The sequence below is a fragment of the Carcharhinus amblyrhynchos genome, chromosome 5, assembly GCF_965287045.1.
Source record: "Carcharhinus amblyrhynchos chromosome 5, sCarAmb.v2.hapA, whole genome shotgun sequence".
Taxonomy (NCBI): domain Eukaryota; kingdom Metazoa; phylum Chordata; class Chondrichthyes; order Carcharhiniformes; family Carcharhinidae; genus Carcharhinus; species Carcharhinus amblyrhynchos.
The window spans coordinates 6,257,935-6,546,292 of NC_137328.1; the positions used below are offsets into that span (position 1 = coordinate 6,257,935).

Below are 288,358 nucleotides of genomic sequence, written 5' to 3' on the forward strand. Positions count from 1 at the left end.
CCTACCCAGCCCCTGTCCCTGTAGCCCCACATATTTACCTGCTACTCCCTGACACTAAGGGCCAATTTGCCATGGCCAATCAACCTAAATCACACATCTTTGGACTATGGGAGGAAACTGGAGCACCCGGAGGAAACTGGAGCATCCAGAGGAAACCCACGCAGACACGAGGAGAGTGTGCCAACTCCACACAGAGAGTGACCCAAGCTGGGAATCGAACCTATGTCTCTGGCACTGTGAGTCAACAGTGCTAACACTAGCACCATGCTGATCTTTCTCTTCAGCTTACCTATAACTGCAACACTGTAGCCTTTCCTTCTTCCCTATGTACTCCATGAACAATGTGTTTTGACAGTATAGCATGCAAGAAACAATACTTTTCAGAGTATCCCAATATATGTGACAACAATAAATCAAATGAAAACTTTGTTGTTTTGGTGGCAGCGCAACTAATCATGGACTGCAGGGTTCAAAACCTCCCTAGGTGGGTGTCCACCTTATGTAGATTGGTGTAGGAAATGGGCTTTTGAAAGAAATTCTCCCCAGCTGCAGTGTGAGTGCTATATAATGTGGTCCAGGGATCACAGATTATTCAAAAAGGAGAATAAAGTCATTGAAGCAATAATTTAAATATTTTGCAGAAACTAAAAAGGCAAAAAAGACATATGACTACAACAGATGAGAAGGGTTTACTGGTTCCAGATTGGACAAATAGCTGGTTGAAGTTGATCTCTGTAGCTGGAGGTGGTAGTCTCTTCCATTCTCAGTCTCCTTGAGCTAGCCAAAATGTAACTTGGACTGACAAATGGCAAGTAACGTTTGCACCACAAAACTGCCAAGCAATGGCCATCACCACTAAGAGACACTCTAACAATCACCCCCTTGACATTCAGTGGTGTTACCATCACTGAGTTCCCTCACTGTCAATATCCTTGGAGTTACCATTAACCAGAAACTCAACTGGACTCACCACATAAACATAATGGCTGCAGAGCAGGTCAGAGGCTAGGAATACTCCACTGAGTAACTCACCTCTTGACTCTCCAAAGCCTATCCACCATCTACATGGCACAAGTCAGGAGAGTGATGGAATTCTCACACTTGCCTGGATAGGTGCAGCTCCAATAATGCTCAAGAAGCTTGACACCAGGACAAAGCAGCCTGCTTGATTGTCAACATACCTACAAACATTCACCCTCTCCACCATCGACACTCAACAGCAGCAGTGTGTACTATCTACAAGATGCACTGCAGCAATTCACCAAAAATTGTTAGACAGCATCTTCCAAACCCATGACCACTTCCATCTAGGAGGACAAGGTCAGTAGATACATAGGAATACCACCACCTGAAGTTCCTCTCCAAGCCAATCACCATCCTGACTTGGAAATCTATTGCCGCTCCTTCGCAGTTGCTGGGTCAAAATCCTGGAATTCCCTTCCTAATGGCATTGTGGGTCAACCTATAGAACATGACTGCAGCAATTCACGAAGGCAGCTCGCCACCACTTTCTCAAGGTAATTAGGGATAAGCAATAAATGCTGGCCAGCCAGTGACTCCCATGGCCCACAAACAAACAAAAAAAAGTCAAAGCCCGCATGGCTCACCTTGGAAACATCTTGTCTGTCAAAAGTGGTTTCCCTCTCCAGATCTCATTTAGGCACGCTTTCTTATCCCATTTAACCCTCATTCAGATGGTTGGTTTACATGCAGACCATGAGGCTTTGTGAATGTCTTGTATGAATATAAGAACACAGGAGTCTGTGCTAGGACCCCTGCTATTCATTTTAAGTACTAATGATTTGGAAGAGGGATCTGAATGTATTATCTCCAAATTTGCAGATGATACAAAGTCGGGTGGGAAGGTGAGTTGTGAGGAGGATGGAGAGATGCTTCAGGGTAATTTGGACATGCTGAGTGAGTGAGCATATGCATGGCAGGTGCAGTATAATGTGGATAAATGTGATGTTATCCACTTTAGTAGCAATAATAGGAAAACATTATTATTTGAATGGGTGTAAACTGAGAGAGGAGGATATTCAGCAAGACTTTGGTGTCGTTGTGCATCAGTCACTGAAAGTAAGCAGGTACTACAGGCAGTAAAGAAGGCAAATGATATGTTGGTCTTGATAGCAAGAGGATTTGAGTATAGAAATGGAAATATTTTACTGTAATTGTATGGGGCATTGGTAAGGCCACATCTGGAGAATTGTGTGCAGTTTTGGTGTTCTTATTTGAGGAAGGATGTTCTTGTTCTAGAAGGAGTGCTGTGAAGGTTTACCAGACAGTTCAGCCATCCCAGGAATCAATCATATGTGGTAAAAAGTCTGACAACACCAGGTTTTAGTCCAACCGATTTATTTGATAATAGACTCACAAGCTTTTGGGGTTAGTCCCTTCGTCAGGTGAATGGAGAGTTCTGGCCTCAGACAGAGCATATAAAGCACAGACTCTGTCTGAGGCCAGAACTCTCCATTCACCTGACGAAGGGACTAACCCCGAAAGCTTGTGAGTCTATTATCAAATAAATCGGTTGGACTAAAACCTGGTGTTGTCAGACTTTTTACTGTGTTTACGCCAGTCCAACGCCGGCATACCCACATCATGACTATCATATGTGGACAGACTTAGTCAGTTAGGATTATATTAATTCGAGTTTAGAAGAGTGAGAGTGGATCTCATAGAAATTTATAAAATTCTAACGGGATTAGACAGAACATTCCCGATGGTGAGGGAGTTCGTAATTTGAGGATATGGGGTAAACCTTTTAGGACTGAGGTGAGGAGAAACTTCTTCAGCCAGAGAGTGGTGAATGTGTAGAATTCACCACCACAGAAAGTAGTTGAGACCCAAAACATTGTGTGATTTCAAGAAGAAATTAGATGTAGCTCTTGAGACTCGAGAGATCAAGGGATATGGGGGAGAAGGCAGGATCAGAGTCTTGAATTTGATAATCAGCCGTGATCGTAGTGAATAGTGGAGCAGGCTCGAAGGGCCGAATGGCCTACTCCTGCTTCTAGTTTCTAGGTTTGTTTCATGCCTGTGCTGAAGTCATGTCTGTGATAGAGCTAAGATGCTGAAAGAGAGAGAGCTGTAGACAGCGAGCTATAGTCCAATACAAAATGACCAAGCAAAGAAAGGATACTACTGTGGTCTGAAGGGAAATATGGCTAACTTTGACAGAAGTTTTTAACTCCAGGCTGAGAATGTGGACTGCTGTGTTTAATTGCAACAAATGTCTTTGGTTTTACAATGGGTAATAAAGTCAGCAAGATACTGGATAATGGTTGTTTTCAAGGGAAAGTTTGACCTTGATAAATTAGCAGGATAGAAACAACACATCCTTGTAATCAAACAAATGGCCAGAAAACAGATGTGAATGAAGTTAAAAAGGCTGAGGACATTGCCCTCAGGTAGGCAGGTGTAATAAACCAATTTGAATGATATATATGTAGGATTATATATATATTGTATATCTATGGTCAGTGCCTATGTGTATGAATACATGTTTTTCAGCCAGCACAAAGGATAAAGGGCGACAGGGTGACACAATGGCTAGCACTGTTGCCTCACGGTGCCAGGGACCTGGGTTCAATTCCTGATTTGGGTCACTGCCTGTGTGGAATTTGCACATTCTCCCCGTGTCTGCTTGGGTTCCTCTGGGTGCTCTGGTTTCCTCCTATAGTCCAAAGATGTGCAGGTTGGGTAGGTTGACTATGCTACATTGCCCCTTAGTGTCAGGAGGACTAGCTAGGGTAAATGAATTGGATTATGGGGATAGGGCCTGGGTGAGATTGTGGTCAGTGCAGATGCAATGGACCGAATGGCCTCCTTCTGCACTGTAGAGATTCTAAGAAATATTGGAATTTTGAAAACAGAATTGAAGAGAAGAACAGGGGCAAGCAGAAAAGACGACAACATATAAGCTTGATGAAGTTTGACCCCCCTCCACGCCAATCCAGCACGAGTGGTCAGAATCATCCCAACGGGGCCATTAGTGTAAGTAGTTAAAATCTATGTTTGTAAACTTTTTGTGGTAGATTTATAGGGAATAGAAACATTGACTTGTGATAGAGTGTAAGAGAATCAGTCTTATCTCAATCATAAGTATTTAAGGTTTTTTACATTTGCCCAATAAAGACAAGATTTGATTTAAAGATAAAGTTTTCATAATATATCAATTAACTGGAGCAAGGGTCTTAGTTAAGGGGTGGTTTCAGTGACACAGTGGTTAGCACTGCTGTCTCACAGTGCCAGAGACCCAGTTTCGATTCCCGTCTGTATGGAGTTTGCACGTTCTCTCCGTGCCTGCATGGGTTTCCTTCGGTGCTCTGGTTCCTCCCACTGTCCAAAAGATGTGCTAGTTAGGTGCATTGGCCACGCTGAATTCTCCCTCAGTGCACCCGAACAGGTGCCGGAGTGTAGCAACTGGAGTTTTTTCACAGTAACTTCATTGCAGTGTTAATGTAAGCCTACTCTGTGATTAATAAATAAACTTTAACTTTAGTTAAGAGGTATTTCTATAAATATTCAATACATTCCTTAGGATTTTGTAAGATTATGAGACCATGATTTCTTACAGTGCAGAAGCCAGAGCCCATTGGAGTAGCTTTAGTTTGATGCAGCCTGCATGAGGGGTTGGAGGAGGTGGTGGTGGGGGAGGAGGGATTAATGCCATCAGCCAACTTGCACCTTTGCCAACCCCCAGCCATTTCCTACCATGGTGCTAGCAGGCCAGCTAGGCCAGACTACCCCAGCAGCAGTTACAGTCTGTCAAAACTTGAAATCACCAACCGCAAGTATCACAAGGATCCCTAGATGAGGAACAATAGCTTTGCCGAGGTCACTAATGCTTGTAGGATTAATAGAGTTGGGAACCCATCATTAAAGTGCTGTGGATTGAATCACTCATGTCAGATTTCCACATTAGTTCACAATGTGTTTAGATTCTGAATTGTCACCTTTTCATTGATTATTGCCCATCTCCACCTCCAGCTGCTGATTCATGCTTTCTTTATCTCCATATCAACAATTCCAGTAGTCCCCCTATCCCCACACATGCAAACTTGAATGCTTTCAAAACCATTGCTGCCCATGTCCTAAGTTGCACGAAAACCCATTCATCCATCACCGCCCCCCCTTCCAGTGTGTTCACTGACTTACATTGGCCAGCAGTCTAGCAGCATTTCAGATTTAAATTTCACATCCCCCCTCCCCCCACATCTTCATCTGTCACAGTTTACCCTCTGATTTCAGCTTCTTCGACATTTGGCCATTCACACCTTCTCTCTTTGGACTGCCATTAGCAGCCTTTCACCTTGTTTCGGTGACTATGATTCATCCCCTCACCCTACAGTATAAATATCTCCTACTTGCTATGCCTTTTAGCTTTGGCAAAGAATCATCTAAACTCAAAACGAGACCCGCTGAGATTTTCCAGCATTTTATCTTTTGGTTTAAAATTCACATCTTTGATTTCAAATCCCTGTAGCTTCAACCCTCCCTTTTACTGTAACCATCTCTAACCCCACAGCCCTCCACATTCTCTGCGCTCCTCTGATTCTGGTCTTTTGTATATCCCTCATTTTAATCATTCACCACTGATGGCTGTGCCTTCAATTGCCTAGATCCTAAGCTCGGGAATTCCGTTCCTAAACCTCTACCTCCCTTTCATTTGGTTTGCTCCATAATCCCTACCTATTTGATCAAGGTTTTGGTCAACTGAACTAGTACCTGCATCTGCAACTCAGGGTTAAATTTTCATGTGGAAACATTCCTGTGAAGTGATTGGGTCATTTTTGTTGCATTAAGGATGCTACAAGTTCATAGAACATAGAATCCCTACAGTGCAGAATGAGGTGATTTGGCCCATTGAGTCTGCACCAACAACAATCCCACCCAGGCCTGATTCCCCGTAACCCTACACATTTACCCCTTTAATCTACTCATCTTGGGACACTAAGGAGCAATTTAGCGTGACCATTCAACCTAACTCACATATGTTTGGAGTATGGGAGGAAACCAGAGCACCTGGAGAAAACCCAAGCAGACACGGGTAGAACGTGTAAACTTGCACAGAGAGTGACCCAAGCCAGGAGTCGAACACAGATCCCTGGAGCTGTGAGGCAGCAGTGCTAAAAACCATTGTGCCACAGTGACGCCCATTACAGAAAGTTATTATAGAAAGAAACTTGATAGTTGTTGCCAGGAGAAAAGATTAAAAAAAACACAGCATTTCCTTTTAGTAAGTTTTATTTGTATAATTACATGATAGGTGAAAGAAGATCTCCTTTCAGAGTTTATTTGGCTTACTGAATCTATATATACAGATTTTGTAAAATTAAAATGAGCTACTTGCAATGTCATCTCTATCGATTGGAGTTCCTTAATATCAAATCAAATAGATGGAGCCTGGAGCATTTTGGTGGAGTTGGTATTCGCATGATCATGACTCACATGCCATTCTGAATCAACTTGAGATACAAAAACCTTACTGTCTATAGATAAGTGCTACTTGCTGTCGACAAGGCTGGATAGGGGGAAAAAAATCTGTCATTTAAAAAAAATTACAAATCATGAATGAAAATTTTACAACTTCCTAAAGTTAATCGGTATGACCTATAGCTTAATCAATACTGGTGAATGTGTAAAAAAATGCAAAATTATAATTTGTCTAAGATGCCCCCACAACATTATACAGTATTTTTCTTTAAAAAAAAATTTTGCATACGAAAAAATACAGCTTTGTTTTACAGAATTGTATCAAAATATATCAGGATTTCAAATGTTACGATGAAGTATTGGTGTAGTTAAATGCCATTGTAGTGTTGCCTTTCCCAGAAGTTTCGTTAATGCGGATACTTGAGAGTCTTTGCAGGTAATGTTGTTATTTAGGAAAGGGAGAAATAGGTAGATTTTCTCCTCCTGAAAGCAAAAGAGCAAAGTGCTGGTTTAGGTTAATTGTACATTACAACTATACACTGTGATTTTCCACTGTGGATTATGAGACTTAGCAATCTTGCTATCCAAGTCATAAGGATGAGAGTTAAACTCCCACGCTGGGGATTTGAGCACAAGATCTAGGTTTACACTCCCATTGCAGTACTGGGAGTGCTGCACTGTTGTAAGTGCCTTGTTTTGATTGGGAGTTTTAAATCCAAGACTTTGCCTAAACTTTCAGTGGATGGAAATATTCCATAACTATTATTTCAAAGAAGAGTAGGGAAATTCTCCCAAGCATCCTCAGCAATATTTATGCCATCAATGAATACAAGTTAAAAAACTATCTGGTTATCACATAGTAGAATTGTACTGGGTGCTAAATGATTGCCTCATTTCCTGTACCGCAACAGTGATTACACTTCACAAGTATTTAATTGGCTGTAATGTATCAGGTGAGTATGCCTTTATTTCAAACTAAAGTCACGTTTGAAGGTTTTTGCATTCCATTGCAGGGCTGGGGAACTTTTCTTATTCATTCACAGAGTGTGGCCCTCACTGGGGAGGCCAGCATTTGTTGCCCATTGTTATAATGCAATCAATGATAACATTGGATCTGTTGTAATGTAACCAATGGTAATATGCTGTGGTGGTCAGCTGACCCAGTATAAATAAGCAGCAGATGGGAATGATGAAGAGCTGATATGGCCCAGGGTGTGGCTCCAAGTGTTGGAGTAATTAAGTTTCTTTATTAAACCATTTTTTAAAATTTACTGTCTGAAGTTAGTTGTTTCGTTGCTTGCAACTGAAGTACCCATACTGCCGGATCATAGAATCCTACAGTGGAGAAGGAGACCTTTCGGCCCATCGAATCTGCACCTGTAACCGCATCCCCAAGCATTTACCCTAGCTAGACCCCCTGACACTAAGGGGCAATTAGCATGGCCAATCCACCTAACCTGCACATCTTTGGACTGTTGGAGAAAACCGGAGCACCCGAAGGAAACCTACGCAGACGCGGGGAGAACTGCACACAGACAGTGGCCCAAGCCGGGAATTGAGCCCGGGTCCCTGGCGCTGTGAGACAGCAGCGCTAACCACTGTGCCACCATGAACACCCATCTCTAATTGCTCTTGAGAAGGTGGTGCTGAGCAGCCTCCTTGAATCTCTGCAGTCAGGGTGGTGTAGGTCACGTTTCAGGGTGAGCACGGCTGGAAAACTCCACCCAGTTCTTATAATGCTCATCCCGTTCCTTTTAATGCCCAACGGAGCACTCTGCTACCTATTCAGATTTTAAACTTGTATTTCCAGAAATGCTAGTTTTCACAATAGATGAGGGGTGGGGTGGGGTTAGATAGAGCCTCCCACACTCTTCACCCTGCCCCACCAAACTTGCATCATCATTAAGTGGAGAAAAATTGCTTTAAAAAATGTTTAAAGGAGTAAATATGCAGGGAGCACATTGCACTTCAGTTCTCAATTATTTATTTAATGAACATCGAGAAGACCCACACTCAAGTGGGTCCAGTTTTTTGCTTCTAAAATAGCACTCAAGTTTAAACGATGAAAAAAAACAAGGGAGTGGTAGAAAGGACACTTCACCGCGACATCTAGAATAAAACAGAGAAACAAAGGTCGTGAAGCAGGAGGATCAGTGCAATATAGAATGGAGGAAAAGAAAAACAGAGTTATTCAAAGGTGAGGTGTTCGCATTACAGGGCAACAATAAAGACATTGTGGAGGACTATAAAGTTACTGCTTTCAGAAGTGATTGAACCAATTGGCAACATCCACCAGCACGTGACGCTCAACACTGGTAAGCAGCATTCACTGGAGCTGCTTGCTCAGGTTCACTGAAGTCACTACAATGAGACATGAACAGGACCAACATCAAACCAACCCCCACCCCACTTCAGGGCAATTGCCATAATCCTCAGGCAGTCCTTTAACTCTGTTCTCTGTACCTCTATTCTGCCCTTCATGCATTGACTTAATGGACACTTTTAATACCCTTCTCAGCCTTCTGTGTCCTTATTTACATTCCCTTCGTTCCATTCCACCCACCCCCACCCTCTTAGTATAAAACTCTGTTGATTCTCTTTGTTCTCAGCTCTGGCGAAGGGTCATCTAGAATTGAAACTTTGGCTCTACTCTCTCTCCACAGATGCTATTAGACCTGCTGAGATTTGCCAGCATTTTCTGTTTTTGTTTCAGATTCCAGCACCCGCAGTATTTTGTGTTTATCTTGTTGAAATGCAGCATTTGCCATGGTGGTTGTGTCCCCTGGCGCTCTGGCCAAAATCGGCTCTATCGGCATCACTGAAACTTCACTTAAGTCATTGACTGTGAAATAAGTGATCAGATCAGCTGCTGTTTGCAGGTCAATGTAGTCTTGCCTCTGAGACACAAGCCAGTGGATCTAACCCCAACTCCAGAGATTTGAGCCCAAGAGCGAGACTGACGTTCCAGGACAATACTGCAATGTCGGACGTGTGCTTTGGATGGGACATTAAACCAAGGCCCTGCCTGCCATCTCTGGAATGTAAGATGTCACACCCATACCAGTATTGTGAAGAAGAACAGGGGAATTTCTCCCTGATGTCTCGATCAATATTTATCCCTTCATCTACATCACAAAAACAGATGATCCGGTTAGATTCTATTTTATGATGGCAGGAGCTTGCAGGGCCTCAGGAGGGAGTGGGGGAGGGAGGGGTGTGGTATGCGTCAGGGTCTGTGGCATTTAGCTGGCAGGGGGATGGATGGTAGTGGGAGTGCAGAAGGTGGACTCAGCGTGCAGCTCTTGAAATTACCTTTAGTGACAGGACATTCACCACCTCCGCCCCCGCCCCCTCCTCCCCCACCCCACACACACACACACACACACCACCCCCCTCCCCCATGAATCAATTATGGAGATGAGCGTTGGCATTCCATTCAGGAGGATCAGGCAGAGGGTCTGGGTCAGCCCAGAGATATCCAGGAGGGCAGCGATGCAGGGTTGCAGGAATCGCTGGCTAGCTCAATCACAGTCCGACAGTGCGGGCTACCGAGCATGCGACAATCTCTGCACTGACAGCTCAGAGCATGCACAGTGGCCCGCTCAATGCTATCTCTGGAGTCGGGCTTAGATCCATTTCAGCGGGAATATTGGCACCACCCACTGATTTTTTTAATGAGATTCACTCTAGTGCGCTCTTCAGTGTACAGTGTAGGAGAAATTCATTTTGAAAATCCCACGGAAAAACCCAGCAAGATTTGCTCCAGTTTTTACACAAATTCGACATTTAGAATTTTGGGGGGGGGGCGGGGGGGGAATATCCCACCCCTTGTGTGCGAGGTTACAAAACCACAGAAATGTTTGCCTTCCGCAGCCTCTCATGCAAAATGGCCAACAGCAGTCCTTCTGGAATCCTACAATCCCTACAGTGCAGAAGGAAGCCATTTGGCCCATCCAGTCTGCACCGACCACAATCCCACCCAGACCCTATCCCCATAATCTCTTCTAATCCCCCTGACATAAGAACATAAGAAATAGGAGCAGGAGTAGGCCATCTGGCCCTTTGAGCCTGCCCCGCCATTCAATAAGATCGTGGCTGATCTGTCGTGTCTCAGTTCCACATTCCCGCCCTCTCCCCATAACCCTTAATCCCCTCGCTTATCAAAAACCCATCAACCCGCGTCTTAAAAATATTTAGCGAGGCAGCCTCCACCACTTCAACGGGCAGAGAATTCCAGAGATTCACCACCCTTTGAGTGAAGAAGTTCCTCCTCAACTCCATTCTAAACCGCCCCCTCCTTTATCTTGAGGCTGTGCCCCCTAGTCCTACTGTCCTTTCTGAGCAGGAAGAGTCTCTTCACCTCTATCCTATCCATCCCATTCATCATCTTATATGTCTCAATTTAGCATGGCCAACCAACCTAACCCACACATCTTTGGAGTGTGGGAGGCAGCTGGAGCACTTGGAGGAAACCCATGCAGACATGGGGAGAGCATGCAAACTCACTCAGAATGTGACCGAGGTTGGATTTGAACCTGGGGGTCCCTAGCACTGTGAGGCAGCGGTGCTAACCACTGTGTCATTGTGCTGTCCATACCACTTTGCCACCATTCTCTTTTGCATTTTCTGTCTACGTTCTAATAACTTTTTGCCTTTTTTTTGAGGGGGAATGGCGTTGAAGTTTTATTTTTATTCAATTGCTGTGCCATTTATTATTTCAATCCTGCAAAGATAACTTCCAATAAAGGGGGAAGTGGACAAATATTTAAATGGAAGTAAATGTTGGAGGAAAGAGCAGAGGAGAATAGTACTTAATTGGGTAGCCCTTTCAAAGAGCTAGCACAGGAATGATGGGCTGAATGGCCCCCTTGTGAACTGTATCATTCTATGATCCCTCTGAATTTGTAATGCCCGCCACGCACTCGTATCCGGGACAAAGTATCCGACTGTATAGGATGGAACCATGCGGCCATTTGTTTTGACAAGATGCATTTTGTGTGATGTAGTCCACCCTTGGCCATATTCTTGCTCTCCTGCATAGACACTGGCCCAGTGAATGATTTCAGGATTGATAGTACGTTGTGGAAACACCAGACAGAAGACATCATTGGGGAAACGCAACACAATATGACAGGCATGACAGTTCATGAAAGTGAGGTTAAAGCGATTCATGGCAAAAGTACAAGACTCTAATTGTAAGGAATTGGTATAGAAATATCCAAAGAATTATGAGTAAAAGTTCAGAGATACTGTCGTGTTCTTTTCTAAGAATTTTAGGTTCAATTAGTTTCTTCGATACATTCGTTAAAAATAGACCATTACAGCACATTCACTTCTTGTCATAAGAAATGAGCCACACCGGCCTAATATCAGTAGCGGAGAAATAAAAATTGCAAGCAATTGAAACACATGAAGACCATGTCTGAGAACATTGAGCTTAAATGGAAGAAAATGAATTGGAGAATCTGGAAAATAGGGGAGAATAACATGCACAATTGGGAAGGAGGGTCTCAGGAGAAAGAAGGTGCCTAGAAACAGGAGAGGCTGGTGGTGAGTGGCTGGAATGAGCTGCCAGAGACAATGGGGTACAGACAATAGGGTACAGAAGAGGTAACTCCAAAGTGGAGCGAGTGTTTGAAATGTATTCCACTACTGTCATGTCGGAAAATGGTGGGCAATTCGCACACAACCAATTCTCACAAACAGCAATGTGATAGTGACTGTTGGAGGAAACCACAGCACCTGGAAGAAACCCATGCAGAAATGGGGAGAATGTGCAAGTTCCACACAGACAGGCACCCAAGTCGGGAATCGATCTCGGATCCCTGGTGCTGTGAGGCAGCAGTGCCAACCACTGTGCCGCTTTTTTTAAATGTTAATAAGTATTCTTTATCAATTGATCACACAACAACAGGAGTACTCCTCCCTGGTTTTGTATATCTTTTCTCACAATATACCAAATTGAAAATATATACCACTTGTTTTTTTCTCCAAGTTATCCCTCTGAGTTTTGGGATACCCTCACACTTCACATCAGCCGGGTTCTTGACAGAGAGCCACTATGTAACTGCAAGTCACTGACTATTGCATTTCCTTCATTACTTGGTGTGTTGAAGGCAAAAGACATAAATGCATTGAAGAGGTGTTTGGATAAGAACATGAGAGAGAAAGAAATAGAAGGATAGATTGATAGAGTGAGATGAAGGAGAATGGAAGAATGCTTGAGATTTGGGGTGGGAAGGTGAAAGGGGTGGGTTAAAACTGAGATCTAGAGGATTTGTCAGCTTCATTTTGGACTGAGATGAGAAGATATCTCTTCATTCAAAAGGTTGTGATTCCTTTGAATTCTCTACCTCGGAGAGCAATGACTGCTCAGTCACTGAGTAAATTCTAAGCAGAATAAGATTTTTAGGACACTCAGAGAATGAAGGGGTTTGGGGATGGGGTGGGGCAGTGGAGTGGAGATAGAAGATCAGCTATGTTGTTGAATAGTGGAGCAGGCTCAAGGGGCCATGTGGCCAACTCCAGCTCCAGCTCCAATTTCTGATGACTTAGGTTCCCTTGACGAGTGGGGATGTCAGAGATAGAACATCCTGAAGAGAGACATTGAACAAAAAGAAAGGTTTGCAAGAGGGATAGAAACTGCGTATTTGTGCAGGCTTGGTGGGCTGAAGGGCCTGTTCCTGTGCTGTTCTTCATTCTGTATATAGCAGTTCAACCTCAAGATGCTCAATGCACTCTATACTCAATGGAGCGTGTGTTTGAAGTGTATTCCACTATTATAATGTAAGGAAAGGGCAGGCAATTTGCACACAACCAATTCTCACAAACACCAAGTAATAGGGGCTGGATGGTCTATTTTTTTGTGGTGTTAAACGAGAGCAAACATAGATGAGGGGAGCGTGGAGAATTCCCCAATTGGAAAACTGCCTATCTGCCCTCTCTGTCACAATAAATGTATGGTGTGAGGAGATGTGTATGAGCTGAAAGATGGAAGGATTTCATAGCAAAAAGTTGCAATTTGACTTATTTGTAACAGGTCGACATGTTCCAGTTATAACCTCATCCTCTGGACAATTTTCAAATGTGGTATTTTAAGCTAGGCTGTGAATGATTAAGATGAAGGAAATGGACTTACCTTGAGCAGTCATTGCCACTCCAGCTGGGTAGGCAGTGACATCGATTTGGTCGAACGCATTTGCCACCATTTAAACATGGAAACTGACACACAGCTAATTAATGACAAAAATCATACAAGTTAGACCAACAAATCTTCCGACAGTTCACATCTTTAGCTCTGTGATTTTAGATAAATGATACCCCCCCATTAAATACCCTAAGTGAACAGGCAACTTGTGCTGTCAATCTTATAAGTTTATTTATTAGTCACAAGTAGGCTTACATTAATACCGCAATGAAGCTACTGTGAAAATCCCCTAGTTGCCACACTCCGGCGCCTGTTCGGGTGCGCTGAGGGAGAATTTAGCACGGCCAATCCACCTAACCAGCACATCTTTCAGACTGTGGGAGGAAATCGGAAAACCCGGTGGAAACCCATACAGACATGGGGAGAGTGTGCAGATGCTGCACAATTACCCAAGCCGGAAATGGAACCCCAGGTTCCTAGCACCTTGAAGCAGCAGTGCTAACCACTGTGCCGCCTTTCACAGTTTCTGAAAAGAGAAATGAAAAAGCCCCTGACTTATCCTGAACAAATCCTCATGAAATAGAGCGTGAGTGTTAAACAGCCAGTTCCTTAGAAACTGTCTGATCTGTACACAAGATAAAACAACTTGATATGGTTCAGGAGAGATTCAATAGGTGTTGTGTTACAGCTCACACAGGGAATCCAAGTTGCTTTTGCACAGATGTTGTAGTTCCAATCAACGGATAGAGATGGTGGAGGTTCCAGTTTTATTTTCATCACATATCTGACCAGAGATCTCTCCTGTTCTTACTGCCTGTCATCAGTGTATTTTGGGAGGATCGACACTCAGCCTTTTTAGCCGTGTTATGAATGCACCTTCCTGTCAATTCCTGGGGTAGAACACAAACCCAGAGCTTCTGGCTCAGAGGCAAGGGGATTATCCAGTGCACCACAAGACCACCTAGGTTCATAGCGGTCTCTAATGCCTATTGACAAAAAAACGTCATGGGGAAGATGAGGAAAAATATTTTAATGCAGTGAATTATGAGGGGATTTTCACAGTAACTTCATTGCAGTGTTTGTGTTTGTCTACTTGTGACAATAAATAAACCTTTACTAATTATTGTGCTCTGCAATGGTAGTGGAGGCAAATTCAATAGTAACTTTCAAATGCGAATTTTATTTATTCTTATATGGGATATGTGCATCCTGGCGAAGTCAGTGTTTATTGCCCATGTCAAATTTACCTTAAATTTAGTGGCTTACTCAGTCTTTTTAGAGGGAAATTAAGAATCAACCCCACTACTGAGCATCTGGAGTGACACGTAGGTGTGACTGGGTAAGACTGTCAGATTTCCTGCTCCAAAAGGATATTAGTGAACCATATGGGTTTTTAACAAAAGTCAATGAAAATGTCATGGTCACTTTTACTGAGACCAGTTTTCAATTCCGTACTTTATTAATTGAACTCAAATCCTGCTAATTCCCATCATAGGATTTGAACCCATGACACCGGGTCATTAGCTTGGCCTACTAGTCCAGTGAAATCATGACTATGCCACCATCCCCTCCTTAATTGGTAAATGCCTGAAAATGGACAAATGCATAGGGAAAGAATGGGTAGGCTGGCGAGTCAAAATGAATAGTTTATATATTTTGTTAGTGTCACAAGTAGGCTTACCTTAACACTGCAGTGAAGTTACTGTGAAAATCCCCTAGTCACCACACTCTGGCGCTTGTTCAGGTACACTGAGGGAGAATTTAGCATGGTCAATGCACCTAACCAGCATGTCTTTTAGATTGTGGGAGGAAACTGGAGCACCCGGAGGAAACCCATGCAGACACAGGGAGAACGTGCAGACTCCACATAGACAGTGACCCAAGTCCATAATCAAACCCTGGTTCCTAGCACTGTGAGGCAGCAGTGCTTGTCCCAGTGTCGCCCACAGCTGTAATGAAGGACTGGCATGGGTATGATGGACTGAATGTGCTGTAAGATTCATTTTAGAAAGCCTTGCATTGTGACACGTTAGACTCTGAGGCAGCCTTACCACGCTCGCATCGTGAGCCAGTCCATCCTGATGGGCAATCACACTTGTACGGTGCTAAACAGTGGCCCCCATTCAAACATGGTAGGATGCAGATTGCTGGGGATAAAGAGAATAAGAATAAATGTTACGCAAAGAACATAAAATATGACCACAATGTTGCTCATGTTTTCTGTGAAGCATGGGCACTTCATTATAGCAGGTATTCATTGATTGCCTGGCACTAAGTAGATAGACAGTCCATAGTTAAGAGGGAGGAAGTTCTGGAGGAACTGACATGCATAAAAGTGGATAAATCACCAGGGACAGATGGGTTGTAACCCAGGCTGATAAAGGAAGCCAGGAAGTCAATTGCAGATGCTATCAGCCTAGATAGAGCGGAAAGGGAAGACTTGCTTACCCTAGCGGAGAGGCCAATTATCAGGGAACACAGATTTAAGATGATTGGTTGATGGATTAGAGGGGACATCAGGAAAAGCTTTTTCACCCAGAGGGTAGGAGATGTCTGGAACTGATTGCTTGGATTGATGAACAAGGGAGAAACCCTGACTCATTTCAAAGGTATCTGTATTTACACCTGAAGTGCTGTAACCTGCAGGACTACGGGCCTGATTCTGGAAGGTAGGCTTAGAATGATGGCTAGGTTTTTTTTTCTCAGCTGTGATGGGCTGAATGGCCTCTCTCCATACCATAACTTTTCTATGGCTAGTGCTGTTGGAATAGCTTCAGGATTCAATGGTAAAGAAATGTTAATTAATACCATCTGCCTTGGAAATGACCTGAATAGAACAGGAAATTTACTCTAAAATTTGGTTCTTTGAGGCTGTTTCCCGTAGCTTATCTGGATTGCACAGAACCCACTGACTCAAGAACAAAGCACATAAAATGGAAAATACAAAATTGACATGCTGGATAAGACTGGCTAGTTCATCAGGTCTGTTCCACACACATAACAGGTAGAGTAATGGTGACTCTGTTCACATAACAAAAAATGACAAAAAAAACAAAGTACTCATGAAGACTCTAATTCTATAATGCAACTTCTAATACAACCTCAGGGCAGCCAATTAAATACTTTGAGTCATAGGGAGGAATTTCCCAGTTCCGACACTGGTGAGCATCGTCATGGGCAGAATGAGCTGGCGGGGTTGAAAAACCTCGGCCAAAGAGTCATGGAATCATTATGGCACTGACGGAGGCCTCTTGGCCCGTCTAAGTCCATGTCAGCTCCCTTTCTGTGGAACAATCCAGCCAGTCCTATTCTTCTACCCTAGTCCTGTAGCTCTGCCAATGTGGCTACTATTGTAACGTAGAAAACATGGCAGCCAATTTGTGCACAGCAAGTTCCCACTAACGACAACAGAATCCCTACAGTGCAAAAGGGGGCCACTTGGCCCATCTAGTCTGCACCGACAACAATCCCACCCCAGCCCTATCCCCATAATGCCATGTATTTATCCCTTTCATTTTCCCTAAAATACACATCTTGGGACACTAAGGGATAATTAAGCATGGCCAAGCCACCTAACCTGCACATCTTTGGACTGTGGGAGAAAACCGGAGCACCCGGAGGAAACCCACACAGATCCATTTCTTGTGTTATTGGTTGTGGGATAAATATTACCCTCTCAACTTGAAGGTTGGTGGCTTTGTGGATAGTTTGGAGTGATGTCAGAAGTTGCAACGTGACGTAGTTGGATGTAAGGCTAGGCGGAGAAGTGGCAGATGGACTTCAACCCGGATAAATGTGTAGTGGTCCATTTTGGCAGATCAAATGGGTCGAAGGAGTATAATATCAAGGATAAGCCTCTTAGCAGTGTAGAGGATCAGAAGGACCTTGGGGTCCAGGTCCATAGGACTCTTAAATCGGCCTCGCAGATAGAGGATGTGGTTAAGAAGGCATATGGTGTACTGGCCTTCATCAATCGAGGGATTGAGTTTCGGAGTCGGGAGATAATGCTGCAGCTTTATAAGACCCTGGTCAGACTCGTCTTGGAGTACTGTGCTCAGTTTTGGTCGCCTCATTACAGGAGGGATGTGGAAGTTATTGAAAGGGTGCAGAGGAGATTTACAAGGATGGTGCCTGGATTGGGTGGCACGTCTTATGAGGATAGGTTGAGGGAGCTCGGTCTTTTCTCCTTAGAGAGACGAAGGATGAGAGGTGACCTGATAAGATTTTGAGAGGTGTTGATCGGGTGGATTCTCAGAGGATCTTTCCAAGGCTGGAATGGTTGCTGTGAGAGGACGTAGGATTAAGGTGCTGGGGGGTAGGTACAGAGGAGATGTCAGGGGTAAGTTTTTCACTCAGAGGGTGGTGGGTGAGTGGAATCGGCTGCCATCGGTGGTGGTGGAGGCGAACTCACTGAGGTCTTTTAAGAGACTTCTGGATGAGTACATGGAACTTAATAGAATTGAGGGTTATAGATAGGCCTAGTAGGTAGGGATATCATTGGCACAACTTGTGGGCTGAAGGGCTTGTTTGCACTGTAGTTTTTCTATGTTCTATGTTCTAACTCCCCTAAGGAGACCAGGGAGAATGTCCCTGCTCCTTGTTGATGAGTAGCCCTATGGTGCTTTGCATCCAAAAGAGGGAGCAGATAAGGCCTCGGTTTAATATCTCAGTAGAAAGATGGTGACCCCTCTTCCTGGTAAAATATCTGGCTTTGCAAGATATTTGGAACCCCACTTTGCTGACACAAGTGATCCCCTGGCCCAGGAGAACAGATTGGAGAAACATTGGCTTGGGCAGGGAGTCTGTTAATCATTTCACTAACATAGGCGTAACATACCATTCAATAACATGGTGAAGTGGGACGTTGAAACCCTTATTATTGTAATGCATGCTTCACTGTCCTATTTCAATAGCTCATTGAAAATGGACAATGCATTCCCTATGACATATTGGATCTGTTTTAACATGTTTAATAGGACTGAAATTGGATAATTTTAACTGTTTAGATCAAAGAATCATGCTGGCAACGTAACCAGGCAGCCTTCAGGTCAAAAAAAAAATTTATACACACCTACTGAAGCTTGCTGGTGCCAAATGGAGTAAATAATTACAGGCTTCTGGTGCTTTCATATTACCGTTTGGTTTGACAACAATAATGTCCACTCTGGAATTTTCATGCCGTCCAATCCCCCCAGAAGGAAACAAGAAGGGACTGGCAATGCACTACATTTAAATTTCTTATTCACCTTTCCAAAACCCTACATGGCCTCACCTCTCCCTATTACTGCACCTGTCTCCAGGCCTGAAACCTTCTGACATCTGTGTTCCAAACTCCTGACCATCTCCTATTTTAATCACTCTTATCATTGGCAGCCGTGCCTTCAGCTGCCTGGGCCCTATACTCTGAAATCCCCTCCCTAAACCTTGCCATCTCTCTCTCCCCATTTATGATGCCCCTTAAACCATCTCTATGATGAAAGTTTTGACACCTACCCCAGTGCTGCTTTCAGTTTGATAATGACCTTGTTATGCACCTTAGAATAAAAGGTGCTAAATAAATGTATATTGTTGTTGTGCATGGTATGCTATCCTTTTCCCATTGGGTGCTGAATGAATTGCATAACAGTGTTTCAGACTGACCGCCAGTAAAACAGAAGCTTGGAGAGCATTTTCTTCTATTAGAAATTGTATTGGACACAATTAGTGATGTTCAGACAAAACCTACTTATAGCCGTCATATTGAGGTTTGCATTGAGGTTTATATCAAAGTTGCTTTTTGAAGGCTACACAGTGGTTGTCTCTCTTACCAGCTTCTTGACTGGAATGACTCAGTTAGCACCCTGACCTCTAACTCAGATCATTGTGAGTTCAAGTCCCAGCGACTTGGGCACATTATCTCACTGACATCCCAATGCAGCAATGACGTGTGAAACATGCCCCCATTTTCTTTTGACAAATTGTCGTAACAGCTGACAAGTAAACCTGCCTGCTTCTCTGGAGAGAAACACACTGGCTTTCAGTCAGAACCTGACACTGCTATGGTTTGGTAAGATTCCACCCTGCTCTTTTTAATTTCTCTGAGAGTCTGCCAGCAGAGTTCCAATCCCCCATCACCATTTTGTGGTATTTTTAAAGGATAGGTTTGCAGACCAGGAAGCTACAAACAAACAAGAGCTTTATTGTGAAGGCATTTACTCTACAAGCTAGTAGGATAGACTGCCCATTTGCCCATACAAACTGTTGATGATGTTATCAGAATGTCTCATGATCAAACTCTTAATGTGACCTTGTCTCATCTAGGAACAAATATGAATACAGAATGGTAACCCAACAATTCTAACTTGTATTTTGTGCTTCCCTGAGAGTGTGAGTGTAAGAGCATGTGAGAGTGTGTGTGTGTGTGTGTGTGTGTGTGTGAGAGAGCGAGAGAGAGAGAGTGTGTGTGTGTGTGTGAGAGAGAGAGACAGTGTGAGAGTGTGGGTGTGGGTGTGTGAGAGAGCGAGAGAGAGTGTGTGTGTGTGTGTGTGTGTGTGAGAGAGAGAGACAGTGTGAGAGTGTGGGTGTGTGAGAGTGTGGGTGTGAGTGTGTGGGTGTGTGAAAATGTGTGTGTGTGTCTTATTCTGCATTTGTCTCACCACGTTTTCCTATCTTTTGTGAATCTCTTGAGTGCCAAGCCCAATTGCAGTAACTGCATTGCAGCTAAAATCTCAAGGGCAAATAATTTGTGAGAAGCAGTGCTCAAAGGGTAGTTGAAATCTTAGCCTGCAGCCATAGAGACAGGCATTACTGCATTTCAAAGATTTGTCTTTTGATTAAACCAAAGATTACCAGCCTCAGAGCTCTCTGGGCTTCTGCAAAATAACATGGATGTTGTTACTGAGCAGGGCTTAAAGCTCGCTGTGGAGTGTAACATGTGTTAATGGAGCCTCTGGCATTTTGCATTGTTGCACTGTCCCTCAAGGCAATATGCAAAGCTGTTTAAAAAAAAATCCACCCATTTGCCAATGCTGTGCTGGGGCCACAGCTTAATCAGGTTGTGCAAATCAAATTCAGGGTTTATTTGCATGCACATTTTGGAGAATTACGTTCTGCTTGTCCATCTTTTCTATTCAATTGTAAACCATGGAATATTTAGAATGAGTCATTGTAAACAACAGACCAGGGATACATAGAATCTCCACTGATAAATAGACAATCCCATCTCATTGATACCTGTAATTAAATATCAGTCTTCAAACATTCTTTACATGCAATACTTTTGCATTCAACATTATACAATATATAATATAATTTTGGAGGGGCTTTCTCAAGTACTAGAGGACGTAGGTTTAAGGTGCTTGGTGAAAAGTTTGGAGGAGATATGCAAGCCAAGTTTTTTTTACACAGAGGGAGGTGAATATCTGGAGTGTGCTGCCCGGGGAAATGGTGGGAGCAGGTACAATTGCAGCATTCAAGGGCACCTAGCGAAATACATGAACAGGGTAGGGATGGAAGGACATGGACTCCGTAAGTTTAAGTTCAGGCAGGCATCATGATTGACACAGGCTTCAGGGGCTGAAGGGCCTGTTCCTGCGCTGTACTATTCTTTGTACTAATCAATTTGAAAAGCGATCCTTCAGCTGAAAGTATTTGAGAGCCACTGGATTAAACAATGAACAATATGCATCTTTATCATATGGGGCTTGTTAGCCCAGTTGCATGGCTAATGCGTGGTACAGAACAATGCTAACAGCACGAGTCTGACTGAGCTTCCTGGCCCTGCCCCTGAGGAAGGATGGCAATGCCACCCATCACTGACTAAAACCAGCCAAGCTGAGTAGCTGAGGATGAAGCATCCACAGACAATGAGCCAAGGACTTGCCTACTTGCATGCAGAGCACACATGGAATAGACCCAAATACTCTGATTTGGGAAGAGGCAACCAACTTAACATCATTGGTATGCACCAAGTCCCAACATACTTACACAGGAAGTTTAAACTTTCAATTGCTGGCTTTACTGGAGAAACCATCATTGCTGGGGTGGGGGAGGGATGTAAACATTGCTGGGGGGGAGAGGGTGGGTGTGTAAACATTGCTGGGGGAGCACAGGGGGATGTAATCATTGCTGGGGTGGGGAGAGACTTGAGCACTGTCTGGGCTGAATGGGGTCATGATGTGGGAATGCCAGCGTTGGACTGGTGTAAACACAGTAAAAAGTCTGACAACACCAGGTTTTAGTCCAACCGATTTATTTGATAATACTCACAAGCTTTCGAGGGGACTGCCTCTTCGTCAGGTGAATGGAGAGTTCTGGTCTGAGGCCAGAACTCTCCATTCACCTGACGAAGAGGCAGTCCCCTCGAAAGCTTGTGAGTATTATCAAATAAATCGGTTGGACTAAAACCTGGTGTTGTCAGACTTTTTACTCTGAATGGGGTAATCAGTCGGGGGTGGGGGGTGGGGGGGAGGTGAAGCTCTTTAGTGTTAGAGCTAACGACCCCATTTAAAACAGTGCAAGAAAATGAACTGACAGACCTGAAGGACTATGACTTCAGTTCTTGATGAAAAACCGGGGATAGCTGCTCTGGAATTTGATCGCTACTTGGCTGCCTGAATTTTTCAATCCCTGCTGGAGCTGGCACTAGCAGGTCCAGAAGCTCCAGCATAAAATTGTAAATAGGCAGGTTAAATCTCAATCAGGGTGAGCCCTCCCTAACACTAACGAAAAGACCTGGGCCTCTATATCATGTCTAAAATCCATGTCTTATTTGGTTTTTTAAATTTTCATTTCCGTTCGATATTTATTTCATTTTCTTTTTTCTTTGGGTTTCCATTTCTCACTCCTATCCTGTTCTGTTCTTCCTCTTTGCTTCTTTTTAGTCATTTCCTAGCCGCATTATCATTCACCCCATAAGACCGTAAGACGTAGGAGCAGAATTAGGCCATTCAGCCCATTGAGTCTGCTCTGCCATTCAATCATGGCTGATATTTTTCTCATCCCCATAACCCCTGATCCCCTTATCAATCGAGAACCTATCTCTGTCTTAAAGACACTCAATGACCTGGCCTCCACAGCCTTCTGTGGCAAAGAGTTCCACAGATTCACTGCTCTCTGGCTGAAGAAATTCCTCCTCATCTGTGTTTAAGAGGATTGTCCCTTTGGCCTGAAGTTGTGCCCTCTGGTTCTAGTTTTTCCTGCTAGTGCAAACATCCTCTCCACGTCCACTCTATCCAGGCCTCGCGGTATCCTGTCTCAGTAAGTTTCAGTAAGATCCCCTCCCCTACCCCCCCATCCTTTTAGACTCCAACTAGTACAGACCCAGAGTCCTCAACTGTTCCTCCTAAAACAAACTTTTTCTTTTCTTGTTCCCCGTATGTTTTCACCTCCCCCTTAGTCGCCACTGTGACAGTGTCAGCCACACAAATGTATGATTTGAGTCATGTTTCTATTTACTGCAGTATAAGATTTGTAATAAGTAAAATGCAACAAAAAGTAACTCCTTGTGACTTCAGTATATGATACACTGTAATTCATTCTGATGGTGCTCCACTGTCCCTCTTGATACAATATAACAGGAACAACTAATCACTCTGGGAGGGCCTGCCTGCAGTCACTTGTACACACAGGTCTCTGAGAGCAATGCAACAATAGATAGCTCCATGCTTACATCTTAGGCATGTTTCAATCTGAAGATATCTTTGCAGTCCCACTTTGAAATGTATTCCATTGTTTGGGAATGGGTTGGACTTTATTACGAAGGGATTTGAACAAAGAACAAACAAAATTACAGCACAGGAAGAGGCTCTTCAGCCCTCCAAGCCTGCGCCGACCATGCTGTCTGACTGAACTAAAACCCCCTAAAAAAACAAAGGAAGAGTATAAAGAGGATAGTGAAGATGTTTTACTGCAATTATATAGAGCCTGAGTGAGATCACACCTGGAGTTTTCATCTCCTTACCTAAAGAAAGATATGCTTGCTAGAAAGGGAGAGCAACAAAGGTTCACATTAATTCCCGGGGTGAAGGCATTGTTTTACCAGGAACGATTAAATAGGTCCCGTATAGCCTGCTCTCTTGTTGGCTCCAGATTGTGTTTAAGAAACTATCCCGAAACATTTTATGAATACCTGAGCCAGGGTATCTTTGGCCATATGACTTTCTATATTGCAGATTAAACCGCCCCCCCCCCCCCATCCATATCAATCATCATACCTTTCTGATAATCTCCTATTATCCCTTCCTTTACACTCTGTCATATTGTGTTGTTACAATTAGGAAGCCTGTACAGCACTCACAGAAGTGAACTCTTGCCTTTAACATTCCTCATCTCAAATCAAACATCTTCTACCTTCTGATCACGTGACAAGGTGTTGAATAAAGGAGTGTTCATTTTGCAAATGGCTGTGTATGCAATGAGATCATATTCTATAAGTGTAAATCACCATGGGTCAACGGAAACCAGGTTTGCTGATTCTTTGTAAATAAATGATTGGGCTATTTCCTGTTTCAAACCTAATTTTTCTTTTTATTCATTCATGGGATGTGGGTGTTGCTAGGAAGGACAGCATTTAACGTCCATTCCTAATTGCCCTCGAGAAGGTGGTGATGAAGCTGCATTCTTGAAACGCTGAAACCCACCTGTGGAGAAACATGTGAAGAGAAGGACGGGAGGAGGATGCAGGCACAACTCTGGTCTCTCCACTACTCAGCCTGTGGCCTCAAAAGGTGCATTAGTGGCCAGAACATCATATGGGATTTTGTCCCCCACACACATAACGTATTTGATGATGGGTGGGGCTTCTGATCCAGTTGTTCTTGTTTGAGAGAGCCAGTGAGTTTCTGTTGAATTTCTCAAGGACAGAGGGCAGGGGCAGCACGGTGGCACAGTGGTCAGCACTGCAGCCTCACAGCACCAGGGACTCAGATTTGATTCCTCGCTTAGGTCACTGTCTGTTCGGAGTCTACACTTTTTTCCTTGTGTCTGCGTGGGTTTCCTCCTGGTGCTCCAGTTTCCTCCCACAGACTGAAAGACATGCTGGTTAGGTGCATTGGCCGTGTTAAATTCTCCCTCAGTGTACCTGAACAGACACTGGAGTGTGGCGACTAGGGGATTTTCACAGTAACTTCATCGCAGTGTTAATGTAAACCTACTTGTGACACTAATAAATAAACTTTTAAAAACTGTAAAAGCTTTAAACAACGTGGCATGATGCAGCACCAGTTTGGGCTGTGCGAGTATCGGGTACCAAGGCCTCTTCACATCATTAGCAGCCTGGCAGAAAGAAGCCTGATGTGGATCTACCGGCAGTACAGCCAAACAGGACCTGAAGTTTTTTCTTTAAAAAACTATTGTTGTAATTTTAAAAAGAAATTACATTTCAATATATAGGAATTTACAGCTGAATTGTTTATGGTCCGCATCAGCCTCCTCACACTCTACTTGCAACATCTCACCCTATCAGCATATCCTTCTATTCATAGGAGTGTTACAGCACAGAATGAGGTCATTCAGCCCTATGTATCTGCGCCAGCTCTCTGAAGAGCGAGATACCTGGCACTATTCCCCTGCCCTCTCTTCACGGCCCTGCCCATTTTCCTTTTTAAATCATACTCAACTCTCCGTTGAAAGCCTGGATTGAATCTGTCTCCACCACATTCTCAGACAGTGCATTCCAAATCCTAACCACTCACTACATGAAGAAGTATTTTCCTCATGTTGCTATTTCTTCTTTTGCCAATTGCTTTAAATTTTGGGCCCCCTGGTTCTCCATAGAATAGAATCCATGGAATCCCTACAGTACAGAAGGAAGCCATTCAGTCCATTGAGTCTGTACCGATCACAATCCCACCCAGGCCCTATTCCCCTAACTCCACACATTTACCCTTACCAATTTTAGCATAACCAATCAACCTAACCCGCACATCTTTGGACTGTGGGAGGAAACTGGAGCACCCGCAGGAAACCCACACAGACAGGGGGCAAATGTGCAAACTCCACACAAACAGTGACCCAAGGCTGGAATCGAACCTGAGTCCCTGGCATTGTGAGGCAGCAGTGCTAACCACTGTGCCACCATGCCATTTGATAGAGGGACCCATGCCTGAAGAGAATGATCCAGCCTTTGGCTAGCATTAGGTCATGCACTTATCTTGTACCTCCCTGCCATTCACCTTGAGAGGACAGACAAGGTCCCAGGTTAACATCTCAAATGAGGAAAGGCACCTCCAACACTGCAGCAGTCCCTCAATAATGCACTGGAGGTATCACTGTCGATTGTGTCTACAGACCCTGGAGTGAGAATTAAATCTGCAACCTTCTGATTTTATCCAAGACATGTTGGTAATTGATGGGAGGGAACCGGGTGTCTTCTGGACAGCCAGGCCTGTCAGGTATCTGTCAGAGCTCCTCCTACTATCGAGTATTAGTGGGTGACAATGAAAGAAGGAACACATAAATGGAGCATTCCCTTGACAAATAGGGAGGAAGAGGAGGAGCTCTGAGAGATATCCGACAGGTCAGCCTGTCCAGAAGGTGCCCAGCACCCTCCCGTCAATGCCTGCACGTCTTGGGATAAAGTCAGAAGGTTGCGGGTTCAAATCCCTCTGCAGAGATTTGAGCACACAATCTATAGAGACACTTCCAGTGCATTACTGAGGGGGTGCTGCAGTGTTGGAGATACTTTTCCTCATTTGTGATGTTTAACTGAGGTCTTGTCTCAAAGTGGATGGATAAGGAATTCACAACGCCTATTCTGCAGAAAAAGAGAGTTCTCCCTGGTGTCCTGATCCAACATTTCTCCCTCTGCCAACAGCTGCAAAAAGATTATCAGAGTGCTATTAGTGGAATCTTGCTGCACACACATTGGCTGCTGTGTTTCCTACACTGTAGCAGCAAACACGTTAAAAAGAGATTCATTGGCTAAGATATGCTCTGGAGTGACCCGAGTTTGGGAAAAGATTGCTACAGCTCTTCTGGATTACTAGTCTAACAGCACAATGACTATGCTATCATCATTAATTCCGAATACTTACAGACTATTCCAACATTTTCTATCTTTAGTCTGGCTGAATATATGATTCAGCATGGATATTGTTGGAACAGCAAAATTGGCAGCGACTGTATCACACCAGTGGCCAGGACACAGCCAATTTTTCCCCCTGTTAAATTAGGCAGCTTGTTTTGGTCTGGATGGCAACGTCACTCCATTTTCAAGCATCGTAACATGAAAGGTTGAAGTTAGCCAAAGTGGTTGACGCGTAGACTTCCAAGTGGAAGAGTTCTGCTGCAGCTCGTGGAGAGGCTCCATCCAGCAATACTCACGTGTTTCACAGAGACGCCCCATCCATCCTTCTGGACAAGTGCACGTGTTGGGTCTTTCACAGGCTCCACCATTTTGACAGGGAAATCGACAGACAGCTAGCAGAGCGGAAACAAGCAGCAAAATGGTTATTACAGTGAAGCGTGATTCTTTTATAAAAGAGAGATGCAGGACTAACTCTGGATAAATCCTGCATATTATTCCGCACCACGCTGAAAATGTTGGCACAATACACACGGGCGGATGAAGTAAGTATAAGTTTTTTTAAGTTTAACTTATTTATTAATGGAAAATCATGTCTCACAAATTTGATTGAGTTTTTTTGAAGGGGTAACCAAGAAGGTAGATGAGGGCAGTGCAGTTGATATTGTCTACATGGACTTTAGCAAGGCCTTTGACAAGGTACCGCATGGTAGGCTGTTGCATAAGGTTAAATCTCATGGGATCCAGGGTGAGGTATGTAAATAGATACAAAATTGGCTTCTTGACAGAACCAGAGGGTGGTTGTAGAGAGTTGTTTTTTTTCAAACTGGAGACCTGTGACCAGCGGTGTGCCTCAGGGATCAGTGCTGGGTCCACTGTCATTTGTCATTTACATTCATAATTTGGATGAGAATATAGGAAGCATGGTTAGTAAGTTTGCAGATGACACTAAGATTGGTGGCATAGTAGACAGTGAAGAAAGTTTTCTCCAATTGCAATGGGATCTTGATCAATTGGGCCAGTGGGCTGATGGATGGCAGATGGAGTTTAATTTAGACAAATGTGAGGTGATGCATTTTGGTAGATTGAACCAGGGCAGGACTTATTCAGTTAATGGTAGGCCAATGGGAAGAGTTATAGAACAAAGAGATCTAGGGGGACATGTTCAAAACTCCTTGAAAGTAGAGTCACAGGTGGACAGACTGGTGAAGGAGGCATTCGACATGCTTGGTTTTATCAATCAGAACATTGAATATAGGAGTTAGAATGTCTTGTTAAAGTTCTACAAGATATTGGTAAGGCCATACTTGGAATACTCTGTGCAGTTCTGGTCACTATTATAGAAAGGATATTATTGAACTAGAAAGACTGAAGAAAACATTTACTAGGATGCTACTGAGACTTGATGGATTGAGTTATAAGGAGAGGCTGAATAGACTGGGACATTTTTCTCTGGACTGTAGGAGGCTGAGGGGTGACCTTATAGAGGTCTATAAAATAATGAGGGGCATAGACAAGGTAGATAGTCAATATCTTTTCCCTAAGGTAGGGGAGTCTAAAACTAGTGAGTATAGGTTTAAGGTGAGAAGGGAGGGATACAAAAGTGTACATTGGGGCAATTTTATCACACAGAGGGTGGTGAGTGTCTGGAACAAGCTGCCAGAGGTAGTAGTAGAGGCGGGTACAATTTTGTCTTTTAAAAAGCATTTAGATATTTACATGGGTACGATGGGTATAGAAGGATATGGGCCAAATGCAGATAATTGGAATTAGCTGAGGGGTTTTAAAATACGAGGGCAGCATGGACAAGTTGGGCTGAAAGGCCTGTTTCCATGCTGTAAACCTCGACGAGTCTATGACTATTTGTGTCACAAAAGGCTTGCATTAACACTGCAATGAAGTTACTGTGAAAATCCCCTAGTTGCCCCACTCCAGTACCTGTTTGGGTACACTGAGGGAGAATTTAGCATGGCCAATGCACTAACCAGCGCATCTTTTGTGGGTGGAAACCAGAGCACCCAGAGGAAATCCCACAGACACAGGGAGAATGTGCAGACTCTACACAGACTGACCCAAGCCGGGAATCGAACCCAGGTCCCTGGCGCTGTGAGACAACAGTGCTAACCACTGTGCCGCCGTATAGTGAGTAAGGAAAACATCTTGAGGGATTTATCACTTTTAAAACCACTAGGACTGGATGAAATGTATCCCAAGTTACAGTGAAAAGGAAGAGTGTAAATAACAAAGACTCTGACCATCATTTTGCAATTCTCTCTTGGTACACACCTGTTCTGGAAGACTGCTCATTTTACACTAGCTTAAAAAGAGATGTGCTGTATTATTATGGGCCAGAGGGATATGTTGTTTTATTATAACCCAATCTGCCTAATCTTGGTGGTGGGCAAGTTATTGGAAGAGTATTTTGAGGGATATCATAAATGATCATTAAGAAAGGCATGGATTAACCATGGACAGCCAACATTGATTAGTTAAGGGAAGAACATGTCTTAGCTTTGGAAGATGCAATGGGAAATTCAATGAGGGGAATAGGTTTGACATATTCTTTCACTCTTTCATGCAATGTGGATGGAGAGGCAATGGCCTAGTGGTATTATTGCTAGACTATTAGTCCTGAAATATGCTGTTGTTCTGGGGACTAAAGTTGATGGTGGAATTTGAATGCAATAAAAAAATCTGAAATTAAGAATCTACTGATGACCATGAAACCATTGTCAATTGTCAGAAAACCCCAACTGCTTTACCAATGCTCATTAGGGGAGGCAATCTGCTGTCTTTCTGTGGCCTATATGCAACTCCAGAGCTACAGCAATGTGGTTCACTCTCAAATGCCATCTGAACAAGGAGTAACTAAGGATGGGCAATAAATGCTGGCCAGCCAGTCATGCCCATGTCCCACAAATCAATAGAAAAAAATCCTGGCATTTGTTGTCCATCACTAATTGCCCTTGAACTGAATGGCTAGCCTTGCAGAAGACAATTAAGAGTCAATCACATTGCTGAAGGGCTTGGAGCGACATGTAGGCCAGACTGGGTGAGGCGGACAGACTTCCTTCCCTAAAAGGTATCAGTGAACCGGGTGGGTTTTTTATGACAACTATTTCCTAAGATTAGCTTTCAATTCTAGTAGATCTTGAACCCGTGCCCCCATTAAGATTGGACAACTGGATTACTAATCTAGTGATGTTACCAATATACCACCGTACCTTCATAACAGGTATTAGAAAAGCTGGCTTGACAAATTGGTCAGAAAAGTAAGAGTCAATGGAATCCAAGGGCATAGCAAGTTGGATCCAAAATTGGTGGCAGAAGCAAAGAGATTGATGGGTGTTTTGTGATTGGAAGGCTGTTTCCAGTGGGGTTCCACAGGGCTCAGTACTCAGGTCCATGCTTTTCATGGTACATATCAATTATGGAGAGGTCTTGGCTTAATTGTATTATTGCTAGACTATTAATCCAGAAACTCAGTAATGTTCTGGGCACTCAGGTTCCAATCCCACCACAGCAGATAGTGGGACTTGAATAAAATAAAAATCTGGAATTAAAAATCCAGTAATGACCGCAAAACCATTGTCGATTGTTGGAAAAAACCCATCTGGTTCACTAATATCCTTTAGGGAAGGCAATCTGCTGTCCTTACCTGGTCTGGCCTACATGCGATTCCAGCTCCTCAGCAGTGTGGTTGACTCCCAACTGCCCTCGGGCAACTAGGGATGGGCAATAAATGCTGACCAGCCAAGTACCACGAATGAGTAAATAAAATCTTATGGAGCATGATTAAGCAATGTGGTTAATAGTGAGGAAGACAGTGGGCTACAGGATAGCATAACCAGAGACTCGGGTTCAATTCCAGCCTTGAGTGCCTGTGTGGAGTTTGCACATTCTCCCCGTGTCTGCATGGGTTTCCTCCGGGTGCTCCAGTTTTCTCCCACAGTTGAAAGATGTACAGGTTAGGTGGATTGGCCATGTTAAATGCATGGGATTATGGGGATAGGGTGGAGGGGAGGGCCTGGGTAGGATGTTGTTTCAGAGAGTCGGTGCTGATTCGATGAGTTGCATGTTCGCTTTCTGCACTGTGGGAATTCTATGATTTCTATAAATGGACTAATCATGTGGGCAGAAAAGTAACTAATGGAATTCAGTTTGGCGGAGCGTGAGATAATGTAGTGGGAGAATGAGCTGACTGATGGTGATTTTTAGCCTGAGAGTGCAGTAAATAAAGTCATTAAGGCAGCACAATGGGATACTTCCCTTTATTAACCAAGGCACAAAATACAAGAGCAGGGTTCTGCCAGAACTATATAAAACACTGGTTAGACCCACAGCTTGGTGATGTGAACAGTCTTGGTCACCACATTTCAGGAAGGATGTGATCGCACCAAAGGAGGCTCAGAGGAGATTTCTGAGGAGCAGAAAAGTTTAGCTGTGAGGAGTGATTGAACAGGCTGGGGGTTGTTTTCTTAGAATTGGGACAAGGAGAGATTCAATTGTGGTGTACAAAAATTATGAACAGGTTAGAGTGGACAGGAAGGAGCTTGTTCCATTAGCATAGAGGTCAATAAGAAGGAGCCACAGAATTAAAGGGATGGATGGAAGGATTAGAGGGGAGTTGAGGAGTAATATTTTCACTCTGAGGGTAGTGGGGTTCTGGAACTCGCTGGGCAGGATTTTACAGCCTTGCTCATCCCGAAACCGGAAGACCCCACCCGAGGTCAACAGACCTTCCCACGGTCTGCCCCTCACCCGCTCCAATTCCCATGGCAAGCGGGGCGGTAAAATTCCAGCCACTGTCTGAAAGGGTGAGAAGGGTTTGAAGTGCTATAACTTACAAAGCTACAGACCATGAGCTGGAAGATGGGATAACTCTTTATTTGGCTGGCATGGACACAATAGGCTGAATGCACTCATTCAAAAGTAAAGCAAAGTTTATTTATTATTGTCACAAGTAAGCTTACATTAACACTGTAATGAAGTTATTGTGAAAATCCCCTAGTCTCCACACTCCAGCACCTGTTCGGGTACACTGAGGGAGAGTTTAGCACAGCCAATGCACCTAACCGGCACGTCTTTGGACTGTGGGAGGAAATTGGAGTACCTGGAGGAAACCCATGCAGACATGGGGAGAACATGCAGATCACACACAGACAGTGACCCAAGCTGGGAATCGAACCCAAGTCCCGGGCGTTGTGAGGTAGCAGTGCTAACCACTGTGCCACTATCAGCCCCAATCTGTGCTTTAATGTAGTGTCTACATGACACCAGATTCATGGGATTATTGTTCAATACTTAGGAATGTGACTCTAATGATGTTAAATGATCCATCTTTTAGATAAGATTCCTGGGGATGGCGTTTGTTTTCTCACCTGGACAGGCACTATTTGATATTGGCTGCACCTGTGTGGATACGGCTCTTGTCTCCAAGTCAGAAAGCTCTGGGTTCAAACCCCACTCTGGATACTTGTGCTTACAATCCAAGCTAACGTGTCTATTACCAGTACTGAGGGAGTGCTGCTTTGATGGAGGTGCTGCCTCTGTCAAGGTCCCATCTGTCCTCTTGAGTAGATGTCAAAGATCCCATGGCAATATTTTGAAGATGAGCAGGGTAGTTATGGCGACTACCCTAGACAGTATTTACACCTCAATCAACATAATAATAACAGATTCTCTGGTCATTACCTCGATCAGAATTCTCCAGCCGTTCACACCCCGCCACTGCCACCAGCAAGGACGGAGAATTTGGTGCTCAGCCAAATCCCCGTTGGCTGCAGCGGGACAGGAGAATGCAGGCTGCGAGCAAGATCAGAGAATTTGGCCTCACATTTCTGTTTGGTGCAGTTGGCTGTTTGCAAACTGGCTGCTACATGACAACAACGTCTACACTTGTAAAAGTACCTGAAATAAGAACAGAAAATTCTGGATAAACTCAGTCGCATTGGTGTAGAGAGAAACAGAGTTAACATTATGAGACTGTATGAATTCCAGAGCGCTAAAGAAGAGTTGTATAAACTTGAAACATTAACTCTGTTTTTCTCTCCACAGACGCTGATGAGTTTATCCAGAATTTTCTATTTTCGCTTCAGATTTCCAGCATCCGCAGTATTTTACTTTAGAAGTTCAGAATTGAATTATTGGTGACCTGAGATAGTGCAAGGCGCCAAAGAAATGGAAGTTGTTTAGACGGTTTTATTGACGCCTCGCTTCGATCATTCCCCCTGAGTTTGGATGATGTAGAAAGGATTCAGGCCTAACAAAAATTCTTCTACCTACGGTTCCAACCGTGTGAGAGAAACAGAAAAGCTTTGATTCTGTAATGGTGTTGGATGGACACACTTCCACTATTTCTGAGGCAAAAGAAATTACGAAACAACTTCCTTGTTACAGCTGAGGTTTTTTTTCTCCCCACATTTAACTTCCACAGCCTCTAATCTAAAACAAAAGGTATTTGATGAGGCAGATCCTTACTGTGGTAATGCCTTAGTTGTTTTGTAGTTCCCCCTCATTTAAAAGTCTCTCGTCACCTCAGCTTAAATTTCCATTGCAGTATCTAAGCAAGTAGTTGCTAAGCAATGATACCTTTGCACTTACATACGGTAAAACAACACAAGATCCTTCACAAGAGCGAATATCAAACACAATAATCACCAAACCATGCGAGGAGATATTTGAATAGATAACCAAATGCTTGGTTGAAGAACTCACACTTAAGGAGTGTTTTAAAAGTGGAGACTTGAGTACATAATTCAGGCTGACACTCCCTGTGGAGTATTGAGCAAGTGCTGCACCCTCCAAGCACATGGGTCAGCCTGTATCACAAAGATAAAATAATTATTGTTTAACCATGGATGTTGGCACGTAAGTTGGCATTCGCCTTGTTAAATCCCTCTTAAAGCGCTATGAGTTGCCAGTGTGGGTGTGGGGTTGGTGGCCATTTTCAAATGTCATTAACATCTGCTGCAATTTTACCACAATTTGTCAGGCTCTGACTGCAAACTGGCGGGTATCTCTCCAGACGCACAACCAAGTTTTCAGACCATATCTCCCAGCATTTAGTGTAATGAAAACAAAGAACAAAGAAAATTGCAGCACAGGAATAGGCCCTTTGGCCCTCCATGCCTGCACTGACTATGCTCTTCAGGACAAAAACAAGAATGCCAAATTTCAATCTGGGATTGTGGTTTGCACCATCATTTTGGTGGGCACGGGGCCTGATTGAGCTAGCAAGGCTGGCTCTAGAGAGATTAGGGCGCCATTTAAAAAAAAAAATTGAAACTCCCTCTTCCCCTGTATGGACATGGAGAACTCCCCTCCGCAAGCATCGAGGTGACCACCACTCCCTGCCCCCCCACCCCCATCTCACCACGGAGGGATCGGGGGCTCCCTTGCCCCAGTTTTAAGGTACTGAGAAGTTAAACATGCATCTGTGGAGTGAAAAGCCGAGGCTGACTACTGATGTGTGTACAGCATGTCTAGGCTGAAAGGATGGGTGGGGAGATGGGGTGTCACCTATACATGCCGATCATATGCAATAACATGGCTTTTGGGGCTTGGAAAATGAGGTGATCTTATACGCTGTGTTGACTTATACACTGTGATTTGAGGTATTTTGCAAATGAATAAAGTTGAGCCTCTGGCCAGGTTGCACTGGGCGATGTGACGGCAGTGGTCAGCACAGCTGCCTCACAGCGCCAGGGACCTGGGTTTGATTCCTGTCCTGGGTCACTGTCTGTGTGTGCATGTTATCCCCGTGCCTGTGTGGGTTTCCTCTGGGGCTCCGGTTTCCTCCCACAGTCCAAAAGATGTGCTGGTTAGGGTGCATTGGCCATGCTAAATTCTCCTTCAGTGTACCCAAATAGGTGCCGGAGTGTGGTGACTAGGGGATTTTCACAGTAACTTCATGGTAGTGTTAATGTAAGCAAACTTGTGACCGATAAATAAACTTTAAGGTTGGATTAGTTGTAAAGTTTCCTGTGATGCAAGAGCCTGCAAACACAGGAAAATAAACCATTTAGTAAGGTCATTGGTACTGGCAGGTGACTGCAGCATTCACGCAAGTGTTATTCCAGATGAGGGACTCTTCTTTAGAAGAGTAGAAAAGTAGGAGGGAGAAAGGCAATGAATACAACTGTGCAATGATCAATGGCAACTAATTTGCACTCTGCAATTGGGTCAACTTTGGAATCTTTCTGTACCTCTGCAAATGGGGGGTGCACTCCAAGTTCCATTCTCCAGGCAGCTACTTTCTCGTGACCCTTGCAGCATGTATCCGCTGTAGCAGGTGTACGTTGCTATGTCTCCTACGTAGTGAAGCACTCCTTGGACAAATGCATTTTTCACTTGAACTGGTGCTCCACACGATATTTCTTTTTTTCAAAGAGAAAAAGGAAGAGGAGAGATTATAATTTACAAAATATTGCTTCAAAAAGTGACACGTTGCTGAAGCTTTTCATCTTCCACTCATCTGGACAAACACAAGAATGCCAAATTTCAAACTATCACAACAATTTATACCACAGGAGAAAAGGGTACTGATTGGTTGGCAAGATGCTGATTGGCCTTGGCCTTGCCATGGAGAATGTAACAGGGACCTACAAGCTTCGCAAGCTTCTGATAATTTTTTAAAAAAGATGCAAGCTTGGACATATTTCTTTAGCTTGCAGAGAATGGATCCCTGTGTATGAATATCCCTGCATAGGGCAACACATTGGCACAATGGTTAGTACCGTACCTCAACTAACATCATTAAAAAATCCCGACAGTGCAGAAGGAGGCCATTCAGCCTATCTTAACCAGGCCCAGACTCCTGCCCAGGAACCTAGAGCATTTGCAATGTCTAATCGACCAACCCACACATCTTTGAATACTAAAGGGCAATTATGCATGGCCAATCTATCTAACCTGCATATCTTTGGACTGTGGGAGGAAACGCAGAAGCAGGGAGAACATGCAAACTTTACGCAGTGGTCGCTCAAAACCAGAATCGAACCTGGGTCCCTGGCGCTGTGAGGCAGCAGTGCTAACCACTGTGTCGCCCCTTAAATGATTTGATCAGCTTTCTCATTGTTGTTTGGTGGAAACTTGCTGTGTACAAATTGGTTGGTACAAATTTGCTGTGTACAAATTGCAACATACCAACATTAGAAATTGGAGATAGAATAGGCCATTTGATCCACCATTCATCTGCACATTCTTCCACTATCTAAATATTTGGTAATTCCCTGAGTAAAAGAAAGCCTAAAAACTTGAATATATTAATTGAATCATAGAATCCTACAGTGCATAAGGAGGCCTTTTAGTCATTTAGTCTGCACCAACCACAATCCCACCCAGGCCCTATCCCCACAACCCCATGCATTTACCCTGACACTAAGGGCAATTTAGCGTGGCCAATCCATTCTTGGACTGTGGGTGGAAACCGGAGCACCCAGCAGAAGCCCACGCTGACATGGGGAGAATGTGCAAACTCCACACAGGCAGTGACCCAAACTGGGAATTGAACTCGGGTCCCTGGTGAGGCAGCAGTGCTAAGCTCTGTGCCACCATGCCGACTGAGCATCTGTAACTCCCTGGGATAGAGAATTCCAAAGATTCACAACTCTGAGTGAAGAAATATCTCCTCATCTCACTCCCAAATAACCGAACCCTTAATTTGAGACTATGATCCTGTGTTCTAGATTCTAGAGACAGAGGAAATATTTTCTCAGCATCTATCCTGTCAAGACTTTTAAGTGTCTACTCTTAAAGAGAGGCTAACATACATACCATATGCTTTCTTTATTGCCTGATGTACCTGCATCTACTACCTTCAACATTCACTCTCTTCAGCACTGATATACATTGTCAGCATGTATAGCATCTACAAGATGCGGTGCACCAACTCACCAAGGTTCCTTCAACAAACGCCTTTCAAACCCTTGATCTCTACCCCTTAGAAAGAAATGGGCAGCAGATGCACTGGAATACCACCACCTTCAAGTTCCCATCCAAGCCAAGGACTATCATACATCGGAACTATCTTGGTGTTCCTGCACTGTCATTGAATCAAATGTTGGCGTTCTCTTCCTAACAGCACTGTGGCTGTTCACACAGCACATGGATTGCAGCGGTTCAAGATGGTGGCTCAATACTTCCTTCTCAAGGGCAATACAGTTTGGGTAATATTTGCGACACCCAGATCCCATGAACCAATAAATAAATATTTGTATTTGAGGCAGTTCAGAGAAGATTCATTAGGCTGATTTCTGGGATGAAGGGGATGTTGAAGGAAGATTGAATGGATTGGTCTTATACTCATTGGTGATTAGAAGAAGTTGATTTTGTTGAAACAAAGATTCTGAAGGGCCTCAATTGGAGAGGACATTTCCCCTCATGAAAGAATCTGGAACCGGGGACAAAGTTTAAAATAAGGGGTGTCTGATATTAAAATGGAATTATGGAGGATCTTTTTCTGTCAGGAGGTTTGTTAGTGTTTGAAATTCCCTTCCCAAAGGCCAGTGAATATATTCAAAGCAGAATTAGTCAGATTTTTGATTGACAAGAGTTAAGGGTTATGAGAGCAGGCAAGAAAGACCAGATCAGTCATGATCTCATTCAATGGCACGAGTGGGCTTGAAGGGCTGAATGGCCTCCTCCTGTTCCTATTTCTTGTGCTGTTATGTTACTCACACAGAGTTGGCTTGATGAGAACAATGCGATGTCACATTATTAAATCACCCTTTCTCTTACAGGATCTTGTAAATATCAACCAGAGTGTCCTTAAAGAAAACACTTATCCAAGAACTTCTCTGTATTACTAATCTGTTTTGTGATTCTGTTAATTCTCCCAGCAGCTTACAAAATACCATTATCATTTTAATAGGATGTGGGGAACTGGTCCAGTTCTGAGTTATGGAAACGATGACCTTGTCTTTGCTTGCTTGTTAATTTTAAAACTTGCAGCTGAAGCTGTTCATTACAAGACTCTATAAGTGGCACAGTGGCAGAGTGGTTAGCACTGCTAACCTTCCTCTTCTGTCATCATTTTTCCTTTGCTGTAATTATTTGCTAATTCCAGGAATCTGGATTTGATTTCCAGCTTAGGTCACTGTCTGTGTGGAGTTTGCACATTCTCCTTGTGTCTGTGTGGATTTCCTCTGGGTTCTTCGGTTTCCTCCCACAGGCCAAAGATGTGCAGGTAAGGTTGATTGGCCATGCTAAATTGCCCATAGTGTCCTGGGATGTGTAGGTTAGAGGAGTTAGTGGGGTAAATGTGTAGGGTTGTGAAGTGGGATTGTTGTCTGTGTAGACTCAATGGGCTGAATGGACTCCTTATGCACTGTAGGGTTTCTATGATGAGAACAATGCATACAGAAGTGAACAGAGACTGCAGTGAGGGGGGGAGGGGGCAGGAGTGGACAAGGAAGGGGTTTGGTCAGCATCTGCACACAAATTGTTGAAGGTGGCAGTTGTGTGGTTAATCAGGTACACGTGATCCTGGGCTTCAGGTACAGAGGCAGAGAGTACAAAAGCAAAGTATCTTTAATCAATTGTTTATTTAATTTTGATTTTTTTTATTGTTACATGTACTAGTATACAGTGAAAAGAGTTGCTTCTCGCGTGCTATACGAAGTATATCGTACATAGAGAAGGAGAGGAGAGAGTGCAGAATGTAATGTTACAGTCATAGCTAGGCTATAGAGAAAGATCAACTTATTGATAGGTAGGTCCATTCAAAAGTCTGATGGCAGCAGAGAAGAAGCTGTTCTTGAGTCGGTTGGTACGTGATTTAAGACTTTATCCCGAGGGAAGAAGTTGGAAGAGAGTATGCTGGGGGTGCATGGGGTCCTTAATTATTCTGGCTGCTTTTCCAGGCAGCAGGAAGTGTAGACAGAGTCAATGGATGGGAGGCTGGTTTGAGTGATGGACTTGAAAATGGACTCTATTATTAAAATCTGCTTCAATTTCAGTTGAGGTATTGTACCCAGTTCTGGGCACTTCCCTTCAGGAAGGATGTGAAAGCTTATGAGAAGAAAAGATTCACAAGAATTGTTCGGGAGATGAAAGATTTCAGTTACGTGGAGAGATGAGAGAAGCTGGGGTTATTCCCCTTGAGGGAAGAGAAGGTTGACAGGAGACTTGATAGAGCATAGATGGCAATGGCACCCCATCATACGGGTCCATCTGCCTTGTATTCAGCCTGTGGTGATCCTTAGAGCATGTGGTGGAGTCTGGACAGAGCAGACTAGGAGAAACTGTTTTCGTTAGTGGGACAGTAAAGAACCAAGGTAGTTGGTGAAAGAACCAATAGTGACGTGAGGGGAGACCTTTCACTGCAGCAAATGGTTAGAATCTAGGTTGCACTGCTTTAAAGTGGAGGCAGATTTAAACTTAGGGATGGATTATTCACTGAAGGCTGGCTCCCCCAGCATTAATTTTGGGGGTGACCCTGTCTCCACTTGACTGGTTTGTTCTCCTTTAGTTTTATGAGCAACAGCCCCGAAATTAGTCTATCTCCAGGAGGAAGACCCCCTTCATACTCCAATTGGAAGCCAGCAGCTCTGTGCCACAGCAGGATGGGTGGACACTGCTGGCACTGCAGGAGGTCCAAGAGGAAGAGGAAACATGGACACCCCAAACTCATGCATGAACAAGCCTGGCCTGGGTCAGGTTGGTAGGAGCTGATGCAGAGGTGCCAGGGGTGTTGAAGTACATGTTGGAGAGGATGAGTGGGCATGGATGTGTGAGGATGGACATAGGGAAGCAAAACTGTGGAGGAAGGGGAGTGCTCTCCGATTGGCATGGGATGGGAAGGAGACACATTATCCAGCTTCTGCTAACTGCAGGGTTAAACCTTCTGGGTTACACATTGGGCACTGGTCTCTCCTGCCACCTGTTAAATCGGAGAGTCAGCACTTAAATGGCTCAATCGGGCCATGGATGAGTTGTCCATCCAACACCTTTTCTGCTGCTCATAAAGTTGTGCCGGGACATGCAGTAGATAGCCCTAACGTACAGGTCTACCTGTCTGTATCAGCCAACAGTGGTCCATGAAATTCAGCGCATGGATTCCAAAGCAAATTGGTTAAGCACCCGAAGGAAGGAATTAGCAGGGCTATGGAGCAAAGGGTGGGGATTGTCGAGTTCTTTGAGGCAGTTGGCATAGAAATGAGGGGCCAAATGGACTTTTTCCTCTGCTGTAATCATTTGCTAATTCCAGATGCTGGAATCATGTGATTGGTTCCCAAAATATAATCAGTATATGGTGAAGGGCAAATTATTACCAAATAGTTCTGTCCATGGGATCTTGAAGATGTTTGGTCACAGATTTTGTTTAATCAAAGAATTAGAGGAGGAATGGAATGGAAAGTGGCCATTGAACCCTATCCTACAGGTTGTCCACAATCTGCCCTCATCATGGACCCTGTCTCTGCCAATTAATTCCTTGAAGGAACATTCATAAAGTCTTCTTGGTGCCTGAAGTTCATCAAGTAAAATGCCAGAGTAATTTGCAATAATAAAAGCAGAAAATGATGAAATTTCTGCACAAATCTGGCAGCAGAGTTCATGTTTAAGGTCAATGAAGGACCTAATTGCTGGGTCAAAACCCTGGAACTCCTTCCCTAACAGAACTGTGAGTGTACCTACACTGCACAGGCCATGGTGGCTCAAGAGGTCAGCTCAGCACCACCTTCTCAAGGGCAATTGGAGATGGGGAACAGATGCTGGCCTTGCCACGTGAGGACATTTTAGGACTAATGACCTTAAATTTGATCACAGAGCTAGGTTTTCAAGAGTAATTAAAGGAGTTCAGATTTCGGGAGGGAATTCCAGATCTTGGGGCCTAGACAGCTGAAGGTGCAGCTGCTAATGTCAGAGCATTTGTCGAGAATGAGGGAGAGGAGAGGAGAGAATTGGAGGAGGAAAGATATTGGAGAGAGTTTTAGGAGGATGAAAATGAAGGAAGAATTTTCACAGAAATCTGGAATGTACTGGAGGTGGGAGTGAATTCAATCGCAAGTTGAGAAGGAATTGAATAAATATTTAACAGGGAAAATTTTGCAGGGCTGTGGAAAAGAGTGAGGGGTGGGTGGGACAGTGGAACTCATTGGCTAGCTCTGTTAAAGAGCTGGGACAGGTATGATGGCAGAATGGCATCTTTCTGTGTTGTATGATTCTATGACTAAAGTCTATATCTATCCCTCTAACAGCCCTCTAGGGCGGCACAGTGGCACAGTGATTAGCACTGCTGCCTCACAGTATCAGGGACTCATGTCCATTCCTGGCTTGGGTCACTGTATGGAGTCTGCATATTCTCCCCGTATCTGCGTGGGTTTCCTCCAGGTGCTCTGATTTCCTCCCACAGTGCAAAAGACATGCTGGTTAGGTGCACTGGCCGTGCTGAATTCTCCCTCAGTGTACCTGAATAGGTGCCAGACTATGGAGGCTAGGGGATTTTCACAGTAACTTCATCACAGTGTTAATGTCAGCCTACTTGCGAATAATAAACTTCGTATTTTGTTCATTTAAACTATTCAAATGTGTTAATGCACATTCCCAACAATCTGTTCCTCATACAACATCAGAAAAATATCATCACGTTGGTACTTACTCTCACAATAGGCGGTGACTGGACTCCACGTCTGATTGGTGTGACAAGTAATGACAGAGTTTCCACGTAGTTGATAACCTTTCTGGCACTGTATGGTAACCTTCTGATTTACATGGAAAACAGTGTCTGTAAGGACAGCAGCCTCTGGCATATTGGGGGGAGCAGCACAATGTTTCACTGTTAAACAGAATGCATTGAAGTCATTTCAAACTATTCCATAATGTTTCAATTATTGTAATCAGTGTATCAGCATAGCTAGGGTAAATGCGTGGAGTTATGGGGATAGGGCCTGGATGGGATTAGAACAAAGGACAGGACAGCACAGAACAAGGCCCTTCGGCCCTCCAAGCCTGCACTGTTCACATTGTCCTTTCTAGACCGATTGTGGCCGGCATAGACTCAATGGGCTGAATGGTCTCCTTCTTCACTGTAGCATTCTATGATTCTATGACCCTATCAAATTTATATAACCCCCAAAATCAGAGACTAGATAGTCACTAATAAATTTAAGATGGACCTTAGAGAAGCTGCTTTACCCAGAGAGTGGTTGGAATGTGGAACTTGCCACTACAGAGAGTGGCTGAGAGGAATGGTATGGATGTATCTAAGGGGAATCTGGATAAGTATATTTGGAAAAAAAGAACAGAATGATATTTTTCTTGGATTAAGGTGGGAGGAAGCTCGTGTAGAGCATCAGCAAGGTCTATTTGGGCTGAATGGCCTTTTTCTGTACTGTATTATTAAAACTGAGGTTGAAAGAGAAATAGTTCTCTATATAACATTCAATATTCAAAGTCAACTACTTCATAACACTAATGGAGTGATTCCAGGAATAGACAGAAATGGAATCAAATGAGATTAATATTGATTTTCTGGCTAATGGACATTTATCAATGAACGATATATTGTGTAGCAAAGCAGAGCAAGTTCTATAGTGAATCTTCACTGTGGATAACCCTTTTACAACAGGCCACAACTAACACCTAGAATAACAAAGCACTCATTTTAGGAGCAAGACTTTTTATCTGATATCAAAAATGCAATGTGATTTCTCTTGATTGAACTCATTGTGTAGCCGAACTGGCTTTTTCCCCCGAAGCAAAATACCACAGAAATCTGATATAAAAGCACGAAAGCGTCAGAAGCTCAGGCATTGTCTGCAGAAAAAGAGTTACAGAGCAACATTTCAGGTTGATGAGCTGTCACCAGAGCCGGGAGATTTGGGGGTAGGCTTAACAGGTTCTGGGCAGCAATTCATCTCCCACTTCTGAATGAAGGTCATGAACCCAAAACAGGAACAAAGTTTGCTGGGTGAGAATCCCATTGGATTGGGTGAAATGCTGGTTTTACCCTTTATCCGATCACTTTCCACCGATCTGGGATTGCGCTGCCTAAATGACTCCCTACAGTGCAGGAGGAGGCCATTTGGCTCACTGTGCCTGCACCGACAACAATCCCACCTAGGCCCTATCCCTGTAACCCCATATATTTACCCTGCTAATCCTTCGGATACTAATGGACAATTTAGCATGGCCAATCCACCTAACCGCACATCTTTGGAGTGTGGGAGGAAACCGGAGCACCCAGAGAAAATCCACGCAGGCACGGGGAGAATGTGCAAAACTCCATACAGACAGTGATCCAAGCTGAGAATTGAATGCGGGTCCCTGGCACTGTGAGGCAGCAGTGCTAACCACTGAGCCACCGTGCCACCCCTAAAGGGTGATGGAAGCAAAGTCAGCTGTAATGTTGACAATGGAGTATATTTGAAAAGGGAAAACTAATTGCAGGACTGTGTGTTAATTCCAATAACTGCATGTTGGGGAAGAATGAGTCTGAGGCTAGCCTCCTGTGCCTGAAAACAGGTTCATCTTCAAGACAGCAAAGTAAAATCCAGTTCTGGCATGAGTGTGGCTGGAAAATCTCACCCGAGATCAATGGACCTTAGCATGGTTCACTCCTCGCCCCCTACGATTCCCTTGGCAAGTGGAATGGGAAATTTCCCTGCCTGCACAGACTCATTCAGTTCCTCCTAGACAGGGTGGGACTCTCCAATCTTGTCCGTTCTCACCCCGCTGCCAGTGAGAACAGTGAACTTGGTGCTCAGCCAAAACTCCATTTGCAGCAACGCTACCGGAAAATCTCAGTCACATTCGGAGTCAGAGTTTTTTAGTGACAGAGTGAACTAATTTATGTAATCTTGCAACATCTTGCGCAGGCCTAATAGCAGCCATTTTCAGGCCTTGGTAAAGGGGGAACTGGCATGGAGGTGGACACAGATTGCACTACTCGCGTCACGCCCGACTTTACCAAATTTCTGCGCCCGAAAATGGGCGCAACTTAACGGTATAATCAGGCCCTGTGCTTGCACAAGCTGTTATTTGCAGCATGTTGAATGAAAGTTAAGGACAAGCAGGATAGCACTATGCTTACCTTTACATACAGGTACAGGCTGACTCCAGCTCCCATTGGCCATGCATTCAGCAGAAGATATCCCCTCAACATCGTACCCTTCATCACAATGGAATTCGACTGTTTGACCAACCTCAAGGGTGCTGTAGTGAACTTGCCCATTAGGGGGTGAGGGTGGTGCACTGCAAAACATCTCTGAGAACAAAGAAGAGGGATGTGAACTAGAATCTCATAGAATGTAAAGAGACCACTTGGCCCAACATGCCTATGCTTCATACAAACCTCCTCCCATTTTACTTCATTTCTCTTTTCCAGCGTAACCTTCTATTCATTTTTTCCTCAGCTGTGGGTTAGTGAGTGGCACTCCTATCTTCAAGTCCCACTCCAGGACCTGACCACAAGAATCAAGATTGACATTCTGGTGCAGTTCTGAGAACATGCTGCACTGATGGAGCTGCCATCTTTTCAGGTGGAATGTTAAAACTGGCCTCCCTGTCTAACTGTTCAGTTGGAATCAAAAGATCTCATGACATTCTTCTGAGGAAGGTGTCAGTCCTTGGGTAAACAACAGAAAAATGCTGGAAAATCTCAGCAGGTCAGACAGCATCTAAGGTAAAGCTTATTTATTAGTCACAAGTAAGGCTTACATTAACACTGCAGTGAAATTACTGTGAAATTCCCTTAGTCACCACAGTCCAGTGCCTGTTCGGGTCAATGCAACTAACCAGCACGTCTTTCAGAATGTGAGAGGAAACCCACGCAGACATGGGGAGAATGTACAAACTCCACACAGACAGTGAGCAAGCCAGGAATTGAAACCAGGTCCCTGGCACCGTGAAGCAGCAGTGCTAGCCACTGTGCTACCGTGTCGCCCACATAACGTCTACAGAATCTGTGGAGAGAGGAACAGAGCCAACGTTTTGAGTCTGGATGACCCTTCATCAGAGCTCACTGATTTATTCTCTCCCCACAGATGCTGTCAGACCTGTTGAGATTTTCCAGCATTTCCTGTTTTTGTTTCAAGTTCAGCATCCGCAGTATTTTGCTTTATTTTATTCCTTGGGCCCTAGTCAGTATTTATACCTCAATCACCATCAACAGGAAACAGATTCTTTGATCATATCATATTGTGGAATCTTGCTGTATGCCATGTTTCCTACATTGCAAAATGACTAGACTTTAAAAATACTTCACTGACCGTAACACTTTGAGATGTCCGGTGGTTGTGAAAGGCACTATATGAATGCATCTTCTTCATGTACTTACTTAACTTTCCCCTTAAGAATATTCATTTTATATTCCACGTTCTAACCACTCACTGGGCTGAGAAGTTTCTCATAAATTCCTGATTGATTTTCTCAGTGACTATCTTGTGCTTATGGCCCTTAATTCTGGTCTTACCCAAAGTGGAAAATTCTAAACCATTCATTCATCCCATTCATCATGTTAAAATCTCTATCAGGTCACCTCACTTCTACATTAAAAATAGAGCCCCAGCCTATTCAGTCTTTCTCGATACTTTGGCAGTAATTGTTACCACCTATATGTAACCAGAGGGAGGATTTGAAATGAACACATAGTATGTTAAAATGTAACAGGCTGAGTGAATTTGATTACTGACTCGCATCAAATTTCTGAATTCTTTTAAAATCGTTTATCTGTGGTTTCAGGTTTTATGGTGGAATGGTCTTTGAAGCTTTATCATAGAATCCCTACAGTGCAGAAGAAGGCCATTCAGCCCATCAAAACTGCACCGACAGCAATCCCCCCTATCCCCGTAACCCCACATATTTACCCTGATAATCCCCCTGAAACTAGGGTCAATTTAGCAAGGCCAATCAACCTAGCTCACAGATCGTTGGATAAAAGCAAATTACTGCAGATGCTGGAATCTGAAACTAATAGAGAAAATGGTGGAAAATCTCAGCAGGTCTGCCTGCGTCTGTAAGGAGAGAAAAGAGCTGACGTTTCAAGTCCAGATGACCCTTTGATAAAGGGTCAACTTTTTTCTCTCCTTACAGATGCTGCCAAACCTGCTGAGATTTTCCAGCAATTTCTCTTTTGGCCACGCACATCTTTGGACTGTGGGAGGAAACTGGAGCACTGGAGGAAACCCTTGCAGACATGGGGACAACATGCAAATTCCATACAGACAGTGACCCAAACTGGGAATCGAACCCACGTCCCTGGCTCTGTGAGGCAGCAGTGCTAACCACTGTGCCACCGTGCTGCCCAAAAAGATATCATCATAGCTTGTGAGGTTGCACAGGAACGTGTATGAAACTGTTGGACCTGCTTCCGTCAGTTTAGGAAGTTGTCTTATATATTGTATCATATTCCAGTATGACATGTGGCAAAGTAAAACAAAGCATTGCCACACTTCAATTTGCATGGAGCAACACTTGTGTTCTGCTCACCATTCCATAGTACGGGTCCAGTGTGCCAACAGCTAAGAGAAACTTCGTTGCAACTGAATACATGTGTATGATATACAATCATAGAATGGTCACAACACGAAAGGAAGTCATTTGATCCCTCATGACCGAGCCTGCTCTCTGTAAGAATAATTCTCCTCCCCCATCCCTGTTGCCCTTTCCTCGCTGCCTTGCGATCATTTTATCTTTAGATAATTATTGAATTCCCTTTTGAAAACCACGATTGTGTTGGTTTCTACTGCACTCTCTGGGAGTGTATTCCAGAACCTAACTACTTGCTGCGGTACCAGATCAGAAACCTCAAGCTACATTGTGAAGTCAGACTAAACCCAACAATTTTCTATCTTGGCATTAGTGTAAGAATATAGTGGTGGGGGTGGTGGTGGTGGGGAGGGGAGGGGTAGATTCTCCCATCCCACTGCACTGCTTTTTTAGCGCAGCAGGCCAGAAGACTCCAGCGCCAGCCAGTTCGTGAGATTCACTCTGGATGCCTGGGCTGGAAATCAATGCGGAGCTGAATAAGTAATGCAGGCCCTTATTTAAGTGCTGTTTAAATCCCATTAGTGGGTCTAAGACTGAAATCTGGGCCTGCTAGCCTCTCTGCCCCAGCCAGCAGTATTTCACTCCAGTGGGGTTCACAATAGCGTCCCACTAATGGGGAGCTGGTGGGCCAACTCCACTGGAATGAAGTGGGGGGCAACTGAGACTCCCCTGAAGGTTGGAGGGTTGGTGCCTCCTGGGCATTGCCACTTTGGCAGTGCCAGCCTGCACCCCCTTGCACTGCCCAAGGGCAAAGTGCCAATTCCCAGGGGCATCTTGGCACTGCCCATCGAGCATCGGGTAGTGACAAGGGGATGGGGCCTCTGGGAGGGTAGGGGGGGTGATTGGTGGGCATGAGGGGGTCCCGCCTGCTGAAGGGGCCAGGTCTACTGTGGGGGTGGGGGTGGGGGGGGGGTGCAGAAATCAGAATTGGGGGTTGATCGGAAAATTGAGGCTGTGGAAGAGGCTGGGGGGAGGGGAGTTGATCGAGGTGGGCTGGGGGTAGGGGAGGGGGCAAGACTGGTCCGGGCATGCTTGCGGGAGTGGGGGGGGGGGGTGGTTGTGGGGGGGGCTACCGATGCAGGTGTCACGGAGGTGGCCTGCGATTGAGCTGGTCAGCAATTGGGAGGCCAGTTGACAGAGGCCACTGTACATGCATCAATCTCGCGCTGACAGATTGGTGCATGCGTAGTGGCCCCGCTCAGAGCTATGCTGCCGGCTTCTTCTGCAGACACACAAAAGCCCACTGCTTTTCAACGATATTTATGCTAGTGCACTCCACAGTGCACATAGGGAGGGAGATTCTTTTCAAAATTCCCACTGAAAAAAACTGTGATTTACTCCAGTTTTTAAGTGAATTCAACACTTAGAATTTTTCGGAGAGAATCACCCCCATGATGTTTCACTCCAGGCTTGATTCTACTGTCACTTTATCAAAACAAATTTTATTTAACAACACAGTTTACCTATAATGAAAGAATTAGCTTAACATTTAACAATTGACTAATAATTAAACATGAAAAATTACAATTCTTAACTGCTCACCTATCCCTATGAGTTCCAATGCAAGCAACGTTCCTCTTATGGACTTAAATCCCCTCTTTAATATTAGTCAGCAAAACACTTGCTTGTCTCAGGTTAACAGTCCTAGAGCTTCCAGAAAACCTCTTGAAAGAGAGAGCGAAACACCTGTTTTCTTCTGACAACTTCTTGTAATTTTTAAAAATTAAAGCTAAAACAGTATGTCTTCCCTGCAAGTTTATTTCTTCCTATTAAGCACGTGACTCTGTCTCTGTTGAATAAAAATGCAAACTGAAATGCCTAGGGAGACCCAAATATATGCAATTGCTTAAATGCCCAGTTTAAAACAAACACTCCAGGTCTAATCTAAGTACTTATTCTTGTTGCCAGCACCAAATTTAAAGGTTTTGCTAGACAAATTGGCATTCTGCGAAACAGACCTGAATTCTAAACATACCCCTTATAAGAAATGTGATAAACATATATTTCATAAAGACACAGCATCATCACACATTTGCAACATCTAATCAATTCATTCCCCTTAAATCAGTGTCTTCTGGTTCTTTGTCTCTTCACCAATGGGAACAGTTCCTGTCTACCTATTCTCCCTTATGATTTTGAACACCTCTCTCAATTATCTCCACATAGAACAACAACAAATGGAGTGTTCTTTATGAGTCTTATATATCTCAAACTTTGGATGCTAATGATACCTCCTTGTAAGACACACTGATCTCCAAAGCGATGTTCTTGCTATATTTCATTGTTCATTGAGTTTACCAGGATGGTCAGAGAATGGATCAGGAGCTGAGGTTTCACAATATTGGCAGTGGAACTCCTGCTTGTCCCAAATATGACCAGTGGTGCCAGAGAGGATGGGTTGAGATGTCCCACTCATCATTGGAAGTTCCCACATCCCCAGCTTGGATGGGGACCAGGCCAATGATTGGTGCAGCCATATCTGGCAATACCAATACTGGGTCAGGGAGATTACCAATAATCTGTCAGTACTGGGTCAGGGAGAATATGGGGAGCACTTGGGGTCCAAGCCATAATCTCAGGCTGATCCCTTTACATAGGGAGCCGGAAGGAAAAAGTTAAGAAATGTGTCTGGGAAAGGTCCCCAATATTCCCCAACCTGCCTCCTCTAAACCCTCCAGCCTGGCTGAAGAGAGATGAACCAGCCAATGAATGCATTTCTCCTGGCCTCCATGAGCTGGGGCAACAAGTGGATATTTGTGGTGAATGTAGGGGCCTCTGAATGTCATGTATATCCCATCAACAAGCCCTTTGGGGAAATTACGTGATGTAGAATAGTTTCAGTACTTCCTAATTTGTAAAAAATATAGACTGGGAAAATGTCCAAATTGAAGAACTTCCAGTCAGTATTTTTCCTTAGAGTTAGGAAAAGTGAAGCAATAGTGAACCTATTGTGCGCTTCTCAATATAACAGATTTGGAAGTTGAATGCAGCAACCTGTGAGCACGACATTAGTCAAAAGATATCCACCCCATGTTCTGGAAGTCAATCTTTTTATATTTCATCTAAAAGTTCAGAATCTTTAAAGTTATAAATTGGCATCGTGACATGTGCGATTCCTTTACTAGTTCCAATCACTGTTGACAAGAGCAACTTCAAATGAAAGAGAAAAACAATGTAAAATATCAGTCCCAGGCATAGTGAGGAAGTTGCACCAGGGAAAATACAAACCACACACTGTCTGAGGCAACCCGAAAGAAGGAAGGAAGGCAATTAAGGGCAAGCATCCACAGTTTTACATTTTGCATTGCAAAAGTTCAGAATTGTTCACATCAACAAGGGGGATTTTCAGTTCTTACATCCCTCAGTATGAATTTTGCAATATGCAATGCCAGTGTAAGGGTGACGCATTCTGATTCAATTGCTTTCTCGGAAGATTCAGCTTCATGGTTGTTTAGAAACTCTTGATGGTGTGATTGGATTTACTATCTCAGCTTCACCTGGGAGCAAGTGCCTCTACCCTGCTGGAATTATTTTGCCCCGTCTGCGGTGCTGATGAGAGAGCCCAGATGCCCCTTTTCAAGCATCCCTCTGTTGGCCATCTTCTCCCTCCTCCCCCCATGGGGGAAGCCATTGGTGACAGGAATAGGACTGGAGCAAACACAATAAAACAAATGGGACCCAAACAAAGGATCATAAAGATGTACAGTTGTGATGATGTGGCCCCTTCAAGGCAGGGGTGGGGGGGGGGGGGGGGGGGCGCGACACCTGAGGGCTGTGTGATCGGGCCAGGCCCTATGGAGTAGTTGTGTGGGAAACCGAGCCAATCCGAAGCGAGGGCACGTGTCCTGGGACAGGGAGGAACCTCAGTTGGAGTCAGGGAGGAGAAGAAGATTGGGTTTGTTTTTATGATCTGCCAGACCCTTACCTTGTGTATATATACTAGATTAGTAAAAAAACATTCCTTGTTGAAGCTACAAAGCTACAAACCTCCAAGTTTACTATAACAGTGAGAAAAAAAAGCGCTGAAATAGTTGGAGTATTCGTACCTTAACATTATGACTCTTTAAATGAGGTTCAATTTATTCAGTAGTATTAATATATGTACCTGGGAATAGTGGGGTGGATGAGTTACATGCTGCATTTATGAATGGGTATTCACACCAGAAAGCAGAAAAACAAAATGTGTGGGATTTTCTCACCAATTAACTTAATAGCTATATGGATTCCAATATATTTTAGGCTGTTGCTTCCTATGCAGAGTATCCTGAACTCTGGATAAACGTGTAATGCACAAAGGTACCCCTGTCAGAAAAATCATTTTTAGCAGTTAACAACTGTACAAGTTCAGAAAGGTATTCAGTCCTCATTATTTCATTTAAAAAAAATTCTTTCACTGGATGTGGATGTCAGTGGTAAGATCAGCTCTTGTTGCCGATCCCTATTTGCCCTTGAACTGAATAGCTTGTGAGGTCATTGTGAGTGGAGCACGGTGCACAGTGGTTAGCGCTGCTGCCTCACAGCACCAAGGACCTGGGTTTGATTCTAGTCACGGGTAACTCACTGTCTGTGTAGAGTTTTTTCCCGGTTTTCTCTGGGTGCTCCGGTTTCCTCCCATATTCCAGTGATGCGCGGGTTAGATGGATTGACCATGCTAAATTGCCTTTTAGTGTCAGGGTGATTAGCAGGGAATACATGGAGTTATGGGGATAGGTTCTGGGCAGGATGTCGGTGCAAGGCTCAATGGGCCAAATGGCCTCCTTCTGCACTGCAGGGATTCTATGATTTAGAAAGCTAGGGATCTGGAGTCACATGTTGGCCAGACAGGATAAGGATGGCGGATTTCCCTCCTAAAGAACATTAGTGACCAGATGGGTTTTTACAACATTGATGATGTAATTACTGAGACTTGCTTTTAATTCAGCACTGGAAACCCCCACCTCGCCTACGGCTGGTTGTCTCCGGTCCCGCTGCAGTGAATGGAGTTTCGGCTGAGAACCAAATTCTCCATTCTCACCGGCAGTGGGACAGGAACGGACAAGGTCAGAGAATCCAGTCTCAGAGACTTTTAATGGTTAATTAAATTTAAATTCCACCACCTGCTGTGATGCATTTTGAACTCATGTTCCCAGAGCCTTGGCCTTTAGATCACAATGTAAGAATAAGGGGTAAGCTATTCAGGACCAAGATGAGGAAGGACGTCTTCACTCAGAGTGTTGTGAACCTGTGGAACTCTCTGTACAGAATGCTGTTGGGGAAAATTCATTAGATGTGATACAGAGGTTAGCACTGCTGCCCCGCAGCTTCAGGCACCTGGGTTTGATTCTGGCCATGGATGACTGTGTGGGGTTTGTATGCTCTTCCCTGTGTCTGCGTGGTTTTCCTCCAGGTGCTCTGGTTTCCTCCCACACTCCCAAAATGTGCAGGTTAGGTGGATTGGCCATGCTAAATTGCTCCTTAGGCTAAGTACTGGGCAGACTTGAAACTGCGAGAGTTTCAGATCCATCTTTGAATGTGTTTGTAGGCTCCCCCATTCGCACTCTGCCTGCAAAATTCCGAGTGGGTTTATTGCTCACTGCAGAAGCCTGTGGATGGGATTAATGCACCTGAAAGATGACAGAGGCATGTGGTGCACATGTGCAGGCCTCTGATGCTGCACATGTGCATTAGCAGTAGCAGGGGTCTAACAGGCAAAGAGAGAGCTGTCAGGCCCCTGCTGGTGCAGGCAGCCTGAAGCAGCTATCCCACCACCACCCCCCCCTTGCAATGGAGGGGCCCACAGCCCAAGCTATAGCCCTCACTGAACCCCACCCCCCCCAACTGCCCATACTGATCATAGACCCTCCTTTCCTCACCAATCATGATTCTGCTGCCCTTCCCCCCACCGCTTGCTACAGAGTGACAGTGGGTCCTCTCCCCACATCAGCCCCATCCCCCACTGGCTCCTCCCTCAGTGGCCTGCCCCATCCCACTGTCGTCAACTGCCACTCCTGCCGCCTCCCCCACTGGCTCTTCCCCCCCCATTGGCTCTTCCCCCCCATTAGCCCTGCTCCCTGGCACTGCCTGGTGGGCATTACCCAGGTGCCCAGGTGGCACTTGCCCTTGCCCTCTGCCTCCCACAGGGGCCTCAATGGCCTCTGGTTCCACCGGTGAGGCCAAGTCAATTGCTGTCCGTTAATGTGGAGCATGTCTATTCCATGCCAGCGAGAACTTTTTCCGGTGAGGTCATAAAAGAGGGGCGAGCCTGGGCGATTAAGCGCCGGCCTCGCTAATGACATGTAAATGCTTCTTTAATTAAATTTAAATACATTGACCTGCTTCTTGCCCATTTTAGGCGAGAGGCTAACTGCGCTGGGAATCTAGTGCTGGTAAAATGGCGCTGGTCGCAAAAACCAGAGCCAATTGCACTAATCGCTTCACACCCAACTTTACAACTGCATCGTGCCTGAAAATGTGTGCAATGCAATGTAAAATTGCCCCCTTAGTGTCCAAAGATCTGCAGGTTAGGGGGATTAGGTGGGGTAAATACCTGGGGTTAAGGGAATGGGGCAGGGTAAGATACTCTGTCGGGGAGTTGGGGCAGACCTAATGGACTGAGTCACCTCCTTCTGCACTGTGGGGATTTAATGATTCTATGAATGCAGTGACATTACGACACCACCTACTCCCAACGACTCATCACTGCTGTGACCAATTTAGTTTGACTATATCAGCTTCTCTGAATCTGGGTACACATTCGCAGATCAAGATGTTGTAACTTTTACCAAAAACAGGAAATTCTGGAAAAACCCAGCAGATTTTAACAGCATCTGTAGAGAGGGAAAATAGAATTGATGTTTTGGGTCCAATGTGACGCTACTTCAGAGCTGGAGTGAATCTTTGTTCGGCATCTAATTGTGCACCGACTCACAGCTTTAAGTTGAGAGAGGCAGGACAGAGCTGGAAACTATAGTCTAGTAAGTTTGTTTTTAAATTAAACATGTGTTCCCTAATTGCCTTTGAACTGAAGTCCAGGGTCAACTAGATTAACTTTGGGGATTGTTACGGGGTGGGGTGGGGGGCATCATGTCAGCCAGACCAGGTAAGTATGACAGGTTTCCTTCCTTGAAGGGCATTAGTGAAGCAGATAGGACTTCACAAGAATGATTTTGTACTCAACCTTCAAGCCAGCTTTTTAAATTATTATTTTACTAACTGAACTAAAATTTCACCAATTCCTGTGGGGATTTGAACCCATGTCCTCTGAGCATTAGGCTAGGTCTTGGAATTGCTTGTCCAATGATGTTACTGCAACGCTACACCACCACCTCCTTGCTGGGTCCAACATGTTTGTTTGAGTTCGGCAACCCTGAAGCTGCCATGTGTAAAACAGAGCAATACTGCAACATGTTAGATATTTTAGCTCAAGGGTAGGGAAGGAGGAGTTGTAGAATGTGACTACGTTAATTACCCTCACAGCGAGGAAGAGGTTGGCTCCACGTTCTGTTAGCGAGACAGGTGATGTTCTGGGGCCCAACGAGACGGTACCCAAGGTTACAAACAAAGGTGATGTCACTCATGTATGTATCTCCAGTTCCAATAGACACTGCGTTATCCACATCTGGGTGTGGCCCACATAGGATTCCTTAAGTGAAAGGCAAAATCTTGCTTATTAGCAGGTTACACACACAAAAGAAAGGAAGACATCCATTTATATAGCACCTACTATGACTTCAGGATGTCCCATTGTGCTTTAAATGCAACAATGCACTTTTGAATTGTAGTCACTATTGTTGTAGTTGGGTTGGGGGTAATCAAGTCATTTGGAGGGCTGTCAGGTTGGAGGCTAGTCAGGGTACGTCTAGGGAGTCTGGGGTAGTGAGGATTAATCAAGTCAGGTTGGAGGGATGGGGGCAAGAGGAGTTGGGGGGCATTGTATAGTTATCCAGGAGGTAAACTAGGATCTTTCCATCAAACTATCCGGGTAAGCGAATTGGAACCGACCAAAGTCTCTGACTCTAACTCAGAGTTGGAGGCTTTCTCGAAGGGCACCAGGGAGCAGGAATGCGAACATCTTGAGCAATTCATACAAAGTCACTGCACAGGGAGCCCTGCAGGGGAGTGAGGTATGGAGTGTGTGTCTGGTCTCTGGTGATTCGGATACAAGACAGGCAGATCTGGGCCAATATTATCTTCTCTGAAGTGTGATGCCCAGAACTGGATGCAGTACCCCAGTTCCAACACAATTTGGGTGCGGTGCTCCAACTAATATAACACATAATTGTTACCATATGTTATTTTTGAAAGGAATTTTATCCCTGCTAGAATTTCTTGGGAACTAAATGATATTTTTTATTTGCTATGCCAACTGTTCTGAATTGTGTAAGTATCTCCTGAATGATATATTGTATTCTGAGGGATGAATAAGTTTCAGCAGGTTGCTATTAGTTCCTGAAATTAAGAGTTACATTTTTCAACCTTTGAGAATGTCAACTATTTGTTTTAAAACGCATATCATAAGACAACTCTGGATTGCAAAATGAGGTACTATTCATCCTGCAACTAATGTGCGGCAGGGTAGCACAATGGTTAGAACTGCTGACTCACAGCACCAGGGACCCAGATTCGATTCCGGCCTCGGGTCACTGTCTGCGTGGAGTTTGCACTTTCTTCCGTGTCTGCGTGGTCTTTTTCCGGGTGCTCTGGTTTCCTCCCACAGTCCAAAGATGTGTGGGTTAGGTTGGTTGGCCATGCTAAATTGACCCTAATGTCAGGAAGATTAGCAGGGTAAATTTGTGGGGTTATGGAAATAGGTCCTGGTGGGATTGTGGTCAGTACAGATTTGATGGACTGAATGGTCTTCTGTACTGAAGGGATTCTATGATCATGTCATGAGGGTTTTGCTTGAAGGCAGGTCCTTGGCTCAGTGCTTCATCCTGAGCTTTGTCTTGTCAGCGGAGGTTTGCCATTGCCTTCCTCTCTCAGGGACAGAGCAAGGGACAGATCTCAAAGTTTAACTCAGCCGGAATGGAAATTGAACCTGTGCTATTAGCATTACTCTGGACCACACACTAGCCATTTCAGATACTGAGCCCCAAACGCAAATCATTCCCCTCTTAAGTAACTGAGATCAATCAATTCAGGGTATTAAAAGGCCTGGTGTGAGTGATGTTACCCATCGACTGGAGTCAGTCATTTTTATTTGTCCATTGCACACTACAGTGAATTGCAAATTTATATCTCCTGGAACGAGGGTTGTTAATTAAATATGCTAAAAAATGGGCCAATAATTCTCTAGAGGTGTTCCCCCCATGACAGCATACCTTCGTACCAAGGGCGGCACAGTGGCACAGTGGTTAGCACTGCTGCCTTAGCTCCAGGGACCCAGGTTCGATTCCTGGCTTGGGTCACGGTCTGTGTGGAGTTTGCACATTCTCCCCATGTTTTTGTGGGTTTCCCTTGGGTGCTTCGGTTTCCTCCCACACTCCAAAGGTGTGTGGGTTAGGTGGATTGGCCATGCTAAATTACCCCTTAGTGTCAGGGGGATTAGCTACAGTAAATGCATGCGATTATGTGGATAGTGCCTGGATGGGATTGTGGTTGGTGCAGATTTGATGGGCCAAATCAAATCTCCTTCTGCACTGCAGATTCTATGATTCTACACAAGCATGATGGAAAGCCCATTTATACTTGGAAGCATGTTTTTGCCACATAGTGAAAACATAACAGGAACACAAGTTGGTCATGTGTCCCTTCGAGTCTGATCCATACATTCACCAAGATCATGGCTGATCTACCTCAACTCCACTTCCCTACCTTATCCCGAAATCTCTTGATTCCCTTAACGTCCCCAAATCCACCCATCTGTCTTGAATATGCTCAATAACTGAAAATCCACATCTCTCTGGGGTTGAGGGAAACAAAGATTCACAAGACTCTGAGCAAAGAAATTATTCTACATCTCAGTTCAAAATGGCCCACCCTTTAGCCTGAGACTCTAGAACCTCTAGTTCTAGACTCTCTGGCCCAGGAATACTGCGTCCCACCATCCAAATGCCAACAACAAATTTACAAGTCACATCAGTCATTGATTGACAGAGTCCTGCTGTCAGTATCACAATTGTTAGGTCAGTGAAGGATAGATGGCTAATATTTTGAATCTCTCTCTTCCTGTCTGAAATTACTTACTCTGACAGGATGCTTCTGTTCCATTCCACTTCCCGTTTTCTTGGCAAAATCTCTCCTCGTCGCCCTGTAACAGAAATAATTAGCAGAAATTAGAAAATAAAGTAATATGGAAGTGGCAACTTGTACTTCATTGAACCATCAGCAGAAGCCAGTTTGATGTTCCAGTCAGGTTGAGTGTGGCCATCCATTGGTGTATGTGATCACCTGGACTGCTTTTGATCACCTGATAGTTTGTCAGAGAGGAAACTTTCGGACCATTTTCCCCTTATCTGGAATTCCTTCTCTACACCTGTCCTTGATCCTTCCTTCCTTTTAAAAGGCTTCCTAAAATCTACTGAGCTTTTGGTCATCTACCCTAATATCTCATGTGATTCATAGAATCACAGAATCCCTACAGTGCAGAAGGAGGCCATTCAGCCCGTTGAGGCTGCAGAGACAACCGTCCCACCCAGGCCCTATCCCAGTAATCCCACGTAATTACCCTGCTAATCACACTGACACTAAGGAGCAATTTAGCATGGCCAATCAACCTAACACACACATCCTTGGAATGTGGGAGGAAACCGGAGCACCCGGAGGAAACCCACATGGGGAGAACATGCAAATTCCACACAATCACCCAAGGCCAGAAGTGAACCCGAGTCCCTGGTGCTGTGAGACAGCAGTGCTAACCGCTGAGCCACTATGCCACCCTAGGTGTCAAATTTTATTTGATCCCTGTACCTATGAAGTGTCTTGGGTCCTTTTACGATGTTAAATGCAAGTTATTGTTGTCATTTATCTTTTTCTTGCCCTTTCCTCTGCCATTCTCAGAAGTTTTGTTGACCGGAGTGGGCGGTTGGCAGGGTTGGGGGGGGGGGGGGGAGCGGGGGGGGGGAGCGGGGGGAGGTGGGGGAGTTGGTGTGGTGGCGGTGGAGGTTAGGAGGGAATTGTGGAATTCAGGGGATGAAGTGTTAGTCACGATATTCCCAACACTCCCATCCCCACATCACGGCATGAGGCAGATCAGATCAACCTGTAAATTTTGTATCTCTTTGAAAAATAGTCCACAAATGTGGAAAGCTGAGATTACTTTTGGCTATGAATTGTGAACTTGAATATTGCTAAAAAGAGGGACAGTGTAGTCAAAGATTTTAGCCTTACGCTCATCACAACAAACACAAAAATGCCAAATTTCAAATGACGACAACAATTTTCTCTGGTGGTATAAATTATAAAGCATTTGAAATTTGGGATTCTTGCATTTGTCCTGCAAAATAAAAAGCTTCAGTAACATTTCCACTTTTCAGCAATGTTCAGCTTTTAACAGCCAAATGCACTTTTTGTTGAAAGTGTAATCCGGCTCCCTAATTACATCAGTTGGTTTTCACATTGAGTACCTGAACCATATAGAAAAATATTAAAACATTAGCAACTCCAGTGATGAGCAAGTATACCCAGTTTAAAGCGGAGTCATGTAAGATAGCTAAAGTTCCAGGACTGAACCCAAATCTCTGCTCTGTCAGCTAATCTTAGCCCAGGTACAGGTACAAATGCTTTGGTTGGCCTTAGCCACTTCTCAATCGGCAGCGGGTGAGTAGGGTAGTGCAAAGATGGCCAAGGTTGGCCCTCTTGATGGCTCTCCATCTACAGCTCTGAATATCTGAAAAAGAACGAAGGTGCAGGGATGGGGAGTGGCAGAATGTGGATTGCTCCTTTGGAGAGCCAACATGGACACGATGGGCTGAATGTGCTGCAACGATTCTCTGATTCAAAATGCCACAATAATGCCCGATGTGTTCATGGGTAAAGGTTTAGTGTGGGTGCCTTGATTGTTGAGTAACCTTTAAGACTCACAGGTGAAGAATGGTCAACGCAGTAACAGGTGACTGGCACTGTGGCCTGGTATTGGATGAGAATGGTACTTTTTTGGTGATGGTAATGGTGAATGGTACTTGAGGCTTGGACTTAATAATCCAAAGAGCCAGAGTTCAAATCCTACTTCTAAAGTTTGTGAATTTCAATTTAATTTTCAAAAATCTGCTAGCCCCAGTAAAAGCGACTATGAAGCTGTTGGATTGTCACTAAAAACTGATCTGTTTTTCTCTTATCCTTTAAGGGAGGAGACCTGCTGCCCCTTAATTAGTCTGATTTGTAGATAACTCCAGGCCTGTACCCATACCTGCCCTCTGAGCTACTCGAGAGAGTTACCTGCTACCACTGTTATTGCCGATTATCTTAAATCTGTGTTCTCTGGTCAAACAATGATGAAACAGAGTACAGCAATGAGATAGAGAATCTAGTGAATTGGTGCGACGACAATAATTCCTCCCTCAATGTAAATAAAATGAAGGAGATAGTCATCGACTTCAGGAAGTGTAGTGGAGGACATGCCCCTGACTACATCAAGGGGGACGAAGTGGAAATAGTCGAGAGCCTCACGTTTCTAGATCACCAACAACCTGTCCTGGTCCCTCCATGCCAATGCTATAATTAAGAAAGCCCAAAATGCCTCTGTTTTCTCAGGAGGCTAAGAAAATTTATCATGTCTGCTACGACTCTCACCAACTTTTACAGATGCACCATAGAAAGCATTCTTTCTGGATGTATCACAGCTTGGTGGGGCTCCTGCTCTGTTCAGGACCACAAAAAAACTACAAGGGTTAACGAAATGTAGTCCACCTCGCAAACCAGACTCCCACCCATTGGCTCTGTCTACACTTCTTCCTGCCTCAGAAAAGCAGCCAGCATAATTAGGGACCCTACGCATGCCCAACTTCCACCTTCTTCTGTCAGGAAAAGGATACAAAAGTCTGAGCTCAAGTACAATTGATTCAAGAACAGCTTCTTCCCTGCTGCCATCCGACCTTTGAATGGAGCTACCTCACATTAAGTTGATCTTTCGCTCCGCCCTAGCTCTGACTGTAACACTACATTCTGCACTCTCTCCTTTCCTTCTCTATGTATGATATGCTTTGTTTGTATAGTGAGCAAGAAATAATCCTTTTTACTATATACCAACGCACGTGACAATAATAAATGAAATCAAAAGAAATCAAGCCTCGTGCCAGTGGAACCATAAGAATTAAAGAGATGAATTTTGTTCCATCTAAACTATCAAAGTGCCAAACAGAGGCCAGGCCAGCAAGCCCCAGACTGTTTATTAAAAATACCAATGAGGAGTTAAAATGCTGAGAAATGGGAGATAAATGCAATTTGCTTTTCAATATATTGAAGTAATAAAAAGCACACACAGGAATGTGAAGTGATACCTGTAACTCATATCCATAATCACACTGGTAGGTCACACTGTCTTGGTATTCATAGCTGGTTCCTTTAATTGAGCCATGTGGTGGAGGTTGTGGTTCCGCACAGGATACAGGGTGGCAGAAAATATCCAAAATCGGTGGATTCCAGACACCATTTGGCTGAAATATCAGAAAGTCAATTAAAGCAGTGATATGCGACAAACGAGAGTAATGCAGTGGGAAGCATCTGAGTGAGAAAGCTTTGGATTCAAGCCCTACTTCACAACTTGATGGCCATGAAAGGTGTGCTCATAACGTGGCCAAACAGGTTAATTATCAACCTGTAAATCCTTACATGAAAGCACACACAGACGCACACACATACACACACGTACATGCACACACACACGCACGCAAGCGCACACACATGCACATGCACACATGGGGAGAACACGCAAACTCCACACAGACAGGCACCCCAGGCTGAAATTGAACCCGGGTCCCTGGCACTGTCAGGCATCAGTGCTAAACAATGTGCCACCGTGTCGTCCCATCTCTATAATTAAGGGTAAAATGAAAAAAAAATGAGGGGCTGTGATGTGACATGTTCCAGATTCTGCTGGCAGTAATACCGGGTGGGTTCATTGTTAAACATTAAAACAGAGCTTGACATGATGTGTTGCAATCTCAGTCACCGTATGTATATTGCTGTAGGCCTCAAAGATCTGTTTCTATGCTGACTACATGAAGTCAACATACTGAAACTGATGAGGGGGGTGGGTCAAACACACATACCTGAACTTTATTATTAGCAACAACTATAAATATCACTCTGTACATGCCTTGGTCTGGCCTGGGTTCATCAGTTACATAGGTAGATTTCTTAAATATCTGCCTGACTCAGAGATGTATAGAGAGTCTCACTGTTACAGAGTCACAGGCAATAATTAGCATCTAATGTTGAGGCTGTTCTTGTTTTGATGATATTGTTGTGTGTCATGTTTCTTGTGAAGGAACTGTTTTATACTTCAACTCTGATTACAATACCCATGCTGAGGGTGTAGAAGAGCAATTGCTCCTAATCATTGAGATGTTTGTTTTAATCTGAGTTAATACATTTTGTTATTTTTAGGGTTGTTCCTGAAAATAAGCAGGGATAAGTAGGTTGATTGACAAGAAGAGAATGTCATATGACTGGGTGGAGCTAGGCTACCAGAAGGAAAAAGAGGCAATTGCTGTTTGAATTGGAAAATTAGGAATAGCTCTTTCTCTCTCTCTCTGGAAATTGAAATCTGGGACCTGCTAGAAAATAAGCATTTCTCTCCAAAGGTCTGCAAAAGGCAAGAAGTGTTCTCTCCCTTTCTTTCTAAAAGGCTGGAGGACTGGCAACTTACATAAGGCAGTGTGCTTTGCTTACTGATTTTGAAGAGGAGTTTATGTCTATGGGGAATATTGCTTAAATTGGAACTAATAGATAGAGACCAGCAATTAAGAACCATAGCTTGTCACGTTTAAGTGTTTCAGTTGTTAAAAGTTATGCTAATTCTTTTTGTTATAGTTTAACTGTATTGTTAGATAAAGTTTTGTTTTAAGAAAACCTTCCTAGTGGGTCAACTGAATCATGCCTGGAGGGAAACACCTTATGCTCACACTAATGCCAAAATCAAAAACAGTTGGTGTCTGGACTACTTCATAACATATCTTGGCGCTTTTGATCTGGTCTCAAACATTTTATACTCCAGCCTCACACACAGTGATGACACTCCGCAGCTTTTTAAAGATACGCATCATTATCTGCACTGGCATGTGTACAATATCACAACAGATTCCCAAGATTGTTTTACTGGGAGAAGGTGCAATGTATTCACACTTATAGTCAATGGCAGAAGTATCTGCATTGACTGTTAGTCTCCAAAGTCCCAGGAAGATGTTAAAAATGTCAGGTTTTGTAAACAGTGCAGCACAGTCATTAGCACTGCTGCCTCACAGCGCCAGGGACCCAGGTTTGATTCCCTGCTTGGGTCACTGTCTGCGTGGAGTTTGCACATTCTCCCCCCGTATCTGCTTGGGTTTCCTCAGCGGGGTTTTGGTTTCCTCCCACAGTTCAAAGATGTGCAGGTTGGGTGAATTGGCCAGGCTGAGGTTAGGTAAATTGGCCTCAGTGTACCTGAACAGATGCTGGAGTGTGGTGAATAGGGGATTGTGGTGTTAACGTAAGCCTACTTGTGACTAATAAATAAATAAACTCTATAAACTTCAACATCTATTAAGTTGTAAGGTAGCATGGACTTGGGAATCTAAAGGATAGCTAATTCGCATTTCAGCCATATACAAGACCTATATGATTCACAATGGAGTGGAAATGAGCTTTGAAAGGGGAAGGTCTAGTGGAAGCCATTTGTAAAATCAGGTTACAGACTTCCAAAATATTCCTGAAGTGCACAGACAAGTCAGTCTGCCAGCACCCAAGAGAGAGAGCGAGATCATCCGGTCTCTTGCCATTCATGTTGCAGGAATACAGGGGGGAGCTTAAGTTCGGATTGAAAATCTGAGTTTGTGAGGATTTAGAACAAGGCTGGAAGATTTGCCTAGCTTGTGCTGGAGGCATGATCTCCAAGGAAAACTTTCACCATGATAGACAGTTCTGGGTTTGAAAATTTCCAAGTACAATATGGCAAAGAATGGAAATAAACCTGTATATGCTTAAAATCACTTTGGGTTGGGTTTGGAAAAATCAAATGGCTACTTAAGGGACAATGTAAAGACTAATCATGAAATGGGAGTTTAATAGTGTTAAAAGTAAACGGGTAACGTTCTGTTCTGTAGTTTAAAGTATAAGTTGCCTGTAAAAACAGCGTTCAGTTAATATTAGTTACAGTAAAAGTATTAAAGCATATAATCTCTCAGCAACTCACTGGAAGCTCTAATTTATTTTTAAATGTTCTTTTGAACAGATAATGGGCTCTACATAATGGTAACAACCTGATACAATAAAATTGGTCACAGAGTAAAGCTGTTACTTGTTTACTCAATTGGTGGAATTTTCTCAAAAATAGTCAGAGCGGCGTAATGGTCGGGAAGAATGCCAAGGAATCCACCAGTCCCGGCATCTTGTTCAGCACATAGCTGAGAAAAAAAAAGGGATGGTCCCACGAAAACACACTGGCAGCGCAGGAGCCCGTCCCACCAGCAACTTAGCTTGTAAAAGATACTAAGAAATAAGAATAGGACCCTCCTCCTTATCCCTTCACCTGCACTTCTCTGGCAGGTTCTGTTCACCAGATGCAAGATTTATAGTGATGCATGCACATCGACATGCCTGGACAATCTAATGGGGTTGCGGGGAAGGCAGGGAGAGTATCAGGAATAAAGGCCTGATAAATTATATTTAAATATATTGAAATAGGGATCCCAATGTCCCAGGTCAGTATCCCCATTACACTATTGGCATAGGGGTGGAGGAGGAGGGGTCTGCAGGGAGGTTGCATGGGGGCAATCAGAATGGGAAAGCCCACCAACATCAACTGCATTTTGGGACTCAGAAGAGACTCTGTCAGAGAATTGGTGCAGGCTCGATGGGCCGAATGGCCTTCCTACTTCATTGTAGGGATTCTATGATGATTTCTCTCGCTCCTGCCGCTGATTTCCCTTCCCCCCCACCAAAAATGGGAATGCAAAATGCCCCCAGCCCACTCCGTTTGTCTCAACTCTAGTCTCAGATGAATGACCAATATTTCTCTCTTAATGGTCTTTGAGTGAATGCGTCAACTTTACATTCATCTTTGTTGGATTTGTTGGGATTTTAGTAGGAAAGGCTGGGGCTCGTTAAGAAGCTGGGTGAAATATTTTTGTGCAGTCAGTAGACAATGGGAGATAATGAGACCTTTCTCACAGTCACTCTCAGCTGGATTCACAACCTGTTTATCCTCCCCTTTTTTTTCTCATAAAAAAATCCATTAGCAAACACTGCAATTAATTAATATGGACGACTGCTGTGAGCCCCGCAGTTAGTAACACCAGAAACACCGCATAATGTCTTAAATATCCCTAACAAATATGGGAAATGCCTTCAACATCATGGCTTCCTTATTGATCTTAAAGCATTTGAAGCAGTGTTGCCTATCAAATTTATACAAATCCTAAAGACAAAGGAGCCATAAATATAAACAAATCATTAATTAATCCAATTGTTGGGTTCAGCAGAGAAACTTCCTTGCGCGGAGAGTGTTTAGAATGTGAAACGCTATCACAGTGAGTGGTTGAGGCTATTAGCATAGATGCATTTAATGGGAAGCTAGATAAACACATGAAAGTGAAACAAGTAGAAAGTTATTCAAATAGGATGCAAATCCCACATGGAGTGGCAATGCTGGCAGAGTTGGGTTCAAACTTGCAACCTGGTCAACCTACAAGAACAAGAGCAGTAGGTGCTTGGGAACACTTTCACCTGCAAATTCCCCTCTGAGTCACACACCATCCTAACTTGGAAATATATTGCAGTTCCTTCGTTGTGGCTGTACCTACAACACATGGACTGTTGTTTTAGTTTAAAGTTTATTTATTAGTGTCACAAATAGGTTTACGTTCACACTGCAATGAAGTTACTGTGAAAATCCCCTAGTCTCCACAACCTGCCCCGCCTGTTCGGGTACACTGAGGGAGAATTTATCACGGTAAATGCACCTAACCAGCATGTTTTTGGGAGGAAACCCACGTAGATACGGAGAGAACAAACAGACTTTGCACAGATAATGTTCTAAACTGGGAATCAAACCCGGCTCCCTGGCAGACCAGGGCAGCAGTGCTAACAACTGTGCCACCGTACTGTCTTCTGCAGTGGTTCAAGAAGGCAGCTTAACACTACCTCCTCAAGAGTACTTAAGGATGGGCAATAAATGATGGCCATAGCCAGTGAAGCCCACATCCCTTGAAAGAACAGGAAAAATGGATGGCCTATTTCAGTACTGTAAAATTCTATATTATTTTTGTTTATACTTAAATTAATAAAGACAGGCATGTCTATATTTGATATTAAATATGTATCAGGCTTGGTTTGTGAATGCTTGCCAAAGCTCGTATAAAGCATTGACTTATTTATGCAAGTTTTGTCATGCAATAGTTTCCTGTGGTACATGTTGTGTATTATTAATATCCCATTAGTGTGCAAGAAATAAACTATCCACCTGACTGGAGACAGTGCAGGATTTCACTCCCAATTGCCAGGAACCGGAAACACTATCCCTTCTTTCAATGGTAGAAGTCTTGTCAATGGCATCAAATCTTAATGATCTTAGTACGTGTTGAAGCAAAAGTGATGTGTCCAATTAGAGTCACTCCTCCAGCTCTTTCCCCCCCACCCAGTCCTGCAAACTGGTTTTATCTCCAAATATTTATCCCTTTTGAAAGCTTCAACACCTTTTGCTTCCATCACCTTTTCAGGCAGTGCATTCCAGATCACAACTTTTTGTGTAACACAAATTCTCCTCATACTTTCTCTACATCTATTAGAATAAGAGAAACATTTTTGTCATGCATTTTCTTTTAACATTATATGCAAATATTTCAGAGGAGCAGATTAAGTGGCGTGACCTGATTAGCAGAAACTCCACACCTCCATCTATATGTTTTGTGTGGAACACAAAGGGCAGTGAATTCATTCAGACTGTTATCAAACACGAAGGCTGGAATTTGCTGTTTATGGGTTCTTGCTGCTTGAGAGATAGCTTGCTGCGTTTCCTACATTATAACAGTGAATGCAGAACCTCGCTGGCTGTAAAGTCCTTTGGGACAGCCAATGGTTCTGAAGGTGCTATACAAATGCAAGTGTTTTTCCATTTTGCAAAAGTTAAACCACTGCACCTGACCGCATTACATCAAGTTATAGAGAATTTATAATCGTTTGACCCACCTGGGCAACACTGGAGTTTATGTTGCACAAGAACCTCCTCTCACCTTACTTCATCTCACCCCATTAACACAATCTCCCATTCCTGCACATATGCCGTGCTTAATAAGCAATATTCTACACATTTGCAAACTGTCACATGAAGAAGAATGCGCCACGCGCAAACCTCATGTATTCCAGGAAAATCCTCTGCATAAGCTGAAGAAGTTAACATATATTGCTGGGAGTCCTTACCTGGCAGGTAGACAGGTTTGCTCCCGACAGTCTGTACCCTTCTTTACAGGAGATAGCAACAGTTTCATTGAGTGTAAATTGTGTTCCAGAAACAACCACATTTTCCATTTTGCTGAGCATCAGAGGACAAGTCTGTGATTTGCATATAATATGGTGAGTGGACCATAAACCATTTTCTAAACACGTTCTTGTATCTTTCTCAGCTTCCATTATGTAGCCTTCTAAACACCTGCAGGTAAAAGAATATTTTGCACAAGTCACTTCTAAGTAATTGCACATTGCAGATCAAGCATTTGTGTTTCAATTCTTGAACCTTTGACAAAAATATGATCTTATGTACTCTATCAATATTCAATAGTGATTGACCAAAAATAAAGATCAAGCTGATTAATCAAAAATGATGAATAAACCAAAGTTCAGTACGTAAGGGGAATGTATCTGAACACTTTTGGGAATGATACAGGTAACAGTCATTCGCTTAAATGCAACTGGAAGATGTGGTAATGCTCATTGCAAGTGATCATTTTCTGGGAAACATCCTGATATGCATTGGCAGAGACTGAGATATGATAATAATCATGGGGGGATTTCAATAACCCTGATAATAACTGGATGGAAGAGGTTGGTAAACAGAGAAAATGGAAGAGAGTTCCCACAATGTCTGACAGGCATCCCTTCGAACGCAACATGTGAAAAGCTCAACAAACATTGAATCCAGTAATAGGAATGAACCAGGGCAAATAAGGGAAGGAAAAGAAGGGGAACATCTAGGCAATAGTGAGTATAATATAATATGCTTTAAGATGATGAAGGAGAAGGACATTAGTGTGATGAAAATCAGGTTGGTAGGCTGGAAAGAAGCTGCCTTTGAAGGGCTGAGAACAGAATTTGGGAAAATAAATAAAACTGGATGAGCAGACCATGATGCAGAGAAAACAATGGGGAACGTTTAAAACACTGTTCAGTAGAATGCAGGGAAAATGTACTTTGCCATAAGGAAAGAACAAACTAAACACTAGCGAGATTTCATGGATGGATAAAGATATATGGAAATAACTGAGGGTTAGGAAAGATGCACAAGTGTTCAACTAGCTGAGAAAAGCATAAAAAGAGAATACAAAGTGATTAGGAAGGAAAACATAAAAAAAACAATTAGGAAGGCAAAGAGGAAATATGAAACTAAATTACCAAGGAATATAAAACAAAATAGTACAATATTTTACAGACATATCCATAAAAAGACTGATTGTAGTAGGACATGAAGGGATAGATAGGACTGTATCACAGGTAGCAATAGAGCAGAAATATTAAATTGTCATTTACCAGGGACTTTGAGCAGGTATTTATGATATGGAATGATGAGATGAGTGATGAGATATGCATGTTTGAAGTGAAATAGGCTGATGAATTGAATAAACGAACTCAAACAGGATAAATAAAACCCCTGATCTGGATGGATTACATTTACATCAGTGCAAGGTCCCCGTCAAGTGCAAATCTAAAACATGGAGTGAGGATGTTGGATCAGCAATCTGGTGTCTCCCCATCAGTGAAGGCAAGTGGATACCAACCATTGAATGCACAGGAATACATTGAAGCCAAGCAACCAAGAGTTCATTGAGCTTGCGTCATATCAGGTCAAATAATGGAAATGATGCAATTAATGGAAGAGATCCACATGAAAAGATACATTTAATTTAGAAATTTAGTTCTTACCTATAATGGATCTTGCTCCCAAATGTGTGCAGATCTCCGATGATGGCAGCATTGGGCACTGGCGGAGGTGGACCACAGAACAGTGGCACACAGGTTGGATATGGCCGGCTCCACCTCCCTCTCTCCGTACAGAACACCTCTGGCTTCCCCTTCATGGTGTAGCCAGGCAAACAGTTGTAGGCTATGGCGTTCTCATGTAAGGAGCTGCTGCCATTAAAGAAAGCGTTGCGTATTAACGGGGGCGGGCCACAAGATATCCGGCCGCAGTAAGGAAAACTCGAATTCCACGAGCCTCCATCTTCACACAGAACCTGAGAGGGGCCCAGCAACTTGAAACCTTCTTCGCACTGGAATGATATCAGACTCCCACAGCTGGTGTCTTGACTTGTAGTAAATCCATTATGGACCACTGGCTGTTGACACTTGCATGGTTCACATTCTGGGACGCTGGGGCTCCATGAGCCATTTTGTAGACAATGCCTAACTGGGCTCCCTGCCAGCCTGTATCCGACAAAGCAGATGTACTTCACGGAGTCACCAAACTTGAAACTAGATCCATTGATAAATCCATGGGAGATGTCTTCTGGGGGTCCACAGCTGATGGGTGTGCATTGTGGTGCCTCATCACTCCACTTTCCATCTGCCTGGCACACGATGCTGGGTGCACCATGTAATAGGTAGCCGTCCTCACACTGGAATCCCAACTCCTTCCCGTATGTGAGTTCCCATCCAATGGTTTGCCCATTTTCTATGTCTGCAAGCACTGGGCACGTCACCAACCTGCATAGGGGCATCTCCCCACTCCAGGTCCCATTAGCGAGACAGGTACGAGTCAAATCTCCCTCAATCTGGAACCCAAAATTGCAGCTATAATTCGCCAAGCTCTGGAATGTGTATCCCTTCCAGATCACGGTGCCGTTGTCGGGAATGGATGGCAACTCACAGGAGATTGGTTCACACTGTGGCTCCTCTCCATCCCATTCTTTATTGTCCTGACAAGTTCTCCTCTCATTCCCAACTAATAAAAACCCAGGGCTGCACTCGTATATGATCACGCTGGTATAAGAGTAGTTACTGCCCTTCACCAAACCATTTGCAATCGGGCTGGGTGTTCCGCATGTTATAAGTTGGCACACTGCAGGTGCAGTACTCCATTCACTCTGTGATGTGCAGTACCCAGTAGGTGAACCTACAAGCTCATAGCCAGGGTCACACACATATTGTACCACACTCCCAAGCAGGTTGCTGGAAAACACAATGTACCCATTGTCTGGTCTGACTGGGAGCTCACACTTTATCAGTAAGCATGAGGGGGCAGTCCCATTCCAACTACCATCATCCTGGCATTCCAGCACATCAGATCCAACCAGCTTGTAACTGCTGTAACAGTAATAATGAATGATAGTTCCGCTGAAGAACTCAGATGTTTGCAGAAGATCCATGCTTGCTGGAGTATTCCATATCTGCTTGTCATGGTTAGAAGCCATTCGTTCCGTACCGGAAGCGGGAATACTGTTACTGGCTCCGATATCTGATGTGAGGAGGTTGCCCATGGTGTCAGAGTCACTCCCTGTGTCAGTTGGTTGCACAAAGCTTTCGGGTTCTTCGTTGCCTGGTCTGTCCTGTCTCTGGACGATCGCATACCCTCCAAAGTCGATATGAGGCGGGAGACCGCAGTCGATAGGTGCACAGTAAGGGAGAGCGCTGGACCAGGAGGACTCCTCACAGATATGCATGGAGTTCCCGATTAGATGGAAGCCAGGAAAGCAGCTGTAGAATATGAGTGCGCCAAAGCTGTGATCTGAGCCTTCGACAAAACCGTTTTCTATCAGCTGGGGAGGATCACATTTGATGGGCTTGCAGACCGGGGCCTTTCCATTCCACTGACCCGTCTCCAAACAAGTCAGAGTCTCCTCGCCTTCGAGCCGAAAGCCTGTGTTGCACACGTATGTGACGATATCTCGGTAGTACACCTTCTCAAACACAGCTCTCCCACTCGCTATTTTGTCAGGAGCTGGGCATTCAATGGGCTTACAGACTGGCCTTCTCCCCAGCCATTCACCATTTTCACCACAGATCACCGTGGTATTGCCTATTAACCGGAAGCCTGGCTTGCACGTGTACACGGCCTTGCCGAGGTAGGTCAGCCCCTGGATGTCTACAATTCCATTCCCGATCAACTCGGGCTGCGGGCACTCCACCGCCACACACTCTGGCACAGGTAGGCCCCAGGTTCCATTGGCTTGGCAGTGCAGGGATGGCTCCCCCTTGGCTACAAACCCGTCGGTGCAGGTGTAGTTGGCAATGCTGCCAAAGTGGAGGTCCGAGAACAGAACGTCGCCGTACTGGATCTCCGGGGGCCTCCCACAGATGACGGGCCGGCAAACCGCCAGGGAATCGTTCCATCGCTGAGAGGAGAGGCACTTCAAAATTGCCGGCCCCTCCAGTGTGTAGCCCTCTGTGCATTCCAGCTGGATAATCCCACTTGTGTTCACCTCATGGATAATCAAGTGGCTCTCCTGCCCTGGGGCCAACAGCTCCGGGCACTTCAGCCGACGACACTCTGGCATCTGGTTTCCACTCCACTTGCTGTTGCCCTGACAGGTCAAAACCACGTCTCCAGATGCAACGTAGCCTTCCTCGCAGGAGAGTTTGACTCGAGAGCCCAGGCTGGAGTCTGATCCCTCAAAGTGCCCGTGTTCGATGGCTGGAGGCCGGCCGCAGTTCACAAGCACGCAGGAAGGTGATGATTCACTGTACCAGTGCCGATTGCCCTGGCAAATACGTATGGGACTCCCCACTAACTGATAACCATGGTTGCAGCGATACCTGACTTCACTCTGAAACACAGTGCCATTCTTTATCTGTAGTCCAAGAAAAGCAACAAAGAATTAATCATCTCTTTACCTGAATGTTTGACCGGCAACATGCATGGTTTTAAAGAACATAAGAACATAAGAAATAGGAGCAGGAGTAGGCCATCCAGCCCTTCGAGCCTGCCCCGCCATTCAATAAGATCATGGCCGATCTGTCGTGGCTCAGTTCCACATTCCCGCCCTCTCCCCATAACCCTTAATCCCCTTGCCTATCAAAAACCTTTCAACCCGTGTCTTAAATATATTTAGCGAGGTAGCCTCCACCACTTCAACGGGCAGAGAATTCCAAAGATTCACCACCCTTTGAGTGAAGAAGTTCCTCCTCAACTCCGTTCTAAACCGCCCCCCCCCCCCCCCCTTTATCTTGAGGCTGTGCCCTAAAGAGTTGAAGTTAATACTTATGACCTCCCTCTCCCACACAAAAATGTAACAACCCATATGTAATGATATATTTGAATCTTGTAATTGTCATGAATCATCGGATTATAAATGTTGTGATGGTGATCATTTATATTCATAGAATCTTTACAGTGCAAAAGGAGGCCATTCAGCCCATTGAGTCTGCACAGATCCCCACAAAAGAACACCTTACCCAGGCCCACCCTCTTGTCCTATCCCTGTAACACCCACGTATTTACCCCACTAATCCCCATAGCCTACACATCTTGGGACACTAAGGGGCAATTTCCCATGGCCAATCCACCTAATCTGCACATTTTACAGACTGTGGGAGGAAACCGCTACAGTGCAAAAGGAGACCATTTGGCTCATCGAGTCCACTCCGCCATCAATCATGATTGATATGGTCCTCATCCCCATTTTCTTGCCTTCTCCCCATTGCCCTTCAATCCATTACCAATTAAAAATCAAACCACCCCTTAATCTTTTATTTTCCAGCGGGTATGAGTCTAACTTGTAAAATCTCATCTTTATTACTTTATGTGATTTCTCCAAAATGAAGTATCAAGTCAGACTAGGGTACTTTAGAACAGCAGAAGCAGAGGCTGCAGTAGGCCATTCTGCCCCTCAAGCCTGTTCCATCATTTAGTGATGATTGCTGATCATCTACTTCAATTCTACCTTCCTGCACTATCACTATATCCCTAAATTAAGGCAAGGGAGCAAGAAATAATTGGTTGCAATGGTACTTCTAAATGAGAAAAGATGGAGTTGGCTCTAGTGAAACATAAACACGGCCATGGAGCAGATGTACCACATAGCTAGGAACAGGTCTGGTGAACCTTTGCTGCACTCCCACCATGGCAATAATATCCTTCCCAAGGGAAGGACTGAAACGGCACACAATACTCCAGGAGCAGAATTTTCCTGACCCACCTGCCATGGGAATTGGAGCGGGCGTGACATGGACCATGCAAAGGTCCATTGACCTCGGATGGGATTTTCCGGCTTTGGTGAAAGCAGAGGTGGAAAATCTCATCCCAAGTGGGGACTAGCAAAGCATCTATACAATTGAAGCAAGCCTTTGCTACTCCTTATACTCCAGCCTCTTTGTAACTAGGTTTGGGATTTCTGATCACCTACTTCGACATTCCCATTTGCAACACGGGGAGGATCTCCACACGACACTGGCTGACAACTGGGTAGCCGTCCGCTCCATTCTCCGTCTGCCTGGCACGTTCGTTTCTTATCCCCTTTGACGTAAAAGCCAGTGTTGCAGGTGTACGCCACGATGGCACCGAAGCTGTAGTTGGCTCCACTGACGTGGCCCCGCTCGATGATGGGCGGCTCCCCGCAGCGCACGGGGATGCACTGAATGCTGAATGGAGAGGGCTTCCACTGGCCTCCCCGAAAGCACTCGATGGAGGCCGACGTGTTCAGCACGAAGCCCTCCGCGCACTTGTAGGTGACCTGGGACCCGGCGGCAAACTTCTCTTTGCCAATGGTCTCCAGGATGGCGTAGGGGGCAAAGGGCGGCTTCTGGCAGAAGTTGGCCACACAGTGTGGCAAGGCCTGACCCTCGGGTGGAGCCCACGTTCCTTGGGAGTTGCAGACCAGCTGTGAGTTGCCTGAGATGCTGTACCCGTCTGTGCAGTAATAGATGGCAATATCGCCGTAGAGTTGGTGGCCGGTTTCCGGGAGGGCATGGTCAATATTGGGAGCTGGGCCACAGGACAGAGGAACGCACTGCGGTGCACTTGGACTCCACTCCCCACTGGACAGGCACTCCTTACTCTCTGAACCTATTAAAGTATAGCTGCAAAGAGAGACCAGAAAATGGGTTACAGTGGAATCTTAAAATTCCTACAGTGCAGTGCATCGAGTCTGCACCAACTGCAATCCCACCCAGGCCCTATTCCTGTAACCCTACACATTTATCCCCTGACACTAGGATCAATTTAGCATGGCCAATCCACCTAACTCACACATCTTTGGAGTGGGGGAGGAAACCGGAGCACCCGGAGGAAACCCACCCAGACACAAGGAGAATGTGCAGATTCTGCACAGACAGTGACCCAAACCGGGAATCGAACCCAGGTCCCTGGCTCTGTGAGGCAGCAGTGCTAATCACTGTGCCACCGTGCCGCCCGCAAATCAATCTGCTACTGCTAGGGGAACAACACCACCTGACATTTATATAGCACCTTTCAAATAGTGAAGCATCCCAAGGTGCTTCATAGTGTTATCATTCAAAATTTAACACTGAGTCACATAGGTCAGGTGTCTGAAAGCTTGGTCAAAGAGGCAGGTTTTAACAAGCATTTGTTAAAGGAAGATGAGACAGAGAAGTGCAGGGAGAGAACTCCAGAGTTTTCAGCCCAGACAACTCAACATGTGGCCACCAATGGTAGAGCAATAAAGAAAAATTGGGCAGGTGCAAGAGGCCAGAATTGAAGGAGTGCAGGGATCTTGGCGGGTTGTAGGACTGGAGGAGATTACAGAGATAGGGAGGGTGAGGACATGGAGGGATTTGAAAAGAAAGATGAGAATTTTAAAATTAAGGCATTGCTGGACTGGACACTAATCTGGGAGAACAAAGGCGTGATGGACGAATGGGACTTGGTGTGAGTTAGGGGACGAGGTAGCAGGGTTTTCAGTGAGCTTGAGTTGATATGATGACACCACTGAAATGGTCCAGTTGCTCTGAAATGACCGGTCACATATATTGGCCAAAGAAGGTAAAAATCATCTGGTAATGGGTGCTAGCTGTGTCTCAGTGGCTAGCCATCACGCCTCTGAACACTGTGGGTTTTTAGTCACAATCTAGGGGTTTGAACCCAAAGTCCAGGCTGATGCTCTCTTTGCCAGCACTGAGAGAGAGCTGCCCTGTCAGAGGTGACCGGCCATTTCAGAGCAGCTGGACCATTTCAGTAGTGCCATGACATCAGCCCAAGCTCACTGAAAACCCTGCTACCCCGTCCCCTAACTCACACCAAGTCCCATCTGCTCAGCATCCCTGTGTTCTCTCAGATTAGTGCCCAGTCCAGCAATGCCTCAATTTTAACATTCTCTCTATGAAGAGAGAAACAGAGTTCATGGGCTGGATTTTACCACAGATTCTGGGACACGCCCCCCGCCCCACCTTCAGAACCCATTTCAGTCTGCAAACTTCCCAAAGGTGGTCTCCTAATCAACTTGCTCTATCCTAGTTATCCTATTATGGACAGTGGGCGGGGTCCCAGTGCTAATGGCCCAACCAGAGAGCTGGCAGCTCTGCAACCTCGGCAACTCAACCGGGAGGTGAGGGCTTGCCGAGGCAGGTCAGGAGCCCAGAGGGAACCTGGCACATGGAAGCTCCTCCGCTGACCGACACAGAAGGGTTACCCAGAAGACTCCTGGAGTTGGTTGGGATATCTTGGGATGGAGGGGGAAACCTCTCTGCAGGTTGTGGTTGAGGCCTTCCATTCGCTGCTGTTGCACCATGGAGCCTACAGCTCAGACAGTCCCTTGGTTTGATGCAGTGAGACCACTGCCAAATGGCACAATGGTTAGCCCTGCTGCCTCAGTGCCAGGGACCCGGGTTCAATCCTGGCCTTGGGTAACTGTCAGTGTGGAGTTTGCACATTCTTCCCGTATCTGTGTGGGTTTCCTCCGGGTGCTCCAGTCTCCTCCCACAGTCCAAAGATGTGCGGGTTAGGTGAATTGGGCATGATAAATTGCTCCTTAGTGTCAGGGGATTAACAAGGTAAACATGATTGTGGTCAGTGCAGGCTCAATGGGCTGAATGGCCTCCCTCTGCACTGTAGGGTTTCTATGATTAGCAATCCAACCATATACTTACAAAAAAAATTGCAGATTATAATTTTTCAAAATATATTCAGGCAATAGTCCACAATTTATACATGGTCCCAGTTATTTATGCATTTGTCATTGTTGCAAGATGATAATGTTGTTTAAATAATATTTTATCAGTTAAAACCGAGAGACCGGGAAGCTTCCCTCCTCTCTCCTTCCAACTTCCTAGGTTAATCATGAGTTTGGGGACATGAATGAGTTGAACAATGAGTACAGGGCGTTAACTCCTGGGATGTATTGGTTTGAGTATGGGAGACTGAAGGGACTGCGATGTGTAAAATGTTTGAAGAATTCACTGGGGCAGATACAGAGATGTTTCCTCTGATGGGGGAACTCTGAACAAAGGATCTAACTTTAAAATCGGAGCCTGTTCATTTAGGAAGGGAATCAGGAATCATTTCTTCACACATCTGGAATATAGTCTCCTCCAAAAAGACTGTGGACACTGGGCGACAATTTTAAGATCAATGGGTTTTTATAAGGCAATGCTTTATGCAGGATATAAAGGCATAGAAACAGGCAATTTGGCCCTGACAGTCCTTATTAATGTTTAAGCTCCACATAAGCTCCCTCCGGTGGATGTGTAGCCAATGGCTTCACAGGTATTGGGTATGAATTTGAGTTGCTGGTTATGGGTGACACAGTGGTTAGCACTGCTGCCTCACAGCACCAGGGACCTGGGTTTGATTCCTGGCTTGGGTCGCTGTCTGTGTGGAGTTTCTTCTCACTGTCCGAAGGTTAGGTGGATTGGCCATGCTAAATTTCCCCTTAGTGTCAAGGGGATTAGCAGATTATATATGTGGAGTTATGGGGATAGGGCCTAGGTGGGATTTGTGGTCGGTGCAAACTTGATGGGCCAAATGGCCTTCTTCTGCACTGTAGGGTATCTCCTATCTTACCACATCTAAATCTAACATTGTAATTTTCTGTTCTTTCTCATATGCTACTGAGCCAAGACAGATCAGCCATGATCTTATTGAATGGCGGGGCAGGCTCGAAGGGCCAGATGGCCTACTCCTGCTCCTATTTCTTATGTTCTTATGTTTCCCCTTATCATTCATTTCAACCACTCCCTGTGGGAGTGAGTTCCACTCTCACTGCTCTTTAGGTAAAGAAAATTTCTTTTGAATTCCCTATTGGATTTCTTGGTGACTATCTTTTATCAATAGCCTCTAATCAATGAACTTTCCCATAACATGAAGCGTTCTCTATTACAGCCTTTCAGAATTTTAAACATCTCTTATCAGGTCACCCCTCAACCTTCTTTTTTCAATAGAACAGATAGCCAGCCTATCAATGTTTTGCTAATATTTAAACCTGTGTGAGGGACAGGTAGCCAAGGCTGGATAACTCACTCACGCCCCCAGAGGCAAAATACTAATCTAAAGGAGAGACGAGAAAGCCTTGGCATTCTCTGTTATAACTGATAAAATATTTTTCAGACAAAACATTATTCAATCAATATTACCTTTTTGCCCAATGACGAATGTGTAAATAATTAGGATCTTTGAAAAGTACCTAGATGAGCATTGGCACAACATAACATCAAAGGCCAAGTGCTGATAAATGGGATTAGGTGGGTGGGAGGTCAGGTGTTTCTCATGTGTCAGTGCAGACTAGATGGGCCAAAGGGCCTGTTCTTTACTGTATGATTCTATGATCAAGTATAAATTATGGACCCGACAGCATCTGTGGGGAGAGAATAGAACCAACGTTTTGAGTCTAGATGACTCTTCAGCTCTGACGAAGGGTCATCCAGACTCAAAATGTTGGCTCTATTCTCTCCCCACAGTTGCTGTAAGACCTGCTGAGATTTTCCAGCATTTTCTGTTGTTTCAGATTCCTGCATCCGCAGTATTTTGCTTTTATTGTAAATTATGGACCATTGCCTAAATATATTGAGATGGAGGAGTTGAGATACAGACCAACCATGATCTAAGTGAATAGGGGAAGAGGCTGAAGGGGCTGAATGGCCTCCTCCTGTTCTGAACTGCTGACTTTGCTGATATGGACCAAGATAATGTTTTCAAAAGATGCAGCAAAATGTCTTACCCTTCCTTGCAGCCGTAGGAAATGGAGTTTCCAAAGGTGAAGTTGTCTCCGATGATGAAAGAATTGGGAAGCAATGGGGGGGGCCCACAGGATATGATCTCACATGCTGGCACGGTGCCATTCCATTGGCCGGTGCTGTTACAGGTTAATGTGGACGGTCCCTGCAACCTTTAGGGATTCAAAAGAGGTTAAAAAGGAGCTGTAAGTGCAACATCTGATGTTGACAGATTCATTGTGCATCTACATAGTGTTGTGAAGTTGAGTTTGTAAAGATATAAAAAATGTAAAATACTAGAAGGAGAACAATGGTGCATGGTCCCTTTAAAAAGCTGGTTTTGGGTTCAATGTAGAATGTTTAAAATGCAGGAATACAGAGTACATAAATGGCGACATTTGTTGCAGAGACCAAAACATCAGGGTTGCCTTGGTAACAAGCTTTGCAGGTTTTTACATTCCGGCAGCCTATTAGTTTAAAGAAGATACTCAGTGATCAGGAACCTGACAAATTTGAATTTGCTGTTGTCGTCAACCTCAGGCCAATCCGGGTACAGGGAATGGATTGGTCATCAGTTATATAAATAGGAATTCAACTGCCTGACTGAAGTTCAGTTCAGTTCAATTGAGTTCAACTGAGAGTAGCCAGAACAGAAGGTCATCTCTAAAGCGGTTCTCCATCCTGCCGGCTAAAGAACTGTCTCTGAAGAGAATTCTCCATTTATCTAACAATAGGATATCAAATCAGAGAGACTTTACAGACAGAGAAATCACCAGAAAAAAACTCCAAAGCTTTTGAAATGCGATCAGTCCTAGTTGTATATATTTTTTGAGAGTGACTAAAATTGTGTTATTACTGTTCTGGTACTGAATGATCCTTGTGTTTATTTGAAAAGCATTTCAGTTGAACTTTCCTTTAATAACTATGTTATTTATTTAGTTAAAGTTCTGGTTGGTTAAAGAAAATACCTTGTTAATTATCCACTTAAAACAAGTGACAGTTTTTATATTAACGAACCTCTAAAAGTTAATGTGGAACAGTTAACACCTTCCCAAACACTTTTACCAGATTATGAAGCGAGGTAAAGGGGATTAACATCTGTTATAACAATAGCCTTTTTAATGTCGCAACTATCCCAATGCACCTTCACGGAGCAGATGCTGAACACTATATGGAGATATTAGGAAAGGTGATCAATAGCGTGGTGGATGGGGTGGATTTTATGGAGGATTTTAAAGTTTGGGGGGAGGAGAGAGTTACTAAGAGGTGATGAAGTTGGAATGATTAAGATCAGGAACACACTAGGTGCCAGAGTTGGAGGAGCGCAGCAATCTCAGAGGGTTGTGGTACTGGAGAAGGTCACGGATGTAGGGCCACTTCACCAAAGCCGGAAATAAGCAAAGTTATTGTTCACCATACCAGTTAACTTACTGATAGCCACTGTCGCAGGTATATGAAACTGTAGAGAGGTAAGTGATCCCATTCAAGTCGTATCTCCCACTGTCGATATCCTGTGGGGTAGGGCACATCAGAGGTTCACAAGTAGGTGTCTCATGACTCCAATTACCATTTGCTAAACAAGAGATTTCTGCTGCTCCAGACAACACATATCCCTTATTGCAACTATAAAAAGGAAGAAAAGTGGCATTTATTCTCTCTGCAGGGAAGGATGTATTAAAAAAAACTTTGGAAAATGTGATACGGAATTACAGAGAACTTTACAGCACTGAAACTGGCCATTCAGCCTAACCACTCTATTTCAGTATTTGTGCTTGGACCACAAGACCAAAAGATATAGAAGCAGAATTGGGCCATTTGGCCCATTGAGTCTGTTCCGCCATTCAATCATGGCTGATAAGATTCTCAACCCCATTCTCCTACCTTTTCCCCATAACCTTTGATCCCCTTATCAGTCAAGAATCTATCTATCTCTGTCTTGAACACACTCAATGACCTGATCTCCACAGCCCTCTGTGGCAATGAATTCCACAGATTCACCACCCTCTGACTGAGGAAGTTCCTCCTCATCTCGGTTCTGAAGAGTTGTCCCTTTACTCTGAGGCTATGTCCTTGCATCTTAGTCTCTCCCACTAATGGAAACATCTTCCCCACGTCCAGTCTACCCAGGCCTTTAAGTATTCTGTAAATTTCAATGAGATCACTCCCTCATCTTCACACAAGCCTCTTCTTGCCCCTCCTCAGCCCACACCATCAGCATATCCTTCTGTTCTCATGCATTTAGCCTCCCCTTAGATGTGCTAATGCTATTCATCTTAACCACCCCTTGTAGTCTGGTGCGAGTTCCACATTCCATCTCAACTTTACCTTTGAGATCAAGTAGTTTTGGAGACCAAAGTTAGCATTTAACAAGCACCTTAAAATTGATTAAATGTATGAAGAATATAAGAACATCTAAGAATGGCTAACTATAAGACCTACAGCGTAATCTAAGAGTGCCTGGAAAACATCAACATGGCTTTCTTCAAATATATGCTCAATATTTTTTAATACCAAAAAAAAATCAGCAAAGCAAAATGGGGGGCTGAAATATGGACATGTGTAAACCACATCATTGAGGAAGAGGCGAATTGATGGTGTATTAGTGTCCAGAATATGAATAATTAATTTACATTAATAGAGTCATAGATTCATAGAGGTTTACACATGGAAACAGGCCCTTCATCCCAACTTGTCCATGCCACCTCTTTTTTTAAATGACTGAGCTAGTCCCAGTTGCCTCCATTTGGCCCATATCCCTCTGTAGCCATCTTACCCATGTAACTCTCTAAATGCTTCTTAACAGACAAAATTGTACCTGCCTCTATTACTACCTCTGGCCCCCTAGTTTTAGGCTCCCCTACCTTTGGGAAAAGATACTGACTATCTAGCTGATCTATGCACCAATAGGACATGTCAATGTTACAGGATCTGTAGATGAGATTATTGGCTCAAGTGTCTGAAATCAAAAGGAATTCAGATACCAATTCAAGTGCTTTCAGATAAGCTGTAATAAAGAATTCCCCTGATGATAGCAGGCTAAGTGTCTTGGATAATAAGGACCTTAGTCTGATGACTGTCTCCTGTGGAGTTTCCTCAGTCTTAGCTGAGGCAATAGTGGAGCTGCAGCCAATGGCTTCACTGGTGTCGCGTATGAATTTGGCTCAAGTTACTGGTAGATGCTGCTCCCGACATGCATGGCACAGGCACAGGCAGCATGTGACAAGATTGAGTTGGCCTGTGATGCACTGCACCGCCGTCCCCATCTCCCTCCTGGTCTGAGGTGAACTACCACTCGACATCAGGGAATGATGACCACTCGGGTGAGGTGTTCGAGCTGGTGCAGTCCATGTGGAACCAGACGCCAGCAAGGGGCGGTCAAGTTCACTTCAGTAGTGTAGAAAATTAACAAGCAACAACGTACAGAAAGAAACATGTTGCCAAGTCATCCTTCAAACTGACTGATGCCAGGGTTGTGGAGGGAGGAGAATTCACCTAGTTAAATATTAGGGCAACGTGTTGGCACAGTGGTTAGCACTGCTGCATCACAGTGGCAGGGACCCGGGTTCAATTCCCGGCTTGGGTCACTGTCTGTGTGGAGTTTGCACATTCTCTCCATGTCTGCATGGATTTCCTCCGGGTGCTCTGGTTTCCTCCCACAGTCTGAAAGACGTGCTGGTTTGGTGCATTGACCCGGAGTGTGGCAACTAGAGGAAATTTCGCAGTAACTTCACCGTGGTGTTAATGTAAGCCTACTTCTGACACTAATAAATAAACATCTTTACAACTTTAAATAAATTCTGCTGCAGTTTCAGTCCCGTTATGGGGCGTGGGTTGAGCCTTCTAGCAAGGTGTAAGGAGGCAGAAATCAAATGGCCCTGTTCTCATGAGCTCAGAGGGAAGGCAGAAAACATTGATATGAAGTTCTTGGGAAAAAGTTGTTTGTTCAGCCGTTGACATTCAAAATGAGAACAGTCCAAGCTGTTAAACGTGGGTCCCTCATCAGACCACCTCTGACACCGACTCCAGGTTTAACAACATGACTGTGAAGCACAATTCTCGGCATTTTCCATCACTTCTGATCCCACAGGAAGGGCATTACTGAAGCTAGTTGGGTCTGAGACACTGTAAAAAGTCTGACAACACCAGGTTTTAGTCCAACCTATTTATTTGATAATATACTCGCAAGCTTTCGGGTTCGCCCCTTCGTCAGGTGAACCTGACGAAGGGGCTAACCCGAAAGCTTGCGAGTATATTATCAAATAAATAGGTTGGACTAAAACCTGGTGTTGTCAGACTTTTTACTGTGTTTACGCCAGTCCAATGCCGGCATACCCACATCCTGAGACACTGCCCAGAGGAACTCCTGGGGCTGATGTCATTGGTCTCCAGCCACTACAGCCAGTGCTTGGTATGACTCCAGCCAGTGGAGAGTTTTCTCCCCGATCCCTACTGAATTCAAAGACTCAGTTGGTGACTCAGCAGCGGAAGGAGAGAAGGGGAAACCCTTTGAAAAGACCTTTTTGTACCTGTACATCACCATCCCACCAAAGGTGAAGTCAGTCCCTTCACTTGTACCGTTTGCTGGAGTGTCAGGTACCCCACACGATCGTGCTAGGGGGAGGAAATCACATTGTGATAAACAAGCAATAATAGAACAATGAAGAATTAGATTGTGTGATATTGAGACAGCAATTCGCCAGCGATCCTTAGACAGCACCTTCCAAACCCACCACCACTTCCATCTAGAAGGACAAAGGCAGCAGGTAGATAGGAAGACCACCACCTGCAAGTTCCCCTCCAAGCCACTCACTGTCCTGACTTGGAAATATATTGACCATTCCTTTGCAGTTGCTGGGTCAACATCCTGGAATTCTCTCCCTAACAGTGTTGTGGGTCAACCCACAGCACATGGACTGCAGCGATTCAAGAAGGCAGCTCACCACCACCTTCTCAAGGGCAACTAGGGATGGGCAATAAATGCTGACCCAGCCAGTGACGCCCATATCCCACGAATGAATGAAAAAAAAATGCAGGAAGCATAACACCAAACTGAGCGGGGGTAAGAGAAGTAGGTCTTCACTGAAAGTGTGGAATGAACGATCATGAATCTGCAACTTCTCTTACTCACTGCTGCCTGTCCCTCCAATGCAGAGTGGTGTAAAATGCAATGTTAATTCACTATTACTCTTATTATGCTTTCAATGAAGATCAAATTCTCCCCACTTTTCAAGCAGTTTGCTCAGGTAACATCCATAATTAGATCCTAACTATAAACAGGTAAATATGTTTGGATAATGGGAAAATAAACAGTAACTGTAACAAGGCGGCACAGTGGTTAGCACTGCTGCCTCATAGCACCAGGGACCCGAGTTCAATTCCGGCCTCGGGTTACTGTCTGTGTGGAGTTTGCACATTCTCCCTGTGTCTGCGTGGGTTTCTTCCGGGTATTCCAATTTCCTCCCAAAGTCCAAAGACGTATGGGTTAGATGGATTGGCCATGCTAAATTGCCCTTTAATGTCCCAAGATGTGGAGATTATGGGGATTAATGGGGTAAATACGTGGGGTTACGGGAATAGGGCCTGGTTGGGATGCCATGTCAGAGAGCAGGTGCAGAGTCGATGGGCCAAATGGCCTCCTTTAGCACTATAGGGGTGCTATGACTTCAATGATAACTGTTACAATTCTCCAGAGTGTGCTTAATTTAGGGATTTACTTTCTCTGCACAACTTGCATTCTTTTTCTTGCTGCATTTTCTTGCTCAAGCTAAGCCCAGGGAAAAAGCTGTATCAGCTCTGGGTACGGGGGCGGGGAGCCTCTTTGTGACACCATTAACAAACACTCCCAGTTAGTCCACAAGCCTGAGCTTCCAGTCATTTCACCAGGCATTCTACAGCCTTCTGAAGGAAACATTGAGTTTAATCAAAACGGAAAATGCTGGAAATACTCAGGCAGGATCAGTGCGGACAAATGGCAGGCTAACATTTCACGGAATCACAGGTTACTACACTGCAGAAGAGGCCCCTCGGCTCATCGAGTCTGCACCTGCCCTGACCTGCCTACCTAATCCCACTTGCCAGCACTTGGTCCATAGCCTTGAATGTTATGCCGTGCCAAGTACTCATCCAGGTACTTTTTAAATGATGTGAGTCATCTCACCTCCACCACCCTCCCAGGCAGCGCATTCCAGACCCTCACCATCATCTGAATAAAAAAATCCCCCCTAAACCTCCCAATCCTCATTATTAACTTGTGTCCCCTCGTTACTGACCCTTCAACTAAGGGGAACAGCTGCCCCCTATCCACCCTGTCCATGCCCCTCACAATCTTGGACACCTCAATCAGGTCGCCCCTCAGTCTTCTCTGCTCCAGAGAAAACAACCCAAGTCTATCCAACCTCTCTTTATAACTTAAATGTTCCACCCCAGGTAGCATCCAGGTGAATCTCCCCTGCACCCCCTCCAATGCGTGCATGTCCTTCCTATAGTGTGGTGACCAGAACTGCACACCGTATTCCAGTTGTGGCCTCACCAAAGTTCTATACAACTCCATCATGACCTCTCTGCTTTTGTAAGCGATACTCTGATTGATAAAGGCAAGTGTGCGATTCATCTCACTCCATCGCATGATCTTGGGTGAGGGATGCCTCCTATGAGTGCAGGGGACAGCCAAAGAACGATTCCCATGCCACCCAGTTGCACAACACAAGTCAATGCAGCTAAAGCAACTGGGCCACCTTCTCAGTGTGAGGCTTCCCCTGCCCAAGGGGAAATAGTGGCAGATGGAATGAAGCAACTTAAGTGGTTAATAGACAACTCACTCAAGGCTTCCTATGTCCCCAATGGTGGGCAAGTCACTTGCAGCTCCACTGCCTCCCCGAAAGTTTCAAATAGGGCAGGTAGGCATGGATAAGGGCAGAAAGAAGGCTACCTGCATTTACCTTCCATATTTTTTCTGCAATCATCACATCACAGGATTGTCATTTTGGTTTCCCCCCTTTACCCCTGCATTTACAGAGAATCACAAAAACATACAGTGCTGAAGGAGGCCATTAGGTCCATCAGGTCCATGCTGGCTCCCTGAAGTAACAGCCGTGCTTAGTCCCACATCCCCATTTTGGCCCAAGTGAGGGAATTCTCCTGAGCAGGGTGGAGATGATGTTGGGGAGAAACATGGACTGGTGGGCCCAATGACGCTGACGCAATTCAATGAGTAGTGAGAGTGGACCACGTAGTTTATCCTGAGTGAGGAAACATCTATGGCATTGAAATTCCTGTCAGCAAACCTCAGTGAGGGTGAGTAAGAAGCGCCAGAATTGAAGTGGGAAGGACAAGATGACAATTTTATTCCCAAGGCTATGCCTTTTGTGGGCATTGATGAGGATGCTGCTCAGCAAACCATAGTCACAGTCAAGTCAGTGTTTGGTTCCAAGGTGGACATGGGGGTGTGTGAGGCTGTATCCCTTACTTGGGGAGAGGAGGAGAGTTTTCTCACTCAGAATTGTCAGGATCTGGAACGCTTGAATAAAAAAAATTGGAAGCTAATTTTATAAATCATTTTACAAGGGGGTTGGACAGGTAACTGGAAATGAAAAGCTACAGGATTTTAGAGAAAAAACAGTGATATGGATCTATACATGACTGCACTTTTAGAGAGGCTCCTTCAGTGCTGTACATTTTTATGATTCTATTCCTTTCTCCCACTTGCGTTTATCTCATTTCCCATTAGGTTTATCCGCACTATTCATCTCAAGCTCTCTCTGTGGTGGTGAGTTCCACATTGTCACCACTCCCTGGTTAAAGACATTTCTCCTGCATTCTCTATTGTTTGATTATTCAATGTCTTATATTGATATCCCCTAGTTTACACTATCCTTCTCAAGGAAAACACTATTCTATCAAACCCCTTTGCTATTTTAAAGTGCTCTATCCGATTACTCTGTGGTTTCTCCTGAGTGACATGGTGGCACAGTGGTTAGCACTACTGCCTCACAGCGCCAGGGACCTGGGGTCGATTCCCAGCTGTGGGCCACTGTCTGTGCTGAGTCTGCACATTCTCCCTGTGTCTGCATGGGTTTCCTCTCATAGTCCGAAAGATGTGCTGGTCAGGTGCATTGGCTGTGCTAAATTCTCCCTCAGTGTACCCAAACAGGTGCCGAGTATGGCGACTAGGGGATTTTCACAGTGACTTCATTGCAGTGTTAATGTAAGCCTACTTGCGACACTTATAAACAAACTTTAAAAACTAATTTCTTAGAAAAGGACCCTAGCCCTGTTGGACTTTCCTGGTAGTTGCACACTCGCCGTCCTGATATCATCCTTCGGAATCATTCTTTGCACCTTCTCCCATGTCTTTATGGATGACCGCTTGTTACACACCTTGGCAGTGAGGCATCGTGTCACTCCACAGTCCATCCTCTAAACATGTGACAGTCCGAGTACCGTTCAATTGGTATCCGTCCTCACAAGAGAAAGTCACCTGACCGCCAACAAAGTGCACACTGCCCTGGGCCAAGCCATGAGCTGGTCTCCCAGGATCTTCACACGTAACTGGATCTGAGCAAGGGGAGAAACAAACTCATGAAGCTAATGCTACACAGAATCACATAGAATTAACAGTGCAGGGTCAGGCCCAGCTGCTGGTATATAAGCTCCATACGAGCCTCCTCCCACCCTTAGGGGGAGATGCTGGCGTAGCGGTCATGTCCCTGCATTAGCAATACAGGCTGATGGTCTAGGGACGTGGGTTCAAATCCCACTGCGGCAACTGGTAGAATTTAAATTCAATTAATAAATCAGGAATATAAAGCTAGTCTCAGTAAAGGTGACCAGGAAACTATTGTTGAAAAAAAACCATCTGGTTGACTAATGTTCTTTAGGGGAGGGAAATCTGCCATCTTTGTGTGGTCTGGCCTATATGTGACACCAGACCCACAGCAATGTGGTTGATATTTAACTACTCTCTGAAATGGCTGAACAAGCCATCCAGCCTCACAGCGCCAGGGATCAGGGTTCAATTCCCGGCTTGGGTCACTGTCTGTGCAGAATCTGCACATTCTCCCTCTTGCCTGTGTTGGTTTTCTGCCGGTGCTCCGTTTCCTCCCACAGTCTGAAAGATGTGCTGGTTAGATGCATCGGCCGTGCTAAGTTCTCCCTCAGTGTACCCGAACAGGTGCCTGAGTGTGGCAGCTAGAGGATTTTCACAATAACTTCACTGCAGTGTTAATGTAAGCCTACTTGTGACACTAATAAATAAACTTTAAACTTAAAAAAAAACAGTTCAAGGGCAATCAGGAATGGACAACAAAAGCTGGCCTTGCCAGCAATGCCCACATCCCACGAAAGAATAATTTAAAAAGCCTCCCAATTGATCAAAATATCCTTTTGTTCCTTCCTTGTTCATGTACTGAGTTTTCCCTTAAATACACCTGTTCCCTTCTAAACACTTGTCCCCTTCACCTCAACCAGTCTCTGTTAGTGAGTTCCACATTAGAGGTTTTTACATGGTATTAAATCTTCATGTGCTACTAAGAAGCTGCTGGGATCACTGTGGGGGAACTAAGTGAGAAATTGCTTTTTGACTCACTGCTTGGCCATTTTGAGAAAGAATTGTGGCCTCTATGAAATAAAAAAATGATATTACAGTGTATCTGGTAATGAAGTAATCCCCATTAACACATTCATTTATCCATGCATTCTGAAACCCTATCACCACCCCCCAGCCCATTCAATGAACACAGGTTTGTACAGTGGTTGAGAATTCTGCCTTTTTTTCCTGCTGTTTAATGTAAAATAATGTCCTGGGCAGAAAATAAACTGTCACTTCATGAACTTTGACCATGCTTTGCTGTGGATCGTATCATGGTGATAATAGCCTTGTAGCTGCAGCACTGGATGTGTTATCCAAAGATCGGGAGTGGAAGAAAAGATATGGATAAAGTAGACATGGAGTGGATGCTTCCTCTTGTGGGGCATTCTAGGACAAGAGTCTTAGGATAATGCATAGCAAATTTAAAACAGAATTGAGGAGAAACTACTTCTCCCAAAGGGTTGTGAATTTGTGGAATTTGCTACCCCAAAGTGCAGTAGATGCTGGGACAGTGAATAAATTTAAGGAGGAGTTAGACAGATTTTTAATTGGTAATGATTGAAGGGTTATGGGGAGAAGACAGGAAAATGGAGATGAGGAGGACATCAGCCAAGATCGAATGGTGGCAGACTCGATGGGCTGAATGGCCTAGTTCTGCTCCTTATACGTTATGAATTTATTCCACCAATTGAATTGAATTATTTAAACTTAGTGATCAGTGGGCGGAACCTGATAAAATAAGTCCAAAAGTTGCCGTATTGTCATTAAAAGCCAACTGGTTTAATAATGTCCTTCTGGGAAGGGAACCCGCCACTCCTTATATAGACTGACTCCAATCCCACTCCCAGAGCAAACTCTTAATGCCTTCAGGAAAATTTAGGATGGGCAATAAATGCAGCCTGATAACACATACCAGTGCAGTTCTTCCCATCACCAGTGTACGGGGGCCTGCATGTGCAAGTGTATGACCCAACGGTATTGATGCATTCTGACCTTGTGTCACAGTCTGACCCTAAAGCACATTCATCGAGATCTAGAAACAACAGAGAACATTAAATTTAGTGAGTGAGTGAGAGTATATGATACACACAGAGTATGGTATATGCACGGTATGGTACATCACTTCACTGTCACTGGGTCAAAATCCCAGAACTCCCTAACAGCACTGAGGCTGTATCTACGCTGCAGGGACTGCAATGATTCAAGATGACAGCTCACCAACACCTTCTCAAGAGCAATTAGACATGGGGCAATAAATGCTGTCTAACCAGAAGCACTCACACCTCATGAAAAAAATTCTAAAAAAGATATACGGTGGGTCTGGTACACACAGGAAACAACATGAGTGCAAACTTTGTGACATTAATATAAAAAAGGTTGATGTAGAATTACCAAAAGCCGGTTGAAAAAGTTCAAATGGAAATTCTGATGGATGTGTTCCCTTCTAATCTAGATCTCTTCCTTGATCCCTTTGGGCTACAGTTAGGAGTGAGTGACTGAAATCGGTAAGAGGCATTATTTCAATATTTAGGTGAAGCCTGTGCTTGATTCAGGTAGCCACCAGGGACACCTATATCAAAAAGGCCCTGAACGTCTCTACTGATTGGCTGCGGTCTATGTTCTGTTAAATATGGTTAATGTTGCTGCTGTTTTACACCCCCACCCTGACCCCAAGTGCAACTATGATGAATTCACATTAACATACATTGAATTTACGACCCAGTAACAGACAACTTAGCTGATTATATCAGTGTTTCTGCTACACACGAGTCTCCTGTTACCCTACTTCACCTCAACCTGTCAATATATCCTTCTATTCCTCCCTCCCTTATGTGTTTACCAAGCTTCCGCTTGAATGCATCAATGTTGTTCACCTCAAGCAGTGTGGTCATGAGTTCCACATTCTCATGCCCTCTGGGTGAAGACATTTCTCCTGAATTCAATATTAGTGCCTATCTTATATTTACAGTAAGAATTCTCACAACAGAGTCCAACAGAGTGGCACAGTGGTTAGCACTGTTGCCTCACAGCGCCAGGGACCCAGGTTCAATTCTTGGCTTGGATCATTGATTGTGTAGAGTTTTCTCCTTGTGCCTGCATGGGATTCCTCCAGGTGCTCCAGTTTCCTCCCACATTCTGAAAGACGTGTAGGTTGGGTACAGTTTCCATGCTAAGTTCTCCCTCAGTGTACCCAAACAGGCACCAGAGCGTGGCGACTGGAGGGTTTTCACAGTAACTTCATTACAGCGTGAATGTAAGTCTACTTGTGACTAATAAACAAACTATAAAAGGTTTATTTGGAATCACAAGCTTTCGGAGCGCTGTTCCCACATCAGGTGAGTTTATCTCCACTCACCTGATGAAGAAGCGGCACTCCAAAACCTCTTGATTCCAAATAAGCATACTGAACTTTAACCTGTTGTTGCGAGACTTCTTACTGTGCCCACACCATTCCAATGCCGGCATCGCCATATCATATATTTATAATCCTGACATTTCACAAACCGAACATCTTCTGTACATCTGGACCTAATAACCCAATTCGGATTTACAAACCTATCAGCTCACTCCTCAGTCCTGCTCATTTAAAGGGCCTCAGACTATACAATTTTTCCTGATACTTCATTAGTGAATGACGTGCATTTGCAGCTCATGTATCATGATTTATTTAGAATACAATCATGCCCTCTGCCATTCGCAGCTATTGAAGTAGCCAGGAAGAGATTGCAAAATCACCACTGCAAATTTGCACATGTGTGCTATTTACATAAATATTTGCATTGAAAGGTCTTCCATAGTCTCATATAGTGAAAAGCCAATACAGAAACAGCACAAATGCAACAGGCAAAGTGCAATTTCAGCATTTATGCTACCACCAGATTTGTCATTTCATTCTCACAATATTCAGTGTAAGTCCACATTCTTATTCTGTTGTGACACAGTGGGTTCCACTTCCACCCTTCCTGGGTTTCAAGTGTACAACAAAACTAACACTTCCAGTGCAGTACGGAAAGAATTCTCATAACACTAGGTTAAAGTCCAACATGTTTATTTGGTATCACGAGCTTTTGGAGTGCAGTTCCTTCATCAAATGAGTCCTAATTAAGACTCACCTGATGAAGGAGCAGGGCTTCAAAAGCTCAAGATACCAAGTAAATCTGTTGGACTTTAACCCTGGTGTTGAGAGACTTCTTACTGTACCCACCCCAGTCCAATGCTGGCATCTCCACATCATCAGTATAGTGCAATACTGGGGATGTGCTGCACTGTCAGAGGTATCGTGTTTTGAATGAGATGCTAAATTGGGGCCTTATCTGCTCCCTTGGGTGAATGAGGCAGCACAGTAGTACGGTGGTTGACCCTGCTGCCTCACAGCACCAGGACCCAGGTTCATTTCAGGCTTGGGTCATTGTCTGTGTGGCGTTTGCACATTCTCCCCATGTCTGCGTAGGTTTCCTCCCACAGTCCAAAGATGAGCAAGCGAAGTGGATTGGCCATGCTAAATTGTCCCTTAATGTCAAAAAAGAAGGGTACGTTAGATGGAATAGCCATGGTAAACATGCAGGATTATGGGGCTAGGGCAAAAAGGAGGGGCTGAGTGGGGTGCAGAATTGATGGGCACAATGGCCTTTTACTGTAGACAGTCTGTGATTCTATGGGACAAAGAACAAGTGGGGGTGGGATGGGATGGGTGGTGGTAACCTGTCATGCCCTGTGCCAATATTTAATCCTTTAATAGAAATAATGCTTGGTCTAGGAGCTTGCTGTGCACAAGTTGGCTCCCATAATTTCTACACTTTATCAGTAACTACACCTCAGAAGCACCTCCCTGGCTCTAAAGCCCCTTTTAACACCCTGACGCTATGGAAGGCGCTGTAGCAATGCAAGTATTTCATTTTTATGCAGCACATTTCAATGAAATTGAAATTTAATCCATTCAAAAATCTTTTGGGATTTAGTTTTTTTTTGACTTACCGAGGCAGACGGGCACAACACCAGTCCAATTTCCATCCACAGCACAAAAGAGTTTGTAATCCCCCAGGAGGTAGTAACCATTGTTGCACTGATAGGATGCAGCGCTGCCAAAGAGGTGGTCTTCAGCGAGAAAGCTCCCATTGTCCAGGGCAGGGGGCGAGCCACAGTTAATCCCTGAAAACCCACACAGGAAAACAGAAGGAACAGGAAATTTACACCAGGAGGTGGGATTTTCTGGCCGCATTCGCCCCATGCAGAAACTAAAGCACCGTTCTCCTGACACTTGAAGACGCAACCATGGCTTATCCTTCCAGTGCAATACTGATGGGGGTGCTGCAGTGTTGAAGATGCCGTCTTTCAAACTTCCTCTTAGGTGGACATAGAAGGTCCCATGTCACTACTTGGATGAACAGAGAACTTTCTTGGCCCAATGATTATCTCTCAGCCAATACCACTGAAACAGATTATCTTTGGGATATGTTGCTTTTGGGATCTTGCTGTGTGAAAATTGGCTTCAGTGTTTCCTACATTACAGCAGTGACCACACTTCAAAGAATATTACTATGTTTGAGGTCTGATATAGAGGCTAATAAAAGACCATGAGGCAAGTGGAAGTAAACTAACTGGAACCATTCATTAACATGTCTATTCTCTGAGCACAGTAAGCACAACAGTCCTAGGTCACACCTGTTCTCTCAAAAGGGGCATCCCCCAACATACATAACCAATGTTGGCTGTGAAGAACCCTGAAATTGTGAAAGGCGCCACATAATTGCGCATCTTTCTTCCTTATATCGGAGTTCCATGCTCAGGTATTGTATTCCCCAAGTGAACCAGTTCTGAAGCTCCACAGGTTACAGTCTCAAGGACAATGCAGAGTTGGACTACGTGACAACTTACTTTCACAGGAGGGTATTGGGTTGCTCCAAGCGCCGAGGTTCCGACAATGCCGCATGCTGTCTCCAACAAGATGGTAACCCAATTCACAAGACAGCTCGACTCTTGACCCTGGCTTCACATCAGAACTAGATACCAGGAGATTGGGCTGAGATCCTTCCAAGACGGGACAATCTGAATTTTCAAAGAAGAACACAAGTAGAGGCATTAAATTCTTCGCTGCTTATCGCAACCTTAAGAGGAGGGTTAGGGTTAGGGTTAGGGTAAGCTCATCAGGGTTAGCTTGTTAGAGCTGAACGAGATAAAGAATGGGGGTTGGAGGGGAACAAGTGAGTTTAACCCGCTGTCAGCTGTGAAAACATGGCCCTCTAGGTACGTATATTAACAAGGTGATATTACCAGCACAGAAAATACTCTTGGGATCTTTCTTTACTCTTCCGACAATTCCGGACAGAAAATCAGGCCAAGCCAAAATATTGCCTTTTTTAAGGTTATCGGGACATGCTGTGGCCAGTAACTTGACCTGAAAATGAGGAAAAAAGAAGTTAAAAAGAATTAAACTTCCCTTCAGTTGGCTGGTAAGTCGTTACATACTGCTCACCTGTCCCCCAGGCTACCCTCAACTCCGTTAGCTTCAGCAGATAGAGACAGAACCACATGTCCGGGGGGATATACCACCAGGTAGCAGAGTGGTTAGCACTGTTGCCTCACAGCACCAGGGTCCCGGGTTTGACTCCCGGCTTAGGTGACTATCTATGTGGAGTCTGCATGTTCTCCCCATGTCTGCATGGGTTTCCTCCAGGTGCTCCGGTTTCCTCCCACAGTCCAAAGATGTGCGGGCTAGGTTGATTGGTCATGCTAAATTTCCCCTTAGTGTCAGGAGGATTAGCAGGGTAAATGTGTGGGGTTATGGAAATAGAGCCTGGGTGGGATTGTGGTCGGTACAAACCTGGTGGGCTGAATGGCTTCCTTCTAAACTGTAGAGTTCAATGATTCTACAACACTGTCTACATGTACTGCTGCCTCAGAAAAGCAGCCAGTATAATTGAGGACCCACACACCCCAGATATTCTCTCTTCTACCTTCTTCCTTCGGGAAAAAGATACAAAAGTCTGAGGTCACATACCGACCGACTCAAGAATAGTTTCTTCCCTGCTGCTATCAGGCTTTTGAATGGACCTACCTCATATCAAGTTGATCTTTCTCTACACCCTAGCTATGACTGTAACACTACATTCTGCGCTCTCTCCTTTCCTTCTGTATGCTTTGTCTGTATAGCACGCAAGAAACAATACTGTTCACTGTATGCTGATACATGTGACAATAATAAATCTAAACAAAATCAAAAGAAAGGCAGGAGAAGACCACACACAGATGGATAAGAATTGTAAGAACATTAGAAATAGGAGTTGGAAAAGGCCATTCAGCCCTTCAAGCTTATTCTACCATTCGATGAGATAATGGCTGATCTTCAACCTCAACTCCACTCCTTGAGTGGGATTTTCCAGCATCGCTCATCCCAAAGCCATAAAATCCTGCCTGAGGTCAGCTGTCGCCCCTTGCCCGCTCTGATTCCCATGGCAGGCAGGCCAGTAAAATTCTGGCATTTAACATCATTTTATATGCTTCAATGAGAAGTCTCTTTCTTCTAAACTCCAGAGAATGTAGGGCTAGTCTACTTAACCTCTCCTCATTGGACTATTCTCTCATCCCAGGAACCAGTCTAGTGAACCGTCATTGCTCTCCCTCTAGGGTAAATGTGGCCTTTCTTAGGTTAAGAGACCTGAACTATAGTCTCACCCACGCTGTGTATAATTATAGTAAAAAAGTCTCCTACATTCCAATCCCTTTGTAACAAACTATTCACCTTCCTAAGTGTTTGTTGGAGATAATATAGACATATTCCAGTAAGAGTTTCTTTCTATTTGACCTGTCTAATTGTACCTATGTTGATTTTAGTGCCTTGGGACCTGTTTCTGGAAAATGACCTTTGCTTGTCTTCTTTGGTATTTTAAACTGAGTGTCAGGAGCTGGGGATGTGCTAGGCTCCTGCTAACATGCAGGCACTGTCAATAAAACATATGGAACTAATACTCTGCTTAATTTGGTGAAGAAATACAGACTTAATCTAACTACACTCCCATAGGACCAAACTGCTGTGGTTCAATGATATCAGCTATTACAATCACAAAGTTTTTTATGTTTTGAGACTATCTATTTAATTTAAGATAAAAGGAAATGTCATGTTCTAAAGTCTGCCTGACAGTCAGCCTGGGTGGTTTGTTTGTTAAAAGATTAGAGGATGTCCAGGATATCCCCAAGTCCCAGAAAAGTGTTGAGAATGTTAGGTTATGTACAGTTATGCTTTAAATTGTCCATTTATCTCCAAGATGAAAGAGGGTTGGGCTCTCAAGGATAGCTAATCAGCATCTCTACCTGGATACAAGGCCCATGTGATTCATGCTGCTATTGAGGTGGTCTTGGGTTGGGAAGGGTATAGAGGAAGACAATGTGATATTGGGTTACAAACTTTCAAAGAACAAAGAAAATTACAGCACAGGAACAGGCCCTTTGGCCCTTCAAGCCTATAGTGACCATACTGCCCAACTGAACTAAAACCCCCTACCCTTCTGGGGACCATATCCCTCTATTTCCATCCTTTTCATGTATTTGTCGAGACTTCTGTTAAAGTCACTATTGTATCTGCTTCCACTACTACCCCCGGCAGCGAGTTCCAGGCATACACCACCGTTTGTGTGAAAAAACTTGCCTTGTACATTTCCTAAAGTACTACTGAATATTGGAGCCATGTTAGAATGTTAGAGTCCAGGAGAGAGAGAACACTTAGAAGTTGAAAGTCTCAATGGCTCACCTAGCCAGAATGAGGGTGGAAGCTCGCACACAGGTTGTAAAGACCAAGTACATGGTTAAAATGAAGATGCAAGATTCAATCTTGCTTGTGGTAGGGGGAGGATAAATCTCCGGTAATACTCCCACTGTGAAGGGCAGTTTTAGGCCGTTATTAGGCCGAGACAAGAAAAGAATGGAAGTAAACCCCAGGAGCTGTTTTGTCCTGATTCAAGAAGGTCTAAATGTCTATTCAAAAGCCAGCATAGAATATCCCTGTGAAGTATGCTTTCTTAGTTATGCTAAAAATAAATTCCATCCTGTCGTTCAAAATATAAATTGTCCATAAAGATAATGTTTGACCAATAGTGCTTCCGGTCTGTTTGTCACAGTAAATGTTTGAAAATATGAAATCTTGTCCTATCAGCCTTCCAGCCATTAACTGGAAATTCAATTTCACTACAAGGGGTAATAACACAACAGATTACCAAATGTTGCCTTGTTTACCTGAGGCTGACAGAGGGAGAATCCCACAACTCTCTTGTACTAAACATGTCCAGAATTTGGTACGATACAGTAGAATATTCTATTTATATTTGAAATGGACACCATGCTGAGAGTCATGTTTACTTTTTTATATAGTCAAGGTACAATAAAGATATTGGGGGGGATTCTCTGTCTGTGCTCATCCCAAAACCCGAGGTCAATGGACCTTTGCGTGGTCTGCTCCCCTCCCACTGCGATTCCCGTGGTGAGCAAGAGGGGACAATTCCCCAATATCTATTCTGGGTGGCACGGTGGCCCAGTGGTTAGCACTGCTGTCTCACAGCGCCAGGGATTGGGTTCAATTCCGGCCTCGGGTTACCGTTTGTGTGGAGTTTGCACATTCTCCCCACATCTGCTCCGGTTTCCTCAAACACTCCAAAGATGTGCTGGGTAGGTGGATTGGCCATGCTAAATTGCCACTTGTTGTCAGGGGGATTAATAGGATAAGTACACGGGGTTACAGGGATAGGGCCTGGGTGGGATTGTTGTTGGTGCAGGCTCAATGGGCTACAGTGCAGTCCCTTTCTGCACTGTAGGGATTCTATGATCTACATGTGGTCTATGCCAGATTGTCTTCGAACCTGCTATATCCAATATCTATACCAGGGGCCACCATTATCACATAGAATGGCCTGTTTCTGCGTGGTACATTCAGCCCACTGATCCATGCTGATGCTTATGCTCCACATGAGCCTCCTCACACCTGTCTTTAACTCACTCCATCCATTCTTCCATTCCTTTCTCCCTCCTTTATATAGTTTATGGAGTTCTCCCCTGTGTCCTTCTTAACACCTTAGCCCTCAGCTCAACATCATTAATGCACAGTATCCGGCCATGGTTGTATTGGGAGCTTGCTGTGTACAAACTGGCTGCCACGTTTTCTCTGTAACAACAGATGACATTTCAAAAGTATTTCATTGACTGGAAAGCAAGTTGGGGGCATCCCAAAGGTGCTATATAAATGCAAGTCTTTCACGTAGATGCGGTGGTGATTGAGGTAATGTTCGGGGAGGGACACTGTGCACATTTGGTGGTGCTTACCTGTGCTGGTGTGAGGACGTAGTCCCATATGTTCAACTGGCTCAATGAACCCACAAAAGACTCAGCTGGGTTAAAACCTTCTCCTTTCTGATCCTGCTCCTGTCCCAGGACCAATGCTCCACCACCTCACAAGAAGCAAAGACAACACATCAGGTACCTGGATATCAGCCAAGGGTCGCCAGCTCTAGTCCAACATTTTCCCAGAATTTTCAGCCTGCCCCAAGTATACATATCCATTATTTTTAGAATAAACAAAGTTAGAGTCATAGAGGTTTACAGCCTGGAAACAGGCCCTTTGGCCCAACTTGTCCATGCCACACTTTTTTTAACCCCTAACCTAGTCCCAATTGCCTGCATTTAGCCCATATCCCTCTATACCCATCTTACCCATGTAAATGCTTTTCAAAAGACAAAATTGTACCCACCTCTACTACTACCTCTGGCAGCTTTTTCCAGATACTCACCATCCTCTGTGAAAAGAATTGCCCCTCTGGATCCTTTTATATCTCTCCCCTCTCATCTTAAACCGGTGCCCTCTAGTTTTAGTCTCCCCTACCTTTGGGAAAAGATATTGACTATCCAGCTGTGTGCTTCTCATTATTTTTTAGACCTCTATAAGATCACCCCTCAGCCTCCTACACTGCAGAGAAAAAAGTCCCAGTCTATCCAGCCTGTCTGGCGTATAACTCAAACCATCAAGTCCCGGTAGCATCCTAGTAAATCTTTTCTGTACTCTTTCTAGTTTAATAATATCCTTTCTATAAGCTTTTAAAGAAAATAGAAAAACACACAACACTATTTTTAATGCTCCTATGGTTTTTCTTTGGGTAACAGAAGTTCCTGATGATGGACAAGCCTGGTGACCAATGGAGGAGGGCAGCGTGGTGAGGGGGTAGTGGGGGGGGGAGAATCAATCAGCGATAAACAGTTATATGATGCAATCTCCAGGAATTGATGCAACCAGACTTGGCAACCTCAATCTTAGCACGTAGCCTGACGGAAGAGGGAGCGTTTTTCAAACGTGAGGGCGACACGGTGACACAGTGGTGAGTACTGCTGCCTCATAGTGCCAGGGATCTGCATTCAATTCCAGTCTTGGGTCACTGTCTGTGCGGAGTCTGCATGTTCTCCCCGTGTCTGCACGAGTTTCCTCCGGGTGTTCCGGTTTCCTCCCACAGTCCAAAGATGTGCGGGTTAGGTTCGTTGGCCATGCTAAATTGATCCTAGTGTCAGGGGGATTCACTAAGGTAAATGCATGGGTTTACGAGAATAGGGCCTGGGTGGGATTGTGGTCAGTGCAGACTCGATGGGCTGAATGGCCTCTTCCTGCATTGTGGGGATTCTATGATTGTATGACTCTTCCTTTCTTTCATATTGGTCTCAAAACGTTAACTCTGTTTCTCTCATCACAGACCTTGCCAGACCTGCTGAGTTTTTCCAGCACCTTCTCGATTTATTTAAAATGAAGACTTGGCTGGTTTGTGCCAGACATGCTGACAGAATGGTGATGTCTCTGATTTTTTATCTTTCAAATTAATTATTTCAACAGTCAATCCCCCCTAGACTAATAAAACAACAGTGTAATTCTGTTATCGTTACTGTGGGTCTTAGGTTAAACTGGCTTTGGTCAGGATTGAGAGGGACTGCTGGAGGAAAGGCCAGTAAACTTTACCTTTTAACACAGAATTGTTACGGTGCAGAAGGAGGCCATTTGGCCCCTCATGTCTGCACCAGCTTACCGAATGAGCATTATAGATTTTCCCCATACGTTGTTTCTGTTCAAAAAAATTACCGCATGCCCTCTGGAGAACCTCGATTGAACCTGTCTCTGCCGCACTGCCAGGCTGTGCATTCCAGACCCCAAATCACTCACTGTGAGAAAATGATTTTTCTCATATTGCGTTTGCTTATTTTGCAAATCACTTTAAATCTATTGCCCTCTCGTTCTTGATCCTTTCACAAGTGGGAACAGTTTCCCCCTATCTACTCTTTTCAGCCCTGCACGATTTTGAATATCTCTATCAAATTTCCTCTTAGCCATCTCCTCTCCAAGGAGAACAGTTCCAACCTCTCCAATTTATCCTCAGAATTGAAGTTTCTTATCCCTGGAACAAAGAACAAAGAGAATTACTGCACAGGAACAGGCCCTTCGGCCCTCCAAGCCGGTACCAACCATGATACTCGACTTAACTAAGATTCCCCACTCTTGCAGGGACCATATCCCCCTATTCCCATCCTACTTCTGTACTTGTAAAGACGTCCTTAAAAGTCACTATGGTATCTGCTTCCACTACCTCCTCCAGCAATGGGTTCCAGGCACTGACTGCTCTGTATATAAAAACCTGCCTTGTACATCTCCTTTAAACCTTGCCCCTCGCACCTTAAACCTATGCCCCCAATAATTGACTCTTCCACCCTGAGAAAAAGCTTCTGACTATCCACTCTGTCCATGCCTCTCATAATCTTGTAGACTTCTTTCAGGTCTCCCTTCAACCTCCTTTGCTCCAGTGAGAACAAACCAAGTTTCTCCAACCTTTCCTCATAACTAATGCCCTCCATAGCAGGCAACATCCTAGTAAATCTTTTCTGTACCCTCTCCAAAGCTTCTGGTAGTGTGGTGACCAGAATTGAACACTACATTCTATATTTATAGAACTGAGGTTCCATAAAGCTACAACATGACTTGCCAGTTTTTAAACTCAATACCCTAACTGATGAAGGCAAGCATGCCAAATGCCTTCTTGACTACCTTCTCTGCCTGCATTGCTCCTTTCAGTGACCTGTCAATACTCTTAAGGGTTCTGCCATTTACTGTATATTTCCAATCTGTATTCGACCTTCCAAAATGCATTACCTCACATTTGTCTGGATTAAACTCCATCTGCCATCACTCCATTCTTGTAAACCTCTTCTGCACTCTCTCCAATGCATTCCTATCTGTTCTATAATGTAGCCCACAGAACTATGCACAATATTCCTCTAACTAGCGTCTTGTACGAGTTCACAATAACCTCCTTGTTCTTGTAGTTGATACCCCTATTACTAAAGTCCAAGATATTGTATGCTTCAGTAACTGCTCTCTCCACCTGCCCTGCTGCCTTCAAAGATCTTTGCACATCAACACCTTTGCTCCTGCATCCCATAAGAATTTTACTCCTCATTTCATATTGTTCTTCTTCTTCCTACTGAATTGCATCACCTCACACTTCTCCCCATTGTACCTCTCTTGCTATGTATCTGCCCATGTCCTTTTTAAGATCTACAGTGTCCTCCAGGCAGTTTACAATACTTCCAAGTTTTGTGACATCCGCAAACTTTGAAATTGTCCACTGCACACGGTGACACAGTGGTTAGCACTGCTGCCTCACAGTGCCATGGTTCGATTCCTGACTTGGGTGACTTCCCGTGTCTGCATGGGTTTCCTCCAGGTGTTCAGGTTTCCTCCCACACTCCAAAGATGTGCAGGTTAGGTGCATTGGTCATGCTAAATTGACTCTTAGTGTCAGGGGGATTAGTAGAGTGAATTTGTGCGGTTACAGAAATAGGGCCTGGGTGGGATTGTTGTCGGTGCAGGCCCAACAGGCTGAATGGCCTCCTTCTGCAATGTAGGGATTCTAGGACGGTCCACTTAAGATCATTATTGAGCAGTCTTTTAAGTATGTAGAGGGGAAAGACTTAGCATGAGAATTCACATAGAACCATCCCTCAGTTCGTGATGTTGTCATGTTACACCACTGATGACTTAGACTATGTACATTGTCAATATTAACCCATTATACTGCACCCTCCACTCCTCCCAACTTCCTCACCAAGTCTTTGACTCTATTCAACACATTATTTACATGATCCCATACTTATAAGCCCAAGGACATCAGAAATTACAGCAAGGCAAAATTTGCAATATAAAGCTGTAATCTTTGAGCACAATGATTCCAACAGAAACCTGCCTGGTTGTCAGAATGTAAAACATTAGTTTGCAAATACAGTTGGATGTTTTCCTGAAAGCAATTTACTTCCTACAAAGTCTGCGAATTGGACATGAGTGGGTAAGGCATTTCTGCAACATTTAGCGAGTATTTTTTAATCAAACATCCATGTCGGAGTGCTCTAAACATATTACCAGGTATACTGGCTCCAGTTGAAAGCCCCTTGCCCCCATCGGAAACTTTCCCGTCGATATAAACTTTCCATGCTCCATCCATGCTGTTCCAGGTGACAGCGATGTGGTGCCACCTCCCATCGTTCACTAATGGGCAATCAGTAATTTTCTCCTTGCCGTTGACGTATAACACCCAACTGATTGGAAGGAATGAAAAGAATCATCAGCTTTACACAGTGAGGTAGAAGAACTGCTCATGTACTTGGCATCACTGAGATATACAGAAATTCAGCATAATAATGTCTACATCTACAGGGATGAAGTGGCAATGGTTGGAGAGCTTCATGTTTCTAGGTTTCCAATCACCAACAACCTGTCCTGGTCTCTCCAAACTGATGCTATAGTTAGGAAAGCCCACCAGCGCCTCTGCTTTCTCAGGAGGCTAAGGAAATTTGACATGTCCACTGCGATTCTCACCAACTTTTTACAGATGCACTATGGAAAGCATCCTCTCCGGATGTGTCACAGCTTGGTATGGCTCCTGCTCTGACCAAGACTGCAAGAAACGACAAAGGGTCGTGAACAAAGTCCAGCCCATCACGCAAACCAGCCTCCTATCCATTGACTCTGTCTACACTTCCTGCTGCCTGGGAAAAGCATAATCAAGGATCCCACACACCCCGGGAACACGCTCTTCCATCTTCTTCCATCAGGAGAAAGATATAACAGGCTGAGAACATGGACCAATCGACACAAGAACAGCAGTATTAATATAATCGACCAGACTAGCCACTTCAAGTCATACTCTGGAATTTTACTGGTCTGCCCTCCAAGGGAATCGGAACAGGCATGGGGCAGAGCATGGAAAAGTCTGTTGACCTTGGGTGGGATTCTACAGTTTTGGGATGAGGCAGGCTGTAAAATCCTGCCCATAATATTCATTTGGAGGGCTGGTGCAGACACAATGGGCCAAGTGGCCTCCTTCTGCATCGTACCATACAGATACCGAGTAAGAAGGAGTTGGTGGATATGTTAAGTGACTCCGCTGACCAATATCATAAATGAAGCATTTGCTAATCCATTGCTCACTTGTTTAGATACACTTTGGGTGGGATATTCCAGCCGCACTGGCCCTATGATTGGAAAATCCTGCCCGAGGTCAATGGACCTTTGTATGGTCCGTGCCTCGTCCGCTACGATTTCCACCTTTTTTTTTTGCAAACGCGCTTGAGTACAAAGGAAACCCAGTTTGTTAGTGGAAACAAACTTGCTGCTTGGAATATTGGGCAGAGGTTTAGATTACATCTGGAACACAAAGGATCTGTTTGCTAATGGATGAAAGATGAAGAGAACTGCAACTATTCTTGTTAATGTGGTAGAATTTACCCATTGTAATCTGTTAGGAGGAATGCGTTGTCACAACCATTGTCCAGGGCATAAGAAACTGGAGTCCCGTAGTTTGTGGTATCGGAAGATTTCATCCAGAAAGCACAGGTCAGCGCACTGAGCGTCGGTAACACATTATCCAATAAAACATAGCCATAGATTCCCGATACATCAAAATCCAGGTTAAATTTGGAGGATAACTCTAAAAAGAAAATTAAATTAAACTAAATTAGAAACAGACAGTTCTAATGTGCAATGAGAAAACAAAACTGCTACTTGGGCAATATTGTAGAATCCCTACAGTGCAGAATGAGGCCATTCGGCCCTTTGAGGCTGCACCAACCACAATCCCACCCAGCCACTATTCCTGTAGCCCCACGTATTTCCCCTGTTAGTCCCCCTGATACTAAGTGGCAATTTAGCATGGTCAATCAACCTAACCCGCACATTTTCAGAGTGTGGGGGGAAACCAGAGCACCACTCTTTGGGTGAAGAAATGTCTCCTCATCTCCGTCCTAAATGGTCTACCCCGAATCCTCAGAATGTAACCTCTGGTTCTGGACACCCCCACCATTGGGAACATCCTCCCTGCATCTACTCTGTCTAGTCGTGTTGGAATTTTATAAGTCTCTATGAGATCACCCCTCATTTGTCTGAACTCCAGCGAAAACAATCCCAACCTAGCCACTCTCTCCTGATACATCGTCCGACCATCCCCGGAATCAGCCTGGTAAATCTTCACTGTCCCCCTTCAGAAAAGGAGACATTCCAGCAGAAACTCAGCCTCGTGAGACGTTTACCTGTTTCACATCGCGTCCCGTTGAAGCCGGGTGGGCAGTTGCAGATGTACGAGGCTAGATCATCCACACATTCCCCTTGGTTCAGACAAGGATTGGATTCACATTCATTCACATCGATTTCACAGATCAAACCCATGTAGCCCGGACGACACTGACAGCTACAGAGAGAAAAGCAATCATTTGACACACAGTATCATCCTGTTGCTGATTTAAAACAGCAGCTAAGCTTAAATTCACGCCTGGAGGATGAGGGTGTTGGGCAAGATAGGGTTAACGTGGGACTGACAAAATATACCACTCATGGTATGATGTAGGGAGTCACATGGTAATAGACTGAGCAATTGAGTGTGGAAGGTGGCAGCATGGAGATAGCACTTGTGTACGGTAATACCTTGGATATGTAAGTAGTTACGAGTTAACAATAAACAGTTTGGCTAGGATTTTACCACCTCGCTCTGGCGAGGCCCATAAAATCCCATCCGAGGCTAACGGAGAATTCCATTTTGCAAACCTTGCCCGCCCCGTGGCGGTAAAATTCCGTCCTTTATGTTTCACTGGGGAAACGCCAGACCACTCCATGAAACAGCGAACAATCTTGCCAACGTTGGTTGGCACTCATGGATAGCACACTCGCCTCTCAGCTCGCAACGTTCTGGGTTCAAGTCCCACTACAAAAGCGCAAAAAGCAAGGCTGATACTGAGGAAGTGCTGCACTGCCAGAGGCACTGTTCTTCAGATCCAATGTCAAATTGAGGTTCCATTCTGCTGGCTGTAGAAGATCCCATTGCATTACCCCAAAGAAGGGCAGGGGATTATCTCCCGTGTCTCAGGCCAATGTTTATCCCTGAAGTAACATCAGTGAAACAGATGACCTGATCGTTAAAACACTGTGGGAGCTTGCTGTGCATAAATTGGCTGCTACGTTTCCTACATTGCAACTATGGGCGGGATTCTCCAGCCCTGCATGCTCCAAGACTGGAAATTCCCACCCGAGCTCAACAGACTTTTGAATTGTCCGCCAAATTCTCAGTCTCGCCCGCTACGATTCCCGCGGTGGGTGAGATGGGAGAATTTCAGCCAACGAACGTACTTTACTTTGGCTGTAAAATGCTTCGAGACATCTGATGGCATCGAAGAAAATGCACATCAATCTTATTTTGTAATTCCTGAAGCTACTTCAGAAAATCTGGTGCAGGTTTTCTGAAAGGAATCCACTTACAGAATCCTATCTTTATCAAGGGGAAGGGGGAATTAGAGAGTTTGTGAGCTTTATACATTTCATTTGCACCTTCAACGTGACAGTGAAGCAAACGGCTTTAAGCACAAGGCGGTGTTTCTGCTGAGCGGTGAATCAGCTTCGAGCTACGGAACAAGCAGTCAAGCAAATTCTCAGTCAAAAAATTCAAACTGCACACTAACTTTCAAAGTACAATGGCTGGCTTCATTTCATTGTCAGTGGAGTGAGACAATGCTTCAACGTAGCAGAAACCACCCTAGCTGCGATTCTCAAATAAAGAGTTGACACCCAATCACTTCAGGGGATATCCAGCTGGGTTGGGCGGGGGAGACCAACAAGGAGGGGGGTGTAGGTGGGAGCACACCAGGAAGCTGGGGGGTGTGGTGGGGGGAAGGTGATTCGGAGGCCAGGAGGGGTATGTAGTTTGGTGGAAGGTGGTGAGGGGATGGATGAACCATGGACTGGAGAGACATTGGGGATTGGATAGGAGAGTGGGGGTCTGGAGGGGGGAGGGGGGGGTCAGATTGGATTGGGTGGGGGGTGGTGGGGTGTTGGGGGATGGTGGTGCAGGAGTGGCGCAGGGAGGAGGGGTCAGACCAGGAGGTGGGTTGGTGGAGGTGAGACTGGGATGAGGATAGTGTGGGGGTGGGGGGGGGAGGGGGTGCCAGCTGGGCCGGGAGAGGGAGACGGATCAGGAGGTGAGAGGTGGGGCGCTGCTGGGTCGGGTTGGACTGGGATGGGGTGCAGTTGGGTCAGATCAGCGGCATGTGAAATGGGTCCCCAGAGAAAGTTGTGTATGTTCAGGATGTCCTGCGTGAGGTTGGGTCTGGATCTTTGAAATAGTTACTCTGCATTTAGAAGTGATTCTCTTTCAGAGTAACTATCAAGGTTAAACCGACAAGACCAGTTAGAGATTTAAATCGTTCTGTCGGATGGGTTGCCTGTGCAATGCAATTGTCCGGGGGAAGATAACACCTCTGGATAATTGCCAGGTAAACATGGTAAATTCCTGGAGGGATTCCATAGAGCATCATTGGAGTATCCCTCCTTTTCCCCAATCCCTTTCCCCCCTTTCCCTCATCCTCCACTCACCCACTTTAGTGCAATGCTGAGGGACCAGGAAGTTATGGGCCTATCAGTTTAACCACTGTTAAACTGGGCCCCACTCTCCCCTTGGTAACCAAGCCACCCAAACTTACTGCGGGGAGACTCAGAGCAGGTCACATGACCCCCTTTCTGCCTCCATTTGATCTTAAATTGGTTGTCAAATAGGAGGCAGAGAGTGGGGGTCAACGGGTGCTATTCGGATTGGCGGTTGGTGACTAGTGGAGTGCCCCAGGGGTCAGTGCTGGGGCCTCAGCTATTTACCATTTATATAGATGATCTGGAGGAGGGAACCGAGTGTAGGGTGTCGAAATTTGCTGATGACACCAAGATTGGGGGAAAGGCAAATTGTGCGGAGGGTGTGGAGAGTCTGCAGAAGGATCTAGATAGGCTGGGTGAATGGGCCAGGAACTGGCAAATGGAATTTAATGTTGGCAAGTGTGAGGTGGTCCACTTTGGTAGGAAGAATGGTAGGAAGGACTATTACTTACGTGGCGAAAAACTGCAGCAGGCGACGGTGCAGAGGGACCTCGGGGTCCTTGTGCATGAGTCGCAAAAACCCAGCTTGCAGGTGCAGCAGGTGGTCAGGAAGGCGAATGGGATGCTGGCCTTCATAGCAAGGGGGATTGAATATAAAAGTAGGGAGGTCTTGCTGCAGCTGTATAGGGCATTGGTGAGGCCGCAGCTGGAGTACTGTGTGCAGTTTTGGGCACCGCACCTGCACAAGGATATTTTGGCCTTGGAGGGAGTGCAGAGGAGGTTTACTAGGCTGATACCGGAGTTGAGGGGGTTGAGCTATGAGGAGAGGCTGAATAAACTAGGCTTGTACTCGTTAGAGTTTAGAAGAATGAGGGGAGATCTCATTGAGACGTATAAGATGATGAATGGGATGGATAGGATAGAGGTGGAGAGACTCTTCCCGCTCAAAAAAGACAGTAGGACTAGGGGGCACAGCCTCAAGATAAAGGGGGGGGCGGTTTAGAACGGAGTTGAGGAGGAACTTCTTCACTCAAAGGGTGGTGAATATCTGGAATTCTCTGCCCGTTGAAGTGGTGGAGGCTGCCTCGCTAAATATTTTTAAGAAGCGGGTTGATGGGTTTTTGATAAGAGAGGGGATTAAGGGTTATGGGGAGAGGGCGGGAAAGTGGAACTGAGCCACGACAGATCAGCCATGATCTTATTGAATGGCGGGGCAGGCTCGAAGGGCCAGATGGCCTACTCCTGCTCCTATTTCTTATGTTCTTATGTTCTTAAATTAAAGAGACAGATTTAGAGTCATAGAGGTTTACAGCATGGAAACAGGCCTCTGGCCCAACTTGTCCATGCCACTTTTTTGTTTAAAACCTCTAAGCTAATCCCAGTTGCCCACATTTGGCCCATATCCCTCTATACCCATCATACCCAAGTAACTACCTAAATACTTTTTAAAAGATAAAATTGTACCTGCCTCTAATACTACCTCTGGCAGCTTGTTTCAGACACTCACCACCCTCTGTGTGAAAAAATTGCCCCCCTGGAAACTTTTGTATCTCTCCCCTCTCACCTTAAACCTATGCCCTCTAGTTTTAGACTCCCTTACCTTTGGAAAAAGATATTGACTATCTATCTTGTCTACGTCCCTCATTATTTTGTAGACTTCTATAAGGTCACCCCTTAGCCTCCTCCGCTCCAGAGAAAAAAGTCCCAGTCTATTCAGCCTTTCCTTATCACTCAATCCATCAAGTCCTGGTAGCATCCCAGTAAATCTTTTCTGCACTCTTTCTGGTTTAATAATATCCTTTCTATAATTGGATGACCAGAATTGCACTCAGTATTCCAAGTGTGACCTGACCAATGTCTTGTACAACTTCAACAAGACGTCCCAACTCCTGTATTCAATATTCTGACCGATAAAATCAAGCATGCTGAATGCCTTCTTCATCACTCTGTCCACCTGTGACTCCACTTTCAAGGAGCTATGAACCTATACCCCTAGATCTCTTTGTTTTGTAACTCTCCCCAACGCCCTACCATTAACCTGAAACACAATCAATGATAACAATCTGATCAATGTCCCCTTTGGAAGGCAGGTCCTGACCTGAAGATGTTGATGCCATCAATGCACGACCCTCCGTTCAAGCAGGGCAAGCTGGCGCACTCGTTAATGTTAACCTCGCACATGTCCCCCAGAAAACCAGGCTGGCACCGGCACTGAAATCCACCCAGCAGGTTGTGGCACGTCCCATTGTGGAGACAGGGCGGCGAAAGGCACTCGTTGACATCGAGCTCACAGTGGACTCCTTGGAAGAAAAAAAGCAGCACCAGGCGGGCATCAGTATTTAAAAAAAAAACTTCCTGGATCGACGCAATGCCAGAGGTTCTAAAATGAGGGCAGCCCCTCTGGTGAAATTATTACCAGATAGTCTGGTGATCACAAAGCTCACCCGCTAGGATCACCTCAGCAATCTGCTCTAGAAAAGATGCTCTGTTTATGGCCATAATGTTACCATTGTTCATGCCAGTGGGGCTTTCCCATCCCGCTAAAAGGAATGGAGATTTGGCTGGGATCCAAATTCTCCAACCTCGCTGCAGTGGAGCGTGGCGTGAATGGTCAATAAGATTGCATTATTGAGTATATTCAAGACTGAGATCGATGGATCTTTGGACATTAAGAGAATTAAGTGCTATGGGGATATTATGAGAAGGCGGAGCTGTGGTAGAGAAGAATTTTGTCTTCTTTGGATGGAGAGAGTTCAGGGGTCGGGCCTAACCAAAGATGTGCGGGTTAGATTGATTGGCCATGCTAAAAATCGTCCCTTAGAGTCCTGAGATGCGTAGGTTAGAGAGATTAGTGGGTAAATGTGTAGGGATATGGGGGTAGGGCCCTGGGTGGGATTGTGGTCGGTGCAGACTCGATGGGCCCAATGTCCTTTTTCTGCATTGTGGGGTTCTATGATTCTATGAACTCAAGAAAGGCTGGGAACAGAAGGGGCTCTGACTAATGTGCTGTGGAAGTCAGTACTCATTCTGTGTCATGAATCTATTTGTCCACCAGCACCAGTGAACCGTTATCCCCTCTCACGGTTCACACGTTTGTCTTCAATCTGTTTAAGTTATACATCATATTTAAACTGCTGCTTCTTAAATAAACCGCCCTGAAATCACTTACGAACATGACCCCGTTTTTGTCGGTAACCTGTGACTGCCGGGCCAATATCTTACAGTAGCATAGTGCATTTGAAGGAAACATTAAGGAAATTAAGTTCTTTTGGGTTAGTATGAGAAGGCGGAGCTGAGATAGAGAAATATTCTGTCTTTGGAAGGGGCAGCACGGTGGCACAGTGATTAGCTCTGCTGCCTCACAGCTCCAGGGACCTGCATTCAATTCCCGGCCTCGGGTCGCTGCCTGTGTGGGGTCTGCATGTTCTCGCCGTGTCTGCGTGGGTTTCCTCCGGGTGCTCTGGTTTCCTCCCACAATCCAAAGATGTGCGGGTTAGGTTGATTGACCATGATAAATTGCCCCTTAGTGTCCCGGGCTGTGTAAGGTTAGAGGGATTAGTGGGGTAAACATGTGGGATTACGTGGATATGGCCTGTGGGTGCAGATTTGATGGGCTGAATGGCCTCCTTCTGCACTGTGGGGTTTCTATGCAAGCTAGATAAATATGAGGGATAACGGAAATATAAAGTTGCTAGATTGGTTTTCGGGCTAGTCAATGTAAGGTGGGAAAAGGCTAGACAATGTAAGGTGGGAAGCGTGGAGCACAGGACAGTTGGGCCGAATGGTCTTTTTCTGTGCTGTAAATTCTAAGTGATCACTGCTGTAATCCACACACTGAAATTAAGTTTCAATCTTTGCTACAAGAAGTTCCTGTACATTAAGAGATTTGTGGATGGTATCCGTGTCCACAAGCCAGATAAATATTTTAATCAAATAATCAAATTAAACAAACGCCCAATAAAAAATTAAATGCAAAAAGGCAAAGTGAATATGTTTGTACCTCTAAACCCAGCAGTACACCTGCAGTAATACGCATTAATCCCATCAATGCATCTTCCTCCATGAAGACATGGTTGCGAGTTACACTCATCCACCTCCTCTTCACACAATAGACCTGGAAAACATGGAGACAAAACGTTTGCTAACTTCTAGGTTTGATCTCCAAATAATCCCATTGTTGTCCGTTACTTGATGTAGAGGCCTCGGTAAACCCCAACCTCTCCACTCCCTCCCCAAACACCTGGGACCCCAGCTTGGGTTACTGTTTGTGTGGAGTTTGCACATTCTCCCCATGCCTGTATGGGTTTCCTCCGGGTGCTGCGGTTTCCTCCCACAGTCCAAAAATGAGCGGGTTAGGTGGATTGGCCGCGATAAATTGACCCTAGTGTCAGGGAGATTAGCAGGGTAAATGTGTGGGGTTACAGGAATAGGGCCTGGATGGGATGGTTGTCAGCGCAGACTCGATGGGCCGAATGGGCTCCTCTGATTCTCACTGGGGGGGTGAATGATGTGGGGTCACTGTTTTAGAATCATGACTGAGCAATAAGGAGGAGAGGCTGTGGGATCTCTCATCTGGTGCAGAGTTGTTGGACGATGGAACATTGCATCAAGGGAGAGATTGAGCCAGAGGCCCATGGAATCGCAGAAGGGAAGGGTCAACGAAGATTGAAAGCAATTGGAAAACAGGGCCTAATAGAGAGTGTGCTGCAGTAAGGGCAAGCAGCCTTCAACATATCCCCTCAGACAGTTTCAAAGGTTTGGTTGATCTTTGCAGCAAATTCTTTACCACTCATTTTAATTTTGGAAATCAAATTGGGCAATTGGCAAATCAATGTGGACCAATGGTATTATCCCAGGGGATCATTTATGTTTTGAATGCTCTGCAATTTTGGAGGGAGGCACCAATTATTCGTTCCCACGTTTTTCACAAATACATGAACAGGGGAGCACTGAGCAAAGAAGACAGAACAGTACAGCACGGGAACAGACCCTTCGGTCCACCAAGTCTGTGCCGACACAGAAGCCTCTCTAATCTAATATTTTTTGCCTCTAAGTGGTCCATATTCCTCTATTTCCTGCCTATTCATCTATCTATCTATCCAGGTGCCTCTTGAAAGTTATTATAAAATCTGCTTCCACCACCTCCTCTGACAGCACGTTCCAGGCAATCACCACCCTCCATGTGAAAAACTTTCCCCTTACATCTCGTTTAAACTTTCCCCCTCTCACTTTCAACCTATGCCCCCAAATAATTGACCCTTCGACCCTGGGAAAAAGACTCTGACTATCCACTCTGTCCAAGCCTGTCATAATCTTGTAAACCCCTATCAGGTCCCCCCTCACCCTCCGACGCTCTAATGAAAACCGGCTAAGGTTGTTCAACCTTTCTTCACAGTCCATATCCTCCAAACCAGCCAACATCCTGATAAATATCTTCTGCAACCTTTCCAATGCAGCAACAACCTTCCGGTAGTGTGGCGACCAGAATTGTACACAATACTCTAAATGTGGCCTAATCAAAGTCTAATACAACTTCAACATGATTTTCCTTTATTCAATGCCCTGACCGATGAAGGCCAGCTGCTTTCTTGACCACCTTGTCTACCTGAGTTGCCACCTTCAGGGAACTGTGGATCTGCACACCAAGATCCCTCTGTATGCTATTATTTCTAAGGTCTCTACCATTTACTGTATACTTTCCTTCTGCAGTAGACCTTCCAAATCACATCACCTCACATTTGTTCAGATTAAATTCCATCTGTCATCTTTCGGCCCAGGTCTCCAGCTGATTTGTATTCTGCTGTATCCTTTGACAATCCTCCTCACTATCTGCTGATCTGCAATTTTTGTATCATCTGCAAATTTACTAATCAGACCACCTACATTTTCCTCCAAATCATTTATATATATATATTGCAAACAACAGAGGCCCTAGCACTGATCCTTGTGGAACACCGCTTGTCACAGACCTCCAGTTTGAAAAGTGCCCTTCCACTGCTACCTTCTGTTTTCTATGCCCAAGCCAGTTTTGTATCCATCTTATCAGCTCACATCAGATTCCATATAACTTCACCTTCTGTATCAGCCTGCCATGAGGAACCTTATCGAAGGCTTTACTAAAGTCCATGTATACAACATCCACTGCCCTTCCCTGGGCAATTTTTCTTGTCACTTCCTAACGAACTCAATCAAGTTTATGAGACATAACCTGCCCTCACAAAACCTTGCTGCCTATCTCTAATAAGCCTAGTTTCTTCCAGAAGTACACCCTATCCCTAAGAATCTTCTCCAATAATTTCCCCACCACTGATGTAAGGCCTGTAATTTCCCAGCTTGTCTCTTCTGCCCTTCTTAAACAGAGGAACAATGTTAGTCTCCAGTCCTCTGGTACGTTGCCCATGGCTAAACAGGATGTAAAGATTTTGGCTAATCCTCAGTAATTTCTTACCTCGCCTCTCTCAGTTTTCTTGGATAGACCCTATCTGGTCCTGGGGACTTGTCCATCTTAATGTTTTTCAAAACCTCCACTACCTGCTCCCTTTTTATCACAGAATGTCAACATCCTCCTTTCTACACTCACCGTCCACCACTTCCTTCTCCTTTGTGAATAATGACGCAAAATATACTGGAGATCAATAAGTCATTAAAAGTGTGGAGCTAAAGGCGGCCTGATAATATTGTGACGCTCTACAGGAATTCTGCACTTGTCCATTCTATTAGTGGAAGAATGGGCAGCACGATGGCACAGAGGTTAGCACTGCTGCCTCATTGCGCCAGGGACCCAGGTCCGATTCCCTGCTTGGGTCACCGTCTGTGTGGAGTTTGCATATTCTCCCCGTGTCTGCGTGAGTTTCCTCCAGCTGCTCCGGTTTCCTCCCACAGTCCACAGATGTGTGGGTTGGGTGGATTGCCCATGCTAAATGCATTGGGTTGCCAGGATCGGTGAGGGGACTGGGCCTGGGTAAGATGCTGTGTTAGAGAGTCTGTGCAGATTCGATGGGCTGAATGACCCTCTTCCTGCACTGTAAGGATCCTGTAACGTCACGAGAAGAAACTTACCTAGAAAACCAGGCGGACACAAGCAGACAAACCTTCCAACTCCATCCTGGCATGCAGCATTGTTCTGGCAGGGCTCTGATGCACACTCATTGATGTTTGTTTCACAGTTCGAACCTGGAATATCAAAAGGTGATATTTAACGAAGAACATGATTATTTTATCCGCCCTTTCCTTATCTCCTTTGCTTCCCCCTTTTCTCAATTTTACTCCTTCCCTCCCTCCCCCCACATCTCCATCTGTCACAGTTTACCCTCTGATTTCAGTTCCTCTGCCATTTGGCCATTCACACCCTTTATCCTCTCAACGGGCTGCCATTAGCAGCCTTTCCCCTGGTTTCGGTGGCGGTGACTCATCTTTCATTCCCTCACCCACAGTACAAATATCTCCCACTTTCTTCTGCCTGGACTCGAAACGTCGGCTCTTTTCCCTCCTTACGGAGGCCGCCGGACTGGCTAAGATTTTCCAGCGCTTCCTCTTTGGACATGATTATCCCTGTGCTGTGATTTCAGGAAAACGCAAATGTAAAGCGAGTTCACCCACCTGTAAATCCAGGCTGACACACACACACGTGTCCTGATCCAACACTTTCACAGCTCCCATTGTGTTGGCAAGGCTGCGAGAAGCACTCATTAAACTCCTTCAATCAAAGGGGGAGAAAAACACTTAGTTTCAATTCAATGAGGTTTCCAATAGTTCTCACCGTCTGTGGTGCATTTATTAACTGTTCTCATGATAATCATCTATCTGATATAGAGGTGTTTAAGAAAACCAATTAGGCCAATGGTCATCATTTAAATAAGTCACACATATTTCATCACGCAGCTGTGGGGAGGAGGCCTTTCAGTGGTAGACAGAGGCTCTTGCCTGGCTTTAGCTGCAGTCATGGGACATGGGCATCACTGGCTGGGCCAGCATTTATTGTCCATCCCCAATTGCCCTTGAAAGGGGCAGTTGAGAGTCAAGAACATTGCTGTGGATCTGGAGTCACACGGAGGCCAGACCAGAAAAGGACGGCAAGATTTCCTTCCCTAAAGGACACTGGTGAACCAGATGGGTTTTTCCCAATGATTAACAATGGCTTCATGGTCATCAATTGAAATCTCACCACCTGCAGTGGGAGAAGAGTCACGGCTTTATTGAATGCTGGAGTAGGTTCAGTGATCGATCGCTGCTCTCTTTCCTCAGATCTGCTTTAACGTTTGCAATCTGAACGGTGATCCTGTTGAATCTTACCTGATTCGCTATAAGCATTGGCTTCCTTTCCAGCGGAGTTGGGATGAGTTGACTGGCTGTCGCCACGATGTATCCAGAGTTGAAACCTTGGGAAGAAAGCAAGCTTTTTTTTAGATTTTTTTTGTTGTTTTCCAGCCTTCTCTGCCACGGTCACCGCCGGCAACAGGACCGATGGATCGCAAAACAGTTCTGTGGCGTTTGCACCTTACCAGAGCAGTCGCTTCGGGAGGTGGCTCCGGTGATGGTGGTGGTGCCGTAGAAGGGGCAGGCCAGGCAGAAGGATTTTCCTGTGTCAGGTTGGTAATAATCTCTGGGACAAGGGTAACAAGGCATTATGCCGGAACGGGAAACATGTCCTGCAGTACATGGCACTAGACACGGGGAAGAGAAGGTCGCATTTCAAAATTTAATTCCATAATCAGAATTCACTTCAGCTCTCTCTGTGACATCTTGCTTTCTCATAGAAGAATCATAGAATCCCTACAGGACAGGAGGAGGCCATTTGGCCCAACAGGCCTGCACCGACAACAATCCCACCCAGGCTCTTTTCCTGTAATCCCACATGTCTACCCTGTTAATCCTCCTAATTTGCACATCCCGGTACACTAAGGGGCAATTTAGCATGGCCAATCCGCCTAACCCGCACATCTTTGGATTGTGGGAGGAAACCAGAGTACCCGGAGGAAGCCCACGCAGATACAGGGAGAACGTGTAAACTCCACACAGACAGTGTCCCAAGCCAGGAATCAAACCCAGGTCCCTGGAGCTGTGAAGCAGCAGTGCTAACCATCGTGTCACCCTTTTTTTGGGTCTCTAATTTTCAACATTGCAATTCAAATGAAAGTGATACGTCTGTTTGTAATATATATATGTGATTTGGAGGAAAATGTAACTGGTTTGATTAATAAGTTTGCGGACGACACAAAGGTTAGTGGATTTGTGGATGGTGATGAAGATCACCAGCGGATACAGCAGGATATAGATCAGTTGGAGACTTGAGTGGAGAGATGGCAGATGGAGTTTAATCCAGACAAATTGTGGCAATGCATTTTGAAAGGACTAATATAGGTAGGAAATATACAGTAAACAGCAGAACCCTCAAGAGTATTGATAGGCAAAGGAATCTATGTGTACAGGTACACAGCCCACTGAAAATGGCAATACGGGTGGAGAAGATAGTCAAGAAGGCACATGGCATGCTTGCCTTCATCGGCCAGGGTATTGAGTTTAAAAATTGGCAAGTCATGTTGCAGCTTTATAGAACCTTAATTAGGCCACACTTGGAATATAGTGTTCAATTCTCATCACCACACTACCAAAAGATGTGGAGGCTTTGGAGAGGGTAGAGAAAAGATTTACCAGGATGTTGCCTGATATGGAAGGCATTAGCTATGAGGAGAGGTTGGAGAAACTTGGTTTGTTCTCACTGGAATGACGGAGGTTGAGAGGAGGCCTGGTAGATATCTACAAGATTATGAGGGGCATGGACAGAGTGACAGTCAGAAGCTTTTTCCCAGGGTGGAAGAGTCAATTACTAGGAGGCACAGGTTTAAGGTGTGAGGGGAAAGGTTTAAAGGAGATGTACGAGGCAGATTTTTTATACAGAGAGTGGTGGTTCCTAGAACTCGTTGCCGGGGGAGGTAGTGGAAGTGGATCCGTTAGTGACTTTCAAGGGGCGACTTGACAAATACATGACTAGGATGGGAATAGAGGGATTATGGTTCCCAGAAGGGTAGAGGGTTTTAGTTCAGTTGGGCAGCATGGTCGGTGTAGGCTTGGAGAGCTGAAGGGCCTGTTCCTGTGCTGTAATTTTCTTTGTTCTTTGTCAGCATATTCTTTCACTATACCTGGCGTGGTTTAAGCAGAATTTTAGATATTGTCTTGACATTGAAGCACTGTCATTCATTTTCGTTATTCATTAGATGTGGGCATTGCTGGCTGGGCCAGCATTTACTGCCTACCCCTAATTGCCCTTGAATTGAGTGGTTTGCTGGGCCATGCCAGAGGGCAGTTAAGAGTTAACCACATGGCTGTGGCTCTGGAATCACGCGTAGGCCAGACCGGGTAAGGATGGCAGATTTCCTTCCATTAAAAGAACAAAATACTGCAATTGTTGGAAATCTGAAATAAAAACAGAAAATTCTGGATAAACTCAGCAGGTCTGGCAGCATCTGTGTAGAGAGAATTCTGAGACAGAATTGAAGAACAGTCATGTAGACTCGGAACATTAACTTTGTTTCTCTCTCCACAGATGCTGTAAGAGACTTGCCAGCATTTTCATTGTATTAGCGAACCAAATGGGTTTTTACAACAATTACTAACAGTTTCATGGCGTCACTTTTGAGGTTAGCTTTCAATTCCAGATTTTTTTGCCGTAGTGGGGTTTGAACCCACATCCTTAGGACATAGCCTGGCTCCCTTGCTTAGTCCTGCAGTGATATTACCACTATGAATCATCATAGAAGAATCATAGAATCCCAAAGTGCAGAAGGAGATCATTCGGCCCATCGAGCCTGCACTGACAACAATCCCACCCAGGCCTTATCCCCATAATACCATGTATTTACCGTGACCCTAAGAAGCAATTTAGCATGGCTAATCCACCTAACCTATAAATATTTGGACACTAAGGACCATTTAGCATGGCCAATCCACCTAATCTACACATTGTCGGATTAGTAAGGACTAGTAGGATCCGTCCAGAATGGGAGGGCACTTTTAGAATGTGGGATTGTTTTTTTAGGATGGAGATAAAGAGAATTAGTTTCTCTGAGGGTTGTGTGACTTTGGAACTCTGCCTCAGAAGGTGAGGGAGACAGGCAGGGGTCACTGAATATTTTTAAAGCAACTGAAAGGCTACCGGGGGAGATGGGAATGTGGAATTGAAAACACAAACAGATCAGCCACAATCTTATTAAATAGCAGCGTGGACTCAAGGGGCTGAATGGCCTCCTTCTGCTCTTATTTCATTTTTTGCATGCTCCAAGAGGTTTGATGTACCTCCACACTCAGAAACCTCAATGGCTCCTCTTTTGACTGTAGTCAACTCATCTGGACATGAAAGGCACCTCTTTGCACTGTAGGTTGGCTGAAAGGTTCCCAATGGACACGATTCGCAGGTTTCCAGGCCATTTGCTGAGTAGGTTCCAGGTTTGCACTGACCTAGCGAAGGGAGAAGAACTAAAGTCAACACGTGATGGACAGCAGAACAGAAATCACGAGGTTCTCAAATCTGTGCGATTTACATTGTCCAGATCTGGTAAAAGGGACGTCACAAAGCACTCGGCAACCAGTGAAGGGCTTTGCAATGGGTCGCTGTTGTGATGTAGAGAAACGGAGCATCCAATTGGAGCATAGCAAGATCCCAACTGCTACAGATGATCCCAATTCCCAAGGACTGGCTGTCACCAGCTAAAGTCTTGAAGTTACCCCATTAATTGCTGGCAATAGCAGAGTTGCAATTTGTGTTCAACATTAATGATTCATTTAAAAATGGATTTAGAAATAAATAAAAATGCGTTGGGTGTGTGGAGGGTGTCAGGGCGTGCCTGAAATGTATGCGTCAATAAGTCCAAAATGACAGGTTTCTAGTTTTTGGACAAGACTGGGAGTTCAAAGCATCTTCACTGCTTTAAGCCCGCTTTTAAAATAAACGGGGAGAACTCATTTATCCCAATACATGAAGGTCACTCACATTTTCATTTATACTGCTGGATTACTGCACACTTCAAGGCGAGGGATGCCATGTTTTTAAATGTTTTCCCACTTTACACATCGTCCCAAGATAGATACAGCTGTGCAATCAGGTACAGCAGTAATGTAGAGCTTCCTGCCAATGTTTGGGGGCAATTCACTCCCAACATTCAGGGAGTGGAGTTAAAGAAGGTGGGATATATCCAGGGACAAAAAACAGTACGGCCCAGGAACAGGCCCTTCAGCCCACCAAGCCTGTGCCAACACATGACACCTTTCCAAACTAAAGATCTTTTGCTTCCATACGGTTTGAATCCTTCTATTCCCTGCCTATTCACGTATCTGTCAAGACACCTCTTAAATGTTGCTATTAAATCTACTGCTACCACCTCCTCTGGCAGCGCATTCCAGACACTTGCTACCCTCTGTGTAAAAAAACTTGCCTCTCACACTTCCTTTAAACTTCCCACATTTACCTCAAACCTCTGTCCCCGAGTAATTGACATTCCCACCCTGGGAGAAAAAGACTGACTACCCGTTCTATCCATGTCGCTCACAATTTTGTAAACTTCTATCGGGTCGCCCCTCAGCCTCCGACATTCAAGTGAAAACAATCCAAGTTTGTCCAATCTCTCCTCATGGCTAATACCCTCCAAACCAGGCAACATCCTGGGTAAACCTTTCCTGTACCCTCTCCAAAGTCTCCGCGTCCTTCTGGTAGTGTGGTGAACCCAGAACTGTACGTAATACTTCAAATGTGGCCGAACCAAAGTTCTATACAGCCGCAACATGACTTGCCAATTTTTATACTCTGTGCCCTGACCGATGTAGATTCAAATTTCCACTACCTCCTTTGCAGAACAGGAAATATTGAATTTAGCTACACAATGATACTGCTAGACAAGGCCCAGTCTAACAGCCTGTCTCATCAGACAACATGTAGACATGGCAGCCTTTCTGAGGCATCAAACTGCCCACTCAGCATCCAAAAGACACATTTAATGCAACCTGCAAAACGTTGACCAATTTTTCCTTCACGATGGCCAGTTGGAGAAAAAGGCCCCAATAAATTAAATCATCTGGCCTTTAGTTTAACTAAATTCATGGGCTGTGGGCATCGCTGGCTTTATTGCCCCTCCCTGAGGGTATTTAAAAGTCAACCACATTGCTGTGGTTCTGGAGTAACAAGTAGGCCAGACCAGGTAAGCACAGCAGATTTCCTTCTCAAAAAGGACATTAGTGAATCAGATGGGTATTTTCCGACAATCGGCAATTGTTTCATGGCCGTCATTAATTCCCAGATTTTTATTGAATTTAAATTTCACCATTTGTCGTGGTGGGATTTGAACCCAGGTCCCCAGAGCATTACCCTGGGTCTCTGGATTAATAGCCCAATGATGATACCACTACATCACCTCTTCCTCTAACACTGTTGTTCTACGTATAGCCTAGGCTATATCTTACATTAGATGAGGTAAGAGCTACAGAGGTCTTTAAAGAGCTAACACAGAGACAATGGGCTGAATGTCCTCCTGTGTCGTAATGATTCTGTACTATTGCACTCAGCTGTATATAACCTGTAACAGAGACCTGCATCTCTTGATTTTTCATCAGCATCACAGAAACATAGAAATCAGAAGCAGGAGTAGGCCATTTGGCCCTTTGAGCCTGCTCCACTTTTCACTATGATCATGGCTAATCATCTACTTCAATATTGTGATCTCCCCTTCCCTCCTTTCCTTTTGATCCCTTTAGCCCCAAGAGCTATATCTAATTTCTTCTTGAAATCACAGAACATTTTGGCCTGAACTAGATTCTGTGGTAGTGAATTCCACACATTCACCACCCTCTGGGTGAAGAAATTTCTCCTCACCTCAGTTCTAAAAAGGTTTACCCCCTTATCCTCAAACTATGACCCCTAGTTCTAGACTCTCCCACCATCAGGAACATTCTTTCTCAATCTACTCTGTCTAACCCCGTCAGAATTTTATAAGTTTCGATGAGTTTTTCTCTCTCACTCTTCTAAACTTCAGTGAATATAATCCTAACTGACTTTGTCTCTCCTCATATGACAGACCTGCCATCCCAGGAATCAGCCTGGTAAATCTCTGCTCGTCTGACCAGAATCTTTTGACAATCGGATCAATCGTGTATGTTCACAACCCTTCTGGAGTCACCAGGGATTGAAAATTAATTTCCAGGACATTAAGGCAAGTTTAAGTTATTTATTTATTAGCATCACAAATAGGCTTACATTAACACTGCAATCAAGTTACTGTGAAAATCCCCTAGTCACCACTCTCCGGCACCTGTTTGGGTACACTGAGGGAGAATTTAGCATGGTCAATGCACCTAATTAGCACATCTTTTGGACTGTGGGAGGAAACCGGAGCACCTGGAGGAAAACCATGTAGGCACGGGGAGGATGTGCAAACTCCACACAGACAGTGACCCAAGCCGGGAATCGAACTCAGGTCTCTGGCGCTGTGAGGCAGCAGCACTAACCACTGTGCCACCGTGCCACCCATCTATTGCTAATATTAATTCAGACTAATAAGAGGTGCAAAGGGAACTGGGAAACTAGGTATTGTGGGCATGGAAAAAATCATTTTATTTATTAATTTATCAGTGATACAAATGTTGGAGTTGGGTAAAGGAATTCTTGACTGACAATCAAGTGGACAAGAAAGAGTTTGCTAGCTTTCCAATTAGCATGAGAATGGACATGTTGGATAACCATTGAGGTGAGAGTTGGGGGATGGTGGGGGGTGTAGGGGGATTGTTGCTGGGCGGTTGGGAGCAGAAAGTCACATGAACCCCAAGATTGCATCTGGCCAGGGTTATGCAACCCTACATCGCTGCCAGTTCCATTTGTATCAAACGGTAAGCGTTTGCTCAGGGGGTGTGGTCTGTAAAGTTGAGCATCTTACCCTTGCATTCATCAGCGCTCCTGCCGTGCATGTATTCAGTCGAAGTACCGGGTGGACACATCTTACACTCCAGCTGTCCCTCTTGGTCCTGATAGGCCCCAATCCAGCAGCTCTCACAGGCGCGGTGTTCCAGTGAGTAATACGTCCCCACTGGACAATTCACTGTTTTCACAGAACAGGGAGAGACCAGAAGGAACAGTTAAAAATCAACTCATCCATTTATTGGACCGGTGTTTCAAAAGGAAAACAGAAAGAGATAGCCCCTTTCATAAGCACTAGGTGGTTTACAACCAACGTGGTACACCTTGTGAAGTGCAGTCAGTTTTATAATATAGGAAATGTGGCAGACAAATAGCTGCCCTTGTCGTTCTTGGTGATCGAGGTCATGGGTTTGGAAGGTGCTGTCAAAGGAGACTTGGTGAATTGCTGTGCTGCCTCCTGTAGATGGTACACACTGCTGCCGCTGGTCTTCAGTTGTGGAGAGAGTGAATTCTGAATATGGTGGGTGTGGTGCCAATCAAGCCGCTTTGTCTTTGATGGTGTCGAGCTTCTTGAGTGTTGTTGGAGCTGCGCTCATCCAGGCAAGTGGAGAGTGTTCCATCACACTCCTGACTTGTGCCTTGTAGATGATGGGTGGGTTTTGGGAAGCCTGATTCCTGGTGTTCCTGATTCCAATACATTGACTGAGTGGAAATGATCCATTTTAGTTTGGAAATGGTATATGATGGAGGAGGGAACTCACCAAACTTCCTCAAACCCACGACTGCTAATTTAAGGGTCCATCACTTTAATGTGTTTATTTGTTAATTTTCCAATTTGTTAAAGAGTAGAAAGAGAGACATTGGAAACAACGTCTTCATCTTATTATTTAAGTTTCCTTTAAAGTTTTGTCCTTCATCACAGAAAAGTTTATTTATTAATGTCACAAGTTGAAAGTTTATTTATTAGTGTAGGTTTACATTAACACTGCAATGAAGTTACTGTGAAAATCCCCCAGTCGCCACATTCTGGCACCTGTTTGGGTACACTGAGGGAAAATTTAGCATGGTCAATATACCTAACCAGCAGACTGTGGGAGAAAACTGGAGCACTCAGAGGAAACGCATACAGACACGGGAGAACGTGCAGTCTCCATATAGACAGTGACCCAAGCCGAGAATTGAATCCGGGTCCCTGGCACTGTAAGGCAGCAGTGCTAACCACAGTGCCACCCATAGATGCAATGTAAGTAGGCTTACATTAACTCTGCAATGAAGTTACTGTGAACATTGCCCCTTTTTAAGGAGTTGTCAATTTGTTTAACTGGTAAATTTGTCAATTTGTTCATTGTTTATTGCTGTACTGCTGTGTATTGCTGTGAATTGTTTATTACAGTTTATTGCTGTACTGAAACAAATGTAGAGTGAGGCTGCAGTGATATTGGGCTGGGAGCTGGGAAGCTTCTGTTTGTAATGCCTTTTCCTGTGAATAGGAAAAGTATCGAAGTCTAGTTTGGTACCTCACCAAACTGATTTGGGATTGGATTAACATGAGTGTGGTAAATACTCCTTTCCAGCAAGAATCAATTTCGCGTGAATTATAATGTTAGCGCTGGACTTACCACACATGCGTTCCTTTAGCACAGAACCTGGTCTGCAGAATAAAGTGGCTTTGCTGCTCTCCAGTGACTTGCTGTCTGATTGAATGACCTCATGGCCAAAGGTGAATTGATAAAGTGGCTCGCTGTCCAATGCCCTCTTCAGCCGCCTCCCAACACGCTCCAACGTGTGCAGGAGACGCCTCTGATTATCCAACTCCGCCGTGTCATTCTTATCATCTGGCAATGCTACGCTGGCTGGGAATTGGACAAAAGAAAATGTTTTAAGTCACAGGAACAACATTGCTGGAATTTTATCGCCTCGCCCACCTGAAGCTCAGAAGATCCCGCCCGACGTCAACAGAGAATGCTGTTCTGCGAGCCTCGCCCACCCCGATTCTGGGGCTGGCAAGCCAGTAAAATTCCAGCCCCAATACTCAACACGAGTTTGGCCTCAGCTGTGGAATGTTGCATCCAGTTCCGGGGGCTTCAGGAAGAGAGAAGGATTGAGAGAGGGTGAAGAAAAGATTCACCAGAATGGATGAGAGACTTTGGTTGGGTCGATAGGCTGGGGAAAGTGGGCCCGTTATCCTGGGAGAAGATTGAGAGAGGGAACCACATTGCCCACCTACCGCTGACGTTAAACACCAGGTGGATTTTCTGGTCGGTCTCTGGGATGTTAAAGCTGACTTTCCGGTTGTGTCGTCGCTTTGTCTTTGGAGACAGCAGCTGAGACGATTTGGATACAGACCTCTGATCGCTCGAGCGTTTCTGTATGCCGGAGGATCGCACTGGTTCATAAGAGTAATCCATTTCGCTCAGTGGCTCATAATTATCTCCCCATATTCCTGGTCCTGTTGGCAAGACAATGTTCCCCTTGTTAGTGTGAATCACTGCTTAACACAGCGACGAATAAAACTTTCTTCATAGAATCCCTCAGTGCAGAAGTAGACCATTTGGCCCATCAAGTCTGTACCGATCACAATCCCACCCAGGCCCTAATCCCGTGACCCCACATATTTACCCTGCTAATCCCCCTGATACTAGTTTCAATTTAGCATGGCCAATCAACCTAACCCACACATCTTTGGAGTGTGGGAGGAAACCGGAGCACCCGGAGGAAACCCATGCAGACACGGGGAGAACGTGCAGACTCTACACAGACAGTGACCCGAGACCGGAATCGAACCCGGGTGCCTGGCACTGAGAGGTAGCAGTGTTAACCACCGTGCCACTCGTGGCTCCAACATCAGATCTATTTCATAACATACCGAATATGGAAAGGAAAGTCATTGTCACCAGCTGGAGAAATACCGTTAAAATAGAAAGCTTAGATAAACCAAACCTGAACAGGGTGCTGATACACAAACAAGAAGCCATTCAGGCCCTTGAGTCCATACTATCATTTATCGCCCATCACTAATTTCCCATTAAAAGGTGGTGTGGAGCTGGGATAGAAGACCAGCCATGGTCATACTCAATCACAGGGCTGACTCGAAGGGCTGAATGGCCTACACCTGCTCCTATTTCTGTTTCCTTGTCAACTGATATCAAATTTGGATGCTGAGCCCGAAATGATTATCGAATCCCTATAGTGCAGGAGGCCATTCGCCCCATCTAGTCTGTACCAACCACAATCCCACCCAGGCCCTATTTCCATAATCCCATGCATTTACCCTAGCGAGTCCCCCAGACACTAAGGAGCAATTTAGCACGGCCAATCCACCTAACCCGCACATCTTTGGACTGCTTTATCCCCACTCCCATTTTTCACCCCTCCATCCCCTCCTCCTCCACTAGGTGAGTCATACACATGGCAACTATTTAAGCAGCACAGAATGCACAGCGACTCAGAGCACGGCATTTAAATGGAACACAGTCAGACGCCGTACCTATGATGGCAAACCCATTATCGTAGTTATAATTGTACTCCAGGCACTGGGCTTTGGGTAGATCCTCCACGCTACATTCCACATCATTGTCGTCGCTACACAGAGCTGGAACCTGAAGACATTCAGAAACAGGAAAAGACAAAGTCATTTCAAAGAGATCAGGAATGTGCCTGCGGCAACAGTTTGTGTCTCACGGGGCAGCAGGGAGTTATGTACCTGAACATGAACTAACTAAACCTCTTCAATCGGGGCAGCGTTTCTGCTCTGAGTGCAATCCACAAAAATATATCCTCCAGTCCCAGAATCATCCAAACCACACAAGCTCCCCCAGTTCAGGCCTCCTGAGCATCCATTAATTGCTGCGCCATCAGCTCTCTAGATCTTAGATAAAATATAGAAAATAGAGACAGGAAGAGGCCATTCAGTTGTAGATGCGCCTAGTTTGGGGGCGTTTAAGAGGTCTGTGGATAGGTTTATGGATGGAAAGGGATTGGTTTAGGTTAGAGGGTCATTGCTTTTTTCTTAATTGGTCGGCGCAACATTGTGGGCCGAAGGGCCTGTTCTGCGCTGTAATGTTCTATGTTCTATGTAGCCCTTCGAGCCTGCTCCACCATTCATTATGATCATGGCTGATCATCAAATTTGATAACCTGTTCCAGCTTTCCCCCATATCCTTTGAAGATTTTAGCCCCAAGAGCTATATCTAACTTGGGTGGCACAGTGGCACAGTGGTTAGCACTGCTGCCTCACAGCACCAGGGACCCGTGTTCGATTCCCGGCTTGGGTCACTGTCTCTGCGGAGTTTGCACATTCTCCCCATGAATGTGTGGGTTTCGCTCCGGTTTCCTCCCACAGCCCAGACGTATGCAGGTTAGGTGCATTGGCCATGCTAAATTGCCCCTTAGTGTTCCGGGATGCGTAGGTCGGAGGGATTAGCAGGGTAAATATGTGGGGTTACAGGAATAGGGCCTGGATGGGATTATTGTTGGTGCAGACTCAATGGGCCGAATGGCCTCATTCTGCACTGTAGGGAATCTATGATCCTTCTTGGAAACATGCAATGTCTTGGCCTCTGCTGTTTTCTGTGAAAATGAACGTGGAAGGCGAGCGAATTCCATAGGCTGACTACCCAGTGAGTGAAGAAATTTCCTCTCACCTCAGTCCTAAATGGTCTACCCTGCATCCTCAGACTTTGACCCATAGTTTGGACCACCCCTGCCATCAGAATCATCTTTCCCAGCCATAGTTTGGTCACCTTTCCCATTTAAGTAGTGCACCAGACAAGAACAAACAATTGCTGCTGTTCCTCCATGCACTCCTGGAATGTCTGCCATTGCCTATCCAGCGTCATCCCTTCTAGTATCCATTATAGCCAACTCACACTCATACTATCGCAGCTTCCTTCATTGAGCTTCAGCATCAATGGCGTCACTCTCCATCTTGATGAAGAACCCTATCATGTTATGGTCACTCATCCCCGAGGAGTCTCACACAACTAGATTACCAATTACTCCTTTTTCATTGCACGATACCCAGTCTAGAATGGCCTGATCTCCAGTTGTTTCCTCAGTGTATTGGTCCAGAAAACCATTCCATATACATTGCAGGAGTTCCTCCTCTACGGTGTTGTGACTAATATGATTTGCCTAATCTAAATGCAGATTAAAGTCACCCATAATTTCAGATGTTTCTTAATCTCATGCCTCACTAATTTCCTGTCCAATGCCACCCCCAACATCACCTCAACAGTTTGTATACAACTCCCACTAACGTTTCTTGTGTTCCTTGGTGTTTCTCAGCTCTACCCATACATATTCCACATTGCCAGAGCTAATATCCTTCCTCACTACTGCATTCATTTCCTCTTTAACCAGCAATGCAACTCTGCTGCTTTTGTGGGATTCCCAGGTACACCCTAAACCTTTCCGCCCCTCTCTCTCTCTCTCTGCTGCTTGACCCTAGCTCATTCCTGTCCTAATATTTTGTGATGAGATTGAGTGTGAAATTTTGTTTGGAAAACACGCCAATGAGGTGCGCAGAGATGTTTTGCTACGAAGGTTATTGGTCATTTTCTGATGCTGCATGTGGAAGGTCTTCTTCGTTGCGTCGATCCGGTTTTTACCATTTCAGTTAAGGTGTTGTCGAAGGTTTTCTCAAAGTTATCCAGTAGAGCAAAGTCATCGCATCGATTTACGTTGTACTGCACTTCAAACTTCTTCTCACCGTTATTCCCAAAGCGTTCTGCTGCAGTGAGTCAGAAAGGGGGTGAGTGTTCATTCCAACATCAGCGCTAAAAGTAGCCCCCCCTACCCCTGGCCATGCACCCTCCCCCCTCACTCCAGCTCCACCCTGCCCGATGCAAGCCCCCTGCCCCTGGCCGTGTATACCCCCTCTTCCCACCCACGTACCCCTCTCCCCCTCCCCCGCGCATTCCCCTCCCTTGCGCATCCCGTCTCTCCCGTGCATCCCCCTTCCCCTACCCGCGCATTCCCCCTCACCCGCCCATGCATTCTCCCTCCCCCATGCATCACCCTCCCCTGCCCATGCATACCCCCCTCCCCCACGATCCTCCCTCGCCTGCGATCCCCCTCCGCGCCCATCCGTTCTCCCCCCGCGCATCCCCACTCCCCCCGCCACGTGCGTCATCCTTCCCCCCACGCATCCCTCTTCTCCCCGTGCATCCCCCCCTCACCCTGGCCGCACATTCCTCCTCTCCCCTGCTGCCCCCTCCCTGCTCATCCCCTCCTCCCCCCCCCCCCCCACCCCGTGCAACCCCACTCTCCCCCGCTACCCCCTCACCCCACACATCCCTTCCCCCCCCGGTCATCCAACTACTCTCCCGCATTCCCCTCCTCCCTCCCGCGAATCCCCTGCCTCAACCCTCCCACCCTCCCTCCCTCCCTCCCACACATCGCCCCGCCCCACGATTGCTCCAGGGATCTGACTGAAAATTTGGTCTATTTCCGGATCCTGACCCTGTGTGTGGAATTTTCATTAAAAAAAAGCCAAGAGTCAGGTTCTGACTGAAAGCCCACGTCTTTCTCTCCAGATACACAGCCGAGTTTTTGGACCAGCTCGTCTGCCACTCTGTCAAAAAAAAAATCAAGGGGCTTGGTTTGCCCCCGTCACTCTGATGGGGGCCAGACGGGGTGCGCCGTCTTTAAAAGGCGCCCCGATCTGTGAGGAAAGTACCCTCTGTGACTAACCAGCCCTCAACACAACTCCATGGGTTGGATTTTACAGCATCGCCTCCCCCTCCCCAGCTCCATCCCCGAGCAAACGTGGTAACGGTGGGTCGAGAATACTACGCCATCATAGCAGATGAACATGGAAGGCGAGCGGGAGCTACAGATCAGAAGCCAGCTGCCATTTTGAAAAGACCCATTAATAATCCATTGAATTTTCTAAAGAGCCAATTTCTATCTGCCCGCCGCAATCTTTGGGCTTCGGATGGGAAACTATTTGGGAGAGTACAGTAGCCATGGCGAAGAAGAAAATGTCTGCCTCTGGGACCACGACCACATGTGGTAGCAGAGTCTTCACGTGAAGCTGGCAGTGTCTGTACACTCTTGGACTTAATTTACTAATTTTTTTGAGGCTGCCATAAGCAAAGAAGTGAAATCGAGAGCACTGGGGGCCTTTAATTCTGCAGCAGTGACCGACTTCCTGTTCATGGCATAACCTCTCCCCCAGGTGGCATCCCAGCCTAGACTCCTGATTGGACGTGGAGGTAACCATCACTCCCTCTGATTGGCCACCACCCTGCTGCCAATTGATTGTATAGTATTTGATTCGCTGAGACAGGGGGAGGGGGGTGGGGGGAGGGGCACTTTCCATTCCAAGTCCCTTAAACCCCTCCCAAAAAGAATTTGGCACACTATCAGAGCTCATCGCGTGGGTATTGAGATGAAAGTTGAGTTGGGGATTTTTAATGTTTGCCATCAGCAGGCAAATGTGTAGGGGTAGGGGTATGGGGGTAGGGCCTGGGTGGGATTGTGGTCAGTGTAGACTCGATGGGCCGAAAGGCCTATTTCTGCACTGTAGGGTTCCATGTTCTATCTTTCCGAGATGACAATTGTCCGCTCTCAGAGCTGCTGACAATGCCCAATCGCTTTGCACGGATTGGAAATCTCCAAGGGGAATTTGATCGAGGAAAGAGGGACCGATTTTCCGTTCTGGAACGACACTTACTGGAGCAGTCAGGCCTGGCGGACGAAGCAGCCGGAATCCACAGGCCATCGTGAGCGCAATAATAATTTTTCACTGATTCGACAGCGAGTCCGTATCCATCAAAACAGTACAGGGTGCAGTTCACACGCAGGTCATCGGCGACACAGGAGAAACCGCCATTCAAGGGGGTGAAAGGTACTCCGCAAACTGTATCTACAGTGAGGAAAATCAGTTTGAGTGTCAAGGATTGACATTCCAGATACCCCAGCACAGTGGGTTAGCACTGCTGCTTCATAGCGCCAGGGACCCAGGTTCAATTCCCGGCTTGGGCCACTGTCTGTGCAGACTCTGCATGTCCTCCCTGTGTCTGTGTGGGTTTCATCCAGGTGCTCCAGTTTCCTCCCACAGTCCAAGAGACATGCTGGTTAGGTGCATTGGCCTTGCTAAATTCTCCCTCAGTGAAGCCAAACAGGCACCAGAGTGTGGCAACAAGGGGATTTTCACAGTAACTTCATTGCAATGTTAATGTAAGCCTACTTGTGTTACTAATAAAAAGCTTAAAAGGATGAATTCTCACTGCTTGCTGAGATGGGCACAGCTGCAATGATGCAAAAGAAGTTGAACACTATCAGGATTTGATCACAGCTCTTGCTACTGGACATAATAACTATCCTCCCTGACACTTCCAGTATCTACAGCACTCACTACGATCACTTTGATTCACTTTCCCCCTCTGTAACCTCTACGGCTAATCTAATCCTAAACTAGTTGTCAAAGTATGAAACCAGACACCAATACTTCATCAAATCCATAGAATCGCTACAGTACAGAAGGAGGCCATTCAGCCCATCAAGCCTGCACTGACAACAATCCCACCCAGGCCCTATCCCCATAACCCCATGCCATATTTACCCTGCAAATCCCCCCTGACACAACAGGACAATTTGGCATGGCCAATCCACCTAACCCAGACATCTTTGGAGTGTGGGAGGAAACTGGAGCACCCAGAGGAAACCCACAGGGAGAACATGCAAACTCCATACAGACAGTGACTCAAAGCTGGATTTGAACCCAGGTCCCTGGCACTGTGAGGCAGCAGTGCTAACCATTTTCCTTGATAATGCATTTCTCCTTTTTTTAATATCACAGAATAAAGCATTCCATACATCTGTTTCCTACTTCCCAACCCAGTATCCCAGCAGTCTCCCTTTATACTATTTTACATATACCAGTAAATTAAAATAATTAACTAATTAATCCATCCAATTAAGATGACTAACAGCCCCTTAAAGGGGAACCTTAACAAAAGGCAAAATCTTAAAGGAAATTTTATTGAATCAGATTAAAATGGTGTACCCGGACTGATGATACTTCAGCTCTCATGGTGCCTATTGGTCACGGAAGGTCTCAGGAGTATAGAAACGTAGGAACTATCCACATTACAATGAGATCCTCCCTCCATCTTCTAAACTCAGGAGTGTATTGGCCCATTCCACTCAATCTTCATGGGACAATCTTCACTCATGTTTCACAGAGAATAGAAGCAGGAGGAGGCCATTTGGCCCTTCGGGTCTGCTCCGCTATTCATTTTGATCATGGCCGATCATCGAATTCAATATCCTGATTACCCCCCTTCCCCCCATACCCCTTGATCCTTTTAGCCCCAAGCACTATATCTAATTTCTTCTTAAAATCAGACAATGTTTTGGTCTCAATTACTTTCTGTGAGAGTGAATTCCACACATTCACCACCCTCTGGGTGAAGAAATTTCTCCTCACCTCAGTTCTAAAAGGTTTACCCCCTTATCCTCAAACTATGACCCCACATTCTGGACTCTGCCCACCTTCGGGAACATTCTTTCTGAATCTACCCTCTCATAAGTTTCTATCAGATCCCCTCTCACTCTTCTAAGCTCCAGTGAACATAATTCAAACCAACCTAGTCTCTCCTGATATGTTAGATTATCAGTGGACATGGTGTGCTCTCTCTCTGGGAACACTCAGCTGTGCATACAGACACTATAAGGGTCAGACAGTGAGGGAGGGTGACCCCCCCCCCCCCCCCCTTTCACCAGCTCCTGCCTGGGACTGTTGATGGCCACCTTGACCAGGCCCAGAAGCAGGCTTATGAGGAGGTCCTCTTCTCGCCACGTTTCTCTGCACCAAAGAAGAAAAGCACGAGGCTGATGCACAACAAAAACCTAAGCAGCAACTCCCTCAGATAGTTAAAGAGGGAGAGCAAACGCCCCCATTCTACGTACATGTGGAACACCGACTGTTAAGGTTGCTGAAAATACAGGCAGCCTGGGAGTCCGAGAAGCGATATAACCTCTGGCTGTACGGGATCGCTGCACGCAACCGTCTGAACGCCCGATCCTTGATGGAAAAGGGGAAGGTGCCCAAGGCGAAAGCCCATCACTAATGGACAGCAGGACGGAATGCCTGGGCATGTCAGGAAGTGAAGGGTGTGCAGCAGCATGAGGCCAGACAGTAAACTCCTCCATGCCAAACCAAAAGGCAAGGAGCGTCAGTCTCTCTTTATAAATGCTTAAAATACTTAAAGCACTGGGCAGCACGGTGGCACAATGGTTAGCTCTGCTGCCTCACAGTGCCAGGGACCTGAGTTCGATTCCTGGCTTGGGTCACCGTCTGTGTGGAATTTGCACATTCTCCCTGTGTCTGCGTGGGTTTCCTCTGGGTGCTCTAGTTTCCTCCCATAGTCCAAAGATGTGCAGATTAGGTTGATTGGCCATGCTAAAATTGCCCCTTAGTGTCCCAAGATATGTAGGTGAGGTGGATTAGCGGGTTAAACACTTGGGCAACAGGTCTGGGTGGGATTGTCCCTTAGTGTCAGGGGGATTGCATGGGACTACAAGGATAGGATCTGGGGTGGAATTGTTGTTGGTGTGGAATCGATGGGCCAACTGGCCTCCTTCTGTGCTGTAAGGATCCTGTATATAAACAATACCCTTCATCTGTGTACCATAACAATAAAATGAACATCCCATTGACAGCTTGCTCAATCAGGCCATTGAGGTTGGCCTATTGGAGTATGAACTTCCTGATCAAGGATCCAATTGATGGGCCAACCAGGGAGTCTTTTCCTTGTATTTAACCGGGACTGTCAGTTCCTCTGGCACTCCTGAAGGTAGACTGCTGACTGCGAGCACTCTGTGTACTGCCGTTGGAATTGTAAATAAAGGGATTTTGGTGAAGGGACTTCTGCCTCTGCAGACTTATTACACAGCTGCCACGGAGAAGGGTAAAAGCAACAATGCCAAGGGAACTCAGTCAGCTCCAGGTTACCCTCTAAGTCACACACCGTCCTGACTTGTCCCTGTGTCATGGTCATTGGGTCAAAATCCCAGAATTCCCAACCTGACGTCCCTGTGGAATCTCCGTTCTGACCAGAGAAAAATGACCCAAGGAGAAGGTTCACCATCAGTGTCTGAGCTCAACCACATGACAAGTGATCAATGTGGCCTCACCCCTCCTCTTCAGTCACACTGCCCCCCAAGAAGGTAAATACATTCCAGTGATCTCTGGCATGACTGTTCAGATGGCAAGGACATTTCGTGACAAGTGTCAACGTTACGGATTGTAGGTCAGCTGTGAAGTCACTCTGAAGGGAAGCAGGGTGTAGGCACCTCCCCTTGAGGGTCTCATTCCTCGTCATCTTGTAGCCGAATGGGTCCCAGTTCTGAGTTTAAACCACAACATCAGCAACCTCTTGAGTTTTAAATTGGCATTTTCCTGAAGCTGCTCACTAATTCAGTAGAACATCAGAACACTCTGACTATTAGGAAATCGGGTGTGTCAGACTAGAAAGGAACAATAGGATCATAGAATTGACTCTAACACTACATTCTGCACTCTCTCGTTTCCTTCTCTAAGAATGGTATGTTTTTTCTGTATAGCGCGCAAGAAACAATACTTTTCACTGAATGTTAATACGTGTGACAGTAATAAATCGATTTCAATTTTTTAAAAATAGTTACAAGAAGGAAGAAGGCCAATCAGCCTATCGTATCGGTGCTTACTCTCTACAATAGTAGTTGAACTAGTTCCACTCCCCTTGCCCTATCTCTGCACCCTGCAATTCAGTTTTTTTCTCTTCCATTCCCTGGTAAAAGCCCCGATTGAACTTAACTCTGTCGCACTCTTGGGGAATGTGTCACAAACCCGAACCACTCACGGCGTGAGAAGGTTTTTCCCAAGTCGCCATTGGTGCTTTGGCCAATATCCTTAAGTCTAGCTCCTCTGGATCTTGATCCTTCCACCAACGGGAAAAGTTTCTCTCGATCTATACCCACCATGACTTTAAACAGCCTTATCAAAACACCTCTCACTGTGTCTCCCCTCTGAGATCAGCCTCAGCTCCTCCAATCTGTGCATTTAACTGAGGCCTCTAATCCCCAGAACCATTCCCGACAATCTTTCCTCACCTACTCCAGCGATTTCTCATCCTGAGCCTACAATATCCGCACAGATGGACACAGGGCGAATGTGCAGACTCCGCACAGACAGTGACCCAAACTGGGAATTGAACCCAGGTTGAAGAATGAAGGATGAGGGGGGAGGATCTTATTGAAACTTACAGGCAAGGGCTGGATAGAGCGGACGTGAAGAGGATGTTTCCACTAGTAGGAAAAGCTAGAACCAGAGGGAACAGCCTCAGGCTAAAGGGACGATCCTTTAAAACAGAGATGAGGAAGAATTTCTTCAGCCAGAGAGTGGTGAATCTGTGGAACTCTTTGCCGCAGAAGGCTGTGGAGGCCAGGTCATTGAGTGTCTTTAAGACAGAGATAGATAGGTTCTTGATTAATAAGGGGATCGGGGTTAGGGGGAAAAGGCAGGAGAATGGGGATGAGAAAAATATCAGCCATGATTGAATGGCGGAGCAGACTCAATGGGCCGTGTGGCCTAATTCTGCTCCTATGTCTTATGGTCTTATGGTTCCTGGTGCTATGAGGCAGCATCACTAACCACTGTGCCACCGTGTCACCCCCTCCCCTACTCTTTCCTCACAGCCCACAAATTTCTCCTTTTCAATCATTTATCCGATCTGCATTTGATCATTGAATCTATTTCCATCGCCCTTTCAGGCAGCGCCTTCCCGATCACAACTATTGGCTGTGGAAGGAAAACGTTTCCTGGTTTCTCCCGGGTTCCTTTGCCAGTTCCCTTCAATCTGGGTTCTCTGGTTATGGGAATAAAACATTTGCTGGACTACAACCTCGTTTCGTACCTTTGACGACAACATGAATGTCACAAGTCCTGTTATTGCCGGAAGGATCTGTCGCAACGTAACGAACAACCGTCTCTCCACGGGAGAAGAAATCTCCAGGTGAATGTGTCTTTTTAATCTTTACTGGAGCACCTATGAAGAAGGATTTGAGAAATCGTGAGTCTTACTGGGGGGGAAAGGCTGTGGCAGGAATTGTAGCGGGTGAGACAGAAAATTTGCCGCACCATTCAAATGTTCCTTGAGGTCGGGCAGGAATTTCCCATCTTGGGGCATGAGCAGCTGGGGCATCCCACCCAATATCATCAACAATAGCTGGATTCATTCACCTCTCTTTGAAATGGGTATTTATCCTTACCACCTGGGCAGCAACCTGGCAGAGTGGATAACCTGCCCATTACAGAACTCCAGGAATTCATTGCACAGGCAAGAAATATCTCCGGGAGTCGGGAGGGCGTAGTATCATTCAATTTTTACAGTACAGAAGGAGACCATTCGATCCATCAAGCCTGCACTGACAACAATCCCACCCAGGCCCTATCTCCACAACCCCACATATTTCCCCTGCTAATCCCCCGAAACTAGAGTCAATTTAGCATGGCCAATCAACCTAACCTGCACATCTTTGGACTGTAAGTAGTTGTGTTTCTAATGGGATGGATTGTCATGAGCTCCATGGCTTCACTAACCCTCCCCACCCGCTACATTCCCTATCTCCATAAACCCCTCCAGCCTCACAACACTTTGAGATTTCTGCACTCCTCCAACTCTGAATTTACCAACCCTGGCTGGGCAGTGAAGGGTGGGAGATGATGCTAGCATTTCTTAAAATGGGGACATGTTAGGAACAGGAACATTCAGTGAGATCACTGACTGATCTGTGGCCTCACTCCATATACCCACCTTTGCTGCTTATCTCTTAACACCTTTGACTCGCAAGAGTCCATCAATCTCAGGTTTAATACGAACAATTGATTTAACATCAATTCTCATTTGTGGGTGAATTTCAAACTTCTGCCACTCTTTTACATGGAGAAGTGTTTCCTAATTTCACTTCTGAAGAGCTTGACTCGAATTTTTAGATTCTGCCTCGCACCTGTCCTAGACTCCCTGACCAGAGGAAATCATTTCTCTCAATTGACCTTCTCTGCCACCCTGTCCCCAGAAATGGAACATTTCCCAGAAGCCACAGAGAGGACAATGTCCTCCTCCCCATCCCATGAGTGTCACATGTACCACTTTCACGCTGAGAGATGGCTGCCATAGTCCACAGGCACGGGGAGATGTCAGACCGAAACTGTTCAGGTGAGCCTCAATTTAGAGATTTGGGAACTTACTTCGTACCCCAAAAGGTGCAAACGATGATACCTGAATTATCCGAAAATTGTGGTTCCTCCCACGTGGCCTGATAGGTCTCCTCATGCGTCAGGATGGGCAATGGTGAGCGACATCTGTCAATCACAGGAGGTTCAGTATCTAAAGGAATGTAAAAAAAAATCATTCTCTAAGTAAACTCTGTCCTGGACTGTTAATCAAATGTCAGTGAAAGTTCCACAGGAATTGGATAGATTGTACAGGATCCAAAACTGTTCAAATGAATGATTCCAGGAAGGTTATTCCCAGTCATGTTAACTCACCAGTGAATAACTTCTCCTTATCTCTCATTCAACTGCACTGCAATATTCTAAAACTACTCACTTCAGATACACAATGTAATGGATACTGTCTGACAGGTCGGTCTAATGATGCTTCCTTTTCACCCTGCCCCCAACTCCCTTTAAAATTAAAGTTTATTTATTAGTCGCAATAGGCTTACATTTATCAGTGCAATGAAGTCACTGAGAAAATCCCCTAGTCGCCACACTCTGACACCTATACGGGTACACTGAGGGAGAATTTAGCATGGCCAATCCACCTAGCCTACAGATCTTTGGGGTGTGGGAGGAAACTGGAGCACCTGGAGGAAACCCACGCAGACACAGGGAGAATGTGCAGATTCCGCAGACAGTGACCCAAGCCGGGAATCGAACCCTGGTCCCTGGTGCTATGAGGTGAGGCAGCAGTGCTAACCACTGTGCCACCGTGCTGCCCGATCCTGCCAGATTCTAATCCATTTTGAATATACGGCAAGTATTTTGTGAACATTTGAACCTTTTTCTTGCTGCCATTCCCACAGCCTCCACATTCAACTGTGTTATTTATAAATGAACTCACCACTTTAAATGGCAACTTTCAGAATACGGGTAACGCGAATAGCCCCAATTCCAGTTTCAATTCTTTTTATATGTTTGGCAACTGGATGAAGGATGAGGACCAAAAGGACTTTGCCAAATATATGAGAAGAAGGGATGGTTAATGAAACACGCCAAGCTTGGGTTGGAGAGTTAGTTGACCTTATGAAGGAGGAGAGACTGAGGGAATGGAGGGAATTATCATTGTATGGTGGAGTTTCTGGTGCAGATGGAGGAGGAGAAAGTGGGTTCCCGGACACGCGTCCTCTGTTTGAATAGAGGGGAGTACGGTAGGATGAGAGAAGAATTGGCGAATGTGGACTGGGGGAGCGCGTTGGAGGGAGGGTCTGCTGAGGAGCAGTGGAGGATCTTTAAGGAGATCTTTCTTGGTGCTCAGTGGAAATTTATTCCGATGGTCAAAAAGCATAGTAGGAAGAGAGGTAATAAGCCGTGGATAACGAAGGAGGTGAAGGAAAGTGTTAAATTAAAAGCGGAGGAACTTAGAGTAGCTAAGAATAGTGGGCGAGATGAGGATTGGGTGAGGTTTAAATGTCAACAAAGATTGACAAAGAAGTTGATAAAGAAGGGTAGGAGAAACTATGAAGCTGGGCTAGCGCTTAATATAAAAAAGGATAGCAAGAGTTTTTATAAATATATAAAAAGGAAGAGGCTGGCTAGGGTGAATGTTGGTCCTTTAGAGGATGAGAAAGGGGACCTAGTGGTCGGGGATGAGGATATGGCTAAGGTATTGAATAACTTTTTTGTTTCTGTCTTCACGGAGGAGTACGTGAATAATTTGCCGGGTGTTAGTGACGGAAAGGTGGTAGGACTGGAGGGTCTCAATGACATTATTGTTACTAGAGAGGCGGTGCTCGACAGACTGGAGGGGCTGATTGTGGACAAGTCCCCAGGACCGGATGGAATGCATCCGAGGGTTCTGAAAGAAATGGCGGAGGTGATTGTGGATGCCTTGGTGGTTATTTTCCAGATGTCGCTGGATTCCGGGGAAGTGCCGGATGATTGGAAAACGGCTAATGTTACGCCGTTGTTTAAGAAGGGTGCCAGGCAAAAGGCGGGGAATTATAGGCCGGTTAGTTTAACGTCTGTGGTGGGTAAAATGTTAGAATCTGTCATTAAGGAGGAAATTGCGAGACATCTTGAAGGGAATTGCTTGATAGAGCAGACGCAGCACGGTTTCATTAAAGGGAAGTCGTGTCTGACAAATTTACTGGAGTTCTATGAGGATGTGTCTAGGGCGGTGGATAGAGGAGAGCCGGTGGATGTGGTCTTTCTAGATTTTCAGAAGGCGTTTGACAAAGTACCTCACAAGAGGTTATTGCAGAAGGTCGAGGGACATGGAGTTGGGGGTAGGGTGTTAGCGTGGATAGAGGATTGGTTGTCAAATAGGAGGCAGAGAGTGGGGGTCAACGGGTGCTATTCGGATTGGCGGATGGTGACTAGTGGAGTGCCCCAGGGGTCGGTGCTGGGGCCTCAGCTTTTTACCATTTATATAGATGATCTGGAGGAGGGAACCGAGTGTAGGGTGTCGAAATTTGCTGATGACACCAAGATAGGGGGAACGGCAAATTGCGCGGAGGGTGTGGAGAGTCTGCAGAAGGATCTAGATAGGCTGGGCGAATGGGCCAGGAAATGGCAAATGGAATTTAATGTTGGCAAGTGTGAGGTGGTCCACTTTGGTAGGAAGAATGGTAGGAAGGACTACTACTTACGTGGCGAAAAACTGCAGCAGGCGACGGTGCAGAGGGACCTCGGGGTCCTTGTGCATGAGTCGCAAAAACCCAGCTTGCAGGTGCAGCAGGTGGTCAGGAAGGCGAATGGGATGCTGGCCTTCACAGCGAAGGGGATTGAATATAAAAGTAGGGAGGTCTTGCTGCAGCTGTATAGGGCATTGGTGAGGCCGCAGCTGGAGTACTGTGTGCAGTTTTGGGCGCCGCACCTGCGCAAAGATATTTTGGCCTTGGAGGGAGTGCAGAGGAGGTTTACTAGGCTGATACCGGAGTTGAGGGGGTTGAGCTATGAGGAGAGGCTGAATAAACTGGGCTTGTACTCGTTAGAGTTTAGAAGAATGAGGGGAGATCTCATTGAGACTTATAAGATGATGAATGGGATGGATAGGATAGAGGTGGAGAGACTCTTCCCGCTCAAAAAAGACAGTAGGACTAGGGGGCACAGCCTCAAGATAAAAGGGGGGCGGTTTAGAACGGAGTTGAGGAGGAACTTCTTCACTCAAAGGGTGGTGAATCTCTGGAATTCTCTGCCCGTTGAAGTGGTGGAGGCTGCCTCGCTAAATATTTTTAAGATGCGGGTTGATGGGTTTTTGATAAGAGAGGGGATTAAGGGTTATGGGGAGAAAGCGGGAAAGTGGAACTGAGCAGCGACAGATCAGCCATGATCTTATTGAATGGCGGGGCAGGCTCGAAGGGCTAGATGGCCTACTCCTGCTCCTATTTCTTATGTTCTTACGTTCTTATTATGTAATTCTGATCCTGAGGTAGGAGTCTGAAATACAAGTTGTGTGATCTCAAGAAGAAATTAGATATAGCTCTTGGAGCTAAAGGGATCAAGGGATATAAGGGGAAGGGGAGATCAGGATGTTGAATTTGATGATTGACCATGATCATAATGAATGGTGGAGCAGGCTCGAGGGGCTGAATGGTCTACTCCTGTTTCTAGCTTCTATGTTTCCAAAACCAAAATTCTACCATCCCACCCACCATGGAATTGGAGTGGGCGTGGGGCAGATAATGGAAATGTCTGTTGTCTTTGAGCGGGACTTTCCGGTCTCGCTTGAGTGAGGCCATAAAATCCTGTCTCAACATCAAACCGGAATTTAGTGGTGCAGTGGGTAGCATCCCTACCTCTGGGCCGGAAGCTCCAGGTTCAAGTCCCACTCCAGGACTCGGTGACCAAGGGAGATGTGTTCATAATGTGGCCAAACAGGTTAGTTATCAGCTTGTAAACCCTTCCAACAATGTGCAGCACGGTGGCACAGTGGTTAGCACTGCTGCCTCACAGCTCCAGGGAGCCGGGTTCAATCCCTGCTTGGGTCGCTGACTGTGTGAAGTCTGCACGTTCTCCCCGTGTCTGTGTGGGTTCTCCCTGGGTGCTCCAGTTTCCTCCCACAGTCTGAACGATGTGCTGGTTAGGTGTATTGGCCATGCTAAATTCTCTCTGAGTGAAGCTGAACGGGCACTGGAGTGTGGCGACTGGGGGATTTTCAGAGTAACCTCATTGCACTGTTAATGTAAGCCTACTTGTGACACTAATAAATAAATAAACAAACTGATGACAGGCACTAAGAGAGGGAAAGGTTCCTGGCCTGACACACTATACATGGTAATGCTAAACTACTGCAGTACTTTACCAAGAATAATCACGGATCAATCCAATGGAAGTCCAAAAAACACCACAGGGTATTGTGTGCAGTTCCAGAAGGGCGTGGAAGCTTTGAAGAGAGTGCAAAGAAGGTTCACCCAGATGTTGCCTGGTCTCGGGGGTGTTGGCTATGAGGAGAGGTTCAATAAACTAGGATTGTTTTCATTGGAAAGACGGAGGCTAAGGGGAGACCTGATAGAGGTCTACAAAATTATGAGGCATAGACAGGGTGGATAGTCAGAGGCTTTTTCCAATTACGAGGGGGCACAGATTCAAGGTGAGAGGGGGAAAGTTTAAGGGAGATGTATGGGGAAGTTTTTCACGCAGAGAGTGGCGGGTGCCTAGAATGTACTGCCAGAAGAGGTGGTGGAAGCAGACACATTAGCAACATTTAAGAGGCATCTGGTTGGGTACATGAATAGGAAGGGAATAGAGGGATATGGACTGAGTAAAGGCAGAAGGGTTTTTATTTTGAGCTTAGTTAGGTCATCAGGATCGGCACAGGCTTGGAGGGCTGAAGGGCCTGTTCCTGTGCTGTACTATTCTTTACTTTTTGTCTTTGTTCTCGAGCATGGTACCTGGAGAAGGAGGAGGATGGATAACTGGTGTAAGGAGGAAGAAAACAGGTGATGCACATTAGAAAGATCCAGAAAAGCAATATTGGTTAAAAAGGAGGAAACATAAGACAGACTGTAATTGGACCCTAAAGCTGAGAGAATAACCACACATCCAAAAGAGTACATAAGGTCTTAGAAGAGTGTCTCAAATGTTCATATACAAATCAGTGTTTGTAGGACTGGGAGGGATCTTTGTGAGCTGACAACTCTGTCATTTGCAAGGCCATGAAGGGAAAAGTGGCCATCATTCCAAAATGCTAAATCATTCAGGGTCACTAATAGAAGAATTACACTAAAGAGAAAACTATAGGTGTTTGGGATGGCACCTACATTGTTTACATAGGGGAATATTGGCCAAGATTACAGCTGTGAATGTTGAGGGGTCATGTCTACTCACCAATGACCTTTATGTTAAAGGAGCAGTTTGCCTTGTTCCCACTCTTATCCACTGCGATATACATGATGGTGATTTTTCCAATTGGGAAGAGGTGAGGGGGAACTACTGCAGGAATGACTTGTAGAGACACCTGATGATGAAGAGGAAAGATTACTGTGAGCGGCAATGTCAGTAAATTCAGCCCTAGGTCACCACCAGAATCCACTGGCCATGGAATCACAGAATCTTAGAATCCCCATAGACTCTTCAAAGAGCATCTCACCCAGGTCTACCCCTCTGCCCCATCCCTGCAATCCCGCACATCCATCATAAATAATCCATCTAAACTACACTGTAAAAGGGAGGCATGGTGGCACAGTGGTTAGCACTCCTGTCTCGTAGTGCCCGGGTTCAATTCCCGGCTTGGGTCACTGTCTGGGCGGAGTTTGCACATTCTCCCCATGTCTGTGTGGGTTTCCTCCAGGTGCTCCGGTTTCCTTCCACAATCCAAAGATGTGTGGGTTAGATGGATTGGTCATTATAAATTGCCCCTTAGTACCAGGGGGACTAGCTAGAGTAAATGCATAGGGTTATGGGGATAGGGCCTGGGTGGGATTGTGATCAGTGCAAACTCGATGGGTCAAATGGCCTCCTTCTGCATTGTAGGATTTTATGATTCTATGATTAGCAAGGCCATTCCACCTAACCTGCACATCTTTGGACTCTGGGAGGAAACCGGACCACCCAGAGGAAACCCATGCAGACATAGGGAGAACATGCAAACTCCACACAGACAGTTACTTGAGGCCAGAATTGAACCTCCATCCCTGGCACTGTGAAGCAGCAGTGCTAACCAGTGTGCCAACATGCCACCCTACTTCTATTAAAAATAGACGGAGCCTTATGTTTAACATTGCATTTGAAAGTTAGCACCTCTGATAGTGCAGCACTCCCTCAGCAGTGTGAGCCTAGGCCTTGTGCTCAAGTCACCTGGAGTGAGACCTTAAACCTAAAATAATTTGACTTAGACAAGTGTGCCCTCCACTGAGCCCCAAATGGTGGTGATAGTGGCACATTGGTAATGTCACTGGACTAGAAAGACATTCATGCCATGGGTTCAATCCCACTACAGCAGCTGGTAGAATTTGAATTCAATCTGGAATTGTAAACTTGTCTCAGTAATGGTGACCATAAAACTATCATCAATTGTTGTACAAACCCATCCGGTTCACTAATGTCCTTTAGGGAAGGAAATCTGCTGTCCTTACCCCGTCTGGCCTACATGTGACTCCAGAGCCACAGCAATGTAGTTGACTTTTAACAACCCTCAGTTCAAGGACAATTAGGGATGAGCAATAAATGCTGGCCTTGCCAGCGATTCCCATGTCCCACAAAATAATTTTTAAAAAGGCACCAAACATTTGTCTGGGATTTTCCAATGTCGGACATTCCACCACGACTGCCGGCAAGAATGGAGAATTTGGCGCTCAGCCAAATCTTAATTCATGGAAGATAGGAGGAGGAGGAGGCCTTTCGAGCCTGTTCCACTATTCATCACAAACATGGCTCATCACCCCATTCAATAGCCTCAATTCTACTTTCTCTCCAGAACCTTCGATCCCATTCGCCCCCAAGTGCTATATTCATAGCAGCGGGACTGGGGAATCCCAGCTGCGGGCGAGGTCAGAGAATCCCGGTCTTTATCTGGATCAATGCCTGAACCCAGCACTCACTTCATCAGCAGAGTTATCGCTGGTGTCTGGTGTCTGCCAGGTGACGTTAGCTGTTTTCTGATGTTCTGCAGTCGCTACCTCGAGTTCCTCCGGGCAGTGGATTTTTGGAGCCTCAATATCTAATCGATAAAAAGATCCCCATCTCGTCAATTCAGTTAAAACAACATGGCGCAAAACAAGTCCCTTTACATCGTAATGTTGTTCACCCAATAGAGGACCAAATAGTATTAATGTGACATTTATATAGCATCTTTAATGTAATAAAAATGTCCACACCAGACACAAGTCATAGAATCATGAATCCTACAGTGCAGAAGGAGGTCCATCAAGTTTGCACCAATCACAATCCCACCCAGGCCCAATCCCTACAACGTATTTACCTTAGCTAGCCCCCTGCACAGTAGCACAGTGGTTAGCACTGCTGCCTCACAGCGCCAGGGGTCAGGTTCGATTCCTGGCTTGGGTCACTTTCTGTGTGGAGTTTGTGCATTCTCCCCATGCCTGCGTGGGTTTCCTCCCACATTCTGAAAGATGTGCTGGTTGGGTGCATTGACCTGAACAGGCACTGGAGTGTGGCGACTAGGGAAATTTCACAGTAACTTCATTGCAGTGTTAAGGTAAGCGTTACTTGTAACTAATAAATATACTTTACTTTAAGAGACAAATTCAGCATGGACAATCCACCTAACCCACACATCTTTGGGCTGTGGAAGGAAACCAGAGGAAACCCACACAGATATGGGGAGAATGTGCCAACTCCATATAGACAGTGACCCAGGCTGGGAATCGAACCCGGGTCTCTGGCGCTGACGCAGCAGTGCTAACCAGTGTGCCACTGTGCCACCCCAGAGTATTCAATATCTAAAACTCCCGAACACTCAGACTTATTGAAGGACAGGGTGTGAACAAGTCCAGCCTGCAGATATAAAGGGCTAGATTGTAACAGAAACCAAAACACTGACCAGAACTTCCTCCCAGATAGATCCCTTTACCTCACTGTGGCAAAGTTCCATTTCAAAGAGAAATGGATAGCAGTGAGTGACAAAGTCTGACAAATCCAAGCAACCTGGCTGATATCAAGCAACTAACCAAAGAAAGAAAGGTTTGCGTTTGTATAGCAGCTTTCATGATCTCAGGACATCCCAAAGACTTTACAGCCGATTAAATATTTTAAAAATATATGTGGAATTTAAATGCCCTCAAGGTTTTGAGATGGGGCAAGGTGTGGGGGTGGTGGGGGGGCGCGTGGTGGAGTGTTGGAGGGGAGGGGGTTGTATAATTGGATGGGAAGGTGGAAGGTCACCATATCAACTCCCCCACCCATTAAACCAGGAGTGAGGAAGACATTGCCACCCAGAGGCCATTTGAGTGGCCAATTAGGGGCCATTTATTGACATGATCCCACCGCCATTGTTATTCCCCCAGCGGCCTGGACTGGAAACCATGCTGTATGTTGGGGGTGCGCCCTGGCAGCCTCCCTGTGGAAGGATCCCACTGATCGAGGATCCTGGGTCCCACAGACAGCGTCACCGGCAGTAACAGCTGACACTCCCCCACCCCATCCCACCCCAGTGACAGACACCCTCTTGCCCTCACACTGAAGGTGTTGCTGAGGGGATGGGGGTACCTGACTGACTCCACTGAACTTACCCCATTCATTGATCTGTTGCAGCCCTCCACCGATGCCCCTGCTCTGGGACCTGTTGCACTTCCATCAATGGCCACTATTCCCAGTGGCAGTACAAAGAACAAAGGGCGGTGTAATGGAGGAACAGGCCCTAGCCTGTGTCGATCACATTTACCTATCTAACCAACTGCTTACATCTCTCTATTCCCCGTTTATTCATATTCCTATCAAGGTAAGTCTTAAAGTGACTGCCTCAACCACCTCACTTGGCACCAAGCCCCCACCACCCTCTGTGTAAACTTCCCCTGCACATCTCCACTGAACCTTTCCCCCCTTACCTTGAGCCTCTGCCCCCTTGTAATTGTCATTTCTACCCTGGGAAAAAGCTTCCAACTGTTCACCCTATCCACACCCCTCATAATTTTATAAACTTCTAGCAGCCTGTGTCATTCCAGGGAGAACAATCCCAGTTTATTCAATCTCTCCTCACGGCAAACACCCTCCATACCAGGCAAGATCCTGGTAAACCTTTTCCGCACTCCCTCCAAAGCTTCCACGTCCTTCTTGTTAGTGTCCTTCTGGGAAACCCCTGATTATTGAAGCCTCTTGGAGGAGGAACCTTTCCTTTAAGGTCACAGGAACCCTGGGGGCAGGCAATTAGCTCCCTGACCGATATTCAATCCCACTGTAACGCCTGCAAATGGCGTTAAATCTCAGAGTACTGAGGTGTCTCCTCCAGAACTGCTCCACACTGGCATCAGGGAATAGGGATCTTCATTCAGTCTACTCACTCCACACTCTAAACGTTGACTGCCCACTCCCAACCAGCTCACCCCCACACCCCAGATTACATGACCCATTCCCTAAAAGGGGCTATGTCCCAACATACAGAACGTTCTGTTGGCAGGTTTATCACTGACATGGCCAATAGAATAAGAAGTCTCACAACACCAGGTTAAAATCCAACAGGTTTATTTGGTAGCACAAGCCACAAGCTTTTGTAGCGCTGCCCCTTCATCAGGTAAGTGGGAGTTCTGTTCACAAACAGGGCATATATAGACACAAACTCAATTTACAAGATAATGATTGGAATGCGAGTCTTTACAGGTAGTCAAGTCTTAAAGATACAGACAATGTGAGTGGAGAGATGTGTATTGTAACAGCCAGGACAGTTAGTTAGGTTTTGCAAGCCCAGGCAAATCGTGGAGGTTACAGATAGTGTGACACGAACACAAGATCCTGGTTGAGGCCGTCCTCATGCGTGCGGAACTTGGTTATCAGTTTCTGTTCAGCGACTCTGTGCTGTCATGTGTTATGAAGGCCGCCTTGGAGAACGTTTACCCGAAGATCAAAGGCCGAATGCCCATGACTGCTGAAGTGTTCCCCAACAGGAAGAGAACACTCCTGCCTGGTGATTGTTGATTCATTCAGCGTTCATTCATCCGTTGTCGTAGCAAAAACTGATCGCTGAGCAGAAACTGATAGCCAAGTTCTGCACACATGAGGACGCCTCATCCGGGATCTTGGGTTCATGTCACACTATCTGTAACTCTCATGACTTGTCTGGGCTTGCAAAATCTCACTAACTGTCCTGGCTGGAGACAATACACATCTCTTTAACTTGAGCTTAACCCTCTCTCCACTCACATTGTCTGTATCTTTAAGACTTGATTACTCGTAAAGACGCGCATTCCAACTATTGTTTTGTAAATTGAGTTTGTGTCTATATATTCTCTGTTTGTGGACAGAACTCCCACTTGCCTGATGAAGGGGCAGCGCTCCGAAAGCTTGTGGCTTGCGCTACCAAATAAACCTGTTGGACTTTAACCTGGTGTTGTGAGACTTCTTACTGTGCCCACCCCAGGGCAACGCCGGCACCTCCACATCATGACCAATAAAGGCGGCCCAAGGTCAATGTTCTAAGGTAGGAAATACCGCAGCAACATCCCACAGACAACAAGCTGATAAACGGCCGACTTTGGACACAAGCGTGGATGTTGCAGCAGGTTGCAAACTCGAGCCTTATTCTAGCGCACAGGTAACGTTTACCTTGGCAAAAGGCTTTTTGCAGCATCTGACTCCACTTGCCGCTGCTCAGACAGTGGACTTCCTCTATGACGCCTGACAGGCTGTAACCATGGCGACAGCTCAATCTGCACACGCTCCCGGGTTTAATTGCAGCTTTCCTGCAAACACTGGGGGAAACTATCACCCCACTCAGCTTCTGTATGGCTGGACACCGGACCTCTGCAGAAACACAAAAGGAAAATGGATCTTAAAACGGGTGAAATGGATTCCAGTTAAATGAAAACATCTGTATGAAAACGAAGCAGGCTTCACAGAATCATAGGCTCCCTACAGTGCAGAAGGAGACCATTCAGCCCATCGAGCCTAGATTGACAACAATCCCACCCAGGCCCTATCCCCGTAATCCACATATTTATCCTTCTGATCCTCTGACACTAAGGGGCAACTCAGCATGGCCAATCCATCTAACTCGCACATCTTTGGAGTGTGGGAGGAAACTGGAGCACCCAGAGGAAACCGACGCAGACACGGGGAGAATGTGCAAACTCCACACAGACAGTGACCTGAGCTGGGAATCGAACCTGGGTCCCTGGTGCTAACCAATAGTGCAAACCACTGTGCCACTGTGCCGCCAGGGCAGTGTTCTTCCCTTATTTTGTTTGGCTATTGGACTCAGGTGTTTGATGCAGATTATTTGGTTCTGACATTGACTGTGTGTGTTTATGCATTAATAGTCATAAATTTTCCTATGTGTTGTTGAAGGAGGCAAGCATTCCCCGTGAGACAAGCCCTGCAGTGTAAAACCGCACAGAGAAACAGTGGCAGTTCCTTTGATGTTGATCCCAGCATTGCCCCCACTTTCTCCCCACCTACAACATCGAACAGTTTCACAATATTAAAGACTGCGGTCAACTTAGAACATTACTTTTCAGGAGAGAAGATCCCCAAGGTGTTCAGACTTTCCCGGGAGCTATCATCTCCCAGTCCTAGCCCTGTAAACTCTTTCTGCGCCTTCTCCAGGGTGAGTATTTTCCATTGCTCGTTGGGTGGGTGCCAGACCTGGACATGTGGAAAGTCATGCGGGAAGATGTTGAGTGTGTGTTCCGACATTACCACACCCCCGTGTGCTCGGCGACAATCAAGAAGCCAAACAACAGAAGGGTGTGGAGGCTTTGGAGAGGGTTCAGAAAAGATTTATCAGGATGTTGCCCTGGTATGGAGGGCATTAGCTATGAGGAGAGGTTGGAGAAACTTGGTTTGTTCTCACTGGAGCGACGGAGGTTGAGGGGCGACCTGATAGAAGTCTACAAGATAATGAGAGGCACGGACAGAGTGGATAGTCAGAAGCTTTTTCCCAGGGTGGAAGAATCAGTTACTAGGGGGGCATAGATTTAAAGTGCGACGGACAAGGTTTAAAGGAGATGTACGAGGCAGATTTTTTTACACAGGGGGTGGTGGGTGCCTGGAACTCGCTGCCGGGGGAGGCAGTGGAAGCAGATACGGTAGTGACCTTTATGGGGCATCTTGACAAATACATGAATAGGATAGGAATGGAGGGATATGGTCCCCGGAAGGGTAGGGGGTTTTAGTTCAGACAGGCAGCATGGTCGGCGCAGGCTTGGAGGGCCGAAGGGCCTGTTCCTGTGCTGTAATTTTCTTTGTTCTTTAAATGAATGAACCCAGCGATTGACTGGGATTCTAAGCTGCCCATTCGTGTTTGCTATTGGCTAATTAGCAAGGCAGCCTTCACAATTTTGCACATAACCTCCATCCAGGCCAAGATGGAAGATCAGGTTTCCAATAAAATGGAGTGAAGTGTCTGGGGACTGAGATCAGTACGTGATTGTGTGTTAGCTGTTCCGCTAATTTCTTTTACAAGTCTGCAGCTCCCTCAGACGAGGGAGCTCCCTCCGCTGCCCCTGTTCCCCTGAGGGAGCACATCAGAAATGCCAGTCACACCCTCCCTTTCCTCAGTGCTCACCCTTCTCCTGCCCTCCCTGGCTGCGGGCAGCCTTCATTCACCTGACGAAGGGGCAAACACCGAAAACTTGTGAGTTTACTATCAAATAAATCGGTTGGACTTAAACCTGGTGTTGTCAGACTTCTTACTGTGTTTACCTCAGTCCAACGCCGGCATCTCCACATCGCAGGCAGCCTTTCACAGAGCACGCTCCAGGCTGGTTGGCCGTTAATCGGAACTTCCTTCAAACCCTGCAGTCCCTGTGGTGTAGGTACACCCACAGTGCTGTTAGGGAGTGAGTCTCAGGATTTTGACCCAGCGACAGTGAAGGAAAGGTGATATATTTCCAAGTCAGGGTAATGAGTGACTTGGAGGGGAACCGCCAGGTGGTAGTGTTTGCACAGCTATCTGCTGCTCTTATCCTTCCAGATGGCAGTGGCCGTGGGTTTGGAAGGTGGTATTTAAGAGCCTTGCTGAGTTGCTGCAGTGCATCTTATAGATGGCACACGCCGTGTGTGTTGGTAGTGGTGGTGGAAGGTGGTTGATGGGGTGCCAATCAAAAGTCAGGTGATGAGTTACTCGATGCAGCATTCCTAGCCTTTGACCTGCTCTTGTAACCAAGGTATTTATACAGCTAGTCCAGTTCAGTTTCTGGCCAATGCTAACCATTAACAGGAAAGGGCCAGACGAGATATGGGAGGCAGCGTTCCTTCCCTAAAGGTATTGACCAGATGGGATTCTATAACAATCGATAATAGCTGTACACTTTCCTGGATGAGTGCAGCTCCAACAACACCCAAGAAGATTAACACCATCTAGGATAAAGTTTTATATTCCAGATTTATTTAATTATATTTAATATAAAATTCACCAGCTAGTAAAGAATCCCAGTGTGTTGGTTTGTGTTTCTATTTGGCAATAATAATCTGTAATTGGGGGTCATTTCGGCTCACTGTCTGTATGGAGTTTGCGCGTTCTCCCCGTGTTTCCTCTGGGTGCTCCGGTTTCCTCCCACACTCCAAAGATGTGCGGGTTAGGTGGCTTGGCCACACTAAATTGCCCCTGAGTGTCCCAAAATGTGTAGGATTAGCCGTGGAAAATGTGTGGGGTTATGGGGATTGAGCGGGGAGGAGAGGGCCTGGGTAAGATACTCAATCAGAAAGTCAGTGCAAATCCGATGGGCTGAATGGCCTCTTCCACTATAGGGATTCTATAACTTGTGTGCTCAGTGTTTGTATACCCCAAGATCTCTCTGCTCCTCTACCCCACTTTGTCGTGGTATTTGGACTCCTTATCGGTCCTATTAAAATGTACTCCATTCCTCTTTATTACAAGTTTAGTTGCTAATGACATGCTCACTTCTTATGTTCTTTAACGTCTTCCTGTACATAGTCAAGGTCCACCTCTGTATCAGTGACACCCAGTTTGGTGTTGCGAACAAACTTTGGAATGGTTGTGATGGTAACGAAGGCGGTACAACCACAATCCGCCCGGGAGGGAGGTGAGTGAGTGACACTAAAGGATCTCGGTTGAAGTCAAGTTTACCGATGCAATTGCCAAGTGCGCCAGTGGGTGGCAGTAGGTTCACAGTTATGATGACCAGGGCATGATGATCTGCAAGGTGCTATCACCAGGACTTTCTGGCCCCTCGCTCAGAGAGACCTCCTTATCAGAACAAAGGTTTATTGCAAGGGGATTAAAACGATGAACATACAGGTGTGTCTTAAACCGAGGCTGGGGGAAATAACTGTGGTCAGTTCACCATCACCATCTATTTCATTCCAATCTTCTCGTCTTCTGTTAACCTTCAAATCTGAAGCAGAATTTAAATGTGTTCATCCGATATAGGAGCAGAATTAGGCCATTCAGCCCATCATATCCCCTCCGCCATCCAATCATGGCTGAGATGCTCCTCATTACCATTTTCCTGCCTTCTCCCCATAACCCTTCAACCCATAACCAATTAAAGATCTGTCCAACTCCTCCTTAAATTTACTCGCTGTCCCAGCAATCACCACACTTTGGGGTAGCGAATTCCACAGATTCATAATCCTTTGAGAGAAGTAGTTTCTCCTCAACTCTGTGTTAAATTTGCTATCCCTTATCCTCTTGTCCAAGAATGCCCCACAGGAGGAAGCGTCCGCTCCATGTCTACTTTATCCATATCTTTTACCATCTTGTATATCTCAATTTGATCTCCCCTCATTCTTGTAAATTTCAGAGAGTGTCGGCCTAAACTGTTCAATCTCTCTTCCTACAACAAACCCCTCATCTCGAGAATCAATCCAGTGAACAAGCTACTGCGAGAGATTCTTCTACAGAACTAGCTATGGAAACAGACAAAAATCTCCTTTAGCATGCCACTGGGTGCAGGAAGAGTGTTGGAATTGGAATCAGGTCAACTCTATCTTTTCCCAAGAGAAACAAGCTTCAGTCTGCTTATAGGTGCAATCCTCTGAGATGAAGAATACAAGATGCTATTGTTTGGGAATATTGACCAGAATTCTCCGACTATTCACGCCGAGAATTCCCATTGATGTCACCCCACGCTGGAAGGACTGGAGAACCCCACCGCTAGCAAACAACGTGCCACTTCTCGCCGACAGGAAGCGAGTGGCAAGGAGGCTGGAGAATCTCACTCAATGAGTTTAAATCCAAGAGTTTTCACCCATTATGTGTCCTGATAAAATGCTACATATTTGACAAAAAATGATCATCAGAATCTTGTTATATCCGTCACATAAAAACGCACAGCAGAACAGCTCATTGATGTCCTTGAGGGAAGGAAATCTGCCATCCTTACCTGGTCTGGCCTACATGTAACTCCACAGCCACAGCAATGTGGTTGATTCTCAACTGCCCTCCAAGGGCAACTAGGGATGGGCAATAAATGCTGTGATGTGGAGGTGCCGGCACTGTTCCAGAGTAAGCACAGTAAGAAGTCTCACAACACCAGGTTAAAATCCAACAGGTTTATTCGGTAGCACAAGCTTTCGGTGTGTTGCTCCTTGATCAGGTGAGTGAGGAGCTGTGTTCACAAACAGTGCATATATATTCAGGGTATTTTGTCAATTATATTATCAAATTACAAGATAAAGGTTGGAAAGCGAGTCTCACATTGTCTGTATCTTTAAGAGTTGATGACCTGTAAAGACACGCGTTCCAATCATTATCTTGTAAATTGAGTTTGTGTCTGTATATGCCCTGTTTGTGAACACAGCTCCTCACTCGCCTGATGAAGGGGCAGCGCTCCGAAAGCTTGTGTTACCAAATAACCCTGTTGGACTTTAACCTGGTGCAATAAATGCTGGGCTGGCCAGCGACACCTATTGAATGAATGATCCAGGACCTAGGGTACACGTCATTCTTGAATCAAGGGGGAGCCAGTGACATCTGCCCAGATGGCCGGTGAAGTCATTGGACTCCCCCTCTGCCAGGTGGCAACCATGAGCTATCCGGCAGACTTACCAACACATCTCGGCTCCTTCTTATCCCAGTGCATGTTCACCAGGCAGGTGAGTTTAGACCTGCCCTCCAACACATAGCCTTTGTTGCAGGTCACACGGCAGACGGTTTTGTAGGAGGTGTCATCAGTTGAGCAGTTTAGAGAACCGTGTTGCGGCTTCCGTAACCTGGGGCAGGAGCGAACTGCACGGAGAGAGGGAGAAAGTCAGGAAATAAATAGGAGGCTCTTGAAAGCATCTGCTTGGAGTACAATTAAACAGATTCTAATGCAGCCTGGTTTAATATTGTCTGGATGGAGTTTGCATGTTCTCCTCGTCTCTGCGTGGGTTTCCTCCAGCTGCTCTGGTTTCCTCCCACAGCCCAAAAGTGCACGGGTTAGGTGCATTGGCCATGCTAGTTTGCCCCTCAGTGTCCCAGGATGTGTAGGTTAAAAGGAGTAGCTTGGGTAAATATGTGGTGTTGCGGGGATAGGGCCTAGGTGGGATTGTTGTTAGTGCAGACTGAATGGGCCAACTGGCCACATTCTGCACTGCAGCGATTCTATCTGTTTGCATTATTGGAACACACTGAGAAAGTGAAGTGTAAAGAGTGAACTGCTTCCCCGACTTTCTTCAACCTTTTTTTAATAGTTTCTTTTGGAGTCATTGCTCGATCATCTCACCGTCACGTGTCAAGACCTGCAGCTGATCTCCGACCAATTGTCAGAGAGTCAAAGGGGAATGAACATGGAGCTGGTCCTAACTGGAGGATTTTCCAGAGAGGCAGCACAGACACAAAGCACTGAAACCCACCCACAGTCCTGCAAGCTCTGTGACTCACGATAGCACGCACCGCGAAGTCTGAAATCTCAGGTGCCACACAAGGTAGCCCCCCCTCACGTGCTTTGTCACACTGCAGCCATTCTGGTGCTCAATGTCTCTTCACTGGGATATGGGCCAAACATGGGCGATTGTTTAAAAAGCTGAATGGTTCAAAAAGAAAAGGGCGGCATGGACAAGTTGGGCTGAAGGGCCTGTTTCCATTCTGTAAACCTCTGTGACTTCATGAATTGTTAAGGCTTGTGAATGTCAATGACATTGTTATAGTCCAGAGAAAGACGTGACGGATATTAATTGTCCTTCAGTCCATATAAATGGGGAATAGTTGGGATGCTGGGTTGAGTGGGGGGGGGCAGTTATGAGAGCATCAATAACCATTGTCAAGAAAGAGAAGCTGGTTTCACCTTCACTAATCACCTGAGTCCTCTCACAATTGTTGGACACGAGGCAGCTCTCACTGTGTAACAGGAAGAGCTGAGAACTTTAAATACGTGGTAGAGTACAGGAAGCGTAAATGATATTTTAGCATTAGAATACTTTGAGGTTAACACTTACCCCGGCACTCGGGGTCCAGGCCTGACCAGACGCTGTTTGACTGACACAGGCGAATGCTGCTCCCCACCAGGTCAAAACCGACTTTACATTGGATTCCGCAGGCAGAATTGTAATAGTTATTACAGGAGTTCTGGATGAAGTATCCGTTCACAGGTGGCTGTAACTTGGAACACTGGATGACTGCTCGTGCACACGGAGAGAGAGTAACAAAACACATCACCCCGAACACTGTCCATTAGACACTCATTAACACAAACTTCAGATCCTGTCGGCGGAATGTAATATTTGTTCTTTTTCTTACTCGTTTTGGGCGCATTTATTGAAATTGAAGGGAAACTAATTTCTCATTCTCATCGCCACTGTAACCAGCACTGAAATTTCCAGGTGTGTCTGTCCCGTACTGGGTACGGACATTGGCTGCAATCCAATGATTGAATTACCCTTTGTTGGTTGCGTTTTTGTTTAACCTGCAACTGTTGAGGTTGCTTCTGTGCAGTCCTGGAGATTTCATTGCATTCCTCCATCTGCACCCCACCCCCAGTCCCACACTCCCGCCACTCGTCCTTTCTCGACAACAACCTCCCCCACCCCTTCCTCCACTGGACACTACCTTCTCATATCTCATCGAAAAGATAACAGACCCTTGGTTTCCCATGAGATTAACTTGGACAACGAGGCCGCATTTTCGCCGCCAAAACCACCGCATCTGCAATATTTTATCACTAACGAATTAGTTTTACATAGAAACAGACATAGAAATTAGAAGCAGCAGGAGGCCATTTGGCCCTTCGAGCCTGCTCCACCATTCATTTTGATCATGGCCGATCATCAAATTTAATCCCCTGGTCCCGCCTGCCCCCCTCCCCCAACCCTTGATCCCCTTTGCCCCAACAACTGTATCTAAGAAAGTAGGCCAAGATGATGAAATAGAGACACAATTTGGTTTAAATCTGTTTGAATTTTTCTTCTAAGTTTTGTTCTCAGTGTGAAGTGTAATTTTCCAATTCTGGGGACTATTAGGACGGTGTGTTTCTGGTTTTCCTGAATACATTTCACGAGTGACCCGCCTCAGTTGTGTTCAATTGTTCTGTGTTTGATTATGTGACTCTGTTTACTATTGATGCTCACTGTGCTTGTTTAGAACATAGAACATTACAGCGCAGAACAGGCCCTTCGGCCCATGATGTTGCGCCGACCAGTTAAAAAACAATGACCGTCTAACCTAAACCAATCCCTTTTCATCCATAAACCTATCCACGGATCTCTTAAACGCCCCCAAACTAGGCGTTTGGTGAAGCCTGGGACGGGACTCAGGGAATATAAACAAACTTTAGAAGAACTTGTGGTTCGAAGTGAATCATGGATTAGACCTTGTAGGTCACTGTGAATGAAACCTGTAACAGGCATAGAAAACCAGTGTCATCTCTGCGTAGCTCCGAGACATAAAATATATGACAGACTCACCTTGACATACCTGTCCTTTAGCTTTGTATCCTTCCTTGCAGACGCAGTCCTTGATGGAGGTGCTCCCTGGTGGGGACGTGTAATTTTCATCAGGGCAGTGAAGGCAAGTGTTGATTCCACCAGGCTTTGCTTCTGGCTTGTATGTCCCAGATGGACAAGCTAGGGTAAAGGAATGCAAAACAGAAAAAGTTAACACTAATTACAACCTGTGTAGATAGGGAAAGCTGCAGGTACAGCAAACAACTAGAAAGGCAAATTGAATATTAACTTTTATTGCTGGAGTGTTGGAGTGTAACAGTAAGGGTATTTTGTTGCAATTATGTAGGACTAAGGCAAGATCACGTGCAGATTATTGTGCACAGATTTTGCCTCCTTACTTAAGGGAGAATATATTTGCCTTAGACGGGGTACAGGGGGTTTCTTAGTGGGAGAGTAAGTTGGTTAGAATTGTATTCCCTGGAGTTTAGAAGAGTGAGAGGGGATTTCATAGAAACTTATAAAATTCTAACAGTGTTCACAGAATCCCTACAGTGCAGAAAGAGATCATTTGGCCCATCGAGTCTGTACCAACCACAATCCCACCCAGGCCCGACCCCCATGTTCCTACATATTTACCTACTAATCCCTCTAACCTGCGCATCTCAGGATACTAAGGGGCAATTTATCATGGCCAATCAACCTTTGGACCGTGGGAGGAAACCAGAGCATCCAGAGGAAACCCACGCAGACACGAGGAGATGTGCAAACTCCACACAGACAGTGACCCGAGCCGGGAATCGAACCCAGGCTCCTGGAGCTGTGAAGCAGCAGTGCTAACCACTGTGCTACCGTGCCACCCACAGTTAGGCAGGGTAGATTCAGAAAGAATGTTCCCGCTGGTGGGGAGTCCAGATCTCAGGGTCATAGATTGAGGATGAGGGACAAACCTTTTAGGACTGGGGTGAGGAGAAACCTCTTCACCCAGAGAGTGGTGAATGTGTGGAATTCACCACCACAAGAAGTAGTTGGGGCCAAACCTTGTGTGACTTCAAGAAGAAATTAGATATAGCTCTTGGGGATAAAGGGATCAAGGGATATGAGGGGAGGGTATTGGGTTCGATGGTCAGTCATGATCAAAATGAATGGCGAAGCAGGCTCAAAGGGCCAAGTGGCCTCCTCCTGCTTCTGATTTCTACGAAACGTGTGAGGATTGTCCGATAAGGATTGAGTGGAATGGGCCAATATACCCCTGAGTTTAAAAGACTGAGAGGTGATGGATATGATTCTTAGAGATTTTGACAGAGTAGAGAGGTTGCTTCCTCTGACTGGAGTTTGTAGAACTAGAATCCCTGCTCTCGAGATTAAGAATCTGCCAGGGAGTGTGGTGTGAATGTGGAACTCGCTACCACAGGGCATGTCTGAGGTGATTATTATCATTTCATTCAAAAGGAGGAGGGTAAATTTCTTCACTCAGAGGGTGAAGAATCTGTTGAATTCTCTACCTGCGGATGCTAATATTCAAGATGGAGGTGAGTCGATTTTCCGATATTAGGGGAATTGAAGGATAACGGGAGACAGCATAAGAACATAAGAACATAAGAAATAGGAGCAGGAGTAGGCCATCTAGCCCTTCGAGCCTGCCCCGCCATTCAATAAGATCATGGCTGATCTGTCGTGGCTCAGTTCCACTTTCCGGCCCTCTCCCCATAACCCTTAATCCCCTCTCTTATCAAAAACCCATCAACCCGCGTCTTAAAAATATTTAGCGAGGCAGCCTCCACCACTTCAACGGGCAGAGAATTCCAGAGATTTCACCACCCTTTGAGTGAAGAAGTTCCTCCTCAACTCCGTTCTAAACCGCCCCCCTTTTATCTTGAGGCTGTGCCCCCTAGTCCTACTGTCTTTTTTGAGCGGGAAGAGTCTCTCCACCTCTATCCTATCCATCCCATTCATCATCTTATACGTCTCAATGAGATCTCCCCTCATTCTTCTAAACTCTAACGAGTACAAGCCCAGTTTATTCAGCCTGTCCTCATAGCTCAATCCCCTCAACTCCGGGATCAGCCTAGTAAACCTCCTCTGCACTCCCTCCAAGGCCAAAATATCTTTGCGCAGTTGCGGCGCCCAAAACTGCACACAGTACTCCAGCTGCGGCCTCACCAAATGCAGGAATGTGGAGTTTGGAGTGAAGATCAGCCATGGTCTCACTGGATGGCAGGGTTGATCTGAGGGGCTGCGTTCCCTATATTCTGACCCGTAGATCATAGAATCATAGCATTAGCCTGGGTCTCTGGATTACTCAGTGTGTGACATTACCACAACATCACCGTCTCCCCTGTAAATTATTGCTATCATTCTTACTTGGGTGGTACTTTGGACTAATAAATCAATTTGTACATAGAATTCCCACAGTGTAGAAGGAGGTCGTTCGGCCCATCGAGTCAGCACCGACAACAATCCCACCCAGGCCCAATCCTCATAACCCCACGTACTTACCCTGCTAATGCCCCTGACACTCAGGGGTAATCCACCATTATCAATCCACCTAACCCACACATCTTTGGACTGTGGGTGGAAACCGGAGCACCCAGTGATGCAAATTCCACACAGACAGTGACCCCCAAGCCGGGAATCAAACCCGGGTCCCTGGCGCTGTAAGGCAGCAGTGCTGACCACTGTGTCACCCTGCCACACCTAGACAGATAGGTAGCCAATGGGCTGTGCCTTTACATTGTTGCTGCTGCTTTTTGCAGAGCACAAGTAAGAACGGGAAATAGAACGACATTACAGGGAAGGTATATCCAAAATGACAACAATGAATTCAATTATGTCCTTTTTAAAGAGTAAAGTAAGGTTTATTTATCAGTCACAAGTCGGATTACATTAACACCTCAATGAAGTTACTGTGAAAATCCCCTAGTCTTCACACTCCAGTACCTGTTCTACACTGAAGGGAGAATTTAGCACGACCAATGTACCTAACCAGCACGTCTTTCGGACGTGGAAACCGGTACACCCGGAGGAAACCCATGCAGACACGGGGAGAATGTGCAGACTCCACGCAGACAGTGGCTGGAATTTTACCGCCACTCTGGAATTCTCCGTTGGCCTCGGGTGGGATTTTACGAACCTCGCCTGAGCGAAGTCATTGAATCCCGGTCAGTGACCCAAGCTGGGAATCGAACCTGGGCTCCCTGGCTCTGTGAGGCAGCAGCGCTAACCATCATGTCGCCACACGGACATAGAACTTGTAGCACAGAAACAGGCCATTCAGCCCGACAAGTCCACCCCAGTGTTTATGCTGCACCGAGCCATCCCCATTTTCATCGCATGTTTCCAGTCTGGGTGACCCTTTGTCCTGACTTGAAGTGTTGGCTGTAATCTCTCCCCACAGGTGCTGTCAGACCCGCTGAGACTTTCCAGCATTTTCAGTTTTTGTTGTGGCTGCTTTGCAACAATGATCAGACTTCAAAAATTGCTTCACCGACAGGGAAACCCTGTGAAAGGCGCTACAAAAATGCAAATGCTTTGCCTTTTCTTCTACCCCAGTGAATTGCGGTCTGTATTGTAGTTTGTTTACTTTTATTCTGTTGTTCTGACTGCTAAATATTTCAACACTATTACACATAACTGGTACCAGCAAAGGTATCGACCCGAGCCACTGCGGCAAACCCCTACGGGCTCACAATCCGCACTGAATATTCTCCTGTGCTCAATATTCCAAACCACGTTAATTTAATGGTTGCTTCAAACTGTTTGTTTTTAGGGACAGGAAACAAAAGGCTTTGTCCATTCTGGTTCAGAGCGATAACGATTGATGATTTGTTAAACAGTGGGTGTTCTGCTATTAAAGTGAAGCCCAGTGCTGAAGAATGTTGCCGCTTAATTGGTTCCAGACCCAATCCTTCTGCTGCTTAGAGTAAACTATAACCTAAATGGATCTGATAATCTGGTGAGATGTGTGAGTGAGTGTGTGCGTGTGAATGCAAGTGTGTGAACGTGAGTGTGTGAATGCAAGTGTGTGAGTGTGAGTGTGTGAATGCCAGTGTGTGAGTGTGAGTGTGAGTGTGAGAGTGTGAATGCGAGTGTGTGAGTGAGTGTGAGAGTGTGAATGTGAGTGTGTGAGTGAGTGAGTGTGAGAGTGTGAATGCGAGTGTGTGAGTGAGTGTGAGAGTGTGAATGCGAGTGTGTGAGTGAGTGTGAGAGTGTGAATGCGAGTGTGTGAGTGAGTGTGAGAGTGTGAATGCGAGTGTGTGAGTGTGAGAGTGTGAATGTGAGTGTGTGAGTGAGTGTGAGAGTGTGAATGCGAGTGTGTGAGTGAGTGTGAGTGTGAGAGTGTGAATGCGAATGTGTGAGTGTGAGAGTGTGAATGCGAGTGTGTGAGTGAGTGTGAGAGTGTGAATGCGAGTGTGTGAGTGAGTGTGAGAGTGTGAATGCGAATGTGTGAGTGAGTGTGAGAGTGTGAATGTGAGTGTGTGAGTGAGTGTGAGAGTGTGAATGCGAGTGTGTGAGTGAGTGTGAGAGTGTGAATGCGAGTGTGTGAGTGAGTGTGAGAGTGTGAATGCGAGTGTGTGTGAGTGTGAGTGTGTGTGTGTGTGAGTTCATTTAGTTTTGTTTGCTGAATGAGTCCTAACTGTGTTTTGAATATTTATTTTCATGGCTTTGTTTTTATTTCTTTTGAACCTGAACAGAACTGGATTCCTTTCGGGAGGCTTGGGAAAGTTTTGTCTGTTTATCCAGTTTGTGCTCGAGGTTTGCAAGATTGGCCCTTGTGGAGGAGTTGCGTAGCAGCGTAATCCCTGAGTTTCGATACCGTGTGGTACTGAGGTGTCCCTTATTCAAGTCAGGTAACCAGCTACTGAGCAGGACCACTCCAAACGGAGGAATAAAAAGCACTGGGATTGTCCGCACAAGTCCATTAATGTCTATCTCACAACGAGTAGTGGCTGTGCTTACTGGCACCATACGTCTTGGCCAGCAGATAGATCGTTGCCAATTTCAAATGTAATAATTTTTGCTGTTAGTTCGAGTGATGTTCTTAACTTACATTGATTCATTGCATGTGAAGAAAAGCGGGGAGAAAGCTTATATTAAAGGAGCTACATGTTGTTTTCCGAGATTAAATGATCCTATATACCCATTCATACCGACGCGAAGATTTTCCATATTTTAATTTTAAAAGTTTTTAAAGTTTATTTATTAGTGTCACAAGTAGGCTTACATTAACACTGCAAGGAAGTTACTGTGAAAATCCACACTCCGGTGCCTGTTCGGGTACACTGAGGGAGAATTTAGCACGGCCAATGCACCCTAACCAGCACGTCTTTCAGACTGTGGGAGGAAACCGGAGCACCTGGAGGAAACTCACGCAGACACAGAGAGAACATACAAACTCCACTCAGACAGTGAACCAAGGCTGGAATTGAACCCAGGTCCCTGGCGCTGTGAGGCAGCAGTGCTAACTACTTGATTACAAGCTTAGAATTAGGAAGATGGTAGCATTGATAGTGACAGTTCCACCATTCTAATGTGAGTCCTGATGCAGAAACAAACAGTGCAGCCTGTGACTGATAATAAGCTGAAAATGTCAGAAAGGAGACAATATAATTTCAGTAGCTAACGAAAGGGGAATGCTTGCCATTAGAGAGAGAGACAGTGTCTCATCGAGCTACTGAGTCATGCCAACAACATTTGTCTTCAATTAAAGTTTTGCCAGATGCAAGTGCGACCTTCCCACACCGGCATAGAGGAGAATCAGCTCCATCACAAACCCGTGGAGCGAAACAATGTCACACTGATGACCCTGAGGCATCCACATGAGCTCAACTCCCAAAAACATGAGAAAACAGAAACACAAAGGTCTCTCCAATCCTGTCAGCTTGGTGCATTGTGCAAAACATTCCACACAATTAGGTTCGAGCCCAAACATTATGTTTTCCAGATCTAGAGCCGAGCTGAATCCCAGTGCCAGAAAAAGCAAGTAGGGAGGAGAAATCTGCGGAATAATCCCGAAAATAATGCTGAAGCCTCCTTAGAGCAGGAGGTCACAGAGATTTTATGACACACACACACACACACACACACACAGATACACGTAAGCATAATTATATGTACATGCATATAAATACAAACACACATTTATGCACACACAGATGCATGTATATGAAGACATGACATCTGCACTTATACACATGCACACAAATGGGCAAACACATGCAAGACATGTTCACACACACATACTCATGCATACTCATGCCTGTACATATGTATGAATGCCGAGACACCAATGTTCGCACACATGTTCATTCACATGCATGTTCATGCGCATTCACATGTGTATGTGTACACACACATATATACACTTTCATTCAAATACACAGACATTAACACACACACAACACATGTATGCAAGCACATGTATGCATATGCACACACATACACACACATCTATGCAGACATTGATATATATACATGTGCAAATGTACACACATACGTATATACATGGATCATATACATATACATGGGTATGCACACACATATACACAGTTGTGCACACGCATACACACTTGTGCACACACACAAGTCCATGAGCACACGTGCACACACAAGCACACATACATATTTACAAGTACACCACCCCTCCCACACAAGCAAGAATACATGCACACTCATGTAGCTGAAATTGTGTTCTGTGATATTAACAGTGCAGTTGTTTGACATTTCTTGCTTGCAAATAATATTTATTTGATGGTTGCTCGAATATAGCAGCCAAAGACTTTTAACACGATTATATTGATCATTTTCTGATCAATATTGTTCAATTCAATTCAACCCTTTGCTGGGCTAAGTTCAGGAAAACTTTTCAATACAAGCACAGAAATTTCAACAGAAACCCAACATCCACGCTACATTAGCTGGACAGACACGATCACTAATATTAGCAAACAATTTTTTCACTAAAGTCTTTCTTCAAATTGCTTTTGCAACCTTTATCACTGTGACCAGAAACTGGACAGATGTGATTTCTTACCTTTCACTTCAACAGTGGAAAATTAACATACGACATACTGTATTAGAAATTGCAATGCTCATTTTGTGCGCTTGATGCTACCATACACACTTATACCAGCAGAGGGAGTCTGTTAGGACACAATAATAAAGGATCTATGTTTAAAAGCTTGTGCAGTTCTATTTTTAAAGTCTCTTGCTGAATATATAATCGTTCCTGACCCAAAAACTTCCCAGTGATGGGATGTCCTCAGCAATGGCAGAGGTGATACAGGGATAGGAAACAACATTCTTCATGCAATAATAATTGATTTATAGTGATTTCTAACCTGAAGAATACTGAGCCACTTTGTTACTGAGTGATTTGTCAGTGACTAACTTTGATTGCCAGGTTTTGGAATGCCCTGCTTGTCAAGATATTCCTTTGAAAACAAGACTGCACATTAATCAGAGACTGAGTTAAGTTTGAATATAAATGAAGAACACAGCTTTACTTCTGCATTTGAATGAAGGGGATCCATTCACCTAATTAATTAATAAAGAATATTGTTACTTGTGAGCAAGATAGCACTACTTGCCAGATTTTGGGAGCAAGTATATTAATGAACATACAACATAGCTGTAGGGTATTAAACATTGCAACATGCATTTTTCCACTTGATGCTGCCAAACACACATGTACCAGCAGAGGGAGTCTGCTAGGAAGAGACCTGGAACCAATGCAGGTCAAGATAGAGATCAGCCATGACCGAAGTGAATGGGTCAACAGCCTCAAGAAATTTAATGGTTTAAAAGTGGAAATAAAAGTGATGGCACAATACTGTCCTTTCTCAAGCCAACTTGCCCAGCATTGAGGTGCTAATCACTCAAAGTCAGCTCTACTGGTTGGGGCACATCATTTGCATTGAAACTGTTCGGGGCTGAAGACTCTCAGGTGGACAGCAGAAATGCTTTCTTCAAAACAGCCCTCAAGAGGTCAAACATCCCCTGACTCATGGGAAACGCTGGCTTGTGATTGACTAAAATAAGAAGCATCATTTGGGAAAGCACTGAACACATCAAGAGGCTTTTTCAGGAATGTGCAGAGCTGAGGTTGGGGTGTTGGAGGGAGTGCAGAAACTTCCAAACAACCCATCTGGCCAACCCTCCAAACACTACCTGTCTGACACATGGTAGAGTATGAAGTATGGGCTTATCAGTAACTTTTGAATGAACTGGAGAGGAATGAAGTCATCCTTGATCCTGAGGCAAGTCTCCGAGGGACTGTCTGTGAAGGAGAATGGTTCACTCCTGTTCCTATGTTAGGTCATTTCCATGGCCTTGAGCTGTATTATTGTCTTATTACTCAATTCTAGCGAGAGGACTAAAGTAAAGACTGCAAGGCCAGATCGAGGCCATTGCATTACTGGGCTTTCCAATTATGAACATCCCAGGAAAGAGGCTGGTGTTTTGGATAGACATGAGGAAGTCATTCCTTCATGTTCCAAGATAAGGTCAGAACTGAAATCCACAGGGGGACAGACAACCAATGTGTAACTTGGAGAGAAACTGAGAAAAATGAGAAGCTGATGAAATACGCAATGACTTCACAAGCCTGGCAAAGAAAGGAACATCACGTTTGTTTCATGTGATACCCAGCATAGAAGGAGATGGCAGTGTGTTATAGATCACTCAGGGAGTCCATGTTGCTGTGGCAACATGCACTAACACATGCATGTCGTAGCCTGGCATCAAGGAGAGTGATGATAGAGGCTCCAATGTTCTTTACATCATATGCCTGACCTGGAATCTCTCTCACTCTCACATCCTGACATTGGCATGCATTGGAAGGACTTGCAGGTCAGTACTCACCTTGTGTAACAATAAAGTCATCATAGTCCCAGGTGACCATAGGCTGCTCTCCTGTTTGAGGGGGGAGACCTGACTGGTGGTGATTTAACCTGAGGGTCATCACACCTCAGGCGAGGGGCAAGGTTGAGAAAGCGGGGCCTTCATGAATAATCTCAGCCGGTACAGGAGTTGAACCCACACTGTTGGCTTCGCTCTGTCTGCATCACTAACCAGCCATCCAGCCAACTGAGTTAAACCAAACCCCCTCGTTTAGCCACATTATGTTATGGAGATGCCAGTGTTGGACAGGGGTGGGCACAGTACGAAATCTCACAACACCAGGTTATAGTCCAACAGTTGGACTTCAACCTGGCGTTGGGAGACTTCTTACTGTAGCCACATTATGAACACACATTCCTTAGTCATCAAGACCTGGGGTGAGACTTGAACGTTCAAGTTCTGACTCAGAGGCAGGGACACTACCTGCTGCACCATAAGGTGTGCTAGCACAGAAGAATCCAAGTCTAATTAATCCTGTTAATGAACATGCTTCTATTTTCCTAACCGCTTCCCTTGCAGTGAACTTGGCTGCACCTTGGGTTCTTCTCTCACTGATTGCCATCACTGCCACTCGGGACACACACACAGCATCGCCACTGGTCAATTGCTTTGTTGATAATTCTCTGCCAAAGCCATCAGTTACCCCTCCAAGATCAACAATGGGCTGCCGTCAGCCTTGACCCCTCACGGCACTGCGGCTCTCTCTTATTTCCGGGCACTAACCCAAGCTCAATGCTCGCAGAAAAGCGGTCGAACAATCCCCTGTGTGTGCCGAATATCTCCTGTAATTTAACCCCACTCAATCCCATCTCCATCAAACGTTAACGACTGCACCTAGCGTCAAGTATTTTAAAGGCTGTGTCTTCACTCGATCGTAGATCGGAGTCTCAGGTTCATTTTTAGTGACTGAGAAAAAAATAACCAACAAAAAAACACAAAGTTGTCCAAAATAAAGAAACGTGCAGACAAATATCCTACGGTGTTGTTCCTGGGTGGTCTTGGAACTGCTCTGTAGTTTCCAGTGTTTATTGCGGTTCTGCCATGGGACAGAAGTCAACATTACGTTATAATTCAGCATCTTATCACATAGTCAAGCGACTAATTACCTTACTACCTTTTGCTAGTGCTTGGGGAGGTTGTAAATAAACTCTGTAGAGGTGTGAGAACCAGGAGACAACACTAGAGAGGAATAATCAAGGTGCGTAGAATATTGGGAGAGGTAGATGAACAAAGATAAGTAAGTTAATAGATGGGGCCAGAGTAACGGAGAGACTAACAGAGGAGAAAACGTTGGAAAATCTCAGCAGGTCTGGCAGCATCAGTAAGGAGAGAAAAGAGCTGACGTTTCAAGTCCAGACGACCCTTTGCCAATTTGGTCTTCCGGACTCAGAATGTCAACTGTTTTCTCTCTTATAGGTGCCGCCAGACCTGCTGAGATTTTCCAGTATTTTCTCTTTTGGTTTTAGATTCCAGCATCCACTGTAATTTGCTTTAGAGAGTAACAGAGTCTCAATCAGGGTTACTTGATTTGATTTATTGTTACATGTATTGGGATATAATGAAGTGTATTGTTTCTTGCGTGCTACACAGACAAGCATACCATTCATAGGGTACATGGGGAAGAAAAGGAGAGGATGCAGAATGTAGTAGTAGTCATAGCTAGGGAGTGGAGAAAGGTCAGCTAATACCAGGGCAGCACAGTGACATAGTTCACATTTGAAGATTATTTGTGCTTTCACTACATTGGATCTATCTGAAGACTAAATGTTGTAGTTAAGGATTTTTCCTTGAATTATAGGGTGGCACAGTGGTTAGCACTGCTGCCTCACTGTGCCTGGGACCTGGGTTTGATTCGCAGCTTGGGTCACTGTCTGTGCGGAGTCCACATGTTCCCCCCCTGTCTGTGTGGGTTCCCTCTGGTTGCTCCGGTTTCCTCCCACAGTCCAAAGATGTGCGGGTTAGGCCATGCTAAATTCTCCCTTAGTGTCAGGCGGACTAGCTAGGGTAAGTGCATGGGGTTATGGGGGTAGGGCCTGGGTGGGATTGTGTTCAGTGCAGACTCGATGGGCTGAATGGCCTCCTGCTGCACTCTAGGGCTCTGTGGTTCTGTGAACCTTCAATGGAGATTCACCAGTCAAGGTATATTCCCACAAAAGGGAAAGGTAGGGAAACAAATCCAGAGCTCTCTGGGTGTGAAAGGAGATAGAAGTTACAATAAATCAGAAGAAGTGTGCTAATGACAGATGTCAGATGTAAAGTATAATTGAGAACCAAGTCAAATACAGAGGGGAAGTGAAGAAGCTAATATGAGAAACCAACAGGGAGTTTGAAAAGGGATTGGCAGCTGACATTAAAGGTGCTTTCTATAGGCATATAAATATAAAAAAAGGATTACGACCCAAAAAGGAGATTTACAGATTGAGGCAGAGGGTGACAAAAACAGAAAAAGGCTGGGAATCTTAGCAGGCCTGACAGCATCTGTGGAGAGAGAATAGAACCAATGTTTCGAGTCTGGCTGGCCCTTCGTCAGGGCGGGGAGGAAAGGAAGTCAAAGAACAAAGAAAATTACAGCACAGGAACAGGCCCTTCGGCCCTCTGAGCCTGCACAGACCATGCTGCCAGACTTAACTAAAAGCCCTACCCTTCCAGGGACCATATCCCTCTATTCCCATCTCATTCATGTACTTGTCAAGATGCCCCTTAAAAATCACTACCGTATCCACTTCCACTACCTCTCCTGGCAGCGAGTTCCAGGCACCCACCACTCTCTGCGTAAAAAATCTGCCTTGTACACCTCTTTTAAACCTTGCCCCTCGCACCTTAAACCTGTGCCCCCTGGTAATTGACTCTTCCACCCTGGGAAAAAGCTTCTGACTATCCACTCCGTCCATGCCCCTCATAATCTTGTAGGCTTCTATCAGGTTGCCCCTCAACCTCCGTTGCTCCAGTGAGAACAAACCAAGAATCTCCAACCTCTCCTCATAGCTAATGCCCTCTGTACCAGGCAACATCCTGGTAAATCTGTTCTGTACCCTCTCGGCAGAGATTTACGCTATGAGCATAGGGAGAGGTGATGGAATTGGACACATGGAATGTAAATGAGCCTGCAGAAGGCTGAGGAAGTGTTGAAAGTGTCCGTTTAGTGATCAGAATGCGTGAATGGCAAAACAAAGGTACAGCCTGAGGGATGAGGCAGTTGGCGTGAAAAAGACTGGGGGTTGGGAGAAGGGTGGGGGGTAGTTGGAAAGAAGGAGAGCGATGAAGTGGAGAATGAGATGAAATGAAACAAAATAAATAGAAATGGGAGGAGGGGAGAGTTGATGCTGTGAAATTGTTGAACTCAATGTTTAGTCCAGAAGGCTGTACAATGCCGATGTGGAAGATGAGGTGCTGTTCCTCCAGTTTGCGTTGGGGTTGACTAGAACATTACAGATGGCCAAGGACAGACATGTGGACAGGAGAGCAGGGGAATGTGCTGAAGTGGCAAGCGACAGGAAGGCCTGGGGACCAAAGATGTTCAGCAAAGCGGTCTGTGTTTAGTCTCTCCAAGACTGCATTGGGAGCAGCGATTGCGTTTATCTTATAAATAATTTGTCTTTACAAAGGGAAAAGATGCAACCCAGATCATAGTAAAAGACAAGGTTATTCAGACACCAGGTGGATTTACTGACCATAATCGTTCAGTTTTCAGTCCATAGAAGATCAAAATACACTGTTTTGAAGGAAATGAGTATTTCCTAGTTACTTGGACACTCAGACAAGATCTAATTATCTGGTCATTATCTAGTTGGACCTCAGCTGGAATATTGTGCACTGCTCTGGGTGCCACACTACAGGAAGACTGTGAGTGCACTGGAGAGAGGGCAGAGGAAATTAACAAGAATAATTCCAGCGATGAGAAACTTCAGTCTTGAGGATAGATTGGAGAGGTTGGGACTGTTCTCCTTGGAGAGAAGAAGGCTAAGAGGTGATTCGATAGAGATGTGATTCAAAATCAAGAGGGGGCTGGATGGAATACATTGGGAGAAACTGTTCCCACTTGTGAAAGGATTGAGGACGAGAGGACACAGAGTTAAAGAGACTTCAGGGAAAAAATGCAATGTGAGAAAAATCTTTTTCACCCAGCGAGTGGTTGGGGTCTGAAATGCGCTGCCTGGAAGTATAGCGGAGGCAGGTTCAATCGAGGCATTCCAGAGGGCATTAGATGATTGCTTGAAGAGGAACAGTGTGCAGGGATACGGACAAAAGACAGGAAATGGCATTAAGTCATGATTCTGCACAGTGGCACAGTGGATAGCACTGCTGCCTCACAGCTCCTGGGTTCGATTCCAGCCTCGGGTCACTGTCTGTGTAGAGATCGCACAGTCTCCCCATGTCAGTGTGGGTTTCCTCTGGGTGCTCCGGTTTCCTCCCACAGACCAAGTATGTGCAGGTTAGGTTGATTGACCAAGCTAAGTTGCCCCTTAGTGTCAGTGAGATCAGTGGGGTAAATAATGTGGGGTTACGGGGATAGAGTCTGGGTGGGATTGTTGTCGGTGCACTCTCGATGGGCTGAATGGCCTTTTTGTGCACTGTAGGGACTCTATGTTTCTATGCTCATTTGGAAAGCTGGTGCAGACACGACAGGCCAATTGGCCTCCTTCTGCACCATGATGATTCTTTGGGATCTTGCTCTGCACAAGTTGCATGCTGCATTCCACACATTACAACACTGGCTGCATTCCACTGGTCGTCAAGCACTTTGGGACATCTAGAGGTTGTGAAAGGTGAACTGATGGCTCAGTATACCTGTTTTTAACTAAAAGTGACAAAACTCAGGGGTGCACCCGAGGCCGTGTTTGGGGGAGCGCAGAGATCTCAGAGGATGTGGAAGGGAGGAAATGGGGTGTGAGCTCATGCAGGGATTTGAAAACAAGGATGGGAACTTCCAAATGGAAAGATAATGATGTTTTGTTTTCTGTACAGGGAGGGGGAAACTCGATAGAGAGAGAGCAGAGCAGGCTTAAACGATCTCAGGGTTGATGAACATTGTGAAGCAAAGTCTGCAGACCAGCCAGGATGGGGCAGCTTTAGAGCGAAACATTCTCTCAGGGAATTATACAAGGTTGCAACCATGAGAAGGGCAGGTTATTTATGACTTGTGGGACCTATTTCTGTGTTGCTTAGATTTGTAACTTTGGGAACCGAAGAACCTTGGGATCTATGAGTAAAAATGGAATTTGCTCCTCATTCCCAAGTGTGGCTACATCTTTCTTGTGGTTACTTATAGATACTGGCTCGCAGGCGCTGAGGACCAATGGGCTTTATCTATCACTCTGTATGCAGCACATCATAAATCAATTGCACATTTTCTGTCTGGAGCTAAGAGAAAAGAGTCCAGGTGTCAGAGCTGGTTAGGTGGATTGGCTATGTTAAATTGCCCCATAGTTTCAGGGGGACTAACTAGGGTAAATGCATGCAGTTATGGGGATAGAGCCTGGGTGGGATTGTGATTGTTGCAGACTTGATGGGCCAAATGGCCTCCTTCTGCGCTGTAGGGATTCTATTCTATTCTCCGACCTCGCTCGCATCCAGGATTCTCCTGCTTCAGTGAAGGGAGGTTTAGCTGAGCACCAGGGTTGTCCGTTCTTGCTGTGGGATGTGAACGGCCAGAGAATTCCAGCCCACTTTTCAAAAGATGCTAACGCTTGGGAAGAGCAGAAGGCTAAGCTCTTTTAACCTGTTCCACCATTTAATGGGATCATGCCTCTTAATTCAATTTTTTCCTTTGAACCCTCTCACCCAACAAGAATCGATCAATCTCAGCGTTAAAAATTTCCAATTGGTTTTCCTCTTCCCTGCTCACTGGCCTCACCAGCTCCTCATGGGAACAGTTACAGATTTCCACCATCCTGAAGACTTAAGAGAATGAGATTGAGGAATCTTCAAAGGTTTGGGGGCCTCTGTTGGGAAAGGCTCTACAGGCCTGTGGTGCTATTGGAATGAAGAAACATGGATGGGTTGAAGACACAGTCCAGATCCTGACAGGTAGTAGATGCTGTAAGTGTAACAAATGCTATTTGACTTAGAGATCAGAACTGGAAAGGGACAACTTCTGATGAACAAGTCTCAAGGAAAGTCATGTCTCATTGCGCAGTGAGGACGTGGAGGATGTTTCATCTGTAAATTTCTACAGAAAGGAAGTTATTAGTTATACTGATCCTTGAACAGAATCCCACCCAGGCCCCTTCCCCAGAGTCCCACGCATTTACCCTAGCTCACCCCCCCCCGACACGAAGGGGCAATTTCGCATGGCCAATCAACCAAACCAGTTTTGACAAAGGGTCATCTGGACTCGAAACGTCAGCTCTTTTCTCTCCTTACAGATGCTGCCAGACCCGCTGAGATTTTCCAGCGTTTTCTCTTTTGGCTTCAGATTCCAGCATCCGCAGTAATTTGCTTTTATGCAGTGTTTAACTCACCGGCATTTCTCTTCCAGGAATGCCTACTCTGAAGAAGTACTGCTCTTCTCTCCGATAGGATTTCCGTATGTCTCTCCTCCCCCTCCTCTTCCTCCCCCTCCACCCCCTCTCCCCCTCCCTACCTTCACTTCTTTCCATTTCTCTTTTAGTGTTGGACAAGGTATTTACCAAGACTTGCTTCCGCAGCCACATTTCCTTCCTCAGTGACTCTCTGACTTACCCCACCTGGATTTCAACTCAAACTCCACCCCGCATGTAACCTCCAGGATTACAGGTCCCTCCAGGATACACAACGTTCTTCGAACTGCTGATCTCGCTGCATCCTGAAAGCCGCACTCGGTTCTACGCATCGCCACATGAAGGCACTCGACATCTCTCTCCAGCAACACCACCTTACTCTCTCTCAAAGCTGTCCCTGCCCCCAGTTTAATTTCATCCTCTGCATCATCCGACGTCTTAACAATAAACGTTTCCTGTTTTCTTGCAGGTGTTAAGAACAACCAGCACGGGAAACAGGCCCTTCGGCCCAACGAGCCCGCGCCGCCACCTCAACAAAGCATTTTCCTACACCTACCTTGACCCGTGTGTATGCGTATGGTACCCCCATCGGAAACCAGATTCAGGGGAGAATAGTTTAGGGGCAATTTGTTACACCAATCAGCCTAAGGTGTTAAGGAACGCAAGCGTCAACAACTTATCAACACCACTGCCCATCTGAGACCCTCCAACAGTCCCAATTCCTCAAACTCCATCTCTTCTCGCCCCAATCCTTGCTGTGTCTTCACCATACCCTCCGACCTCGCCCTCTCTGAGGCTGAGCATGTTGTTCCCAACAAAGGACTCAGCTTCGTACCTTTGCCTCCCCACCTCAACGAATTCCGGGCTCAACATGATGTTGAACTCTTCTTCTGTCGCCTTCGTCTCTGTGCCCACTTCTTTAGGCAAGAGTCCTCCCCCGTTCCACGCATCCTTTCACGTGCCTTCAACATTCTGCCACCAATTGGACACCCCCACCAGGGCAATTACCCGCCCTTGATCTTTTCATTGGGAACTGTCGACGGGACATTGGCCATCTTAATTTTTCTGCCCCCCTCACCCATTCCAACCTCTCTCCTTCCAAACTTTCCCCCCTTCCTTCCCTCAGGTTCGACCCTGACATTGTCATCAAACCTGCCGACAAAGGGGGTGCTGTTATTGTCTGGCGGACTGATCTCTACCTCACAGAGACTGAGCGCCAGCTCTCAGATACTTCTTCCTACCTCCCCACCAACAACATCAAGCCATTATGTCCAACACCATCACCCACCTAATTTCCTCCAGGTGCCTTCTGCCCCCCCATAGCTCCAACCTCATAGTCTCCCAACCCCGGACAGCCCGCTTCTACCTACTTCCCAGAATCCACAAAGACGAGTGCCCTGGGAGGCCCTGGCATGCCCCTGCCCCACTCAACTTACTTCTCTTACCTTGACTCCATCTTCACTCCCCTGGTCCATTCCCTCCCCATCAACGTTCGGGATTCCTCTGATGCCCTGCATCATATTAACAGCTTCCAGTTCACAGGCCCTAACCGTCTCCGATTCACCATGGGTGTGCAAACTCTGTACGCCTCCATCCCACATCAGGACAGACTGAGAGCTCTTTGCTTCTTTCTTGAAAAGAGGCCTAAACAATTCCCATCCATCACCATTCTCCTCCCCTGGCTAAACTCAAAGAACAAAGAACAGCACAGCATAGGAAACAGGCCCTTTGGCCCTACGAGCCTGCGCCGCCCATTTTAACACTCAGTGAGTGCCTTATTCAAGTCTTTCGTCGATCGTCGACATTTTTGTCTACCTCTAGTGGACTCCAGAATAAAGGCGTGCAATAAACTCGCTCTAACTCTCAACAACTTCTCCTTTGACTCACCCCCTTTCTCCAGTTTTGACAAAGGGTCGAAACGAGAGCTCTTTTCTCTCCCTACGGATGCTGCCAGACCTGCTGAGATTTTTCTAGCATTTTCTCTTTTGGTAACCCGCACATCTTTGGAATGTGGGAGAAAACCCATGGGATCAGTGGGTGTGAGGATGCAGAGGGATCGGGGCTGAGGGAGCAGAGGGATTGGGGGCGAGGGTGCAGACAGTGACCCAAGCTGGGAATTGAACCTGGGTCCCTGGCGCTGTGAGGCAGCAGTGCTAATCGCCGCGCCACCGTGCTGCCCCCAAAATCCGGCCTATGATCTTTCAACAGAGCGGCAAGTACTTCTGCCTACTTTAAATTCCTTCTTATATCAGAATGCTTTGGATCTCTTCTTGTGACCTTTTCATTTATATATAAATACAAAGTTTTGAACCTAGGGCACAGAACCGTCTCTCCCTGATAGAAGCTGTTAGCTCCCAGAGTCTGGGAGACCAATGTTTGAGACTAACTTGCATTGAGCAACTGACGTACAGTGTGTCAGTGTTCATGGCCACTTTCAAATAATTCCATATTTAAGTGCAAGAATGTTAAGTGGTTAATGTCAAGTATTGTTTATTTGCTTTCAGCGGCATTATTCCTCCCTGACAGGTCGGACAGGATGTGGATCATTAAGCTCACCAGAAATGACCCACTTTTAAATAGACAGCAACCAGCTTTCCACTTACACCCAGTGACAGGACAGGACGTGAGATGCAAGAAGCTTGTAGAATCGATGGTAAACAATGGGTACATCCCCTTCGAAAGAGTTCTCCGATTAGTCCCACTCCTCACTTCTCTTTCCCCCGTAACCCTGCGCGCATTTCCCCTTCAGGTATTTTCTGTTTTGCAGATTGAATCTGCTTCCACCACCCTGACAGAGGGAATGTTCCGGATCATAACAACTCGCTGGGTCAAGAATTCTCCTCATCTGCCCTCTGGCTCGTTTGCCAGTTGTCTTAAATCTGTATCCTCTGGGTCCTCCCATTGCAGGAAACTATTCCTCCCTAATGACCCTTCAAATAATTTGGAAAGGGAGACTGACTGGTCCTTGAGGTTCAGGGGATTACAAGGTTATGCGACTTGATGTGAATGCTCATTCAAAGGGGCAGTGTGGGCATTGTGAATTGAGTGGTCTCCTTCTGTGTTGCAAGCTCCTATGATATCTTTGGTTTCATGACCATTTTGAACATCTAGAATCACGGAATCCCTACAGTGTAGAAGGAGGCCATTTGGCCCATCAAGCCTGCACCATTCCACCCAGACCCTAACCCCATAACCCCATACCTTTACCCTGCTAATCCCCTGACACTGAGGTGCAATTTAGCACGACCAATCAACCTAACCCGTACATCTTTTGACTGTGGATGGGAACCGGAGCACCCGGAGAAAACCCATGCAGACACGGGGAGAATGTGCAAACTCCACACAGACAGGCCGGATTTGAACCTGAGTCTCTAGTGCTGTGAGGGAGCAGTGCTAACCGCAGTGCCACCATGTCGCCCCAATCTCCCCTTCACCTGCGCTACATTAAGCAAAAAAATCTCAGCTGCAACGCATTATCCGGCAGGATTACGCTGGGATTTTCCAGCCTTTCCCGCCTGTGGGATTTTTGGGTCCCACCTGAGACGATGCCCCTACACCCACCCCTCTGCGGGTTCCCTGACGGTGTGGCCAGTGAGCAACGCAAACATCCATTGACTTTGGCGGGACTGGAAGATCCCAATGGCTGCCTCCGCTGCTGGAAAACCTACCTCTCAGAAAATCACAGCCTTTGTTTCTGCCAATGCTCCACATTCTTTGTACCCCACAGACTGGCCAATCCACACTCCCACCCTTAACAATGTAAACACATACGTTGGATATATCTGTGCACTTGCTTAGAGAGTTACAAGACAATTTGTTTGAGGGGTTGCAGACAAAAGCATCTCAGAATCTATTGCCTGGGTCTCTGGATTACTGGTCCAGTGACATTCCCACTCTCCCCAAAATTCATTTGTGCTGATACTGCATGTTATTACAATGGTTATTAAGGAGTTACTTCACAACCATTCAGGCTATACACTGCATAGATACACGCACATAGAAACACATGTATGCACATGGACATGCATTCACTCACTTACACACACACATTTACTTCCACTGTAAACTTAAGCTCATGCGAACATCTCCTTCTATTGAAAGATCCTTATTCTTTGCTTTCAGATCCCTCCTTGGTCACATCACTTGTAACTTTTCTAATTGCCTCCAGTTCTACAAACCTTTGAGATCGCCACAATCTTCCAATTTGGCTCCTTGCAAGTTCTTGATTTTTATCTCTCCAGTAATGCCTGCCCTGTCTTCACAGAATCCTACAGTACGGAATCGAGTCTGCGCTGACAACAATCCCATCTAGGTCTTATCCCCGCAACTCCACGTATCCACCTCTCTAATTCCCCCCTGACACTTTCAACTTCAATAACTCCAGATGAATAAGGCGAATGCAAAGCAGTGGAAGAATGCGCAAATGCAACATGCGGAGTAAATATTGTACTAGATAACCACCCAACAAATCATATTCTACTCATGGCAAAAGTAGAGGGGAATGTAAGGATCGTGGATTTAACAACCAACTACGATGGAATGTGATGAGTTACTCCATTGGAGGTAGAGGATAACTCAACTAATGATGTGGTCAGACTCAGAAGTTACAATATAATGCTGTTTTCCTTTACCAACGTCTCTGTAATCTCCTGCATGTGCTACCCGATCTCTGAACTACTCCAATTCTGGCCTCATTGTCCATTCAAAGCTCTCACTGTCTCTAGCTTCCATTGTCACGCCAATGGCAGTTGTGCTTTCGATTCTCTGTTCCCTAAACTCTGAAATACCCTCCCTAAAAATTTCAACCTCTCTCCTAACCTGGCTCTTCCTCTTAGACACTGCCTGAATCCTACTCTTTGACCATGCTTTTGGTCCTAATCATTGCTTATGTGAACAGCATGCATGGGGGAGGTGATGGCCGAGTGGTATTATCGCATAGCTCTTAATCCAGAAACTCAGCTAATGTTCTGGGGATCTGGGTTCGAATCCCCTCACAGCAGATGGTGGAATTTGAATTCAATAAAAAAAAATCTGGAATTAAGAATCGATTGATGACCATGAACCAATTATAAATTGTTGGGGAAAAGCCCATCTGGTTCACTTATATCCTTTAGGGGAGGAAATCTGCCATTCTTACCCGGTCTGGCCTACATATGACTCCAGAGCCAGAGCAATGTGGTTGACTCTCAACTGCCCCTCAAAGGCCAGTAGGGGTGGGCAATAAATGCTGGCCAGTCAGCAACAGCCATGTCCTAAAAATGAATAATAATCAGTGTTGGGGCATTTCGGTACATTCAAGGTGCTATATAAACGCAGCTTCTCATTGTTGAGGCCAAGGAGCGCCTGAGCGGCAAAGCCACATCCAGGTTCTACAATCGGAGTTTTGAAATATTTTCATGCCATTCGGAACGTGGGCTGCCTTGTTTCACAACATTCCAGGAATCCAAGGCAAAGCGTACTATCCTGAAGTCTAAATGGATCGGGAACATCTGGCGGAAGTTGCACTGCAGTTTAATAGTTTTGTGGCCAGGGGCAAAAGGCAGGCAGTTTCAGTAAACGAGCTGAAGTAGAAGCACACAAACTAGGAGCCGTTAGGGAATAGAAAAATAATACTGCAGTCAAACATGGTGTGTAACCTTTTGAATGCTGGACCAACCCAAACCATGAACGTAAATAGCAGAGGTTTGTAGGGCTTTGCTTACCCAGCATCAGGCTAATGTCTCCTCAGCTTTTAGTATCATCCCCCAACTTGGGAACAAATAAAATTTAGCGCATGGGTTTAAACAGCAAGCATTCTGATTGTGAGAGATTCACGATAGAACACGCTCAGTTACTTGAGTGAAGCCTACTGTTACTTCCTAGATATCCACACCGCATTTGCTTCGGATAAGCCCTGGAGGCACGGTGGCACAGTGGTTAGCACTGCTGCCTCACAGCGCCAGGGATTTGGGTTCAATTCCCAGCTCGGGTCACTGTCTGTGTGGAGTTTGCATGTTCTCCCCATGTCTGCATGGGTTTCCTCCGGGTGCTCCGGTTTCCTCCCACAGATTAGGTGCATTGGCCATGTTAAACGGCCCTGTAGTGTCAGGGGGATTAGTAGGGTAAATTCATAAGGTTATGGGCATAGGGCCTGGGTGGGATTGTGGGCGGTGCAGACTCAGTGGGCCAAATGGCCTCCTTCTGCACTGTAGGATTCTATGACTGCAGTAATGTCAGACACCTAGTAATCTAAAGACCTAGGCTAATGCTCTGGGAGCACAGGTTCAAATCCCTGGTAGAATTTAAATTCAATTAATCTGGAATACAAAACTAGTCTCTACTGACCATGAAACTATCAATTGTCATCTAAAAAAACCCATTGGATTCACTAATGCTCTGTAAGGAAGAAAATGTGTCATCCATACCCGACCTGGTGGCACAGTGGTTAGCACTGCTGCCTCACAGCTCCAAGACCTGGGTTCAATTCCCAGCTTGGGTCACTATCTGTGTGGAGTGTGCATGTTCCCCCCATGTTTTATTGGGTTTCCTCCCAGTGCTCTAGTTCCCTCCACAGTCCAAAGATGTGTAGGTTAGGAGGATTGGCCATTGTAAATGCATGGGTAATGGGGACAGGGCAGGTGTGTGGACCTGGGTGGGATGCTCTTTCGGAGAATCGGTACGGATTCGATGGGTCAAGTGACCTCCTTCTGCACTGTACGATTCGATGATTCTGTGATATGCAGCCTACCAACAGAGGCAAAATTTACAAATCCTTTTGAATATGGGCAAGCGGTGGATTTAGCAGCTGGGCAGATATGGACAGAGGAACAGGAAGAGGCCTTTCAGCCCATTGAGCCTGTTCTACTGGTTCAATGACATCATTGGCTGATCTGTATCTTAACTCCAACCGCCCATCTTCATCCATCACCCTTCATACTCCTTGCCAAACAAAAAGCTTCCAATCTCGAGTTGACATTTTCAATTCAGTCCCAGGACAAAGCAGTCCATTTAATTTGCACTCCATTCACCAGCTTAAATGGTAAGACTAGCGGCGCAGTGGGTAGCCTGCTCTGGGGGTGCCCTGCCCTGGGGGTCCAGGTTAAAGTTTCACCCCTTGATGGTCAAGAAAGGTGCATTTGTAACACTACCAAATAGGTTGAGTATCAAACTTGCAAGTCCTTCCTCTGCACACAATGCTAGGTGGTTAAGAGTGGGAGAGGTTCCTGGGTCAACCGTGTGATGGAAAGAACATTGGAACCTCTGTTAGAATCCATAGTTCCAGACCACAACATGGATGTATCAGTGCATGTTGCCACGGCAACTCGGATTCAGTGAGAGAACCGCAGCACATCACCATTACCTTCTTAAACCGTTGCTCCCTCCAGTACTGATGCACAGTGGCAACATTGGCATGTCTGCTATGACTCTCCCCAACTTTTACAGATGCACCGTAGAAAGCATTCTTTCTGGTTGTAGTTCAGCTTGGAATGGCTCCTGCTCTGCCCAAGATCACAAGAAACTACAAAGGGTTATGAAAGAGGCCCAATCCATCACGCAAACCAGCCTCCCAGCCATTCACTCAGTCTACGCTTCCTGCTGCCTCGGCAAAGTAGCCAAGGACCCCACCACACACACTGGACATTCTCTCTTCCACTTTCTTCCATCGGGAAGAAGATACAAAAGTCCGAGGACAAGTTCAGACTGATTCAAGAACAGCTTCTTCCCTGTTGCTGTCAGACTTTTGAATGGACCTACCTCGCATTAAGTTGATCTTTCTCAACACCCTAGCTATGACTGTAATACTGCATTCTGCACTCTCTCCTTTCCTTCTCTATGAATGATATGGTTTGTCAGTAGTGCGTGCAAGAAACAATACTTTTCACTGTGGGCTAATACATGTGACAATAATAAATCAAAACAAGTCAAAAGATGTACTTCAGCAATGACAATTGCTCCCTTGACAGCACCTTCCAAACACGTAACACTCTATGAATGAAAGGATACATTCTCAAGTTAGCCCTATATTATGTTCTAGCAATGGGTTTCCTCCCACAGTCCAAAGATGTGTGGGTTAGGTTGATTGGCCATGCTGAGAAATTTCCCCTTAGTGTCCAGGAATGCGTAGGTTAGAGGGATGAGTAGGTATAATATGTAAGGATATGGGGGTAGGGCCTGGGTGGGATTGTGTTTGGTGCAGACTCGATGGGCTGAAGGGCCTCTTTCTGCACTGCATGGTTCTATGATTCTATCAATGTAATTCAGCCTTATCAGAAGTTAGGTATATTTCTTTATATTTTTGCAGTATGATTAAACTGGGCCGCGATATATTGATGCACCCTCTGGTGGCATGTGACCTCAGACTTTTGTATCTTTTTTCCGGCGGAAGAAGGTGGAACAGAGAATGTCCACGGGGTGCATGGGGTTCTTAATCATGCTGGCTGCTTTTCTGAGGCAGCGGGAAGTGTAGACAGAGTCAATGGATGGGAGGCTGGTTTGAACAGTGGACTGGGCTTTGTGGTCAGATGGTAACCAACACTCCTTGAATCTGGTTGATTGTTTAAATAGTATAGAGGGTGAATGCCTCTGATTCAATCTGTCTTCCAGTTTGAACACTTCAGTGGTTTGAGTTTCCTGATCATCGGGGAACTCTGACAGGTAAGTGGAGGTGGGGACTACTGTGTGAGAAAAGATATTTGCCTTTCCTGCACTGCGTGTGGGTGTAGAGGAAGTTCCCTCACAGGTTCACCAAGGAAACTTGCATCCTCTCCCCAAGATTGCTGACACCACCACTCAGATTAATGTGGCCCTGGAATGGATCAGCAAACTAATGAGGTAAAAGAGGAAACATGCCATGTACAAATCCTCCAAAGGGAGGGAGAGTGGGGACGAGGGGGTGCTCATTGAAATGGGTACAACAATTCCTGGTGTTCCGGGAGAAGCTTTCCGTAACCAGTAGGCACCACTGAGGTTGGAATGCACCATCAGCCCCAAGAACAACACTTTAATTTGATACATTTCTGTGGATATGGCTCTTTGGGCTAAAGAGATCAAGGGATACCAGGGCGGGGGGGGGTCGGTAGAGGGAGCGGGGGAGGGGATCAGGATATTGAATTTGATGATCAGCCATGATCATAATGAATGGAGGAGTAGGCTTGACGGCCGACTCATAGAATCCCTACAGTGCAGAAGAAGGCCATTTGGACTATCGAGCCTGTGCCAACAACAATCTCACCCAGGCCTTATCCCCTGCTAGTCTTCCTGACGCTAACAGGCAACTTAGCGTGGCCAATCAACCTAACCCACACATCTTTCGGACTGTGGTAGGAAACCGGAGCACCTGGAGGAAACCCACGCAGACACGGGGAGAATGTGCAGTCTCTGCACAGACAGCCAGCCAAGGCTGGAATTGAACCTGGATCCCTGAGTCTGTGAGGCAGCAGTGCTGACCTCTGTGCCACCATTGTCTACTCCTGCCTCTATTTTCTAAGTTTCAATGTTTCTTTTAAGATTTCTTCTGTAACAGCATCCTGTTAAAAGGCTGCCAATTTAATTCGTTTATTCGTTAACTGGGTTAGTTTCTTTCTGTTCATATGCAAATGAGAGATTCTGAGATGACACCTTTAAGGGGCCGTCAGTTTGTTTAATTAATTAATTTACTAATTGGTCTATTTCACTGGTGTACTCAAAAGTGTATAAGGAGAGACTGGTAACACTTTGGGATAGTAAATAGGATGCAGGTTTCAGTAACACTGCATTCTGTAAATAAACATAATATCAAAGGAAAGATTAGTGTCTTGTTTAGTACTTCACCGACTGGCTAGGGATAGGAATGATGTGGAGATGCTGGCGTTGGACTGGGGTAAACACAGTAAGAAGTCTCACAACAGCAGGTTAAAGTCTAACAGTTTATTTAATAGTAAACCCACAAGCTTTCATAGAACTTAGAACATTACATCACAGTACAGGCCCTTCGGCCCTCGATGTTGTGCCGACCGGTGGAACCAATCTAATGACCCCCTAACCTAAACTATTCCAATGTTATCCATATGTCTATCCACTGACCATATGAACGCCCTTAAAGTTGGTGAGTCCACAACTGCTGCAGGCAGGGCATTCCATGCCCTTACTACCCTCTGAGTAAAGAACCTATCTCTGACATCCGTCCTATAATTATCACCCCCTCAATTTAAAGCTATGTCCCCTCATGTTAGCCATCACCAGCCGAGGAAAAAGGCTCTCACTATCCACCCTATCTAACCCTCTGATGATCTTGTATGCCTCAATTAGGCCACCTCTTAACCTTCTTCTCTCTAACGAAAATAACCTCAAGTCCCTCAGCCTTTCCTCATAAGACCTCCCCACCATACCAGGCAACATCCTGGTGAACCTCCTCTGCACCCTTTCCAATGCCTCCACGTCCTTCTTATAATGCGGCAACCAGAACTGTACGCAATACTCCAAGTGCGGCCGCACCAGAGTTTTGTACAGTTCCACACACCTGACGAAGGAACAGAGTTTCCGAAAGTTTGTGGGTTTACTATCAAATAAACTGGTTGGACTTTAACCTGGTGTAGTGAGACTTCTTACTAGGGATAGGAATAACAGCAGTGAGTTCGACATTCCCAGCGCTGTTTGAGTAAGGAAGTTTCTTCTGAATTCCCGACTGGATTTCTGATGACATTGATAGAAGCTTTTATCAAGCGAACTGGAGTGGAATGAGGGGACACGGGTTCAAACTCGAGGAGAGGATGTTTAGCAAGTTCATAGAAACATTACAGTGCAGAAGCATCAAGTTTGCACCAACACTCTCCAGTAGAACATTTTACCTGAACCTCATCCTCATAAGCTCACGCATCCGTGCCACTAATTCCCCTAACCTGCACATCTTGGAACACTAAGGGGCAATTTAGCATAGCCAATGCCCCTAACCTACACATTTTTGGACATTAGGGGCAATTTAGCATGGCCAATCAACGTGCCCTGCACATGTTTGGACTGCGGAAGGAAACTGGAGCACCCGAAGGAAACCCACACAGACATGGGGAGAACATGCAGACTCCACACAGACCACAGACCTAAGGCCAGAATCGAACCCTGGTCCCTGGCGCTGGGAGGCAGCAATGCCAACAGATTACAGTTCTGTGAAGCACCTTGAGAGGTTTGACAATGTTAAAGACTCTGTATAAATCTAAGTTGTTCACCTTTCAGGTTGAAACTTGGAATGTGCATCTTGAGTTGCAGGCTTTGGATTGTCTCCAGAATTGCACAGAAGTGTAACCATTCTGAAAAGTACTTTTCATTTTTGGAATCAGCCCCGAATACCGTAGTGGCTGGCTTTATTGAGGGCAAAGGCATTTCTTTCATTAGAACATGAGTAGCAGGAGCAGGGGTGGGCCGTACAGCCCCTGAGTGCAAATTGAGAGTGGTGAATGGACAAGACAGATGGAAATTATAAACAGCAGGAATGTCTCCATGTAGGAAATGGTTCAGTAATCTAGACCAAAAGACTTTTAGCTCCCAGGCATTATCCCTCTGAAGCAGCCTCTTATTGAATGTTAGATTCCGGGACCGCACCATAATTACAAATTCTAACAGTGAAAGTCCCCAGTCAGTGGATTAATAACTCACAGACATGTCAATATAATGACCTGGGAATGATCCCTCTTGATCCTTTCGTGACCCACAGAGATTTGGCCTCATTTTGAAGCTAGCAATCAGCAGGAGGTCCAGTAAATATTAAGACTTTCGCTCCTTCACACTCCTCACAACAGCTCGGCAGATGTTCAAATTTGTACGTCAAGCTCGGCACAGCCGAGTCAAGACACGACCCCAAAGCGCGCGTCAAACCGTGCCCTGTACGTCAGCAGAATGTGAAATCCTGGTATTCTCCTCCCGTTCACGCCCCACTGCTGCTGGATGGAGAATAGGGCGGGCTACCAAACCTCCGTTCACTGCAGCGGGACCGGGGAGACCTGCCAGCGAGGCCGGCCGGAGAATCCCAACCATCGTCACGTCGCCACGGAAACACCAACACGGGTCGGCGTCTGGGTCGGGGCCGATTGTGTCGCTGGGACAGTTTGCGGGTTGGGGGTGGGGTGGCAGAGCTTTAGGGTGCTGGAGGTGGTAACCCTAATGCTCAGGATCCAAAGAAAATTGGGTGAGGGGAAGGACAACTGTCAGAGTTGAGTTGAGCGCCTGTCCATCTGGCCTGAGCGAGGCTGGACAGTGCTGGCAGTGGGTGGGGGGGGGGGGGGGGGGGGGTGGTGGTGGGGGGTTGTGATGAATTCAGCCAGGCTAATGAGGTTGGCTTGCTAGAGTATGAACTACCTGATCAGTCTTGCCTATGGCCTGAAAATGCCTGATCTCGTCAGCTAAGCAGACTCAGGCCTGGTTAGTACTTGGATGGCCATGAGAATGCCAGGTGCAGTAAGCTTCTGTTTTAAGTTTCCTTTGTGATTAATTTTTGGTTTGGGCCGTTCCCTCTCCTTTAGGGGAGCTGCCCCTTTTATTTTGTCCTTCGGTTAATTTGAGTTTGTTTATTATGTTGGCACCTTAAAAGAGATGCCTGATGAGTCCTAATTCATGGTTAGATCAGGGAGCCTCACGCTCCCTTATTTAAAGCAGGTGTGTCAGACTCCCAGCCTGCATTCAGCAGCAAGCAACTGGAGAGCTGGCTGTGTATGGTGTAAATAAAGTAACTTGGTGATGGGAGTTTCACCCGAGTCGAGTTATTGCGGGGGGGTGGGGGGGGGGGGGGGTGCGGGGGCAAAGGGTCAATAAAAGTGGGGGCAGGGGGAGAGCAGGGCGGATGAGAAGGAGCAGTTTAGAGGGGGAGACTTAAGACTGTGATCCCCCCTCCCCGAAAGAACAGAGATTCTATCCTTTTAAACAGGGAATAAAGATCTCACATTGAAAGCAGATAGACAAACCAAATGATTGGCAACAAAAATGCACCCTCAGAGAACAAGTGGCTAGGAGTTGTTCCAGTTACGATGATCCTGTACAGTACGGATGTGGAGATGCCAGTGTTACTGCCTTTACAGTACGACGGACATTCCCACCGCGCATCATCCATCTCCAGGATCAGTTTCAGGTGGATTCACTGCGAATTCTTGAATTTTCACCAAGTCCCAGTGCAGCCCAGGGTGTCCTGATAACCATCATTAGGACAGATGTCTGCCGTCCCACCAGGCATATACCTCAAGTCAAATTCCACCCCCAGCTGATTCAGTAAACCGCTTTCTCAGTGAATGCTCTGCTCCGAGGATTTTATTTCTCTCCTCAGTGACTGGGGAGATTCATTATTTTGCAAACGATCAGAGCAAACCAAGCAGGGAGATTTATATCATGGCTTCCCCACAGTACAGTTACATCTGACAAATAGTAAAAATGCCTCTAGAATCAGTGCTGATGTCCCAGTTTTACACGCAGCGTTATAAATAAATTTTGTGTCAGGCTGTGTGTTCAAACTCTAACTCAATTGCATTATTAATGATATTTTGGACATCATTCTTTATGAAATACTCATAGCACCCCACGCACCCCGGATGTTCTCTCTTACACTTTCTTCCGTCGGGAAAAAGATACGTACCAACCAACTCAAGAACAACTTCTTCCCTGCTGCTGTCAGACTTTTGAATGGAATTTGCTTGCGCTAAGTTGTTCTTTCTCTACGCCCTAGCTATGACTGTAACACTGCATTCTGCACTCTCTCCTTTGTCTATGAACAGTGTCCTTTGTCTGTATAACGCGCAAGAAACAACCCCTTTCACTGTACACTAATGATATGACAAAATAAAACCAAATCAAACAAGCCAGTATTGCAGGGATTACCTGGTGAATTGTTCAGGTTTTGGTTGTATCTGGGGGCTTTTGAGTGAAAACTTTACAAAAGTTCTATCTATTTGCCCAGGTGCAGTTTTTACCTTCTCTGAACGGATGATATATTGTGACCTGTCTGAAGGCTGTAAATCAGCCACGTTTTAGTGCCTCAGTAATTGATCTCTTTTACTCTGCTCCATACGCACATCAAGCATTAGCTTCTGATTGATGCATAAAGAGAGGCAGAGGACTTGCATTTATATAGCGCCTTTTTCAACCACCAGGTGACTCAAAGTGCTTTACAGCCGATGGAGTCCTTTAAAGTGCAGTCACTTGTTGTGATGTAGGAACATGGCAGCCACTACCCGCACGTACAAACAGCAGTGTGATAATGAGCAGGTTATCTGTTTTTGTGATGATGACTGAAGGGTAACTGGGGGTGGCACGGTGGCACAGTGGTTAGCATTGCTGTCTCACAGTGCCAGGGACCCGGGTTCGATTCCCGGCTTGGGTCACTGTCTGTTTGAAGTCTGCACATTCTCCCCGTGTCTGCATGGGTTTCCTCCGGGTGTTCCAGTTTCCTCCTACAGTCTAAAAATGCGCGGGTTAGGTGGATTGGCTAAGCTAAATTTCCCCTTCGTGTCAGGGGGACTAGCTAGGATAAATGCTTGGGTTTATGGGGGTAGGGCCTGGCTGGGATTGGCAGACTCGATGGGCCAAAGGGCCTCCTTCTGCACTGCAGGGATTCTAAGATTCTGTGATTCTTCTTCTATGATAATTATTGACCAGGACACCAGGGTCAACTCCCCTCCCACCACCCCACCACCCCACCTCCGCACCCAACCACAACACCACCACTCCCTGACCAACCCCTGCACAACCAACTCTAATTCAAAGTAGTGCTGCAATATTTTTCTTTTACCCAAACAGTTAGGTGGGACGTTTTAATATTCATTTGTAAAAACAGCACCTTTAACGATGCAGCACTCCCTCAGCAGTGCATCGGAGAGTCAGCTGTGCTCAAGTCCTGGAGTGGGACTTGAACCCACAACCTTGGCGGCACAGTGATTAGCACTGCTGCCTCTCAGCGCTTAAGGACCCAGGTTTGAATCCCAGCTTGGGTCATTGCCTGTGCGGAGTCTGCATGTTCTCCCCGTGTCTGCATGGGTAGGAGGAAATAGCGAGGCATCTTGAGGGGAGTTGCTTGATAGAGCAGATGCAGCACGGTTTAGTTAAGGGGAAGTCGTGTCTGACAAATTTACTGGAGTTCTATGAGGATGTGTCTAGGGCGGTGGATAGAGGAGAGCCGGTGGATGTGGTCTTTCTTGATTTTCAGAAGGCGTTTGACAAGGTACCTCACAAGAGGTTATTACAGAAGGTCAGGGGGCATGGAGTTGGGGGTAGGGTGTTAGCGTGGATAGAGGACTGGTTGTCAGATGGGAGGCAGAGAGTGGGGGTCAGTGGGTGCTATTCGGATTGGCGGTTGGTGACTAGTGGAGTGCCTCGGGTCGGTGCTGCGGCTTCAGCTATTTACCATTTATATAGATGATCTGGAGGAGGGAACCGAGTGTATGGTGTCGAAATTTGCTGATGACACCAAGATTGGTGGAACGGCAAATTGCGCGGAGGGTGTGGAGAGTCTGCAGAAGGATCTAGATAGGCTGGGCGAATGGGCCAGGAAATGGCAAATGGAATTTAATGTTGGCAAGTGCGAGGTGGTCCACTTTGGTAGGAATAATGGTAGGAAGGATTATTACTTACGTGGAGAAAAACTGCAGTAGGCGACGGTGCAGAGGGACCTCGGGGTCCTTGTGCATGAGTCGCAAAAACCCAGCTTGCAGGTGCAGCAGGTGGTCAGGAAGGCAAATGGGATGCTGGCCTTCATAGCGAGGGGGATTGAATATAAAAGTAGGGAGGTCTTGCTGCGGCTATATAGGGCATTGGTGAGACCGCAGCTGGAGTACTGTGTGCAGTTTTGGGCGCCGCACTTACGCAAGGATATTTTGGCCTTGGAGGGAGTGCAGAGGAGGTTTACTAGGCTGATACCGGAGTTGAGGGGGTTGAGCTATGAGGAGAGGCTGAATAAACTAGGCTTGTACTCATTAGAGTTTAGAAGAATGAGGGGAGATCTCATTGAGACGTATAAGATGATGAATGGGATGGATAGGATAGAGGTGGAAAGACTCTTCCCGCTCAGAAAGGACAGTAGGACTAGGGGGCACAGCCTCAAGATAAAGGGGGGGCGGTTTAGAACGGAGTTGAGGAAGAACTTCTTCACTCAAAGGGTGGTGAATCTCTGGAATTCTCTGCCCGTTGAAGTGGTGGAGGCTACCTCGCTAAATATTTTTAAGACGCGGGTTGATGGGTTTTTGATAAGAGAGGGGATTAAGGGTTATGGGGAGAGGGCGGGAATGTGGAACTGAGACACGACAGATCAGCCATGATGTTATTGAATGGCGGGGCAGGCTCGAAGGGCTAGATGGCCTACTCCTGCTCCTATTTCTTATGTTCTTATGTTCTTCCTCCCACAGTCCAAAGATGTGTGGGTTAGGTTGATTGGCCATGCTAAATTGCCACTAGTGTCAGGTGGATTAGAAGGGTAGATATGTCGGGCTATGGGGTTAGGGTGAGATTGTGGTCAGTGCAGACTCGATGGGCTGAATGGCCTCTTTCTGCACTGTTGGGTTTCTATGATTCTACTACCAATTTTGTGAAATGACCAATTATGGGGGAGGGAAAGGACGGAGATCAGCCTACAGCTCTTGGTGGTGACGGCATCTCAACCAAACTTCTCCGACTTTCAGGGAATTTACAACTTCTCAATGAAAATCGACGTTCTCAACCATGGAACACGGCGATGTAACATGAGGTAAGACTTCTCCCAAACAGCTGGCTGATGCAACGCTGAGGAACTGGTGGAAGCAACACGCTAATGAACAATTCACTAAGACATCATTAAAAGGTTGCAACATGCCATTCGACCAGATGGGGCTATCACACGGCATGGAGTTGGATGACATCACTCAACCATCAGAGAGCACCCAAGGGTGCAACACCATTAGCATTTCACTGTTTTTAATCAGATATTAAAAAGATAGAAATCAGTGATTTACTGTTTCCCAGAGCGTATGGAATTTTAAAATCTATTTGTCTACAGCCTTCAGGAGAATTGATGCTGATCTCCGGAGGTGCCTCAAAGTAAGAGTAAAACACTGCGGATACTGGAATGTGAAAGAACAGAAAATGCTGGAAAATCTCAGCAGGTCTAACACTGTCCGTGGAGAGACAATAGAGCCAATGTTACCCTCTCCACAGGTGCTGTACACCCACTGATTCCTTCACTGACTTGTGTTTTTAACCTGCGTAAATTTAAACTCTGGTTGATTCTCCAAGGAAAAATCAAAGTTAAGTTTAAAGTGAAGTATATTTATTACTCACAAGCAGGCTTACATTAACACTGCAGTGAAGTTACTGTGAAAATCCCCTAGTCGCCACACTCTGGCACCTGTTCGTGTACACTGAGGGAGAATTTAGTATGACCAATGTGCCTAATCAGCATGTCTTTGGGGTGTGGGATGAAATCGGAGCGCCCGGAGGAAACCCACACAGACATGGGGAGAATGTGCAAACTCCACAGAGACAGTGGCCCAAGCTGGGAATCGATCCCGAGTCCCTGATGCTATGAGACAGCCGTGCTAACAACTGTGCTGCCCTTTTCTGAAGCATGGTGAAATGATTAATTCCACTCGCTGAATTAAAAAGGTCACAGTTTTACAATCGGTGCGGACGTTCTCCCCCGGCAGTGGCAGTGACCGCCATCCCGAGGACACAGACGTTCCTACCTGTACATTCATGCTGCAGTCCCTTCCCGTAGTAGCCTTTCTCACAGATGCACTCATACTGGCCCGTGTTGGTGCCACACTTGCAGCTCGCCATCTCATCACAACAGTCCTGGCCCAGCCCACAGAGGAACGAACAGCGACCTCGGTCTTCCTGGATGTAGTCGCCAGAGGGAAGATCTGTAAAGAAGGAACAGCGCACATCATTTCCACAGCTGGAAAGAATCCAATCGGCATCATTTGTTCCAACTGGTTTTCATTGAATCTACAGTGCAGAAGGAGGCCACTTGGCCCATCGAACCTGCACCGACAGCAATCCCAGCCAGGTCCTGTCCTATCCCCATAAACCCACCTCTCCTCTATCCCCATAACCTCACACATTTCCCCTCCTAATCCCCTTGATATGAAGGGGCAATTTATCACGGCCAATCAACCTAACCCGCACATCTTTAAACTGTGGGAGGAAACTGGAGCACCCAGAGGAAACCCACGCAGACACGGGGAGAACGTGCAAACTCCACACTGACCGTCACCTGAGGCCAGAATTGAACCCAGGCCCCTGGTGCTGTGAGGCAGCAATGCTAACCACTGAGCAACTGTGTCCACCCTGAAGAGATCTTCCGGTAGCTCTTTCATACTCTCAGTGACCCTAAACTCTGCTGACCCTGAATGGTCTCTCTCTGACCTTGAATGATCTCTCTCTGACCCTGAATGGTCTCTCTCTGACCTTGAATGATCTCTCTCTGACCTTGAATGGTCTCTCTCTGACCCTGAATGGTCTCTCTCTGACCCTGAATGGCCTCTCTCTGACCCTGAATGGCCTCTCTCTGACCTTGAATGATCTCTCTCTGACCTTGAATGATCTCTCTCTGACCCTGAATGGTCTCTGTCTGACCCTGAATGGCCTCTCCCTGACCTTGAATGGTCTCTCTCTGACCCTGAATGGTCTCTCTCTGACCTTGAATGATCTCTCTCTGACCTTGAATGGCCTCTCCCTGACCTTGAATGGTCTCTCTTGCTCTGGGGCTGAGTGCAAAATGTGACATTCCCTCGCCTTGGCTCAATGGCTGGCACTCTGACCTCTGAGTCACGTATTGCTGTGGATTCCAATTCCGCTTTGGAAACTTGAGCACAAAATCGAGGATAGTCTGCCTGTAGAACAGAGGGAGTGCTGCAGAGTCAGACGTGCTCTCAGATGTACTGTTAGGACATTCTCTATTCTCTCAATCAGGATGTAACTGCTCCCCCCCACCCCCCCACCCCCTGCTCAAGACCTCTATAAGATCATGCCTAAGCCCCCTATGCTCCAGAGAAAAAAGTCCCAGTCTATCCAGCCTCTCCTTATAACTCAAACTGTCAAGTCTTGATAGCATCCTAGTAAATCTCTTCTGCACTGTTTCTAGTTTAATAATATCGTTTCTATAATAGGGTGACCAGAACAGTATTCCAAGTGTGGCCTTACCAATGTCTTATACAACTTCAACAAGACATCCCAATTCCTGTATTCAATGTTCTGACTGATGAAACCAAGTATGCCGAATACTTTCTTCACCACTCTGTCCACCTGTGATTCCACATTCAAGGAGCCCTTGATCTCTTTGTTCTATTACTCTCCCCAATGCCTTACCATTCACTGAGTAAGTTCTGCCCTGATTCAATCTGGAGTTATCTGTACAAAGTCATTAACCCATTTAAATACAGCTTGATGTTTACAATGTATACCTCCCAGTGTCCTCAGCTACTGTGGAGGAACATTATTCATTATTGCTGAAAAGAAATACCGTCATAGCTTTTCTTCTTGCAATGAGCAGGATAGATACAAGAATACCAAATTTCCAAGGGAGAAATTTGGTGTTCTTGTGATTTGTCCTGAGAAGTTCAAGATGAAAAACTTTGACAGCACGTCTCTTTTTTCAACAATACTGAGATTCTCTGTATAATTAATTGTAACAGAAATGAGCAGTGAGGATTTATTTAAAAAAAGATGGCAGAAAGATTGTGAATTGCGTTTGTGGATATATTATACCAAGACTGTTTTTTTGGTAGAAGTTACGATGTGTTAAACTGCCGTTGTACTTCCAGGTATCTTGGTGCTTTAACTGTTACCAAAGGCATCCCCAGTTGGGAAATTAATGTTTGAATGGGAAAACTATGTTCCTGAGGATATATGACATAGTCAACAGATGGGGAAAAAACCTGGTACAAACACTTGGCAAGAAGAAACAGTAGTTTTTTTTCTGCTTTGTTGAAGTGGGGCTTGAAGCTGTAATGTTCTGACCTGAGACTGGAATTGCTAAACCTTGAGCCTGGTCAAAAATGATAGATGTTAAGGTGCATCTTAAAGGAGGAGAGAGGCAGAGAGATTTAGAGGGGGGGGAGTTCCAGAGCTTTGGGCCCGGACAACTGGAGAAAATTAAAATCAGCGACTGGTGAGAGGCCAGAATGGGAGAATTGGAGTTTTTGGATGGTATGTGGAGACGGAGGGGCTCGGAGATGGAGACGGAGCAGGTGGGCACTTCTTGGGCGCAAGAGAAGGTCTGTCAGTATGAATCAGGCGTACTTATTTACGTATGTGACGATGGGGAACTGGTGCTGGAAAAAGCAGCAACACAGCATTCAAAACATGACACGGTGCCGCAGTGGTTGGCACTGCTGCCTCACAGCGCCAGGGACCTGGGTTTGACTCCAGCCTTGGATGACTGTGCGGAGTCTGCACATTCTCCCCATATCTGTGTGGGTTTCCTCCAGGTGCTCTGATTTCCTCCTACACTCCAAAGATGTGCGGGTCAGGTTGATTGGCCGTGCTAAATTGACCCTTAGTATCAGGGGGGGCTATCAGAGTGAATGCATGGGATTTATGGGGATGGGGCCTGGGTAGGATTGTTGTCAGTGCAGACTCAATGGGCCGAATGGCCACCTTCAGCACCGTCGGGAGTCTATGAAAACAAAAGTGGCTGGTCTACCAAGGTGCAAGTCTGGTTTTCCTGGTCCCTCACAGAGCAGATACCCATAACGGTGCCGTAGATGTAGTGGGGGCGCCTCTTTAATGCTAATGAGCCTCTGCCTGTCCCAGGGCTTGGGGTCGAACCAGCCTGAAATTCTATCCAATGGCAAGAATCATTGCCCCGCTGTTTCTCGAGGCGGGTGCGCCATCCTCTGGTAGAATGGAAAATAGTAGCTGTCACTGTCACAGCATCACTCACTCGTTTCAATACTCCAGAACAGAGGACTGAGGGTAAGGCTACCCTGGCTCTGTGAGCCTGCTCTGCCATCTGACATAGTAGAAGGAGGGGAGGTGGTGTCATATCGGGAATGTCACTGCACTAGTAATCCAGAGACCCAGGATAGCTCTCTGGGCCATGGGTTCAAATCCCAACCGTGGGAGCTGGTGGATTTTAAATTCCATTAATAAATCTGGAATTGAGAGCTAGTCTCGGTGATGGTGACCATGAAACCATCGTTGATTGTCGTAAAAACCCGTCCGGTTCACTAATGTCCTTTAGGGAAGGAAATCTGCCATCCTTACCCGGTCTGGCCTACATGTGACTCCAGAGCCACAGCAATGTGGTTGAGTCTCTGAAATGACCCAACAAAGACACTCAGTTCAAGAGCAGTTAGAGACGCGTAGCTAGTGCTGGCCTTAGCAAAGACAACCATATCTCATAAGAAAGAGAAAAGAAAACATGCTGGCAACTTGAGGATTTTATCATTATATTCACAAATTTACAAGAGGGACACAGAAATATGAAACCTAATCCTCTCCATCTAATTATTTCAGCATATTCGAATCATAGAATCCCTACAGTGCAGGAGGAGGCCATTCAGCCCACCAAGTCTGCACTGACTCTCCAACAGAGCATCCTACCTCTGCCCTGTCCCCGTAGCCCTGTATATTTGCCCCACTAATCAACACATCTTGGGGCAATTTAGCATGGTCCATCCACCTAACCTGCACATCTTTGGAGTGTGGGAGGAAACTGGAATAAATCCACACAGACACGGGGAGAATGTGCAAATTCCACACAGAAAGTCACCTGAGGCCGGAATTGAACCCGGGTCTCTGGTGCTGTGAGGCAGCCGTGCTAACCACTGTGCCACCATGCCGCCTAAGCAATGTACGGGTGTCTACGTTACGTGTCCTCTCATGCTTTACTCTCCATAAACTGGAGGTCATCTAAAATTCTGCCAACATCCTTTCTCGTACCAGACACCATTCCCCTATCACCTCTGTCCTCGTTGACCTGCATTGGTTCCTGGCTAAACAATACCTCGATTTTAAAATTGTTATCTTTGTTTTCAAATCCCCCCATGGCCTTCACACCTCCCAATCTCCCACAATCCTCTGAGATATCGCGTCTCTAATCCTGGCCACTCCAGCGCCCCTGATTTTCATCACTACACCCATCGGTGGCCGTGCTACAACGGCCAAGACCCCCGGCTCTGGAATTCTCTCCCTCTCCACCTCGCTACCTTGTTTTCTCCCCTTTAAGATGCTTTCTTCAAGTTAGGTCTTTGTCTAAGCTTTTGGTCACCTGCACTAATAGTTCCTCACAAATCTCAAACTCTGCTTTTCAGGGTTTTGATGAATTTTTTTTAGCGTGGATAGAGGATTGGTTGTTAAATAGGAGGCAGAGAGTGGGGATCAACGGGTGCTATTCGGATTGGCGGATGGTGACTAGTGGAGTGCCCCAGGGGTCGGTGCTGGGGCCTCAGCTTTTTACCATTTATATAGATGATCTGGAGGAGGGAACCGAGTGTAGAGTGTCGAAATTTGCTGATGACACCAAGATTGGGGGAACGGCAAATTGTGCGGAGGGTGTGGAGAGTCTGCAGAAGGATCTAGATAGGCTGGGCGAATGGGCCAGGAAATGGCAAATGGAATTTAATGTTGGCAAGTGTGAGGTGGTCCACTTTGGTAGGAAAAATGGTAGGAAGGACTATTACTTACGAGGCGAAAAACTGCAGCAGGCGACGGTGCAGAGGGACCTCGGGGTCCTTGTGCATGAGTCGCAAAAACCCAGCTTGCAGGTGCAGCAGGTGGTCAGGAAGGCGAATGGGATGCTGGCCTTCATAGCGAAGGGGATTGAATATAAAAGTAGGGAGGTCTTGCTGCAGCTGTATAGGGCATTGGTGAGGCCGCAACTGGAGTACTGTGTGCATTTTTGGGCGCCGCACCTGCGCAAAGATATTTTGGCCTTGGAGGGAGTGCAGAGGAGGTTTACTAGGCTGATACCAGAGTTGAAGGGGTTGAGCTATGAGGAGAGGCTGAATAAACTGGGCTTGTACTCGTTAGAGTTTAGAAGAATGAGAGGAGATCTCATTGAGACGTATAAGATGATGAATGGGATGGATAGGATAGAGGTGGAAAGACTCTTCCCGCTCAAAAAAGACAATAGGACTAGGGGGCACAGCCTCAAGATAAAAGGGGGGTGGTTTAGAACGGAGTTGAGGAGGAACTTCTTCACTCAAAGGGTGGTGAATCTCTGGAATTCTCTGCCCGTTGAAGTGGTGGAGGCTGCCTCGCTAAATATTTTTAAGACGCGGGTTGATGGGTTTTTGATAAGAGAGGGGAATAAGGGTTATGGGGAGAGGGCGGGAAAGTGGAACTGAGCAGCGACAGATCAGCCATGATCTTATTGAATGGCGGGGCAGGCTCGAAGGGCTGGATGGCCTACTCCTGCTCCTATTTCTTATGTTCTTATGTTCTTATGAATTGAATTGGAACGTTTTATTACACTCGAGGAGCTATATAAATGCAAGTTGTTGTTGTAGTGCAAGAGTCTTATTTAGCATACGGAAAAGAGAAAGACGGTCGCCATGACTGTCGGACGTCTCAAATTTCTTTGCAGCCAACAAGAAAGTCAGTCTGTACACAGCAAGCTCCCACAAACAGCAATGTGACGATAAGTAGATAATGTGTGCTTAGTGATGTTGGTCGCGAGATAAACATTGGCCAGGGCACTCAGAGAGTTTCCCTGCTCTGCTTCACAATAGTGGCCGTGGGATTAATTACCTCAACATAAGAGGGCAGCTGAGATCTCAATTTAATGTCTCACTCAAAAAAGACAGCACCTCCGACAGTGCAGCTGTCCCTCAGTACTGCAGTGTCAGCCTGGGTTACATGCTCAGATCTCTGGAGTGGGACTTTAACCCCAATCTTCCTTGAATCGGAGGTGTGACTGGCACCTACTGTTTTAGAGTTTATTTGTTAGTGTCACAAGTAGACTTACATTAACATTACATTGCAGCGCTGCTCCTAACCTGATGAAGGGGCAGCGCTCCAAAAGCTCGAGATACCAAATAAACCTGTTGGACTTTAACCTGGTGTTGTGAGACTTCTTACAGGGAATGGGTGAGGTGAACGGTGTAGGTGGGAAAATTAGGCAAGAGATAGGAACAGGGGGTTGGAGAGAGGTGAAGAGGGTGGGAAGGAGGGTCATATGAAGCACTAGTATAGACCAGTTGGGCTGAATGGCCTGATTCCATGCTGTGGACTGGATGTTAATCTGTGTGGTGCTGGACCACGGACCGCGCAGGTTCCTACCTTCATGGAGTGCCCTCCGGGCCAAAGCTTCAAACTCGGCGAAGCTGTGCAAGATGTAGCAGTGTTCCTCCTTGGGGTGCGACGCCATGTCCTGCAGCTCCCGGATATTGCCCTGCCATATCCCCAGCGTAAAGATCTCCACCCCCAGGTCCCGCAGGGAGGCGGCGATCGGGCGCGGGTCCCCGCCGTTTGAGTAACCGTCGGTGATGAGGAAGACCACTTTGGTGGAGTTGGCGCGTGAACGTCGCAGGATTTGCTGGCGGGGAGAAGAGCGAGTGTGTTACTGGAGTAGATCAGCCCTCAGAATTTCCTCAGAATCGCTCTCCAGGCTACCACAGTTTGGCCGGAAACGCCCCGGAGGAACCAATCCCACAATTCCAGCAATACAACAGAATGGTAGCCATGAGAGGGAGATGCCACCTCTTTAACCTGTGATTACCCCTCTCTCCACCCACACTGTCTGTACTTGTAAAGACTCGATTACCTGTAAAGACTCGCATTCCAACCATTCTTCACACTCTAATTTGCAGTTGAGTCTGTGTCTATATATGCCCTCTTTGTGAAACTTACCTCTTCACTTACCTGTCGAAGGAGCAGCGCTCCGAAAGCTCGTGATTCCAAATAAACCTGTTGGACTTTACCCTGGTGTTGTGAGACTACTTACTGTGCAACGGAATGGGATCAGTTCCCAACAATTTCCCTGCGGCGGATTCTCATCCAAAACTCTCACCCTGCCGAAAACGTGAGCAGCCACAGCTGGAATCTTCAATGTTTATCTCAGACACCTTTGTTTCCATTCACAAATAACAACACCACAGTTTAGATCAGGGATGTTAAAGGAAGGGGACTAGGAACAGCCTGATTGTGACAGGAAAGGGAAGCGAGCAGGAGAGCGGGAATAGGATTTGAAAAAGTACCAGGAGGATTAGACTGGGAATTGTGTTAAAGGTTCTGAGGATTAAGCAGGAGATTTGGATTAAACTGGGTTGATCCGAAGAAAAATGCCAACACCTTCTCAATGGGCCAAATGGCCTGTTTCTGGGCCAGAATATTTTACGACTTCACAATTTGATCTCTGAAATGATCACTTGTCACCTGGTTAGGCAAAGCTTTTGTTTCTTTGGTAGTTGTGAACCCAGTTAGTCTGGTCTGTGGGGGAGTAGGGGGGGGTTTGGATGAGTTTCATGGGTGAGATTCTTCTAAAGGTTCCAGGACAGCTACTGGGACGGAGGAAGGGGAGGGGGTCTGGAAAGGAGGAACAAGCAAGGGAATGTTGGCGGGCCTGCAAGGATGAGAGAAAGTTACAGAGATAAATCCGCATTGTCTGTATGGAGTTTGCACGTTCTCCTCGCGTCTGCATTGGTTTCCTCCAGGTGCTCCGGTTTCCTCCCACAGTCCAAAGATGTGCAGGTTAGGTTGGCTGGCCATGCTAAATTACCCTTAGTGTTAGGAGGACTAGCAGAGTAAGTAAGTAGGGTTATGGGAATAGGGCCTGGGTGGGATTGTGGTCGGTGCGGACTCGATGGGCCGAATGGCCTCCTTCTGCACTGTAAGGGTTCAATGGATTCACCCTGAGGAAGAATTTGAGAAAGGAGGAGACAACTGGTTCACACGTTGGAATTGGTGCGGAGAAATTTTCGGAGAACTCCAGAGATGGTCAGATGGAAGTGTGTGTGTGTGGGAATAGGATTTAATTTCCATTTTCATTTAGTCTTAAAGTTCTCCCCTGCTGAACATCATTCCCAAACTGGTCAGAAATTCTTTCATATATTACACTGATCCCCAGGGTTTTGAGGCAATGCCTTGAATGAGTCGTAGCTTTAGTATTTATCAGCTAGGTTTTACGTAGCTTGATTATTGACTTAAAGTAATAGGAGCTTAACTGTTCCCATTGCTTGTAGGCCTGCTTATCACCAGTTTGCCTCTCAGTCTTGTTGTAAGCCAAACGATTCCTGGTCACTAAAATTCAACTTCTCTTTGGGGGAGAAAGGATCCCTTAAGTATTTTTGTAATTCGATTGTTTATTTACCAGCCCGCAGTGCTGTCCATCAGTGGTACAACTCATGCCACTAGCCGTTGGCTTTCTCAATCAGTCATTGAGTCAGGAAGTGGTGTTGTAAGGTTTCTGTCGTTGCGATTGACAGAGTTAGCCCTTTGACTGTAAACAAGACCACATTTTCCAAATACTGGACTCAGAAACAAGAGTCCCAAATGTTTTTGAGAATGAGATGCAGCGGGAGAACAATGTTTGGTATGCTGTGAAGACTAATGCCTGATAATAAATCAGAGAGGTTTAACGATGCGGTTTTAAATCATTCTAAATGGCTATCAGCCCATGCCTCCAAAGCTGGGCAAATTAAATTCTGCACAAGTGTTATTGCTACATATTACACAAGAAAGCGGAAAGATTTTAAGTTGATGTGGAGCTTAAGGACTGGTTTTTTGTGATTATATTTACTCCAAAGCGCAGAAAGTGGCCATCTGCTTCATGGTTCCTGTGTGAGAGGGCTACCCAAATTAAACTTTTTTTTTAAAAGTTTATTTATTAACGTCCCGCAAGCAGGCTTACGTTAACACTGTAATGAAGTTACTGTGAAAATCCCCTAGTCACTCCGGCGCCTGTCCGGGCACACGGAGGGAGGATTTAGCACGGCCAATGCACCCTAATCAGCGCTGGATAAAAGCAAATTACTGCAGATGCTGGAAACTGAAACCTACAGAGAAAATGCTGGAAAATCTCAGCAGGTCTGGCAGCGCCTGTAAGGAGACAAAAGAGCTGACGTTTCGAGTCCAGACCACCCTCTGTTTGGAACGTCAAGCCGGGTGAACACGGGGTTTAATTGTTCCTCAGTTTCCTTTGTGTTAGTACGCTGTCCAGCTCAGTGAGCTGAGTGTTGTAGCTCTCAGCAATCTGTGATCCATCTCAGTGAGATATCGATTAGCCCCGTTATTTTCCAGCCAAGCTCCTGATCTCGACCTGACTATCACTGCAGTGATCCAAGCGTAGGTCCTTCCCAAAGAGGAGAGAGAGCAAATTGGATGAACTCTTGACTCCCCGTGTCCTTTTCTTGCAAATTGTGGAGCAACATTAATGGTCTTTGATTAAGCTCAGTGAATAAGTGATGAATTCTGTGTCCTTGCCACATGTTTTGATGAGGTGGGTGTTGAGATAATCTATTAATTTGATGTTGAATTTTATTGATGGTCTCTGTGTTTCTGTAAGGATTCAGAATGCCAAGATTCTTATTCTCGTACACACTAAGTTCTGTAACTACATTCCGACTGTCCATGTCAAACCCCACTGGTCCTCTATCTGCTTCTCCCTTCTTCAAAGCTTTCCATCTTTTCCTGTCTCCAAGACTAGCTCTATCCATAAGATCTTCCATATAGCCTCCTGGCCAGTGAAGCGAGCTGATTTACCACCTCATATTCCCACCGCTTCCTCACTGATAGTTTCTCTCTCAGCCAATCTTTTTCCCACCTCATCGATTTAAGGACCTTTCAGTTCAGCTAATCTTCCTACCTTTTCCCTTTCTCCAATTGAAACATAGAGTATGCACTTTGTGCCCATTCATCGGGAATGGAGGGAGGCTGGATCTCACTGCCACAGGGTGGGATTGAGGCTAGCATTGATGGGCAAGATGGTGGCATTGTGATACTGTCAGTTGACTAGTAGTCCAGGGCCTTAAGCTCATGCTCTGGGAACATGGTTTCAAATCCCATCATAGCAGCTGATGGAACTTCAAGAAAATCTAGAACATAAAGTTAGTGGTGGTGATGGTGACCATGGCAACCATCATTGATCATCATAAAATCCACCCTGTTTCATGAACGTCCTTTCAGGAAGGGAAATCTGCCAGCCTTACTTGGCCTGGCCTACATGTGACTCCAGACACACAGCAATGTAATTGGCTAACTGCCCCTCCAAAATGGCATAGCAAGCCACTCAGTTAAAAGGTAATTTGGGATGGAAAACAAATGCTGAGATGTTGAAGGATATGCTCAGAGGGGGAGACAAAAGAGGGGTAGAGGCTGAAGTGAGTAAGCATGGATGGGCTGGGCTGAATGGCCTGTTTCTGTGCTCATTATATCATACATTCCTATGTAAAAAAAAGTAGATATATTTACCAAATTCCTTTTGCAAGTTACCATTGAATCTGCACTGGATAGCGGTGAACCGGTAGATTTCCAGGAGGCATTTTATAATGTGCCACATCAAAGATTATTGCAAAAAACAAAGGTTCATGGTATGGGGGGGGGGGGGGATGGTGAGGGTAATAACACATCAGCATGGACAGAAGATCAGCTAGCTGGTGGAAAACAGAGTAGGCAAAAATGGGTAATTTTCTGATTGGCAAGAAAAGTAGCATGCCATAGGTATCAGTGCTGGGTCCTCAATGTTTAACAATTTATATAAATACCTTGAATGAATGGACCGTAGGTATGGTTATTAAATTTGCTGACATTACAAAGATAGATAATCAATTAAGTTGTGAAGAGGACATTAGGAGGCTACAAAGTGATTGATGTAAGTCATGTGATGGACAAAGATCTGGCAAGTGTAGTATGATGTAAGAAAATGTCAAACTGCCCATTTTGGCTGGAAGGAGGAAAAAGAAGCACACTATCTAAGCAATGAGAGATTACAGAGCTCTGAAGTGCAGAGGGATCTGGGCGTCCTGCTGCATGAATCACAAAAGATTAGTATGCATATACAGCGAGTAATAAGAAAAACTAATAGAATGTTATTGTTTGTTGCGAGGAGAATTGAATAGAAAAGTAGGGAAGTTGTGCTTCAATTATATAGGGCACTGATGAGGCAACATCTGGAGTATTGTGCACAATATTGGTCTCCTTATTTAAGGAAGGATGTAACTGCATTGAAAGCAGTTCAGAGAAGGTTCCCTAGTTTAATGCCTGAAACAAACAGGTTATCTTATGTGGAAAAACGGGACAGACTAAGTTTGTATTCACTGGAACTCAGAAGAGTAAGAAGTGACTTGATTGAAAGATTTAAAATCCTCAGAGGCCTTGATAGGGTCAATGTTTCCTCTTCCGGGAGAACCTAAAACTAGGGCTCAGCATTTTAATAATGGGATCACCCATTTAAGGCGGAGAAATGATTTCTCTCTGAGAACCTTGAGTCTCTGGAACTCTTTTTAAGGTAGAGTTAGATAGATTCTTGATAAACAAGGGGGTAAAAGGTTATTGGGAGTAGGAGGAATGTGGGGTTGAGGTTCCAATCGGATGAGCCGTGATCTTTTGGAACAGCAGTGTGGGCTCGAGGGGCCGAATGACCTACTCCTCTTAATTCATATGCCCCTGTGTGTCAGCTTTCTCCTGGATTTCCCGGCACAGTGCATTCCAGATCATAACAACTCGCTGTGCATGAATAAAACATTTCCTCAAGTGGTTCTTTGGCCATGGACAAACAGTTTTCATTTTGCGAGCAGGAGGGAACACAAACTCTCCCACTGGGGTGCAAACTACAGGCAGCGTCTAAGCTACCAACAAAGATTCAATGTCGTTGAGACACTCCCCCCCGCGCCCCCCCACCTCCCCCCCCCCCCGTTGGAAGTCAAAGAGAAAAGCAGGAATTAACATTCCAGAAAGTTTGAAGTTCGTGTAATTTCTCCCCGACCCTCTAAGGACATCGAGTGAGAATCCAAAGATGTTGCTCCAATTTTGCATTCCATTTATATTCAGCAGTAGATTCCAGCGAGGGGAGCGTTGTTTTCCGTGGGGTGGTTGGTCATTCTTGACCGTATCTTCAGTCATGAGTTTAACCATCTCATCCTCTATCATGACAAGATTTCATTCAAAAGGAATGGAATAAACACATTTGATTGAAGGCATTCAACTCCAAGCAATAAACTGACAGCTCTCCTGACATTTGCACACTGTGTCATCTGATGTGGCTCACAGCTGTTTGTCTCATTGGCTGTGTTGTAACTCACACCCAGTGTTCCACACTGTACAGATGCTCATCATCAGCATTCAGTTATTCACCCACATTCTTTATGGACTTTTCTTTATTTATAACCATGTCCAACTCACTTGTAAGAGCTCAAAGCTCTTTAAGGACAGGAAATGTTTATCATTGCAACCCGTCAAAACAGCCTCTTGGCATCTACCCTGATGAACCCCTTAAGAATTTTCCACCTCTCGTTCTTCTAAATTCTATGCAATGTTTTTTCAAAAATTCGCCCATGGGCTGTGGAGCATTTACTGCCCATCCCTGATGGAATTAAGACTCAACCACATTGCTGTGGCTCTGGAGTCACACATAGGTCAGACAAGATAAGGACAGCAGATTTCCTTCCCCAGAAGGGAGGTTAGTTTAAAGTTTATCTACTAGTATCACAAGTAGGCTTACATTCACACTGCAATGAAGTTACAGTGAAAATCCTCTAGTTGCCACACTCCGGCGCCTGTTCAGGTATACGGGAAAAAGAATTTAGCATGGCCAATGTACCCTAACCAGCACATCTTTTGGACTGTGGGAGGAAACCCATGCAGAAACAGGGAGAATGTGCAGACTCTGCATAGACAGTGACCAAAGCCGGGAATTGAACTTGGGTCCCTGGCACTCTGAGGCAGAACTGTGTCGCCATGCCGTCCAAGATTAGTGAACTAGGTGGCTTTTTATGACAATTGACAATGGTTTCATGATCACCATTAGACTTTTAATTCCAGAGTTTTTATTAAATTCACATTTCACCATCAGGCATGATTGGATTTGAAGCCGGATCCCCATAGCATTATCCTGGCTCTCTGGATTACTGGCCCAGTGACAATACCACCATGCCACTGCATTGCCTCAAAGGACAAACCTTTTATCTCGGATTCAGTCCAGGGAATTTGTTATACTCCCTCTCAGACAGGTATGTCCTTTAGGTAAGAAGATCAACTTGTAAATGTTGCACTGTGTGTGGTCTCACCAAGGCCCTATATTATTGTTTTGCTTCTTCAGAGAGAAAGGAAGAGATTTCTTACTGCTTCTTTCAGCAACTCTTCCAAATGATTTTAATGACTTCTGTCTGTTTCAGGCTTGGCAAGATCAGTTCATAAAACTCCTGTCTGTATAATTCCAAGACAGGAAATTGAATAGTGTATCTTGCAGTCATTGATGTAGAACAAGAAATCATATTCTTGATATTTCACCTCAGAAGCTTTTGATACATTTCAGATCATAGAAACCAATAGAGAAAATGGTTATTTCATCCTCCGCAGAAAGGATTGAATGTCTGTTGGGGATCTGGCTGGTTAGCAGTTTCCATTGTCTTTACCAAAATACAGTTGGTTAAAATATTGAAGTCCGGTACTTTGCGTTTTCATGTCTTCCTTTCCAGAGTCTCTTTTTGAAGTGGACCTTGATAACTCCCCACCCCCTCCACAGATATGGAATTCAGTGAAATGTCAGGGCAGGTCTGCAGTGTAAGCCACGTAGGAACTTTCCAGCAAATTGGAAATTTATAATACTAGTAATCAGGAGACTGGTGGTAGCCATCTTTGGTCAATGTCTTTTTTTTAAAAAAAGGTCTATCTTAAACAGGTTAGCTGGTGAAGGTAATGGTAGAATCCATTCATTCACACAATTTCCCGTCCTTGTGATGATTGTAATAAGAATTCTTTACTCTAACATTTCAATTCCCTTTATAATATAGGCTAACGCACTTTATGTCTTCCTAATCACTTTCTGTACTTGCTTCTTAGTTTTCTGTGCTTTGTGTACCAGAGCTCTCTCTGTACACCAATCTCTTACCGTGCTAAATTGTTCTGTTACCACCTTCCTGGTAATGGATCCTAGTGCTTTTCCTCTCAGGCTAAATGACCATCGGCTGCCATTCTTTTCACTCCCTCCTTTTTGACCTGTGATGGTATTTTTGCCTCCTTCTGATCCACGGGGACTATTCTATAATCCAGGGCATTCCAGAAGATCAAAACCAATGCGCCCACGATCTGTGCAGTCAACTTCTTAAAACCACTCCGATGCAGCACGGTAGCACAGTGATTAGCGCTGCTGTCTCAGTGCTCCAGGGATCCGGGTTCGATTCCTGTCTTGGGTCACTGTCTATACGGAGTTTGCACATTCTCCCCTGCGTCTGCGTGAGTTTCCTCCTGGTTCTCCGGCTTCTTCCCACATTCCAAAGATGTGACTAATCCCTCTAACCTCCGCTACCCTGGACACTAAGGGGCAATTTCTTAGCATGGCCAATCAACCTAACCCGCACATCTTTGGAGCGTGGGAGGAAACTGCAGCACCCAGAGGAAACCCACGCAGACACGAGGAGAATGTGCAAACTCCACACAGACAGTGACCCGTTGACTGCATTCTCTCTCCACAGATGCTGTCGGACCTGCTGAGATTTTCCAGCGAGCTGTGTTTGGTGGTAGCATCAGAGCTGGAGTTGGCAGAAATGGCCTCTACATCGTGGAGCTCAATGCAGATGAGGTGACCGTACCCCTCTGCTCAGTCTGTAAGCCTGATCCCAAGCCGCTGGTGGTCTGTCAATCTGGTGCTCCACCAATTACTCTCGTGCTGACATACCTGTCCTTGGCTCACATTTCAAAGCATTGTTATTGGTTGTTGAAGTGTGTTGCTGAAGCACAACTTAAGCGCGAGCTGCGCAAGTCCAGAGCCAACAAACTACAGTGTCTACACAAGTCTGCCAGTATGTGCCAGGACATTCCACGCCCAAATTGGCCCTGATCAGTCATCTTTGGACACACCGCAACCAGCCTCAAAATGACTAATGGTGTCGAGGTCCTCATCGATGACGATGGACGAACAACATTGGCTGTTGAGTGCTCTGGGACAGCCCACGCTGGTGGGACATGCTAGATAAGAGTGTGTTTTTCTATCTTTCTCTTCACTATCGCAGAGTGCATGGTTTAATTTTTAACAGCTGCGATTACACCCAGCCTGGGATGCTGTAGGAAATAAATTCTGGCATTTGCAGAAAATCAAAAGTGCGAAGGAAGAGAAATCTTCAGAAAGATATCCAAGGCCCGTTCCAACACTAGCCCACAATTCTGTTTCCAATTTGCACCGTTGAAGTTGTTAATCTTTTTGCCAAAACATTTTCAGTATGTTTTGGTGGGTTTTTCTCACTTTACTCCCTCATTATGGAATCCCTCAGGGTTTCTCGAATGCCAAAACTACACACGGTCTCTTCTCCTGAATTTCTAAGTTATCCTCATTACCCGTCCCTCAGAAGGTCAATTTTCAGCAAAATCCTCCTGCCTCGCACTTCATAAGAACATAAGAAATAGGAGCAGGAGTAGGCCATCCAGCCCTTCGAGCCTGCCCCGCCATTCAATAAGATCATGGCTGATCTGAAGTGGATCAGTTCCACTTTCCCACTTTTCCCCATGACCCTTAATTCCCTTGTCTATCAGAAATCTATCTACCCGTGACTTAAATAGATTCAGCGAGGTAGCCTCCACCACTTCAACGGGCAGAGAATTCCAGAGATTCACCACTCATCTTCCCCTCTAATCTCCTCCTCCATACGTTGTCACCCAGCACTTTGTCCATTGGCTCTCGAAAGTTTAGAACCCTTCAGTTTTACTGGATTACAGTATTGACTACACTCCAGAGCTTCATTGGCTGTGGAACACCAGGCGATGTCTGGTGGTTGTGAAAAGCACATCTTTTTCTTTCCAAGTCACAAACGACCTTCTCTGTGACGCCCACAGTGATGTATCCTGAGGCCAGAGAGTCTTCTAGTCCTGCTGACGCACCCTCCTCCACCCCCCGTTGCAGGTTCCCTGGCAGCAAAGGGCGCATTCAGTGGGAAACTCCATTGACAGCAGCTGGACCAAAAGATCCTGGCACTAGCCAATGGCGGGCTACCTCCACCACCAGGCAGCATGGTGGCGCAGTGGTTAGCACTGCTGCCTCACAGTGCCAGGGAGGCCGGTTCGATTCCCAGCTTGGGTGACCAACTGAGTGGAGTCTGCACATTCTCACCGTGTCTGCGTTGATTTCCTCCGGGTGGTCCAGTTTCCTCCCACAGTCCGAAAGATGTGCTGGTTAGGTGTATCGGCCATGCTAAATTCTCTCTCGGAGTACCCAAACAAGCATCGGAGTGCGGCAACTGGGGGATTTTCATTGTAACTTCATTGTACTGTTAAGACTTGTAACACTAATAAATAAATAACAAAATAATAGCAAGACAAGCATTTGTTGCCCATCCCTCAGGACCCTTGAATGGAATGACATTTTAGCCGCTCTGTCTGTGCATGTGAATATCTTTGGACACCATTGCGAAGATGAGTAGGGGAGTTCTACCTGCTTGGGCTTGTATTCATCGGAGTTTAGAAGAATGGTAGACGTTCTTACTGAGACATGTAAGATCAGTAAGGGAGGATGCTGAAAGGATATTTCCCCATGTGGGGGAGACCAGACTGGGGCAAAAATAAGGGGTCTCTCCATTTAAGACAGAGATAATAAGAATGTTCTTCTCTCTGGATGGTTGGGAGATGTTGGAACGCTCTTTCCCAGAGAGCAGCGGGGGCAGGGTCATTGAATATTTTTAAGGCGGAGATAAATAGATTCTTGATTAACAAGGAAGCCAAAGGATATCACAGATAGGCGGAATATGGTCGTGAAGCCAGAATTCGATCAGCCATGATCTTACTGAATGGCGGAGCAGGCTCAAAGGGGCTGAATGGCCTACTCCTGCTCCTAGTTTGTGCGTCTATGTACCTTGGCCAACATTTATGCAATTGTGCACTATGATTTTCTGTTTCTAAAGTTAAAAAGACTTGTGTTTATACAGACCCTTACGTGAGCACATCTGTCCCAAAGTACTAAACAGCCAATGAAGTCCATTTGAAGTGTAGGCAGTGTGTGAATGTGATAAAAATAGCAGCCAATGTGTGCACAGCAAGATCCCACAAACAGCAATGAGGTTTTTTTTCCCCAGATATTGCTGACAAGAGAGTCATACCGCCCAAGGTTTTCACGCTGCACTTGTGAATGATGTGTTTGTCCTGTTGAACACAAGATGAAAGGGTGGCACGGTGGCAAAGTGCTTAGCACTGCTGCCTCACAGCGCCAGGGACCCGGTTTCGATTCCTGGTTTGGGTCCTTGTCTGTGTGCACATTCTCCCCGTGTCTGCGTGGTTTTCCTCTGGATGTTCCGGTTTCCTCTCACAGTTCAAGGATGTGCAGGCGAGTTGGATTGGCCATGCTAAATTGCCCCTTAGTGTCCCAAGTTGTATAAGATAGGGTGATTAACTGTGGTAGATGCAAGGCGTTACAGGGTTGGTGGGGGTGTGCTGGGTAAAATGCTCTTTCGGAGAGTCAATGCATACCTGATGGGCTGAATGGCCTCTTTCCCCATGGTAGAGATTCAATGACCTACAATGTCTCTCTTTTTTCAACAATACTGTATCAAATGACTTTTTTCAGCGCTGAGGAATAAGTAATAAACCAGGACACAGGGGGAAACTCCTCTATTCTTCAAAATAGAACAGAATAGAAAAGAATCCCTGCACTGCAGATAGAGGCCATTCAGCCTATCGAGCTTGCACCAACAACAATCCCACCCAGGTCCTATCCCTGTAACTCCATGTATTTACCCTAGCTAATCCCCCTGGCACTAAGGGGCAATTTAGCATGGCCAATGCACCTAACCTGCACATTGTCGGACTGTGGGAGGAAACCCACGCAGACACGGGGAGAACGTGCAAACTCCGCACAGACAATGACCAGGGCCAGAATTCAACCTGGAGTAAAATAATGCGGATTCTGGAATCTGAAACAAAAACAGAAAAATGCTGGAAAACCTCAGCAGGCCTGAGCAGGTGCTCCGACGAAGGGTCATCCAGACTCGAAACGTTGGCTCTATTCTCTCTCCACAGATGCTGTCAGACCTGCTGAGGTTTTCCAACATTTTCCGTTTTAATTCAACCTCCTTGGGGCCCTGGCGCTGTGAGGCAGCAGTGCTAACCACAGTGCCACTGTGTCACCCTCAACTATAGTGCCATTGGAATCTTTAACATCCGCTTGTAGCAACATCTCAAACAAAAGACAGTTCCTCCAGCAGTGCAGCACTCCCTGAGTGCAGCATTGAGGCATCAGCTGTTGAAATCTCTGGACCTAAACTTACACTCATAACCTTTTGACTCGGAGGCAGATACCCATTGACCCCTCACTGGCATCTTAGTTTGGGTTGCTATTTCCATGGTACTATTATGCTATTGTATTCTAATATCGCAGCTGACTGCTCCAACTGCAAACCAGCCTTCCATTCATTGACTCCGTCTACACTTCCCACTGCCTCGGCAAAGCAGCCAGCATAATTAAAGACCCCACGCAGCCTGGACATTCTCTCTCCCACCTTCTTCTGTCAGGAAAAAGATACAAAGTCTGAGGACATGTACCAACCGACTCAAGAACAGCTTCTTCCCTGCTGCCATCAGACTTTTGAATGGACCTACCTTGCATTAAGTTGATCTTTCTCTACACCCTAGCTATAATTGTAACATTATATTCTGCACTCTCTCATATCCTTCTCTATGCTTTGTTTGTATAGCGCACAAGAAACAATACTTTTCACTGTATGTTAATACATATAACAATAATAAATCAAATCAAAACTAAATCAATTCAGAAGCTGCTTAGTTTACTGAGGGATCCAGAGTCTGTGTCAGTAAAGAGATGCTCATATCTGTAAATTGCTTTCTGCTCTGGATGTGGCTGAGATTAGGAATGATTGCTTGAGTTAAGTTTATTTATTAGTGTCACAAATAGGCTTACATTAACACTGCAATGAAGTTAATGTGAAAATCCCATAGTCGCCACACTCCTGCGCCTGCTCAGGTACTCTGAGTGAAAGTTTAGCATGACCAATGTACCCAACCAGCATGTCTTTTGGACCGCGGAAGGAAACTGGAACATCTGGAGTAAACCCACGCAGGCATGGGGAGAATGTACAGATTCTGTATAGACAGTGAGCCAAGCTGGAGAATTGAACCCAGGTCCCTGGCGCTGTGAGGCAGCAGTGTTAACCACTGTGCTACCATGCCACCCCGATTGTATTGTCATCCTCAACGTCGGGCAACTTAATGACACACAGTGGGGGGAATTTTCCCATCCCGTCCACCACGGGATTCGTTAGGGGTGGGGGAAGGGGCAGACCATGCAAAGGTCCACTGACCTCCGGATATCCCGCCCAGCGTGCGACTGTCAAGCCTTTCTAAACAGACTTAACACAACCCCATGTGGCAAGACTGTCGTACTCGCAAACTGATGTGATGGACTGGCGAACTGATCCCCCGGCACGGTGGCGCAGTGGTTAGTGCTGCTCCCTCACAGCGCCAGGGACCTGAGTTCGATTCCCATCTTGGGTCACTGTCTGTGTGGAGTTTGCACATTCTCCCCGTGTCTGCGTGGGTTTCCTCTGGGTGCTCTGGTTTCCTCCCACAATCCAAAGATGTGCAGATTAGGTGGATTGGCCGCGTTAAACTGACCATTCATATCAGGGGGACTAGTGGGTAAATACATGGGGTTATGGGGATAGGGCCTGGGTGGGATAGTTGTCGGTGCAGTCTTGGAGGGCCGAATGGCCATCTTCTGTACGGTGGGGATTCTAAACTAGCATGGCCTGACAAAGACAAAACTCATACACGACAACTGAATTTAAATAGTACCTTGAACAAGTTAAAATGAGGAGGAGATGCCTGTGTTGGACTGGGGTGGGCACAGTAAAAAGTCTCAAAACACCAGGTTAAAGTCTAACAGTATTTGGTAGCACAAGCTTTTGGAGCGCTGCCCCTTCATCACATAACTTTAACCTGGCATTGTCAGACTTCTTACTAAAGTTGAAATGAACCAAAGTATTTCTCGGGAGTGATAGCAAGGAGTTTGTCGCTAGGTCACAGAAGGAGTTACTTCCTGGGAGAGGTGATGGAAAGCTTACACAAAGCGAGACAAACATCTGGAAAGAGGAGAGACAGGTAGAGAGGCAGAGAGATCCAGCGAGGGAACTCCGCCGTGCCAGAGGCCAGAATTGGTGAGTGCAGAGATTTTGCTGGTTTATGGGTTTGAGGAGGTTACAGAGATTGGGAGGTTTGTCAGGGCTGGAGGAGGTTACCGAGATAGGGAGAATTGTAGGAACTGGAGGAGGTTACAGAGATTGGGAGAGTTGTAGGGACTGGAGGAGGTTACAGAGATTGGGAGAGTTGTAGGGACTGGAGGAGGTTACAGAGATTGGGAGAGTTGTAGGGACTGGAGGAGGTTACAGAGATTGGGAGAGTTGTAGGGACTGGAGGAGGTTACAGAGATTGGGAGAGTTGTAGGGACTGGAGGAGGTTACAGAGATTGGGAGAGTTGTAGGGACTGGAGGAGGTTACCGAGATAGGCAGAGTTGGAGGGACTGGAGGAGGTTACAGAGATTGGGAGAGTTGTAGGGACTGGAGGAGGTTACAGAGATTGGGAGGTTTGTCAGGGCTGGAGGAGGTTACCGAGATTGGGAGAGTTGTAAGGCTCAGGGAGGTTGCAGAGATTGGGAGGGTTGTTGGGGCAAGGGGAGGTTACAGAGATAGGGAGGGTTGTCAGGGCTCAAGGGGGTTACAGAGATTGGGGGATTAGAGGGGCAGAAGGTGATGACAGAGATTAGGAGGCTTTAAGGGCTGGAGAAGATTACAGAGATAAGGAGGGTTGTAGCGGTTCAAAGAGGTTACAGAGATTGGGAGGATTAGAAGGGCAATAGGTGATTAATGAGATTGGGAGGGTTGGAGGGGCAGGAGGATGTTACAGAGATTGTAAAGATTGTCAGGGCTGGAGGAGGTTAGGGAGATTGGGAAGTTGTAGGGGCTGGAGGAGGTTCTCAAGATTAGGAGTGTTGTCAAGGCCACAGAAGGTTACAGAGATTCAGAGGGTTATAGAGGCTTGAGGAGGTTACAGAGATGGGGAGGGCAGGAGGAGGTTATGGAGATTGGGAGGGTTGTTGGGACTGGTGGAGGTTTCAGAGATGAAGAGGGTTGTCGTTGCTGGAGGAGGTTACAGAGATTGGGGCGGTTGTCGGAGAGTGTCTAAAATAAGGAGTACATATTCAACAGAGCTTGATTTAAAGCGATAAAGATGTATATTGTAAGTTACACAATTCCTGAGGAGGGGAGGGGAGTGTTTGCAGCCCTTACCCCCCAGTACCTGTTAACCTTTCACCGCCTTTACTCTTCAGCCTTACACTGCTCCCATGCCCGTTGACCGATTAACTTTCCTATCCTATTGGAGAAGCGAATGGTAAACAGGAAGGTGCCTTACTGCTGCCTGTTGGAAAGCTCCCTTGGTGTATGTGCCGCCGCCCCGGTAGCTGATGGCAGGGATCTCCTCGTTCAGCAGAGAGCACTTGTGCTGGTGATACTGCGGGGCCGAGATATAGTCGACCCTGGGCACAACGTTGCTCCTGGAGGAGAAGGTCACGATGGCCACTCGCGTGGCGGACGGCACCACCGGGAAGTCGGAGAGCAGCTTCTTGACGAACTTCAGCTCGTTGTCGAAGTTGGCACTGCCCACGCTGGAGGACTCGTCCACCAGGAACACCAAATCCAGGTTGAGGCTTTTCTCTCTCAGCTTGCGCACGTTCCGTTTGAAGACAGCGCCCAGCTCCAGCACCCTGTTGGTGCCCGCGCCCAGCCTGTTGCGGTGCTCCCTCAACTCAAAAGTCTTTCCCGTCAGGAAGCTCCTCTGAAAAGTGAACGGGAGGTAGGAAGCCAGGCAGCAAGCAGTGTGAAGGAACAAGGACAGAGCCACGGCCTGCCGCATCATTTAGCAAAGCAAAAACAGATAGGGAGGGAAAAAAAAAAGGAGTAAAATTAATGATTCGATCTTCACAAAGTCTCCCAGGGTTTTCTGCAGTTGCTTCTGCAAAGCAGACACAGGGAGAACTCTCAGAATCCTCCCTTATAACTGCACTATCTCAGGACAGCAGCACCAGGAGTCAGGTTTTGATAGGATGAAACTTTTGAGTGTCTTTCCGACACCAAAGCAGCCAAGGAGAGGGGCGGGCTTTTTGAAAGAAAAAAAATTACTGCTGGAGCAACTGAGATTCCTTGTTGCTGTTCCTCATGCGTCAAGCCATCAGCATTCCCAAAAAAAACATCAGCATAAACTTCCTGATTGATCCCATATGTCTGGCAAAGCCAGCAACAGAGAGTGCCATTTTAATTGAAAACACTTTTGGCTACTTCTCAGTCCCAATTGTTTAATAGCTGAGTTTCACCTTGGTCAATGGTGTTTCTTCCAGATGGCAGAGTCAGGAAGGTATTTTTCGACTTCAACCCAACGTAACTTTGATGAATGCATTTAACCCCCAATCGATTCAGGTTTAACTAGAGCAGAAGATTGACACATTCCATTAGGCACAGGCACTTAAAGCAGACTTTTCATAGCATGCTTTATTTCTTACACTAACTTTTGCCCTACACATGCCAGCAGACAGCTTTGGGGACTGGATGAGGAATGAATTGGATTTGGAAAAAAAAAACTACTACCTCAGCTGCTAAAGCTGGCTGGAAAACTCAAGAATCGCGCTTCGACTCACTACAGCGCAGAAGGAGGCAATTCGGCCCATCGAGTCTGTACCAACCACAATCCCACCCTTGCCGTATCCCCAAACATTGACCGTAGCTAGTCCCCTCGATACTAAAGGGCAATTTAGCATGGCCAATGCACCCAACCTGCACATCTTTGGACTGCGGGAGGAAACCAGAGGAAACCCACACAGACACGGGGAGAATGTGCAGACTCCACACAGACAGTGACCCAAGTCAGGAATCGAACCTGGATCCCTGGTGCTGTGAGGCAGTGGTGCTAACCCACTGTGCCACCCTGACTGCAGCGATTGCTAGGAAAGGGATTCCAGATCGGATTATTTCCAAATCAAATCAGATTGTAAATTAAATGGGTGGAATTTTCCCTTTCCCCTCTGATGGTGGAGAGGGCTCACTATTGGCCGCGAGCGGGATCTTCCAGTCCTGTCAATGTATACGGCGCTTTGCGTGGCTCACTCATCTCGCCCCTGGAGAATCCAGCACAGGTGGAAAGAGCCGGAAAGTCCTGCCCAATGTGTTTCTGATAATAGAATCATAGAATCCCGACTGTGCAGAAGGAGACCTGTCGGCCCATTGAGTCTGCACCGGCCATAATCCCAGCCAGGCCCCTTTCCCATAACCCCACCTATTTATCCTAGCTAATCCCCCTGACACTAGGGGCAATTTAGCGCGGCCAATCCAACCTAACCCACACGTCTTTGGACTGTGGGAGGAAACCGGAGCACCCGGAGGAAACCCACACAGACACGGGGAGAATGTGCAAACCCCACACAGACAGTGACCCAAGCCGGGAATTGGTCAACAAAGTGTAAATTCTGTAACGTTCCCTGAGCAAAATTGAAACCAATGAGAATCCAGAGAAAGTCTCTGCCGGTTTGAATCACACCGAGCGTACAGGAAGATGGTTTTGGTTGTCGAAAACCGTTCAGTCCCAGGACGTTATGAAAGGAATCCCTCAGGGATAGTGCCCTCGGCTCAACAATCTTCCGCTGCTTCATCGATGACCTCCCTGCCGTCAGAAGTGGCGATGTTCGCTGATGATGTGCGACTCCTCAGAAACGGAAATGGATGTTACAGTTTACAGAGGGACATAGATCAGCTGCAGAGCTGGGCCGAGAGGTGGCAAATGGAGTTTAATGCGGAAAAGTGTGAGGCGATTCACTTTGATAAGACTAACAGGAGTACAGAATATAGGGCTAATGGAAGGACTCTTGGTATTGTCGACGAGCAGAGAGATCTCGGTGTACATGTGCATAGATCCCTGAAAGTTGGTACCCAGGTTGATAAGGTTGTTAAGAAGGCGTACGGTGTGTTAGCTTTTATTGGTAGAGGGATTGAATTTTGGAGCTGTGAGGTCATATCGCAACTGTACAAAACTCTGGTGCGGCCGCACTTGGGGTATTGCGTACAGTTCTGGCCGTCGCATTATAGGAAGGATGTGGAGGCATTGGAAAGGGTGCAGAGGAGGTTTACCAGGATGTTGCCTGGTATGGTGGGAAGGTCTTATAAGGTTATTTTCGTTAGAAAGAAGAAGGTTAAGAGGTGACCTAATTGAGGCATACAAGATGATCAGAGGGTTAGATAGGGTAGATAGTGAGAACCTTTTTCCTCAGGTGGTGATGGCTAACACAAGGGGACATAGCTTTAAATTAAGGGGTGGTAATTATAGGATGGATGTCAGAGATAGGTTCTTTACTCAGAGAGTAGTAAGGGCGTGGAATGCCCTGCCTGCAGCAGTTGTGGACTCGCCAACATTAAGGGCGTTCATATGGTCAGTGGATTGGCATATGGATAACATTGGAATAGTTTAGGTTAGAGGGTCATTAGATTGGTTCCACTGCTCAGTGCAACATTGAGGGCCGAAGGGCCTGTACTGCGCTGTAATGTTCTATGTTCTATGTTCTATGCCTGCATTCAGGCTTGGGCTGGTAAGTGGCAATGAATATCCATACCACACAAGGCCCAGGCAGTGATCGTAGCCAACATGAAAGAATCCTAACCATCTCCCCGTGACATTACCATCAATACGTCCCCCACTGTCAACATCCTGGCGGTTACCATTGATCAGAAACTGAACTGTTCCCAGCCATATACATACTGCGGAGGATGTAGGAGAACTTAGAAATTGAGAAGGAAGCTCTTAACTAATTTCTTAATAAGAATATGATTAAAAAGTAATGAAGTGTGGAAATCCAACCCATTCAGAATCTGCACCTTCCTTCATTTCCACCTTTGTCCAGGATTTGGGAATTATTTGAATTTGATTCGGAGAACTTCTCATTGAGCTGGGAGTCTGCTTGCTAAACAAACATGTCTTTGATAGAATCAGTCACCCTTAAAGAAGACATTTTCCTTGAATACTCTCAGTATGGTTCTTTCTCCTCAATGACGAGGGTCATGTGGTGAACAGAGTGCACCGTGTCAATGGGTAATCAGATATCTACTTTCATCAAGTCTCCTTGTCAGTTGAATCTCCAATCTCAACAATGTTGATGAAGGGATGGATTGAGGGGAGGCTCGGAAAGGAGCAGAAACAATCAGAGTGCTAGATGTTGGCTTCAGCTTACACCTTCATAGAAAGATTTATAATGCATAAACTAAAACGAGTTGAGACAAAATGATACATGGTGGCCCAATACTTGCTGAAATCCCTCCCAACCCCACTCCCCACGCTGCCCCCCCCACCCCACGCCCCCACTCCCCCAGCCCTCCACCCCCACCTCCCCCATCCCCCCACCCCTCCCACTCCCTGCCTCCCCCACCCCACTCCACACTCCCATCTCCCCCATTCCCCCACCCTCCCCAGCCCCACCCTCCCCAGCCAGCAAATACAAAGCATTCGCCATTCTTGCTTTGTGAAAGAAAGGATGAGAGAGGTCACAAGGTGCAAACTGCCACAAGTTACCGGCCAATTTAGCTGCTCTGTCACTAGCCTCACCAAAACAACACCTCAACCGCAACCTTCGCACGCAAAATTGCTGGATTTACAAAAGATTTAAACTCGCCGGTAAAATTAGGCTTGGTTTTTCACTACTTAAGGAGTCTCTTAGTGAGTGGATTTGTATCCCTGTAATGCCACTACATTGCCTGTGGTATCAACCTCTCCGGCCCAGAAAGACAACAACTGTAACCGGGGTCTCATTCCCACAGGTAGAGAATTGTTCTGAGAGATTTTTAAATTTTAATTTGTTTAACTTTCCCTTGCATTTCTTTCCTGTCGCAATTTTCTCTCTTCCTGAATTCAATTCCCATCCCTCTCTGTTTCTCTTTCTGAATTGAGTTGACACTAATTCGCTCAGCTCCCTTCTCTGACGTTCCTCCGAGTACTTCTCAGTCCTCAGGTCCCTTGGTTGAGGAGATGTGCTGCTGGTTCAACTGCTCATTAAGTTGCCATCGCAGTGCTGTTACCAGCTCACACTTCCAGCAAGTTAGGGCATAAAACCTAGGGTGGCGCGGTGGCACAGTGGCTGGCGCTGCTGCCTCACAGCACCAGGGTCGCGGGTTCGATTCTGGCCTCAGGTCACTGTCTGTGCGGAGTCTGCACATCCTCCCCGTGTCTGTGTGGGTTTCCTCCAAGTGCTCCGGTTTCCTCCCACGGTCCAAAGATGTGCGTGTTAAATGGAATGGCCGTGCTAAGTTGACCCTTAGTGTCAGGGGGATTAGCCGGCTGCATACAAGGAGTAGGCCATTTGGCCCCTCCAGTCTGTGCTGCCATTCAATAAGATCATGGCTGATCTCATTATGGCTCCAACTCCACATTCCTGCCTACTTCTGAGAAGCAGCCAAGGCCACGACAGGGTCTCGGTTTACTGTTCCATCTGAAAGGTTGACAAAACCACGGCAAAAAAGATTTAACTTCGATAAAATGAAGCAAACTCGCAAAGCGAGTAAATTTACACATAAGAGTGCTGAATGAAAGTGCAAAAAGAAACTTTGTCTCGCTAAAGGGACCCTGGCTTTGAATAAATCACAGCAGTTGAAGCTGAAATACACACAGTGATGTATTATTTTATCAGGAGGAGGTCTTGTGGTGCAGTGGGTCACGTCCCAGGCTCTGGGCCAGAAGTTCAGGTCCCACCCCCAGGATTTGATGGCCAAGGAAAGTGTGCTCATAACGTGGCCAATCAGGTTGAGTGTCAACCTGCAAATTCTTCCAAACACGCCAATGGCTGGCGGCAGGAGTGGGACAGACCCCTGGTCAGCCATACCTGGTGTGGAATGGCGCCCCTCAAGGTATAAACCGCCTGGCGACTCACTCTGGCAACAGATGAAAACTTGCCTCAGCGCACCAGTCAGTGTGGGGAGAGATTGGAATGGAATTCCAGAGGGAACTGGACAAGCTGCAAAAATTATTGGTTCAGCAGGGTCGGATAGGGAAGTAGGATCGGATAGGGAAGCAGGGTCGGATAGGGAAGCAGGATCGGATAGGGAAGTAGGATCGGATAGGGAAGTAGGATTGGATAGGGAAGCAGAATCAGATAGGGAAGCAGGATCGGATAGGGAAGCAGGGTCGGATAGGGAAGCAGGGTCGGATAGGGAAGTAGGGTCGGATAGGGAAGCAGGATCGGATAGGGAAGCAGGATCGGATAGGGAAGCAGGGTCGGATAGGGAAGCAGGGTCGGATAGGGAAGCGGGGTCGGATAGGGAAGCAGGATCGGATAGGGAAGCAGAATCGGATAGGGAAGCAGGGTCGGATAGGGAAGCAGGATCGGATAGGGAAGCAGGGTCGGATAGGGAAGCAGGATCGGATAGGGAAGCAGGGTCGGATAGGGAAGCAGAATCGGATAGGGAAGCGGGGTCGGATAGGGAAGCGGGGTCGGATAGGGAAGCAGGGTCGGATAGGGAAGCAGAATCAGATAGGGAAGCAGGGTCGGATAGGGAAGCAGGGTCGGATAGGGAAGCAGAATCAGATAGGGAAGCAGGGTCGGATAGGGAAGTAGGGTCGGATAGGGAAGCAGGATCGGATAGGTAAGCAGGGTCGGATAGGGAAGCAGGGTCGGATAAGGAAGTAGGGTCGGATAAGGAAGCAGGGTCGGATAGGGAAGCAGAATCGGATAGGGAAGCAGAATCGGATAGGGAAGCGGGGTCGGATAGGGAAGCAGGGTCGGATAGGGAAGCAGTCACAAGGTCTGACAAATTATTCAACTGATTGCTTTAATTCTTAAAGGGAAGTGTGTGTGCATGTGCGTGCGCATATGTGTGCGTGTGTGCGCGTGTGTACATGCTTGTGCATGTGTGCACATGTGTGCGTGTGTGCGCGAGTGTGTGCATGTATGCGTGTGCGCACAGGGGGATGGGGGGGATGGGCTTGAAGCATGTACATGGAATTTTAAACACACATTTCTGTCATTCCTTTCCAGCCACAAACGATTGTTTGGATTATTGTCCCAATGTGCTAACCCTGGATAACAGCTCCTCTTTTCCCTTCGCTACAAGGCAACCACACTCTTTGACATGACCCACAAAACCATTAAGGTCTGGAATGAAGCATAGCATCAAGTGTAACGATACTTTTTTACAGTACGGCTATTAGAATTGTTTGCAAATTCTTTTGTACGCTCGAGAATCCACAATTTTGTTTTCACTCAACTGCTAAATATTCGAAGGGATTGTGTTGGGCAAGGGGGGGGTAGGCTCTTATCAAGAATTTCTGGCTTCCAAAGCAGAAACACTTTGAAAGGTAAATAAACCATTCGCTCAGCCTTAGGAATGTTAAACCACGAGGGATTGTCAACAACCATTAGATTCATCAAGGGCCCACAGCTCAGGTAGATTGTGCTGCCTTTTGCCCTTCCTACTTGATCACTTTCAGAAAGAAATCTGCTGACAGGGTTCCCAGGTCACAGTGACCATTTATTCCCCCAATTCCAGTTTTCAGTTCTCGTATATCAGCTGTAGATCCAGCGGGTAGCATGCTTAACTCTGAGTCGGAAGGTTGTGGGTTCGCGTCCCAGCCGGAGACAAATGGGTGGCACGGTGGCACAGGGGTTAGCCTCACAGCGCCAGGGACCTGGGTTCGATTCCCGGCTTGGGTCACTGTCGGTGCAAAGTCTGCACATTCTCCCCATGCCTGCGTGGGTTTCCTCCGGGTGCTCCAGTTCCCTCCCACCGTCCAAAAGACGTGCTGGTTAGGTGCTAACTTCTCCCTCAGTGTACCCAAACAGGCATCGGAGCGTGGCGATGAGGGGATTATTGCAGTGTTAATGTAAGCCTACTTGTGACACTAAATAAATCAATTTTAAAAGTAGATGTACACTTGCGATTTATGGTTTTCTGTGGCAGGGTGGCACAGTGGTTGGTTAGGTGCGTTGGCCATGCTAAATTGCCCCTCAGTGTACCCAAACAGGCGCTGGATTGTGGCAACTAGGGGATTTGCACAGTAACTTCATTGCAGTGTTAATGTAAGCCTACTTGTGACACTAATAAATAAGTTTTAAACGTATGCTGACTCTCATGACTGAGGGAGTGCTGCACTGTCTGAGGTGTTGTCTTTTGTGGATTAGATGTTAAACTGAGGTCCTGGGTGCTGCTTGCAGGAGGATCCAGGCAACTGGGCTTAGAAGAATCTGACCTGTACACTTCTCCCCACTTCTAAAATGCACACTCAATTTAGATCATAGAACCCTACAGCGCAGAAAGAGGCCCTTCGGCCCATCGAGTCTGCACCGAACACAATCCCACCCAGGCCCTACCCCCATATCCCTACATATTACACCCACTAATCCCTCTACATCCCTGGACACTAAGGGGCAATTTCTTAGCACGGCCAATCAACCTAACCTGCACGTCTTTGTACTGTGGGAGGAAACCGGAGTATCCGGAGGAAACCCACGCAGACATGAGGAGAATGTGCAAACTCCACACAGACAGCGACCCGACCCAGGAATCGAACCCAGGACCCTGGAGCTGTGAAGCAGCAGTGCTAACCCACTGTGCTACTGTGCCGCCCCACTGTGTGACTATGTCACACATCGTGTGACTTCTACGTGTGACTTTGCTGGGAATTGGATCAGGGTCGCTGTGCGAGTCCCAGTGGAGTGTGGGGGGCGGGGGGGTGTACCGATTAGCAGGCTTGCCTCTGTTTTCAGAGACAGCAGCACAGCTCCCAATAATGTTTAATGGGCCCTTAAACCTCACCTCACATGATTCCCACACACTCCTATTGCCTGTCCGATCCCACATACCCTCCCTCAGAAACCATTAATGCTTCATAACCACTCATCCAGTATCCACTGTGAACTGTCCTCTGAAGCCATGCAAAAGAAAGAGTATTTTTCATCACTGGAGAAAACATAAACCTGAGACACTCTAATAAAACTCTCATTCAAACATGCTGCCATTGATACTGCAAAAAAAACTCAATTGAAACACCGTTGCTACTTTCATGTGGCCATTAAGTTTTGAAAACTACTCTGAAACCACAGCGGTCATCATTTCCCTGAACAGCTGTGTCATCTGATCATTAGCTTTTGGAACTCAGCCAAACATTCATAATGGTCACAGGTATCGAATCAATGAGCTATAACTTCCTCAGAATGGCAATCAGCATCAGATTGCAACTCCAAAAACAATTATTCACTCAGGCCGGATGAGATTCAAGCAACACAGCTTTCCTTGAGGCTCAGGGTCAATGTCTAGCATTGCCGGATTAAAGAAAGATATGCCCCCTTTTTTTACAGCACTGGTTGACATAAACCAGATATATTTAAAGGCCCATTGGGATCGACAGGCTGGGGAGAAGATGTCTAAGATTAGTGGATAGGATTTTGGGGGTGGGAAGGAATCGGAGGTCTGGAGCATCGGGGTGAGGGGATCAAAGATCTAGGCTGGGAGAGTGGGATGATTGGACCATGGGGGAGGTTGGAGATCAGACCTCCTGGGCAATGGGTGGGGTTCAGAACTCAAAGGTGTTGTGGCTATATGTCTTACCATGGGGGTAAGCTGGGTAAACCTCAGAGTGGGGTGAGATATCAGGCCCCTGAGGGGGAGGGTAAAAGGAATGGGATCTTGGGAGAGTGGGTTAGACTTAAGGGGAAGGGCATGTTCGGTGTGGTGGGATCCAGTTGGATGAGAGACGAGAGTCAAACTAATGAGGGATGTTTGGTGGGCTGGAGATCAAGTCGAACCTCGGGAGTGTGGGAGGTCATGTGAGGTGGTGGTTGCCCAGTCAGTGAGGAGGGTCTGGAATGGGGGTTCAGGTTGAGCCTGGGATGGGTGTTCAGGTTGAGCCTGGGATGGGTGTTCAGGTTGAGCCTGGGATGGGTGTTCAGGTTGAGTCAGGAATGGGGGTTCAGGTTGTGCCTGGGATGGGGTTCAGGTTGTGCATGGAATGGGGGTTCAGGTTGAATCAGGAATGGGGGTTCAGGTTGAATCAGGAATGGGGGTTCAGGATGTGCCTGGGATGGGGGTTAGGATGGGTCTGGGATGGGAATTCAGGTTAGGTCTGGGATGGGTGTTCAGGTTGAGCCTGGGATGGGCGTTCAGGTTGAGCCTGGGATGGGTGTTCAGGTTGAGTCAGGAATGGGGGTTCAGGTTGTGCCTGGGATGGGGTTCAGGTTGTGCATGGAATGGGGGTTCAGGTTGAATCAGGAATGGGGGTTCAGGTTGAATCAGGAATGGGGGTTCAGGTTGTGCCTGGGATGGGGGTTAGGATGGGTCTGGGATGGGAATTCAGGTTAGGTCTGGGATGGGGGTTCAAGTTGGGCCTGGGATGGGTGTTCAGGTTGGGCCTGGGATGGGGGTTCAGGTTGGGCCTGGGATGGGGGTTCAAGTTGGGTCTGGGGTGGGGGGTTGGTTGGGCCTGGGATGGGTATTGGGTCATGTCTGAGATGGGGGCTCAGATTGGGCCTGTGGGTTGAGTCCAGCCTTTGGTGAGTCCCATGGGTGTTTGGAGGGTGGGAGATTATACAGGGGGGTGAGGGGTGCTGTCTGGGGGTGTCAGGAGTATGGAAGGGGTGGGAATCCCATGGGGTGACCAATCTGGTACTAGTTTGGGTTTTTACCATAGTAACCCAGAAGTTAGAAGAGGTTTTAATTCTAACTTTTTCTGGGTAACTATCAATAGCGATGGCAGAACCATCATAGTTTGCAATTTAAATCACATTTTTGGACAATAATGCCCCGGGTTTATTAAATTTGTGCAAATGCAATTTTGATATGATTTAAATAACTGTTCAGCCTTGTGCCACAGAGGCTGGTCTCTCTGGATATCCGGTGCTGGTAAGATTGCGAGAGGTGGGAAATCAGATGTGAGTGCCTTGAATGTACTCCAGAGGCAGCTGGATACAGCACTTGGGGCGAATGGGATCAAAGGTTATGGGGAGAAAGCAGGATTGGGCTATTGAGTTGGACGATCAGCCATGATCTAATGAATGGTGGAGCAGGCTCGAAGGGCCAAATGGCCTCCTCCTTCTATGTTTACCGAGTCGCTCCACCCTTTGGCCAGGAGAACGCAATGGGAAGATCGTCTCCCTCTGAAGTGGAGAGTGACGGGGGGCTCTGGAGGGCGAGAGGCCGGGCTGTGGGATTAGTTTAGAATGCAGTTCCTCTTGTATTGTAGACTTCCTCTGCTCTCCATTTCAATGTCCATTCAGTTTTTCACTCAGCTGCTTCTTTGCAGAGTGTTTTTTTGCTGTTGTTACTGGTCACGGGCGAGAGTTCACTGATGCATGACTGGAAAACATCCTTGTTTCAATTTGACTAATCCCCGTCTGTCAGACTGAATAAAGATAAGTGTGTTGATGCGTTTCCGTGCTGTGTCGCTGTGGAGGCTGAAAGTGGTACTTCAGTCAGGACATTTTCCAGAACGTTGCTCTCCTGTGGTCGGTCAGGCACGACTCAGAGAGTCAATGAACAAAGTAAGGAGCCAGGACTCTGGCAGGCAACACGGGAGGGACAATGAGGTGTTCGATTCCAGCCTCGGCTCACTGCCTGTGCCGTGTCTGCACCTTCTCCCCAAGTCTGCATGGGTTTCCTCCGGGTGCTCCGCTTTCCTCCCACAGTCCAAAGGTGTGCGGGTTAGGTTGATTGGCCATGCTAAATTGACGCTAGTGTCAGGGGGACTAGCAGGGTAAATGTGTGGGGTTACGGGAATGGGGCCTGGGTGGGATTGTAGTCGGAGCAGACTCGATGGGCCAAATGGCCACCTTCTGCACTGTAAGGAGTCTATGATTGTAGGATTCTATTCTATGGTACATTGACCCGAATAGGCACTGGAGTGTGGAAAGAAGGGGAGTTTCACAGTCACTTCAATGCGGTGTTAATGTGAGCCTCACTTGTGATTAATAAATTAGCTTTAACTTTATGTCCTCCATCTTCAGATTCACTTGTTTCCAGGTCTTTTCATAAAGGTGCCCAGATCATCAACTATTCTGTCTGCCCTTATTGCTGTCCGTGCTCCCACGCGGAATTATGAGTGCATTGTACCCCTCCTGGAATTCATAGCAACAACTTAAAAAAAACTACTGTACAGGAATATTGGAAGCAGGGAGGCCATTCAGCCCCACACAGCCCCTCTGCCAATCAGGATTGATCTTTATCCTGATTCTATACACCTGCCTTGGTTCTGTAACCTTTACCCAATACAAAAGTTTGGAAATTTGCAACCGACATTCAGCATCAACAATTTCTATGGGGAGGGGTTTCCAGATTCCCATGACCCGCTGTGCAGTGATGTGCTTCCAGACAGTGTCCCTGAATGTCTGGCTCTCATTCCAAAGTTTTGCCCCTTTGTTCTGTACCCTGGCCACCAGAGGAAGTAGTCTCTCTCTCTCTCCATCTGTCCCATCAATTCCTTTAATTGCCTTAAACCTCCAAAGCTCCTACTTCAAGATGTGAGCACATAAAGTCAAGGCTGACACTCCAACGTAGTGCTGACGACATGCTGCACTGCCAGCGGTGCAGCTTTTGGATGAGAGGTTTAACTGAGATCCTGTCTGTTTTCCCGGGTGGATGCGGAAGATCCCGTGGCACTATCCTGAAGCACAGCATGGAAGTTATTGTGGGGGTCCTGGCCAATATTTATCCCTCAATCAACATCACATAAAGGCAGATTCTCTGATTATTTATCACACAGCTCTTTGTGGGATCTTACTGTGTGCAAATTGGCTGCTGCATTCCCTACATTACAACAATGGCTATACTTCAAAAGTATTTCATTGGCTGCAAAGTACCTGGAGATCTCCTGTGGTCATGAATAGTGCTGATGTGGAGATGCCGGCGTTGGACTGGGGTAAACACAGTTAGAGGTCCCACAACACCAGGTTAAAGTCCAACAGGTTTATTTGGTAGCAAAAGCCACTAGCTTTCGGAGCGCTGCCCCTTCGTCAGGTAAGTGGGAGTTCTGTTCACAAACAGGGCATTATATAGACACAAACTCAATTTACAAAATAATGGTTGGAATGCGAGTCTTTACAGGTAATCAAGTCTTAAAGCTACAGACAATGTGAGTGGAGAGAGGGTTCAGCACAGGTTAAAGAGATGTGTATTGTCTCCAGCCAGGACACTTAGTGAGATGTTGGAAGCCCAGGCAAGTGATGGGGGTTACAGATAGTGAGACATGAACCCAAGATCTCGGTTGAGGCCATCCTGATGCATGTGGAACTTGGCTTGCCATAAATAGTGCGACAGGAATGCAAGTCCTCCTTACACCTTAGACTTTGATCTTCCATGTTCAAAGGTAAAGAAAGTAGTGCCCGTAATTTAACCCTTTAAGCCCTAGTATCATAAGATGTTGTCTGTCACAGTGACAGCAAGGGAACTATCTGGAGAAAATCTGAAATGTAACTGGAGCTCATACTGTGGTATAATTTATATATTCCAGAGCAAAGCAGAGATGAAAATTGTTTGCAAGCCTGCAACCATTCGCTTGAAGAGTCTTTGCAATAAAACATCATCTATAGTCATGCCCACACCTCAGCTCCTTGCAGCTTCTGTGAGGTTTGTTTACTTTGCTCTGAGTGCACTCACAGGCTTAACCAACAAGCACAGTGAGCATGGATCAGTTACCAGGCTCACATTGTCAAATATAGAGCTGCTGAATAATTGATAATCGAATAACATTTGAAGTCAAAGGGACCCAGATAACCAGTGATTGGCCTTGAACTGGCCTCATAGTTGGAAGAGACAAATGTTGCCTAAGCTTTTCATTTTTGCACTCAGAGGTGACATACATTCATTGGCAAGGACCCGCTCTCCGCAAACAAGAGGAATGTGTCCCAGTTTTGCACTTTTTTTAAATTAACCAGGAGCTTGAGAAGCCGATAATTTCCCATTACTTTCTCCATGCCAATGCCTCAGCCAATCAGAGTTGACTTGCCAACCTATCCTTTCTGGTTGTATCACAGCTTGGTATGGGCTCCTGCTCTGCCCAAAACTGCAAGGAACTACAGAGGGTCGTGAATGTAGCCCAATCCATCAAGCAAACCAGCCTCCCATTCATTGACTCTGTCTACACTTCCTGCTGCCTTGGCAAAGCAGCCAGAATAATTAAGGACCCCACGCGCCCTGGACATTCTCCCTTCCATCCTCTTCCATCTGGAAAAAGTTAGAAAAGTCTGAGGTCATGTACCAACTGACTCAAGAACAGCTTCTTCCCTGCTGCCATCAGACTTCTGAATGGACCTACCTCGCACTAAGTTGATCTTTCTCTACGCCCCAGCTATGACTGTAACACTATATTCTGCACTCTCTTGTTTCCTTCTCTATGAACAGTATGCTTTGTCTGTATAGCACGCAAGAAACAATACTTTCGTCTGTATGTTAATACATGTAACAATAATAATTAAATCAATCAGCACTTTTTCTCCTGGAGTTGCTGTGATTGTTTGAAATTTGGAGTTCTTGTGTTTGTCCTGATGAGTGCAAGATGAAAAGCTTCAGCAACACATCCCTCTTTTCAGCAACATTCAAATTCTGTGAAACCTAGCTGTCTTAGCAAATCCATCACAGAATACTTGACTCCTATTTTCCCATTATTGGTATTTCGACAATTAGCACAAGCGAGCATAAATGTACTCACAAACGTCCCTGTTACAGACAATTCGTTATTGTATGTGATTGGAACCATATGTAACCAGCTAAAAAAACATGTGCAGTAAATACGTTTCACTGAAAGGTTTCAAAAAGCCTAAAATGATTGCATGTAAACAGTTAATTACTACATTATTCCCTGCCCCAAAGTGGCTCCTCTGGTCTGTTAGCAATCAGGAACACTGTGGTATTAATATAGTGCCACCGTGTCAGATGCATTGCTGAGCAAGTTGTGACAAAACCAATCTGAATATTATCTCGTGGGACGTGAGCCTCGTTGGCAAGGCCGGGAGTTATTGCCCTTTCTGAATTGCCCCTGAGAAGGTGGTGGCGAGGCTCCTTCTTAAACCGCTGAAGTCCGTATGGTGTAGGTACACCCACGGAGCAGTTAGGGTGGGAGTTCCATGATTTTGACCCAGTGACCGTGAAGGAACGGCCGATACATTTCCAAGTTCAGGATGGTGAGCGGCTCGGAGGGGGACTTGCAGGTGGTGGGTATTGCCACGTGTCTGCTGCCCTTTTTCTCCTGGGTGGTAGAGGTTGCTGGTTTGGGGGATCCCGTTGAAGAAGAGCCTCGGCGACTCGTCGCTTGGCGGGATTTTACCCGAACGGGGTCGTAAGATCCCGCCCCAAGGCCAACAGAGAATTCCATTCTGCGAGCCTCACCCACCCCCAATTCCAGGGGCGGATGGGGTGGACAGTTGCGTCCAATTCCTGAAACGGTGGGGGGGGGGGGGTGGAGGATGGGGGGGGAGGTGGTGGTGAAGTTGGAATTTAATGAAGAAGTGGGAAATGTGGCTGTTATGTATGCAGGGCGTGGCCCCTTTAAGAGGCTGGGTCAGGTGACCCTGGCCATGGGATGACCTTGCCGTGAAATTGTCCCTACAGTCACTCGGGGGTTGGACTGTGAGGGGTATGGTTGTCGAAGAGCTGTCCATTCTGCATTGCAAATATGGCAGCTACACACAGTCCCTGCTTCACATCGCTCGTATTTCTACAGAGGATGTATGCCTTGCGCCTGTGCAATGATGAGTTGCAGTTCAGGGACTTTCTGTATTTTTCTTGCGTTTTGAGAGTTATGTACGTATTCGTATGGCTGTATTAAGTGGTTAGCACTGTTGCCTTACAGCGCCAGGGATCCAGGTTCGATTCCCGGCTTGCGTCGCTGTCTGCGCAGAATTTGCATGTTCTCCCTGTGTCTGCATGGGTTTCCTCCCATAGTCCGAAAGACGTGCTGGTTAAGTGAATTGGCCGCGCTAAATTCTCCCTCTGAGTACCTGAACAGGCACCGGAGTGTGACGGCTAGGGGATTTTCACAGTAATTTCATTGCAGTGTTAATGTAAGCCTACTTGTCACCCTAATAAATGAACTAAACTAAACAGTCGATCAATAAACTCTGAAGTTCCTGTGGCTTGTCTTTCCTCTCTGGCGCTACCTTCCCTGCAGTCTCAGACGGGCAAAAATCATTATGTGGAAGCTGTAACTGAGGGTTCAGAGTGAGGGTGAAGTCATTGGCATGCAGTGTAGGGTCAGGACTCATACCATCCTCTGGTTCCTGCTTCTACATTTGCAATGCCATAGATACCCACTATATTGAACCATTGTGAAATCAAGTCCCTCAATCAAGATTAAGTCTAGGGTACACTGGAACCTCATGGGACCCGGTCTACATCCATTTAAAGCTGGCGTGAACCCTGCAGCACAAGGGTGGGGAGCAGGAGAATGGAGGCTTAGGAGTCAAGACCAACAAGGGCAAGTTGGGGTTGAAGGTGGTTGAGGAAGTTGGAAAGGCACTGCAGAGGATTGGAAGAGGGTTTCGAGAGAGGGTGGGTGGGGTGTCACGTAGTGGAAATGTACCTTTGGAAAGGCCTGGCATCTTGGGTGTAGTCACTGGGGCTGGGGAAGTCAACAAAATCAGAGGCCTAAAGGATGGGGTCAGTGCAATGCCCACAGGAGAGATAATCCCAATGTCACCATGACACTTACCGGGGCAGGTTCAAGGTGGTCATCCTCTTCACTTGACCAGGATCTCCAGAGGATCTGAAGGTTGCTAACGTCTCTGTAATCTTTCTTCCAATTGGGTCAGTGGGGAAGGACTCTTGACATCATCATTCCAGAGAAGCACCTCCCACAATTCCCTGAGGGCCTAGACCTGAATCTGCAGGCGCAGGCGGGGGGGAGGAGGGGTGGTAGGTGGAGGGGAGGGGGGCGGGCGGGGGACAGGCGGGTCGGGGGGGTGCGTGGGTGGGGGGCGTGGGAGCAATCACTCTCTGATACCACCGATTTAATGTGGAAGAGACTTGGAGGTGAAAGGAGGCGGGAGGAAGTGGATGGATCGGAGGGGTGTCCCAGGATAATAAAGGTCAGCATGAGAAGGAGTTATGGTGGGGAGAGAGTGGGGGGGAGGGGGGGGGGGTGGGCGCATGAGGAGTTTTGGGGTTGGGGCTGAAGATGGGATTTTTCACAGAAGGAAGGGGCCACAAGGAACAAAAACAGAACATGCCGGAAAACCTCGGCAGGTCTGACTTGTTGAGAGAGAATAGAGCCGATGTTTAGAGTCAGGATGAGCGTCTGTCAGAGCTGTGGACAAGGAATTTGGGGTCTTGTTGCAGTACCTCTCTGCTTATCAAGGTGGCTCCTTTATAGCCTGCTTGGACCTGCTAAACGGTCAGCTGACAGAGGCATTCTCCAATGGAAAGCCTTCCCGCCATTTAACTGCAGTTATCCAATTCCCACCATTGGCCTTTAAATTTTCGTATCAATCGCTTGGGCGCCACTCCTGATGCGACAGTGGAAGTGATGCCCACCTCTGGTTCAGCCATCTTTAACAGCGCTCCTCCCCATGTCAGCCTTGTATTGTGTGGCAATGGTTAAACATCTTGATGTTTTCTAGGATGTATGACGAACCGACTCATAGAATCCCTATAGTGCAGAAGGAGGCCATTTGGCCCATTGAGTCTGCACAACTCTCCAACAGAGCATCTTATCCAAGTCTCTCCCCCGCCCTATTCCCGTAACCCCACACATTTACCACGGCCAATCCATTTAACCTGCACATCTTGGGACAGTAAAAGAGAATTTAGTGTGGCCAATCCACCTAACCTGCACATCTTTGGAGTGTGGGAGGAAACTGGAGAACCCGGAGGAAAAACCCATGCAGACATGGGGAGAACATGCAGACACCACACAGACAGTGACCCGAGGCTAGAATTGAACCCGGGTCCTTTGTGCTGTGATGCAGCAGTGCTAACCACCGTGCCGCCCATAACCACTGTGCCACCGTGTCATCCACAACAACTGTGCCACTGTGCCGCATACAATCATTGTGCCACCGTGCCAACCACAACCCCACTGTGCCATCATGATGTCCACAATCACTGCGCTACCACACCACCCACAATCATTGTGCCACTGTGCCACTCACGTGGTAATGGAAGAGGTGGCTCAAGATCCTTCGATGGGATTATTACATGGTCTTTGGTGATACGGCCGGCCTCTGTCCAGCCACTTCCAAGTCGTACTCAAGAACTCGGGTAACCATTTTGCTGCCTACTTTCTAGCTAGTTTCAACTTCCATGTTAAAATGGCTCGCTCCTGATAACTTCTCCATCTGTCTGTTACTGGCATCCAAGCTCAGCATTGTTCCGTCAACCTTTCACTTACAAATCAATGTGTACTGGTGGAGTATTAGACTGGAAACGTCAAACATATGTTGAGAGCCTGCACCACATTCCAGACCATCTGAAGTTAGCACTCCTGAGGATAAAGAGGCATCAGAATAAATCACACGTTGCTTTTTTTAGAAAGTGTCCGAAAATTCTGATTTATTAATGGAAGTTTCAGCTATTATGTTGCAGTGCAAAGGTCGATCCGATTGAGTAAATCGCTGGCTTCCGATGTTCCTCTTTACAAGATGCATATGTGATTACAGCTCGTGGAAGCCGTGTATTGAAAAAATATCCAAGGAATTTAGGCAGATGGTTTGTCAGAAGTTAATATGATGCCTGCAGACATGGGAGAAATCTCTGAGGCTTCGAAGGAGAAGGCCGGGGAATTTACTTAACAATCGAGCTGCAAACTAGTTTTTGCTTTCTGTGTCATTCATCTGATCGGCTTGCTGGATTTGCACTTTGAGAGGCTATCAGCCCAGATTTAACAATAATGATGACAGGAAAATTGTCGTTCGTTCTCATTTCTCTTCTGAAACTTCTGGAGTCTGTACATGAAGAGTTCAACATTTTGTTTTATTTGTTCAGGGGGATGTGGGCATGGCCAGCATTCAGAAGTTCATAAGATACATAGGGGCAGAATTAGGCCATTCGGCCCATCGGTCCGCTCCGCCATTCGATCATGCTCCTTATTCCCATTTTTCCTGCTTTCTCCCCATAACCCTTCACCCATTACTGATTAAAAATCTGTCTAACTCCTCAAATTTACTCTCTGTCCCAGCACCCACTACACTTTGGGGCAGCGAATTCCACAGATTCACAACACTTTGGGAGAAGTAGTTTCTTCTCAACTCTGTTTTAAATCTGCGACCCTTTATGCTCAGACGATGACCTCTCGTCCTAGAATGCCCCACAAGAGGAAGCATCCGCTCCGCATCCACTTTATCCAAACCTTTCATCATCTTGTATACCTCAATTTGATCTCCCCGATTCTTATAAATTCCAGAGAATTGTCCAATCTCTCTTCATACGACAAATCCCTTACCTCTGGAAGCAGCATTAATTGCATATTCCCTGAGAACATTTAAGTTTTAAAGTTTAAAGTTTATTTACAAATAGGCTTACATTGACACTGCAGTGACTGCCTAGTTGACACACTTTGGCGCCTGTTCGGGTACACAGAGGGAGAATTGAATATGGCCAATGCATCTAACCAGCACATCTTTTGGGCTTTGGAGGGAAGTGGAGCAGAGAAAACCCATGCAGATACGGGGAGAACTTGCAGTCTCCGCACAGACAACGACACACATTGCTGTGGGTCTGGAGTCACATGTCCGCCAGGCCAAGCAAAGATGGCAAATTTCCCTCCCTAAAGAACATTAGTGAACCAGGTGGGTCTTTACAACAATTGAGAATGGTTTCATGATTAGCATTAGACTTTTAATTCCAGATTTTTACTGAACTCAAATTTCACCATCTGTGATTGTGGGATTCGAACTCAAGTCCCCAGAGTATTACCCTGGGTCTCTTGGATGACCAGTCTCGTGACACGCCACTGCTTCCCCTGGAAGTCTAGAAGGTGCTCTCGGTGAGTTTTTTTTTCCTTTCCCTTGTGGAGCATTGTTGAAAACCCCCCAAATCTACAAACAATTAGAAATCACTGAACTGATGAAAACATCCACTTTTATGTTATTAGGCTCAATGTAAAAACTCTGATCAAATTAAATTTAACTGAGTGGTTAAAAGAAATACTTGCACTTCCATAGTGCTTTTCGCAAGCATTGGACATCTCAAAACACTTCATAGTTAATATCATACTTTTTGCAGTGTAGTCACTGTTGTAATGTCGGAAACATGGCAACCTCTTTTTTTCCAGTCAGTAAATGTCGTAGAATCCCTACAGTGCAGAATGAGGCCATTCAGCCCATCGGATCTGCACCAACCACAGTCCCACCCAGGTCCTGTCTCCATAACCCCATGCATTTATCCTAGCTAGTCCCCCGACACTGAGGGGCAATTTAGCATGGGCCAATCCACCTAGCCTGCACGTCTTTCGGACTGTGGGAGGAAGCCGGAGTATCCAGCGGAAACCCACGCAGACATGGGGAGAGTGTGCTGACTCCATACAGACAGTGAACCAAGCCGGGAATCGAACCCGGGTCCCTGGTGCTGTGAGGCAGCAGTGCTAACCATTGTGTGTGCATAGCATGTGAGTGTGTTTGTGTGTGTGCACTTGGCTGGAATTTTACCATCCCACCCAGCACCGGAATCGGAGCGGGCAAGGGGCAGATCATGGAAAGATCCATTAACCTTGGGTGAGATTTTCACGGTGACACAGTGGTTAGCACTACCAGCGACCCGGGTTCATTTCTGGCTTAGGTCACTGGATGGAGTCTGCACATTCTCCCCATGTCTGCATGGGTTTCCTTCGGGTGCTCTGGTTTCCTCCTACAGTCTGAAAGACATGCTAGTTCGGACATGCTAAATTCTCCTTCAGTGCACCCGAACAGGTTCCGGAGTGTGGCAAATCTTCACAGTAACTTCATGGCAGTGTTAATGTAAGCCTACTTGCAACACTAATAAATAAACTTTACTTTCTGGTTTCGGGATGAGTGAGGCCAGAAAATCCCACTGCAAATGTCTATGGTGTTCGTGATCAATTCCTAATGTTCTTTAGTATTACGGAGCAGTATTGACATTAGCCCATCAGTTATTTTTAAATCATCCTTTTATTTAGTTACTTTTAAGTCATTCTTTGAAAAGTCCCAACTTTGGGCCAGATGTGTATCCTTACCTTCACCTCTGGCAAGGAACCATTTGGAAAAGCTCCCCCCAGACGCGAGTTGGATTCTGCTAATGGATGGATCTCACCACCCTGCACATGTTGACAAGGCCAGTGTGCTGCACACCCACCAATCGGAGGACAGGACCACCTGGGAGGGTTTACGTTGGGTTAGTGTTTGTCTGATGTTTGTGGCAGAAGATGAAAGCAGTTCATTTTTCATTCATGTTTCAGATGACAGCGTTTGGTGTACGGGATAGCAGACTGCTGTGAGGGGGTGCAGGGCTGGGAGAATGTCCTGCTCTGGCTGCGGAATCTGGAAGTCAGGATCCGAGTGCAGGGTTGGTGGGGGAGGGTTTGACTTGTGGGGGGGGGGGGGTTGCCAGAGGAGAGTGATGGGGGAGGGGGGTGAGCAACACGCAGGGAGAAAGGAAGTAAGTGTAACACGCCTGCTTTTTAACCCAGTCACTGCATTTGCATCTGACCACAATTTACAAAATGCACACAGTCGAACTCACCCTGTGCTCATGGGAAACCAGCCCAAACCACTAACCCCAGTGCTTGCTCATAGAACATAGAACACAGAATATAGAATATAGAGTATAAAACATAGAACATAGAATATAGAACATAGAATATAAAACATAGAACATAGAATATAGAACATGGAACATGGGACATGGAACTTGGAACATAAAACATAGCATGTATAACATAGAACAAAGAACATAGAATATAGAGTATAAAACATAGAACATAGAATATAGAACATAGAATATAGAACATAGAATATAAAACATAGAACATAGAATATAGAATACAGAACATAGAATATAGAACATAGAACTCAGAATATAAGTCAAATAACATAGAATATGGAACATAGAATATAGAACATGGAACTTGGAACATGGAACATAGAACATAGAATATGTTAATATCTCACTCAGGTGTGTGTGTCTCTCGGTGCTGTTGTCACACTGATGTTGGAAATCTTTGCCTACAGACGGAACAGAAAACTATTCCTCATTCTAAATTCAAAAGTCAATGATACTCATGTCCTGATGGATTGAGTGACTGTCATTTCTTGAGATGATGTGTGGTTTAAGATTTCTGTCTGCAAATCCTTCCGTTCTAATATCCTGGGAAGGATGTTTATAAAATTCATCACTATGAGAACAGGATAGAAATTCAAAACAGACAATTCTAGTTTCTGAGGAATATTCTTTCCTCCCTCAATTGTCAGAATCTGCAAATCTCCAGACCACAAAGTCTCCCTCTATCCCCACTCTGCTGTACCTAATTCCGTAAACCTGTGCAATCCTGCTGATGGATAGACCTTCACTCACTGCGTCCTGTCTTGGGCTGAGAGATCATGAAAAATAGGAGCACAAACATGCCATTCACCCCATCAAGCCTAATCTGCCACTCAATATGATTATGGTGAAAGATGCCCCCCACCCTTGTCTTTCCTTTTCACCATACTAGCCCCTGCATCCAAAGGAACATCATCTGCCATTTCTGCCAACTCGAGCATACTGACACCATGAACCACATGGGCTCACCACCCCAGTCAGCATTCTGCAGGGACTGCTCCCTCTGTGACACTCTGGTCCACTCCTCCATCACCCTCTACCCACAGCGCCTTCCATAGGACCATGAGATACAAGAGCAGAATTAGGTAATTCGGCCCATCGAGTCATCTCCACTATTCAATTGTGATGCATTGCCTTCCCATGCGTTCACTGAAGGTGCAATATGTGCTCTATTATCTCTTCCCTGTCCAAGGCTCTGAACACTCCTTTTAGGTGAAGCAGCCTTTCACTTGCATCTCCTTCAATTTAGTCTACTGCATTCACTGCACAGGTTACAGGGAAAAGGGATATATAGAATACATAGAATATAGAACATAGAACACAGAATATAGAACATAGAATATAGAACATAGAACACAGAACACAGAATATAGAAGTTAGAATATAGAACATAGAACATAGCATATAGAACATAGAACATAGAATATAGAACATAGAACTTAGAACATAGAACACAGAATATAGAACATAGAATATAGAACATGTAGCATAGAACATAGAATATAGGACTTAGAATATAGAACGTAGAACATAGCATATAGAACATAGAACACAGAACACAGAATATAGAACTTAGAACATAGAACATAGAATATAGAACATAGAACATAGAATATAGAACATAGAACTTAGAACACAGAACACAGAATATAGAACATAGAATATAGAACATGTAGCACAGAACATAGAATATAGGACTTAGAATATAGAATATAGAACAGTACAGCACAGGAACAGGGTCTTCAGTCTATCCAGTTGTGCCGAACATGACGTCAAATTAAACTAATCCCTTCTGCCTGCCTTTGGTCCATATCCCTCTATTCCTTGCATATTCATGTGCTAATCTAAAAGCCCCTTAAATGCCCCTTTTGTATCTGCCTCTAACACCACCCCGGCAGTGCATTCCAGACACCTACCACCCTCTGTGTAAAAAAACTTGCCCCTCACACCGCTTTAGAACTTTTCCCATTCTCACCTTAAGTGCATTGCCCCCGAGTATTAGACACTTCAACTCTAGGAGAAAGATTCTGACTGTTGACCCAATCTATGCCTCTCACTGTGACTGCCATCTTCATTGGCAATGCCTACCTTGCCAACATGGCATCAGTCACCCTGTGCTCTGGTCTTGTGGATGATTATCCTACAGGTGATTGCTTCCCCCCTTTACCCCCGTCCCCTCCGCCCCATCACCCCTACCCCGGGCTGGTGTTCAGACACACCTGGAAAACTGAGCCACTCGCTGCCCATAGTGATTACCTCCTGTGAACTGTGGCTCTCTGTTCATCCTCTCTCTCCTGCTGTGTGTGTGTGTGTGTGTGTGTGTGTGTGTGTGTGTGTGTGTGTGTGTGTGTGTGTGTGACTATCTCAGGAAAATGTTCCTCTTGCCGCTCCTGTTGCCTCTCTCAGCCCCTTTTCTCCTCGCTGAGTGCAGGCAGCAGAAGTTATATTCCTGCTGATCTGATCTACCACAGAGGTAAAATGGAGCTCAAGTGATAAAAATCACCTCCCAAGTGGTAGAAATTATAGAATCTCTACAGTGCAGAAGGAGGCCATTCAGCCCATCGAGTCTGCACCAACTCTATGACAGAGTATCTTATTCAGGCCCATCTCCCATCCTATCCCCGTAACCCCACACATTTACCCCACTAATTCCCCTTACCTAAACCTCTTTGGACATTAAGAGGCAATTTAACACGACCAATCCACCTAATCTGCACATCTTTTGGACTGTGGGAGGAAACCGGAGCACCAGGAGGAAACCCATGCAGACACGGGGAGAACATGCAGACTCCGCACAGTGACCCCAGGCCAGAATTGAACCCGTGTCCCTGATGCTGTGAGGCAGCAGTGCAAACCACCGTACCACTGTGCTACCCATCACATGGAAGGAAACTCTTAGGATATGTACTTTTGAAAAAGCATCATACGCAGTTATGCAAGGAATCAGCGGTGAGGTTTCCGCAATTCTGGAAATATTTTCTGTCCTTTTCTTAACCTCTGATTTGCCACTGTCCTCTTATCTTGCTTTCACTGGCCAGTTCCAGGACCCCTTGGAAACAAGAGCAGGGATGCGCTTCTGAGGCTGTATAAGGCTCTGGTCAGACCCCATTTGGAGCATTGTGAGCAGTTTTGGGCCCCGTATCTAAGGAAGGATGTGCTGGCCTTGAAAAGGGTCCAGAGGAGGTTCACAAGAATGATCCCTGGGATGAAGAGCTTGTCGTATGAGGAATGGTTGAGGACTCTGAGTCTGTACTCATTGGAGTTTAGAAGGATGAGGAGGGGATCTTATTGAAACAGGACACTGCAAGGCCTGGATAGAGTGGAGAGGATGTTTCCCCTAGTAGGAAAAGCTAGAACCAGAGGGCACAACCTCAGGCTAAAGGGACGATCCTTTAAAACAGAGACGAGGAGGAATTTCTTCAGCCAGAGAGTGGAGAATCTGTGCAACTCTTTGCCGCAGAAGGCTGTGGAGACCGGGTCATTGAGTGTCTTTAAGACAGAGATAGATAGATTCCTGATTAATAAGGAGATCAGGAGTTGTGGGGAAAAGGCAGGAGAATGGGGATGAGAAAAATATCAGCCATGATTGAATGGCAGAGCAGACTCGATGGGCCGAGTGGCCTAATTCTGCTCCCATGTCTTATGGTCTAAGCCCCTGTGCAGCCACAGTCAAATCCCCCCAAACCCCCTCTTAAAGAAATAGTTTAAATACTCAACTTGCCAGTTCTCGCGAGGGGATTCGTTCCCATACAGCCCCGTGTCAGAGTTAAGGGTGCAAGTTAGAATTGCCTTCCCAATAACAGCACATTCGAACCTTGTCAAACCCACGCACTGCTGGAGGGTAAAACAGCCCCTCCCCCTACCCCCCCCCCCCCCCCCCCCACCCTGCTACCAACCAAAGTTCCACAATAAGGTGTCTTAAGTTGTAGGAGAGTCAAGGTCTGATATCTTTCGCCCTCAAGCTGAGACAAGGGACAGAGTTTTACATCCCCCTTGTGGTGGGGAGGGAGAGCAGGGAGGGGGGTGCATAAAATGCAGTGAGCCATTTAAAAATTAATTGCCATTGGTGGAACTGTAAAATTTCACCCACAGACAACAGAAATCTAGGCTTTATATTTTTGAGTGCGTGCATAGACAGCTGGTTCTTATTTACTTAAATATCCTACTTCTATCTTCTAAGTGGATTTGAAGTTCTTGTTTACTTTTAAGTAAATGCGTGCCTTATATATAGATGAATTAGTTTACCTTGCGTTCACTCTGTAATATTCAAAGCATTCTTGCAATACAATCCTATAGTATTATTAAGTTTTTGATTTGATTTGGTTTGATTTATTATTGTCACATGTATCAGTATACAGTGAAAAGCGTTATTTCTTGTGTTACACAGACAAAGCATACCGTTCACAGAGAAGGAAAGTAGAGAGCGCAGAATGTAGTGTTACAGTCATAGTTAGGGTGTAGAGAAAGATCAACTTAATATGTGGTAGATCCATATGTTAAATTTGCACTGCTGTCTCAGAATACCAGGGACCTGGATTCGATTCCCGGCTTGGGTCACTGTCTGTGTGGAGTCTGCATGTTCTCCCCGTGTCTGCATGGGTTTCCTCTGGGTGCTTCGGTTTCCTCCAACAGTCCGAAGATGCGTGACTTAGGTGGACTGGCCATGCTAGATGCCCCCTGAGTATCAGGAGGACCAGCTAGGGTAAATGCATGTGGTTATGGGGATAGGGCCTGGATGGGATAGTTGTTGGTGCAGGCTCGATGGACCGAATGGCCTCCTTCTGCACTGTATGATTCTATGATTCTGGAGGTCTGATGGCAGTAGGGAAGAAGCTGTTCTTGACTTGGTTGGGACGTGACGTCAGGCTTTTGTATCAATTTCAGAGTGAGAAGGAGAAATTTTTTCACTCAAAGAGTTGTAAATTTTGGAGTTCTTTACCACAGAGTTGTAAATACTGCGTTGCTGAAAACGTTCAAGGCAGGGATCGATAGAAGAACGGTGATCTTATTGAATAGAGCAGCAGCAGAGGTTAAATAGTCTATTGCTGCCCCTGGTGTTATTGAAATTGAGCAGAATGGTGACTGAATAATTTCACTCTCAGTGTACAACACCAGACCCATCAACCCTCTTGTGTCTTGGGTTCAAATCTGATTGCCTCCTTGTGGTTTTCCTCCTTTATTGCGCGAGAAGTCTCTGATGTTCTCAGTCCTCTGCAAGGTGCCAAATTTATCGTTCCCAAGAGGCAATGAAGCACTTTCAGAAATCCGTTAACAAAGAGAACGCAGGGTCCTATATTCTGAGACTTCCCTGCCTTACAAACCACCAGATGGAACCAGCATTTGAATCCCATTCTGCCTCACTTACTACAGAAACCACTACGTGTCCATTTCATTCATCCCCTTTCTCCTGCATTCCACATGCAGGAATTTCTTCATTGCGATCTCAATCCCTCCAAAACCTCGGCCCTATCTCCTCAGGGCCTCCAACCCTCTGAGATCTCTGCGCTCCTCCAACTGCTGCCTCCCCGAACTCCAGCCATTCCTCAGCTGCTGAGACTCTCACCCTCAGAGTTAGAGAGTTGTGGGTTCAATTCCCACTTCAGAAAACTGGGCGGCACGGTAGCACAGTGGTTAGTGCGGCGGCTTCACAGCTCCAGGGACCTGGGCTCAAATCCCAGCTCGGGTCACTGCCTGTGTGGTCAGCACATTCTCCCCTTGTTTGCGTGGGTTTCCTCTGGGTGTTCCGGTTTCCTCCCACAGGGTGAGGGATGTGTGGGTTAGGTGGATTGGCCATGCTAAATTGCCCCTTAGTGTCAGGGGGATTTGAAGGGTAGATAAGTGGGATTATGGGGATGGGCCTAGGTGTGATTGTGATCGGTACAGACTCGATGGGCTGAATGGCCTCCTTCTGCACTGGAGAATTCTATTTCCTTCTCTTGCAAAACATCATGCCTATCCGGAAATCCAAGGACCAGAGCCTGGGCTGAGTTTTTTGGACACGTTCCAGTGGCATCCTCAATTCCACATCTGGACACGTGCATTGTGAAGTTGTCCTTCCTCTGTACAAAGAGAGGGTTCCGAGTGACAATACTTACTGAGAATTCTGCAGGCCAATACCCGATACACACTGGATAAAAGCAAATTACTGCAGATGCTGGAATCTGAATCCAAAAGAGAAAGTGCTGGAAAATCTCAGTGGGACTGGTAGCACCTGTAAGGAGAGAAAAGAGCTGACGTTTCAGGTCCCAATGACCCTTTGTCAAAGCTAAAAGGCAGAGAAAGTGGGAGATATTTATACTGTAGGGTGAGGGAATGAAAGAGAAGTCATGGATGATGAGTATAAATATCTCCCACTTTCTATGCTTTTTAGCTTTAACAAAGGGTCAACTGAACTCGAAACGTCAGCTCTTTTCTCTTCTTACAGATGCTGCCAGACCCGCTGAGGTTTTCCAGCACTTTCTCTTTTGATTTCTGAGTGATATTACTCTCTGAGAATTCTGCAGGCCAATATCTGGTACACATTCTTGTCTAGTCTTTTGGGTCAGATGTCAAACCGAGGTCCCATCTGCTTTCTCGGGTGAATGCAAACAATCCCATGGTGCTAATTTGGAGGAAGAGCCGCGGGCGGGGTCGGGGGGGTGGGGGTGGAGGGGGGGGGAGCAGGGGTGGGGGGGGGGGCTGTCGTTATTCCCAATGTCCTGATCAATGGTCATCCCACCGTCAACATCGCAAGGACAGGTTATCTCATCATCATCGCATTCCTGTTTGCTTTGCATCCACCTCTGACACGATGACTCTGAAGTGTCATCCCAGATTTTTGTGCTTAAGTTTCTGTGACAGGACAGGCCTTCTTCCATCGCGAAAAAGATACAAAAATCTGAGATCACATACCCAACTGACTCAAGAACAGTTTCTTCTCTGCTGCCATCAGACTTTTGAATGGACCTACCATATATTAAGTTGATCTTCCTCTACACCCTAGCTGTGACTGTAACACTACATTCTGCACCTCTCCTTTCCTTCTCCCCATGTACTCTATGAACGGTATGTTTTGGCTGTATAGTGCACAAGAAACAATACTTTCCACTGTATCCTCGTGGTATCACAGCTAGATTATTCATCCAAAAACTCAACTAAAGTTCTGGGGAAATGCATTCAAATCCCACCATGTCAAGTGGTGTAATTTGAATTCAATGAAAAATATCTGGGATTGAGAATCTACTGATGGCCATTGTCAATTGGACAAAAACCATCGTGTTCACTAACGCATTGTAGGGAATGAAATCTGCCGTACTTACCTGATCTGACCTAGATGTTACTCCATAGCCACAGCAATGTGGTTGACTCTCAACTGCCCTCCAGCTTCAGCCCATGTCCCATAAAGGTATTAAAGAAAATGACCAGTGTCACGTACAGGAGAAGTGAAGCAGATAGATGCTAAATCCATCACCTGCAACTTTCCCTCCGAGCCAATGACAAGACTGAATTGGATACATACCCCCTTTCACTGTAACCAGCACTGCAGATGTACCTATAACACATACCAGTACATCTGACAATAATAAATCAAATCAAATCAAAACCCTTTGAATCCTTTGGGGCAGCACAGCAGGAACAGTAGTTAGCACTGCTGCCTCACAGCGCCAGGGACCCCGGTTCAATTCCGACCTCAGGTCACTGTGTGGAGTCTGCATGTTCTCCCCATGTCTGCACGGGTTTCGACCAGGTGCTCCGGTTTCCTCTCACACTCCAAAGATGTGTGAGTTAGGGGGAATTGGCCGCGCTAAATTGCCCCTAGTATCAGGGGGAGTATCAGGGTGAATATGTGGAGTTACGGGGACAGGGCCTGAGGTGGATTGTGGTCAGTGCAGATGGCCTCCTTCTGCACTGTAGGGATTCTATGAATTCAGAGACAGAAGGGTTACTCGCTGATACACCGTTGACGGTGATCCTCATGCCGCAGTTTAGAAAATATGACCCAGTTACCCACGGGCTTGGAGAGCTGAAGGGCCTGTTCCGGTGCTGTACCTTTCTTGGTTCTTTGCACTTGAACATATTGTGAAGGAACTTTGTCAAGCAGCAATCAAGACATGAACAAGATTCTCACAGCACACGAACAAGATAGCCTGGCTGGTGTGGAAACTGGCTGATTTGTATCACCATTGTGGGTGTGAAAATTGGATCATTTCTGTAACCCAGTGTCCAGGATTCAGTCTAGGCCTGTGTCGAAGGCTAATCCAGGCTGTCCCGTTTCTCCGACATTGGAAGATCCTGATATTTCTTATGGGATGTGTCTCCATCTAGTGGTGCAATATTATCTGTACAATACTTGGGCATCTTTTCTTTATTTTGAGGCACCCAGGTATTACAAGCTCTGGGATATTTTGACCTACGTGACTGGCCCAGGTGTGGATTTCTTGTCATTTACTTTTTTTCTCTCTCTCATTCTGTCCTTTCCTCAGTCTGGATCTCTCTATTGTTCTCTCTCTCTCTCTCCCTCATTCTCTGCCTCAATCCACCTCTCCCCCTCTTCTTCTCACACTGTATCTCTCTGTCTTGTTCCTCCACTCTCCCTTTCACTCTCGCTTTCTGAACAGGATGTAATGCCTTCCCCGGTGATGAGTTTGGTGGGGGGGGCGCTGGGGGGTGGGGGGGTTGCAGGTAGGGACCCTGTTATCCTCCTGCCTCTGCCTTGATCAGGTCCAGGGTGAAAAGGGTCTAAGGTGACCTTTCTATCCTGCTGCTCATTTAGATCGTGACTCCCCTCCTCCTGCCGTCACTCACCTAACGGCTGCATTGCTGGCAGCTGCCACCTGTTGGCGCTGTCTACAATGCACAGTGGTTGGTCTCTGATTGGCTAGTAGCTCTTGGGGAGGAAGGGGTAAGGTTGCCCCCCCCCACGTCCTTGATGCTGGAAGACTTCCTCTACTGCCCAGTCAGGTGCCAGAGAAGGACTTACTGCGGTAACTCACTACAGTGGTTAGCACTGCTGCCTCACAGCACCAGGGACTCGGGTTTGACTTCTGGCTTGGGTGACTGTATGTGCGGAGTTTGCACGTTCTCCCCGTGTCTGCGTGGGTTTCCCCCAGGTGCTCTGGTTTCCTCTCACAGTCTGAAGGACGTGATGGTTAGGTGCATTAGCTGTGCTAAATTCTCCCTCAGTGTAACCCGAACAGGTGCCAGAGTGTGGCAACTAGGGGATTTTCACAGTTACTTCATTGCAGTGTTAATGTAAGCCTACTTGTGATTGGTAAATAAACTTTAAAATTTTAGTTCTCCAGCTAACAGGTGTGGCCACCCCCCCTCCCATTAATTATATCCTCCATCAATTAAACACATTTATGTACGGAAAATTAAAATCAATGCAGTTCATTTTTGTCTATCGGTTTCTCCCTACACCTGCCACTCTCTTTCTTAGAATCTTAAAATCCCTACACTGCAGAAGGAGGCCATTCAGCCCATCAAGTCTGCATTGATCACAATCCCACTCATGTACTATCCCCATGACCCCACATATTTACCCTGCTGATCCTCAGACATTGGGTCAACTTATAGCACGGCCAATCAAACTAACCTGCACGTCTTTAGAGTGTGGAAAGAAATCGGAGCACCCGGAGGAAACCCACGCAGACACGGGGAGAATGTGCAAACTCCATCCAGTCACCCAAGGCCGGAATTGAATCCGGGTCCCTGGCACTGTGAGGCTGCAGGGTTAACCACTGTGCCACCGTGCTGCCAGCTTCTTGCTCATGTAACTCCGTGCTGGGAGCTAACTTTCACTACTTCAAGGTTCAGGTTTTAAGTCTCCCCTTCGTACCAAAAAAAATCGGGCTGAGCAACATTTCAAAGTTGCTTCTCTATTATCCGTCTTTCTCACAGCTATGACTCATGATTTAACATTTAAGCTGGTATTGCCATTGTGTGTGTGTGTGTGTGTGTGTGTGTGTGTGGGGGGGGGGGGTGTTGGGGAAGGTGGGGGCGAAGGGGTTTATCCCCAATATTTATTCTCCAATTAACCTTACCCAAAGCAGAGGGTTTACACATGGCTGTTTGTGATTGCTGTCCTTCCAGCTGCTTTAGAATCACTTCGTTGGTTGTAAAGCTCTTTGCGAAGTTTTTTGCAGCTTTCAGATGGGGGGAGAATCCACACTGCCCCAGCAACTGAAAAGAATGCGTTCCCCAGACACACAGCTACAGCTCGTGTTTTAACACTGAAACTGGCATTGCCTGTAACCAATACAGAACAGCCTAGAATTAACAGCATTCATCAGAACTGGTTCATTCCCTTGTTTACGCTGCAGACAATTCCCCTTACCCTCCTCATTCATCCAGGTCTTAGGACAATAGCAATTGGAGGAGGCCATTCAGCCCCTTGAACTTGTCCATCATTCAATAGGATCACGGATGATCTACATCCTAACTCCACCCATTCACCACGGCACTATATCTTTCAACTGGACTCATCACATCAATGGAAACGAAGTAGGAAGGGTCGAGAGCTTCAAGTTTTTAGGTGTCCAGATCACCAACAATCTGTCCTGGTCCCCCCATGCTGACGCTACAGTTAAGAAAGCCCCACCAATGCCTCTACTTTCTCAGAAGACTAAGGAAATTTGGCATGTCCGCTACAACTCTCACCAACTTTTACAGGTGCACCATAGAAAGCATTCTTTCTGGTTGTATCACAGCTTGGTATGGGCTCCTGCTCTGCCCAAGGCCACATCTGGTTCACTCATGTCCTTTAAGGAAGCAAATCTGCCGAACTTACCCGTTCTGACCTACATGTGACTCCAGAGCCACCGCAATGGGGTTGGCTTTCAACTGCCCTCGGGCAACTAGGGATAGGCAATAAATGCTGGCCCAGCCAACGATACCCGTAGCCACTCATATGAGTAAAAAAATCTTTGTGCCTTTCTCGATCATTTCAGAGTTAACCACATTTTTTAATTCAATCATGGGACCTGGACATCGTTGCTTTTCTATTTTAAAATCATTTAATTTGTGCTCATTGTGAGACATGTCATGTTTTATTTGTGGGACGTGGGAACCATTGGCTAACGGCTTTGATTTTTGCCTCTAATTGAGGTTACTTCTCCGCATCGCGGCCTCTTGCTGGGAGCTGTTACAATTTTCGAAATTTAAATTGTCCTTTGCCCATTTGGGAAGTGCAGGCAACTACCCTGAGCTGCTCTGTACCCAGTGGGGCCCCGGTGGTCATCGTGGAGGCCAGTTTTTCATTTCTTTCTTCAGTACCCTCCTGGGCACGGGCCAGGAACACACCCAACATGAAGAATGTGTGCCCGGTCTCTGCTGTCGCCTGTCGAGCCTCTTGTGAGGAGTGAGAGGATCTTTCCATCCTTACCCGGAGCTCCCAGAATCAGCACCTTCAGATTCATAGAATCATCGAATCCCTACAGTGCAGAAAGAGGCCATTCAGCCCATTGAGGCTACACCAACAACAACCCTACCCAGGTCCTATCCGCTAACCCCACATAGTTACCCTGCTGGTCTCCCTGACGCTAAGGGGCAATTTGTCATGACCGATTGACCCAACCCACACATCTTTGGTTTCTGCCCACTTCCAACCAGACTCCCATCCATTGACTCTGTCCACACTTCCCACTGCCTTGGAGTAGCAGACAGCAAAATCAAGGCCCACTTGCACCCCGGACATTCTCTCTTCCGCCTTCTTCCATCAGGAAAAAGATACAAAAGTCTGAGGTCACGTACTGACCGACTCAAGAACAGCTTCTTCCCTGCTGCCGTCAGACTTTTGGATGGACCTACCTCGCATTAAGTTGATCTTTCTCTGCACCCTAGCTATGACTGTAACACTACATTCGGCACTCTCTCCCTTCCTTCTCTATGAACAGTATGTTTTGTATTCATAGCACGCAAGAAACAATACTTTTCACTGTATACTAATACATGGGACAATAATAAATCAAATCAAATCAAAATCCAAACAGCTCCTAACACCCCTCACTCACCACCAACCCGCCCCCCACCCCCACCATCACCACCACCCCCCCCCCCGAATGCACACCCCCTGCCCTACCCACCCCCTCCACCCCGGTGATATCATGACTCTGATAGGCTTAAGGAAATTTGGGACTTAGGCCTCACTCACTTCAGTCAAACATTTGGTTGGAAAACGGCCCTGGTTTTATTGTGATATGATGGTAACACAAGATGGCACTGCAATCACACGAGACATGAAGTGGCAGCCTTATTGATCAGGCCTGGGTGTCGTCGTAGTAACCAACGGTGACCGCTTTGAGGCACCAGCAATGGCCCAAAGCTGGATCAAGTTATTGACACGTGTCCCAGTGACATGTCTGCTGATTTATCCTCCTGGCTCATCGCAAGATCGATATGGAGGGCGCAACCTGCTAAACTCAACCTGAGTTTTCCAATTTCTCCCATTTGTGGCAACGTAGTGAAGGGCTGCGGCCTACACTGGCACCAATGGCCAGTGGTGAGCACTGCTGCCTCACAGTGCCAGAGTCCCGGGTTCGATCCTCAGCTCGGGTCACTGTCTGCGTGGAGCCTGCACGTTCTCCCCGTGTCTGCGTGGGTTTCCTCTGAATGCTCCAGTTTCCTCCCACACTCAAAGATGTGCGGGTTAGGTGAATTGGCTGTGCTAAATTTCTCCTTAGTAACAGGGAGATTAGCTAGGGTAAATGCCTGGGGTTATGGTGATCCCTGGGTGGGATTACAGTCGGTGCGGACTCGATGGGCCGAATGGCCTCCTTCTGCATTGTAGGATTCTATAAGCAACGCCACAATTTTAAGATTCTCACCTTTATTTTCAAATCCCTTTGTGCCTCCCTGTCACCTCCAGCTTCACAATCACAGAACCCTACAGTGCAGAAAGAGGCCCTTCAGCCCATCGAGTCTGCACTGAACACAATCCCACCCAGGCCCTACCCCCATATCCCTACATATTATCCCCACTAATCCCTCTAACCTATGCATCCCTGGACTCCAAGGGACAATTTTTTAGCACGGCCAATCAACCTAACCTGCACATCTTTGGACTGTGGGATGAAACCGGAGCACCCGGAGGAAACCCACGCAGACACGGGGAGAATGTGCAAACTCCACACAGACAGTGACCCGAGCTGAGGATCGAACCCAGGACCCTGGAGCTGTGAAGCAGCAGTGCTAACCCACTGTGCCGACCACTTGGAGATCTCTGCGCTCCTCCAATTTTAACCACTCAAGGACCCCTCGTTTACTCGGTTCCGCCTGTTGATAACATGCCTTTAGCCTCACGGGCCCCAAACTTTGGCACTCCTTCCCCCCAACCTCTCCGTCTCTCTGCCTTTCAAATCATTCCCTTTGATTAAGCTTTTGACCACCTGCCTGGAATCTCCTTATGTAGCTGAATTTTGCTGAAAATACTCTGGCGAGGGCACGTTGGCACATTTCATTGGGTTAAGCCGCTGTTGTAAAATGGACAAACTGCCCGTTGCCGGCTAGAGTGAATGGCCAAGGGACTTGTTGCTGAAACATGGGACTCACAAGCTAATTAAAGTATTCAGTTTTTACGCGAGTGCTTTAATTAGCGCGACATGCATTAGACCTTCTATAGCCTTATTCAGTCTTGCCGTTCAGTCAGATAGGAAGTTCATTAGCGGGTGCAAAGTCAGATTTCTCTGGAACGAGTACTTACTGCATACTTAATGTAAGCCAACACATCCGGTCATGTTTGGTCACAGTGCTTCACACAGACTCATAAAGCCATTGCGCTTAGTGAGGGCAGCAGACCAGGAACAGGGCGCCCGTTCAAGGAATTATTCTTACGATTTCACAGGACCAAGTGGTTGAAAAGCGGAGAAAATGTGAAACAGCGCAGGGGTCTGTGTGATAAGGGTAGTCATTGGCGTCTCACACAAGAGAGCCTTAGACCGCGCGAGGGCAGATTAAAGGGCAACTCCTGCCCCGTTCGAGCTATGGTGCTTTTTAAATAATCGAGCCCAGCCTCCACGAGGCTGTTTTTGAATTGTGCTATTGTGAAATCTGGCTGCTGAGAGCCTGCCCTATTTCTCCTTTGTGGGGATGCTGTTAAGATCCCCTTTTAGTCACCTGGATCTCTGCACTCCCACTGAGTTTGGAATGCCGAACCGGAAGAGGCTGTGTATTATTTTTTTCCGATGGGTCAAAGCCCAGGAGGGAGTTTGTAGCTGGCGCTGGTTACAGATGTCCCACTTGCTCAGAGTTTGCCCTTGAAGTAACAGCAAGGCTGACGGCGCTCGCCAGGGTTTACGTGCAATTAGACAGCAGCACCAGATGATCAGATGGCAGAATGTGAGGCCCCACCCCACCCCGCAATGCACCACCCTGGACATTCTCCATTTGGTTTGATTTATTATTGTCACCTGTATTAACATATCGTGAAAAGTGTTGTTTCTTGCGCACTTTATACAGGCAAAGCATACCATTCATAGAGAAGGAAAGGAGAGGGTGCAGAATGTGGTGTTACAGTCATAACTAGGGTGTAGAGAAAGACCAACTTAATACGAGGTAGGTCCATTCAAAAGCAGCAGAGAAGAAGCTGTTCTTGAGTCAGTTGATACGTGGCCTCAGACTTTTGTATCTTTTTCCCGATGGAAGAAGGTGGAAAAGAGAATGTCCGGGTGCGTGGGGGTCCCTTTCCGAGGCAGTGGGACGTAGAGACAGAGTAAATGGATGAGAAGCTGGTTTGCATGATGGAGTGGGCTACAGTCATGATCTTTTGTAGTTCATTGCGGCCTTGGGCAGAGCAGGAGCCCACACCAAGCTGTGATACAACCAGAAAGAATACTTTCTATGGTGAGAGTTGGTGAGATTCGTAGCAGACAGTCCCTCCCTCCCCTCCAGCAGTGACGCACCGTGGCAGCAGTGTGTACCACCGAGAGCGGTGCACATCAGCACTTCAACAAGGCTTTCTTTGTCAGAGCAATTCCAAATGTGTGACCTCTATCCCTGAGAAGGACAAGGGCAGCAGCAGCAGCTGGGGGAACACCACCACCTGCAAACTCCCCCCATCCCAACTCAGACACAAATCGGCCGTTCCTTCACTGTCGCTGGATCAGAATGATGGAACTCCATTTCTAACAGCACTGGGGGTGTACCTACATCAGATGGAGGTCAGCCGTTCGAGAAGGCGGCTCCCCACCACCTTCTCAAGGACAATTAGGGAGTAAATGCTGACCTATTAATGTACACATTCCAGCAAACAAACAAAACGTTTTCTGCTTGTAATTTAAACCTTAGAGTCCAGGTGTCATCCTACACTGCACTCCTTCAAGACCAATACATCCTTCTCAAGGTGTGCTGCTCTACACTGCTCCCAGTACTGTAGGCATTGTCTAATCAGGGTTATGAACAGATGAAGCATGAATCCAACCCATTGAGGTCTGTATAGAACATAAGAACATAAGAAATAGGAGCAGGAGTCGGCCATCTAGCCCTTCAAGCCTGCCCCGCCATTCAATAAGATCATGGCTGACCTGAAGTGGATCAGTTCCACTTTCCCGCTTTCTCCCCATAACCCTTAATTCCCTTGCCTACCAAAAACCTATCTACCCGTGTCTTAAATATATTTAGCGAGGCAGCCTCCACCACTTCAACAGGCAGAGAATTCCAGAGATTCACCACCCTTTGAGTGAAGAAGTTCCTCCTCTACTCCATTCTAAACTGCAGCCCCCCTTATCTTGAGGCTGTGCCCTCTAGTCCTGCTGTCCTTTCTGAGCGGGAAGAATCTCTCTACCTCTACCCTATCCATCCCCTTCATTATCTTATACGTCTCTATAAGATTCCCCCCCTCAGCCTTCTAAACTCCAATGAGTACAGACCCAGTCTATTCAGCCTCTCTTCACAGGCCAACCCCCTCATCTCCGGTATCAGCCTAGTGAACCTTCTCTGCACTCCCTTTTGCGAATGAGTTTCTCCCCCAAGGACTCTTGTGTTCCACTGATATTTACACACGTTCAGAATACTTGCGCCACATTTTGTTGGTAAAACAATGGTGAGGCGATGGGCACGTGGCTCAGCATTATTTATACATAAACTGCACAGTAACTTTCGGGCAGAGAACAGGTGCTCCGTAGACAGCACTTTCCAGACCCACAGCTGCCACCGTCTAGAAGGACAGGGCAGAAGTTAAAGTTTTATTTATTGGTGTCACAAGTCGGCTTACATTAACACCTCAATGGAGTTACTATGAAAATCCCCTACTCGGCGCCTGTTGCAGGTTCATGGAGGGAGAATTTAGCACGGCCGATGCACCTAACCAGCACGCCTTTTGGACTGTGGGCGGAAATCGGGGGGGGGGAAACCCATGCAGGCACGGGGAGAACGTGCAGACTCCACACAGTGACCCAAGCCAGGAATCGAAGCCAAGTCCCTGACTGTGAGGCAGCAGTGCTAACCATTGTGCCACCGTGCCACCCCACAGTGGCATGTCTGGGAATACCACCACCTGGAAGTTCGTCTCCAAGTCACACATCGCCCTGACTTGGAAATGTGGCGTCATTCCTTCATTGTCACTGGGTCAAAATCCTGGGACCCCCCTTCCTAACAGCGTGATGGGTGTACCTACGCCACGGGGGCTGCAGCATTCCAAGGAGGCAGCCCACCACCACCTTTCTCCAGGCGATTCGGGATGGGCAATGAACGCTGAACCCAGCCAGGGAAACCCCCCTCCCTTCAGCGAATGAAACAAAAAACCCAAGTGTTCCTCTGCGTGTCGCGCCTTCGCTGCCAGCCAGGTAGAAGCGATATCCGGCTGTCTACCTCGGCAGCGAGATCTCTGTACCTGCGAGGGAAGCACGGACAGGACTCAGCGCAGAAAGTCGGAGAGGGGCTGGAGGGGCACTAGTGTCCTGTCTTGGCGCTAGTGATGCTACGCACGTGTTTAACTAAACCCGGATTCGGACAAAGCCGATTATCCATTTTCCTGGAAGCTAGTAAAGTCTTTTACAACCGCACGGAGTGTAAAGCAGCCAGCCATCAATATAATCCTTGTGTCGGCAATAATTCGGAAAAAAATACTGGGCGGTACACTCCCGGATTAAAGTAAGGTCAAACCAGCTGCGTGATGTCAAGTGACAGCAAGTTATCGATTTGAGGCCGTTTGCTCTTAAATCCCTAGTTTCGTTTTCCCCTCAAAATATTTACTCGTTTCAAAATTACTCGTTCACCGTCGGATCAAAAAAAGATTGACTCTGCGGCACTGAGAGGAAATAAGCTGAAGTCTTTAACAGGCTCCAGCTGTTTTGAGGGGAGTGTGTTTGTTGATGTGTATGGCAGCGGTTCACTGGCGCAGGCACTGAGATTTGTCAAATTTAGTTTACATAATGCATCCTCCCCCCCACCGCCCCCCCCCATCCCCCCCACCCTCACCTCGCAGCCCCCGTCTCCCTTTGCCAAGTGGGATAACCGAGGTCAGAGGTTAACCGTCTTTTAAACTACCTCCGCGATGAACCTCGCTGTAATGCCTGATGTAACATTCCTGTTTTTTGGAGCCGTTGTCAGTGCGAGGGTGATGTTTGTCAGCGTACCCAGTTAGAGGCTGATGGTCCTCAGGGCCACGATATTTCCTGGGGAGCCCCGGGTTAAGCCGCCGGTCAGTATGTTGCTCCCTCACCTCCCAGTCCCAACGCCGGAGGCTCAACTTCCGCGTCAGAAACTTGAGCCCAAAGTCTCGGCTGACCGTAAGGTATCAGGGAGCAGAATTGGGCCACTCGGCCCATCGAGACTGCTCCACCATTCGATCATGGCTGATAAGTTTCTCAACCCCATTCTCCCGCCTTTTCCCCTCAACCTTTGATGCCCTCTCTATCTCTGTCCTAAAGACACTCAATGACCCGGTCTCCGCAGCCTTCTGCGGCAAAGAGCTCCACAGATTCCCCACTCTCTGGCTGAAGTAATTCCTCCTCATCTCTGTTTTAAAGGATCGTCCCTTTACTCTGAGGTTGTGCCCTCTCTGGTTCTAGTTTTTCCTACTAATGGAAACATCCTCTCCAAGTCCACTCTATCCAGGGCCTCGCAGTATCCTGTAAGTTTCAATAAGATTCCTCCTCATCCTTCTAAACTCCAATGAGTACAGACCCAGAGTCCTCAACCGTTCCTCATACGACAAGCTCTTCATTCCAGGGATCATTCTTGTGAACCTCCTCTGGACCCTTTCCAAGGCCTGGCATATCCATCCTTACACACGGGGCCTAAAACTGCTCACAATTCTCCAAATGGGGTCTGACCAGAGCCTCACACAGCCTCAGAAGTCCATCCCTGCTTCTGTGTTCTGCACAGTGCTGAGTGGGTGCTACACTGCCGGAGGTGCTGCTGCCCAGATAATACCTTAAACCAGGCTTGGGGTAGGGCGGGGAGTGGGGTTGGTTTAGTGTGGGGGGAGTTTAGTCGGGGGGGGAGGGGGGAGGTTCATGGGAGGAGGGGGGGAGTGGCATCATTTCAAGATTATTCTCACTCAAGCTGCCGATGAGCAAATTCCAGAACGATAGCCTTTGGGGACAACATTAAACATGAACTAAACCGAGGTTTGAAAAGAAACAGTTTGCAGAGTAAAAGGAATGACGGATAGAGAGAGCTGAGTATTGGAGTGTCACGGTGTGAGAGTGCACACTTTCAGCTCACTCCCAGACTCACACACCCAGCCCTCACACCATCGAATCTTCCAGTCACGCTGATGTGACAAAGATTTCATTCTTTCCCTCTCACTCTCACACTCACTCTCTCTCACACGCACACTCTCACTCACTCTCTCACACTCATTCTCTCTCTCACACTCATTCTCTCTCTCACACTCATTCTCTCTTTCACAATCACTCTCTCTCACACACACACCCTCACTCACTCTCTCAAACTCATTCTCTCTCTCACACTCACTCTCTCTCACACACTCTCTCACTCACTCTCTCACACTCATTCTCTCTCTCACACTCATTCTCTCTCTCACACTCACTCTCTCTCACACACTCACATTCATTCTCTCTCTCACACTCACTCTCTCACACACTCTCTCACACTCATTCTCTCTCTCACACTCACTCTGTCTCACACACACACCCTCACTCACTCTCTCAAACTCATTCTCTCTGTCACACTCACTTTCTCTCGCACACACACTCTCTCACTCACTCTCTCACACTCATTCTCTCTCTCACACTCACTCTCTCTCACACACTCTCTCACTCACTCTCTCAAACTCATTCTCTCTGTCACACTCACTTTCTCTCGCACTCACACTCTCTCACTCACTCTCTCACACTCATTCTCTCTCTCACACTCACTGTCTCTCACACACACTCTCTCACACTCATTCTCTCATATCACTCTCTTATTCACTCTCTCTCTCTCACTCATTCTCTCACATCACTCTCTCATTCACTCTCTCTTTCACAGTGGACCCAGCACCGATCCCTGAGGTACACCACTGGTCACAGGTCTCCAGTTTGAAAAACAACTCTCTACAACCACCCTCTGGCTTCTGTCATCAAGCCAACTTTGTATTCATTTGGCTATCTCACCCTGGATCCCGTGAGATTTAACCTTATGCAACAGCCTACCATGCGGTACCTTGTCAAAGGCCTTGCTAAAGTCCATGTAGACAACATCAACTGCACTGCCCTCATCTACCTTCTTGGTTACCCCTTCAAAAAACTCGTGAGATGTGATTTTTCCACTCACAAAGCCACACTGACTGTCCCTAATCAGTCCTTGTGTCTCTAAATGCCTATAGATCCTGTCTCTCAAAATACCTTCCAACAACTTATCCACTACAGATGTGAGGGTCACTGGCCTGTAGTTCCCAGGCTTTTCCCTGCAGTCCTTTTTAAACAAAGACACAACATTTGCCGCCCTCCAATCTTCAGGTAATTAATGCGAGGTAGGCCCATTCAAAAGTCTGATAGTAGCGGGGAAGAAACTGTTCTTGAGGTGGTCAGTACGTGACCTCAGAGTTTTGTATTTTTTTCCTGACGGAAGAAGGTGGAAGAGAGAATGTCCAGTGGAGGGGTAGGTGGGGTATACTGGCTGCTTTGCCGAGACAGCGGGAAGTGTAGACAGACTTGGTTAAACTTTTTTTAAAGAGAAACTTCTTCTAATAATTTAGAAACTGAACTTTATGTCTGTGCACCCCAGAATAACTTGTTGATATTCTGTCCAGTTCTGGTGACCAGTCAGGTACCGAGGTTCCATGAAACATTTCTTATTAATTTACATTTAAAATATGGTTCAAAACACCTCCAAGTGATTTAAACCGGAAGGAAAGCTTCGTGAATACTAGGTTTTAAAAGCGTTTTCATGCTTGAGGTCATCGTAATAAAATAGATTTGTTTTTTGGACACTTTCCTAGGGAACGCGCCACAATGACACAAACAGTTAATTTTCCCATTTCTTAACAGAAGTCTCTGGAATTAAAGGTTGAATCTTGGCTGCCTTAATCGTTTCTGTTTTTCAGAAGGGGGAACATGTGAATTGCAAACAGGGGGCACAATGGTTTGCACTGCTGCCTCACAGGGCCAGAGTCACACCAGGCGGGGGTCACTGTCCTGTGTGGAGTTTGCACGTTCTCCCCCGTGAGGGCGGGAGTTTAGTACGGGTGCTCCGGTTCCCTCCCACAGTCCAAAGATGTGTAGATTAGGTGCATCGGCCTTGCTGAATTGCCCCGTAATGTCAGGGGGACTAGCTAGGGTAAATACATGGGCTTTGGGGGGTAGGGCCTGGGTGGGATTGTGGATATCGCTGGCTGGCCAGCGTTTATTGCCCATCCCTAGTTACCCTTGAGAAGGCGGTGGTGAGCTGCCCTCTTGAATCAGTCCATGTGCTGTGGGTTGACCCACAGTGCCGTACAGGTTAGGTGGACTGGCTAAAATAGTGGATTAAATACATGGCGTTCCAGGGATAGGACCTGGGTAGGATTCTTCATCGGCTGGGGTATTGAGTTAAAAATCGGCAAGTCATGTTGATGCTTTAGTTAGGCCGCACTTGGAATATAGTGTTCAATTCTGGTCACCGCACTACCAGAAGATGTGGAGGCTTTGGAGGCGGTACAGAAAAGATGTACCAGGATGTTGCCAGATGCGGAGGGCATTAGCTATGAGGAGAGGTTGGAGAAACCTGGTTTGTTCTCACTGGAGCGATGGAGGTTGAGGAGAGACCTGATAGAAGTCTACAAGATTATGAGAGGCATGGACGGAGCGGATAGTCAGAAGCTTTATCCCAGGGTGGAAGAGTCGATGACCAGGGGGCAAGTTTTGAAAGAGATGTCTGAGGCAGATTTTTTATGCAGGGAGTGGTGGGTTGCCAGGGGGGATAGTGGAACCGGATACAGTGGTGACTTTTAAGAGGCGTCTTGACAAGTACATGAATAGGATGGGCATAGGGGGATATGGTCCCTGGAAGCGTAGGGGGTTTTAGTTAAGTCAGGCAGCATGGTCGGCGCAGGCTTGGAGGGCCGAATGGCCTGTTCCTGTGCTGTAATTTTCTCTGGCCTTCTTTCTTTTGTTCTCTGTCAATGGGCTGAATGGCCTTCTCCTACACAGTAGGGAGTTGATGATTCTGTGAAACAGTTGGCAGGCGTGGCTTTTCCAAATGTTATATTTGAACTTTAAAGCTGCTTTGATGTGGCAGTTACACAGAGGGCAACATTCTCCTGTCCCATTGACATATCGTTCAGTCTTGCAAGTTCGAGTGGTTCTACTGGAGCCTGATCCTGTTTCATCTCTATTACAGCTTGGTGGCTGATATAGCACATGGCCCCCTCAGTGCATCAATGGCCAAACCAAACAAGCTGTTTATAATGTCCCTTTTCTATTCCAGTTATTTTTGTATAACTCCCAGCGCAGAGTGGAAGACAGAACTGCTAGCTACACAAATAAAAGTCTATATTTAACTTGCAATTTTATACTTTGATTTGAGGACTTTCAAATCAAATCCCTCTGGTGACTCTCTCGAGAGGGGACTATCGCCTCAGTTTTAAAATAAAGGACATTGTTTCAAATCCCATCACCATCTCTCACTGCCAGCCCCCCCCCCCTCAATTCCCCCCACCCCTGTCCAGCTCTACAGTCCTCTGAAATCTCTGCATTCCCCCAATTCCGGTCTCTTGCAAATCTGCCACTTTAAAAATGTATTTTGTACATAGGAAGCATGACACAGTGGTTAGCCTCACAGCGCCAATGACCCGGGTTCAATTCCGGCCTTGGGTCACTGTCTGTGTGGAGCCTGCACCTTGTCCCCATGTCTGCGTGGGTTTCCTCCGGGTGCTCCAGTTTCCTCCCACAGTCCAAAGACGTGCAGGTTAGGTGGATTGGCCATGATAAATTTCTCCTTAGTGTCCCCAAGATGTGTCGGTGAGGGGGGATTAGCAGGATCAATACGTGGGATTAAGGGGATAGGGTCTGGGTGGATGCTCCATTGGAGAGTAGGTGCACACGTAATGGGCCGAATGGCCTGCTTTTGCAGTGTAGGTATCCTACAATTCAGGCATTGAATTGTTGTATGTCCCGTGCTCCGATCTGGATGACACTGATCAACTTAAACAAAGCCATGGACCTCTTCATCACCAGAATGGACAGATCATCAAAAATCCAAAATGTAAAACTTCAGTTTAAATGGACAATATACCTACACATCACAACAGTGATCACTGGTTGCAAAGAATTTTGGTGGTTGGGAGTGGAGGGAGGTGGGTTGGGGAAGGCCAACCCCGAAAACCAAAATCTAGGCTGGTGCTCTAGTACGGCACTGAGGGAGCACTGCACTGTCAGAGGTTCCATCTTTCAGATGAGGAATCAAACTGAGGCCACATCTGCCCTTTAAGGTGGCGTAAAGGAGGTGATGGCCTTGTGGTATTATCACTAGACTTTTAATCTGGAAGCTCAGCTAATGTTCTGGGGACCCGGGTTCGAATCCCACCACGGCAGATGGTGGAATTTGAACTCAATAAAACATTTCTGGGATTAGGAATCAACTGGTGACCATGAAACCATTGTCGATTGTTGGAAAAACCCATCTGATTCACTAATGTCCTTTAGGGAAGGAAATCTGCTGTCCTTACCTGGTCTGGTCTGCATGTGACACTGAGCCACAGCAATGTGGTTGACTCTCAAGTAGCTAGGGATGGGTAATAAATGCTGGCCAGTCAGTGACACCCATGTCCCAAGAATGAATTTTGAAAAATAGAAACACAGAAAATAGGAGAAGGCCATTTGGCCCTTCGATCATTTGTTATGATCATGGTTGGCCATCCAACTCAATATTCTGATCCCAACTTCCCCCCCATATCCTTTGATCCCCTTCACCCCAAGAGCTATATCTATAAACTTCTTGAAAATATACAATATTTTGGCTTCAACTGCTTTCTGTGGTCGTGAATACCACAAGCTCGCCATTTGCTGGATGAAGAATTTTCTCCTCAACTCAGTCCTAAAAGGTTTACCCTGAGTCCTCAGATTTTGACCCATGATTCTGGACACTCTGACCATCTTTCCTGCATCTACCACGATTGCCTGCAACACTTCAAAGACGAGGGGAGTTCTCGCCAGTGTCCTGGCCAAATTTATCCCTCAATCAATATCTGGATAGCAAAATATATGGTCGTTATCATTTTGTGGGAGCTTGCTGTGCACAAATTGGCTGTCATTTTCTAGCATTGCAAGAACAACAACACTTCAAAAAATACTTCATTGACTGTAAAGCACTTTGGGAAATGAAAGGTATGATAGGGTGGCATGGTGGTACAGTGGTTAGCACTGCTGCCTCACAGTGCCAGAGACCCGGGTTCAACTCCTAGCTTAGGGTCACTGTCTGTGCGGAGTATGTATGTTCTCGCCATGTTTGCGTGGGTTTTCTCTGAGTGTTCCAGTTTCATCCCACACTCTAAAGATGTGCGGATTGGGTGGATTGGCCATGCTAAATTGGTCCTTAGTGTTAGGGAGATGAGCAGGGTAAATACATGGGGTTATGGGGATAGGGCCTGGGTGGGATTGTTGGTGGTGCAGACTCAGAATGGTCTCTTTCTGCACTGTAGGGATTCAATGATAGATAGATTTGATTTGATTTATTGTTGTCATGTGTATTAACATACTGTGAAAAGTGTTGTTTATGGTGCGCTACACAGACAAAGTGTACTGTTCATAGAGAAGAAAGGAGAGAGTGCAGAATGTAGTGTTACGGTCATAGCTAGGGTGAGGAGAAAGATCAACTTAATGCGAGGTAGGTCCATTCAAAAGTCTAACAGCAGCAGGGAAGAAACTGTTCTTGAGTCTGTTGGTACGTGACCTCAGACTTTTGTATCTTTTTCCCAATGGAAGAAGATGGAAGAGAGAATACCCGGGGTGCGTGGGATCCTTAATTATGCTGGCTGCTTTGCCTAAGCAATGGATGGGAGGCTGGTTTGCGTGATGGATGGTCTATAAAGCATTCCTTTTTATAGCTGTAGAAAATGTCAAATTAGATTTTTATGTCAATATTTTTAACAGGTAATCGGTTATTTAATAAAACGCAGCATTCAGTTATGTCGGGAAACAAAGTTATCACCCTCTAAGAAGACTGGTAACCTAATATTCCTGACTTAAAATAAACCTCTGCCCATCGTTAATCAAGCAGCAGGTGAAACTCCACACAAAGGCTGTTGGATCTGAGAGAATAATATGTTTCAATTCGAAGTCAAGGCTGTGGCCACCAAACGCACTTATTGTCATCACTTAACTCTCCTTGAACCCAGCGTTGTTATCTGAACGTTGAAAGCTCATAATTGTTGAGGGATGGTGGCTTAGTTTATTGGAAATGTTAGCAAAAGGCCATTGTTGTGTCTAATCCTGTGCTGCCCAGTCAGGAGATCCACTTACTCTTGTCACAGGAGGGCTTACGTACCAGCAGATGGCTGGGTAGGCCGCAGTGACGGGGAGGGGGAAATCATCTGCTCACGTCCATCATTTCCCGGCTCCAGCCTTTTGAAAGTTCCTATTTATACTTAGATCCACCAGGGCCTCTTTCTGGGATTTGTATCTGTGAGAGAGAGAAAGAGAGAGAGAGGGGGAGTCCTGAGACATTGTCGGCTACAAACACGGGATTGAACACGGAATACGAGGGTGGTTTGGCAGAAGGTTTCTTTCTCTCTTTTGTCCGCCGCTTATCATGACCTTTCCCCCAGTCGGCCTTCCGTTCCTGACGATCTTCTTGATGGCAACTGGGAGCTCGGTAGACCGGACTCTTCCCAAAGGTTAGCTTCACTGATTAAACTGTTGCTCCGTTTGACAAATTGCTCTGTATTGGGGTGGATTTCTTGACAGGTTTCCTTGTACCCCCAGACGTGGTAATTTAACCATGCCCGGTTAGTGGCGAGTTCAACTTAATGAAACAAGATGCTACCATTAGCTAAAATAGCCCAAAGCCGTCAACAAGAGTGACACTGGGTACAATATGTTGCACGCTTATATTTACTGCTCGGATTTTGCCGTGTTAGACGTGTATCAACGTTAATTCATTACCGTACTGTGTATGTATTATTTATATGACAGGATGTCTTAAAGTTTAATCATTGATGTCACAAGTAGGCTGACATTAACACTGCAATGAAGTTACTGTGAGAATCCCCCAGTTGCCACACTCCGGCACCTGTTCGGCTACACTGAGGAAGAATTTAGCACGGCCGATGCGCCTAACCAGTATGCCTTTCGGACTGTGGGAGGAAACTGGAGCACCCGGAGGGAACCCACGCAGACACGGGGAGAACGTGCAGACTCCACACAGACAGTGACCCGAGGCCGGGAATCGAACCCGGGCACCCCGGCGCTGTGAGGCAGCCGTGCTAACCACTGCGCCACCGTGGCCGCCCCTTTCACCGTTGTGTTCATGAGTCATAAAGTCATTTTGATCAATTAACTAATTGCAAATTTTAATGCCAAAAGAGATCACACTGGGATTGGCTGAAAACTGCTTGGATCAGGAAAACTCAGGAGGCAGGCACCAATTGGAATGCCCGCAGGGTGATTATAAGAAGGAACTTTGTTGTTTACAGTAGCTGGGCCCGTGTCTGAATGGGTGTCGATCGGTCACAGAGGGTGCTGAGCTATTACTGGGCCAGTGGCAACAGGATATCAGGCACCCAGTGTGAAATTCACTGCCACTTTCCCAGGAGTCAGTGGGGGAGGGGGGGGTGCGGACTTCTCGACACCCCAGGCTAGCTGGCTATTTCAGCCACTGGGCCAGGTGAAGGATGCTGACCCAAACAGCACCCCCCCCTCAATACCCTTCCCAATATCCCTCTGAACCCCAACACTCCAATACCCCAATAAACCTCCCAACACCCCAATGACCTTCCCCAACGCCCCAAACCCCCACTCAGGCCTTTCCAGGGAGCCTTGGTTTCGGGCTTTCCCACTCACTGCCAATCGCTGGTGTCCATTCCCCAAGGGTCCCCAGGTGGCCTCTTGCTACCTGCAGCCCCTCAGCGCACCTGGAGGAAACCCACACGGACACAAGGCCCTATTTCACCATTTCGATTCTAAGTGCTGGGCGGACTTGAAACTGGGAGTGTTTCAGATCCGAATTTTAGACCCGTTCTCAGGCGCCCCCACACTCACTCTGCCTGGAATAATACCAGCGATTCTGAATCGTGGCCGCACAAGCCTGTGGGCGGGGCTTAACAGGCCCAAAATCCCGCAGCTCCAATCACGACTCCAACTGCGCATGTGCAGAAAAATTTGCCGTAGCGCAGCCGGGCCGGATAATGCCTCCTCCTGGCCCCCACAGACATTGCCCCACCCCCCACAACATTACTAATCCCCCTATCCCCCCCCCCCGCCACACAGACCAATCATAGGCCCCTTCCCCCTCCTCCGCTAATCTCAAGCAGAGAGCTGTCGGACCCTCGGGACTTACCCCCCCTCCTCACTAACTGGAGTGCCCGGATCGGACTTTTGTGGAGTATGTCTGCTTCGCGCCGATTCTGGGTGGGCGAACGCGGTGGTAAAAGGGGAAGTGCCGGTGAGGTCGGGCGCGCAGCCCATTAAGTTAATTTAAGTGCTTGCAAATACATCTAAATGGCCTTTGCTCCCGTTTTGGGCCCAGTCCCAATCGCGCCCGTTTTTGGTAAAGGGGGAGACTGCCCAGAGGTGGGCGTGGATCGCACTGCTCGCCTCAGACCCAACTGTGCGAAGTTTTCGCGCCCGAGGATGGTAAAATTGGGCCCACATTATCTGCACCGGTTCTCAAGCACCTGCTTCCTATGATCTGAAATGCATGCAAGGTTAGTAAAGGTAGAGTCGCTATAGTCCCAGGTGACCATGGGCTGCTCTCCCTCTCAAAGAGGGTGAGGTTATTCGCAATGGTCCCACTTTCTCGACCTTGCACCTCGCCTGAGGGTTGGTGACCCTCAGGGTTAAATCACCACCAGTCAGGCTAGTGAGGTGGGGCCTTCGTGAATAACCTCAGCCGGTACGGGAATTGAACCCACGCTGTTGGCATCACGAGCCAGCCATCCAAGCTAAACCAACCGTAGGGTCAGTATTAGATTGTAGAGTCACTGTTAGTCAGCAGTGCCTTTTTTCCCTCTATTCACATGTGGCATAGCTGGCTGGTTAACCACATTGCTGTGTCTCTGGAGTCACATGTACGCCAGACTGAGTAAGGACAGCAGATTTCCTTTCCTAAAGGACATTAGTGAACCAGATGAGTTTTTTCCCCTGACAATCGGCAATGGTTTCATGGTCATCAGTAGATTCTTAATTCCAGATTTTTTTTAATTGAAATACGATTCTACCATCTGCCGTGGCGGGATTCAAACCGGGGTCCCTGGAACATGAGTTTCTGGATTAATAGAGCAGCGATAATACCATTAGGCCATTGCCTCCCCTGCTGGTATATACGGTGTAATCCTTGTTTGTTATTCTATGTCCACTGCAATCTGACAAAAGGTTGTTTGTTCCATCACAGTGAAGTGATGGTTGTCGAGGTGGCGAGGAAGGCTGGTTGGATAGACCTAACCAGACATGAATTTTAACATTGACCAGACACGGAGCCTTGTATATGGAATAAGTATAGGGTGGTTCTGCAGTGCTTGGCCAAGCGTAATCATGGACCAATCCAGTGGCAATCCAGCCTGGCCAACATCCTCTGAGGGCATGGTCCCAGAAAGACGAGGAGGGAAGGGTGGTTAGGATTTTTCCAGCAATCGGGCAGTTGCAGATGAGGCACAGATGTTGTCCGGAACAGCAAAGGATGTGAAGAAATTCCTCCTCCGTTCAGCTGACTGGAGCATAGGGCTGGTGGCTGGAAGGGGAAACTGGATAAACAAATGAGGGAGAAAGGAACGGAAGGACACGGGGTAAGATGAATGTGAGTGCAGGGAGGAGGCTCGTGTGCGCCAGCATGCAGCAGATGGGCCGAACGGCCTGTTGTTGTGCTGAACAATCCTCTGTAACCCGAGCTGTCACAATCATCATTCTCACTCTCCCCTTCACAGGCGAAACAAACAGTCATTGAGACATAGAGATTAACAGCGTGGACACAGGCCCTTTGGCCCAACTTGTCCATGTTGTCCAGTTTTTACCACTAAGCTAATCCCAATTGCCCGCGTTTGGCCCTATCCCTCTATACCCTTCTTATCCATGTAACTGTCTAAATGCATTTTAAAAGACAAAGTTGTACCCGCCTCTACTACTACCTCTGGCAGCTTGTTCCAGACACTCATCACCCTCTGTGTGAAAAAATTGCCCCTCTGCGCACTTTTGTATCTCTCCCCTCTCACCTTAAATCTATTCCCTCTCATTTTCCTTTGGGAAAAGATATTGACTATCTAGCTGATCTGTGCCCCTCATTATTCTATAGACCTCTATAAGATCGCCCCTCAGCCTCCTACGCTCCAGGGAAAAAAAGTCCCAGTCTATCCAACCTCTCCTTATCATTCAGTCTTTCATCGGATTGCAGTGGACACAGAACGCAAACATGGGTATACCGGATATACCTGCAGTGGAGGCGATGGCCCAGTGGTATTATCACTAGACTACTAATCCAGAAACTCAGCGGATGTTCTGAGGACCCAGGTTCAAATCCCACCACAGCAGACGGTAGAATCTGACTTCAATTTAAAAAAAAAATCTGGAATTAAGAAACATTACAGCCCAGAGATGGAGGTGTAACTGTTTACTGTGCAAACATTCAACGCACACATTCTGGAATTTTCCAAGAAATGAGGCAGGGAAATATTTTCAAAGGTCGTGCGTGGAGGTTCGGGAACGCTGTTTCTGATATTTTAAATAACGCGAGGCATGTACCAAAAAAACTGTGTGGACGGAAGCAGGAAGTTAGAAAGAGAGAAAAACAGACAGGGTGGAAAAAAAATCCGGAGGGAGAAGGAGTTCAAAGAGGGGAAATGTGAGGTTATCCAGGTTTCCTCTAAGAAATAAGTCAGGGTATTGTCTTCACGGTGACAGTCTCAGAGTTGCCAGGGAGTCAAGATATTTAAATATAATCAGTAATCAGAATGGTGACTTCTTCCGGATGTCAATGTTATAACTTGCATTTGCATAGCGTCTTTAATGCAGTAAGTTATTGGTGTCATTGTTTCTGCAGTTTCCCCACCACCATTGGGGTAAACAATTGGAAAAATTAGGATAGAGGTTTGACCCCGCACTCTAGGCAGTTTGTAGGAGCAGCACGGTGGCACAGTGGTTAGCACTGCTGCCTCACAGCTTCAGGGACCCAGGTTCAATTCTGGCCTTGGGTTACTGTCTGTGTGGAGCTTGCACATTCTCCCCATGTCTGTGTGGGTTTCCTCAGGGTACTCCGGTTCTTTCTCCCAGTCCAAAGATGTGCGGGTTAGGTTGATGGGTCATGCTAAAATGCCCATGGTATCCCGGGATAGGTAGGTTAGAGGAATTAGCAGCGTAAATCTGTGGAGTTATGGGGATAGGGCCTGGGGTGGGATTGTTGTCGGTGCAGACTCAATGGGCCGAATGGCCTCTTTCTGTGCTGTAGGGATTCTATTAGAAATCCATGAATCCGGAAGAAATTCCCCAGAAGGTAACAGCGTTTCCGTTTTTGGGAAGGGGGTTTCCTTGGGGGACGGTGGGAGCTGGGGGGTGGTGTCTGGATGGTGTTGGAAGGCAGTGATGGACATTGGGGTGCTGATCGAGTGTGAGAGCTGGTCAGGGATTTGTTGGGCTGGGGCTGGAGGGGGTGAGGTGATCGGGTCAGGCCTGTGGGGTGGGATGGGGTGGGACATCGGGGGCTGGGGCTGGGGCTGGGGGGGTGATGTTGGTTGGGGGTGGTGGTGGTGGTGGGGGAGGGCTGGTCAGGTGGAGTCTGGGGAGAAAGGCATCAGGACCAGGTCTGGGGTGACTGCAGTGAAGGGGTCAGTGAGCTAGGAGGGGAGGTTGGGAGTTGGCTTAGGGTCAGGCAAGGGAGAGTGGGTCATAGGGCTGAGGGGGGTAGTATGTATAATAATGTGGGCAGACGTGGGGGTTTGAGACCCTGTGAGGTTTAGGGTGGGTCAGCGCTAAACTGTCCCAGAAGCTAGAGGTGATATTAATTCTAAAGTATAAAGTCTATTTATTAGTATCACGAGTCGACTTCCATTAACACTGCAATGAAGTTACTGTGTAAACCCCTAGTTGCCACACTCCGACACCTGTTCGGGTACACTGAGGGAGAATTTAGCACGGCCAATGCACCTAACCAGCACGTCTTTCAGAAGGTGGGAGGAAACCGGAGCACCCGGACGAAACCCACGCAGACACGGGGAGAAAGTGCAAACTCCACATTGGCAGTGACCCGAGCGGGGAATCGAACCGGGGCCCCTGGCGCTGTGAGGTAACGGCACTAACTACTGTGCTGGCCCCTGTGGTGTAATAATTAGACAATAGTATGTGGCTGGAAGTTCATCTCAGGGTCACTCTGATATTGTGAACAGTCTGGCTCAGCCTCAGAGAAACGCAATGAGAATGATGGAATTGGTGGCAAAGGAAGGGATTCGGAAACAGTTAGTCCGGCTCCGCATCTGCTCTGTCTACAGAAATTTCATTTTTCAGCCATTGTCCAATTCTCTCTTTTGAGAGTTATGTTTGAATTTGCTTCCATCATTCTCCCAGGCAGCGCATTCCAGATTGTAATAACACGCTCCACCAGAAACAATTCATCCCAAGTCCCGCTCACAATTTCTGCTCATTACCTCGCCAGGGTTACTAACCTTCCAGCTGCCAAGACATTATGCCTGAGGGATGGTGTACCTGGGGGTAGGGTTTGTGGGGGGAACTATCCCAAAGACACACTGGGGAACTACACCACCCTCCCAACCCCCATCTCCATGGAGAGTACCTGAGTAAGGATTACACAGCAATTGCCAGGAAGCTACTTTGAGTAGGTACAGGGAACCGTCCGACAATGCAACTTAAATCACAAACTTTGGATGGTTCTGACTGACACAACAGTGGCAATACAGAAGAAGTTTGGGCAGCACGATGGTCAGTGCTGCTGCCTTACAGCGCCAGGGTCTCCATTTCGATTCCCCGGATTGGATCATTATATGTGCGGAGTCTACATGTTCCTCCCACAGTCCGAAAGGCGTGCTGGATTAAACCCACAACCTGCTGACTCAGAGGTGAGAGTGTCACATTCTGGCCCAGAGTTGATGGGGGCCACAGGGCTACTCGGGAGAGCTGGGAATCGGGGGGAAAGGTCCGGATTTAAAGACCGCTTGCAAACTCTGAAAGGAGCAATGATCTTCCCAATCACCATCAAAAGATAACCCAATGATGGTCAGTGATACAGTGAGGGAGTTATTCCTAAATTGGAGACAACGTGAAGATCTTCCTGCCCCTACACCCTCTTAGACGATCCTGAGGGGATTTCACCAACCAACTCAAGAACAGCTTCTTCCCTGCTGCTGTCAGACTTTTGAATGGATTTCCCTCGCATTAAGTTGATCTTTCTCTACACCCTAGCTATGATTTGACACTACATTCTGCACTCTCTCATTTCCTTCTCCATGACCGGTATGCTTTGTCTGTATAGCGCGCAAGAAACAATACTTTTCACTGTGTACTAATACATGTGACAATAATAAACCAAATCAAATCAAGTCAAAGCAAATGATGCAGTTACTAATCGATCCATTGGGGGAGCTCTGACCCAGCGAGGAAACTAAAAATTCCTTCTGTAACTCGCCACCTGTCACCCGTCAAAACCACACAGTTCAGGTGTATACCTAAAACAATCCTTTAACTGGAACTGAGAGGTCAGAGTTACAAAAGAAAAGTTTCATAAATCTTCACCAGAGTAGGCTTATGTTAACACTGCAATGAAGTTACTGCCGTTGGGGGATTTTCACAGTAACTTCATTGCAGTATTAATGTAAGCCCCACCCGTGGCAATAATAAATAAACTTAAACTTAGGCTTAGATGTGTATAATTACAGAATGATCTGAGATTGGTTTTGTCCGTTTTCTTAAATCACTGAACTTCCTCATACACAAACCCACCCTGACTGTATCTTACTGTAATTCTAAAACTATTCCAAACATAAAGAATTCGTCATGAGTGTTGCTCACTGCTGTAGCTGTGCTGTATTTTTGTTCTATATAACTTTTTATTTGTTCATGGGACGCGAGTAACGTTGCCAAGGTTTGTTGGCCTTTCCCTAATTGCCCTTGAGAAGGCGGTGGTGAGCTGCCTTCTTGAACTGTCGCAGTCCCTGTGGTGTAGGTACACCCACAGTGCTGTCAGGGAGGGAGCTCCTCAGGATTTTGATCCAATGCCAGTGAAGCATCGGTGATAGTCAGGCTGGTGAATAACTGATAGGGGAAGTTGAAGGTGTGCCTGCTTCCCTTGTCCTTCTAGATGGTAGAGGTCATGCTTCCCTTCTGGGTCATAGGTGCGATCGTACCAGCCATTCGCTGCAAGTAGACCAGAAAATTCTGCCGGCGTGAATGGCCTGAAGATTCCACCCCATGTGTCTGCTTCCATTGTCCTTCTAGATGGAGAGGTCGTGGGTTTAACTTTGAAGGAATTTTGGAGAGTTCTTGCGTATATTTGCATTGTATTTAATTGGCCGTATGCCCCTTTAAGAGAAGGGGTCAGGTGGCCAGGGACACGAGCTCCAACCTGGCCAGAGCGCGCGAGGTCAGCCTCGTGCTGACTGTTCTAATGACATGACGTTGAATAAACCATTCCTGTTCCTTTACACTTACTTACCTCGTTGTTTCTAGGGAGGCTTGGTGGCACAGTGGTAACACTGCTGCCTCGCAGTGCTAGGGACCCCGGTTCGATTCCTGGCTTGGATCGCTGTCTCTGTGGAGTTTGCACATTCTCTCCGTGTCTGCGTGGGTTTCCTCTGGGTGCTTTGGTTTCCTCCCACACCCCAAAGATCGGTGGATTGGCTGTGCTATATTGCCCCTTTGTGCCAGGGGAACTATATAAAATTAAATGCATGGGGTTATGGAGGTAGGGATTGTGGTCGGTGCAGACTCGATGGGCTGAATGGCCTCTTTCTACACTATATGAACTTATGATATTACTCTTAGTAGTCCAATATGAGACTTCATACTTAATAATATTCACCATGTGGTATGGCCCATAAACAGACTGTGACCTGGTATTGTCCTGTATTACAGCGAGGCTGTACTATCCCCTGTAACGGCATTGTGCCAGAATATAACATCATCATAGTTTAACTAACACAATGCTACATCCTGTCATCACTTGATTCAGATTCAGGAGCCCAGCACCGAACAGTGTTCAGCAAGAAACCTTCTGGAGGTAGGGATAGAACATAATGTACACCAAAAACCCACTTCCTTCCACTGTCAGTCCCCACTGGCCATAGAATCATAGAATCCCTACACTGCTGAAGGAGGCCATTTGGCCCATCGAATCTGCACTGACAGCAATCCCGCCCAGCCCCTACCCCCATAACCCACATATTTACCCTGCTAATCCCCTTTATATTAAGGGGCAATTTAGCATGGCCAGTCATCCTAACATGCACATCTTGGGACTGTGGGAGGAAACCGGAGCATCCAGAGGAAACCCGCGCAGACACGGGGAGAATGTGCAGACTTCACACAGAAAGTGACCCAAGCCGGGAATCGAAACCGGGTCCCTGGCGCTGTGGGGCAGCAATGCTGACCCATGTTCCCTGGCGTCGCCCTTGTGAAGTACCTTGGGATATCCAGATAGAAGGAACTGCTATTTTTGTTTTCTTAAGTGTCAGAGAGTCCACTTTACTGTATAGCTTTGTGAAGGTCAACGTCAAAAGAGCTGAGCGTGAGACTGTTGGCGGGTCCTGGGTTTTATCAGTAATCTTTGACGTTAGCTGTGTGAGGTGCCCCGTGATTCGGTTCACTTAAGCTACATTTTTTACTGGATGCATCTCCAGGCGGACAGAGGAGGAAATTAAAAACAAAAGAAGGCAGAATCTCGCGTCGGTATGTCTGAGCTTCGCTGCAGCTTTTGTCGAACGACAAACTGTAATTCCTGAACCTGTGTTTAATTTGCTAGCTCCTCAGATTACCAATCCCTTGGAGACAGTGGACGCGCTGGTTGAAGATGAAGCCTCTTTCCTGTGCGGAGTAGATTCATATCCAACAGCTGAGATAATCTGGACTCGTAATAACATTCCGATAAGGTGAGGACACACCAGGGCTCGAAAGGAGCAGAATTTGGCTTCCATCGGAGTCAAAAAGAGGACAAAATGATATAGGATACTCCAGGCAAACTCTGACCGTTGGATGTTTCACCTTCCATAAAATTGGAATGTGATCCAGAAGTTCCCTAACAGGAATACTCACAAGAATGTAAGGATGGAAGAGCTGGGAAGAGGTGTAGGCCATTCGGTCCCTCAAGCTTGTTCTGTCATTCATTATGATCCTAGCTCTTCTTTTTAACCTCAAACCGCCTCCCCTGCCCCATCCCCAATCCGGCAATTTCCTCCACAGACAAAAACCTTTCAATCTCAGCCTTGAACTTACTCGTTGACTGAGCATCCACAAGTCTGCGATAGAGAATTCCAAAGATTCACAATCCCTTTGAGTGAAGATATTTCTCCTTGTCTCAGTCCTAACAGCTAGTCTATCATCCTAAAATTAAGCTCCTAGTTCTAGACTCTCTGGCGGAAGCAGTGGCGCAGTGATCTAGCAATCCAGAGCAAGAACTGGGGACCAGAGTTCATAAACCCACCACGGCTGGTGAGGGAATTGGAATTCAATAAGAATCTGGAATTAAAAGTCATTAAAATCATAGAAACCCTACAGTGCAGAAAGAGGCCATTTGGCCCATTCATTTTAAAATGAATTTTAAAAATCTCTCAACAACCTGTCAAACCCCTCCAGAACTTTATGCATTTCAATAAGATCTCCTCTCATTCTTCTAAACTCCAGAGAATATACTCAATCTCTTCTCACAGGGCAAACCTCTCATCCCTGTACTAATCTGTCACGAAGTCATAGACTTTTACAGCATGGAAACAGGCCCTATGGCCCAACTTGTCCATGCCATCCAGGTTTTACCACTAAATTAGTCCCAATTGTCTGCCTTTTGCCCCTATCCCTCTATACCCATTTTACCCATGTAACTGTCTAAATGTTTTTTAAAAGATAAAATTGTACCTGCCTCTACTACTACCTCTGGCAGCTCGTTCTGCACTCTGTATGAAAATATTGCCTGTCTGGACACTTTCATATCTCTCTCATCTCACCTTAAATGTATGCCTTCTTGTTCCAGACTCCCCTACCTTTGGGAAAAGGTGTTGACTATCTAGATGATCTACGTCCCTCATCATCTTATAGACCTTTATAAGATCACCCCTCAGCCTCCTATGCTCCAGGGGAAAAAATGTCCCAGTCTATCCAACCTCTCCTTAAAACTCAAACTATCAAATCCTGGTAAATGTCAATGAGAAAGTTTTAATACCACAATTTGTTTATTAGAAATGTTCTTCTTTGCGTTGTCAAAGGAGGTGGTGGATTTGGAATGGAGTCAGAATGGCAGTGAAATTGCCTTTGATGTTATTGTTCCTGTGAAACTGAGCCTGGAGTCTGCTGTTAAACATGGAGGTCCAAAAGTTGTTGCCAGAGATTCTATGTTTCTCCAGAGGCTGTGCCATTGAAATCCATGCGCATCGCAATCAATTAGACATCACGGAATTGATGAGAGTTTACACTTTTATACAGTTAGTCTCTGTAAAAGCCCTAAAAAGTTACACCTCACCAAATCATGTACAACTGGATATTTGTGATGTGGGTATGCCGGCGTTGGACTGGCGTAAACACAGTAAAAAGTCTGACAACACCAGGTTTTAGTCCAACCTATTTATTTGATAATATACTCACTAGCTTTCGGGGTTACCCCCTTCGTCAGGTGAATGGAGAGTTCTGGCCTCAGACAGAGCATATAAAGCACAGACAGTTTAGAGATTACTGATTAAAATGCGAATCCTTACACCTAACCTGCTGTTCAAGACCTGAAGTGGCTGATAATGTGAGTGGAAGGAGCACTGATCACAGTTTAAAGAGATGTGTATTGTCTCCAGACAGTACAGTAAATGTTTGACAGTGTACTAAGTTCACAATTACTCCTGAACAATCTCTCTCACACTTAAAAACAATTTTATGTTTGAGGAATGTAAAGTTCCTCATTGCAGTTGGAACAATATCCACATTTCCAAGAAGAAGTTTGCTTATAATGTTTCATCTTCTCTCTTCATTTGCATGTGTGCGCCCCGTGTTTTAGTTTACTCTATGTAAAATGACAGTAAAAAAACATGAAGGGTGATCAGTGCATTTGACTTCCTGGTTTGCTGTCTGTGACAATACTTCAATGCTACTGGTTGTTTATGCTGCTTGATGACTTCACTGTTTCTCATTCCTGGTGATCCCCTTGACTTGGTTCCACATTTAAACTGATGTTGGGGCAGGAGGAATCCGTTGCCAGAGAATAAGTTCATAGAGTCCCTACAGTCTAGAAGAGGCCATTCGGCCCATTAAGCCTGCACTGACTCTCTGACAGAGTGTCTTACTCAGATCCTGGCCCTGCCCTATCCCTATAACCCTACACATTTCCCATGTCTAATCCATCTAACCTACACATCTTTACACACTAAGGGGGCAATGTAACATGACCAATCCACGTAACCTACACATCTTTGGAGTGTGGGAGGAAACTGGAGGAAACCCACACTGACACGGGGAGAACGTGCAAACTCCACACAGACCCAAGGCCAGAATTTTAACCCGGGACTCTGGCACTGTGAGGCGGCCGTGCTAACCATTGTGCCACCGTGCCACTCGTAAAGCAATCATTGGACCTTTGTGGATAACTTTCTTTGAGGACAGCACTGTTATTTTGTTGCTGTCTGCACAATACGACGTGGAAATGTTGGGTTACGTTGAGCTGCCCACTTTAATTTACTGGTATTTCCACTTATGGGTTAGTAATTTGACAAATAAATGGTATTGACTTTTCTTGTCACAACCTCCAGGCCGTTTGACACCCGTTACAGCACGACAGAAAATGGCCAGATATTAACCATACTCAGCGTTGAAGATACGGACAATGGAGTGTACTGTTGTACAGCTAACAATGGCGTGGGGAGCTCGGTGCAAAGCTGTGGAGCTCTACAGGTGAAAATGAGTAAGTAGGAGTTATCCGAAACTAACTCAGTTTGCACATGTATGGTGGCACGGTGGCTCTGTGGTTAGCGCTGCTGCCTCACAGCATCAAGGACGATTCCCGGCTTGGGTCACTGTCTGTGTGGAGTTTGCACGTTCTCCCCGTGTCTGCGTGGGTTATCTCCGGGTGCTCCGGTTTCCCCCCCACACCCGAAGATGTGTGGGTTAGGTGGATTGGCTGTGCTAAATTGACCCTTAGTGTCAGGGGGATTAGCAGGGTTAATGCATGGGGTTATGTGGATAGAGCCTGGGGGAGATTGTGGTCAGTGCAGACTCGATGGGCCAAATGGCCTCCTTCTGCACTGTCGAGCTCTATGTATATATCATCTTGCAAAACCTAAGTACATCCTAGGTGAGCTTAAAGCCAATGAGATATACTTGCAGCGTTATTTCTGCTGTAATGAAGGAAATGTGCGGCAGTCGGTTACGAGCTGCTGTCGAGTAACAGTGCGATAATGATCAGATCGTTTGTTTTTCGGTGTTGTTGGGGAGGGATAAATAATGGCCACAGCACCACAGAGATCCCCCCACCCCCTCTACCCCCCTCCACCCTGCTCTCCTTCGAAGCAGTGGATAATTTCCTGTGTACTTGGGAGGACAGAGAGAAGCTCAGTTTAACTCACCGAAAACACAGCACCATTGAGCACTGTCCCAGGTACACTCGTCATAGAATCAGAGAGGTTTACATCATGGAAACAGGCCTTTTGGCCCAACTTGTCCATGCTGTCTTTTTTCTTTAACTGCTAAGCTTGTCCAATTGCCCCCGTTGGCCCGTATCCCTCTATGCCCATCTCACCCATGTAACTGTCTAAATGCTTTTTAAAAGGCAAAATTGTACCCACCTCAACTACTACCTCTGGCAGCTCGTTCCAGACACTCACCACCCTCTGTGTGAAACAATTGTCCCTCCAGAGCCTTTTGTATTTCTCCCCTCTCACCTTAACCCTGTGCCCTCTAGTTTTTAAGACTTACTTGCCTTTGGGAAAAGATTTTGACTACCTTATCTACGCCCCTCATTATTTTATAGACCTTTATAACTTCACCCCTCAGCCTCCTACGCTCCAGGGAAAAAAAAATCCCAGTCTATCCAGCCTCTCCTTATAACTCAAACCATCGAGTCCCCGGTAGCATCCTAGTAAATCTTTTCTGATGTTGTCTACACATTTCTGCTTTCAAGTAGGACTTGACCAGGCAGTCCTCTGAATCAGAGGCAAGAGTGCTTGCTGTTGGCACAATAACAGGTGGCACCATATGTAACTTCCCATTTCTACACAAGATGTTCCTCAATCATTTTTCTTGGCTGCGGTGTATTTCCCCTAAGGCCTATCCACCCTTTCCTTTCTTTGGGAACTTCCCATTGTATCATTCGACAACGGGAGGGTTCGCAAGCAAACCTCGTTCACCAAGACAACACTCAAGACAGCCACCACAGCTAAGGGTGGCCCGTGCTCACTGCTCCTGCCTTTGCAAACGGTTTGAGTTCAGAAACCCAGCCTTCCTGGGCCTGATGGGATGAAATGTGAAGAAAAATCATGAAACGGAAAATTACTGTGTTCATAAGAACATAAGAAATAGGAGCAGGAGTAGGCCATCTAGCCCTTTGAGCCTGCCCCGCCATTCAATAAGATCATGGCTGATCTGTCGTGGCTCAGTTTCACATTCCCGCCCTCTCCCCATAACCCTTAATCCCCTTGCCTATCAAAAACCTATCAACCCGCGTCTTAAATATATTTAGCGAGGCAGCCTCCACCACTTCAACGGGCAGAGAATTCCAGAGATTCACCACCCTTTGAGTGAAGAAGTTCCTCCTCAACTCCGTTCTAAACCGCCCCCCCTTTATCTTGAGGCTGTGCCCTCTAGTCCTACTGTCCTTTCTGAGCAGGAAGAGCCTCTCCACCTCTATCCTATCCATCCCATTCATCATCTTATATGTCTCAATGAGATCTCCCCTCATTCTTCTAAACTCTAACGAGTACAAGCCTAGTTTATTCAGCCTCTCCTCATAGCTCAACCTCCTCAACTCCGGTATCAGCCCAGTAAACCTCCTCTGCACTCCCTCCAAGGCCAAAATATCCTTGCGTAAGTGCGGCGACCAAAACTGCACACAGTACTCCAGCTGCGGCCTCACTGGTGCCCTGTACAGTTGCAGCAAGACCTCCCTACTTTTATATTCAATCCCCCTCACTATGAAGGCCAGCATCCCATTCGCCTTCCTGATCACCTGCTGCACCTGCAGGCTGGGTTTTTGCGACTCATGCACAAGGACCCCGAGGTCCCTCTGCACCGTTGCATGCTGCAGTTTTTCGCCATGTAAGTAATAGTCCTTCCTACCATTATTCCTACCAAAGTGGACAACTTCACACTTGCCAACATTAAATTCCATTTGCCAGTTCCTGGCCCATTCGCCCAGCCTATCTAGATCCTTCTGCAGGCTTTCCACACCCTCCACACAATTTGCCGTTCCACCAATCTTGGTGTCATCAGCAAATTTCGACACCCTACACTCAGTTCCCTCCTCCAGATCATCTATATAAATGGTAAATAGCTGAAGCCGCAGCACCGACCCCTGGGGCACTCCACTAGTCACCAACCGCCAATCCGAATAGCACCCATTGACCCCCACTCTCTGCCTCCTATTTGACAACCAATCCTCTATCCACGCTAACACCCTACCCCCAACTCCATGCCCCCAATCAAAGAGGGAGAGGGGGTTGGGGGAATGAGCTTGTTCTGGAATGGAGTCACACAGCACTGAAACTGACCATTCAGCCCATCGTCCATATACTAGCTCCCCAAAAGAACTTCCCATTTGTTCTACTGCTCCTGCTCTTTCCCCATAGTCCTGCAAATTTTCATTCTCAACCAGATATTCAATTGCATTTTGAAAGTTACCATTGAACCTACTGCCACCATACTCCCAGGAAGTACATTCCAAATTGTGACAACTCATCGCCTAAAAACACTTCCCATCTTTTCACGACTAACGGTTTTCCAATGATCAAAGGGACTCGGGAGTCATTGTTCAAGATTCTCTTCAGGTTAGCCTGAAGGTTCAGTCAGCAGTTAGGAAGGCAAATGCAATGTTAGCATTCATATCAAGAGGGCTAGAATACAAGAGTAGGGATGTACTTCTGAGGCTGTATAAGGCTCTGGTCAGATCCCATTTGGAGTATTGTGAGCAGTTTTGGGCCCCGTATCTGAGGAAAGATATGCTGGCCTTGGAAAGGGTCCAGAGGAGGTTCATAAGAATGATCCCTGGAACGAAGAGATTGTTGTATGAGGAACAATTGAGGACTCTGGGTCTGTACTCATTGGAGTTTAGGAGGATGAGTGGAGATCTTATTGAAACATACAGGATTCTGTGAGGCCTGGATAGAGTGGACATGGAGAGGATGTTTCCACTGGTAGGAAAAACTAGAACCAGAGGGTACAACGTCAGGCTAAAGGGACAATCCTTTAAAAGAGAGACAAGGAGGAATTTCTTCAGCCAGAGAGTGGCGAATCTGTGAAATTCTTTGCTGCAGAAGGTTGTGGAGACCAGATCATTGAATGTCTTTAAGACAGAGATAGATAGGTTCTTGACTGCTAAGAGGATCAGGGTTACAGGGAAAAGGCAGGAGAATGGGAATGAGAAAAATATCAGCCATGATTGAATAGTGGAGCAGACTCAATGGGCCGAGTGGCCTAATTCTGTTCCTAAGTCTTTTGGTCTTATGGTCTTATTTAATTCTCCATTTGGGAACCAACTCTATTGCCAATGAAACCATTTTTTAAAAATTCATTCATAGGACATGGGTGTCACTGGCTAGGCCAGCATTTATTGCCCATCCCTAGTTGCCCTTGAGAAGGTGGTGGTGAGCTGCCTTCTTGACTCATTGCAATCGATGTGCTGTGGATTGACCCACAATGCCATGAAGGAGGGAATTCCAGGATTTTGACCCAGTGACTGCAAAGGAATGGTAATATATTTCCAAGTCAGGATGGTGAGTGGTTTGGAGGGGAACTCACAGGTGGTGGTGTTCCCATGTATCTGCTGCCCTTGTCCTTCTAGGTGGAAGTGATTGTGGGTTTGGAAGATGCTGTCTAAGGATCTTTGGTGAATTGCTGCAATGCATGTTGTAGATTGTACAACATGCGACTGAGCGTCGGTGGTAGAGGGAGTGGATGTTTGTGGATGTGATGCCAATCAAGCAGGCTGCTTTGTTCTGGATGGTGTCGAGCTTCTTGAGTGTTGTTGGAGCTCCACCCATCCAGGCAAGTGGGGAGTATTCCACTTGTGCCCTGTAGATGATGGATGGGTTTTGGGGAGTCAGGAGGTGAGTTACTTGCTGCAGTATTCCTAGTCTCTGACCTGCTCTTGTGGCCACTCTGTCCTCCCTATTTATTTTCTCACACATCTTCATTATTTGAACATTTTGATTAAACATAGAACATAGAACACTACAGAACAGACAGGCCCTTCGGCCCACAAGTTGCACCTATCATATCCATACCTACCAGGCCATAGGACTATCTATAACCCTCAATCCCATTAAATCCCACTCAATCCCATTAAATTAAACCTCGCCTTGACTTTGCCTACTCCACAGAAAATTACCCCAGCTTCTCTCCATCTAATTCAAATCCATCATCCATGATAGAATTCTGGTAAATATCCTTCAAAGGTCTTGGCTTTGTTGAGAAAGCTTTTTACCGTAATTTTTCCGAAGCTATGTGAATGGCGATTTTACTTCCCTGATGAGGCCAACTCAATAAGGCCTAACCTTTGATCAATAAATACATTGACCACTTCTCAAGAGAAAAAGGAGTATTTGTTGCGATATTTCCCAAGTGTCATTTTCTTTACTTCTTCTCCCCTCAGAGCCAAAGATCACGCGGCCACCCACCGACGTCAGAGTGTTGTTAGGGTCAAAGGTCGTGTTACCCTGCAGTACAATGGGCAACCCAAAGCCGGCCATTTCGTGGATCAAGGATGAAACTGCGCTCAGGGTAAGCAACGCCGGTTGTGGAGCTCTGCGAGCGAGGTGTTACCGTGCACAGGCTGGCCACTGACTGGGAATCGGCAAGAAATGCAGCCCGAGGATTCGGAAGCATTCACGAACTGTCCCTGTTTCAAAATGGCTGGAACAGATTCAACCTCCATTCCATCTGACACGGTGTCTGAAATCTTCCAAAATTGGAAAAACCCGGGGACTTTTTGAATTGAGTCACATTTGGCGATTAATCAACTCCAATGGAGAAATAGGTCACCAGCCCACCACATTAAAACATATATATTTTTAAATAGCATGTTTAACAACCTTAAGGTGCCTCTGCAGCCAATGGAGTACTGTTGGAGCCCAACCATTGTCCTAATGTTGGAAATGCGGTGGCCATTTTGTGCACAGAAAGCTCCCACAAACACCCATCTGACAATGGTCAGATCATCTCCTCCAGTGATGGAGGGAGAATTATTGTTCTGGATGCTGGGTCTTGGTCAAAATAGACCATAAGACATAGGAGCAAAATCTAGTCATTTGGCCCTTCCAGCTTGTTCTGTCATTCAAGGAGATCATGGCTGGCATTATCCCGCTACGGCACAAAAAACTCTAGAATTACGAATCTACTGATGACCAGGAAACCATTATCAATTGTTGGAAAAACCCATCTGGTTCACTAATGGCCTTTAGAGAAGGAAATCTGCCATCCTTACCTGGTCTGGCCTACATATAACTCCAGAGCCACAGCAATGTGGTTGACTTTCAACTGCCTCTCTAAGGACAACTAGGGATGGGCAATAAATGCTGGCCAGCCAGCGACGCCCATGTCCAACAGATGAGTTTTTAAAAAAGTGTCGCTTGTCATATAAACAGAGATTGAACAATATAGGCCGATGCTCTCTGGAATTTAGAAGAATGAGGGGACATCAAATTGAGGTGTACAAGATGATGAAAGGTACGGATAATGTAGATGTGGAGTCGGTGCTTCCTCTTGTGGGACATTCTAGGACAAGAGGTCATCGTCTTAGGACAGGGGGCAGCAAATTTAAAACAGAGTTGAGGAGAAACTACTTCTCCCAAAGGGCTGTGAATCCGTGGAATTCGCTGCCCCAAAGTGCGGGGAATGCTGGGACAGAGAATAAATATAAGGAGGAGTTAGTTAGATTTTTAATTGGTAACGGGGATGAAGGGTTATGGGGAGAAGGTAGGAAAATGGGGATGAGGAGCACATCAGCCAAGATCAATTGGCAGAGTGGACTCGATGGGCTGAATGGCCTAATTCTGCTCCTATATCTTATGGCCTTATGAACTTGTAAGTGTTGTGGGGTCTCCTAGATCTACCCGAGAGAGCAGGAGAGGCTTTGACTGAATACTCATTTCAAACAAGTCAGGAAAAAAGGTACAAAAGTTTGAGAAGATGTACAGATTCAAGAACAGCTTCTGCCCTGCTGTCATGGGGCTTTTGAGTGGATCTACCTTATATTAAGTTGATCTTTCTTTGCACCCCAGCTATGACTGTAATACTACATTCTGCACCCTCTCCTTTCCTTCTCCCCTATGTACTCTATGAACGGTATGCTTTGTCTGTATGGTGCGCAAGAAACAATACTTTTCACGGCATCCCAATACATGTGACAATAATCAATCAAATCAAAGCATTTAAAAAATGCATCCGCTGACAAGGCAGCACTTACCACACCCAGAGCATCAGCCTGAAATCCCACTTCACCTCGGAAAACCTCTGAATCAGTTCCTTTTTTTAAAAAAACTTTCTTAATGAAGCGATGCTTTACAGGAGTCAACTAATAATGAAATGTGTTCTGTCCATAGAAGGATCGCCCTCGAACCTCTATCCTTGAGTCTGGGAACTTAAGAATCCGCAGTGTTCAAATCGAGGATGCGGGACAGTATCGGTGTCTGGCAAAGAATAGCCTGGGCTTGGAGTATTCCAGATCCGTAACTCTGGAAGTGCAGGGTGAGTCTGATGCTTCAAGTTTCAAATAATTGTACGTTGGGGAAGAAATAAGAAGTTTGAAGTGTTTTAAAGTTTATATATTAGTCCCACAAGTAGGCTTACATTAACACTGAAATGAAGCTACTCTGAAAATCCCCTAGTTGCCACACTCTGGCACCTGTTCGGGTACACTGAAGGAGAATTTAGCATGGCCAATGCACCCAACTAGCACATCTTTTGGACTGTGGGACGAAACCGGAGCACCCGGAGGAAACCCACACAGACACGGGAAGAACATGCAGACTCTGCACAGGCAGTGACCCAAGCCAAGAATCGAACCCAGGGCCCTGGTGCTGTGAGACAGCAGTGCTAACCACTGTGCCACCATACCCCTCGAATATAGATATATTCTACATCCTTCTGACTAACCTATACATTTTGTAGAGTTTTTACCTGTAAAAATCATCCATGAATGGTTACGTGAGAAATCTGTCTGTCCCCTGCTTTAGTGAAAATGTCAAACTACTTAACATAGTTCCTCCCACAGTCCAAAGATGTGCAGGTTACGTTGATTGGCTGTGCTAAATTGACCCTAATGCCAGGGGGATTAACGGAGTAAATATGTGGGGTTACGGGGAGATAGGGATTGTGGGCAGTGCAGACTTGATGGGCTGAATGGCCTCCTTCTGCACAGCAGTGATTCTGAGGTTCTGTGATTCTATGAAATGGCCTCACTCCTTGACTATAATAGGTGGAATACGGAAATGATCACTTTTGTTGCTAATGTTGTTCAGGGTCATTTTGATACAAATGCACCCAGGTAATTAACGCGCAAACACAGAGCTAGTTATCCTAACGCAGAGAAAGTTGTGTCATAATCAGGGGCAGTAACACGCTGACAAGACAGCTTCAGCCGTCAACATTCAGCCTTTGGAAGGAAAGTGTCAAATCTGCCTGAAAAAAACCTGGATTTTAATTAAAGACAGTAAGAAGTCTCACAACACCAGGTTAAAGCCCAAACAGTTTATTTGATAGTAATCCCACAAGCTTTCGGAAACGCTGTTCCTTCGTCAGGTGTGTGGAAGGTTCTGATCGGAGAAGGGGATATAAAGACACACACAGTTTACAGAACACTGATTAGAATGCGAGTCTTTGCAGCTAACCTGCTATTCAAGTCTTAAAGGTGCAGACAATGTGAGTGGAGATAGCATTAGCACAGGTTAAAGAGATGTGTATTGTCTCCAGACTGAACAGTAAGTGAGATGATGCAAGTTCAGGCAAGTCATGGGGGTTACAGATAGTGCGACATGAACCCAAGATCGTGGTTCTGCTTAATGCTATCTCCACTCACATTGTCTGAACCTTTGAGACTAGAATAGCAGGTTAGCTGTAAAGACTCGCATTCTAATCAGTATTCTGTAAACTGTGTGTGACTTTATATGCCCTTCTCCGATCAGAACCTTCCACACACCTGACGAAGGAACAGTGTTTCCGAAAGCTTGTGGGTTTAATATCAAGTAAACCTGTTGGACTTCAACCTGATGTCGTGAGACTTCTTACTGTGTTTACCCCAGTCCAACGCCGGCATCTCCACATTTTAATTAAAGGGCAGCAAGTTTAACACAAGCCTCGAAATTAAAGTTGTCCGATCAGACCGCCTCCCACAATCTTTTTGGTCTTCAGTTCCATCAATGGGGCAATAGGGACACAAATTTCCGACCCAGAGCAGCATCCTCCTCTGCAAGTGTGGTTGTTCTGTGTATTTTTTTCTTTGCATGTCAAATCATTTTCCGACACTTAATTTGCTTTTCTCCCCCACTGTGCAGATTTTAACATGACAAATGCGACTGAACGAGGTATTTGGCCAATTAAGGTTGATGCGTGTGTGCTGTGAATGCTGCCATTAACACAGTGAATGCAGCTTATTGGGAGACCCCTCAAATAATGCATTTTGATCACTCAAAGCTTCGGCACATTGCTCTATGCAAAAATCAAAGGGCGAATTGGATATATGAGACGTTTTTCTCACTCATGGACTCCTCCCAATAAGGGACTTCTGCTACACAAAAGTGGTTGTTCCAGCTTCTATTATTTGGAGGTTTTGTGGTGTATTGGGTAGCATAGCCGCCTCTGAGCCAAGAGCTCTGGGGGTTTGAGTCTCATCCCAGGGCTTGAAGGCCAAGGAAGGTGCGTTCGAAACGCGGCCAGACAGGTTGAGCGTCAACCCGCAAAATCTTTCCAACGCACCAGCGGCGAGCGGTAAAAGCGGGAGAGGTTCCTGGTCAGCTGTGTGATGGAAAGAACATTGGAGGCTCAGCCACCACTATCCAAGGCTCCAGACTACAACGTGCATGAAGAAGGCCCACGTTGCCACGGCAACTCGGACTTCCTGCGCAAACCGCAATACATCACCACAGCCTCTAAATATTGTGTTTGCTGCCCCCTGGCCCTTTGGCAAAGATTAAGCCTCAGATCGAGCACAAGATGGGGTGCAATGCCTCATCTTGTCGGCTTAGATCTTGTTTGTCTCTCTTGGGATCCATGAATTGGATTTGATTTGAATTTGGTTTTTTTTTGGAACGAGCAAGGAGATGGGTTCGGGTTTGCCCGATCCATCCTGAGCATTGTCTTTGTAACTTTAAGAATGGACCAACAATTTAAAAATCTTCTAAAAAGTCACCTGTTACTGTTGAATGTGGTGTTCTCTTTGCAAGGAAAGCATTTCTGGATTCTCTGTGGCTTCTGCATGTCCAGATAAGTCTTGCTCATATTCTTGTGTGTTCATCGTAAGCAATATCTTTATTTTCGATGTCCTCTCCACCACTGGTGGAGAAGGCAACGCATCTCATATGCTGCTTCTGAAAATGTTAAAAAAGCACAGCATAATTTTTCTGGGTGGTTAAGGGTACTTATTGCACATTGATATGGCTCTCCACAACCTTTTACTCATTTTGTAACGATTATCTGACAGCACAAGTCAAAGTAATAATGTAAAATTTGCTACAAAAAACAGGCCATTCAGCCCAACAGGTCCATGCTAGTCCCTGTGCTTCATACAAGCCTCCCTTCCCCCAATCTTATCAATATATCCTTCTATTCCTTTCTCCCACGTGTTTATCCAGCTTTCCCTTAAATGGATCCATACCATTCACTTCAACCACTTCCCATGGGAATGAGTTCCACATTCTCAGCACTCACCGGATAAAGACGTTCCTCTGGAATTCCCTGTTGGATTTGTTAGTGATTACCTTACGTCCCATAGCTTTGGTCTCCCCGACCAGTGGGAATATCCGCTGTTACCCCTAGCCTTTCCGACCCCTTCGTAGTTTCAAAGACCCCCAATCGGGTCACTTCTCCTGTCTTCTCTTCGCAAGGGAAACAACACTCAGTAAAACAGCACAGGAAGGATAGGGAACTGCGCCGTCCCAATAATCTGCTTATTCCAAAATGTTTAATGCCTGCTGCCCCCAGTTAGAGTGTGATTATGGGACACACCTTTAACACTTTAAAATTGCTGATGTAATGGAAGCACTGAGGTAGTGAATACACAAAATGGTTAAATGTACTAGGCTGCTGCATGTAATCTGATGTATCTAATTAACCAGGGGATAGTACGGTGGCACAGTGGTTAGCACTGCTGTCTCACAGCGCCAGGGACTGGGTTCGATTCCCGGCTGCGTGGAGTTTGCAAATTCTTCCCGTGTCTCCGGTTCCCTCCCACAGTCCAACAATGTACGGGTTAGTTCGATTGGCCATGCTAAATTGACCCTAGCATCAGAGGATTAAATATGGGGGGCTACAGGAATAGGGCCTGGGTGGGATTGTGGTCGGTGCAGACTCGATGGGCCGAATGGCCTCCTTCTGTACTGCAGGGATTCTAAATATTCTAACTAATTATGTCACAGTAAACGTGCCATCAGTTCAGGAGACTTAACATAAAAAAGAGAAAAGCGGGATCTGATAGGTGCAGCACATTGGAACACACAACATCGGAGAACTGAAAGATGAACTCTGAATATCAGGAGTCAGTGTGAGAATGTACTTCCCAAAAGCTTCCAGACAAAATCCATGGAAACATTTAAAAACCAACAAGAGGGGGAAAAATTTGGATCTCTCAGGATTGGCGAGTAAGTGACAGGCGGCACGGTGGCACAGTGGTTAGCACTGCGGCCTCACAGCTCCAGGGACCGGGTTTGATTTCCAACGTGGGATACAGGCTGTGTGGAGTCTGCATGTTCTTCCAATGTCTGTGTGAGTCTCCAGTTTCCTCCCACTGTCTGAAAGATTGTGCTGGTTAGGTGCATTGGCCATGCTAAATTCTCCCTCAGTGTACCCAAACAGGCACCGGAGTCTGGTGACTCGGGGATTTTCACAGTGACTTCATTGCAGTATTAATGTAAGCCTACTTGTGACACTAATAAAAAAAACTAACTAAAAATTAAGGTGGTCATTCTCATTTGTAATTATTTTGTTATTGAAGGCCTCATGATTGTTTTCACGTAACTTTCATATTCTCTTCATTGTTTTTATTTATTGATGTGGGGGTCACTGACTGGACCAGCCCTTATTGTCCATCCCTAACTACCCTTTGACTCAGTGGCCCTTTAGAGGGTGTTTAAGAGTCAGTGGCCTGAATTTTACCGGCTCGCCTGCCCCAATTTGGGGGGGCAGGCGAGGCTCGGAGAACGGCGTTCTTTGTTGGCCTTGGACACAACCGTACGAAACTTGGGTGGATGTGCCGATAAAATTCCACCCAGTGGGTCTGGAGTCACATGTCGACCAGACCAGGTAAGGATTTCCTTCCCTCAAGGGCAATAGTGAAACATTATTAGACTCGATGTGGAGATGCTGGTGTTGGACTGGGGTGAACATGATGCGACATCACACGATACCAGGTTATGGTCCAACAGGTTTATTTGAAATCACGAGCTTTCAGAGCACTGCTCCTTCATCGCGTGAGTCACTCTGAAAGCTTGTAATTTCAAATAAACCTGTTGGACTATAACCTGGTGTTGTGTGACCTCTTGTCATTATTAATTGTAGATTTTTACTGAATTCAAATTTCACCACCTACCATGGTGGGATTTGAACCCGGGTCCCCAGAGCATCTATCCAAGGCTCTTTTTAATCTTTACAAGTTTATTTTGATATCTAATCCTTAACTCCCATTTTGCAAACTTTTACCTCTGCACATTTTGTGGTTAAAATAAACCTCGCTGCGGAATTGTTTCAAAGTTTATTTACTAGTGTCACAAGTAGGTTTACGTTAACACTGCAGTGAAGTTACTGTGAAAACCCCCGGGTTGCCAGGTAAGAATAACACTGGGGATGCCAAAGATCAGAAACCAAAACAGAGAATGCTGGAAAAACTCAGCAGCATCTGTGGAGAGAGAAACAGAGTTAACCTTTCAAATCCGTGTGACTCTTCATTGCAACTGTCGGGAAGTAGAAAGGTGATGCGCTTAAAAGGAGGGATTGTCTTATCAGGAAAGGTTAAACAGGTTGGGACTCTACTCATTGGAGTTTAGAAGAATGAGGGGTCATCTCATTGAAATATAAGGGGCTTGACAGGGTAAATAAATGCTGAGTGGATGTATCCCCTCACGGGAGAGTCTAGGACCAGAGGACAGAGTCTCAGAATAAAGGGACACCAGCTTAAGACTGAGAAGAGAAGAAATTTCTCTCTTCATCGGTGGAGTCACACTCACCTGATGAAGGGGCAGCGCTCCGAAAGCTCGTGATTCCAAATAAACCTGTTGGACTTTAACCTGGTGTTGTAAGACTACATACTGTGCTTACCCCAATCCAACGCCAGCATCTCCACATCATGTATATATTTAAGGCTGAGATAGAGAGATTTTTGATCAGTAAGGGGTACAAGTGTTACGGGAAAGGGCAGGAAAGTGGACATGGGGAATATCAGATCAGCCACGATCCTACTGAACGGCAGTACAAGCTCGAGGGGCCGAACGACCGACTCCTGTTCCTATTTCTTACCATGTAGGGTCTAACAGGGGGAGTGGAAGGTGCAAGAAACAGGAGCTGAGGGGTAGGGTAGAGGACGGGAGGGACTAAATGACAAAGATGTCATGGAACAAGAGGTGTGGGTTGTGGGTGGTCTGTTCCTCTCTTCGTCTGCTATCAGACCCACTGAGTTTTTCCAGCACTTTCTGTTTCTATATCACACACACAAGGATTGTAACACTGCGCACTGTGCTAGTTACTCCCTGACGTCACTGACCCAGATTATCCATTCCCTCCACATCTGTATCTATCCCAAATCCACTGTAAGTATTGACACTTGCAGGCAGACTTCAGTCTCTTTAGTCTATAATGCCCATCATAGTTACAGATAAACTATTGTGAAAATAGTGGTCAAGAGTGTGTGATCTAATGTTGCCCCACTCACAGACTTGCGTATTGTTCCCATGGTTTGATTAACAGCATTGATTCTGGTGCTAACTGTGAACTGTATTTACTCTGTCGCACTGAAAACTTCTCTCAATTTAACATGCTTCTTGTTTCTTTACGGTGATCGAAGGAAATGAAACTCAGCAAGAAATCAAAGGTATTCTCAACTCCTCTGCTACAGATGTGCCTTGCCGAACTAGAATATCATGTGGCGTGTCGCCCTCTCTGAGAATTGGGACTCTGATCATCTGGGGGCAGTCATTCAAAGAGATTCCTAATTCTCAATCTAAAGATCATCCAAAAATTGGGTGCGCCGCGTAAATGGAAAATGTGAAAGTGAAAGGGTATCGGAGCAGGTGGAGGCCCTTATTGAGTCGAGTGAACACAACACTTAGAATCAGGAGGAGGCCATTCAGCTCCTCCTGCCAGCACTGCCATCTGAGAAGATCACGGCTGATCTAAAGTTTATTTGTTAGTGTCACGAGTACATTAACACTGCAATGAAGTCAGTGAAAATTCCCTACTTGCCACATCCAGGCACCTGTTTGGGTACACTGAGGGAGAACTTAGCATGAACAATGCACCTAACCAGCATATCTTTCAGATATGGGAGGAAACCAGAGCACCTGGAGGAAACCCACACAGACACGGGGAGAACGTGCGGAAATCCCCTCGTCACTGCACTCTAGGGAAATAACAGTCTCCCTATGTTCAAATGGTACATTGGCCTTCATTGTAAGATTTGAGTTCAGAAGTAGGATGGTCTTACTGCAGTTAGATAGAGCTTTGGCGAGACCTCATCTGGAGTATTGCGTGCAATTATGATCTCCCTAACTAAGAAAGGATACATTTGCCATAGCAAGAGTGCAACAGAAATCCACTGGGCTGACACCAGGGTTGTCCTCTGTGGAGAGATTGGCTGGACGGGGCCCGTATTCACTAGAATTTAGAAGATCTGAGTGAATTCTCATAGGCTAGGACAGACCAAGTGCAGCAAGCATGCTTTCCCAGGTTGGGGAGTCTAGGGGCAACGCTCCAAAAACTAGTGGATTTAGCTACCAAATAAACCTGTTGGACTTTAACCTGGTGTTGTGAGACTTCTTACTGGGGAGCCTAAAACCAGGGGACACAGGCTCAGGATATGGGGTAGACCATTTAGTGCTGAGATGAGGAGCGATTTTTTCACTCAGAAGGTGGTGAACCTGTGGAACTCTCTACCACGGAGCGCATGGAGGCCTAGTCACCAAATATATTCAAGGAAGAGATAGAATTTTTTTAAAGATTTTAATGGCATCAAGGGATATGGGGAGAAAGCTGGAATATGGCATTCAGATAGAGGATCAGCCATGACAATATTGAATGGTAGAACAGCCTCAAAGGGCCGAATGGCCCACTCCTGCTTCTAGTTTCTATGTTTTGAAACGTCTGCACTCTGAGGCATCCCCCTCCTTGCTTTGAGGGATCACCAGGGAGTGAGACATAGGGACAGGAGGGAGGCCACTTTGCCCCTCACAGTCATAGAATCCCTACAGTGCAGAAGAGGCCCTTCAGCCCATTGAGTCTACAATGACGACAATCTCACCTAGGCTCTATCCCCATAACCACCCCACATATTTACCCCACTAATCCTTCTAACCTACACATCCCGGTACCTTAAGGGGCAATTTATCATGGCCAATCCACCTAACCCGCACATCTTTGGACCATGGGAGGAAACCAGAGCACCTGGAGGAAACCCACGCAGACACTCCACTATTCAATTCAATCATGAGTGATCTATATATTGGTTCCACATCTACCACTTAAAATCACACTGAGTTTTGGAATGTTTTAATTATCTCAATAATTTTTTTTTGGCGGGGGGGATTGCGTTCCAGATTTTCACTAGCCTTCGTGTGAGAAAGGTATTCTTCAAATCAGTCCTGAGTCTGGACTCCCCTTCCCCAGAGGGAATCGTTTCGCGCTATCTGCCTGATCAAAATCTTCAATTATCTTCAATTCATTTAGATTATTTTCTCTAGTGAAGTGGAGACAGACCCAGTCTGTACAACCTGTGCTTACAATTAAACCTTTTATCCCCAGTTTCATTGTAGCCAATCTAAGATGGCATGCTGGCACAGTGGTTAGCACTGCTGCTTCATAGTGCCAGGGACCCGGGTTCAATTCCAGCCTTGGGTGATTGTGTGGAGTCTACTTTCGAACTTGCTCTGCGTGTGTTTCCTCCGGGTGCTCCAGTTTTCTTCCACAGTCCAAAGATGTGCGGGTTAAGTTGATTGGCCATGCTAAATTGCCCCTTAGCATCAGGGGGATTAGCAGGGTAAATACATGGGACTATGGGGATAAGGCCTGGGTGGGATTGTTATTGGTGCAGGTTTGATGGACCTTCTACACCATAGGGATCCTATGGCTATCTCCTGGGGTTCCCAGAACTCCAGATGCGTTCGATCACCGATCCATTGCTAACCTATCACTGGGCTTTTAGGGGATCTGATGGTGAGAACAGCATCTGTAATGGGAGTGAATAAACATTTGAAAAAAAAAATTAAAATAAGGGTTTTAGCAGCAAGTGTTATCATTTGCTTCAAAGCATATCTAATATGTACAGAAGATAAGTGAATGTGTACTGGGGCACTGGTTTATCAGACAATCATAGAGTGGTTACAGCACAGAAGGAGGCTATTCAGCCCATTGAGCCTGTGCTAGCTCTTTTAAAAGACTGTTCAATTAGCCTTTCCTTTGCCCTTCAAATGTTACCACTTCGAGTATACATTGAATTCTTTCTTCCACGGTTATTATTAAACTTGCTTCCACTGCCTTTTCTAGCATGTTCCGGATCACAACAACCTGCTGTGTGAAAAAAGAACAAAATTTCCTGTGCTCTCCTCTGCTTCCCTTGTGAATAAATTGAATCTCTCCCCTCAGGTTACTGGCTTGGGTCACTGTCTTTGTGGAGTTTGCACGTTCTCCCCATGCCTGCGTGGGTTTCGGCCCACAGTCTGAAAGACGTGCCGGGTGGGTGGATTGGCCATGTTACATTGTCCCTTAGTGTTAGGGGGAACGAGTAGATTAAATATGTGGGGCCACGGGGATGGGGGCTGGGTGGAGTTGCGGTCGGTGCAGACTCGATGGGCTGAATGGCTCCTTCTGCATTGTAGGGATTTGATGATTCCATCACTGGATGGACCTCAATATTTGCTTCTGGTTAACAGCTGACTAACCCCCCTCCCCCGCTGCTCTAAAGACAGTAACAACCCCCACACCCCCTCCTCCACACACACACACACACCACCCCCTGGCTCTAAATACAGCACAAAATGTTTACTGGATGAGAAAAGGTTCTAAGTTCTAGCTGAATAATTTTACGTTTTTGCCAGAGTATGGACAGATACACCAGGGAGTGTTATACCCCAACACCCAAAGATCAGCGTCTGGGTTTGGATCACTCGAACGAGCTTAATTAGATATCAGTGACGTAGGGCAGGATCTGCCAGAGACACGGTTACACTTGGAACGTGGCCGAGTGAAATTAAACTCTTTCCGATTCCACAGGATAAATGACAGGGTTCACAGCTCAGAGCGTAGCCTTGTGGAAACAACGGGGGGGTTTGGAAGGATGCTCAAAATTATGATGTTTTTGTTGACTAATACTAGCCTGAGAACATCTAACAGAAAGAAAAAGGCCACTCGTTTTATCTTTCTAAGGAGTAGAACATGTTAATCATTGTGTGTGAAGCCCCCATAGCTGCATCCGCAGGAACAGGAATGGGGGGAGGGGAGGCTGGAGTGGAGGGGGTGCAACTTGGAGAAATAACTTGGATTATTGAAATAGCTGTGATTACTGAAATGGTAAGAAGCATCACAACACCAGGTTAAAGTCCGAAAGGCTTATTTCGGATCACAAGCTTTCAGAGCGCTACCTCGCTCACCTGATGAAGGGGCAGCACACTCCACAATCTCTGTGTGGAGTCTACACGTTCTCCCCGTGTCTGCGTGGGTTTCCTCCGGGTGCTCCGGTTTCCTTCCCACACTCCAAAGATGTACGGTAGATTAGCCCCTTAGTGTCCAAAGATGTGTTGGTTAGGGGGATTCGCCGTGGTAAATACAGAGGGTTACGGGGTTACGGTGGGGGATTGGGCCTAGGTAGGGTGCTCTTTCAGAGAGTCAGCGCAGACTTGATGGGCCAAATGGCCTCTTGTGCACTGTAGGGATTCTATAATTTTATGAAAGCATTTGGAAACATAAAAAGTGTGAGCAGAATTGAATTCAATTGAGAATTGAATTCTGAGGCAGATTTCAATTCTCAATTGAATTGAGAACATTCAATGTAAGGCAACTGGATCAAAGTTCACCCATCTAATTACAGAGAACATAAGAACAAGGAGCAGGAGTAGGCCACCTAGCCCTTCGAGCCTGCCCCGCCATTCAATAAGATCATGGCTGATCTGAAGTGGATCAGTTCCACTTTCCCGCTTTCTCCCCATAACCCTTAATTCCCCTGTCTATCAGAAACCTATCTACCCGTGACTTAAATATATTTAGCGAGGTAGCCTCCACCACTTCAACAGGCAGAGAATTCCAGAGATTCACCACCCTTTGAGTGAAGAAGTTCCTCCTCAACTCTGATCTAAACTGCGCCCCCCCCCCTTATCTTGAGGCTGTGCCCTCTAGTCCTGCTATCCTTTCTAAGCGGGAAGAATCTCTCTACCTCTACCCTATCCACCCCCTTCATTATCATTCAGAGGGTGCTGGACGTTTGTTTTAGAATTCCGTCATGGACCTAGCACACAGTTAACAGGGAAATAAGAACATAAGAAATAGGAGCAGGAGTAGGCCATCTAGCCCTTCGAGCCTGCCCCGCCATTCAATAAGATCATGGCTGATCTGTCGCTGCTCAGTTCCACTTTCCCGCCCTCTCCCCATAACCCTTAATCCCCTTGCCTATCAAAAACCCATCAACCCGCGTCTTAAAAATATTTAGCGAGGCAGCCTCCACCACTTCAACGGGCAGAGAATTCCAGAGATTCACCACCCTTTGAGTGAAGAAGTTCCTCCTCAACTCCGTTCTAAACCGCCCCCCCTTTATCTTGAGGCTGTGCCCCCTAGTCCTACTGTCTTTTTTGAGCGGGAAGAGTCTCTCCACCTCTATCCTATCCATCCCATTCATCATCTTATACGTCTCAATGAGATCTCCCCTCATTCTTCTAAACTCTAACGAGTACAAGCCCAGTTTATTCAGCCTCTCCTCACAGCTCAACTCCGGTATCAGCCTAGTAAATCTGAGACACGCAGCAGAAAGCAATAAGTCCTCAAATGAAGGGCATGGTCCCTTCACACAGGGCAACCTTCACAATGGGAATGAGGAGGGGAGAAGATGAGTATCCGCAGAAATAAAAAGGGGGGGGAAATCACTGGGAGGAACAGCCAGGCCAATAGGAGTGAAGAAAGGGGCCCGGGAGCCGACGGAGGGGGAAGGAAAACAAGAGAGGGATAGAAAACACCAGAAACAAACCAATCTGGCGTTCGTCACCGGTTTCAGTCTGCCTTCAGTTCTTGGCCCTTGCGAGCTGGTGCAGTGAGGAGTGTTTTTGATTCCTTGGGCTGAGGCTGTGTCACTGCTGTTCCGATCTCCAAAACGAAAATTGAATTTGAAAGAACTGCAACTTCAGCAATATCTGACTTGCATTGGGAATGTCGGTGATGTAATCCAAAAGTACATTGTGCTTATTCCACTTGGGTCCGCTGAGGAACCACGAACGCTGAGGCGCATTTGGACAGGGAAGGATTATTTTCTTTGGAAAGGGGAAGGCTGAGAGTGGAGATCTCAGAGACCAACACCAAATTAAAATGTATAAAAGCCTGAGGGTTCCACTTAGAGTGGATAAGGAGGATGTAATTTCCTTGGTTGAGCGGTCCATAACCAGAAGGCAAAAATTTAATGTAGGGGTTAGAGAGTTTAGAGGGGATTCAAGGGGAAATAATTACACTCAGAGGGTGACCGTGTTCAGAAACTCACTTCCTGATTAGGCAGAAACTCTATAAATATCCAAAAGGAACGTGGATGTGCAGTTGAGTTCCGCAATCTATAAAGCAATGGATAAAGAGCTGGAAAGTGGGGTAAGACTAGATGGCTCCTTGACAGCCAGCGCAGACCCAATGGGCTGAATGGCCTCATTTTGTGCTGTAAAGTCCATTGATTAGTGTTAATGGTTTAAGAAACAGTGCAAGAACCCTTGGACCTTCAATGTTTGCATAACAAGGAGGTTCTTTATGCAAAGATTCACAAAAGGTGTCACGTTTGCCCTAGGTTAGGATCGTTTTCACTGGAGTTCAGACAAATGACGGAGGATCTCATAGAAACTCATAAAATTCTAGCAGGATTAGACAGGGTAGACGCAAGAAGGATTTCTGCGGTGTTGGGAGTATCCAGGACCAGGGGTCACAGTCTGAGGATTCAGGGTAGGCCATTTAGGATGGAGGTGAGGAGACATTTCTTCACCCAGAGAGTGGTGAGCCTGTGGAATTCTTACCACAGGAAGTGGTTGATGCCAAAACATTGCATTGTATTCAAGAGGCGACTGGATATAGCACTTGGGGCGAATGGGATCAAAAGTTAAGGGGAGATGTTGGCCTCTTTTAAGGGAAAGGTTAAGGGGAGAAAGCAGGGTTAAGCTGTAGAGTTAGATGATCAGCCATGATTGTAATGAATGGCAAAGCAGGCTTGAAGGGCTGAATAGCCTCCTCCTGTTCCTATCTTCTATATTTCGATGTTAAACAGATGCTAAAGATTTAAAACCGTTGGCGAAACATCTGTGGAGAAGATGCAGAAGTCCCTTTCTACTCGTGAGTTCTCAGCATCAGGAATGCTGGATCTGCAAAGGTGGAGCTAATATTCCAGAGCCAATTTTAGAAGGGAATTTGATTTGATTTACAATTGTCACATGTATTAGCACACAGTGAAAAGTATTGTTTCTTGTGTGCTATACAGAAAAGCATACCATTCATAGAGAGGTGAATGAGAGAGTGCAGACTGTCGTGCAGCTGTATAGGGCATTGGTGAGGCTGCAGCTGGAGTACTGTGTGCAGTTTTGGGCGCCGCACCTGCGCAAAGATATTTTGGCCTTGGAGGGAGTGCAGAGGAGGTTTACTAGGCTGATACCGGAGTTGAGGGGGTTGAGCTATGAGGAGAGGTTGAATAAACTAGGCTTGTACTCGTTAGAGTTTAGAAGAATGAGGGGAGATCTCATTGAGACGTATAAGATGATGAATGGGATGGATAGGATAGAGGTGGAGAGACTCTTCCCGCTCAGAAAGGACAGTAGGACTAGGGGGCACAGCCTCAAGATAAAAGGGGGGCGCGGTTTAGAACGGAGTTGAGGAGGAACTTCTTCACTCAAAGGGTGGTGAATCTCTGGAATTCTCTGCCCGTTGAAGTGGTGGAGGCTGCCTCGCTAAATATTTTTAAGAAGCGGGTTGATGGGTTTTTGATAAGAGAGGGGATTAAGGGTTATGGGGAGAGGGCGGGAAAGTGGAACTGAGCCACGACAGATCAGCCATGATCTTATTGAATGGCGGGGGAGGCTCGAAGGGCTAGATGGCCTACTCCTGCTCCTATTTCTTATGTTCTTATGTGTTACAGTCATAGCGAGGGTGTAGAGAAAGATCAACTTAATGCGAGGTAGATCCATTCAAAAGTCTGACAGCAGCAGGGAAGAAGCTGTTCTCGAGTCAGTTGGTACGTGACCTCAGACTTCTGTAACTTTTTCCTGACGGAAGAAGATGGAAGAGAGAATGTCTGGGGTGCGTGGGGTCCTTAATTATTCTGGCTGCTTTGCCAAGGCAGCAGGAGGTGTAGACAGAGTCAATGGATGGGAGGCTGGTTTGCGTGATGGATTGGGCTACATTCTTTTGTAGTTCCTTGTGGTTTTGGGCATAGCAGGAGCCGTACCAAGCTGTGACACAATCAGAAAGAATGCTTTATATGGTGATCTGTAAAAGTCGGAGAGAGTCGTAGCTGACATGCCAAATTTCCTTAGTCTTTTGGAAGGGTAGAGGCGTTGGTGGGGCTTTCTTAACTATAGTGTCGGCACAGGGAGGAGCAGGACAGGTCGTTGGTGATCTGGACACCTAAAAACTTGAAGCTCTCGACCCTTTCTACTTCGCCCCCATTGATGTAGACAGAGGTACATTCTCCTCTAGGCTTCCTGAAGTCGATGACAATCTCTTTCGTTTTGTTGACATTGAGGGAGAGATTATTGTTGCTGCACCAGTTCACCAGATTCTCTGTCTCATTCCTGAAACCTGTCTGTTTGATATCCGACCCACTACCGCAGTGTTATCAGCAAACTTGAAAATCGAATTGGAGGGGAGTTTGGCCTCACGGTCATAGGGGTATAAGGAGTATAGTTTACAGGAGAATTACAGGATAATGAAAAAGGCAGGAGTGTGGAACTCAGCACGGCCGCTATCTCACTGCCACTCGATTCCCATTATCAATGGATTGGGAAATAGTGAGAGTGCTTCAAACCTTTTGTTATTAACCTTCAAAGGTTTCGTTATTAATTTTCATTATTAGTTCTTAACCGCGACGACTCTTTAAGGGAGATGGTATTGTGTTCATTCATAGGTCAGGCCTTACGAGAAAGTCCACTTTTGATTGTCATTCTGAAAATGCCAGTTGAGGGCAAATATGTATGTGGAGCTAAATGAACAAAGATCTGTTTTTAGAAGGGAGTGGCACAGCTTTTAGCACACACAGGGTTAACCTCGGTCAGCTACAGGTTAAAAAATAGTTTTAAAATAAGTTCAGAACTCTGGGAGTAAGGGATGCAAAGTGTGAACTGGTTGAGTGCTGCTCGAACAACCTTCAGAAAGCTCGACACCATCCAGCAGAAAGCAACCTGCTTGATTGGCATCCCAATGACCATCTTCTACATCCATTCCCTCTGCTAATGCTACGCAGTGGCTGCCATCTGTGCCCTCAACATAATGTACTGCAGTGACTCACCGAGGCTCTGGAGCGGCACAGTGGCACAGCGGCTAGCAACGCTGCCTCCCAGCGCCAGGAACCGGGTTCAAATCCCGGCT

General features: G+C 46.1%; 2 protein-coding genes across 2 annotated transcripts in view; one reads left to right on the forward strand and one right to left on the reverse strand.

Moving 5' to 3' along the window:
- Nucleotides 1–6,271: 6,271 nt before the first annotated feature.
- On the reverse strand, nucleotides 6,272–207,390 carry svep1 (sushi, von Willebrand factor type A, EGF and pentraxin domain containing 1). Its single transcript, XM_080188416.1, has 49 exons — nucleotides 206,890–207,390; nucleotides 191,610–191,865; nucleotides 185,069–185,245; nucleotides 152,071–152,229; nucleotides 150,607–150,786; nucleotides 149,237–149,416; nucleotides 143,830–144,027; nucleotides 140,154–140,272; nucleotides 138,442–138,571; nucleotides 133,169–133,276; nucleotides 131,804–131,935; nucleotides 126,577–126,768; nucleotides 124,508–124,629; nucleotides 122,386–122,497; nucleotides 121,126–121,347; nucleotides 120,518–120,751; nucleotides 118,918–119,079; nucleotides 115,295–115,456; nucleotides 112,504–112,665; nucleotides 112,295–112,380; nucleotides 111,602–111,698; nucleotides 111,062–111,175; nucleotides 108,003–108,116; nucleotides 106,101–106,302; nucleotides 101,683–101,840; nucleotides 100,883–101,084; nucleotides 99,518–99,693; nucleotides 95,398–95,522; nucleotides 91,363–91,486; nucleotides 90,967–91,137; nucleotides 90,067–90,240; nucleotides 87,005–87,124; nucleotides 84,882–85,058; nucleotides 81,032–81,116; nucleotides 77,937–78,128; nucleotides 76,511–76,678; nucleotides 71,747–72,419; nucleotides 67,329–70,192; nucleotides 65,613–65,841; nucleotides 59,498–59,653; nucleotides 56,247–56,310; nucleotides 53,530–53,703; nucleotides 43,627–43,800; nucleotides 41,194–41,370; nucleotides 34,799–34,969; nucleotides 26,891–26,986; nucleotides 15,640–15,735; nucleotides 13,580–13,673; nucleotides 6,272–6,924 (listed from the first exon to the last, which is right to left on the reverse strand). Exons 1-49 carry the CDS (start codon nucleotides 207,388–207,390, stop codon nucleotides 6,891–6,893), a joined length of 10,995 nt encoding a protein of 3,664 aa, XP_080044542.1. The 3' UTR covers nucleotides 6,272–6,890.
- Nucleotides 207,391–253,292: 45,902 nt separating this feature from the next.
- musk (muscle, skeletal, receptor tyrosine kinase) overlaps nucleotides 253,293–288,358 on the forward strand; it is a 137,388-nt gene continuing 102,322 nt past the window's right edge. The window contains exons 1-5 of the mRNA XM_080189607.1: nucleotides 253,293–253,488; nucleotides 262,764–262,890; nucleotides 265,741–265,892; nucleotides 270,792–270,919; nucleotides 272,740–272,884. Of these exons, the coding sequence (XP_080045733.1) occupies nucleotides 253,404–253,488; nucleotides 262,764–262,890; nucleotides 265,741–265,892; nucleotides 270,792–270,919; nucleotides 272,740–272,884 (637 nt within the window). The 5' untranslated portion in view covers nucleotides 253,293–253,403. The remainder of the gene's footprint in view (nucleotides 253,489–262,763; nucleotides 262,891–265,740; nucleotides 265,893–270,791; nucleotides 270,920–272,739; nucleotides 272,885–288,358) is intronic.

Bases quoted from the DNA above. Each gene is read 5' to 3' on its own strand.
- svep1 (XM_080188416.1), bottom strand. From the start codon at position 207,390: ATGCGGCAGGCCGTGGCTCTGTCCTTGTTCCTTCACACTGCTTGCTGC. The intron at 122,498-124,507 runs GTAAAAACCGGA...GAATGTCTTCAG, and splicing joins ACAACACCTTAACTGAAATG to GTTCCAGCTCTGTGTAGCGA. The intron at 56,311-59,497 runs GTATCACTTCAC...TTTCTGTTACAG, and splicing joins ATTATGGATATGAGTTACAG to GGCGACGAGGAGAGATTTTG.